This window comes from Taudactylus pleione, unplaced genomic scaffold, assembly GCF_031769625.1.
Source record: "Taudactylus pleione unplaced genomic scaffold, aTauple2 ptg000680l, whole genome shotgun sequence".
Classification (NCBI taxonomy): domain Eukaryota; kingdom Metazoa; phylum Chordata; class Amphibia; order Anura; family Myobatrachidae; genus Taudactylus; species Taudactylus pleione.
Genome location: NW_028285082.1, coordinates 1 through 242,196, shown reverse-complemented (window position 1 = coordinate 242,196; position 242,196 = coordinate 1). Strand labels below are relative to the sequence as shown.

Genomic DNA, 242,196 nt, shown 5'->3' with positions numbered 1-242,196 from the left:
ACTGACAGATCGGATATATAAAGTCAATATGGCAATACAGTACATCACTTTACCAAACATAGAAATAATATCAAATAAAAATAAAAAAAGAGGAAATAAATCTCTCCCAAATCCCCCCCACCCTGTACACCAACCCAACCAAGGCATACCTGGATCCCTAAACATTAAACTCTCCCTCCCTACAAACTAATAGTAACACAACCCACCCAGCTACACAATTACTCTGATAGCCAAAAACAAGCTGAGAGTATTAGGAGCAATGAATTCTAATGACCACCAAAGAACATGATGGGCTCCCCAGTATAGAAATAATTTTGAAGCAACAGTTCCATATTCACTTATACTTATATGAACTGACATATTGTAGAGTGATTTTATAGCAGAAGTATTATATAGTGAATACTATCCTCCGTAAACTATTATTTATATCCAGTACCTACTTAGTGTATATATTGCAATCGATGAAGTAACATATTATATCTAAGAACATTGATTCCAACAGCAATATAGATATATATTCACAAGATTATATATTATTCATAATCACTCTGGTTCCAATTGTCGAAGACCAGGTGATCTACGATCCAGCCAAGCCGCCGCCTCTTTTGGGGAAGCAAAGAACTTGGTCTCCCCATCCGCCACCACCCGTAGCTTAGAGAGGAAAAGCATTGCATATGATAGGTTAAGGTCACGGAGGCGACATTTAATAGGGAGAAATCTTGCTCTGTCCTTCTGTACCTCCACCGCAAAGTCTGGAAAAATAGAAGTTTTAACTCCATTTCGTTCCAATGGACCTTTAATGCGTGCTAACTTGAGAATAGTGTCTCGATCTTGGTAATGTAAGAGTCTAGCAATAAATGTGCGTGAAGGAGCACCGGGAGGCAAAGGTCTAGGAGGGACACGGTGTGCCCACTCCACTGCAAATTGGGCTTAAAAAGAATCTCTGCCATAGAAATTGATGAGCCACTTTTCAAGGAAAGCCTCAGGGGCGGAACCCTCTTCTTTCTCAGGAAGCCCCACAATTCTCACATTATTACGACGGAGTCTGCCTTCAATATCAGATATTTTGTTCTGCAGAGTAGCCATTTGCGTAGTCAGAGAAGCAACTTGTGATTGTAATGGGGTGTGCGAGTCTTCTAGATTAGAAATACGGGTTTCTGCCTCTCCGACCCGTTCCCGCACCCGTTGTACATCATGTCGTAGAAGAGACAGATCAGACTGAACACTTTCAATTTTGTCAGCTAGTCTAGCTTCGCAGGAGGTGACTGCCTCCAGCACCTGCTGTAGGGTGACGTTCAAAGATGTAGTGGAACCCACTCCAGTGTTAGGTGCGACAGTTGGTTGTCCGGATGTCCCTAAGGGGGCAACGCTCGGAGGCACAGGTGGTGTTGATGAGCGGACAAATCGCTCTAGTTTAGCTGCAGCTGCCGCACCATGTCCAGACTTTCCCATTATAATGCCAGACAATAATGTAATATCAGGTCCCTCAGTAGCAGTTCACTGCACAATAAACAATATCTTGAAAGAATGGTATTTGTAATAGGGATGCTATAAAGACTAGGCTGAAAGAGAGATCCAAGAGAGCTCAGTCACAGAATCATCCAGCTAGGTTCAATTAGTATATTAGGTGACGATACTGACTCACAAAAATTGCAGGGAGTATAGATCACGCAGTGCACGACACTCCGAATGCCTCCTCTGATATAATCAGGAGCGGATACCAGCCACCTATCGGGGTCAGCAATGGCGTCAAGCACAAGCCCCGGCGGTGTCACGTGACTGGGAGGCCCAGTCAAGCATCAGGCCAGCACGAGGCACAGGGGACAGAGATCCGCACTCACTGGAGTCTTCTCGACTGCCCGACCACAACGAGAAGGGTCATTCCGGATGTGGAGGTTACTCCCGGCCAGCACAGCCGCGTCTCAGCGGAGGCACCAAACAACAGCCGAGGCTCTACAGTCCAGCAATGGCAGAGGCAGGGCCCAAAGTCTCAGCGATCCCGCCGGGCACCGTATTCGGTCTCGACGCTCAGGACCAGCACAGCAATATCCCAGGAGCGTAAGTGCTCGATGGCGAGCAATTTTATCGGGGTAGCTGTGCGCAGGATAGATATGCAGGATATAGCACTGGGGAGCCTACAGGACCAGCTGCCTACACCAGATCCGCCGTGGCCACGCCCCCCCACTTGTAATATTTTAAATCATTTCTTTACACATTGTTGGTTGTGTTCTCAGCAATATCACAGGCTTGTTAGCAAGTCCACTTTCAAGTGAGCCTTTGCTTAAAGAACATTTATTTTACTTTAAACGTAACTTATATTTGTGAACTACTACACCATCATGTTGATCAATCACAAACGACAATAAATCATAACACACACATCTGGCCAATGACATGACTACTACTATAACAGTAATGGTAGATTTCACTAAATGTGTTCTATGTATGCCTTTAATGAAAAGCATTGTTCATTGAAGTAGATTTCTTAATTGAACTAGTTTATTTTTGACATTTGAGTGTCAGCTTCACGAATGAAGCATTATTTGCAAAAATTCCATTTCCAAGCAAATAATTCCAAACCGACGAGGAAGGGATTTGAACCCATGGATGCAGAGCACAATGGATTGTGCTCGGCACGCATGGGTTCAAATCCCATCCTCGTCGGTTTGGAATTGTTTGCTTGGAAATGGAATTTTTGCAAATAATGCTTCATAAGTGAAGTGAAGTGAAGTGAAGTCCATTGCCTTAACCACTCGGCCACCTCGTCTTTCTGGCACAAATAAAGAATGGTTTTCTGAGAAAACTTGTCTTGTTTTAAATCAATTCTTTATACATTATTGGTTGTGTTCTCATCAATATCACAGGCTTGTTAGCATGTCCAATTTCAAGTGAGCCTTTGCTTAAAGAACATTTATTTTACTTTAGACATAACCTATATTTGTGAACTACTACACCATCATGTTGATCCATCACAAACGACAAAAAATCATAACATACACATTTGGCGAATGACATGACTTCTACTATAACAGTAATGGTAGATTTTCACAAAATGTGTTTTATGTATGTCTTTAATGAAAAGCATTGTTCATTGAAGTAGATTTCTTAATTGAACTAGTTTATTTTTGACATTTGAGTGTCAGCTTCACTTATGAAACATTATTTGTAAAATTCCATTTCCAAGCATACAATTCCAAACCAACAAGGATGGGATTTGAACCAATGCGTGCAGAGCACAATGGATTAGCAGTCCATCACCTTAACCACTCGGCCACCTCGTCTTTCTGGCACAAATAAAGAAGGGTTTTCTGACACCACTTGTCATATTTTAAATCAATTCTTTATACATTGTTGGTTGTGTTCTCAGCAATATCACAAGCATGTTAGCAATTCCACTTTCAAGTGAGCCTTTGTTTAAAGAACATTTATTTTACTTTAAACGTAACCTATATTTGTGAACTACTACACCATCATGTTGATCCATCACAAACGACAAAAAATCATAACAAACACATCTGGCAAATGACATGACTTCTACTATAACAGTAATGGTAGATTTTCACTAAATGTGTGCTATGTATGTGTTTAATGAAAAGCATTGTTCATTGAAGTAGATTTCTTAATTGAACTAGTTTATTTTTGACATTTGAGTGTCAGCTTCACTTATGAAGCATTAATTGCAAAAATTCCATTTCCAAGCAATCATTTCCAAACCGACGAGGATGGGATTTGCACCCATGCATGGAGAGCACAATGGATTGTGCTCTGCATGCATGGGTTCAAATCCCATCCTCGTCGGTTTGGAATTGTTTGCTTGGAAATGGAATTTTTGCAAATAATGCTTCATAAGTGAAGTGAAGTGAAGTCCATCGCCTTAACCACTCGGCCACCTCGTCTTTCTGGCACAAATAAAGAAGGGTTTTCTGAAACCACTTGTCTTGTTTTAAATCAATTATTTATACATTATTGGTTGTGTTCTCATCAATATCACAGGCTTGTTAGCATGTCCACTTTCAAGTGAGCCTTTGCTTAAAGAACATTTATTTTACTTTAGACATAACCTATATTTGTGAACACCATCATGTTGATCCATCACAAACGACAAAAAACCATAACATACACATTTGGCCAATGACATGACTTCTACTATAACAGTAATGGTAGTTTTTCCCTAAATGTGTGCTTTGTATGTCTTTAATGAAAAGCATTGTTCATTGAAGTAGATTTCTTAATTGAACTAGTTTATTTTTGACATTTGAGTTTCAGCTTCACTTATGAAGCATTATTTGCAAAAATTCCATTTCCAAGCAAACAATTCCAAACCGACGAGGATGGGATTTGAACCCATGCATTCAAAGCACAATGGATTGTGCTCTGCACGCAAGGGTTCAAATCCCATCCTCGTTGGTTTGGAATTGTTTGCTTGGAAATGGAATTTTTGCAAATAATGCTTCATAAGGGAAGTGAATTGAAGTCCATCGCCTTAACCACTCGGCCACCTCGTCTTTCTGACACAAATAACAAAGGTTTTCTGACACCACTTGTCTTGTTTTAAATCAGTTCTTTATACATTATTGGTTGTGTTCTCATCAATATCACAGGCTTGTTAGCATGTCCACTTTCAAGTGAGCCTTTTCTTAAAGAACATTTATTTTACTTTAAATGTAAATTATATTTGTGAACTACTACACCATCATGTTGATCCATCACAAATGACAAAAAATCATAACATACCCATGTGGCCAATGACAAGACTACTACTATAACAGTAATGGTAGATTTTCACTAAATGTGTTCTATGTATGTCTTTAATGAAAAGCATTGTTCATTGAAGTAGATTTCTTAATTGAACTAATTTATTTTTGACATTTGAGTGTCAGCTTCACTTATGAAGCATTATTTGCAAAAATTCCATTTGCAAGCAAATAATTCCTAACCGACGAGGGTGGGATTTGAACCCATGCATGCAGAGCACAATGGATTGTGCTCTGCATATTTTACTTATTTGCAAAATTCCATTTCCAAGCAAACAATTCCAAACCGACAAGGATGGGATTTGAACCCATGCATGCAGAGCACAATGGATTAGCAGTCCATCGCCTTAACCACTCGGCCACCTCATCTTTTTGGCACCAAAAAAGAAGGGTTTTCTGACACCACTTGTCATATTTTAAATCAATTCTTTATACATTGTTGGTTGTGTTCTCATCAATATCACAGGCTTGTTAGCAATTCCACTTTCAAGTGAGCCTTTGCTTAAAGAACATTTATTTTACTTTAAACGCAACCTATATTTGTGAACTACTACACCAGCATGTTGATCCATCACAAACGACAAAAAATCATAACATACACATCTGGCCAATGACATGACTACTCCTATAACAGTAATGGTAGATTTTCACTAAATGTGTTCTATGTATGTCTTTATTGAAGTAGATTTCTTAATTGAATTAGTTTATATTTGACTTTTGAGTGTCAGCTTCACTTATGAAGCATTATTTGCAAAATTCCATTTCCAAGCATACAATTCCAAACCGACAAGGATGGGATTTGAACCCATGCGTGCAGAGCACAATGGACTAGCAGTCCATCGCCTTAACCACTCGGCCACCTCATCTTTTTGGCACAAAAAAGAAGGGTTTTCTGACACCACTTGTCATATTTTAAATCAATTCTTTATACATTGTTGGTTGTGTTCTTATCAATATCACAAGCTTGTTAGCAATTCCACTTTCAAGTGAGCCTTTGCTTAAAGAACATTTATTTTACTTTAAACGTAACCTACATTTGTGAACTACTACACCAGCATGTTGATCCATCACAAACGACAAAAAATCATAACATGCACATCTGGCCAATGACATGACTACTCCTATAACAGAAATGGTAGATTTTCACTAAATGTGTTCTATGTATGTCTTTATTGAAGTAGATTTCTTAATTGAATTAGTTTATTTTTGACTTTTGAGTGTCAGCTTCACTTATGAAGCATTATTTGCAAAATTCCATTTCCAAGCAAACAATTCCAAACCAACGAGGATTAGATTTGAACCCATGCGTGCAGAGCACAATGGACTAGCAGTCCATCGTCTTAACAACTCGGCCACCTCGTCTTTCTGGCACAAAAAAGAAGGGTTTTCAAGACCCCACTTGTCATATTTTAAATCAATTCTTTATACATTGTTGGTTGTGTTCTCATCAATATCACAGGCTTGTTAGCAAGTCCACTTTCAAGTGAGCCTTTGCTTAAATAACATTTATTTTACTTTAAATGTAACCTATATTTGTGAACTACTACACCATCATGTTGATCCATCACAAATGACAAAAAATTATAACTTACACATCTGGCCAATGACATGACTTCTACTATAACAGTAATGGCAGTTTTTCCCTAAATGTGTGCTATGAATGTCTTTAATGAAAAGCATTGTTCATTGAAGTAGATTTCTTAATTGAACTAGTATATTTTTGACATTTGAGTGTCAGCTTCACTTAAGAAGCATTTTTTGCAAAAATTCAATTTCCAAGCAAACAATTCCAAACCGACGAGGATGGGATTTGAACCCATGCATGGAGAGCACAATGGATTGTGCTCTGTATGCATGGGATCAAATCCCATCCTCATTGGTTTGGAATTGTTTGCTTGGAAATGGAATTTTTGCAAATAATGCTTCATATGTGAAGTGAAGTGAAGTTCATCGCCTTAACCACTCGGCCACCTCGTCATTCTGGCACAAATAAAGAAGGGTTTTCTGACACCACTTGTCTAGTTTTAAATCAATTCTTTATACATTATTGGTTGTGTTCTCATCAATATCACAGGCTTGTTAGCATGTCCACTTTCAATTGAGCCTTTGCTTAAAGAACATTTATTTTACTTTAGACATTACCTATATTTGTGAACACCATCATGTTGATCCATCACAAATGACAAAAAATCATAACATACACATTTGGCCAATGACATGACTTCTACTATAACAGTAATGGTAGTTTTTCCCTAAATGTGTGCTATGTATGTCTTTAATGAAAAGCATTGTTCATTGAGGTAGATTTCTTAATTGAACTAGTTTATTTTTGAAATTTGAGTGTCTGCTTCACTTATGAAGTATTAATTGCAAAAATTCCATTTCCAAGTAAACAATTCCAAACCGACGAGGATGGGATTTGAACCCATGGATGCAAAGCACAATGGATTGTGCTCTGCACGCATGGGTTCAAATCCCATCCTCGTTGTTTTGGAATTGTTTGCTTGGAAATGGAATTTTTGCAAATAATGCTTCATAAGGGAAGTGAATTGAAGTCCATCGCCTTAACCACTCGGCCACCTCGTCTTTCTGACAAAAATAGCAATGGTTTTCTGACACAACTTGTCTTGTTTTAAATCAGTTTTTTATACATTATTGGTTGTGTTCTCATCAATATCACAGGCTTGTTAGCATGTCCACTTTCAAGTGAGCGTTAGCTTAAAGAACATTTATATTACTTTAAATGTAACTTATATTTGTGAACTACTACACCATCATGTTGATCCATCACAAATGACAAAAAATCATAACATACCCATCTGGTAAATGACATGACTACTACTATAACAGTAATGGTAGATTTTCACGAAATGTGTGCTATGTATGTCTTTAATGAAAAGCATTGTTCATTGAAGTAAATTTCTTAATTGACTTAGTTTATTTTTGACATTTGAGTGTCAGCTTCACTTATGAAGCATTATTTGCAAAAATTCCATTTCCAAGCAAATAATTCCAAACCGACAAGGATGGGATTTGAACCCATGCATGGAGAGCACAATGGATTGTGCTCTGCACGCATGGGTTCAAATCCCATACTCGTCAGTTTGGAATTGTTTGCTTGGAAATGGAATTTTTGCAAATAATGCTTCATATGTGAAGTGAAGTGAAGTGAAGTCCATCGCCTTAACCACTCGGCCACCTCGTCTTTCTGGCACAAATAAAGAAGGGTTTTCTGACACCACTTGTCATATTTTAAATCAATTCTTTATACATTGTTGGTTGTGTTCTCATCAATATCACAGGTTTGTTAGCAAGTTCACTTTCAAGTGAGCCTTTGCTTAAAGAACATTTATTTTACTTTAAACGTAACCTATATCTGTGAACTACTACACCATCATGTTGATCCATCACAAACGACAAAAAATCATTAACAAACACATCTGGCAAATGACATGACTTCTATTATAACAGTAATGGTAGATTTTCACTAAATGTATGCTATGTATGTCTTTAATGAAAAGCATTGTTCATTAAAGTAGATATCTTGATTGAATTAGTTTATTTTTAACATTTAAGTGTCAGCTTCACTTATGAAACATTATTTGTAATTTCCATTTCCAAGCATACAATTCCAAACCGACAAGGATGGGTTTGAACCCATGCGTGCAGAGCACAATGGATTAGCTGTCCATCGCCTTAACCACTCGGCCACCTTGTCTTTCTGGCACAAAAAGACAGGATTTTCTGACACCACTTGTCATATTTTAAATCAATTCTTTATACATTGTTAGTTGTGTTCTCATCAAAATCACAGGCTTGTTAGCAAGTCCACTTTCAAGTGAGCCTTTGCTTAAAGAACATTTATTTTACTTTAAATGTAACCTATATTTGTGATCTACTACACCATCATTTTGATCCATCACAAATGACTAAAAATCTTAACTTACACATCTGGCCAATGACATGACTTCTACTATAACAGTAATGGTAGACTTTCACTAAATGTGTTCTATGTATGTCTTTAATGAAAGGCATTGTTCATTGAAGTAGATTTCTTAATTGAACTAGTATATTTTTGACATTTGAGTGTCAGCTTCATTTATGAAGCATTATTTGCAAAAATTCCATTTCCAAGCAAACAATTCCAAACCGACGAGGATGGGATTTGAACCCATGCATGGAGAGCACAATGGATTGTGCTCTGTATGCATGGGTTCAAATCCCATCCTCATTGGTTTGGAATTGTTTGCTTGGAAATGGAATTTTTGCAAATAATGCTTCATATGTGAAGTGAAGTGAAGTTCATCGCCTTAACCACTCGGCCACCTCGTCATTCTGGCACAAATAAAGAAGGGTTTTCTGACACCACTTGTCTAGTTTTAAATCAATTCTTTATACATTATTGGTTGTGTTCTCATCAATATCACAGTCTTGTTAGCATGTCCACTTTCAATTGAGCCTTTGCTTAAAGAACATTTATTTTACTTTAGACTTAACCTATATTTGTGAACACCATCATGTTGATCCATCACAAATGACAAAAAATCATAACATACACATTTGGCCAATGACATGACTTCTACTATAACAGTAATGGTAGTTTTTCCCTAAATGTGTGCTATGTATGTCTTTAATGAAAAGCATTGTTCATTGAGGTAGATTTCTTAATTGAACTAGTTTATTTTTAACATTTGAGTGTCTGCTTCACTTATGAAGTATTAATTGCAAAAATTCCATTTCCAAGTAAACAATTCCAAACCGACGAGGATGGGATTTGAACCCATGGATGCAAAGCACAATGGATTGTGCTCTGCACGCATGGGTTCAAATCCCATCCTCATTGTTTTGGAATTGTTTGCTTGGAAATGGAATTTTTGCAAATAATGCTTCATAAGGGAAGTGAATTGAAGTCCATCGCCTTAACCACTCGGCCACCTCGTCTTTCTGACAAAAATAACAATGGTTTTCTGACACAACTTGTCTTGTTTTAAATCAGTTCTTTATACATTATTGGTTGTGTTCTCATCAATATCACAGGCTTGTTAGCATGTCCACTTTCAAGTGAGCGTTAGCTTAAAGAACATTTATTTTACTTTAAATGTAACTTATATTTGTGAACTACTACACCATCATTTTGATCCATCACAAATGACAAAAAATCATAACATACCCATCTGGTAAATGACATGACTACTACTATAACAGTAATGGTAGATTTTCACGAAATGTGTTCTATGTATGTCTTTAATGAAAAGCATTGTTCATTGAAGTAGATTTCTTAATTGAACTAATTTATTTTTGACATTTGAGTGTCATCTTCACTTATGAAGCATTATTTGCAAAAATTCCATTTCCAAGCAAATAATTCCAAACCGACGAGGATGGGATTTGAACCCATGCATGCAGAGCACAATGGATTGTGCTCTGCACGCATGGGTTCAAATCCCATCCTGGTCGGTTTGGAATTGTTTGCTTGGAAATGGAATCTTTGCAAATAATGCTTCATAAGTGAAGTGAAGTCCATCGCCTTAACCACTCGGCCACCTCGTCTTTCTGGCACAAATAAAGAAGGTTTTCTGACACCACTTGTCTTGTTTTAAATCGATTCTTTATACATTATTGGTTGTGTTCTCATCAATATCACAGGCTTGTTATCATGTCCACTTTCAAGTGAGCCTTTGCTTAAAGAACATTTATTTTACTTTAGACATAACTAATATTTGTGAACTACGACACCATCATGTTGATCCATCACAAACGACAAAAAATCATATCATACACATTTGGCCAATGACATGACTTCTACTATAACAGTAATGGTAGATTTTCACTAAATGTGTTCTATGTATGTCTTTAATGAAAAGCATTGTTCATTGAAGTAGATTTCTTAATTGAATTAGTTTATTTTTGACATTTGAGTGTCACTTCACTTATGAAGCAATATTTGTAAAATTCTATTTCCAAGCATACAATTCCAAACCGACAAGGATGAGATTTGAACCCATGCGTGCAGAGCACAATGGATTAGCAGTCCATCGCCTTAACCACTTGGCCACCTCGTCTTTCTGGCACAAAAAAGAAGGGTTTTCTGACACCACTTGTCATATTTTAAATCAATTCTTTATACATTGTTGGTTGTGTTCTCATCAATATCACAGGCTTGTTAGCAAGTCCACTTTCAAGTGAGCCTTTGCTTAAAGAACATTTATTTTACTTGAAATGTAACCTATATTTGTGAACTACTGCACCATCATGTTGATCCATCACAAATGACAAAAAATCATAACATACACATCTGGCCAATGACATGACTTCTACTTTAACAGTAATGGTAGATTTTCACTAAATGTGTGCTATGTATGTCTTTAATGAAAAACATTGTTCATTGAAGAAAATTTCTTAATTGAATTAGTTTATTTTTGACATTTGAGTGTCACTTCACTTATGAAGCATTATTTGTAAAATTCCATTTCCAAGCATACAATTCCAAACCGACAAGGATGGGATTTGAACCGATGCGTGCAGAGCACAATGGATTAGCAGTCCATCGCCTTAACCACTCGGCCACCTCGTCTTTCTGGCACAAAAAAGAAGGGTTTTCTGACACCACTTGTCATATTTTAAATCAATTCTTTATACATTGTTGGTTGTGTTCTCATCAATATCACAGGCTTGTTAGCAAGTCCACTTTCAAGTGAGCCTTTGCTTAAAGAACATTTATTTTACTTTAAATGTAACCTATATTTGTGAACTACTACACCATCATGTTGATCCATCACAAACGACCAAAAATCATAACATACACATTTGGCCAATGACATGACTTCTACTATAACAGTAATGGTAGATTTTCACTAAATGTGTGCTATGTATGTCTTTAATGAAAAGCATTGTTCATTGAAGTAGATTTCTTAATTGAATTAGTTTATTTTTGACATTTGAGTGTCAGCTTCACTTATGAAGCATTATTTGCAAAATTCCATTTCCAAGGAAAAAATTCCAAACCGACGAGGATGGGATTTGAACCCATGCGTGCAGAGCACAATGGATTAGCAGTCCATCGCCTTAACCACTCGCCCACCTCGTCTTTCTGGCACAAATAAAGAAGGGTTTTCTAACACCACTTGTCTTGTTTTAAATCAATTCTTTATTAATTATTGCTTGTGTTCTCATCAATATCACAGGCTTGTTAGCATGTCCACATTCAAGTGAGCCTTTGCTTAAAGAACATTTATTTTACTTTAAACATAACCTATATTTGTGAACTACTACACCAGCATGTTGATCCATCACAAACGACATAAAATCATAACATACACATCGGGCCAATGACATGACTACTCCTATAACAGTAATGGTAGATTTTCAATAAATGTGTTCTATGTATGTCTTTAATGAAAAGCATTGTTCATTGAAGTTGATTTCTTAATTGAATTAGTTTATTTTTGACATTTGAGTGTCACTTCACTTATGAAGCAATATTTGTAAAATTCTATTTCCAAGCATACAATTCCAAACCGACAAGGATGAGATTTGAACCCATGCGTGCAGAGCACAATGGCTTAGCAGTCCATCGCCTTAACCACTCGGCCACCTCGTCTTTCTGGCACAAAAAAGAAGGGTTTTCTGACACCACTTGTCATATTTTAAATCAATTCTTTAAACATTGTTGGTTGTGTTCTCATCAATATCACAGGCTTGTTAGCAAGTCCACTTTCAAGTGAGCCTTTGCTTAAATAACATTTATTTTACTTTAAATGTAACCTATATTTGTGAACTACTACACTACATGTTGATCCATCACAAATGACAAAAAATTATAACTTACACATCTGGCCAATGACATGACTTCTACTATAACAGTAATGGTAGTTTTTCCCTAAATGTGTGCTATGAATGTCTTTAATGAAAAGCATTGTTCATTGAAGTAGATTTCTTAATTGAACTAGTATATTTTTGACATTTGAGTGTCAGCTTCACTTAAGAAGCATTATTTGCAAAAATTCAATTTCCAAGCAAACAATTCCAAACCGACGAGGATGGGATTTGAACCCATGCATGGAGAGCACAATGGATTGTGCTCTGTATGCATGGGTTCAAATACCATCCTCATTGGTTTGGAATTGTTTGCTTGGAAATGGAATTTTTGCAAATAATGCTTCATATGTGAAGTGAAGTGAAGTTCATCGCCTTAACCACTCGGCCACCTCGTCATTCTGGCACAAATAAAGAAGGGTTTTCTGACACCACTTGTCTAGTTTTAAATCAATTCTTTATACATTATTGGTTGTGTTCTCATCAATATCACAGGCTTGTTAGCATGTCCACTTTCAATTGAGCCTTTGCTTAAAGAACATTTATTTTACTTTAGACATTACCTATATTTGTGAACACCATCATGTTGATCCATCACAAATGACAAAAAATCATAACATACACATTTGGCCAATGACATGACTTCTACTATAACAGTAATGGTAGTTTTTCCCTAAATGTGTGCTATGTATGTCTTTAATGAAAAGCATTGTTCATTGGGGTAGATTTCTTAATTGAACTAGTTTATTTTTGAAATTTGAGTGTCTGCTTCACTTATGAAGTATTAATTGCAAAAATTCCATTTCCAAGTAAACAATTCCAAACCGACGAGGATGGGATTTGAACCCATGGATGCAAAGCACAATGGATTGTGCTCTGCACGCATGGGTTCAAATCCCATCCTCGTTGTTTTGGAATTGTTTGCTTGGAAATGGAATTTTTGCAAATAATGCTTCATAAGGGAAGTGAATTGAAGTCCATCGCCTTAACCACTCGGCCACCTCGTCTTTCTGACAAAAATAGCAATGGTTTTCTGACACAACTTGTCTTGTTTTAAATCAGTTCTTTATACATTATTGGTTGTGTTCTCATCAATATCACAGGCTTGTTAGCATGTCCACTTTCAAGTGAGCGTTAGCTTAAAGAACATTTATTTTACTTTAAATGTAACTTATATTTGTGAACTACTACACCATCATGTTGATCCATCACAAATGACAAAAAATCATAACATACCCATCTGGTAAATGACATGACTACTACTATAACAGTAATGGTAGATTTTCACGAAATGTGTGCTATGTATGTCTTTAATGAAAAGCATTGTTCATTGAAGTAAATTTCTTAATTGACTTAGTTTATTTTTGACATTTGAGTGTCAGCTTCACTTATGAAGCATTATTTGCAAAAATTCCATTTCCAAGCAAATAATTCCAAACCGACAAGGATGGGATTTGAACCCATGCATGGAGAGCACAATGGATTGTGCTCTGCACGCATGGGTTCAAATCCCATACTCGTCAGTTTGGAATTGTTTGCTTGGAAATGGAATTTTTGCAAATAATGCTTCATATGTGAAGTGAAGTGAAGTGAAGTCCATCGCCTTAACCACTCGGCCACCTCGTCTTTCTGGCACAAATAAAGAATGGTTTTCTGACACCACTTGTCATATTTTAAATCAATTCTTTATACATTGTTGGTTGTGTTCTCATCAATATCACAGGTTTGTTAGCAAGTTCACTTTCAAGTGAGCCTTTGCTTAAAGAACATTTATTTTACTTTAAACGTAACCTATATCTGTGAACTACTACACCATCATGTTGATCCATCACAAACGACAAAAAATCATTAACAAACACATCTGGCAAATGACATGACTTCTATTATAACAGTAATGGTAGATTTTCACTAAATGTGTGCTATGTATGTCTTTAATGAAAAGCATTGTTCATTAAAGTAGATATCTTGATTGAATTAGTTTATTTTTAACATTTAAGTGTCAGCTTCACTTATGAAACATTATTTGTAAAATTCCATTTCCAAGCATACAATTCCAAACCGACAAGGATGGGTTTGAACCCATGCGTGCAGAGCACAATGGATTAGCTGTCCATCGCCTTAACCACTCGGCCACCTTGTCTTTCTGGCACAAAAAGACAGGATTTTCTGACACCACTTGTCATATTTTAAATCAATTCTTTATACATTGTTAGTTGTGTTCTCATCAAAATCACAGGCTTGTTAGCAAGTCCACTTTCAAGTGAGCCTTTGCTTAAAGAACATTTATTTTACTTTAAATGTAACCTATATTTGTGATCTACTACACCATCATTTTGATCCATCACAAATGACTAAAAATCTTAACTTACACATCTGGCCAATGACATGACTTCTACTATAACAGTAATGGTAGACTTTCACTAAATGTGTTCTATGTATGTCTTTAATGAAAGGCATTGTTCATTGAAGTAGATTTCTTAATTGAACTAGTATATTTTTGACATTTGAGTGTCAGCTTCATTTATGAAGCATTATTTGCAAAAATTCCATTTCCAAGCAAACAATTCCAAACCGACGAGGATGGGATTTGAACCCATGCATGGAGAGCACAATGGATTGTGCTCTGTATGCATGGGTTCAAATCCCATCCTCATTGGTTTGGAATTGTTTGCTTGGAAATGGAATTTTTGCAAATAATGCTTCATATGTGAAGTGAAGTGAAGTTCATCGCCTTAACCACTCGGCCACCTCGTCATTCTGGCACAAATAAAGAAGGGTTTTCTGACACCACTTGTCTAGTTTTAAATCAATTCTTTATACATTATTGGTTGTGTTCTCATCAATATCACAGTCTTGTTAGCATGTCCACTTTCAATTGAGCCTTTGCTTAAAGAACATTTATTTTACTTTAGACTTAACCTATATTTGTGAACACCATCATGTTGATCCATCACAAATGACAAAAAATCATAACATACACATTTGGCCAATGACATGACTTCTACTATAACAGTAATGGTAGTTTTTCCCTAAATGTGTGCTATGTATGTCTTTAATGAAAAGCATTGTTCATTGAGGTAGATTTATTAATTGAACTAGTTTATTTTTAACATTTGAGTGTCTGCTTCACTTATGAAGTATTAATTGCAAAAATTCCATTTCCAAGTAAACAATTCCAAACCGACGAGGATGGGATTTGAACCCATGGATGCAAAGCACAATGGATTGTGCTCTGCACGCATGGGTTCAAATCCCATCCTCATTGTTTTGGAATTGTTTGCTTGGAAATGGAATTTTTGCAAATAATGCTTCATAAGGGAAGTGAATTGAAGTCCATCGCCTTAACCACTCGGCCACCTCGTCTTTCTGACAAAAATAACAATGGTTTTCTGACACAACTTGTCTTGTTTTAAATCAGTTCTTTATACATTATTGGTTGTGTTCTCATCAATATCACAGGCTTGTTAGCATGTCCACTTTCAAGTGAGCGTTAGCTTAAAGAACATTTATTTTACTTTAAATGTAACTTATATTTGTGAACTACTACACCATCATGTTGATCCATCACAAATGACAAAAAATCATAACATACCCATCTGGTAAATGACATGACTACTACTATAACAGTAATGGTAGATTTTCACGAAATGTGTTCTATGTATGTCTTTAATGAAAAGCATTGTTCATTGAAGTAGATTTCTTAATTGAACTAATTTATTTTTGACATTTGAGTGTCATCTTCACTTATGAAGCATTATTTGCAAAAATTCCATTTCCAAGCAAATAATTCCAAACCGACGAGGATGGGATTTGAACCCATGCATGCAGAGCACAATGGATTGTGCTCTGCACGCATGGGTTCAAATCCCATCCTGGTCGGTTTGGAATTGTTTGCTTGGAAATGGAATCTTTGCAAATAATGCTTCATAAGTGAAGTGAAGTCCATCGCCTTAACCACTCGGCCACCTCGTCTTTCTGGCACAAATAAAGAAGGGTTTTCTGACACCACTTGTCATATTTTAAATCAATTCTTTAAACATTGTTGGTTGTGTTCTCATCAATATCACAGGCTTGTTAGCAAGTCCACTTTCATGTGAGCCTTTGCTTAAAGCACATTTATTTTACTTGAAATGTAACCTATATTTGTGAACTACTGCACCATCATGTTGATCCATCACAAATGACAAAAAATCATAACATACACATCTGGCCAATGACATGACTTCTACTATAACAGTAATGGTAGATTTTCACTAAATGTGTGCTATGTATGTCTTTAATGAAAAGCATTGTTCATTGAAGTAGATTTCTTAATTGAATTAGTTTATTTGTGACATTTGAGTGTCACTTCACTTATGAAGCATTATTTGTAAAATTCCATTTTCAAGCATACAAGTCCAAACCAACAAAGATGGGATTTGAACCCATGCATACAGAGCACAATGGATTAGCAGTCCATTGCCTTAACCACTCGGCCAGCTCGTCTTTCTTGCACAAATAAAGAAGGGTTTTCTGACAAAACTTGTCATATTTTAAATCAATTCTTTATACATTGTTGGTTGTGTTCTCAGCAATATCACAGGCTTGTTATCAATTCCACTTTCAAGTGAGCCTTTGCTTAAAGAACATTTATTTTACTTTAAAATAACCAATATTTGTGAACTACTACACCAGCATGTTGATCCATCACAAACGACAAAAAATCATAACATACACATTTGGCCAATGACATGACTTCTACTATAACAGTAATGGTAGATTTTCACTAAATGTGTTCTATGTATATCTTTAATGAAAAGCATTGTTCATTGAAGTAGATTTCTTAATTGAATTAGTTTATTTTTGACATTTGAGTGTCACTTCACTTATGAAGCAATATTTGTAAAATTCTATTTCCAAGCATACAATTCCAAACCGACAAGGATGAGATTTGAACCCATGCGTGCAGAGCACAATGGTTTAGCAGTCCATCGCCTTAACCACTCGGCCACCTCGTCTTTCTGGCACAAAAAAGAAGGGTTTTCGGACACCACTTGTCATATTTTAAATCAATTCTTTATACATTGTTGGTTGTGTTCTCATCAATATCACAGGCTTGTTAGCAAGTCCACTTTCAAGTGAGCCTTTGCTTAAAGAACATTTATTTTACTTTAAATGTTACCTATATGTGTGAACTACTACACCATCATGTTGATCCATCACAAACGACAAAAAATCATGACATACACATTTGGCCAATGACATGACTTCTACTATAACAGTAATGGTAGATTTTCACTAAATGTGTTCTATGTATGTCTTTAATGAAAAGCATTGTTCATTGAAGTAGATTTCTTAATTGAATTAGTTTATTTTTGACATTTGAGTGTCACTTCACTTATGAAGCAATATTTGTAAAATTCTATTTCCAAGCATACAATTCCAAACCGACAAGGATGAGATTTGAACCCATGCGTGCAGAGCACAACGGCTTAGCAGTCCATCGCCTTAACCACTCGGCCACCTCGTCTTTCTGGCACAAAAAAGAAGGGTTTTCTGACACCACTTGTCATATTTTAAATCAATTCTTTATACTTTGTTGGTTGTGTTCTCATCAATATGACAGGCTTGTTAGCAAGTCCACTTTCAAGTGAGCCTTTGCTTAAAGAACATTTAAATTACTTGAAATGTAACCTATATTTGTGAACTACTGCACCATCATGTTGATCCATCACAAATGACAAAAAATCATAACATACACATCTGGCCAATGACATGACTTCTACTATAATAGTAATGGTAGATTTTCACTAAATGTGTGCTATGTATGTCTTTAATGAAAAGCATTGTTCATTGAAGTAGATTTCTTAATTGAATTAGTTTATTTTTGACATTTGAGTGTCACTTCACTTATGAAGCATTATCTGTAAAATTCCATTTCCAAGCATACAATTCCAAACCAACAAGGAGGGGATTTGAACCCATGCATGCAGAGCACAATGGATTAGCAGTCCATCGCCTTAACCACTCGGCCAACTCGTCTTTCTGGCACAAAACAGAAGGGTTTTCTGACACCACTTGTCATATTTTAAATCAATTCTTTTTACATTGTTGGCTGTGTTCTCATCAATATCACAGGCTTGTTAGCAAGTCCACTTTCAAGTGAGCCTTTGCTTAAAGAACATTTATTTTACTTGAAATGTAACCTATAATTGTGAACTACTGAACCATCATGTTGATACATCACAAATGACAAAAAATCATAACATACACATCTGGCCAATGACATGACTTCTACTATAACAGTAATGGTAGATTTTCACTAAATGTCTGCTATGTATGTCTTTAATGAAAAGCATTGTTAATTGAAGTAGATTTCTTAATTGAATTAGTTTATTTTTGACATTTGAGTGTCACTTCACTTATGAAGCATTATTTGTAAAATTCCATTTCCAAGCATACAATTCCAATCCGACAGGGATGGGATTTGAACCCATGCGTGCAGAGCACAATGGATTAGCAGTCCATCGCCTTAACCACTCGGCCACCTCGTCTTTCTTGCACAAATAAAGAAGGGTTTTCTGACACCACTTGTCATATTTTAAATCAATTCTTTAAACATTGTTGGTTGTGTTCTCATCAATATCACAGGCTTGTTAGCAAGTCCACTTTCAAGTGAGCCTTTGCTTAAATAACATTTATTTTACTTGAAATGTAACCTATATTTGTGAACTACTGCACCATCATGTTGATCCATCACAAATGACAAAAAATCATAACATACACATCTGGCCAATGACATGACTTCTACTATAACAGTAATGGTAGATTTTCACTAAATGTGTGCTATGTATGTCTTTAATGAAAAGCATTGTTCATTGAAGTAGATTTCTTAATTGAATTAGTTTATTTGTGACATTTGAGTGTCACTTCACTTATGAAGCATTATTTGTAAAATTCCATTTTCAAGCATACAAGTCCAAACCAACAAAGATGGGATTTGAACCCATGCATACAGAGCACAATGGATTAGCAGTCCATCGCCTTAACCACTCGGCCAGCTCGTCTTTCTTGCACAAATAAAGAAGGGTTTTCTGACAAAACTTGTCATATTTTAAATCAATTCTTTATACATTGTTGGTTGTGTTCTCAGCAATATCACAGGCTTGTTATCAATTCCACTTTCAAGTGAGCCTTTGCTTAAAGAACATTTATTTTACTTTAAAATAACCAATATTTGTGAACTACTACACCAGCATGTTGATCCATCACAAACGACAAAAAATCATAACATACACATTTGGCCAATGACATGACTTCTACTATAACAGTAATGGTAGATTTTCACTAAATGTGTTCTATGTATATCTTTAATGAAAAGCATTGTTCATTGAAGTAGATTTCTTAATTGAATTAGTTTATTTTTGACATTTGAGTGTCACTTCACTTATGAAGCAATATTTGTAAAATTCTATTTCCAAGCATACAATTCCAAACCGACAAGGATGAGATTTGAACCCATGCGTGCAGAGCACAATGGTTTAGCAGTCCATCGCCTTAACCACTCGGCCACCTCGTCTTTCTGGCACAAAAAAGAAGGGTTTTCGGACACCACTTGTCATATTTTAAATCAATTCTTTATACATTGTTGGTTGTGTTCTCAGCAATATCACAGGCTTGTTAGCAAGTCCACTTTCAAGTGAGACTTTGCTTAAAGAACATTTATTTTACTTTAAATGTTACCTATATGTGTGAACTACTACACCATCATGTTGATCCATCACAAACGACAAAAAATCATGACATACACATTTGGCCAATGACATGACTTCTACTATAACAGTAATGGTAGATTTTCACTAAATGTGTTCTATGTATGTCTTTAATGAAAAGCATTGTTCATTGAAGTAGATTTCTTAATTGAATTAGTTTATTTTTGACATTTGAGTGTCACTTCACTTATGAAGCAATATTTGTAAAATTCTATTTCCAAGCATACAATTCCAAACCGACAAGGATGAGATTTGAACCCATGCGTGCAGAGCACAACGGCTTAGCAGTCCATCGCCTTAACCACTCGGCCACCTCGTCTTTCTGGCACAAAAAAGAAGGGTTTTCTGACACCACTTGTCATATTTTAAATCAATTCTTTATACTTTGTTGGTTGTGTTCTCATCAATATGACAGGCTTGTTAGCAAGTCCACTTTCAAGTGAGCCTTTGCTTAAAGAACATTTAAATTACTTGAAATGTAACCTATATTTGTGAACTACTGCACCATCATGTTGATCCATCACAAATGACAAAAAATCATAACATACACATCTGGCCAATGACATGACTTCTACTATAATAGTAATGGTAGATTTTCACTAAATGTGTGCTATGTATGTCTTTAATGAAAAGCATTGTTCATTGAAGTAGATTTCTTAATTGAATTAGTTTATTTTTGACATTTGAGTGTCACTTCACTTATGAAGCATTATCTGTAAAATTCCATCTCCAAGCATACAATTCCAAACCAACAAGGAGGGGATTTGAACCCATGCGTGCAGAGCACAATGGATTAGCAGTCCATCGCCTTAACCACTCGGCCAACTCGTCTTTCTGGCACAAAACAGAAGGGTTTTCTGACACCACTTGTCATATTTTAAATCAATTCTTTTTACATTGTTGGTTGTGTTCTCATCAATATCACAGGCTTGTTAGCAAGTCCACTTTCAAGTGAGCCTTTGCTTAAAGAACATTTATTTTACTTGAAATGTAACCTATAATTGTGAACTACTGAACCATCATGTTGATACATCACAAATGACAAAAAATCATAACATACACATCTGGCCAATGACATGACTTCTACTATAACAGTAATGGTAGATTTTCACTAAATGTCTGCTATGTATGTCTTTAATGAAAAGCATTGTTAATTGAAGTAGATTTCTTAATTGAATTAGTTTATTTTTGACATTTGAGTGTCACTTCACTTATGAAGCATTATTTGTAAAATTCCATTTCCAAGCATACAATTCCAATCCGACAGGGATGGGATTTGAACCCATGCGTGCAGAGCACAATGGATTAGCAGTCCATCGCCTTAACCACTCGGCCACCTCGTCTTTCTGGCACAAATAAAGAAGGGTTTTCTGACACCACTTGTCATATTTTAAATCAATTCTTTATACATTGTTGGTTGTGTTCTCAGCAATATCACAGGCTTGTTAGCAATTCCACTTTCAAGTGAGCCTTTGCTTAAAGAACATTTATTTTACTTTAAACATAACCTATATTTGTGAACTACTACACCAGCATATTGATCCATCACAAACGACATAAAATCATAACATACACATCGGGCCAATGACATGACTACTCCTATAACAGTAATGGTAGATTTTCAATAAATGTGTTCTATGTATGTCTTTAATGAAAATCATTGTTCATTGAAGTAGATTTCTTAATTGAATTAGTTTATTTATGACATTTGAGTGTCACTTCACTTATGAAGCATTATTTGCAAAATTCTATTTCCAAGCATACAATTCCAAACCGACAAGGATGGGATTTGAACCCATGCGTGCAGAGCACAATGGATTAGCAGTCCATCGCTTTAACCACTCGGCCACCTCGTCTTTCTGGCACAAATAAAGAAGGGTTTTCTGACACCACTTGTCATATTTTAAATCAATTCTTTATACATTGTTGGTTGTGTTCTCATCAATATCACAGGCTTGTTAGCAAGTCCACTTTCAAGTGAGCCTTTGCTTAAAGCACATTTATTTTACTTGAAATGTAACCTATATTTGTGAACTACTGCACCAGCATCTTGATCCATCACAAATGACAAAAAATCATAACATACACATCTGGCCAATGACATGACTTCTACTATAACAGTAATGGTAGATTTTCACTAAATGTGTTCTATGTATATCTTTAATGAAAAGCATTGTTCATTGAAGTAGATTTCTTAATTGAATTAGTTTATTTTTGACATTTGAGTGTCACTTCACTTATGAAGCAATATTTGTAAAATTCTATTTCCAAGCATACAATTCCAAACCGACAAGGATGAGATTTGAACCCATACGTGCAGAGAACAATGGCTTAGCAGTCCATCGCCTTAACCACTCGGCCACCTCGTCTTTCTGGCACAAATAAAGAAGGGTTTTCTGACACCACTTGTCATATTTTAAATCAATTCTTTATACATTGTTGGTTGTGTTCTCAGCAATATCACAGGCTTGTTAGCAATTCCACTTTCAAGTGAGCCTTTGCTTAAAGAACATTTATTTTACTTTAAACATAACCTATATTTGTGAACTACTACACCAGCATATTGATCCATCACAAACGACATAAAATCATAACATACACATCGGGCCAATGACATGACTACTCCTATAACAGTAATGGTAGATTTTCAATAAATGTGTTCTATGTATGTCTTTAATGAAAATCATTGTTCATTGAAGTAGATTTCTTAATTGAATTAGTTTATTTATGACATTTGAGTGTCACTTCACTTATGAAGCATTATTTGCAAAATTCTATTTCCAAGCATACAATTCCAAACCGACAAGGATGGGATTTGAACCCATGCGTGCAGAGCACAATGGATGAGCAGTCCATCGCTTTAACCACTCGGCCACCTCGTCTTTCTGGCACAAATAAAGAAGGGTTTTCTGACACCACTTGTCATATTTTAAATCAATTCTTTATACATTGTTGGTTGTGTTCTCATCAATATCACAGGCTTGTTAGCAAGTCCACTTTCAAGTGAGCCTTTGCTTAAAGCACATTTATTTTACTTGAAATGTAACCTATATTTGTGAACTACTGCACCAGCATCTTGATCCATCACAAATGACAAAAAATCATAACATACACATCTGGCCAATGACATGACTTCTACTATAACAGTAATGGTAGATTTTCACTAAATGTGTTCTATGTATATCTTTAATGAAAAGCATTGTTCATTGAAGTAGATTTCTTAATTGAATTAGTTTATTTTTGACATTTGAGTGTCACTTCACTTATGAAGCAATATTTGTAAAATTCTATTTCCAAGCATACAATTCCAAACCGACAAGGATGAGATTTGAACCCATACGTGCAGAGAACAATGGCTTAGCAGTCCATCGCCTTAACCACTCGGCCACCTCGTCTTTCTGGCACAAAAAAGAAGGGTTTTCTGACACCAGTTGTCATAATTTAAATCAATTCTTTATACATTGTTGGTTGTGTTCTCATCAATATCACAGGCTTGTTAGCAAGTCCACTTTCAAGTGAGCCTTTTCTTAAAGAACATTTATTTTACTTTAAAATAACCTATATTTGTGAACTACTACACCATCATGTTGATCCATCACAAACGACCAAAAATCATAACATACACATCTGGCCAATTACATGACTACTCCTATAACAGTAATGGTAGATTTTCACTAAATGTGTTCTATGTATGTCTTTAATGAAAAGCAATGTTCATTGAAGTAGATTTCTTAATTGAATTAGTTTATTTTTGACTTTTGAGTGTCAGCTTCACTTATGAAGCAATATTTGTAAAATTCTATTTCCAAGCATACAATTCCAAACCAACAAGGATGAGATTTGAACCCATGCGTGCAGAGCACAATGGATGAGCAGTCCATCACCTTAACCACTCGGCCACCTCGTCTTTCTGGCACATAAAAGAAGGGTTTTCTGACACCACTTGTCTTGTTTTAAATCAATTCTTTATACATTATTGGTTGTGTTCTCATCAATATCACAGGCTTGTTGGCATGTCCACATTCAAGTGAGCCTTTGCTTAAAGAACATTTATTTTACTTTAGACATAACCTATATTTGTGAACACCATCATGTTGATCCATCACACACGACAAAAAATCATAACATACACCTTTGGCCAATGACATGACTTCTACTATAACAGTAATGGTAGATTTTCACTTAATGTGTTCTATGTATGTCTTTAATGAAAAGCATTGTTCATTGAAGAAGATTTCTTAAATGAATTAGTTTATTTTTGACATTTGAGTGTCACTTCACTTATGAAGCATTATTTGTTAAATTCCATTTCAAAGTATTCAATTCCAAACCGATAAAGATGGGATTTGAAACCATGCGTGCAGAGCACAAAGGATTAGCAGTCCATCGCCTAAACCACTCGGCCACCTCGTCTTTCTGGCACAAATAAAGAAGTGTTGTCTGACACCACTTGTCATATTTTAAATCATTTCTTTACACATTGTTGGTTGTGTTCTCAGCAATATCACAGGCTTGTTAGCAAGTCCACTTTCAAGTGAGCCTTTGCTTAAAGAACATTTATTTTACTTGAAATGTAACCTATATTTGTGAACTACTGCACCATCATGTTGATCCATCACAAATGACAAAAAATCATAACATACACATCTGGCCAATGACATGACTTCTACTTTAACAGTAATGGTAGATTTTCACTAAATGTGTGCTATGTATGTCTTTAATGAAAATCATTGTTCATTGAAGTAGATTTCTTAATTGAATTAGTTTATTTTTGACATTTGAGTGTCACTTCACTTATGAAGCAATATTTGTAAAATTCTATTTCCAAGCATACAATTCCAAACCGACAAGGATGAGATCTGAACCCATGCGTGCAGAGCACAATGGCTTAGCAGTCCATCGCCTTAACCACTCGGCCACCTCGTCTTTCTTGCACAAAAAAGAAGGGTTTTCTGACACCACTTGTCATATTTTAAATCAATTCTTTATACATTGTTGGTTGTGTTCTCATCAATATCACAGGCTTGTAAGCAAGTCCACTTTCAAGTGAGCCTTTGCTTAAAGAACATTTATTTTACTTTAAATGTAACCTATATTTGTGAACTACTACACCAGCATGTTGATCCATCACAAACGACAAAAAATCATAACATACACATTTGGCCAATGACATGACTTCTACTATAACAGTAATGGTAGATTTTCACTAAATGTGTTCTATGTATATCTTTAATGAAAAGCATTGTTCATTGAAGTAGATTTCTTAATTGAATTAGTTTATTTTTGACATTTGAGTGTCACTTCACTTATGAAGCAATATTTGTAAAATTCTATTTCCATGCATACAATTCCAAACCGACAAGGATGAGATTTGAACCCATGCGTGCAGAGCACAATGGCTTAGCAGTCCATCGCCTTAACCACTCGGCCACCTCGTCTTTCTAGCACAAAAAAGAAGGGTTTTCTGACACCACTTGTCATATTTTAAATCAATTCTTTATACATTGTTGGTTGTGTTCTCATCAATATCACAGGCTTGTTAGCAAGTCCACTTTCAAGTGAGCCTTTGCTTAAAGAACATTTATTTTACCTGAAATGTAACCTATATTTGTGAACTACTGCACCATCATGTTGATCCATCACAAATGACAAAAAATCATAACATACACATCTGGCCAATGACATGACTTCTACTATAACAGTAATGGTAGATTTTCACTAAATGTGTGCTATGTATGTCTTTAATGAAAAGCATTGTTCATTGAAGTAGATTTCTTAATTGAATTAGTTTATTTTTGACTTTTGAGTGTCAGCTTCACTTATGAAGCATTATTTGCAAAATTCCATTTCCAAGCATACAATTCCAAACCGACAAGGATGGGATTTGAAGCCATGCGTGCATAGCACAAAGGATTAGCAGTCCATCGCCTTAACCACTCGGCCAGCTCGTCTTTCTGGCACAAATAAAGAAGGGTTTTCTGACACCACTTGTCATATTTTAAATCAATTCTTTATACATTGTTGGTTGTGTTCTCAGCAATATCACAGGCTTGTTAGCAATTCCACTTTCAAGTTAGCCTTTGCTTAAAGAACATTTATTTTACTTTAAACATAACCTATATTTGTGAACTACTACACCAGCATGTTGATCCATCACAAACGACAAAAAATCATAACATACACATCTGGCCAATGACATGACTTCTACTATAACAGTAATGGTAGATTTTCACTAAATATGTGCTATGTATGTCTTTAATGAAAAGCATTGTTCATTGAAGTAGATTTCTTAATTGAATTAGTTTATTTTTGACATTTGAGTGTCACTTCACTTATGAAGCATTATTTGCAAAAATTCCATTTCCAAGCAAATAATTCCAAACCGACGAGGATGGGATTTGAACCCATGGATGCAGAGCACAATGTATAGTGCTCTGCACGCATGGGTTCAAATCCCATCCTCATCGGTTTGAAATTGTTTGCTAGGAAATGGAATTTTTGCAAATAATGTTTCATAAGTGAAGTGAAGTCCATCGCCTTAACCACTCGGCCACCTCGTCTTTCTGGCACAAATAAAGAAGGGTTTTCTGACACCACTTGTCTTGTTTTAAATCAATTATTTATACATTATTGGTTGTGTTCTCATCAATATCACAGGCTTGTTAGCAAGTCCACTTTCAAGTGAGCCTTTGCTTAAAGAACATTTATTTTACTTTAAACGTAACCTATATTTGTGAACTACTACACCATCATGTTGATCCATCACAAACAACAAAAAATCATAACATACACATCTGGCCAATGACATGACTACTCCTATAACAGTAATGGTAGATTTTCACTAAATGTGTGCTATGTATGTCTTTAATGAAAAGCATTGTTCATTGAAGTAGATTTCTTAATTGAATTAGTTTATTTTTGACATTTGAGTGTCACTTCACTTATGAAACATTATTTGTTAAATTCCATTTCAAAGCATTCAATTCCAAACCGATAAAGATGGGATTTGAACCCATGCGTGCAGAGCACAATGGATTAGCAGTCCATCGCCTAAACCACTCGGCCACCTCGTCTTTCTGGCACAAATAAAGAAGTGTTGTCTGACACCACTTGTCATATTTTAAATCAATTCTTTATACATTGTTGGTTGTGTTCTCAGCATTATCACAGGCTTGTTAGCAATTCCACTTTCAAGTGAGCCATTGCTTAAAGAACATTTATTTTACTTTAAACATAACCTATATTTGTGAACTACTACACCAGCATGTTGATCCATCACAAATGACTAAAAATCATAACATACACATCTGGCCAATGACATGACTTCTACTATAACAGTAATGGTAGATTTTCACTAAATGTGTGCTATGTATGTCTTTAATGAAAAGCATTGTTCATTGAAGTAGATTTCTTAATTGAATTAGTTTATTTTTGACTTTTGAGTGTGAGCTTCACTTATGAAGCATTATTTGCAAAATTCTATTTCCAAGCAAACAATTCCCAACCGACGAGGATGGGATTTGAACCCATGCGTGCAGAGCACAATGGATTAGCAGTCCATCGCCTTAACCACTCGGCCACCTCGTCTTTCTGGCACAAATAAAGAAGGGTTTTCTGACACCACTTGTCATATTTTAAATCAATTCTTTATACATTGTTGGTTGTGTTCTCATCAATATCACAGGCTTGTTAGCAAGTCCACTTTCAAGTGAGCCTTTGCTTAAATAACATTTATTTTACTTTAAATGTAACCTATATTTGTGAACTACTACACCATCATGTTGATCCATCACAAATGACAAAAAATCATAACTTACACATTTGGCCAATGACATGACTTCTACTATAACAGTAATGGTAGTTTTTCCCTAAATGTGTGCTATGAAAGTCTTTAATGAAAAGCATTGTTCATTGAAGTAGATTTCTTAATTGAACTAGTATATTTTTGACATTTGAGTGTCAGCTTCACTTAAGAAGCATTATTTGCAAAAATTCCATTTCCAAGCAAACAATTCCAAACCGACGAGGATGGGATTTGAACCCATGCATGGAGAGCACAATGGATTGTGCTCCGCATGCATGGGTTCAAATCCCATCCTCGTTGGTTTGGATGTGTTTGCTTGGAAATGGAATTTTTGCAAATAATGCTTCATATGTGAAGTGAAGTGAAGTTCATTGCCTTAACCACTCGGCCACCTCGTCATTCTGGCACAAATAAAGAAGGGTTTTCTGACACCACTTGTCTTGTTTTAAATCAATTCTTTATACATTATTGGTTGTGTTCTCATCAATATCACAGGCTTGTTAGCATGTCCACATTCAAGTGAGCCTTTGCTTAAAGAACATTTATTTTACTTTAGACATAACCTATATTTGTGAACACCATCATGTTGATTCATCACACACGACAAAAAATCATAACACCTTTGGCCAATGACATGACTTCTACTATAACAGTAATGGTAGATTTTCACAAAATGTGTGCTATGTATGTCTTTAATGAAAAGCATTGTTCATTGAAGTAGATTTCTTAATTGAATTAGTTTATTTTTGATATTTGAGTGTCACTTCACTTATAATGCATTATTTGTTAAATTCCATTTCAAGCATTCAATTCCAAACCGACAAAGATGGGATTTGAACCCATGCATGCAGAGCACAATGGATTAACAGTCCATCGCTTAAACCACTTGGCCACCTCGTCTTTCTGGCACAAATCAAGAAGTGTTGTCTGACACCACTTGTCATATTTTAAATCATTTCTTTACACATTGTTGGTTGTGTTCTCAGCAATATCACAGGCTTGTTAGCAAGTCCACTTTCAATTGAGCCTTTGCTTAAAGAACATTTATTTTACTTTAAACGTAACTTATATTTGTGAACTACTACACCATCATGTTGATCCATCACAAACGACAAAAAATTATAACATACAAATCTGGCCAATGACATGACTACTACTATAACAGTAATGGTAGATTTTCAATAAATGTGTTCTATGTATGTCTTTAATGAAAAGCATTGTTCATTGAAGTAGATTTCTTAATTGAACTAGTTTATTTTTGACATTTGAGTGTCTGCTTCACTTATGAAGCATTATTTGCAAAAATTCCATTTCCAAGCAAATAATTCCAAACCGACGAGGATGGGATTTGAACCCATGGATGCAGAGCACAATGGATTGTGCTCTGCACGCATGGGTTCAAATCCCATCCTCATCGGTTTGGAATTGTTTGCTAGGAAATGGAATTTTTGCAAATAATGTTTTATAAGTGAAGTGAAGTCCATCGCCTTAACCACTCGGCCACCTCGTCTTTCTGGCACAAATAAAGAAGGGTTTTCTGACACCACTTGTCTTGTTTTAAATCAATTATTTATACATTATTGGTTGTGTTCTCATCAATATCACAGGCTTGTTAGCAAGTCCACTTTCAAGTGAGCCTTTGCTTAAAGAACATTTATTTTACTTTAAACGTAACCTATATGTGTGAACTACTACACCATCATGTTGATCCATCACAAACTACAAAAAATCATAACATACACATCTGGCCAATGACATGACTACTCCTATAACAGTAATGGTAGATTTTCCCTAAATGTGTTCTATGTATGTCTTTAATGAAAAGCATTGTTCATTGAACTAGATTTCTTAATTGAATTAGTTTATTTTTGACATTTGAGTGTCACTTCACTTATGAAGCATTATTTGTAAAATTCCATTTCCAAGCATATAATTCCAAACCAACAAGGATGGGATTTGAATCTATGCGTGCAGAGCACAATGGATTAGCAGTCCATCGCCTTAACCACTCGGCCACCTCGTCTTTCTGGCACAAACACAGAAGGGTTTTCTGACACCACTTGTCATATTTTAAATCAATTCTTTGTACATTGTTGGTTGTGTTCTCAGCAATATCACAGGCTTGTTAGCAATTCCACTTTCAAGTGAGCCTTTGCTTAAGGAACATTTATTTTACTTTAAACATAACCTATATTTGTGAACTACTACACCAGCATGTTGATCCATCACAAATGACAAAAAATCATAACATACACATCTGGCCAATGACATGACTTCTACTATAACAGTAATGGTAGATTTTCACTTAATGTGTGCTATGAATGTCTTTAATGAAAAGCATTGTTCATTGAAGTAGATTTCTTAATTGAACTAGTATATTTTTGACATTTGAGTGTCAGCTTCACTTAAGAAGCATTATTTGCAAAAATTCCATTTCCAAGCAAACAATTCCAAACCGACGAGGATGGGATTTGAACCCATGCATGGAGAGCACAATGGATTGTGCTCTGCATGCATGGGTTCAAATCCCATCCTCGTTGGTTTGGAATTGTTTGCTTGGAAATGGAATTTTTGCAAATAATGCTTCATATGTGAAGTGAAGTGAAGTTCATCACCTTAACCACTCGGCCACCTCGTCATTCTGGCACAAATAAAGAAGGGTTTTCTGACACCACTTGTCTTGTTTTAAATCAATTATTTATACATTATTGGTTGTGTTCTCATCAATATCACAGGCTTGTTAGCAAGTCCACTTTCAAGTGAGCCTTTGCTTAAAAAACATTTATTTTACTTTAAACGTAACCTATATTTGTGAACTACTACACCATCATGTTGATCCATCACAAACGACAAAAAATCATAAAATACACATCTGGCCAATGACATGACTACTCCTATAACAGTAATGGTAGATTTTCACTAAATGTGTTCTATGTATGTCTTTAATGAAAAGCATTGTTCATTGAAGTAGATTTCTTAATTGAATTAGTTTATTTTTGACATTTGAGTGTCACTTCACTTATGAAGCATTATTTGTAAAATTTCATTTCCAAGCATATAATTCCAAACCGACAAGGATGGGATTTGAATCCATGCGTGCAGAGCACAATGGATTAGCAGTCCATCGCCTTAACCACTCGACCACCTCGTCTTTCTGGCACAAATAAAGAAGTATTTTCTGACACCACTTGTCATATTTTAAATCAATTCTTTATACATTGTTGGTTGTGTTCTCAGCAATATCACAGGCTTGTTAGCAATTCCACTTTCAAGTGAGCCTTTGCTTAAAGAACATTTATTTTATTTAAACATAACCTATATTTGTGAACTACTACACCAGCATGTTGATCTATCACAAACGACAAAAAATCATAACATACACATCTGGCCAATGACATGACTTCTACTATAACAGTAATGGTAGATTTTCACTTAATGTGTTCTATGTATGTCTTTAATGAAAAGCATTGTTCATTGAAGAAGATTTCTTAATTGAATTAGTTTATTTTTGACATTTGAGTGTCACTTCACTTATGAAGCATTATTTGTAAAATCCCATTTCCAAGCATACAATTCCAAACCGACAAGGATGGGATTTGAACTCATGCGTGCAGAGCACAATGGATTAGCAGTCCATCGCCTTAACCACTCGGCCACCTCGTCTTTCTGGCACAAAAAAGATGGGTTTTCGGACAACACTTGTCATATTTTAAATCAATTCTTTATACTTTGTTGGTTGTGTTCTCATCAATATCACAGGCTTGTTAGCAAGTCCACTTTCAAGTGAGCCTTTGCTTAAAGAACATTTAATATACTTGAAATGTAACCTATATTTGTGAACTACTGCACCATCATGTTGATCCATCACAAATGACAAAAAATCATAACTTACAAATCTGGCCAATGACATGACTTCTACTATAACAGTAATGGTAGTTTTTCCCTAAATGTGTGCTATGAATGTCTTTAATGAAAAGCATTGTTCATTGAAGTAGATTTCTTAATTGAACTAGTATATTTTTGACATTTGAGTGTCAGCTTCACTTAAGAAGCATTATTTGCAAAAATTCCATTTCCAAGCAAACAATTCCAAACCGACGAGGATGGGATTTGAACCCATGCATGGAGAGCACAATGGATTGTGCTCTGCATGCATGGGTTCAAATCCCATCCTCGTTGGTTTGGAATTGTTTGCTTGGAAATGGAATTTTTGCAAATAATGCTACATATGTGAAGTGAAGTGAAGTTCATCACCTTAACCACTCAGCCACCTCGTCATTCTGGCACAAATAAAGAAGGGTTTTCTGACACCACTTGTCTTGTTTTAAATCAATTATTTATACATTATTGGTTGTGTTCTCATCAATATCACAGGCTTGTTAGCAAGTCCACTTTCAAGTGAGCCTTTGCTTAAAAAACATTTATTTTACTTTAAACGTAACCTATATTTGTGAACTACTACACCATCATGTTGATCCATCACAAACGACAAAAAATCATAACATACACATCTGGCCAATGACATGACTACTCCTATAACAGTAATGGTAGATTTTCACTAAATGTGTTCTATGTATGTCTTTAATGAAAAGCATTGTTCATTGAAGTAGATTTCTTAATTGAATTAGTTTATTTTTGACTTTTGAGTGTCAGCTTCACTTATGAAGCATTATTTGCAAAATTCCATTTCCAAGCAAACAATTCCAAACCGACGAGGATGGGATTTGAACCCATGCGTGCAGAGCACAATGGATTAGCAGTCCATCGCCTTAACCACTCGGCCACCTCGTCTTTCTGGCACAAAAAAGAAGGGTTTTCTGACACCACTTGTCATATTTTAAATCAATTCTTTATGCATTGTTAGTTGTGTTCTTATCAATATCACAGGCTTGTTAGCAAGTCCACTTTCAAGTGAGCCTTTGCTTAAAGAACATTTATTTTACTTGAAATGTAACCTATATTTGTGAACTACTGCACCATCAAGTTGATCCATCACAAATGACAAAAAATCATAACATACACATCTGGCCAATGACATGACTTCTACTATAACAGTAATGGTAGATTTTCGCTAAATGTGTGCTATGTATGTCTTTAATGAAAAGCATTGTTCATTGAACTAGATTTCTTAATTGAATTAGTTTATTTTTGACATTTGAGTGTCACTTCACTTATGAAGCATTATTTGTAAAATTTCATTTCCAAGCATATAATTCCAAACCGACAAGGATGGGATTTGAATCCATGCGTGCAGAGCACAATGGATTAGCAGTCCATCGCCTTAACCACTCGGCCACCTCGTCTTTCTGGCACAAATAAAGAAGTATTTTCTGACACCACTTGTCATATTTTAAATCAATTCTTTATACATTGTTGGTTGTGTTCTCAGCAATATCACAGGCTTGTTAGCAATTCCACTTTCAAGTGAGCCTTTGCTTAAAGAACATTTATTTTATTTAAACATAACCTATATTTGTGAACTACTACACCAGCATGTTGATCTATCACAAACGACAAAAAATCATAACATACACATCTGGCCAATGACATGACTTCTACTATAACAGTAATGGTAGATTTTCACTTAATGTGTTCTATGTATGTCTTTAATGAAAAGCATTGTTCATTGAAGAAGATTTCTTAATTGAATTAGTTTATTTTTGACATTTGAGTGTCACTTCGCTTATGAAGCATTATTTGTAAAATCCCATTTCCAAGCATACAATTCCAAACCGACAAGGATGGGATTTGAACTCATGCGTGCAGAGCACAATGGATTAGCAGTCCATCGCCTTAACCACTCGGCCACCTCGTCTTTCTGGCACAAAAAAGAAGGGTTTTCGGACAACACTTGTCATATTTTAAATCAATTCTTTATACTTTGTTGGTTGTGTTCTCATCAATATCACAGGCTTGTTAGCAAGTCCACTTTCAAGTGAGCCTTTGCTTAAAGAACATTTAATATACTTGAAATGTAACCTATATTTGTGAACTACTGCACCATCATGTTGATCCATCACAAATGACAAAAAATCATAACATACACATCTGGCCAATGACATGACTTCTACTATAACAGTAATGGTAGATTTTCACTTAATGTGTGCTATGTATGTCTTTAATTAAAAGCATTGTTCATTGAAGTAGATTTCTTAATTGAATTAGTTTATTTTTGACTTTTGAGTGTGAGCTTCACTTATGAAGCATTATTTGTAAAATTCCATTTCCAAGCATATAATTCCAAACCGACAAGGATGGGATTTGAATCCATGCGTGCAGAGCACAATGGATTAGCAGTCCATCGCCTTAACCACTCGGCCACCTCGTCTTTCTGGCACAAATAAAGAAGTGTTTTCTGACACCACTTGTCATATTTTAAATCAATTCTTTATACATTGTTGGTTGTGTTCTCATCAATATCACAGGCTTGTTAGCAATTCCACTTTCAAGTGAGCCTTTGCCTAAAGAACATTTATTTTATTTAAACATAACCTATATTTGTGAACTACTACACCAGCATGTTGATCCATCACAAACGACAAAAAATCATAACATACACATCTGGCCAATGACATGACTTCTACTATAACAGTAATGGTAGATTTTCACTTAATGTGTTCTATGTATGTCTTTAATGAAAAACATTGTTCATTGAAGAAGATTTCTTAATTGAATTAGTTTATTTTTGACATTTGAGTGTCACTTCACTTATGAAGCATTATTTGTAAAATCCCATTTCCAAGCATACAATTCCAAACCGACAAGGATGGGATTTGAACTCATGCGTGCAGAGCACAATGGATTAGCAGTCCATCGCCTTAACCACTCGGCCACCTCGTCTTTCTGGCACAAAAAAGAAGGGTTTTCGGACAACACTTGTCATATTTTAAATCAATTCTTTATACTTTGTTGGTTGTGTTCTCATCAATATCACAGGCTTGTTAGCAAGTCCACTTTCAAGTGAGCCTTTGCTTAAAGAACATTTAATATACTTGAAATGTAACCTATATTTGTGAACTACTGCACCATCATGTTGATCCATCACAAATGACAAAAAATCATAACTTACAAATCTGGCCAATGACATGACTTCTACTATAACAGTAATGGTAGTTTTTCCCTAAATGTGTGCTATGAATGTCTTTAATGAAAAGCATTGTTCATTGAAGTAGATTTCTTAATTGAACTAGTATATTTTTGACATTTGAGTGTCAGCTTCACTTAAGAAGCATTATTTGCAAAAATTCCATTTCCAAGCAAACAATTCCAAACCGACGAGGATGGGATTTGAACCCATGCATGGAGAGCACAATGGATTGTGCTCTGCATGCATGGGTTCAAATCCCATCCTCGTTGGTTTGGAATTGTTTGCTTGGAAATGGAATTTTTGCAAATAATGCTTCATATGTGAAGTGAAGTGAAGTTCATCACCTTAACCACTCGGCCACCTCGTCATTCTGGCACAAATAAAGAAGGGTTTTCTGACACCACTTGTCTTGTTTTAAATCAATTATTTATACATTATTGGTTGTGTTCTCATCAATATCACAGGCTTGTTAGCAAGTCCACTTTCAAGTGAGCCTTTGCTTAAAAAACATTTATTTTACTTTAAACGTAACCTATATTTGTGAACTACTACACCATCATGTTGATCCATCACAAACGACAAAAAATCATAACATACACATCTGGCCAATGACATGACTACTCCTATAACAGTAATGGTAGATTTTCACTAAATGTGTTCTATGTATGTCTTTAATGAAAAGCATTGTTCATTGAAGTAGATTTCTTAATTGAATTAGTTTATTTTTGACTTTTGAGTGTCAGCTTCACTTATGAAGCATTATTTGCAAAATTCCATTTCCAAGCAAACAATTCCAAACCGACGAGGATGGGATTTGAACCCATGCGTGCAGAGCACAATGGATTAGCAGTCCATCGCCTTAACCACTCGGCCACCTCGTCTTTCTGGCACAAAAAAGAAGGGTTTTCTGACACCACTTGTCATATTTTAAATCAATTCTTTATGCATTGTTAGTTGTGTTCTTATCAATATCACAGGCTTGTTAGCAAGTCCACTTTCAAGTGAGCCTTTGCTTAAAGAACATTTATTTTACTTGAAATGTAACCTATATTTGTGAACTACTGCACCATCAAGTTGATCCATCACAAATGACAAAAAATCATAACATACACATCTGGCCAATGACATGACTTCTACTATAACAGTAATGGTAGATTTTCGCTAAATGTGTGCTATGTATGTCTTTAATGAAAAGCATTGTTCATTGAACTAGATTTCTTAATTGAATTAGTTTATTTTTGACATTTGAGTGTCACTTCACTTATGAAGCATTATTTGTAAAATTTCATTTCCAAGCATATAATTCCAAACCGACAAGGATGGGATTTGAATCCATGCGTGCAGAGCACAATGGATTAGCAGTCCATCGCCTTAACCACTCGGCCACCTCGTCTTTCTGGCACAAATAAAGAAGTATTTTCTGACACCACTTGTCATATTTTAAATCAATTCTTTATACATTGTTGGTTGTGTTCTCAGCAATATCACAGGCTTGTTAGCAATTCCACTTTCAAGTGAGCCTTTGCTTAAAGAACATTTATTTTATTTAAACATAACCTATATTTGTGAACTACTACACCAGCATGTTGATCTATCACAAACGACAAAAAATCATAACATACACATCTGGCCAATGACATGACTTCTACTATAACAGTAATGGTAGATTTTCACTTAATGTGTTCTATGTATGTCTTTAATGAAAAGCATTGTTCATTGAAGAAGATTTCTTAATTGAATTAGTTTATTTTTGACATTTGAGTGTCACTTCACTTATGAAGCATTATTTGTAAAATCCCATTTCCAAGCATACAATTCCAAACCGACAAGGATGGGATTTGAACTCATGCGTGCAGAGCACAATGGATTAGCAGTCCATCGCCTTAACCACTCGGCCACCTCGTCTTTCTGGCACAAAAAAGAAGGGTTTTCGGACAACACTTGTCATATTTTAAATCAATTCTTTATACTTTGTTGGTTGTGTTCTCATCAATATCACAGGCTTGTTAGCAAGTCCACTTTCAAGTGAGCCTTTGCTTAAAGAACATTTAATATACTTGAAATGTAACCTATATTTGTGAACTACTGCACCATCATGTTGATCCATCACAAATGACAAAAAATCATAACATACACATCTGGCCAATGACATGACTTCTACTATAACAGTAATGGTAGATTTTCACTAAATGTGTGCTATGTATGTCTTTAATGAAAAGCATTGTTCATTGAAGTAGATTTCTTAATTGAATTAGTTTATTTTTGACTTTTGAGTGTGAGCTTCACTTATGAAGCATTATTTGTAAAATTCCATTTCCAAGCATATAATTCCAAACCGACAAGGATGGGATTTGAATCCATGCGTGCAGAGCACAATGGATTAGCAGTCCATCGCCTTAACCACTCGGCCACCTCGTCTTTCTTGCACAAATAATGAAGTGTTTTCTGACACCACTTGTCATATTTTAAATCAATTCTTTATACATTGTTGGTTGTGTTCTCATCAATATCACAGGCTTGTTAGCAATTCCACTTTCAAGTGAGCCTTTGCTTAAGGAACATTTATTTTACTTTAAACATAACCTATATTTGTGAACTACTAAACCAGCATGTTGATCCATCACAAATGACAAAAAATCATAACATACACATCTGGCCAATGACATGACTTCTACTATAACAGTAATGGTAGATTTTCACTAAATGTGTGCTATGTATGTCTTTAATGAAAAGCATTGTTCATTGAAGTAGATTTCTTAATTGAATTAGTTTATTTTTGACATTTGAGTGTCACTTCACTTATAAAGCATTATTTGTTAAATTCCATTTCAAAGCATTCAATTCCAAACCGATAAATATGGGATTTGAACCCATGCGTGCAGAGGACAATGGATTAGCAGTCCATCGCCTAAACCACTCGGCCACCTCGTCTTTCTGGCAAAAATAAAGAAGTGTTGTCTGACACCACTTGTCATATTTTAAATCATTTCTTTACACATTGTTGGTTGTGTTCTCAGCAATATCACAGGCTTGTTAGTAAGTCCACTTTCAAGTGAGCCTTTGCTTAAAGAACATTTATTTTACTTTAAACGTAACTTATATTTGTGAACTACTACACCATCATGTTGATCCATCACAAACGACAAAAAATCATAACATACACATCTGGCCAATGACATGACGACTACTATAACAGTAATGGTAGATTTTCACTAAATGTGTTCTATGTATGTCTTTAATGAAAAGCATTGTTCATTGAAGTAGATTTCTTAATTGAACTAGTTTATTTTTGACATTTGAGTGTCTGCTTCACTTATGAAGCATTATTTGCAAAAATTCCATTTCCAAGCAAATAATTCCAAACCGACGAGGATGGGATTTGAACACATGGATGCAGAGCACAATGGATTGTGCTCTGCATGCATGGGTTCAAATCCCATCCTTATCGGTTTGGAATTGTTTGCTAGGAAATGGAATTTTTGCAAATAATGTTTTATAAGTGAAGTGAAGTCCATCGCCTTAACCACTCGGCCACCTCGTCTTTCTGGCACAAAAAAGAAGGGTTTTCTGACACCACTTGTCATATTTTAAATCAATTCTTTATGCATTGTTAGTTGTGTTCTTATCAATATCACAGGCTTGTTAGCAAGTCCACTTTCAAGTGAGCCTTTGCTTAAAGAACATTTATTTTACTTGAAATGTAACCTATATTTGTGAACTACTGCACCATCATGTTGATCCATCACAAATGACAAAAAATCATAACATACACATCTGGCCAATGACATGACTTCTACTATAACAGTAATGGTAGATTTTCGCTAAATGTGTGCTATGTATGTCTTTAATGAAAAGCATTGTTCATTGAATTAGTTTATTTTTGACATTTGAGTGTCACTTCACTTATGAAGCATTATTTGTAAAATCCCATTTCCAAGCATACAATTCCAAACCGACAAGGATGGGATTTGAACTCATGCGTGCAGAGCACAATGGATTAGCAGTCCATCGCCTTAACCACTCGGCCACCTCGTCTTTCTGGCACAAAAAAGAAGGGTTTTCGGACAACACTTGTCATATTTTAAATCAATTCTTTATACTTTGTTGGTTGTGTTCTCATCAATATCACAGGCTTGTTAGCAAGTCCACTTTCAAGTGAGCCTTTGCTTAAAGAACATTTAATATACTTGAAATGTAACCTATATTTGTGAACTACTGCACCATCATGTTGATCCATCACAAATGACAAAAAATCATAACATACACATCTGGCCAATGACATGACTTCTACTATAACAGTAATGGTAGATTTTCACTAAATGTGTGCTATGTATGTCTTTAATGAAAAGCATTGTTCATTGAAGTAGATTTCTTAATTGAATTAGTTTATTTTTGACTTTTGAGTGTGAGCTTCACTTATGAAGCATTATTTGTAAAATTCCATTTCCAAGCATATAATTCCAAACCGACAAGGATGGGATTTGAATCCATGCGTGCAGAGCACAATGGATTAGCAGTCCATCGCCTTAACCACTCGGCCACCTCGTCTTTCTTGCACAAATAATGAAGTGTTTTCTGACACCACTTGTCATATTTTAAATCAATTCTTTATACATTGTTGGTTGTGTTCTCATCAATATCACAGGCTTGTTAGCAATTCCACTTTCAAGTGAGCCTTTGCTTAAGGAACATTTATTTTACTTTAAACATAACCTATATTTGTGAACTACTAAACCAGCATGTTGATCCATCACAAATGACAAAAAATCATAACATACACATCTGGCCAATGACATGACTTCTACTATAACAGTAATGGTAGATTTTCACTAAATGTGTGCTATGTATGTCTTTAATGAAAAGCATTGTTCATTGAAGTAGATTTCTTAATAGAATTAGTTTATTTTTGACATTTGAGTGTCACTTCACTTATAAAGCATTATTTGTTAAATTCCATTTCAAAGCATTCAATTCCAAACCGATAAATATGGGATTTGAACCCATGCGTGCAGAGGACAATGGATTAGCAGTCCATCGCCTAAACCACTCGGCCACCTCGTCTTTCTGGCAAAAATAAAGAAGTGTTGTCTGACACCACTTGTCATATTTTAAATCATTTCTTTACACATTGTTGGTTGTGTTCTCAGCAATATCACAGGCTTGTTAGTAAGTCCACTTTCAAGTGAGCCTTTGCTTAAAGAACATTTATTTTACTTTAAACGTAACTTATATTTGTGAACTACTACACCATCATGTTGATCCATCACAAACGACAAAAAATCATAACATACAAATCTGGCCAATGACATGACGACTACTATAACAGTAATGGTAGATTTTCACTAAATGTGTTCTATGTATGTCTTTAATGAAAAGCATTGTTCATTGAAGTAGATTTCTTAATTGAACTAGTTTATTTTTGACATTTGAGTGTCTGCTTCACTTATGAAGCATTATTTGCAAAAATTCCATTTCCAAGCAAATAATTCCAAACCGACGAGGATGGGATTTGAACACATGGATGCAGAGCACAATGGATTGTGCTCTGCATGCATGGGTTCAAATCCCATCCTTATCGGTTTGGAATTGTTTGCTAGGAAATGGAATTTTTGCAAATAATGTTTTATAAGTGAAGTGAAGTCCATCGCCTTAACCACTCGGCCACCTCGTCTTTCTGGCACAAAAAAGAAGGGTTTTCTGACACCACTTGTCATATTTTAAATCAATTCTTTATGCATTGTTAGTTGTGTTCTTATCAATATCACAGGCTTGTTAGCAAGTCCACTTTCAAGTGAGCCTTTGCTTAAAGAACATTTATTTTACTTGAAATGTAACCTATATTTGTGAACTACTGCACCATCATGTTGATCCATCACAAATGACAAAAAATCATAACATACACATCTGGCCAATGACATGACTTCTACTATAACAGTAATGGTAGATTTTCGCTAAATGTGTGCTATGTATGTCTTTAATGAAAAGCATTGTTCATTGAATTAGATTTCTTAATTGAATTAGTTTATTTTTGACATTTGATTGTCACTTCACTTATGAAGCATTATTTGTAAAATCCCATTTCCAAGCATACAATTCCAAACCGACAAGGATGGGATTTGAACTCATGCGTGCAGAGCACAATGGATTAGCAGTCCATCGCCTTAACCACTCGGCCACCTCGTCTTTCTGGCACAAAAAAGAAGGGTTTTCGGACAACACTTGTCATATTTTAAATCAATTCTTTATACTTTGTTGGTTGTGTTCTCATCAATATCACAGGCTTGTTAGCAAGTCCACTTTCAAGTGAGCCTTTGCTTAAAGAACATTTAATATACTTGAAATGTAACCTATATTTGTGAACTACTGCACCATCATGTTGATCCATCACAAATGACAAAAAATCATAACATACACATCTGGCCAATGACATGACTTCTACTATAACAGTAATGGTAGATTTTCACTAAATGTGTGCTATGTATGTCTTTAATGAAAAGCATTGTTCATTGAAGTAGATTTCTTAATTGAATTAGTTTATTTTTGACTTTTGAGTGTGAGCTTCACTTATGAAGCATTATTTGTAAAATTCCATTTCCAAGCATATAATTCCAAACCGACAAGGATGGGATTTGAATCCATGCGTGCAGAGCACAATGGATTAGCAGTCCATCGCCTTAACCACTCGGCCACCTCGTCTTTCTTGCACAAATAATTAAGTGTTTTCTGACACCACTTGTCATATTTTAAATCAATTCTTTATACATTGTTGGTTGTGTTCTCATCAATATCACAGGCTTGTTAGCAATTCCACTTTCAAGTGAGCCTTTGCTTAAAGAACATTTATTTTATTTAAACATAACCTATATTTGTGAACTACTACACCAGCATGTTGATCCATCACAAACGACAAAAAATCATAACATACACATCTGGCCAATGACATGACTTCTACTATAACAGTAATGGTAGATTTTCACTTAATGTGTTCTATGTATGTCTTTAATGAAAAGCATTGTTCATTGAAGAAGATTTCTTAATTGAATTAGTTTATTTTTGACATTTGAGTGTCACTTCACTTATGAAGCATTATTTGTAAAATCCCATTTCCAAGCATACAATTCCAAACCGACAAGGATGGGATTTGAACTCATGCGTGCAGAGCACAATGGATTAGCAGTCCATCGCCTTAACCACTCGGCCACCTCGTCTTTCTGGCACAAAAAAGAAGGGTTTTCGGACAACACTTGTCATATTTTAAATCAATTCTTTATACTTTGTTGGTTGTGTTCTCATCAATATCACAGGCTTGTTAGCAAGTCCACTTTCAAGTGAGCCTTTGCTTAAAGAACATTTAATATACTTGAAATGTAACCTATATTTGTGAACTACTGCACCATCATGTTGATCCATCACAAATGACAAAAAATCATAACATACACATCTGGCCAATGACATGACTTCTACTATAACAGTAATGGTAGATTTTCACTAAATGTGTGCTATGTATGTCTTTAATGAAAAGCATTGTTCATTGAAGTAGATTTCTTAATTGAATTAGTTTATTTTTGACTTTTGAGTGTGAGCTTCACTTATGAAGCATTATTTGTAAAATTCCATTTCCAAGCATATAATTCCAAACCGACAAGGATGGGATTTGAATCCATGCGTGCAGAGCACAATGGATTAGCAGTCCATCGCCTTAACCACTCGGCCACCTCGTCTTTCTGGCACAAATAAAGAAGTGTTTTCTGACACCACTTGTCATATTTTAAATCAATTCTTTATACATTGTTGGTTGTGTTCTCATCAATATCACAGGCTTGTTAGCAATTCCACTTTCAAGTGAGCCTTTGCCTAAAGAACATTTATTTTATTTAAACATAACCTATATTTGTGAACTACTACACCAGCATGTTGATCCATCACAAACGACAAAAAATCATAACATACACATCTGGCCAATGACATGACTTCTACTATTACAGTAATGGTAGATTTTCACTTAATGTGTTCTATGTATGTCTTTAATGAAAAGCATTGTTCATTGAAGAAGATTTCTTAATTGAATTAGTTTATTTTTGACATTTGAGTGTCACTTCACTTATGAAGCATTATTTGTAAAATCCCATTTCCAAGCATACAATTCCAAACCGACAAGGATGGGATTTGAACTCATGCGTGCAGAGCACAATGGATTAGCAGTCCATCGCCTTAACCACTCGGCCACCTCGTCTTTCTGGCACAAAAAAGATGGGTTTTCGGACAACACTTGTCATATTTTAAATCAATTCTTTATACTTTGTTGGTTGTGTTCTCATCAATATCACAGGCTTGTTAGCAAGTCCACTTTCAAGTGAGCCTTTGCTTAAAGAACATTTAATATACTTGAAATGTAACCTATATTTGTGAACTACTGCACCATCATGTTGATCCATCACAAATGACAAAAAATCATAACTTACAAATCTGGCCAATGACATGACTTCTACTATAACAGTAATGGTAGTTTTTCCCTAAATGTGTGCTATGAATGTCTTTAATGAAAAGCATTGTTCATTGAAGTAGATTTCTTAATTGAACTAGTATATTTTTGACATTTGAGTGTCAGCTTCACTTAAGAAGCATTATTTGCAAAAATTCCATTTCCAAGCAAACAATTCCAAACCGACGAGGATGGGATTTGAACCCATGCATGGAGAGCACAATGGATTGTGCTCTGCATGCATGGGTTCAAATCCCATCCTCGTTGGTTTGGAATTGTTTGCTTGGAAATGGAATTTTTGCAAATAATGCTTCATATGTGAAGTGAAGTGAAGTTCATCACCTTAACCACTCGGCCACCTCGTCATTCTGGCACAAATAAAGAAGGGTTTTCTGACACCACTTGTCTTGTTTTAAATCAATTATTTATACATTATTGGTTGTGTTCTCATCAATATCACAGGCTTGTTAGCAAGTCCACTTTCAAGTGAGCCTTTGCTTAAAAAACATTTATTTTACTTTAAACGTAACCTATATTTGTGAACTACTACACCATCATGTTGATCCATCACAAACGACAAAAAATCATAACATACACATCTGGCCAATGACATGACTACTCCTATAACAGTAATGGTAGATTTTCACTAAATGTGTTCTATGTATGTCTTTAATGAAAAGAATTGTTCATTGAAGTAGATTTCTTAATTGAATTAGTTTATTTTTGACTTTTGAGTGTCAGCTTCACTTATGAAGCATTATTTGCAAAATTCCATTTCCAAGCAAACAATTCCAAACCGACGAGGATGGGATTTGAACCCATGCGTGCAGAGCACAATGGATTAGCAGTCCATCGCCTTAACCACTCGGCCACCTCGTCTTTCTGGCACAAATAAAGAAGTATTTTCTGACACCACTTGTCATATTTTAAATCAATTCTTTATACATTGTTGGTTGTGTTCTCAGCAATATCACAGGCTTGTTAGCAATTCCACTTTCAAGTGAGCCTTTGCTTAAAGAACATTTATTTTATTTAAACATAACCTATATTTGTGAACTACTACACCAGCATGTTGATCTATCACAAACGACAAAAAATCATAACATACACATCTGGCCAATGACATGACTTCTACTATAACAGTAATGGTAGATTTTCACTTAATGTGTTCTATGTATGTCTTTAATGAAAAGCATTGTTCATTGAAGAAGATTTCTTAATTGAATTAGTTTATTTTTGACATTTGAGTGTCACTTCACTTATGAAGCATTATTTGTAAAATCCCATTTCCAAGCATACAATTCCAAACCGACAAGGATGGGATTTGAACTCATGCGTGCAGAGCACAATGGATTAGCAGTCCATCGCCTTAACCACTCGGCCACCTCGTCTTTCTGGCACAAAAAAGAAGGGTTTTCGGACAACACTTGTCATATTTTAAATCAATTCTTTATACTTTGTTGGTTGTGTTCTCATCAATATCACAGGCTTGTTAGCAAGTCCACTTTCAAGTGAGCCTTTGCTTAAAGAACATTTAATATACTTGAAATGTAACCTATATTTGTGAACTACTGCACCATCATGTTGATCCATCACAAATGACAAAAAATCATAACATACACATCTGGCCAATGACATGACTTCTACTATAACAGTAATGGTAGATTTTCACTAAATGTGTGCTATGTATGTCTTTAATGAAAAGCATTGTTCATTGAAGTAGATTTCTTAATTGAATTAGTTTATTTTTGACATTTGAGTGTCACTTCACTTATAAAGCATTATTTGTTAAATTCCATTTCAAGGCATTCAATTCCAAACCGATAAAGATGGGATTTGAACCCATGCGTGCAGAGGACAATGGATTAGCAGTCCATCGCCTAAACCACTCGGCCACCTCGTCTTTCTGGCAAAAATAAAGAAGTGTTGTCTGACACCACTTGTCATATTTTAAATCATTTCTTTACACATTGGTTGTGTTCTCAGCAATATCACAGGCTTGTTAGTAAGTCCACTTTCAAGTGAGCCTTTGCTTAAAGAACATTTATTTTACTTTAAACGTAACTTATATTTGTGAACTACTACACCATCATGTTGATCCATCACAAACGACAAAAAATCATAACATACAAATCTGGCCAATGACATGACGACTACTATAACAGTAATGGTAGATTTTCACTAAATGTGTTCTATGTATGTCTTTAATGAAAAGCATTGTTCATTGAAGTAGATTTCTTAATTGAACTAGTTTATTTTTGACATTTGAGTGTCTGCTTCACTTATGAAGCATTATTTGCAAAAATTCCATTTCCAAGCAAATAATTCCAAACCGACGAGGATGGGATTTGAACACATGGATGCAGAGCACAATGGATTGTGCTCTGCATGCATGGGTTCAAATCCCATCCTTATCGGTTTGGAATTGTTTGCTAGGAAATGGAATTTTTGCAAATAATGTTTTATAAGTGAAGTGAAGTCCATCGCCTTAACCACTCGGCCACCTCGTCTTTCTGGCACAAAAAAGAAGGGTTTTCTGACACCACTTGTCATATTTTAAATCAATTCTTTATGCATTGTTAGTTGTGTTCTTATCAATATCACAGGCTTGTTAGCAAGTCCACTTTCAAGTGAGCCTTTGCTTAAAGAACATTTATTTTACTTGAAATGTAACCTATATTTGTGAACTACTGCACCATCATGTTGATCCATCACAAATGACAAAAAATCATAACATACACATCTGGCCAATGACATGACTTCTACTATAACAGTAATGGTAGATTTTCACTAAATGTGTGCTATGTATGTCTTTAATGAAAAGCATTGTTCATTGAAGTAGATTTCTTAATTGAATTAGTTTATTTTTGACTTTTGAGTGTGAGCTTCACTTATGAAGCATTATTTGTAAAATTCCATTTCCAAGCATATAATTCCAAACCGACAAGGATGGGATTTGAATCCATGCGTGCAGAGCACAATGGATTAACAGTCCATCGCCTTAACCACTCGGCCACCTCGTCTTTCTGGCACAAATAAAGAAGTGTTTTCTGACACCACTTGTCATATTTTAAATCAATTCTTTATACATTGTTGGTTGTGTTCTCATCAATATCACAGGCTTGTTAGCAATTCCACTTTCAAGTGAGCCTTTGCCTAAAGAACATTTATTTTATTTAAACATAACCTATATTTGTGAACTACTACACCAGCATGTTGATCCATCACAAACGACAAAAAATCATAACATACACATCTGGCCAATGACATGACTTCTACTATAACAGTAATGGTAGATTTTCACTTAATGTGTTCTATGTATGTCTTTAATGAAAAGCATTGTTCATTGAAGAAGATTTCTTAATTGAATTAGTTTATTTTTGACATTTGAGTGTCACTTCACTTATGAAGCATTATTTGTAAAATCCCATTTCCAAGCATACAATTCCAAACCGACAAGGATGGGATTTGAACTCATGCGTGCAGAGCACAATGGATTAGCAGTCCATCGCCTTAACCACTCGGCCACCTCGTCTTTCTGGCACAAAAAAGATGGGTTTTCGGACAACACTTGTCATATTTTAAATCAATTCTTTATACTTTGTTGGTTGTGTTCTCATCAATATCACAGGCTTGTTAGCAAGTCCACTTTCAAGTGAGCCTTTGCTTAAAGAACATTTAATATACTTGAAATGTAACCTATATTTGTGAACTACTGCACCATCATGTTGATCCATCACAAATGACAAAAAATCATAACTTACAAATCTGGCCAATGACATGACTTCTACTATAACAGTAATGGTAGTTTTTCCCTAAATGTGTGCTATGAATGTCTTTAATGAAAAGCATTGTTCATTGAAGTAGATTTCTTAATTGAACTAGTATATTTTTGACATTTGAGTGTCAGCTTCACTTAAGAAGCATTATTTGCAAAAATTCCATTTCCAAGCAAACAATTCCAAACCGACGAGGATGGGATTTGAACCCATGCATGGAGAGCACAATGGATTGTGCTCTGCATGCATGGGTTCAAATCCCATCCTCGTTGGTTTGGAATTGTTTGCTTGGAAATGGAATTTTTGCAAATAATGCTTCATATGTGAAGTGAAGTGAAGTTCATCACCTTAACCACTCGGCCACCTCGTCATTCTGGCACAAATTATGAAGTGTTTTCTGACACCACTTGTCATATTTTAAATCAATTCTTTATACATTGTTGGTTGTGTTCTCATCAATATCACAGGCTTGTTAGCAATTCCACTTTCAAGTGAGCCTTTGCTTAAAGAACATTTATTTTATTTAAACATAACCTATATTTGTGAACTACTACACCATCATGTTGATCCATCACAAACGACAAAAAATCATAACATACAAATCTGGCCAATGACATGACGACTACTATAACAGTAATGGTAGATTTTCACTAAATGTGTTCTATGTATGTCTTTAATGAAAAGCATTGTTCATTGAAGTAGATTTCTTAATTGAACTAGTTTATTTTTGACATTTGAGTGTCTGCTTCACTTATGAAGCATTATTTGCAAAAATTCCATTTCCAAGCAAATAATTCCAAACCGACGAGGATGGGATTTGAACACATGGATGCAGAGCACAATGGATTGTGCTCTGCATGCATGGGTTCAAATCCCATCCTTATCGGTTTGGAATTGTTTGCTAGGAAATGGAATTTTTGCAAATAATGTTTTATAAGTGAAGTGAAGTCCATCGCCTTAACCACTCGGCCACCTCGTCTTTCTGGCACAAAAAAGAAGGGTTTTCTGACACCACTTGTCATATTTTAAATCAATTCTTTATGCATTGTTAGTTGTGTTCTTATCAATATCACAGGCTTGTTAGCAAGTCCACTTTCAAGTGAGCCTTTGCTTAAAGAACATTTATTTTACTTGAAATGTAACCTATATTTGTGAACTACTGCACCATCATGTTGATCCATCACAAATGACAAAAAATCATAACATACACATCTGGCCAATGACATGACTTCTACTATAACAGTAATGGTAGATTTTCACTAAATGTGTGCTATGTATGTCTTTAATGAAAAGCATTGTTCATTGAAGTAGATTTCTTAATTGAATTAGTTTATTTTTGACTTTTGAGTGTGAGCTTCACTTATGAAGCATTATTTGTAAAATTCCATTTCCAAGCATATAATTCCAAACCGACAAGGATGGGATTTGAATCCATGCGTGCAGAGCACAATGGATTAGCAGTCCATCGCCTTAACCACTCGGCCACCTCGTCTTTCTGGCACAAATAAAGAAGTGTTTTCTGACACCACTTGTCATATTTTAAATCAATTCTTTATACATTGTTGGTTGTGTTCTCATCAATATCACAGGCTTGTTAGCAATTCCACTTTCAAGTGAGCCTTTGCCTAAAGAACATTTATTTTATTTAAACATAACCTATATTTGTGAACTACTACACCAGCATGTTGATCCATCACAAACGACAAAAAATCATAACATACACATCTGGCCAATGACATGACTTCTACTATAACAGTAATGGTAGATTTTCACTTAATGTGTTCTATGTATGTCTTTAATGAAAAGCATTGTTCATTGAAGAAGATTTCTTAATTGAATTAGTTTATTTTTGACATTTGAGTGTCACTTCACTTATGAAGCATTATTTGTAAAATCCCATTTCCAAGCATACAATTCCAAACCGACAAGGATGGGATTTGAACTCATGCGTGCAGAGCACAATGGATTAGCAGTCCATCGCCTTAACCACTCGGCCACCTCGTCTTTCTGGCACAAAAAAGATGGGTTTTCGGACAACACTTGTCATATTTTAAATCAATTCTTTATACTTTGTTGGTTGTGTTCTCATCAATATCACAGGCTTGTTAGCAAGTCCACTTTCAAGTGAGCCTTTGCTTAAAGAACATTTAGTATACTTGAAATGTAACCTATATTTGTGAACTACTGCACCATCATGTTGATCCATCACAAATGACAAAAAATCATAACTTACAAATCTGGCCAATGACATGACTTCTACTATAACAGTAATGGTAGTTTTTCCCTAAATGTGTGCTATGAATGTCTTTAATGAAAAGCATTGTTCATTGAAGTAGATTTCTTAATTGAACTAGTATATTTTTGACATTTGAGTGTCAGCTTCACTTAAGAAGCATTATTTGCAAAAATTCCATTTCCAAGCAAACAATTCCAAACCGACGAGGATGGGATTTGAACCCATGCATGGAGAGCACAATGGATTGTGCTCTGCATGCATGGGTTCAAATCCCATCCTCGTTGGTTTGGAATTGTTTGCTTGGAAATGGAATTTTTGCAAATAATGCTTCATATGTGAAGTGAAGTGAAGTTCATCACCTTAACCACTCGGCCACCTCGTCATTCTGGCACAAATAAAGAAGGGTTTTCTGACACCACTTGTCTTGTTTTAAATCAATTATTTATACATTATTGGTTGTGTTCTCATCAATATCACAGGCTTGTTAGCAAGTCCACTTTCAAGTGAGCCTTTGCTTAAAAAACATTTATTTTACTTTAAACGTAACCTATATTTGTGAACTACTACACCATCATGTTGATCCATCACAAACGACAAAAAATCATAACATACACATCTGGCCAATGACATGACTACTCCTATAACAGTAATGGTAGATTTTCACTAAATGTGTTCTATGTATGTCTTTAATGAAAAGCATTGTTCATTGAAGTAGATTTCTTAATTGAATTAGTTTATTTTTGACTTTTGAGTGTCAGCTTCACTTATGAAGCATTATTTGCAAAATTCCATTTCCAAGCAAACAATTCCAAACCGACGAGGATGGGATTTGAACCCATGCGTGCAGAGCACAATGGATTAGCAGTCCATCGCCTTAACCACTCGGCCACCTCGTCTTTCTGGCACAAAAAAGAAGGGTTTTCGGACAACACTTGTCATATTTTAAATCAATTCTTTATACTTTGTTGGTTGTGTTCTCATCAATATCACAGGCTTGTTAGCAAGTCCACTTTCAAGTGAGCCTTTGCTTAAAGAACATTTAATATACTTGAAATGTAACCTATATTTGTGAACTACTGCACCATCATGTTGATCCATCACAAATGACAAAAAATCATAACATACACATCTGGCCAATGACATGACTTCTACTATAACAGTAATGGTAGATTTTCACTAAATGTGTGCTATGTATGTCTTTAATGAAAAGCATTGTTCATTGAAGTAGATTTCTTAATTGAATTAGTTTATTTTTGACTTTTGAGTGTGAGCTTCACTTATGAAGCATTATTTGTAAAATTCCATTTCCAAGCATATAATTCCAAACCGACAAGGATGGGATTTGAATCCATGCGTGCAGAGCACAATGGATTAGCAGTCCATCGCCTTAACCACTCGGCCACCTCGTCTTTCTTGCACAAATAATGAAGTGTTTTCTGACACCACTTGTCATATTTTAAATCAATTCTTTATACATTGTTGGTTGTGTTCTCATCAATATCACAGGCTTGTTAGCAATTCCACTTTCAAGTGAGCCTTTGCTTAAGGAACATTTATTTTACTTTAAACATAACCTATATTTGTGAACTACTAAACCAGCATGTTGATCCATCACAAATGACAAAAAATCATAACATACACATCTGGCCAATGACATGACTTCTACTATAACAGTAATGGTAGATTTTCACTAAATGTGTGCTATGTATGTCTTTAATGAAAAGCATTGTTCATTGAAGTAGATTTCTTAATTGAATTAGTTTATTTTTGACATTTGAGTGTCACTTCACTTATAAAGCATTATTTGTTAAATTACATTTCAAAGCATTCAATTCCAAACCGATAAATATGGGATTTGAACCCATGCGTGCAGAGGACAATGGATTAGCAGTCCATCGCCTAAACCACTCGGCCACCTCGTCTTTCTGGCAAAAATAAAGAAGTGTTGTCTGACACCACTTGTCATATTTTAAATCATTTCTTTACACATTGTTGGTTGTGTTCTCAGCAATATCACAGGCTTGTTAGTAAGTCCACTTTCAAGTGAGCCTTTGCTTAAAGAACATTTATTTTACTTTAAACGTAACTTATATTTGTGAACTACTACACCATCATGTTGATCCATCACAAACGACAAAAAATCATAACATACAAATCTGGCCAATGACATGACGACTACTATAACAGTAATGGTAGATTTTCACTAAATGTGTTCTATGTATGTCTTTAATGAAAAGCATTGTTCATTGAAGTAGATTTCTTAATTGAACTAGTTTATTTTTGACATTTGAGTGTCTGCTTCACTTATGAAGCATTATTTGCAAAAATTCCATTTCCAAGCAAATAATTCCAAACCGACGAGGATGGGATTTGAACACATGGATGCAGAGCACAATGGATTGTGCTCTGCATGCATGGGTTCAAATCCCATCCTTATCGGTTTGGAATTGTTTGCTAGGAAATGGAATTTTTGCAAATAATGTTTTATAAGTGAAGTGAAGTCCATCGCCTTAACCACTCGGCCACCTCGTCTTTCTGGCACAAAAAAGAAGGGTTTTCTGACACCACTTGTCATATTTTAAATCAATTCTTTATGCATTGTTAGTTGTGTTCTTATCAATATCACAGGCTTGTTAGCAAGTCCACTTTCAAGTGAGCCTTTGCTTAAAGAACATTTATTTTACTTGAAATGTAACCTATATTTGTGAACTACTGCACCATCATGTTGATCCATCACAAATGACAAAAAATCATAACATACACATCTGGCCAATGACATGACTTCTACTATAACAGTAATGGTAGATTTTCGCTAAATGTGTGCTATGTATGTCTTTAATGAAAAGCATTGTTCATTGAATTAGATTTCTTAATTGAATTAGTTTATTTTTGACATTTGATTGTCACTTCACTTATGAAGCATTATTTGTAAAATCCCATTTCCAAGCATACAATTCCAAACCGACAAGGATGGGATTTGAACTCATGCGTGCAGAGCACAATGGATTAGCAGTCCATCGCCTTAACCACTCGGCCACCTCGTCTTTCTGGCACAAAAAAGAAGGGTTTTCGGACAACACTTGTCATATTTTAAATCAATTCTTTATACTTTGTTGGTTGTGTTCTCATCAATATCACAGGCTTGTTAGCAAGTCCACTTTCAAGTGAGCCTTTGCTTAAAGAACATTTAATATACTTGAAATGTAACCTATATTTGTGAACTACTGCACCATCATGTTGATCCATCACAAATGACAAAAAATCATAACATACACATCTGGCCAATGACATGACTTCTACTATAACAGTAATGGTAGATTTTCACTAAATGTGTGCTATGTATGTCTTTAATGAAAAGCATTGTTCATTGAAGTAGATTTCTTAATTGAATTAGTTTATTTTTGACTTTTGAGTGTGAGCTTCACTTATGAAGCATTATTTGTAAAATTCCATTTCCAAGCATATAATTCCAAACCGACAAGGATGGGATTTGAATCCATGCGTGCAGAGCACAATGGATTAGCAGTCCATCGCCTTAACCACTCGGCCACCTCGTCTTTCTTGCACAAATAATTAAGTGTTTTCTGACACCACTTGTCATATTTTAAATCAATTCTTTATACATTGTTGGTTGTGTTCTCATCAATATCACAGGCTTGTTAGCAATTCCACTTTCAAGTGAGCCTTTGCTTAAAGAACATTTATTTTATTTAAACATAACCTATATTTGTGAACTACTACACCAGCATGTTGATCCATCACAAACGACAAAAAATCATAACATACACATCTGGCCAATGACATGACTTCTACTATAACAGTAATGGTAGATTTTCACTTAATGTGTTCTATGTATGTCTTTAATGAAAAGCATTGTTCATTGAAGAAGATTTCTTAATTGAATTAGTTTATTTTTGACATTTGAGTGTCACTTCACTTATGAAGCATTATTTGTAAAATCCCATTTCCAAGCATACAATTCCAAACCGACAAGGATGGGATTTGAACTCATGCGTGCAGAGCACAATGGATTAGCAGTCCATCGCCTTAACCACTCGGCCACCTCGTCTTTCTGGCACAAAAAAGAAGGGTTTTCGGACAACACTTGTCATATTTTAAATCAATTCTTTATACTTTGTTGGTTGTGTTCTCATCAATATCACAGGCTTGTTAGCAAGTCCACTTTCAAGTGAGCCTTTGCTTAAAGAACATTTAATATACTTGAAATGTAACCTATATTTGTGAACTACTGCACCATCATGTTGATACATCACAAATGACAAAAAATCATAACATACACATCTGGCCAATGACATGACTTCTACTATAACAGTAATGGTAGATTTTCACTAAATGTGTGCTATGTATGTCTTTAATGAAAAGCATTGTTCATTGAAGTAGATTTCTTAATTGAATTAGTTTATTTTTGACTTTTGAGTGTGAGCTTCACTTATGAAGCATTATTTGTAAAATTCCATTTCCAAGCATATAATTCCAAACCGACAAGGATGGGATTTGAATCCATGCGTGCAGAGCACAATGGATTAGCAGTCCATCGCCTTAACCACTCGGCCACCTCGTCTTTCTGGCACAAACAAAGAAGTGTTTTCTGACACCACTTGTCATATTTTAAATCAATTCTTTATACATTGTTGGTTGTGTTCTCATCAATATCACAGGCTTGTTAGCAATTCCACTTTCAAGTGAGCCTTTGCCTAAAGAACATTTATTTTATTTAAACATAACCTATATTTGTGAACTACTACACCAGCATGTTGATCCATCACAAACGACAAAAAATCATAACATACACATCTGGCCAATGACATGACTTCTACTATTACAGTAATTGTAGATTTTCACTTAATGTGTTCTATGTATGTCTTTAATGAAAAGCATTGTTCATTGAAGAAGATTTCTTAATTGAATTAGTTTATTTTTGACATTTGAGTGTCACTTCACTTATGAAGCATTATTTGTAAAATCCCATTTCCAAGCATACAATTCCAAACCGACAAGGATGGGATTTGAACTCATGCGTGCAGAGCACAATGGATTAGCAGTCCATCGCCTTAACCACTCGGCCACCTCGTCTTTCTGGCACAAAAAAGATGGGTTTTCGGACAACACTTGTCATATTTTAAATCAATTCTTTATACTTTGTTGGTTGTGTTCTCATCAATATCACAGGCTTGTTAGCAAGTCCACTTTCAAGTGAGCCTTTGCTTAAAGAACATTTAATATACTTGAAATGTAACCTATATTTGTGAACTACTGCACCATCATGTTGATCCATCACAAATGACAAAAAATCATAACTTACAAATCTGGCCAATGACATGACTTCTACTATAACAGTAATGGTAGTTTTTCCCTAAATGTGTGCTATGAATGTCTTTAATGAAAAGCATTGTTCATTGAAGTAGATTTCTTAATTGAACTAGTATATTTTTGACATTTGAGTGTCAGCTTCACTTAAGAAGCATTATTTGCAAAAATTCCATTTCCAAGCAAACAATTCCAAACCGACGAGGATGGGATTTGAACCCATGCATGGAGAGCACAATGGATTGTGCTCTGCATGCATGGGTTCAAATCCCATCCTCGTTGGTTTGGAATTGTTTGCTTGGAAATGGAATTTTTGCAAATAATGCTTCATATGTGAAGTGAAGTGAAGTTCATCACCTTAACCACTCGGCCACCTCGTCATTCTGGCACAAATAAAGAAGGGTTTTCTGACACCACTTGTCTTGTTTTAAATCAATTATTTATACATTATTGGTTGTGTTCTCATCAATATCACAGGCTTGTTAGCAAGTCCACTTTCAAGTGAGCCTTTGCTTAAAAAACATTTATTTTACTTTAAACGTAACCTATATTTGTGAACTACTACACCATCATGTTGATCCATCACAAACGACAAAAAATCATAACATACACATCTGGCCAATGACATGACTACTCCTATAACAGTAATGGTAGATTTTCACTAAATGTGTTCTATGTATGTCTTTAATGAAAAGAATTGTTCATTGAAGTAGATTTCTTAATTGAATTAGTTTATTTTTGACTTTTGAGTGTCAGCTTCACTTATGAAGCATTATTTGCAAAATTCCATTTCCAAGCAAACAATTCCAAACCGACGAGGATGGGATTTGAACCCATGCGTGCAGAGCACAATGGATTAGCAGTCCATCGCCTTAACCACTCGGCCATCTCGTCTTTCTGGCACAAATAAAGAAGTATTTTCTGACACCACTTGTCATATTTTAAATCAATTCTTTATACATTGTTGGTTGTGTTCTCAGCAATATCACAGGCTTGTTAGCAATTCCACTTTCAAGTGAGCCTTTGCTTAAAGAACATTTATTTTATTTAAACATAACCTATATTTGTGAACTACTACACCAGCATGTTGATCTATCACAAACGACAAAAAATCATAACATACACATCTGGCCAATGACATGACTTCTACTATAACAGTAATGGTAGATTTTCACTTAATGTGTTCTATGTATGTCTTTAATGAAAAGCATTGTTCATTGAAGAAGATTTCTTAATTGAATTAGTTTATTTTTGACATTTGAGTGTCACTTCACTTATGAAGCATTATTTGTAAAATCCCATTTCCAAGCATACAATTCCAAACCGACAAGGATGGGATTTGAACTCATGCGTGCAGAGCACAATGGATTAGCAGTCCATCGCCTTAACCACTCGGCCACCTCGTCTTTCTGGCACAAAAAAGAAGGGTTTTCGGACAACACTTGTCATATTTTAAATCAATTCTTTATACTTTGTTGGTTGTGTTCTCATCAATATCACAGGCTTGTTAGCAAGTCCACTTTCAAGTGAGCCTTTGCTTAAAGAACATTTAATATACTTGAAATGTAACCTATATTTGTGAACTACTGCACCATCATGTTGATCCATCACAAATGACAAAAAATCATAACATACACATCTGGCCAATGACATGACTTCTACTATAACAGTAATGGTAGATTTTCACTAAATGTGTGCTATGTATGTCTTTAATGAAAAGCATTGTTCATTGAAGTAGATTTCTTAATTGAATTAGTTTATTTTTGACATTTGAGTGTCACTTCACTTATAAAGCATTATTTGTTAAATTCCATTTCAAGGCATTCAATTCCAAACCGATAAAGATGGGATTTGAACCCATGCGTGCAGAGGACAATGGATTAGCAGTCCATCGCCTAAACCACTCGGCCACCTCGTCTTTCTGGCAAAAATAAAGAAGTGTTGTCTGACACCACTTGTCATATTTTAAATCATTTCTTTACACATTGGTTGTGTTCTCAGCAATATCACAGGCTTGTTAGTAAGTCCACTTTCAAGTGAGCCTTTGCTTAAAGAACATTTATTTTACTTTAAACGTAACTTATATTTGTGAACTACTACACCATCATGTTGATCCATCACAAACGACAAAAAATCATAACATACAAATCTGGCCAATGACATGACGACTACTATAACAGTAATGGTAGATTTTCACTAAATGTGTTCTATGTATGTCTTTAATGAAAAGCATTGTTCATTGAAGTAGATTTCTTAATTGAACTAGTTTATTTTTGACATTTGAGTGTCTGCTTCACTTATGAAGCATTATTTGCAAAAATTCCATTTCCAAGCAAATAATTCCAAACCGACGAGGATGGGATTTGAACACATGGATGCAGAGCACAATGGATTGTGCTCTGCATGCATGGGTTCAAATCCCATCCTTATCGGTTTGGAATTGTTTGCTAGGAAATGGAATTTTTGCAAATAATGTTTTATAAGTGAAGTGAAGTCCATCGCCTTAACCACTCGGCCACCTCGTCTTTCTGGCACAAAAAAGAAGGGTTTTCTGACACCACTTGTCATATTTTAAATCAATTCTTTATGCATTGTTAGTTGTGTTCTTATCAATATCACAGGCTTGTTAGCAAGTCCACTTTCAAGTGAGCCTTTGCTTAAAGAACATTTATTTTACTTGAAATGTAACCTATATTTGTGAACTACTGCACCATCATGTTGATCCATCACAAATGACAAAAAATCATAACATACACATCTGGCCAATGACATGACTTCTACTATAACAGTAATGGTAGATTTTCACTAAATGTGTGCTATGTATGTCTTTAATGAAAAGCATTGTTCATTGAAGTAGATTTCTTAATTGAATTAGTTTATTTTTGACTTTTGAGTGTGAGCTTCACTTATGAAGCATTATTTGTAAAATTCCATTTCCAAGCATATAATTCCAAACCGACAAGGATGGGATTTGAATCCATGCGTGCAGAGCACAATGGATTAGCAGTCCATCGCCTTAACCACTCGGCCACCTCGTCTTTCTGGCACAAATAAAGAAGTGTTTTCTGACACCACTTGTCATATTTTAAATCAATTCTTTATACATTGTTGGTTGTGTTCTCATCAATATCACAGGCTTGTTAGCAATTCCACTTTCAAGTGAGCCTTTGCCTAAAGAACATTTATTTTATTTAAACATAACCTATATTTGTGAACTACTACACCAGCATGTTGATCCATCACAAACGACAAAAAATCATAACATACACATCTGGCCAATGACATGACTTCTACTATAACAGTAATGGTAGATTTTCACTTAATGTGTTCTATGTATGTCTTTAATGAAAAGCATTGTTCATTGAAGAAGATTTCTTAATTGAATTAGTTTATTTTTGACATTTGAGTGTCACTTCACTTATGAAGCATTATTTGTAAAATCCCATTTCCAAGCATACAATTCCAAACCGACAAGGATGGGATTTGAACTCATGCGTGCAGAGCACAATGGATTAGCAGTCCATCGCCTTAACCACTCGGCCACCTCGTCTTTCTGGCACAAAAAAGATGGGTTTTCGGACAACACTTGTCATATTTTAAATCAATTCTTTATACTTTGTTGGTTGTGTTCTCATCAATATCACAGGCTTGTTAGCAAGTCCACTTTCAAGTGAGCCTTTGCTTAAAGAACATTTAATATACTTGAAATGTAACCTATATTTGTGAACTACTGCACCATCATGTTGATCCATCACAAATGACAAAAAATCATAACTTACAAATCTGGCCAATGACATGACTTCTACTATAACAGTAATGGTAGTTTTTCCCTAAATGTGTGCTATGAATGTCTTTAATGAAAAGCATTGTTCATTGAAGTAGATTTCTTAATTGAACTAGTATATTTTTGACATTTGAGTGTCAGCTTCACTTAAGAAGCATTATTTGCAAAAATTCCATTTCCAAGCAAACAATTCCAAACCGACGAGGATGGGATTTGAACCCATGCATGGAGAGCACAATGGATTGTGCTCTGCATGCATGGGTTCAAATCCCATCCTCGTTGGTTTGGAATTGTTTGCTTGGAAATGGAATTTTTGCAAATAATGCTTCATATGTGAAGTGAAGTGAAGTTCATCACCTTAACCACTCGGCCACCTCGTCATTCTGGCACAAATTATGAAGTGTTTTCTGACACCACTTGTCATATTTTAAATCAATTCTTTATACATTGTTGGTTGTGTTCTCATCAATATCACAGGCTTGTTAGCAATTCCACTTTCAAGTGAGCCTTTGCTTAAAGAACATTTATTTTATTTAAACATAACCTATATTTGTGAACTACTACACCATCATGTTGATCCATCACAAATGACAAAAAATCATAACATACAAATCTGGCCAATGACATGACGACTACTATAACAGTAATGGTAGATTTTCACTAAATGTGTTCTATGTATGTCTTTAATGAAAAGCATTGTTCATTGAAGTAGATTTCTTAATTGAACTAGTTTATTTTTGACATTTGAGTGTCTGCTTCACTTATGAAGCATTATTTGCAAAAATTCCATTTCCAAGCAAATAATTCCAAACCGACGAGGATGGGATTTGAACACATGGATGCAGAGCACAATGGATTGTGCTCTGCATGCATGGGTTCAAATCCCATCCTTATCGGTTTGGAATTGTTTGCTAGGAAATGGAATTTTTGCAAATAATGTTTTATAAGTGAAGTGAAGTCCATCGCCTTAACCACTCGGCCACCTCGTCTTTCTGGCACAAAAAAGAAGGGTTTTCTGACACCACTTGTCATATTTTAAATCAATTCTTTATGCATTGTTAGTTGTGTTCTTATCAATATCACAGGCTTGTTAGCAAGTCCACTTTCAAGTGAGCCTTTGCTTAAAGAACATTTATTTTACTTGAAATGTAACCTATATTTGTGAACTACTGCACCATCATGTTGATCCATCACAAATGACAAAAAATCATAACATACACATCTGGCCAATGACATGACTTCTACTATAACAGTAATGGTAGATTTTCACTAAATGTGTGCTATGTATGTCTTTAATGAAAAGCATTGTTCATTGAAGTAGATTTCTTAATTGAATTAGTTTATTTTTGACTTTTGAGTGTGAGCTTCACTTATGAAGCATTATTTGTAAAATTCCATTTCCAAGCATATAATTCCAAACCGACAAGGATGGGATTTGAATCCATGCGTGCAGAGCACAATGGATTAGCAGTCCATCGCCTTAACCACTCGGCCACCTCTTCTTTCTGGCACAAATAAAGAAGTGTTTTCTGACACCACTTGTCATATTTTAAATCAATTCTTTATACATTGTTGGTTGTGTTCTCATCAATATCACAGGCTTGTTAGCAATTCCACTTTCAAGTGAGCCTTTGCCTAAAGAACATTTATTTTATTTAAACATAACCTATATTTGTGAACTACTACACCAGCATGTTGATCCATCACAAACGACAAAAAATCATAACATACACATCTGGCCAATGACATGACTTCTACTATAACAGTAATGGTAGATTTTCACTTAATGTGTTCTATGTATGTCTTTAATGAAAAGCATTGTTCATTGAAGAAGATTTCTTAATTGAATTAGTTTATTTTTGACATTTGAGTGTCACTTCACTTATGAAGCATTATTTGTAAAATCCCATTTCCAAGCATACAATTCCAAACCGACAAGGATGGGATTTGAACTCATGCGTGCAGAGCACAATGGATTAGCAGTCCATCGCCTTAACCACTCGGCCACCTCGTCTTTCTGGCACAAAAAAGATGGGTTTTCGGACAACACTTGTCATATTTTAAATCAATTCTTTATACTTTGTTGGTTGTGTTCTCATCAATATCACAGGCTTGTTAGCAAGTCCACTTTCAAGTGAGCCTTTGCTTAAAGAACATTTAATATACTTGAAATGTAACCTATATTTGTGAACTACTGCACCATCATGTTGATCCATCACAAATGACAAAAAATCATAACTTACAAATCTGGCCAATGACATGACTTCTACTATAACAGTAATGGTAGTTTTTCCCTAAATGTGTGCTATGAATGTCTTTAATGAAAAGCATTGTTCATTGAAGTAGATTTCTTAATTGAACTAGTATATTTTTGACATTTGAGTGTCAGCTTCACTTAAGAAGCATTATTTGCAAAAATTCCATTTCCAAGCAAACAATTCCAAACCGACGAGGATGGGATTTGAACCCATGCATGGAGAGCACAATGGATTGTGCTCTGCATGCATGGGTTCAAATCCCATCCTCGTTGGTTTGGAATTGTTTGCTTGGAAATGGAATTTTTGCAAATAATGCTTCATATGTGAAGTGAAGTGAAGTTCATCACCTTAACCACTCGGCCACCTCGTCATTCTGGCACAAATAAAGAAGGGTTTTCTGACACCACTTGTCTTGTTTTAAATCAATTATTTATACATTATTGGTTGTGTTCTCATCAATATCACAGGCTTGTTAGCAAGTCCACTTTCAAGTGAGCCTTTGCTTAAAAAACATTTATTTTACTTTAAACGTAACCTATATTTGTGAACTACTACACCATCATGTTGATCCATCACAAACGACAAAAAATCATAACATACACATCTGGCCAATGACATGACTACTCCTATAACAGTAATGGTAGATTTTCACTAAATGTGTTCTATGTATGTCTTTAATGAAAAGCATTGTTCATTGAAGTAGATTTCTTAATTGAATTAGTTTATTTTTGACTTTTGAGTGTCAGCTTCACTTATGAAGCATTATTTGCAAAATTCCATTTCCAAGCAAACAATTCCAAACCGACGAGGATGGGATTTGAACCCATGCGTGCAGAGCACAATGGATTAGCAGTCCATCGCCTTAACCACTCGGCCACCTCGTCTTTCTGGCACAAAAAAGAAGAGTTTTCTGACACCACTTGTCATATTTTAAATCAATTCTTTATGCATTGTTAGTTGTGTTCTTATCAATATCACAGGCTTGTTAGCAAGTCCACTTTCAAGTGAGCCTTTGCTTAAAGAACATTTATTTTACTTGAAATGTAACCTATATTTGTGAACTACTGCACCATCAAGTTGATCCATCACAAATGACAAAAAATCATAACATACACATCTGGCCAATGACATGACTTCTACTATAACAGTAATGGTAGATTTTCGCTAAATGTGTGCTATGTATGTCTTTAATGAAAAGCATTGTTCATTGACCTAGATTTCTTTATTGAATTAGTTTATTTTTGACATTTGAGTGTTACTTCACTTATGAAGCATTATTTGTAAAATTTCATTTCCAAGCATATAATTCCAAACCGACAAGGATGGGATTTGAATCCATGCGTGCAGAGCACAATGGATTAGCAGTCCATCGCCTTAACCACTCGGCCACCTCGTCTTTCTGGCACAAATAAAGAAGTATTTTCTGACACCACTTGTCATATTTTAAATCAATTCTTTATACATTGTTGGTTGTGTTCTCAGCAATATCACAGGCTTGTTAGCAATTCCACTTTCAAGTGAGCCTTTGCTTAAAGAACATTTATTTTATTTAAACATAACCTATATTTGTGAACTACTACACCAGCATGTTGATCTATCACAAATGACAAAAAATCATAACATACACATCTGGCCAATGACATGACTTCTACTATAACAGTAATGGTAGATTTTCACTTAATGTGTTCTATGTATGTCTTTAATGAAAAGCATTGTTCATTGAAGAAGATTTCTTAATTGAATTAGTTTATTTTTGACATTTGAGTGTCACTTCACTTATGAAGCATTATTTGTAAAATCCCATTTCCAAGCAAACAATTCCAAACCGACAAGGATGGGATTTGAACTCATGCGTGCAGAGCACAATGGATTAGCAGTCCATCGCCTTAACCACTCGGCCACCTCGTCTTTCTGGCACAAAAAAGAAGGGTTTTCGGACAACACTTGTCATATTTTAAATCAATTCTTTATACTTTGTTGGTTGTGTTCTCATCAATATCACAGGCTTGTTAGCAAGTCCACTTTCAAGTGAGAATTTGCTTAAAGAACATTTAATATACTTGAAATGTAACCTATATTTGTGAACTACTGCACCATCATGTTGATCCATCACAAATGACAAAAAATCATAACATACACATCTGGCCAATGACATGACTTCTACTATAACAGTAATGGTAGATTTTCACTAAATGTGTGCTATGTATGTCTTTAATGAAAAGCATTGTTCATTGAAGTAGATTTCTTAATTGAATTAGTTTATTTTTGACTTTTGAGTGTGAGCTTCACTTATGAAGCATTATTTGTAAAATTCCATTTCCAAGCATATAATTCCAAACCGACAAGGATGGGATTTGAATCCATGGGTGCAGAGCACAATGGATTAGCAGTCCATCGCCTTAACCACTCGGCCACCTCGTCTTTCTTGCACAAATAATGAAGTGTTTTCTGACACCACTTGTCATATTTTAAATCAATTCTTTATACATTGTTGGTTGTGTTCTCATCAATATCACAGGCTTGTTAGCAATTCCACTTTCAAGTGAGCCTTTGCTTAAAGAACATTTATTTTATTTAAACATAACCTATATTTGTGAACTACTACACCAGCATGTTGATCCATCACAAACGACAAAAAATCATAACATACACATCTGGCCAATGACATGACTTCTACTATAACAGTAATGGTAGATTTTCACTTAATGTGTTCTTTGTATGTCTTTAATGAAAAGCATTGTTCATTGAAGAAGATTTCTTAATTGAATTAGTTTATTTTTGACATTTGAGTGTCACTTCACTTATGAAGCATTATTTGTAAAATCCCATTTCCAAGCATACAATTCCAAACCGACAAGGATGGGATTTGAACTCATGCGTGCAGAGCACAATGGATTAGCAGTCCATCGCCTTAACCACTCGGCCACCTCGTCTTTCTGGCACAAAAAAGAAGGGTTTTCTGACACCACTTGTCATATTTTAAATCAATTCTTTATGCATTGTTAGTTGTGTTCTTATCAATATCACAGGCTTGTTAGCAAGTCCACTTTCAAGTGAGCCTTTGCTTAAAGAACATTTATTTTACTTGAAATGTAACCTATATTTGTGAACTACTGCACCATCAAGTTGATCCATCACAAATGACAAAAAATCATAACATACACATCTGGCCAATGACATGACTTCTACTATAACAGTAATGGTAGATTTTCGCTAAATGTGTGCTATGTATGTCTTTAATGAAAAGCATTGTTCATTGAACTAGATTTCTTAATTGAATTAGTTTATTTTTGACATTTGAGTGTCACTTCACTTATGAAGCATTATTTGTAAAATTTCATTTCCAAGCATATAATTCCAAACCGACAAGGATGGGATTTGAATCCATGCGTGCAGAGCACAATGGATTAGCAGTCCATCGCCTTAACCACTCGGCCACCTCGTCTTTCTGGCACAAATAAAGAAGTATTTTCTGACACCACTTGTCATATTTTAAATCAATTCTTTATACATTGTTGGTTGTGTTCTCAGCAATATCACAGGCTTGTTAGCAATTCCACTTTCAAGTGAGCCTTTGCTTAAAGAACATTTATTTTATTTAAACATAACCTATATTTGTGAACTACTACACCAGCATGTTGATCTATCACAAACGACAAAAAATCATAACATACACATCTGGCCAATGACATGACTTCTACTATAACAGTAATGGTAGATTTTCACTTAATGTGTTCTATGTATGTCTTTAATGAAAAGCATTGTTCATTGAAGAAGATTTCTTAATTGAATTAGTTTATTTCTGACATTTGAGTGTCACTTCACTTATGAAGCATTATTTGTAAAATCCCATTTCCAAGCATACAATTCCAAACCGACAAGGATGGGATTTGAACTCATGCGTGCAGAGCACAATGGATTAGCAGTCCATCGCCTTAACCACTCGGCCACCTCGTCTTTCTGGCACAAAAAAGAAGGGTTTTCGGACAACACTTGTCATATTTTAAATCAATTCTTTATACTTTGTTGGTTGTGTTCTCATCAATATCACAGGCTTGTTAGCAAGTCCACTTTCAAGTGAGCCTTTGCTTAAAGAACATTTAATATACTTGAAATGTAACCTATATTTGTGAACTACTGCACCATCATGTTGATCCATCACAAATGACAAAAAATCATAACATACACATCTGGCCAATGACATGACTTCTACTATAACAGTAATGGTAGATTTTCACTAAATGTGTGCTATGTATGTCTTTAATGAAAAGCATTGTTCATTGAAGTAGATTTCTTAATTGAATTAGTTTATTTTTGACTTTTGAGTGTGAGCTTCACTTATGAAGCATTATTTGTAAAATTCCATTTCCAAGCATATAATTCCAAACCGACAAGGATGGGATTTGAATCCATGCGTGCAGAGCACAATGGATTAGCAGTCCATCGCCTTAACCACTCGGCCACCTCGTCTTTCTTGCACAAATAATGAAGTGTTTTCTGACACCACTTGTCATATTTTAAATCAATTCTTTATACATTGTTGGTTGTGTTCTCATCAATATCACAGGCTTGTTAGCAATTCCACTTTCAAGTGAGCCTTTGCTTAAAGAACATTTATTTTATTTAAACATAACCTATATTTGTGAACTACTACACCAGCATGTTGATCCATCACAAACGACAAAAAATCATAACATACACATCTGGCCAATGACATGACTTCTACTATAACAGTAATGGTAGATTTTCACTTAATGTGTTCTATGTATGTCTTTAATGAAAAGCATTGTTCATTGAAGAAGATTTCTTAATTGAATTAGTTTATTTTTGACATTTGAGTGTCACTTCACTTATGAAGCATTATTTGTAAAATCCCATTTCCAAGCATACAATTCCAAACCGACAAGAATGGGATTTGAACTCATGCGTGCAGAGCACAATGGATTAGCAGTCCATCGCCTTAACCACTCGGCCACCTCGTCTTTCTGGCACAAAAAAGAAGGGTTTTCGGACAACACTTGTCATATTTTAAATCAATTCTTTATACTTTGTTGGTTGTGTTCTCATCAATATCACAGGCTTGTTAGCAAGTCCACTTTCAAGTGAGCCTTTGCTTAAAGAACATTTAATATACTTGAAATGTAACCTATATTTGTGAACTACTGCACCATCATGTTGATCCATCACAAATGACAAAAAATCATAACATACACATCTGGCCAATGACATGACTTCTACTATAACAGTAATGGTAGATTTTCACTAAATGTGTGCTATGTATGTCTTTATTGAAAAGCATTGTTCATTGAAGTAGATTTCTTAATTGAATTAGTTTATTTTTGACTTTTGAGTGTGAGCTTCACTTATGAAGCATTATTTGTAAAATTCCATTTCCAAGCATATAATTCCAAACCGACAAGGACGGGATTTGAATCCATGCGTGCAGAGCACAATGGATTAGCAGTCCATCGCCTTAACCACTCGGCCACCTCGTCTTTCTGGCACAAATAAAGAAGTGTTTTCTGACACCACTTGTCATATTTTAAATCAATTCTTTATACATTGTTGGTTGTGTTCTCATCAATATCACAGGCTTGTTAGCAATTCCACTTTCAAGTGAGCCTTTGCCTAAAGAACATTTATTTTATTTAAACATAACCTATATTTGTGAACTACTACACCAGCATGTTGATCCATCACAAACGACAAAAAATCATAACATACACATCTGGCCAATGACATGACTTCTACTATAACAGTAATGGTAGATTTTCACTTACTGTGTTCTATGTATGTCTTTAATGAAAAGCATTGTTCATTGAAGAAGATTTCTTAATTGAATTAGTTTATTTTTGACATTTGAGTGTCACTTCACTTATGAAGCATTATTTGTAAAATCCCATTTCCAAGCCGACAAGGATGGGATTTGAACTCATGCGTGCAGAGCACAATGGATTAGCAGTCCATCGCCTTAACCACTCGGCCACCTCGTCTTTCTGGCACAAAAAAGATGGGTTTTCGGACAACACTTGTCATATTTTAAATCAATTCTTTATACTTTGTTGGTTGTGTTCTCATCAATATCACAGGCTTGTTAGCAAGTCCACTTTCAAGTGAGCCTTTGCTTAAAGAACATTTAATATACTTGAAATGTAACCTATATTTGTGAACTACTGCACCATCATGTTGATCCATCACAAATGACAAAAAATCATAACTTACAAATCTGGCCAATGACATGACTTCTACTATAACAGTAATGGTAGTTTTTCCCTAAATGTGTGCTATGAATGTCTTTAATGAAAAGCATTGTTCATTGAAGTAGATTTCTTAATTGAACTAGTATATTTTTGACATTTGAGTGTCAGCTTCACTTAAGAAGCATTATTTGCAAAAATTCCATTTCCAAGCAAATAATTCCAAACCGACAAGGATGGGATTTGAACCCATGCATGGAGAGCACAATGGATTGTGCTCTGCATGCATGGGTTCAAATCCCATCCTCGTTGGTTTGGAATTGTTTGCTTGGAAATGGAATTTTTGCAAATAATGCTTCATATGTGAAGTGAAGTGAAGTTCATCACCTTAACCACTCGGCCACCTCGTCATTCTGGCACAAATAAAGAAGGGTTTTCTGACACCACTTGTCTTGTTTTAAATCAATTATTTATACATTATTGGTTGTGTTCTCATCAATTTCACAGGCTTGTTAGCAAGTCCACTTTCAAGTGAGCCTTTGCTTAAAAAACATTTATTTTACTTTAAACGTAACCTATATTTGTGAACTACTACACCATCATGTTGATCCATCACAAACGACAAAAAATCATAACATACACATCTGGCCAATGACATGACTACTCCTATAACAGTAATGGTAGATTTTCACTAAATGTGTTCTATGTATGTCTTTAATGAAAAGCATTGTTCATTGAAGTAGATTTCTTAATTGAATTAGTTTATTTTTGACTTTTGAGTGTCAGCTTCACTTATGAAGCATTATTTGCAAAATTCCATTTCCAAGCAAACAATTCCAAACCGACGAGGATGGGATTTGAACCCATGCGTGCAGAGCACAATGGATTAGCAGTCCATCGCCTTAACCACTCGGCCACCTCGTCTTTCTGGCACAAAAAAGAAGGGTTTTCTGACACCACTTGTCATATTTTAAATCAATTCTTTATGCATTGTTAGTTGTGTTCTTACCAATATCACAGGCTTGTTAGCAAGTCGACTTTCAAGTGAGCCTTTGCTTAAAGAACATTTATTTTACTTGAAATGTAACCTATATTTGTGAACTACTGCACCATCATGTTGATCCATCACAAATGACAAAAAATCATAACATACACATCTGGCCAATGACATGACTTCTACTATAACAGTAATGGTAGATTTTCGCTAAATGTGTGCTATGTATGTCTTTAATGAAAAGCATTGTTCATTGAACTAGATTTCTTAATTGAATTAGTTTATTTTTGACATTTGAGTGTCACTTCACTTATGAAGCATTATTTGTAAAATTTCATTTCCAAGCATATAATTCCAAACCGACAAGGATGGGATTTGAATCCATGCGTGCAGAGCACAATGGATTAGCAGTCCATCGCCTTAACCACTCGGCCACCTCGTCTTTCTGGCACGAATAAAGAAGTGTTTTCTGACACCACTTGTCATATTTTAAATCAATTCTTTATACATTGTTGGTTGTGTTCTCAGCAATATCACAGGCTTGTTAGCAATTCCACTTTCAAGTGAGCCTTTGCTTAAAGAACATTTATTTTATTTAAACATAACCTATATTTGTGAACTACTACACCAGCATGTTGATCTATCACAAACGACAAAAAATCATAACATACACATCTGGCCAATGACATGACTTCTACTATAACAGTAATGGTAGATTTTCACTTAATGTGTTCTATGTATGTCTTTAATGAAAAGCATTGTTCATTGAAGAAGATTTCTTAATTGAATTAGTTTATTTTTGACATTTGAGTGTCACTTCACTTATGAAGCATTATTTGTAAAATCCCATTTCCAAGCATACAATTCCAAACCGACAAGGATGGGATTTGAACTCATGCGTGCAGAGCACAATGGATTAGCAGTCCATCGCCTTAACCACTCGGCCACCTCGTCTTTCTGGCACAAAAAAGAAGGGTTTTCGGACAACATTTGTCATATTTTAAATCAATTCTTTATACTTTGTTGGTTGTGTTCTCATCAATATCACAGGCTTGTTAGCAAGTCCACTTTCAAGTGAGCCTTTGCTTAAAGAACATTTAATATACTTGAAATGTAACCTATATTTGTGAACTACTGCACCATCATGTTGATCCATCACAAATGACAAAAAATCATAACATACACATCTGGCCAATGACATGACTTCTACTATAACAGTAATGGTAGATTTTCACTAAATGTGTGCTATGTATGTCTTTAATGAAAAGCATTGTTCATTGAAGTAGATTTCTTAATTGAATTAGTTTATTTTTGACTTTTGAGTGTGAGCTTCACTTATGAAGCATTATTTGTAAAATTCCATTTCCAAGCATATAATTCCAAACCGACAAGGATGGGATTTGAATCCATGCGTGCAGAGCACAATGGATTAGCAGTCCATCGCCTTAACCACTCGGCCACCTCGTCTTTCTTGCACAAATAATGAAGTGTTTTCTGACACCACTTGTCATATTTTAAATCAATTCTTTATACATTGTTGGTTGTGTTCTCATCAATATCACAGGCTTGTTAGCAATTCCACTTTCAAGTGAGCCTTTGCTTAAAGAACATTTATTTTATTTAAACATAACCTATATTTGTGAACTACTACACCAGCATGTTGATCCATCACAAACGACAAAAAATCATAACATACACATCTGGCCAATGACATGACTTCTACTATAACAGTAATGGTAGATTTTCACTTAATGTGTTCTATGTATGTCTTTAATGAAAAGCATTGTTCATTGAAGAAGATTTCTTAATTGAATTAGTTTATTTTTGACATTTGAGTGTCACTTCACTTATGAAGCATTATTTGTAAAATCCCATTTCCAAGCATACAATTCCAAACCGACAAGGATGGGATTTGAACTCATGCGTGCAGAGCACAATGGATTAGCAGTCCATCGCCTTAACCACTCGGCCACCTCGTCTTTCTGGCACAAAAAAGAAGGGTTTTCGGACAACACTTGTCATATTTTAAATCAATTCTTTATACTTTGTTGGTTGTGTTCTCATCAATATCACAGGCTTGTTAGCAATTCCACTTTCAAGTGAGCCTTTGCTTAAAGAACATTTAATATACTTGAAATGTAACCTATATTTGTGAACTACTGCACCATCATGTTGATCCATCACAAATGACAAAAAATCATAACATACACATCTGGCCAATGACATGACTTCTACTATAACAGTAATGGTAGATTTTCACTAAATGTGTGCTATGTATGTCTTTAATGAAAAGCATTGTTCATTGAAGTAGATTTCTTAATTGAATTAGTTTATTTTTGACTTTTGAGTGTGAGCTTCACTTATGAAGCATTATTTGTAAAATTCCATTTCCAAGCATATAATTCCAAACCGACAAGGATGGGATTTGAATCCATGCGTGCAGAGCACAATGGATTAGCAGTCCATCGCCTTAACCACTCGGCCACCTCGTCTTTTTGGCACAAATAAAGAAGTGTTTTCTGACACCACTTGTCATATTTTAAATCAATTCTTTATACATTGTTGGTTGTGTTCTCATCAATATCACAGGCTTGTTAGCAATTCCACTTTCAAGTGAGCCTTTGCCTAAAGAACATTTATTTTATTTAAACATAACCTATATTTGTGAACTACTACACCAGCATGTTGATCCATCACAAACGACAAAAAATCATAACATACACATCTGGCCAATGACATGACTTCTACTATAACAGTAATGGTAGATTTTCACTTAATGTGTTCTATGTATGTCTTTAATGAAAAGCATTGTTCATTGAAGAAGATTTCTTAATTGAATTAGTTTATTTTTGACATTTGAGTGTCACTTCACTTATGAAGCATTATTTGTAAAATCCCATTTCCAAGCATACAATTCCAAACCGACAAGGATGGGATTTGAACTCATGCGTGCAGAGCACAATGGATTAGCAGTCCATCGCCTTAACCACTCGGCCACCTCGTCTTTCTGGTACAAAAAAGATGGGTTTTCGGACAACACTTGTCATATTTTAAATCAATTCTTTATACTTTGTTGGTTGTGTTCTCATCAATATCACAGGCTTGTTAGCAAGTCCACTTTCAAGTGAGCCTTTGCTTAAAGAACATTTAATATACTTGAAATGTAACCTATATTTGTGAACTACTGCACCATCATGTTGATCCATCACAAATGACAAAAAATCATAACTTACAAATCTGGCCAATGACATGACTTCTACTATAACAGTAATGGTAGTTTTTCCCTATATGTGTGCTATGAATGTCTTTAATGAAAAGCATTGTTCATTGAAGTAGATTTCTTAATTGAACTAGTATATTTTTGACATTTGAGTGTCAGCTTCACTTAAGAAGCATTATTTGCAAAAATTCCATTTCCAAGCAAACAATTCCAAACCGACGAGGATGGGATTTGAACCCATGCATGGAGAGCACAATGGATTGTGCTCTGCATGCATGGGTTCAAATCCCATCCTCGTTGGTTTGGAATTGTTTGCTTGGAAATGGAATTTTTGCAAATAATGCTTCATATGTGAAGTGAAGTGAAGTTCATCACCTTAACCACTCGGCCACCTCGTCATTCTGGCACAAATAAAGAAGGGTTTTCTGACACCACTTGTCTTGTTTTAAATCAATTATTTATACATTATTGGTTGTGTTCTCATCAATATCACAGGCTTGTTAGCATGTCCACATTCAAGTGAGCCTTTGCTTTAAGAACATTTATTTTACTTGAAATGTAACCTATATTTGTGAACTACTGCACCATCATGTTGATCCATCACAAATGACAAAAAATCATAACATACACATCTGGCCAATGACATGACTACTCCTATAACAGAAATGGTAGATTTTCACTAAATGTGTTCTATGTATGTCTTTAATGAAAAGCATTGTTCATTGAAGTAGATTTCTTAATTGAATTAGTTTATTTTTGACTTTTGAGTGTCAGCTTCACTTATGAAGCATTATTTGCAAAATTCCATTTCCAAGCAAACAATTCCAAACCAACGAGGATGGGATTTGAACCCATGCGTGCAGAGCACAATGGATTAGCAGTCCATCGCCTTAACCACTCGGCCACCTCGTCTTTCTGGCACAAAAAAGAAGGGTTTTCTGACACCACTTGTCATATTTTAAATCAATTCTTTATACATTGTTAGTTGTGTTCTCATCAATATCACAGGCTTGTTAGCAAGTCCACTTTCAAGTGAGCCTTTGCTTAAAGAACATTTATTTTACTTGAAATGTAACCTATATTTGTGAACTACTGCACCATCATGTTGATCCATCACAAATGAAAAAAATCATAACATACAAATCTGGCCAATGACATGACTACTACTATAACAGTAATGGTAGATTTTCACTTAATGTGTTCTATGTATGTCTTTAATGAAAAGCATTGTTCATTGAAGAAGATTTCTTAATTGAATTAGTTTATTTTTGACATTTGAGTGTCACTTCACTTATGAAGCATTATTTGTAAAATCCCATTTCCAAGCATACAATTCCAAACCGACGAGGATGGGATTTGAACTCATGCGTGCAGAGCACAATGGATTAGCAGTCCATCGCCTTAACCACTCGGCCACCTCGTCTTTCTGGTACAAAAAAGATGGGTTTTCGGACAACACTTGTCATATTTTAAATCAATTCTTTATACTTTGTTGGTTGTGTTCTCATCAATATCACAGGCTTGTTAGCAAGTCCACTTTCAAGTGAGCCTTTGCTTAAAGAACATTTAATATACTTGAAATGTAACCTATATTTGTGAACTACTGCACCATCATGTTGATCCATCACAAATGACAAAAAATCATAACTTACAAATCTGGCCAATGACATGACTTCTACTATAACAGTAATGGTAGTTTTTCCCTATATGTGTGCTATGAATGTCTTTAATGAAAAGCATTGTTCATTGAAGTAGATTTCTTAATTGAACTAGTATATTTTTGACATTTGAGTGTCAGCTTCACTTAAGAAGCATTATTTGCAAAAATTCCATTTCCAAGCAAACAATTCCAAACCGACGAGGATGGGATTTGAACCCATGCATGGAGAGCACAATGGATTGTGCTCTGCATGCATGGGTTCAAATCCCATCCTCGTTGGTTTGGAATTGTTTGCTTGGAAATGGAATTTTTGCAAATAATGCTTCATATGTGAAGTGAAGTGAAGTTCATCACCTTAACCACTCGGCCACCTCGTCATTCTGGCACAAATAAAGAAGGGTTTTCTGACACCACTTGTCTTGTTTAAATCAATTATTTATACATTATTGGTTGTGTTCTCATCAATATCACAGGCTTGTTAGCATGTCCACATTCAAGTGAGCCTTTGCTTTAAGAACATTTATTTTACTTGAAATGTAACCTATATTTGTGAACTACTGCACCATCATGTTGATCCATCACAAATGACAAAAAATCATAACATACACATCTGGCCAATGACATGACTACTCCTATAACAGAAATGGTAGATTTTCACTAAATGTGTTCTATGTATGTCTTTAATGAAAAGCATTGTTCATTGAAGTAGATTTCTTAATTGAATTAGTTTATTTTTGACTTTTGAGTGTCAGCTTCACTTATGAAGCATTATTTGCAAAATTCCATTTCCAAGCAAACAATTCCAAACCAACGAGGATGGGATTTGAACCCATGCGTGCAGAGCACAATGGATTAGCAGTCCATCGCCTTAACCACTCGGCCACCTCGTCTTTCTGGCACAAAAAAGAAGGGTTTTCTGACACCACTTGTCATATTTTAAATCAATTCTTTATACATTGTTAGTTGTGTTCTCATCAATATCACAGGCTTGTTAGCAAGTCCACTTTCAAGTGAGCCTTTGCTTAAAGAACATTTATTTTACTTGAAATGTAACCTATATTTGTGAACTACTGCACCATCATGTTGATCCATCACAAATGAAAAAAATCATAACATACAAATCTGGCCAATGACATGACTACTACTATAACAGTAATGTTAGATTTTCAATAAATGTGTTCTATGTATGTCTTTAATGAAAAGCATTGTTCATTGAAGTAGATTTCTTAATTGAACTAGTTTATTTTTGACATTTGAGTGTCTGCTTCACTTATGAAGCATTATTTGCAAAAATTCCATTTCCAAGCAAATAATTCCAAACCGACGAGGATGGGATTTGAACCCATGGATGCAGAGCACAATGGATTGTGCTCTGCACGCATGGGTTCAAATCCCATCCTCATCGGTTTGGAATTGTTTGCAAGGAAATGGAATTTTTGCAAATAATGTTTTATAAGTGAAGTGAAGTCCATCGCCTTAACCACTCGGCCACCTCGTCTTTCTGGCACAAATAATGAAGGGTTTTCTGACACCACTTGTCTTGTTTTAAATCAATTCTTTATACATTATTGGTTGTGTTCTCATCAATATCACAGGCTTGTTAGCAAGTCCACTTTCAAGTGAGCCTTTGCTTAAAGAACATTTATTTTACTTTAAACGTATCCTATATTTGTGAACTACTACACCATCATGTTGATCCATCACAAACGACAAAAAATCATAACATACACATCTGGCCAATGACATGACTACTCCTATAACAGTAATGGTAGATTTTCACTAAATGTGTTCTATGTATGTCTTTAATGAAAAGCATTGTTCATTGAAGTAGATTTCTTAATTGAATTAGTTTATTTTTGACTTTTGAGTGTCAGCTTCACTTATGAAGCATTATTTGCAAAATTCCATTTCCAAGCAAACAATTCCAAACCGACGAGGATGGGATTTGAACCCATGCGTGCAGAGCACAATGGATTAGCAGTCCATCGCCTTAACCACTCGGCCACCTCGTCTTTCTGGCACAAAATAGAAGGGTTTTCGGACAACACTTGTCATATTTTAAATCAATTCTTTATACTTTGTTGGTTGTGTTCTCATCAATATCACAGGCTTGTTAGCAAGTCCACTTTCAAGTGAGCCTTTGATTAAAGAACATTTAATATACTTGAAATGTAACCTATATTTGTGAACTACTGCACCATCATGTTGATCCATCACAAATGACAAAAAATCATAACATACACATCTGGCCAATGACATGACTTCTACTATAACAGTAATCGTAGATTTTCACTAAATGTGTGCTATGTATGTCTTTAATGAAAAGCATTGTTCATTGAAGTAGATTTCATAATTGAATTAGTTTATTTTTGACATTTGAGTGTCACTTCACTTATAAAGCATTATTTGTTAAATTCCATTTCAAAGCATTCAATTCCAAACCGATAAAGATGGGATTTGAACCAATGCGTGCAGAGGACAATGGATTAGCAGTCCATCGCCTAAACCACTCGGCCACCTCGTCTTTCTGGCAAAAATAATGAAGTGTTGTCTGACACCACTTGTCATATTTTAAATCATTTCTTTACACATTGTTGGTTGTGTTCTCAGCAATATCACAGGCTTGTTAGTAAGTCCACTTTCAAGTGAGCCTTTGCTTAAAGAACATTTATTTTACTTTAAACGTAACTTATATTTGTGAACTACTACACCATCATGTTGATCCATCACAAACGACAAAAAATCATAACATACAAATCTGGCCAATGACATGACGACTACTATAACAGTAATGGTAGATTTTCACTAAATGTGTTCTATGTATGTCTTTAATGAAAAGCATTGTTCATTGAAGTAGATTTCTTAATTGAACTAGTTTATTTTTGACATTTGAGTGTCTGCTTCACTTATGAAGCATTATTTGCAAAAATTCCATTTCCAAGCAAATAATTCCAAACCGACGAGGATGGGATTTGAACACATGGATGCAGAGCACAATGGATTGTGCTCTGCATGCATGGGTTCAAATCCCATCCTTATCGGTTTGGAATTGTTTGCTAGGAAATGGAATTTTTGCAAATAATGTTTTATAAGTGAAGTGAAGTCCATCGCCTTAACCACTCGGCCACCTCGTCTTTCTGGCACAAATAAAGAAGGGTTTTCTGACACCACTTGTCTTGTTTTAAATCAATTATTTATACATTATTGGTTGTGTTCTCATCAATATCACAGGCTTGTTAGCAAGTCCACTTTCAAGTGAGCCTTTGCTTAAAAAACATTTATTTTACTTTAAACGTAACCTATATTTGTGAACTACTACACCATCATGTTGATCCATCACAAACGACAAAAAATCATAACATACACATCTGGCCAATGACATGACTACTCCTATAACAGTAATGGTAGATTTTCACTAAATGTGTTCTATGTATGTCTTTAATGAAAAGCATTGTTCATTGAAGTAGATTTCTTAATTGAATTAGTTTATTTTTGACTTTTGAGTGTCAGCTTCACTTATGAAGCATTATTTGCAAAATTCCATTTCCAAGCAAACAATTCCAAACCGATGAGGATGGGATTTGAACCCATGCGTGCAGAGCACAATGGATTAGCAGTCCATCGCCTTAACCACTCGGCCACCTCGTCTTTCTGGCACAAAAAAGAAGGGTTTTCTGACACCACTTGTCATATTTTAAATCAATTCTTTATGCATTGTTAGTTGTGTTCTTATCAATATCACAGGCTTGTTAGCAAGTCCACTTTCAAGTGAGCCTTTGCTTAAAGAACATTTATTTTACTTGAAATGTAACCTATATTTGTGAACTACTGCACCATCATGTTGATCCATCACAAATGACAAAAAATCATAACATACACATCTGGCCAATGACATGACTTCTACTATAACAGTAATGGTAGATTTTCGCTAAATGTGTGCTATGTATGTCTTTAATGAAAAGCATTGTTCATTGAACTAGATTTCTTAATTGAATTAGTTTATTTTTGACATTTGAGTGTCACTTCACTTATGAAGCATTATTTGTAAAATTTCATTTCCAAGCATATAATTCCAAACCGACAAGGATGGGATTTGAATCCATGCGTGCAGAGCACAATGGATTAGCAGTCCATCGCCTTAACCACTCGGCCACCTCGTCTTTCTGGCACAAATAAAGAAGTGTTTTCTGACACCACTTGTCATATTTTAAATCAATTCTTTATACATTGTTGGTTGTGTTCTCAGCAATATCACAGGCTTGTTAGCAATTCCACTTTCAAGTGAGCCTTTGCTTAAAGAACATTTATTTTATTTAAACATAACCTATATTTGTGAACTACTACACCAGCATGTTGATCTATCACAAACGACAAAAAATCATAACATACACAACTGGCCAATGACATGACTTCTACTATAACAGTAATGGTAGATTTTCACTTAATGTGTTCTATGTATGTCTTTAATGAAAAGCATTGTTCATTGAAGAAGATTTCTTAATTGAATTAGTTTATTTTTGACATTTGAGTGTCACTTCACTTATGAAGCATTATTTGTAAAATCCCATTTCCAAGCATACAATTCCAAACCGACAAGGATGGGATTTGAACTCATGCGTGCAGAGCACAATGGATTAGCAGTCCATCGCCTTAACCACTCGGCCACCTCGTCTTTCTGGCACAAAAAAGATGGGTTTTCGGACAAGACTTGTCATATTTTAAATCAATTCTTTATACTTTGTTGGTTGTGTTCTCATCAATATCACAGGCTTGTTAGCAAGTCCACTTTCAAGTGAGCCTTTGCTTAAAGAACATTTAATATACTTGAAATGTAACCTATATTTGTGAACTACTGCACCATCATGTTGATCCATCACAAATGACAAAAAATCATAACATACACATCTGGCCAATGACATGACTTCTACTATAACAGTAATGGTAGATTTTCACTAAATGTGTGCTATGTATGTCTTTAATGAAAAGCATTGTTCATTGAAGTAGATTTCTTAATTGAATTAGTTTATTTTTGACTTTTGAGTGTGAGCTTCACTTATGAAGCATTATTTGTAAAATTCCATTTCCAAGCATATAATTCCAAACCGACAAGGATGGGATTTGAATCCATGCGTGCAGAGCACAATGGATTAGCAGTTCATCGCCTTAACCACTCGGCCACCTCGTCTTTCTGGCACAAATAAAGAAGGGTTTTCTGACACCACTTGTCATATTTTAAATCAATTCTTTGTACATTGTTGGTTGTGTTCTCAGCAATATCACAGGCTTGTTAGCAATTCCACTTTCAAGTGAGCCTTTGCTTAAGGAACATTTATTTTACTTTAAACATAACCTATATTTGTGAACTACTACACCAGCATGTTGATCCATCACAAATGACAAAAAATCATAACATACACATCTGGCCAATGACATTACTTCTACTATAACAGTAATGGTAGATTTTCACTAAATGTGTGCTATGTATGTCTTTAATGAAAAGCATTGTTCATTGAAGTAGATTTCTTAATTGAATTAGTTTATTTTTGACATTTGAGTGTCACTTCACTTATAAAGCATTATTTGTTAAATTCCATTTCAAAGCATTCAATTCCAAACCGATAAAGATGGGATTTGAACCCATGCGTGCAGAGGACAATGGATTAGCAGTCCATCGCCTAAACCACTCGGCCACCTCGTCTTTCTGGCAAAAACAAAGAAGTGTTGTCTGACACCACTTGTCATATTTTAAATCATTTCTTTACACATTGTTGGTTGTGTTCTCAGCAATATCACAGGCTTGTTAGTAAGTCCACTTTCAAGTGAGCCTTTGCTTAAAGAACATTTATTTTACTTTAAACGTAACTTATATTTGTGAACTACTACACCATCATGTTGATCCATCACAAACGACAAAAAATCATAACATACAAATCTGGCCAATGACATGACGACTACTATAACAGTAATGGTAGATTTTCACTAAATGTGTTCTATGTATGTCTTTAATGAAAAGCATTGTTCATTGAAGTAGATTTCTTAATTGAACTAGTTTATTTTTGACATTTGAGTGTCTGCTTCACTTATGAAGCATTATTTGCAAAAATTCCATTCCCAAGCAAATAATTCCAAACCGACGAGGATGGGATTTGAACACATGGATGCAGAGCACAATGGATTGTGCTCTGCATGCATGGGTTCAAATCCCATCCTTATCGGTTTGGAATTGTTTGCTAGGAAATGGAATTTTTGCAAATAATGTTTTATAAGTGAAGTGAAGTCCATCGCCTTAACCACTCGGCCACCTCGTCTTTCTGGCACAAATAAAGAAGGGTTTTCTGACACCACTTGTCTTGTTTTAAATCAATTATTTATACATTATTGGTTGTGTTCTCATCAATATCACAGGCTTGTTAGCAAGTCCACTTTCAAGTGAGCCTTTGCTTAAAAAACATTTATTTTACTTTAAACGTAACCTATATTTGTGAACTACTACACCATCATGTTGATCCATCACAAACGACAAAAAATCATAACATACACATCTGGCCAATGACATGACTACTCCTATAACAGTAATGGTAGATTTTCACTAAATGTGTTCTATGTATGTCTTTAATGAAAAGCATTGTTCATTGAAGTAGATTTCTTAATTGAATTAGTTTATTTTTGACTTTTGAGTGTCAGCTTCACTTATGAAGCATTATTTGCAAAATTCCATTTCCAAGCAAACAATTCCAAACCGACGAGGATGGGATTTGAACCCATGCGTGCAGAGCACAATGGATTAGCAGTCCATCGCCTTAACCACTCGGCCACCTCGTCTTTCTGGCACAAATAAAGAAGTGTTTTCTGACACCACTTGTCATATTTTAAATCAATTCTTTATACATTGTTGGTTGTGTTCTCAGCAATATCACAGGCTTGTTAGCAATTCCACTTTCAAGTGAGCCTTTGCTTAAAGAACATTTATTTTATTTAAACATAACCTATATTTGTGAACTACTACACCAGCATGTTGATCTATCACAAACGACAAAAAATCATAACATACACAACTGGCCAATGACATGACTTCTACTATAACAGTAATGGTAGATTTTCACTTAATGTGTTCTATGTATGTCTTTAATGAAAAGCATTGTTCATTGAAGAAGATTTCTTAATTGAATTAGTTTATTTTTGACATTTGAGTGTCACTTCACTTATGAAGCATTATTTGTAAAATCCCATTTCCAAGCATACAATTCCAAACCGACAAGGATGGGATTTGAACTCATGCGTGCAGAGCACAATGGATTAGCAGTCCATCGCCTTAACCACTCGGCCACCTCGTCTTTCTGGCACAAAAAAGAAGGGTTTTCGGACAACACTTGTCATATTTTAAATCAATTCTTTATACTTTGTTGGTTGTGTTCTCATCAATATCACAGGCTTGTTAGCAAGTCCACTTTCAAGTGAGCCTTTGCTTAAAGAACATTTAATATACTTGAAATGTAACCTATATTTGTGAACTACTGCACCATCATGTTGATCCATCACAAATGACAAAAAATCATAACATACACATCTGGCCAATGACATGACTTCTACTATAACAGTAATGGTAGATTTTCACTAAATGTGTGCTATGTATGTCTTTAATGAAAAGCATTGTTCATTGAAGTAGATTTCTTAATTGAATTAGTTTATTTTTGACTTTTGAGTGTGAGCTTCACTTATGAAGCATTATTTGTAAAATTCCATTTCCAAGCATATAATTCCAAACCGACAAGGATGGGATTTGAATCCATGCGTGCAGAGCACAATGGATTAGCAGTCCATCGCCTTAACCACTCGGCCACCTCGTCTTTCTGGCACAAATAAAGTAGTGTTTTCTGACACCACTTGTCATATTTTAAATCAATTCTTTATACATTGTTGGTTGTGTTCTCATCAATATCACAGGCTTGTTAGCAATTCCACTTTCAAGTGAGCCTTTGCCTAAAGAACATTTATTTTATTTAAACATAACCTATATTTGTGAACTACTACACCAGCATGTTGATCCATCACAAACGACAAAAAATCATAACATACACATCTGGCCAATGACATGACTTCTACTATAACAGTAATGGTAGATTTTCACTTAATGTGTTCTATGTATGTCTTTAATGAAAAGCATTGTTCATTGAAGAAGATTTCTTAATTGAATTAGTTTATTTTTGACATTTGAGTGTCACTTCACTTATGAAGCATTATTTGTAAAATCCCATTTCCAAGCATACAATTCCAAACCGACAAGGATGGGATTTGAACTCATGCGTGCAGAGCACAATGGATTAGCAGTCCATCGCCTTAACCACTCGGCCACCTCGTCTTTCTGGCACAAAAAAGAAGGGTTTTCGGACAACACTTGTCATATTTTAAATCAATTCTTTATACTTTGTTGGTTGTGTTCTCATCAATATCACAGGCTTGTTAGCAAGTCCACTTTCAAGTGAGCCTTTGCTTAAAGAACATTTAATATACTTGAAATGTAACCTATATTTGTGAACTACTGCACCATCATGTTGATCCATCACAAATGACAAAAAATCATAACATACACATCTGGCCAATGACATGACTTCTACTATAACAGTAATGGTAGATTTTCACTAAATGTGTGCTATGTATGTTTTTAATGAAAAGCATTGTTCATTGAAGTAGATTTCTTAATTGAATTAGTTTATTTTTGACATTTGAGTGTCACTTCACTTATAAAGCATTATTTGTTAAATTCCATTTCAAAGCATTCAATTCCAAACCGATAAAGATGGGATTTGAACCCATGCATGCAGAGCACAATGGATTAACAGTCCATCGCTTAAACCACTCGGCCACCTCGTCTTTCTGGCACAAATAAAGAAGTGTTGTCTGACACCACTTGTCATATTTTAAATAATTTCTTTACACATTGTTGGTTGTGTTCTCAGCAATATCACAGGCTTGTTAGCAAGTCCACTTTCAAGTGAGCCTTTGCTTAAAGAACATTTATTTTACTTTAAACGTAACTTATATTTGTGAACTACTACACCATCATGTTGATCCATCACAAACGACAAAAAATCATAACTTACAAATCTGGCCAATGACATGACTACTACTATAACAGTAATGGTAGATTTTCACTAAATGTGTTCTATGTATGTCTTTAATGAAAAGCATTGTTCATTGAAGTAGATTTCTTAATTGAACTAGTTTATTTTTGACATTTGAGTGTCTGCTTCACTTATGAAGCATTATTTGCAAAAATTCCATTTCCAAGCAAATAATTCCAAACCGACGAGGATGGGATTTGAACCCATGGATGCAGAGCACATGGGTTCAAATCCCATCCTCATCGGTTTGGAATTGTTTGCTAGGAAATGGAATTTTTGCAAATAATGTTTTATAAGTGAAGTGAAGTCCATCGCCTTAACCACTCGGCCACCTCGTCTTTCTGGCACAAATAAAGAAGGGTTTTCTGACACCACTTGTCTTGTTTTAAATCAATTATTTATACATTATTGGTAGTGTTCTCATCAATATCACAGGCTTGTTAGCAAGTCCACTTTCAAGTGAGCCTTTGCTTAAAGAACATTTATTTTACTTTAAATGTAACCTATATTTGTGAACTTCTACACCATCATGTTGATCCATCACAAACGACAAAAAATCATAACATACACATCTGGCCAATGACATGACTTCTACTATAACAGTAATGGTAGATTTTCACTAAATGTGTGCTATGTATGTCTTTAATGAAAAGCATTGTTCATTGAAGTAGATTTCTTAATTGAATTAGTTTATTTTTGACTTTTGAGTGTCAGCTTCACTTATGAAGCATTATTTGCAAAATTCCATTTCCAAGCAAACAATTCCCAAACGACGAGGATGGGAATTGAACCCATGCGTGCAGAGAACAATGGATTAGCAGTCCATCGCCTTAACCACTCTGCCACCTCGTCTTTCTGGCACAAAAAAGATGGGTTTTCAAGACACCACTTGTCATATTTTAAATCAATTCTTTATACATTGTTGGTTGTGTTCTCATCAATATCACAGGCTTGTTAGCAAGTCCACTTTCAAGTGAGCCTTTGCTTAAATAACATTTATTTTACTTTAAATGTAACCTATATTTGTTAACTACTACACCATCATGTTGATCCATCACAAATGACAAAAAATCATAACTTACAAATCTGGCCAATGACATGACTTCTACTATAACAGTAATGGTAGTTTTTCCCTAAATGTGTGCTATGAATGTCTTTAATGAAAAGCATTGTTCATTGAAGTAGATTTCTTAACTGAACTAGTATATTTTTGACATTTGAGTGTCAGCTTCACTTAAGAAGCATTATTTGCAAAAATTCCATTTCCAAGCAAACAATTCCAAACCGACGAGGATGGGATTTGAACCCATGCATGGAGAGCACAATGGATTGTGCTCTGCATGCATTGGTTCAAATCCCATCCTCGTTGGTTTGGAATTGTTTGCTTGGAAATGGAATTTTTGCAAATAATGCTTCATATGTGAAGTGAAGTCCATCGCCTTAACCACTCGGCCACCTCGTCTTTCTGGCACAAATAAAGAAGGGTTTTCTGACACCACTTGTCTTGTTTTAAATCAATTATTTATACATTACTGGTTGTGTTCTCAGCAATATCACAGGCTTGTTAGCAATTCCACTTTCAAGTGAGCCTTTGCTTAAAGAACATTTATATTACTTTAAACGTAACCTATATTTGTGAACTACTACACCATCATGTTGATCCATCACAAACGACAAAAAATCATAACATACACATCTGGCCAATGACATGACTACTCCTATAACAGTAGTGGTAGATTTTCACTAAATGTGTTCTATGTATGTCTTTAATGAAAAGCATTGTTCATTGAATTAGATTTCTTAATTGAATTAGTTCATTTTTGACATTTGAGTGTCACTTCACTTATGAAGCATTATTTGTAAAATTCCATTTCCAAGCATATAATTCCAAACCGACAAGGATGGGATTTGAATCTATGCGTGCAGAGCACAATGGATTAGCAGTCCATCGCCTTAACCACTCGGCCACCTCGTCTTTCTGGCACAAATAAAGAAGGGTTTTCTGACACCACTTGTCATATTTTAAATGAATTCTTTATACATTGTTGGTTGTGTTCTCAGCAATATCACAGGCTTGTTAGCAATTCCACTTTCAAGTGAGCCATTGCTTAAAGAACATTTATTTTACTTTAAACATAACCTATATTTGTGAACTACTACACCAGCATGTTGATCCATCACAAACGACTAAAAATCATAACATACACAGCTGGCCAATGACATGACTTCTACTATAACAGTAATGGTAGATTTTCACTAAATGTGTGCTATGTATGTCATTAATGAAAAGCATTGTTCATTGAAGTAGATTTCTTAATTGAATTAGTTTATTTTTGACTTTTGAGTGTGAGCTTCACTTATGAAGCATTATTTGCAAAATTCCATTTCCAAGCAAACAATTCCCAACCGACGAGGATGGGATTTGAACCCATGCGTGCAGAGCACAATGGATTAGCAGTCCATCGCCTTAACCACTCAGCCACCTCGTCTTTCTGGCACAAATAAAGAAGGGTTTTCTGACACCACTTGTCATATTTTAAATCAATTCTTTATACATTGTTGGTTGTGTTCTCAGCAATATCACAGGCTTGTTAGCAATTCCACTTTCAAGTGAGCCTTTGCTTAAATAACATTTATTTTACTTTAAACATAACCTATATTTGTGAACTACTACACCATCATGTTGATCCATCACAAATGAGAAAAAATCATAACTTACACATTTGGCCAATGACATGACTTCTACTATAACAGTAATGGTAGTTTTTCCCTAAATGTGTGCTATGAATGTCTTTAATGAAAAGCATTGTTCATTGAAGTAGATTTCTTAATTGAACTAGTATATTTTTGACATTTGAGTGTCAGCTTCACTTAAGAAGCATTATTTGCAAAAATTCCATTTCCAAGCAAACAATTCCAAACCGACGAGGATGGGATTTGAACCCATGCATGTAGAGCACAATGGATTGTGCTCTACATGCATGGGTTCAAATTTGTGTCATTCTGGCACAAATAAAGAAGGGTTTTCTGACACCACTTGTCTTGTTTTAAATCAATTCTTTATACATTATTGGTTGTGTTCTCATCAATATCACAGGCTTGTTAGCATGTCCACTTTCAAGTGAGCCTTTGCTTAAATAACATTTATTTTACTTTAAACATAACCTATATTTGTGAACTACTACACCATCATGTTGATCCATCACAAATGACAAAAAATCATAACTTACACATTTGGCCAATGACATGACTTCTACTATAACAGTAATGGTAGTTTTTCCCTAAATGTGTGCTATGAATGTCTTTAATGAAAAGCATTGTTCATTGAAGTAGATTTCTTAATTGAACTAGTATATTTTTGACATTTGAGTGTCAGCTTCACTTAAGAAGCATTATTTGCAAAAATTCCATTTCCAAGCAATCAATTCCAAACCGACGAGGATGGGATTTGAACCCATGCATGGAGAGCACAATGGATTGTGCTCTGCATGCATGGGTTCAAATTTGTGTCATTCTGGCACAAATAAAGAAGGGTTTTCTGACACCACTTGTCTTGTTTTAAATCAATTCTTTATACATTATTGGTTGTGTTCTCATCAATATCACAGGCTTGTTAGCATGTCCACATTCAAGTGAGCCATTGCTTAAAGAACATTTATTTTACTTTAGACATAACCTATATTTGTGAACTCCATCATGTTGATTCATCACACACGACAAAAAATCATAACACCTTTGGCCAATGACATGACTTCTACTATAACAGTAATGGTAGATTTTCACTAAATGTGTGCTATGTATGTCTTTAATGAAAAGCATTGTTCATTGAAGTAGATTTCTTAATTGAATTAGTTTATTTTTGACATTTGAGTGTCACTTCACTTATAAAGCATTATTTGTTTAATTCCATTTCAAAGCATTCAATTCCAAACCGATAAAGATGGGATTTGAACCCATGCGTGCAGAGCACAATGGATTAGCAGTCCATCGCCTAAACCACTCGGCCACCTCGTCTTTCTGGCAAAAATAAAGAAGTGTTGTCTGACACCACTTGTCATATTTTAAATCATTTTTTTACACATTGTTGGTTGTGTTCTCAGCAATATCACAGGCTTGTTAGCAAGTCCACTTTCAAGTGAGCCTTTGCTTAAAGAACATTTATTTTACTTTAAACGTAACTTATATTTGTGAACTACTACATCATCATGTTGATCCATCACAAACGACAAAAAATCATAACATACAAATCTGGCCAATGACATGACGACTACTATAACAGTAATGGTAGATTTTCACTAAATGTGTTCTATGTATGTCTTTAATGAAAAGCATTGTTCATTGAAGTAGATTTTTTAATTGAACTAGTTTATTTTTGACATTTGAGTGTCTGCTTCACTTATGAAGCATTATTTGCAAAAATTCCATTTCCAAGCAAATAATTCCAAACCGACGAGGATGGGATTTGAACCCATGGATGCAGAGCACAATGGATTGTGCTCTGCATGCATGGGTTCAAATCCCATCCTCATCGGTTTGGAATTGTTTGCTAGGAAATGGAATTTTTGCAAATAATGTTTTATAAGTGAAGTGAAGTCCATCGCCTTAACCACTCGGCCACCTCGTCTTTCTGGCACAAATAAAGAAGGGTTTTCTGACACCACTTGTCTTGTTTTAAATCAATTATTTATACATTATTGGTTGTGTTCTCATCAATATCACAGGCTTGTTAGCAAGTCCACTTTCAAGTGAGCCTTTGCTTAAAGAACATTTATTTTACTTTAAACGTAACCTATATTTGTGAACTACTACACCATCATGTTGATCCATCACAAATGACAAAAAATCATAACATACACATCTGGCCAATGACATGACTACTCCTATAACAGTAATGGTAGATTTTCACTAAATGTGTGCTATGTATGTCTTTAATGAAAAGCATTGTTCATTGAACTAGATTTCTTAATTGAATTAGTTTATTTTTGACATTTGAGTGTCACTTCACTTATAAAGCATTATTTGTTTAATTCCATTTCAAAGCATTCAATTCCAAACCGATAAAGATGAGATTTGAACCCATGCGTGCAGAGCACAATGGATTAGCAGTCCATCGCCTAAACCACTCGGCCACCTCGTCTTTCTGGCAAAAATAAAGAAGTGTTGTCTGACACCACTTGTCATATTTTAAATCATTTCTTTACACATTGTTGGTTGTGTTCTCAGCAATATCACAGGCTTGTTAGCAAGTCCACTTTCAAGTGAGCCTTTGCTTAAAGAACATTTATTTTACTTTAAACGTAACCTATATTTGTGAACTACTACACCATCATGTTGATCCATCACAAACGACAAAAAATCATAACATACACATCTGGCCAATGACATGACTACTCCTATAACAGTAGTGGTAGATTTTCACTAAATGTGTTCTATGTATGTCTTTAATGAAAAGCATTGTTCATTGAATTAGATTTCTTAATTGAATTAGTTAATTTTTGACATTTGAGTGTCACTTCACTTATGAAGCATTATTTGTAAAATTCCATTTCCAAGCATATAATTCCAAACCGACAAGGATGGGATTTGAATCTATGCGTGCAGAGCACAATGGATTAGCAGTCCATCGCCTTAACCACTCGGCCACCTCGTCTTTCTGGCACAAATAAAGAAGGGTTTTCTGACATCACTTGTCATATTTTAAATCAATTCTTTATACATTGTTGGTTGTGTTCTCAGCAATATCACAGGCTTGTTAGCAATTCCACTTTCAAGTGAGCCATTGCTTAAAGAACATTTATTTTACTTTAAACATAACCTATATTTGTGAACTACTACACCAGCATGTTGATCCATCACAAACGACTAAAAATCATAACATACACAGCTGGCCAATGACATGACTTCTACTATAACAGTAATGGTAGATTTTCACTAAATGTGTGCTATGTATGTCTTTAATGAAAAGCATTGTTCATTGAAGTAGATTTCTTAATTGAATTAGTTTATTTTTGACTTTTGAGTGTGAGCTTCACTTATGAAGCATTATTTGCAAAATTCCATTTCCAAGCAAACAATTCCCAACCGACGAGGATGGGATTTGAACCCATGCGTGCAGAGCACAATGGATTAGCAGTCCATCGCCTTAACCACTCGGCCACCTCGTCTTTCTGGCACAAATAAAGAAGGGTTTTCTGACACCACTTGTCATATTTTAAATCAATTCTTTATACATTGTTGGTTGTGTTCTCAGCAATATCACAGGCTTGTTAGCAATTCCACTTTCAAGTGAGCCTTTGCTTAAATAACATTTATTTTACTTTAAACATAACCTATATTTGTGAACTACTACACCATCATGTTGATCCATCACAAATGAGAAAAAATCATAACTTACACATTTGGCCAATGACATGACTTCTACTATAACAGTAATGGTAGTTTTTCCCTAAATGTGTGCTATGAATGTCTTTAATGAAAAGCATTGTTCATTGAAGTAGATTTCTTAATTGAACTAGTATATTTTTGACATTTGAGTGTCAGCTTCACTTAAGAAGCATTATTTGCAAAAATTCCATTTCCAAGCAAACAATTCCAAACCGACGAGGATGGGATTTGAACCCATGCATGGAGAGCACAATGGATTGTGCTCTACATGCATGGGTTCAAATTTGTGTCATTCTGGCACAAATAAAGAAGGGTTTTCTGACACCACTTGTCTTGTTTTAAATCAATTCTTTATACATTATTGGTTGTGTTCTCATCAATATCACAGGCTTGTTAGCATGTCCACTTTCAAGTGAGCCTTTGCTTAAATAACATTTATTTTACTTTAAACATAACCTATATTTGTGAACTACTACACCATCATGTTGATCCATCACAAATGACAAAAAATCATAACTTACACATTTGGCCAATGACATGACTTCTACTATAACAGTAATGGTAGTTTTTCCCTAAATGTGTGCTATGAATGTCTTTAATGAAAAGCATTGTTCATTGAAGTAGATTTCTTAATTGAACTAGTATATTTTTGACATTTGAGTGTCAGCTTCACTTAAGAAGCATTATTTGCAAAAATTCCATTTCCAAGCAAACAATTCCAAACCGACGAGGATGGGATTTGAACCCATGCATGGAGAGCACAATGGATTGTGCTCTGCATGCATGGGTTCAAATTTGTGTCATTCTGGCACAAATAAAGAAGGGTTTTCTGACACCACTTGTCTTGTTTTAAATCAATTCTTTATACATTATTGGTTGTGTTCTCATCAATATCACAGGCTTGTTAGCATGTCCACATTCAAGTGAGCCATTGCTTAAAGAACATTTATTTTACTTTAGACATAACCTATATTTGTGAACTCCATCATGTTGATTCATCACACACGACAAAAAATCATAACACCTTTGGCCAATGACATGACTTCTACTATAACAGTAATGGTAGATTTTTACTAAACGTGTGCTATGTATGTCTTTAATGAAAAGCATTGTTCATTGATGAAGATTTCTTAATTGAATTAGTTTATTTTTGACATTTGAGTGTCACTTCACTTATGAAGCATTATTTGAAAAATCCCATTTCCAAGCATACAATTCCAAACCGACAAGGATGGGATTTGAACTCATGCGTGCAGAGCACAATGGATTAGCAGTCCATCGCCTTAACCACTCGGCCACCTCGTCTTTCTGGAACAAAAAAGAAGGGTTTTCGGACACCACTTGTCATATTTTAAATCAATTCTTTATACTTTGTTGGTTGTGTTCTCATCAATATCACAGGCTTGTTAGCAAGTCCACTTTCAAGTGAGCCTTTGCTTAAAGAACATTTAATATACTTGAAATGTAACCTATATTTGTGAACTACTGCACCATCATGTTGATCCATCACAAATGACAAAAAATCATAAAATACACATCTGGCCAATGACATGACTTGTACTATAACAGTAATGGTAGATTTTCACTAAATGTGTGCTATGTATGTCTTTAATGAAAAGCATTGTTCATTGAAGTAGATTTCTTAATTGAATTAGTTTATTTTTGACATTTGAGTGTCACTTCACTTATAAAGCATTATTTGTTAAATTCCATTTCAAAGCATTCAATTCCAAACTGATAAAGATGGGATTTGAACCCATGCGTGCAGAGCACAATGGATTAGCAGTCCATCGCCTAAACCACTCGGCCACCTCGTCTTTCTGGCACAAATAAAGAAGTGTTGTCTGACACCACTTGTCATATTTTAAATCATTTCTTTACACATTGTTGGTTGTGTTCTCAGCAATATCACAGGCTTGTTAGCAAGTCCACTTTCAAGTGAGCCTTTGCTTAAAGAACATTTATTTTACTTTAAACGTAACTTATATTTGTGAACTACTACACCATCATGTTGATCCATCACAAACGACAAAAAATCATAACATACAAATCTGGCCAATGACATGAATACTACTATAACAGTAATGGTAGATTTTCACTAAATGTGTTCTATGTATGTCTTTAATGAAAAGCATTGTTCATTGAAGTAGATTTCTTAATTGAACTAGTTTATTTTTGACATTTGAGTGTCTGCTTCACTTATGAAGCATTATTTGCAAAAATTCCATTTCCAAGCAAATAATTCCAAACCGACGAGGATGGGATTTGAACCCATGGATGCAGAGCACAAAGTATAGTGCTCTGCACGCATGGGTTCAAATCCCATCCTCATCGGTTTGGAATTGTTTGCTAGGAAATGGAATTTTTGCAAATAATGTTTTATAAGTGAAGTGAAGTCCATCGCCTTAACCACTCGGCCACCTCGTCTTTCTGGCACAAATAAAGAAGGGTTTTCTGACACCACTTGTCTTGTTTTAAATCAATTATTTATACATTATTGGTTGTGTTCTCATCAATATCACAGGCTTGTTAGCAAGTCCACTTTCAAGTGAGCCTTTGCTTAAAGAACATTTATTTTACTTTAAACGTAACCTATATTTGTGAACTACTACACCATCATGTTGATCCATCACAAACGACAAAAAATCATAACATACACATCTGGCCAATGACATGACTACTCCTATAACAGTAATGGTAGATTTTCACTAAATGTGTTCTATGTATGTCTTTAATGAAAAGCATTGTTCATTGAAGTAGATTTCTTAATTGAATTAGTTTATTTTTGACTTTTGAGTGTCAGCTTCACTTATGAAGCATTATTTGCAAAATTCCATTTCCAAGCAAACAATTCCAAACCGACGAGGATGGGATTTGAAGCCATGCGTGCAGAGCACAATGGATTAGCAGTCCATCGCCTTAACCACTCGGCCACCTCGTCTTTCTGGCACAAAAAAGAAGGGTTTTCTGACACCACTTGTCATATTTTAAATCAATTCTTTATGCATTGTTAGTTGTGTTCTTATCAATATCACAGGCTTGTTAGCAAGTCCACTTTCAAGTGAGCCTTTGCTTAAAGAACATTTATTTTACTTGAAATGTAACCTATATTTGTGAACTACTGCACCATCATGTTGATCCATCACAAATGACAAAAAATCATAACATACACATCTGGCCAATGACATGACTTCTACTATAACAGTAATGGTAGATTTTCACTAAATGTGTGCTATGTATGTCTTTAATGAAAAGCATTGTTCATTGAACTAGATTTCTTAATTGAATTAGTTTATTTTTGACATTTGAGTGTCACTTCACTTATGAAGCATTATTTGTAAAATTCCATTTCCAAGCATATAATTCCAAACTGACAAGGATGGGATTTGAATCCATGCGTGCAGAGCACAATAGATTAGCAGTCCATCGCCTTAACCACTCGGCCACCTCGTCTTTCTGGCACAAATAAAGAAGGGTTTTCTGACACCACTTGTCATATTTTAAATCAATTCTTTATACATTGTTGGTTGTGTTCTCTGCAATATCACAGGCTTGTTAGCAATTCCACTTTCAAGTGAGCCTTTGCTTGTTCTATGTATGTCTTTAATGAAAAGCATTGTTCATTGAAGTAGATTTCTTAATTGAACTAGTTTATTTTTGACATTTGAGTGTCTGCTTCACTTATGAAGCATTATTTGCAAAAATTCCATTTCCAAGCAAATAATTCCAAACCGACGAGGATGGGATTTGAACCCATGGATGCAGAGCACAATGTATAGTGCTCTGCACGCATGGGTTCAAATCCCATCCTCATCGGTTTGGAATTGTTTGCTAGGAAATGGAATTTTTGCAAATAATGTTTTATAAGTGAAGTGAAGTCCATCGCCTTAACCACTCGACCACCTCGTCTTTCTGGCACAAATAAAGAAGGGTTTTCAGACACCACTTGTCTTGTTTTAAATCAATTATTTATACATTATTGGTTGTGTTCTCATCAATATCACAGGCTTGTTAGCAAGTCCACTTTCAAGTGAGCCTTTGCTTAAAGAACATTTATTTTACTTTAAACGTAACCTATATCTGTGAACTACTACACCATCATGTTGATCCATCACAAACGACAAAAAATCATAACATACACAACTGGCCAATGACATGACTACTCCTATAACAGTAATGGTAGATTTTCACTAAATGTGTTCTATGTATGTCTTTAATGAAAAGCATTGTTCAATGAACTAGATTTCTTAATTGAATTAGTTTATTTTTGACATTTGAGTGTCACTTCACTTATGAAGCATTATTTGTAAAATTCAATTTCCAAGCATATAATTCCAAACCGACAAGGATGGGATTTGAATCCATGCGTGCAGAGCACAATGGATTAGCAGTCCATCGCCTTAACCACTCGGCCACCTCGTCTTTCTGGCACAAATGAAGAAGGGTTTTCTGACACCACTTGTCATATTTTAAATCAATTCTTTATACATTGTTGGTTGTGTTCTCAGCAATATCACAGGCTTGTTAGCAATTCCACTTTCAAGTGAGCCATTGCTTAAAGAACATTTATTTTACTTTAAACATAACCTATATTTGTGAACTACTACACCAGCATGTTGATCCATCACAAACGACTAAAAATCATAACATACACATCTGGCCAATGACATGACTTCTACTATAACAGTAATGGTAGATTTTCACTAAATGTGTGCTATGTATGTCTTTAATGAAAAGCATTGTTCATTGAAGTAGATTTCTTAATTGAATTAGATTATTTTTGACTTTTGAGTGTGAGCTTCACTTATGAAGCATTATTTGCAAAATTCCATTTCCAAGCAAACAATTCCCAACCGACGAGGATGGGATTTGAACCCATGCGTGCAGAGCACAATGGATTAGCAGTCCATCGCCTTAACCACTCGGCCACCTCGTCTTTCTGGCACAAAAAAGAAGGGTTTTCGGACACCACTTGTCATGTTTTAAATCAATTCTTTAAACTTTGTTGGTTGTGTTCTCATCAATATCACAGGCTTGTTAGCAAGTACACTTTCAAGTGAGCCTTTGCTTAAAGAACATTTAATATACTTGAAATGTAACCTATATTGGTGAACTACTGCACCATCATGTTGATCCATCACAAATGACAAAAAATCATAAAATACACATCTGGCCAATGACATGACTTCTACTATAACAGTAATTGTAGATTTTCACTAAATGTGTGCTATGTATGTCTTTAATGAAAAGCATTGTTCATTGAAGAAGATTTCTTAATTGAATTAGTTTATTTTTGACATTTGAGTGTTACTTCACTTATAAAGCATTATTTGTTAAATTCCATTTCAAAGCATTCAATTCCAAACTGATAAAGATGGGATTTGAATCCATGCGTGCAGAGCACAATGGATTAGCAGTCCATCGCCTAAACCACTCGGCCACCTCGTCTTTCTGGCACAAATAAAGAAGTGTTGTCTGACACCACTTGTCATATTTTAAATCATTTCTTTACACATTGTTGGTTTTGTTCTCAGCAATATCACAGCCTTGTTAGCAAGTCCACTTTCAAGTGAGCCTTTGCTTAAAGAACATTTATTTTACTTTAAACGTAACTTATATTTGTGAACTACTATACCATCATGTTGATCCATCACAAACGACAAAAAATCATAACATACAAATCTAGCCAATGACATGACTACTACTATAACAGTAATGGTAGATTTTCACTAAATGTGTTCTATGTATGTCTTTAATGAAAAGCATTGTTCATTGAAGTAGATTTCTTAATTGAACTAGTTTATTTTTGACATTTGAGTGTCTGCTTCACTTATGAAGCATTATTTGCAAAAATTCCATTTCCAAGCAAATAATTCCAAACCGACGAGGATGGGATTTGAACCCATGGATGCAGAGCACAATGGATTGTGCTCTGCACGCATGGGTTCAAATCCCATCCTCATCGGTTTGGAATTGTTTGCTAGGAAATGGAATTTTTGCAAATAATGTTTTATAAGTGAAGTGAAGTCCATCGCCTTAACCACTCGGCCACCTCGTCTTTCTGGCACAAATAAAGAAGGGTTTTCTGACACCACTTGTCTTGTTTTAAATCAATTATTTATACATTATTGGTTGTGTTCTCATCAATATCACAGGCTTGTTAGCAAGTCCACTTTCAAGTGAGCCTTTGCTTAAAGAACATTTATTTTACTTTAAACGTAACCTATATTTGTGAACTACTACACCATCATGTTGATCCATCACAAACGACAAAAAATCATAACATACACATCTGGCCAATGACATGACTACTCCTATAACAGTAGGGGTAGATTTTCCCTAAATGTGTTCTATGTATGTCTTTAATGAAAAGCATTGTTCATTGAAGTAGATTTCTTAATTGAATTAGTTTATTTTTGACATTTGAGTGTCACTTCACTTATGAAGCATTATTTGTAAAATTCCATTTCCAAGCATATAATTCCAAACCGACAAGGATGGGATTTGAATCCATGCGTGCAGAGCACAATGGATTAGCAGTCCATCGCCTTAACCACTCGGCCACGTCGTCTTTCTGGCACAAATAAAGAAGGGTTTTCTGACACCACTTGTCATATTTTAAATCAATTCTTTGTACATTGTTGGTTGTGTTCTCAGCAATATCACAGGCTTGTTAGCAATTCCACTTTCAAGTGAGCCTTTGCTTAAGGAACATTTATTTTACTTTAAACATAACCTATATTTGTGAACTACTACACCAGCATGTTGATCCATCACAAATGACAAAAAATCATAACATACACATCTGGCCAATGACATGACTTCTACTATAACAGTAATGGTAGATTTTCACTAAATGTGTGCTATGTATGTCTTTAATGAAAAGCATTGTTCATTGAAGTAGATTTCTTAATTGAATTAGTTTATTTTTGAGTTTTGAGTGTCAGCTTCACTTATGAAGCATTATTTGCAAAATTCCATTTCCAAGCAAACAATTCCCAACCGACGAGGATGGGATTTGATCCCATGCATGCAGAGCACAATGGATTAGCAGTCCATCACCTTAACCACTCGGCCACCTCGTCTTTCTGGCACAAAAAAGATGGGTTTTCAAGACACCACTTGTCATATTTTAAATCAATTCTTTATACTTTGTTGGTTGTGTTCTCATCAATATCACAGGCTTGTTAGCAAGTCCACTTTCAAGTGAGCCTTTGCTTAAAGAACATTTAATATACTTGAAATGTAACCTATATTTGTGAACTACTGCACCATCATGTTGATCCATCACAAATGACAAAAAATCATAACATACACATCTGGCCAATGACATGACTTCTACTATAACAGTTATGGTAGATTTTCACTAAATGTGTGCTATGTATGTCTTTAATGAAAAGCATTGTTCATTGAAGTAGATTTCTTAATTGAATTAGTTTATTTTTGACATTTGAGTGTCACTTCACTTATAAAGCATTATTTGTTAAATTCCATTTCAAAGCATTCATTTCCAAACCGATAAAGATGGGATTTGAACCCATGCATGCAGAGCACAATGGATTAGCAGTCCATCGCTTAAACCACTCGGCCACCTCGTCTTTCTGGCACAAATAAAGAAGTGTTGTCTGACACCACTTGTCATATTTTAAATCATTTCTTTACACATTGTTGGTTGTGTTCTCAGCAATATCACAGGCTTGTTAGCAAGTCCACTTTCAAGTGAGCCTTTGCTTAAAGAACATTTATTTTACTTTAAACGTAACTTATATTTGTGAACTACTACACCATCATGTTGATCCATCACAAACGACAAAAAATCATAACATACAAATCTGGCCAATGACATGACTACTACTATAACAGTAATGGTAGATTTTCACTAAATGTGTTCTATGTATGTCTTTAATGAAAAGCATTGTTCATTGAAGTAGATTTCTTAATTGAACTAGTTTATTTTTGACATTTGAGTGTCTGCTTCACTTATGAAGCATTATTTGCAAAAATTCCATTTCCAAGCAAATAATTCCAAACCGACGAGGATGGGATTTGAACCCATGGATGCAGAGCACAATGGATTGTGCTCTGCACGCATGGGTTCAAATCCCATCCTCATCGGTTTGGAATTGTTTGCTAGGAAATGGAATTTTTGCAAATAATGTTTTATAAGTGAAGTGAAGTCCATCGCCTTAACCACTCGGAAACCTCGTCTTTCTGGCACAAAAAAGATGGGTTTTCAAGACACCACTTGTCTTGTTTTAAATCAATTATTTATACATTATTGGTTGTGTTCTCATCAATATCAAAGGCTTGTTAGCAAGTCCACTTTCAAGTGAGCCTTTGCTTAAAGAACATTTATTTTACTTTAAACGTAACCTATATTTGTGAACTACTACACCATCATGTTGATCCATCACAAACAACAAAAAATCATAACATACACATCTGGCCAATGACATGACTACTCCTATAACAGTAATAGTAGATTTTCACTAAATGTGTTCTATGTATGTCTTTAATGAAAAGCATTGTTCATTGAAGTAGATTTCTTAATTGAATTAGTTTATTTTTGACTTTTGAGTGTCAGCTTCACTTATGAAGCATTATTTGCAAAATTCCATTTCCAAGCAAACAATTCCAAACCGACGAGGATGGGATTTGAACCCATGCATGGAGAGCACAGTGGATTGTGCTCTGCATGCATGGGTTCAAATCCCATCCTCGTTGGTTTGGAATTGTTTGCTTGGAAATGGAATTTTTGCAAATAATGCTTCATATGTGAAGTGAAGTGAAGTTCATCGCCTTAACCACTCGGCCACCTCGTCATTCTGGCACAAATAAAGAAGGGTTTTCTGACACCAATTGTCTTGTTTTAAATTAATTCTTTATAATTATTGGTTGTGTTCTCATCAATATCACAGGCTTGTTAGCATGTCCACATTCAAGTGAGCCTTTGCTTAAAGAACATTTATTTTACTTGAAATGTAACCTATATTTGTGAACTACTGCACCATCATGTTGATCCATCACAAATGACAAAAAATCATAACATACACATCTGGCCAATTACATGACTACTCCTATAACAGTAATGGTAGATTTTCACTAAATGTGTTCTATGTATGTCTTTAATGAAAAGCATTGTTCATTGAAGCAGATTTCTTAATTGAATTAGTTTATTTTTGACTTTTGAGTGTCAGCTTCACTTATGAAGCATTATTTCCAAAATTCCATTTCCAAGCAAACAATTCCAAACCGACGAGGATGGGATTTGAACCCATGCGTGCAGAGCACAATGGATTAGCAGTCCATCGCCTTAACCACTCGGCCACCTCGTCTTTCTGGCACAAAAAAGAAGGGTTTTCTGACACCACTTGTCATATATTAAATCAATTCTTTATACATTGTTAGTTGTGTTCTCATCAATATCACAGGCTTGTTAGCAAGTCCACTTTCAAGTGAGCCTTTGCTTAAAGAACATTTATTTTACATGAAATGTAACCTATATTTGTGAACTACTGCACCATCATGTTGATCCATCACAAATGACAAAAAATCATAACATACAAATCTGGCCAATGACATGACTACTACTATAACAGTAATGGTAGATTTTCAATAAATGTGTTCTATGTATGTCTTTAATGAAAAGCATTGTTCATTGAAGTAGATTTCTTAATTGAACTAGTTTATTTTTAACATTTGAGTGTCTGCTTCACTTATGAAGCATTATTTGCAAAACTTCCATTTCCAAGCAAATAATTCCAAACCGACGAGGATGGGATTTGAACCCCTGGATGCAGAGCACAATAGATTGTGCTCTGCACGCATGGGTTCAAATCCCATCCTCATCGGTTTGGAATTGTTTGCTAGGAAATTGAATTTTTGCAAATAATGTTTCATAAGTGAAGTGAAGTCCATCGCCTTAACCACTCGGCCACCTCGTCTTTCTGGCACAAAAAGAAGGGTTTTCGGACAACACTTGTCATATTTTAAATCAATTCTTTATACTTTTTTGGTTGTGTTCTCATCAATATCACAGGCTTGTTAGCAAGTCCACTTTCAAGTGAGCCTTTGCTTAAAGAACATTTATTTTACATGAAATGTAACCTATATTTGTGAACTACTGCACCATCATGTTGATCCATCACAAATGACAAAAAATCATAACATACAAATCTGGCCAATGACATGACTACTACTATAACAGTAATGGTAGATTTTCAATAAATGTGTTCTATGTATGTCTTTAATGAAAAGCATTGTTCATTGAAGTAGATTTCTTAATTGAACTAGTTTATTTTTAACATTTGAGTGTCTGCTTCACTTATGAAGCATTATTTGCAAAAATTCCATTTCCAAGCAAATAATTCCAAACCGACGAGGATGGGATTTGAACCCATGGATGCAGAGCACAATAGATTGTGCTCTGCACGCATGGGTTCAAATCCCATCCTCATTGGTTTGGAATTGTTTGCTAGGAAATGGAATTTTTGCAAATAATGTTTTATAAGTGAAATGAAGTCCATCGCCTTAACCACTCGGCCACCTCGTCTTTCTGGCACAAATAATGAAGGGTTTTCTGACACCACTTGTCTTGTTTTAAATCAATTATTTATACATTATTGGTTGTGTTCTCATCAATATCACAGGCTTGATAGCAAGTCCACTTTCAAGTGAGCCTTTGCTTAAAGAACATTTATTTTACTTTAAACGTAACCTATATTTGTGAACTACTACACCATCATGTTGATCCATCACAAACAACAAAAAATCATAACATACACATCTGGCCAATGACATGACTACTCTTATAACAGTAATGGTAGATTTTCACTAAATGTGTTCTATGTATGTCTTTAATGAAAAGCATTGTTCATTGAAGTAGATTTCTTAATTGAATTAGTTTATTTTTGACTTTTGAGTGTCAGCTTCACTTATGAAGCATTATTTGCAAAATTCCATTTCCAAGCAAACAATTCCAAACCGACGAGGATGGGATTTGAACCCATGCGTGCAGAGCACAATGGATTAGCAGTCCATTGCCTTAACCACTCAGCCACCTCGTCTTTCTGGCACAAAAAAGAAGGGTTTTCGGACAACACTTGTCATATTTTAAATCAATTCTTTATACTTTTTTGGTTGTGTTCTCATCAATATCACAGGCTTGTTAGCAAGTCCACTTTCAAGTGAGCCTTTGCTTAAAGAACATTTAATATACTTGAAATGTAACCTATATTTGTGAACTACTGCACCATCATGTTGATCCATCACAAATGACAAAAAATCATAACATACACATCTGGCCAATGACACGACTTCTACTATAACAGCAATCGTAGATTTTCACTAAATGTGTGCTATGTATGTCTTTAATGAAAAGCATTGTTCATTGAAGTAGATTTCTTAATTGAATTAGTTTATTTTTGACATTTGAGTGTCACTTCACTTATGAAGCATTATTTGAAAAATCACATTTCCAAGCATACAATTCCAAACCGACAAGGATGGGATTTGAACTCATGCGTGCAGAGCACAATGGATTAGCAGTCCATCGCCTTAACTACTCGGCCACCTCGTCTTTCTGGCACAAAAAAGAAGTGTTGTCTGAAACCACTTGTCATATTTTAAATCATTTCTTTACACATTGTTGGTTGTGTTCTCAGCAATATCACAGGCTTGTTAGCAAGTCCACTTTCAAGTGAGCCTTTGCTTAAAGAACATTTATTTTACTTTAAACGTAACTATTATTTGTGAACTACTACACCATCATGTTGATCCATCACAAACGACAAAAAATCATAACATACAAATCTGGCCAATGACATGACTACTACTATAACAGTAAAGGTAGATTTTCACTAAATGTGTTCTATGTATGTCTTTAATGAAAAGCATTGTTCATTGAAGTAGATTTCTTAATTGAACTAGTTTATTTTTGACATTTGAGTGTCAGCTTCACTTATGAAGCATTATTTGCAAAAATTCCATTTCCAAGCAAATAATTCCAAACCGACGAGGATGGGATTTGAACCCATGGATGCAGAGCACAATGGATTGTTCTCTGCACGCATGGGTTCAAATCCCATCCTCATCGGATTGGAATTGTTTGCTAGGAAATGGAATTTTTGCAAATAATGTTTTATAAGTGAAGTGAAGTCCATCGCCTTAACTACTCGGCCACCTCGTCTTTCTGGCACAAATAAAGAATGGTTTTCTGACACCACTTGTCTTGTTTAAATCAATTATTTATACATTATTGGTTGTGTTCTCATCAATATCACAGGCTTGTTAGCAAGTCCACTTTCAAGTGAGCCTTTGCTTAAAGAACATTTATTTTACTTTAAACGTAACCTATATTTGTGAACTACTACACCATCATGTTCATCCATCACAAATGACAAAAAATCATAACATACCCATCTGGCCAATGACATGACTACTCTTATAACAGTAATGGTAGATTTTCACTAAATGTGTTCTATGTATGTCTTTAATGAAAAGCATTGTTCATTGAAGTAGATTTCTTAATTGAATTAGTTTATTTTTGACTTTTGAGTGTCAGCTTCAGTTATGAAGCATTATTTGCAAAATTCCATTTCCAAGCAAACAATTCCAAACCGACGAGGATGGGATTTGAACCCATGCGTGCAGAGCACAACAGATTAGCAGTCCATCGCCTTAACCACTCGGCCACCTCATCTTTCTAGCACAAAAAAGAAGGGTTTTCTGACACCACTTGTCATATTTTAAATCAATTCTTTATACATTGTTGTTTGTCTTCTCAGCAATATCACAGGCTTGTTAGCAATTCCACTTTCAAGTGAGCCTTTGCTTACAGAACATTTATTTTACTTTAAACATAACCTATATTTGTGAACTACTACACCAGCATGTTGATCCATCACAAACGACAAAAAATCATAACATACACATCAGGCCAATGACATGACTTCTACTATAACAGTAATGGTAGATTTTCACTAAATGTGTGCTATGTATGTCTTTAATGAAAAGCATTGTTCATTGAACTAGATTTCTTAATTGAATTAGTTTATTTTTGACATTTGAGTGTCACTTCACTTATGAAGCCTTATTTGTAAAATTCCATTTCCAAGCATATAATTCCAAACCGACAAGGATGGGATTTGAATCCATGCGTGCGTGGTTAAGGCGTGCAGAGCCTTAACCACTCGGCCAACTCGTCTTTCTGGCACAAATTAAGAAGGGTTTTCTGACACCACTTGTCATATTTTAAATCAATTCTTTATACATTGTTGGTTGTGTTCACAGCAATATCACAGGCTTGTTAGCAATTCCACTTTCAAGTGAGCCTTTGCTTAAAGAACATTTATTTTATTTAAACATAACCTATATTTGTGAACTACTACACCAGCATGTTGATCCATCACAAACGACAAAAAATCATAACATACATATCTGGCCAATGACATGACTTCTACTATAACAGTAATTGTAGATTTTCACTTAATGTGTTCTATGTATGTCTTTAATGAAAAGCATTGTTCATTGAAGAAGATTTCCTAATTGAATTAGTTTATTTTTGACATTTGAGTGTCACTTCACTTATGAAGCATTATTTGAAAAATCCCATTTCCAAGCATACAATTCCAAACCGACAAGGATGGGATTTGAACTCATGCGTGCAGAGCACAATGGATTAGCAGTCCATCGCCTTAACCACTCGGCCACCTCGTCTTTCTGGCACAAAAAAGAAATGTTGTCTGACACCACTTGTCATATTTTAAATCATTTCTTTACACATTGTTGGTTGTGTTCTCAGCAATATCACAGGCTTGTTAGCAAGTCCACTTTCAAGTGAGCCTTTGCTTAAAGAACATTTATTTTACTTTAAACGTAACTTATATTTGTGAACTACTACACCATCATGTTGATCCATCACAAACGACAAAAAATCATAACATACAAATCTGGCCAATAACATGACTACTACTATAACAGTAAAGGTAGATTTTCACTAAATGTGTTCTATGTATGTCTTTAATGAAAAGCATTGTTCATTGAACTAGATTTCTTAATTGAATTAGTTTATTTTTGACATTTGAGTGTCACTTCACTTATGAAGCATTATTTGTAAAATTCCATTTCCAAGCATATAATTCCAAACCGACAAGGATGGGATTTGAATCCATGCGTGCGTGGTTAAGGCGTGCAGAGCCTTAACCGCTCGGCCACCTCGTCTTTCTGGCACAAATATAGAAGGGTTTTCTGACACCACTTGTCATATTTTAAATCAATTCTTTATACATTGTTGGTTGTGTTCACAGCAATATCACTGGCTTGTTAGCAATTCCACTTTCAAGTGAGCCTTTGCTTAAAGAACATTTATTTTATTTAAACATAACCTATATTTGTGAACTACTACACCAGCATGTTGATCCATCACAAACGACAAAAAATCATAACATACATATCTGGCCAATGACATGACTTCTACTATAACAGTAATGGTAGATTTTCACTTAATGTGTTCTATGTATGTCTTTAATGAAAAGCATTGTTCATTGAAGAAGATTTCCTAATTGAATTAGTTTATTTTTGACATTTGAGTGTCACTTCACTTATGAAGCATTATTTCCAAAATTCCATTTCCAAGCAAACAATTCCAAACCGACGAGGATGGGATTTGAACCCATGCGTGCAGAGCACAATGGATTAGCAGTCCATCGCCTTAACCACTCGGCCACCTCGTCTTTCTGGCACAAAAAGAAGGGTTTTCTGACACCACTTGTCATATATTAAATCAATTCTTTATACATTGTTAGTTGTGTTCTCATCAATATCACAGGCTTGTTAGCAAGTCCACTTTCAAGTGAGCCTTTGCTTAAAGAACATTTATTTTACATGAAATGTAACCTATATTTGTGAACTACTGCACCATCATGTTGATCCATCACAAATGACAAAAAATCATAACATACAAATCTGGCCAATGACATGACTACTACTATAACAGTAATGGTAGATTTTCAATAAATGTGTTCTATGTATGTCTTTAATGAAAAGCATTGTTCATTGAAGTAGATTTCTTAATTGAACTAGTTTATTTTTAACATTTGAGTGTCTGCTTCACTTATGAAGCATTATTTGCAAAACTTCCATTTCCAAGCAAATAATTCCAAACCGACGAGGATGGGATTTGAACCCCTGGATGCAGAGCACAATAGATTGTGCTCTGCACGCATGGGTTCAAATCCCATCCTCATCGGTTTGGAATTGTTTGCTAGGAAATGGAATTTTTGCAAATAATGTTTTATAAGTGAAGTGAAGTCCATCGCCTTAACCACTCGGCCACCTCGTCTTTCTGGCACAAATAATGAAGGGTTTTCTGACACCACTTGTCTTGTTTTAAATCAATTATTTATACATTATTGGTTGTGTTCTCATCAATATCACAGGCTTGTTAGCAAGTCCACTTTCAAGTGAGCCTTTGCTTAAAGAACATTTATTTTACTTTAAACGTAACCTATATTTGTGAACTACTACACCATCATGTTGATCCATCACAAACAACAAAAAATCATAACATACACATCTGGCCAATGACATGACTACTCCTATAACAGTAATGGTAGATTTTCACTAAATGTGTTCTATGTATGTCTTTAATGAAAAGCATTGTACATTGAAGTAGATTTCTTAATTGAATTAGTTTATTTTTGACTTTTGAGTGTCAGCTTCACTTATGAAGCATTATTTGCAAAATTCCATTTCCAAGCAAACAATTCCAAACCGACGAGGATGGGATTTGAACCCATGCGTGCAGAGCACAATGGATTAGCAGTCCATCGCCTTAACCACTCAGCCACCTCGTCTTTCTGGCACAAAAAAGAAGGGTTTTCGGACAACACTTGTCATATTTTAAATCAATTCTTTATACTTTTTTGGTTGTGTTCTCATCAATATCACAGGCTTGTTAGCAAGTCCACTTTCAAGTGAGCCTTTGCTTAAAGAACATTTAATATACTTGAAATGTAACCTATATTTGTGAACTACTGCACCATCATGTTGATCCATCACAAATGACAAAAAATCATAACATACACATCTGGCCAATGACATGACTTCTACTATAACAGTAATGGTAGATTTTCACTAAATGTGTGCTATGTATGTCTTTAATGAAAAGCATTGTTCATTGAAGTAGATTTCTTAATTGAATTAGTTTATTTTTGACATTTGAGTGTCACTTCACTTATAAAGCATTATTTGTTATATTCCATTTCAAAGCATTCATTTCCAGACCAATAAAGATGGGATTTGAACCCATGCATGCAGAGCACAATGGATTAGCAGTCCATCGCTTAAACCACTCGGCCACCTCGTCTTTCTGGCACAAATAAAGAAGTGTTGTCTGACACCACTTGTCATATTTTAAATCATTTCTTTACACATTGTTGGTTGTGTTCTCAGCAATATCACAGGCTTTTTAGCAAGTCCACTTTCAAGTGAGCCTTTGCTTAAAGAACATTTATTTTACTTTAAACGTAACTTATATTTGTGAACTACTACACCATCATGTTGATCCATCACAAACGACAAAAAATCATAACATACAAATCTGGCCAATGACATGACTACTACTATAACAGTAATGGTAGATTTTCACTAAATGTGTTCTATGTATGTCTTTAATGAAAAGCATTGTTCATTGAAGTAGATTTCTTAATTGAACTAGTTTATTTTTGACATTTGAGTGTCTGCTTCACTTATGAAGCATTATTTGCAAAAATTCCATTTCCAAGCAAATAATTCCAAACCGACGAGGATGGGATTTGAACCCATGGATGCAGAGCACAATGGATTGTGCTCTGCACGCATGGGTTCAAATCCCATCCTCATCGGTTTGGAATTGTTTGCTAACAAATGGAATTTTTGCAAATAATGTTTTATAAGTGAAGTGAAGTCCATCGCCTTAACCACTCGGAAACCTCGTCTTTCTGGCACAAAAAAGATGGGTTTTCAAGACACCACTTGTCATATTTTAAATCAATTCTTTATACATTGTTGGTTGTGTTCTCATCAATATCACAGGCTTGTTAGCAAGTCCACTTTCAAGTGTGCCTTTGCTTAAATAACATTTATTTTACTTTAAATGTAACCTATATTTGTGAACTACTACACCATCATGTTGATCCATCACAAATGACAAAAAATCATAACTTACAAATCTGGCCAATGACATGACTTCTACTATAACAGTAATGGTAGTTTTTCCCTAAATGTGTGCTATGAATGTCTTTAATGAAAAGCATTGTTCATTGAAGTAGATTTCTTAATTGAACTAGTATATTTTTGACATTTGAGTGTCAGCTTCACTTAAGAAGCATTATTTGCAAAAATTCCATTTCCAAGCAAACAATTCCAAACCGACGAGGATGGGATTTGAACCCATGCATGGAGAGCACAATGGATTGTGCTCTGCATGCATGGGTTCAAATCCCATCCTCGTTGGTTTGGAATTGTTTGCTTGGAAATGGAATTTTTGCAAATAATGCTTCATATGTGAAGTGAAGTGAAGTTCATCGCCTTAACCACTCGGCCACCTCGTCATTCTGGCACAAATAAAGAAGGGTTTTCTGACACCACTAGTCTTGTTTTAAATCAATTATTTATACATTATTGGTTGTGTTCTCATCAATATCACAGGCTTGTTAGCATGTCCACATTCAAGTGAGCCTTTGCTTAAAGAACATTTATTTTACTTGAAATGTAACCTATATTTGTGAACTACTGCACCATCATGTTGATCCATAACAAATGACAAAAAATCATAACATACACATCTGGCCAATTACATGACTACTCCTATAACAGTAATGGTAGATTTTCACTAAATGTGTTCTATGTATGTCTTTAATGAAAAGCATTGTTCATTGAAGTAGATTTCTTAATTAAATTAGTTTATTTTTGACTTTTGAGTGTCAGCTTCACTTATGAAGCATTATTTCCAAAATTCCATTTCCAAGCAAACAATTCCAAACCAACGAGGATGGGATTTGAACCCATGCGTGCAGAGCACAATGGACTAGCAGTCCATCGCCTTAACCACTCGGCCACCTCGTCTTTCTGGCACAAAAAAGAAGGGTTTTCTGACACCACTTGTCATATATTAAATCAATTCTTTATACATTGTTAGTTGTGTTCTCATCAATATCACAGGCTTGTTAGCAAGTCCACTTTCAAGTGAGCCTTTGCTTAAAGAACATTTATTTTACATGAAATGTAACCTATATTTGTGAACTACTGCACCATCATGTTGATCCATCACAAATGACAAAAAATCATAACATACACATCTGGCCAATGACATGACTACTACTATAACAGTAATGGTAGATTTTCAATAAATGTGTTCTATGTATGTCTTTAATGAAAAGCATTGTTCATTGAAGTAGATTTCTTAATTGAACTAGTTTATTTTTAACATTTGAGTGTCTGCTTCACTTATGAAGCATTATTTGCAAAAATTCCATTTCCAAGCAAATAATTCCAAACCGACGAGGATGGGATTTGAACCCATGGATGCAGAGCACATTAGATTGTGCTCTGCACGCATGGGTTCAAATCCCATCCTCATCGGTTTGGAATTGTTTGCTAGGAAATGGAATTTTTGCAAATAATGTTTTATAAGTGAAGTGAAGTCCATCGCCTTAACCACTCGGCCACCTCGTCTTTCTGGCACAAATAATGAAGGGTTTTCTGACACCACTTGTCTTGTTTTAAATCAATTATTTATACATTATTGGTTGTGTTCTCATCAATATCACAGGCTTGTTAGCAAGTCCACTTTCAAGTGAGCCTTTGCTTAAAGAACATTTATTTTACTTTAAACGTAACCTATATTTGTGAACTACTACACCATCATGTTGATCCATCACAAACAACAAAAAATCATAACATACACATCTGGCCAATGACATGACTACTCCTATAACAGTAATAGTAGATTTTCACTAAATGTGTTCTATGTATGTCTTTAATGAAAAGCATTGTTCATTGAAGTAGATTTCTTAATTGAATTAGTTTATTTTTGACTTTTGAGTGTCAGCTTCACTTATGAAGCATTATTTGCAAAATTCCATTTCCAAGCAAACAATTCCAAACCGACGAGGATGGGATTTGAACCCATGCATGGAGAGCACAGTGGATTGTGCTCTGCATGCATGGGTTCAAATCCCATCCTCGTTGGTTTGGAATTGTTTGCTTGGAAATGGAATTTTTGCAAATAATGCTTCATATGTGAAGTGAAGTGAAGTTCATCGCCTTAACCACTCGGCCACCTCGTCATTCTGCCACAAATAAAGAAGGGTTTTCTGACACCAATTGTCTTGTTTTAAATCAATTCTTTATACATTATTGGTTGTGTTCTCATCAATATCACAGGCTTGTTAGCATGTCCACATTCAAGTGAGCCTTTGCTTAAAGAACATTTATTTTACTTGAAATGTAACCTATATTTGTGAACTACTGCACCATCATGTTGATCCATCACAAATGACAAAAAATCATAACATACACATCTGGCCAATTACATGACTACTCCTATAACAGTAATGGTAGATTTTCACTAAATGTGTTCTATGTATGTCTTTAATGAAAAGCATTGTTCATTGAAGTAGATTTCTTAATTGAATTAGTTTATTTTTGACTTTTGAGTGTCAGCTTCACTTATGAAGCATTATTTCCAAATTCCATTTCCAAGCAAACAATTCCAAACCGACGAGGATGGGATTTGAACCCATGCGTGCAGAGCACAATTGATTAGCAGTCCATCGCCTTAACCACTCGGCCACCTCGTCTTTCTGGCACAAAAAAGAAGGGTTTTCTGACACCACTTGTCATATATTAAATCAATTCTTTATACATTGTTAGTTGTGTTCTCATCAATATCACAGGCTTGTTAGCAAGTCCACTTTCAAGTGAGCCTTTGCTTAAAGAACATTTATTTTACATGAAATGTAACCTATATTTGTGAACTACTGCACCATCATGTTGATCCATCACAAATGACAAAAAATCATAACATACAAATCTGGCCAATGACATGACTACTACTATAACAGTAATGGTAGATTTTCAATAAATGTGTTCTATGTATGTCTTTAATGAAAAGCATTGTTCATTGAAGTAGATTTCTTAATTGAACTAGTTTATTTTTAACATTTGAGTGTCTGCTTCACTTATGAAGCATTATTTGCAAAAATTCCATTTCCAAGCAAATAATTCCAAACCGACGAGGAAGGGATTTGAACCCATGGATGCAGAGCACAATAGATTGTGCTCTGCACGCATGGGTTCAAATCCCATCCTCATCGGATTGGAATTGTTTGCTAGGAAATGGAATTTTTGCAAATAATGTTTTATAAGTGAAGTGAAGTCCATCGCCTTAACCACTCGGCCACCTCGTCTTTCTGGCACAAATAATGAAGGGTTTTCTGACACCACTTGTCTTGTTTTAAATCAATTATTTATACATTATTGGTTGTGTTCTCATCAATATCACAGGCTTGTTAGCAAGTCCACTTTCAAGTGAGCCTTTGCTTAAAGAACATTTATTTTACTTTAAACGTAACCTATATTTGTGAACTACTACACCATCATGTTGATCCATCACAAACAACAAAAAATCATAACATACACATCTGGCCAATGACATGACTACTCCTATAACAGTAATGGTAGATTTTCACTAAATGTGTTCTATGTATGTCTTTAATGAAAAGCATTGTTCATTGAAGTAGATTTCTTAATTGAATTAGTTTATTTTTGACTTTTGAGTGTCAGCTTCACTTATGAAGCATTATTTGCAAAATTCCATTTCCAAGCAAACAATTCCAAACCGACGAGGATGGGATTTGAACCCATGCGTGCAGAGCACAATGGATTAGCAGTCCATCGCCTTAACCACTCAGCCACCTCGTCTTTCTGGCACAAAAAAGAAGGGTTTTCGGACAACACTTGTCATATTTTAAATCAATTCTTTATACATTATTGGTTGTGTTCTCATCAATATCACAGGCTTGTTAGCATGTCCACATTCAAGTGAGCCTTTGCTTAAAGAACATTTATTTTACTTGAAATGTAACCTATATTTGTGAACTACTGCACCATCATGTTGATCCATCACAAATGACAAAAAATCATAACATACACATCTGGCCAATTACATGACTACTCCTATAACAGTAATGGTAGATTTTCACTAAATGTGTTCTATGTATGTCTTTAATGAAAAGCATTGTTCATTGAAGTAGATTTCTTAATTGAACTAGTTTATTTTTAACATTTGAGTGTCTGCTTCACTTATGAAGCATTATTTGCAAAAATTCCATTTCCAAGCAAATAATTCCAAACCGACGAGGAAGGGATTTGAACCCATGGATGCAGAGCACAATAGATTGTGCTCTGCACGCATGGGTTCAAATCCCATCCTCATCGGTTTGGAATTGTTTGCTAGGAAATGGAATTTTTGCAAATAATGTTTTATAAGTGAAGTGAAGTCCATCGCCTTAACCACTCGGCCACCTCGTCTTTCTGGCACAAATAATGAAGGGTTTTCTGACACCACTTGTCTTGTTTTAAATCAATTATTTATACATTATTGGTTGTGTTCTCATCAATATCACAGGCTTGTTAGCAAGTCCACTTTCAAGTGAGCCTTTGCTTAAAGAACATTTATTTTACTTTAAACGTAACCTATATTTGTGAACTACTACACCATCATGTTGATCCATCACAAACAACAAAAAATCATAACATACACATCTGGCCAATGACATGACTACTCCTATAACAGTAATGGTAGATTTTCACTAAATGTGTTCTATGTATGTCTTTAATGAAAAGCATTGTTCATTGAAGTAGATTTCTTAATTGAATTAGTTTATTTTTGACTTTTGAGTGTCAGCTTCACTTATGAAGCATTATTTGCAAAATTCCATTTCCAAGCAAACAATTCCAAACCGACGAGGATGGGATTTGAACCCATGCGTGCAGAGCACAATGGATTAGCAGTCCATCGCCTTAACCACTCAGCCACCTCGTCTTTCTGGCACAAAAAAGAAGGGTTTTCGGACAACACTTGTCATATTTTAAATCAATTCTTTATACTTTTTTGGTTGTGTTCTCATCAATATCACAGGCTTGTTAGCAAGTCCACTTTCAAGTGAGCCTTTGCTTAAAGAACATTTAATATACTTGAAATGTAACCTATATTTGTGAACTACTGCACCATCATGTTGATCCATCACAAATGACAAAAAATCATAACATACACATCTGGCCAATGACACGACTTCTACTATAACAGTAATCGTAGATTTTCACTAAATGTGTGCTATGTATGTCTTTAATGAAAAGCATTGTTCATTGAAGTAGATTTCTTAATTGAATTAGTTTATTTTTGACATTTGAGTGTCACTTCACTTATGAAGCATTATTTGAAAAATCACATTTCCAAGCATACAATTCCAAACCGACAAGGATGGGATTTGAACTCAATCGTGCAGAGCACAATGGATTAGCAGTCCATCGCCTTAACTACTCGGCCATCTCGTCTTTCTGGCACAAAAAAGAAGTGTTGTCTGAAACCACTTGTCATATTTTAAATCATTTCTTTACACATTGTTGGTTGTGTTCTCAGCAATATCACAGGCTTGTTAGCAAGTCCACTTTCAAGTGAGCCTTTGCTTAAAGAACATTTATTTTACTTTAAACGTAACTATTATTTGTGAACTACTACACCATCATGTTGATCCATCACAAACGACAAAAAATCATAACATACAAATCTGGCCAATGACATGACTACTACTATAACAGTAAAGGTAGATTTTCACTAAATGTGTTCTATGTATGTCTTTAATGAAAAGCATTGTTCATTGAAGTAGATTTCTTAATTGAACTAGTTTATTTTTGACATTTGAGTGTCAGCTTCACTTATGAAGCATTATTTGCAAAAATTCCATTTCCAAGCAAATAATTCCAAACCGACGAGGATGGGATTTGAACCCATGGATGCAGAGCACAATGGATTGTTCTCTGCACGCATGGGTTCAAATCCCATCCTCATCGGATTGGAATTGTTTGCTAGGAAATGGAATTTTTGCAAATAATGTTTAATAAGTGAAGTGAAGTCCATCGCCTTAACTACTCGGCCACCTCGTCTTTCTGGCACAAATAAAGAAGGGTTTTCTGACACCACTTGTCTTGTTTAAATCAATTATTTATACATTATTGGTTGTGTTCTCATCAATATCACAAGCTTGTTAGCAAGTCCACTTTCAAGTGAGCCTTTGCTTAAAGAACATTTATTTTACTTTAAACGTAACCTATATTTGTGAACTACTACACCATGATGTTGATCCATCACAAACGACAAAAAATCATAACATACCCATCTGGCCAATGACATGACTACTCTTATAACAGTAATGGTAGATTTTCACTAAATGTGTTCTATGTATGTCTTTAATGAAAAGCATTGTTCATTGAAGTAGATTTCTTAATTGAATTAGTTTATTTTTGACTTTTGAGTGTCAGCTTCAGTTATGAAGCATTATTTGCAAAATTCCATTTCCAAGCAAACAATTCCAAACCGACGAGGATGGGATTTGAACCCATGCGTGCAGAGCACAACAGATTAGCAGTCCATCGCCTTAACCACTCGGCCACCTCATCTTTCTGGCACAAAAAAGAAGGGTTTTCTGACACCACTTGTCATATTTTAAATCAATTCTTTATGCATTGTTAGTTGTGTTCTTATTAATATCACAGGCTTGTTAGCAAGTCCACTTTCAAGTGAGCCTTTGCTTAAAGAACATTTATTTTACTTGAAATGTAACCTATATTTGTGAACTACTGCACCATCATGTTGATCCATAACAAATGACAAAAAATCATAACATACACATCTGGCCAATGACATGACTTCTACTATAACAGTAATGGTAGATTTTCACTAAATGTGTGCTATGTATGTCTTTAATGAAAAGCATTGTTCATTGAACTAGATTTCTTAATTGAATTAGTTTATTTTTGACATTTGAGTGTCACTTCACTTATGAAGCATTATTTGTAAAATTCCATTTCCAAGCATATAATTCCAAACCGACAAGGATGGGATTTGAATCCATGCGTGCGTGGTAAGGCGTGCAGAGCCTTAACCACTCGGCCACCTCGTCTTTCTGGCACAAATAAAGAAGGGTTTTCTGACACCACTTGTCATATTTTAAATCAATTCTTTATAAATTGTTGGTTGTGTTCACAGCAATATCACAGGCTTGTTAGCAATTCCACTTTCAAGTGAGCCTTTGCTTAAAGAACATTTATTTTATTTAAACATAACCTATATTTGTGAACTACTACACCAGCATGTTGATCCATCACAAACGACAAAAAATCATAACATACATATCTGGCCAATGACATGACTTCTACTATAACAGTAATGGTAGATTTTCACTTAATGTGTTCTATGTATGTCTTTAATGAAAAGCATTGTTCATTGAAGAAGATTTCCTAATTGAATTAGTTTATTTTTGACATTTGAGTGTCACTTCACTTATGAAGCATTATTTGAAAAATCAAATTTCCAAGCATACAATTCCAAACCGACAAGGATGGGATTTGAACTCATGCGTGCAGAGCACAATGGATTAGCAGTCCATCGCCTTAACCACTCGGCCACCTCGTCTTTCTGGCACAAAAAAGAAATGTTGTCTGACACCACTTGTCATATTTTAAATCATTTCTTTACACATTGTTGGTTGTGTTCTCAGCAATATCACAGGCTTGTTAGCAAGTCCACTTTCAAGTGAGCCTTTGCTTAAAGAACATTTATTTTACTTTAAACGTAACTTATATTTGTGAACTACTACACCATCATGTTGATCCATCACAAACGACAAAAAATCATAACATACAAATCTGGCCAATGACATGACTACTACTATAACAGTAAAGGTAGATTTTCACTAAATGTGTTCTATGTATGTCTTTAATGAAAAGCATTGTTCATTGAACTAGATTTCTTAATTGAATTAGTTTATTTTTGACATTTGAGTGTCACTTCACTTATGAAGCATTATTTGTAAAATTCCATTTCCAAGCATATAATTCCAAACCGACAAGGATGGGATTTGAATCCATGCGTGCGTGGTTAAGGCGTGCAGAGCCTTAACCGCTCGGCCACCTCGTCTTTCTGGCACAAAAGAAGAAGGGTTTTCTGACACCACTTGTCATATTTTAAATCAATTCTTTATACATTGTTGGTTGTGTTCACAGCAATATCACAGGCTTTTTAGCAATTCCACTTTCAAGTGAGCCTTTGCTTAAAGAACATTTATTTTATTTAAACATAACCTATATTTGTGAACTACTACACCAGCATGTTGATCCATCACAAACGACAAAAAATCATAACATACATATCTGGCCAATGACATGACTTCTACTATAACAGTAATGGTAGATTTTCACTTAATGTGTTCTATGTATGTCTTTAATGAAAAGCATTGTTGATTGAAGAAGATTTCCTAATTGATTTAGTTTATTTTTGACATTTGAGTGTCACTTCACTTATGAAGCATTATTTGAAAAATTCCATTTCCAAGCAAATAATTCCAAACCGACGAGGATGGGATTTGAACCCATGGATGCAGAGCACAATGGATTGTGCTCTGCACGCATGGGTTCAAATCCCATCCTCATCGGTTTGGAATTGTTTGCTAGGAAATGGAATTTTTGCAAATAATGTTTTATAAGTGAAGTGAAGTCCATCGCCTTAACTACTCGGCCACCTCGTCTTTCTGGCACAAATAAAGAAGGGTTTTCTGACACCACTTGTCTTGTTTTAAATCAATTATTTATACATTATTGGTTGTGTTCTCATCAATATCACAGGCTTGTTAACAAGTCCACTTTCAAGTGAGCCTTTGCTTAAAGAACATTTATTTTACTTTAAACGTAACCTATATTTGTGAACTACTACACCATCATGTTGATCCATCACAAACGACAAAAAATCATAACATACACATCTGGCCAATGACATGACTACTCCTATAACAGTAATGGTAGATTTTCACTAATTGTGTTCTATGTATGTCTTTAATGAAAAGCATTGTTCATTGAAGTAGATTTCTTAATTGAATTAGTTTATTTTTGACTTTTGAGTGTCAGCTTCACTTATGAACCATTATTTGCAAAATTCCATTTCCAAGCAAACAATTCCAAACCGGCGAGGATGGGATTTGAACCCATGCGTGCAAAGTACAATGGATTAGCAGTCCATCGCCTTAACCACTCGGCCACCTCGTCTTTCTGGCACAAAAAAGAAGGGTTTTCTGACACCACTTGTCATATTTTAAATCAATTCTTTATGCATTGTTAGTTGTGTTCTTATCAATATCACAGGCTTGTTAGCAAGTCCACTTTCAAGTGAGCCTTTGCTTAAAGAACATTTATTTTACTTGAAATGTAACCTATATTTGTGAACTACTGCACCATCATGTTGATCCATCACAAATGACAAAAAATCATAACATACACATCTGGCCAATGACATGACTTCTACTATAACAGTAATGGTAGATTTTCACTAAATGTGTGCTATGTATGTCTTTAATGAAAAGCATTGTTCATTGAACTAGATTTCTTAATTGAATTAGTTCATTTTTGACATTTGAGTGTCACTTCACTTATGAAGCATTATTTGTAAAATTCCATTTCCAAGCATATAATTCCAAACCGACAAGGATGGGATTTGAATCCAGGCGTGCGTGGTTAAGGCGTGCAGAGCCTTAACCACTCGGCCACCTCTTCTTTCTGGCACAAATAAACAAGGGTTTTCTGACACCACTTGTCATATTTTAAATCAATTCTTTATACATTGTTGGTTGTGTTCTCAGCAATATCACAGGCTTGTTAGCAATTCCACTTTCAAGTGAGCCTTTGCTTAAAGAACATTTATTTTATTTAAACATAACCTATATTTGTGAACTACTACACCAGCATGTTGATCCATCACAAACGACAAAAAATCATAACATACACATCTGGCCAATGACATGACTTCTACTATAATGGAGCGTACACACGGTCAGATTTGTCAAACTTGTCAGATTTGTCAGATGAACGATTGAACGATTAAACGATCTGAACGATTTGAACGATATTAACAAAGTTTTGAACGATTTGAACGATTGAACGATTTTTGACTGCATTAAAATGAATGGAATCGTCCAAGTCTGACTGCAAACCCATCAGATGTCAGAAATCGTTATCTGACCATCGGGAACGCGCATCGTTGATCGTCCATCGTTCTGGCATGTCAGATATGAACGATTTTCCTTCAGATATGAACGACTGAACGATTTTTAAATCGTTATCGTTCATATCTGAAGGAAAAATCTGATCGTGTGTATGCACCATTACAGTAATTGTAGATTTTCACTTAATGTGTTCTATGTATGTCTTTAATGAAAAGCATTGTTCATTGAAGAAGATTTCTTAATTGAATTAGTTTATTTTTGACATTTGAGTGTCACTTCACTTATGAAGCATTATTTGTAAAATCCCATTTCCAAGCATACAATTCCAAACCGACAAGGATGGGATTTGAACTCATGCGTGCAGAGCACAATGGATTAGCAGTCCATCGCCTTAACCACTCGGCCACCTCGTCTTTCTGGCCCAAAAAAGAAGGGTTTTCGGACAACACTTGTCATATTTTAAATCAATTCTTTATACTTTGTTGGTTGTGTTCTCATCAATATCACAGGCTTGTTAGCAAGTCCACTTTCAAGTGAGCCTTTGCTTAAAGAACATTTAATATACTTGAAATGTAACCTATATTTGTGAACTACTGCACCATCATGTTGATCCATCACAAATGACAAAAAATCATAACATACACATCTGGCCAATGACATGACTTCTACTATAACAGTAATGGTAGATTTTCACTAAATGTGTGCTATGTATGTCTTTAATGAAAAGCATTGTTCATTGAATTAGATTTCTTAATAGAATTAGTTCATTTTTGACATTTGAGTGTCACTTCACTTATAAAGCATTATTTGTTAAATTCCATTTCAAAGCATTCAATTCCAAACCGATAAAGATGGGATTTGAACCAATGCATGCAGAGCACAATGGATTAACAGTCCATCGCTTAAACCACTCGGCCACCTCGTCTTTCTGGCACAAATAAAGAAGTGTTGTCTGACACCACTTGTCATATTTTAAATCATTTCTTTACACATTGTTGGTTGTGTTCTCAGCAATATCACAGGCTTGTTAGCAAGTCCATTTTCAAGTGAGCCTTTGCTTAAAGAACATTTATTTTACTTTAAACGTGACTTATATTTGTGAACTACTACACCATCATGTTGATCCATCACAAACGACAAAAAATCATAACATACAAATCTGGCCAATGACATGACTACTACTATAACAGTAATGGTAGATTTTCACTAAATGTGTTCTATGTATGTCTTTAATGAAAAGCATTGTTCATTGAAGTAGATTTCTTAATTGAACTAGTTTATTTTTGACATTTGAGTGTCTGCTTCACTTATGAAGCATTATTTGCAAAAATTCCATTTCCAAGCAAATAATTCCAAACCGACGAGGATGGGATTTGAACCCATGGATGCAGAGCACAATGAATTGTGCTCTGCACGCATGGGTTCAAATCCCATCCTCATCGGTTTGGAATTGTTTGCTAGGAAATGGAATTTTTGCAAATAATGTTTTATAAGTGAAGTGAAGTCCATCGCCTTAACCACTCGGCCACCTCGTCTTTCTGGCACAAATAAAGAAGGGTTTTCTGACACCACTTGTCTTGTTTTAAATCAATTATTTATACATTATTGGTTGTGTTCTCATCAATATCACAGGCTTGTTAGCAAGTCCACTTTCAAGTGAGCCTTTGCTTAAAGAACATTTATTTTACTTTAAAAGTAACCTATATTTGTGAACTACTACACCATCATGTTGATCCATCACAAACGACAAAAAATCATAACATACACATCTGGCCAATGACATGACTACTCCTATAACAGTAATGGTAGATTTTCCCTAAATGTGTTCTATGTATGTCTTTAATGAAAAGCATTGTTCATTGAAGTAGATTTCTTAATTGAATTAGTTTATTTTTGACTTTTGAGTGTCAGCTTCACTTATGAAGCATTCTTTGTAAAATTCCATTTCCAAGCATATAATTCCAAACCGACAAGGATGGGATTTGAATCCATGCGTGCAGAGCACAATGGATTAGCAGTCCATCGCCTTAACCACTCAGCCACCTCGTCTTTCTGGCACAAATAAAGAAGGGTTTTCTGACACCACTTGTCATATTTTAAATCAATTCTTTGTACATTGTTGGTTGTGTTCTCAGCAATATCACAGGCTTGTTAGCAATTCCACTTTCAAGTGAGCCTTTGCTTAAGGAACATTTATTTTACTTTAAACATAACCTATATTTGTGAACTACTACACCAGCATGTTGATCCATCACAAATGACAAAAAATCATAACATACACATCTGGCCAATGACATGACTTCTACTATAACAGTAATGGTAGATTTTCACTAAATGTGTGCTATGTATGTCTTTAATGAAAAGCATTGTTCATTGAAGTAGATTTCTTAATTGAATTAGTTTATTTTTGACTTTTGAGTGTCAGCTTCACTTATGAAGCATTATTTGCAAAATTCCATTTCCAAGCAAACAATTCCCAACCAACGAGGATGGGATTTGAACCCATGCGTGCAGAGCACAATGGATTAGCAGTCCATCGCCTTAACCACTCGGCCACCTCGTCTTTCTGGCACAAAAAATATGGGTTTTCAAGACACCACTTGTCATATTTTAAATCAATTCTTTATACATTGTTGGTTGTGTTCTCATCAATATCACAGGCTTGTTAGCAAGTCCACTTTCAAGTGAGCCTTTGCTTAAATAACATTTATTTTACTTTAAATGTAACCTATATTTGTGAACTACTACACCATCATGTTGATCCATCACAAATGACAAAAAATCATAACTTACAAATCTGGCCAATGACATGACTTCTACTATAACAGTAATGGTAGTTTTTCCCTAAATGTGTGCTATGAATGTCTTTAATGAAAAGCATTGTTCATTGAAGTAGATTTCTTAATTGAACTAGTATATTTTTGACATTTGAGTGTCAGCTTCACTTAAGAAGCATTATTTGCAAAAATTCCATTTCCAAGCAAACAATTCCAAACCGACGAGGATGGGATTTGAACCCATGCATGGAGAGCACAATGGATTGTGCTCTGCATGCATGGGTTCAAATCCCATCCTCGTTGGTTTGGAATTGTTTGCTTGGAAATGGAATTTTTGCAAATAATGCTTCATATGTGAAGTGAAGTGAAGTTCATCGCCTTAACCACTCGGCCACCTCGTCATTCTGGCACAAATAAAGAAGGGTTTTCTGACACCACTTGTCTTGTTTTAAATCAATTATTTATACATTATTGGTTGTGTTCTCATCAATATCAAAGGCTTGTTAGCATGTCCACATTCAAGTGAGCCTTTGCTTAAAGAACATTTATTTTACTTGAAATGTAACCTATATTTGTGAACTACTGCACCATCATGTTGATCCATCACAAATGACAAAAAATCATAACATACACATCTGGCCAATGACATGACTACTCCTATAACAGTAATGGTAGATTTTCACTAAATGTGTTCTATGTATGTCTTTAATGAAAAGCATTGTTCATTGAAGTAGATTTCTTAATTGAACTAGTTTATTTTTGACATTTGAGTGTCTGCTTCACTTATGAAGCATTATTTGCAAAAATTCCATTTCCAAGCAAATAATTCCAAACCGACGAGGATGGGATTTGAACCCATGGATGCAGAGCACAATGGATTGTGCTCTGCACGCCTGGGTTCAAATCCCATCCTCATCGGTTTGGAATTGTTTGCTAGGAAATGGAATTTTTGCAAATAATGTTTTATAAGTGAAGTGAAGTCCATCGCCTTAACTACTCGGCCACCTCGTCTTTCTGGCACAAATAAAGAAGGGTTTTCTGACACCACTTGTCTTGTTTTAAATCAATTATTTATACATTATTGGTTGTGTTCTCATCAATATCACAGGCTTGTTAGCAAGTCCACTTTCAAGTGAGCCTTTGCTTAAAGAACATTTATTTTACTTTAAACGTAACCTATATTTGTGAACTACTATACCATCATGTTGATCCATCACAAATGACAAAAAATCATAACATACACATCTGGCCAATGACATGACTACTCCTATAACAGTAATTGTAGATTTTCACTAAAAGTGTTCTAAGTATGTCTTTAATGAAAAGCATTGTTCATTGAACTAGATTTCTTAATTGAATTAGTTTATTTTTGACTTTTGAGTGTCAGCTTCACTTATGAAGCATTATTTGCAAAAATTCCATTTCCAAGCAAATAATTCCAAACCGACGAGGATGGGTTTGAGCCCATGGATGCAGAGCACAATGGATTGTGCTCTGCACGCATGGGTTCAAATCCCATCCTCATCGGTTTGGAATTGTTTGTTAGGAAATGGAATTTTTGCAAATAATGTTTTATATGTGAAGTGAAGTCCATCGCCTTAACCACTCGGCCACCTCGTCTTTCTGGCACAAATAAAGAAGGGTTGTCTGACACCACTTGTCATATTTTAAATCATTTCTTTACACATTGTTGGTTGTGTTCTCAGCAATATCACAGGCTTGTTAGCAAGTCCACTTTCAAGTGAGCCTTTGCTTAAAGAACATTTATTTTACTTTAAACGTAACTTATATTTGTGAACTACTACACCATCATGTTGATCCATCAAAAACGACAAAAAATCATAACATACAAATCTGGCCAATGACATGACTACTACTATAACAGTAATGGTAGATTTTCACTAAATGTGTTCTATGTATGTCTTTAATGAAAAGCATTGTTCATTGAAGTAGATTTCTTAATTGAACTAGTTTATTTTTGACATTTGAGTGTCTGCTTCACTTATGAAGCATTATTTGCAAAAATTCCATTTCCAAGCAAATAATTCCAAACCGTCGAGGATGGGATTTGAACCCATGAATGCAGAGCACAATGGATTGTGCTCTGCACGCCTGGGTTCAAATCCCATCCTCATCGGTTTGGAATTGTTTGCTAGGAAATGGAATTTTTGCAAATAATGTTTTAGAAGTGAAGTGAAGTCCATCGCCTTAACCACTCGGCCACCTCGTCTTTCTGGCACAAAAAAGAAGGGTTTTCTGACACCACTTGTCTTGTTTTAAATCAATTCTTTATACTTTGTTGGTTGTGTTCTCATCAATATCACAGGCTTGTTAGCAAGTCCACTTTCAAGTGAGCCTTTGCTTAAAGAACATTTAATATACTTGAAATGTAACCTATATTTGTGAACTACTGCACCATCATGTTGATCCATCACAAATGACAAAAAATCATAACATACACATCTGGACAATGACATGACTTCTACTATAACAGTAATCGTAGATTTTCACTAAATGTGTGCTATGTATGTCTTTAATGAAAAGCATTGTTCATTGAAGTAGATTTCTTAATTGAATTAGTTTATTTTTGACATTTGAGTGTCACTTCACTTATAAAGCATTATTTGTTAAAATCCATTTCAAAGCATTCAATTCCAAACCGATAAAGATGGGATTTGAACCCATGCATGCAGAGCACAATGGATTAACAGTCCATCGCTTAAACCACTCAGCCACCTCGTCTTTCTGGCACAAATAAAGAAGTGTTGTCTGACACCACTTGTCATATTTTAAATCATTTCTTTACACATTGTTGGTTGTGTTCTCAGCAATATCACAGGCTTGTTAGCAAGTCCACTTTCAAGTGAGCCTTTGCTTAAAGAACATTTATTTTACTTGAAATGTAACCTTTATTTGTGAACTACTGCACCATCATGTTGATCCATCACAAATGACAAAAAATCATAACATACAAATCTGGCCAATGACATGACTACTACTATAACAGTAATGGTAGATTTTCACTAAATGTGTTCTATGTATGTCTTTAATGAAAAGCATTGTTCATTGAAGTAGATTTCTTAATTGAACTAGTTTATTTTTGACATTTGAGTGTCTGCTTCACTTATGAAGCATTATTTGCAAAAATTCCATTTCCAAGCAAATAATTCCAAACCGACGAGGATGGGATTTGAACCCATGGATGCAGAGCACAATGGATTGTGCTCTGCACGCCTGGGTTCAAATCCCATCCTCATCGGTTTGGAATTGTTTGCTAGGAAATGGAATTTTTGCAAATAATGTTTTATAAGTGAAGTGAAGTCCATCGCCTTAACTACTCGGCCACCTCGTCTTTCTGGCACAAATAGAGAAGGGTTTTCTGACACCACTTGTCATATTTTAAATCAATTCTTTGTACATTGTTGGTTGTGTTCTCAGCAATATCACAGGCTTGTTAGCAATTCCACTTTCAAGTGAGCCTTTGCTTAAGGAACATTTATTTTACTTTAAACATAACCTATATTTGTGAACTACTACACCAGCATGTTGATCCATCACAAATGACAAAAAATCATAACATACACATCTGGCCAATGACATGACTTCTACTATAACAGTAATGGTAGATTTTCACTAAATGTGTGCTATGTATGTCTTTAATGAAAAGCATTGTTCATTGAAGTAGATTTCTTAATTGAATTAGTTTATTTTTGACTTTTGAGTGTCAGCTTCACTTATGAAGCATTATTTGCAAAATTCCATTTCCAAGCAAACAATTCCCAACCGACAAGGATGGGATTTGAACCCATGCGTGCAGAGCACAATGGATTAGCAGTCCATCGCCTTAACCACTCGGCCACCTCGTTTTTCTGGCACAAAAAAGATGGGTTTTCAAAACACCACTTGTCATATTTTAAATCAATTCTTTATACATTGTTGGTTGTGTTCTCATCAATATCACAGGCTTGTTAGCAAGTCCACTTTCAAGTGAGCCTTTGCTTAAATAACATTTATTTTACTTTAAATGTAACCTATATTTGTGAACTACTACCCCATCATGTTGATCCATCACAAATGACAAAAAATCATAACTTACAAATCTGGCCAATGACATGACTTCTACTATAACAGTAATGGTAGTTTTTCCCTAAATGTGTGCTATGAATGTCTTTAATGAAAAGCATTGTTCATTGAAGTAGATTTCTTAATTGAACTAGTATATTTTTGACATTTGAGTGTCAGCTTCACTTAAGAAGCATTATTTGCAAAAATTCCATTTCCAAGCAAACAATTCCAAACCGACGAGGATGGGATTTGAACCCATGCATGGAGAGCACAATGGATTGTGCTCTGCATGCATGGGTTCAAATCCCATCCTCGTTGGTTTGGAATTGTTTGCTTGGAAATGGAATTTTTGCAAATAATGCTTCATATGTGAAGTGAAGTGAAGTTCATCGCCTTAACCACTCGGCCACCTCGTCATTCTGGCACAAATAAAGAAGGGTTTTCTGACACCACTTGTCTTGTAAAATCCCATTTCCAAACCGACAAGGATGGGATTTGAACTCATGCGTGCAGAGCACAATGGATTAGCAGTCCATCGCCTTAACCACTCGGCCACCTCGTCTTTCTGGCACAAAAAAGAAGGGTTTTCGGACACCACTTGTCATATTTTAAATCAATTCTTTATTCTTTGTTGGTTGTGTTCTCATCAATATCACAGGCTTGTTAACAAGTCCACTTTCAAGTGAGCCTTTGCTTAAAGAACATTTAATATACTTGAAATGTAACCTATATTTGTGAACTACTGCATCATCATGTTGATCCATCACAAATGACAAAAAATCATAACATACACATCTGGCCAATGACATGACTTATACTATAACAGTAATGGTAGATTTTCACTAAATGTGTGCTATGTATGTCTTTAATGAAAAGCATTGTTCATTGAAGTAGATTTCTTAATTGAATTAGTTTATTTTTGACATTTGAGTGTCACTTCACTTATAAAGCATTATTTGTTAAGCTCCATTTCAAAGCATTCAATTCCAAACCGATAAAGATGGGATTTGAACCCATGCGTGCAGAGCACAATGGATTAGCAGTCCATCGCCTAAACCACTCGGCCACCTCGTCTTTTTGGCACAAAACAGAAGGGTTTTCTGACACCACTTGTCATATTTTAAATCAATTCTTTATACATTGTTGGTTGTGTTCTCATCAATATCACAGGCTTGTTAGCAAGTCCACTTTCAAGTGAGCCTTTGCTTAAAGAACATTTATTTTACTTTAAACGTAACTTATATTTGTGAACTACTACACCATCATGTTGATCCATCACAAACGACAAAAAATCATAACATACAAATCTGGCCAATGACAAGACTACTACTATAACAGTAATGGTAGATTTTCACTAAATGTGTTCTATGTATGTCTTTAATGAAAAGCATTGTTCATTGAAGTAGATTTCTTAATTGAACTACTTTATTTTTGACATTTGAGTGTCTGCTTCACTTATGAAGCATTATTTGCAAAAATTCCATTTCCAAGCAAATAATTCCAAACCTACGAGGATGGGATTTGAACCCATGGATGCAGAGCACAATGGATTGTGCTCTGCATGCATGGGTTCAAATCCCATCCTCGTCGGTTTGGAATTGTTTGTTAGGAAATGGAATTTTTGCAAATAATGTTTTATAAGTGAAGTGAAGTCCATCGCCTTAACCACTCGGCCACCTCGTCTTTCTGGCACAAATAATGAAGGGTTTTCTGACACCACTTGTCTTGTTTTAAATCAATTATTTATACATTATTGGTTGTGTTCTCATCAATATCACAGGCTTGTTAGCAAGTCCACTTTCAAGTGAGCCTTTGCTTAAAGAACATTTATTTTACTTTAAACGTAACCTATATTTGTGAACTACTACACCATCATGTTGATCCATCACAAACAACAAAAAATCATAACATACACATCTGGCCAATGACATGACTACTCCTATAACAGTAATGGTAGATTTTCACTAAATGTGTTCTATGTATGTCTTTAATGAAAAGCATTGTTCATTGAAGTAGATTTCTTAATTGAATTAGTTTATTTTTGACTTTTGAGTGTCAGCTTCACTTATGAAGCATTATTTGCAAAATTCCATTTCCAAGCAAACAATTCCAAACCGACGAGGATGGGATTTGAACCCATGCGTGCAGAGCACAATGGATTAGCAGTCCATCGCCTTAACCACTCAGCCACCTCGTCTTTCTGGCACAAAAAAGAAGGGTTTTCGGACAACACTTGTCATATTTTAAATCAATTCTTTATACTTTTTTGGTTGTGTTCTCATCAATATCACAGGCTTGTTAGCAAGTCCACTTTCAAGTGAGCCTTTGCTTAAAGAACATTTAATATACTTGAAATGTAACCTATATTTGTGAACTACTGCACCATCATGTTGATCCATCACAAATGACAAAAAATCATAACATACACATCTGGCCAATGACACGACTTCTACTATAACAGTAATCGTAGATTTTCACTAAATGTGTGCTATGTATGTCTTTAATGAAAAGCATTGTTCATTGAAGTAGATTTCTTAATTGAATTAGTTTATTTTTGACATTTGAGTGTCACTTCACTTATGAAGCATTATTTGAAAAATCACATTTCCAAGCATACAATTCCAAACCGACAAGGATGGGATTTGAACTCAATCGTGCAGAGCACAATGGATTAGCAGTCCATCGCCTTAACTACTCGGCCATCTCGTCTTTCTGGCACAAAAAAGAAGTGTTGTCTGAAACCACTTGTCATATTTTAAATCATTTCTTTACACATTGTTGGTTGTGTTCTCAGCAATATCACAGGCTTGTTAGCAAGTCCACTTTCAAGTGAGCCTTTGCTTAAAGAACATTTATTTTACTTTAAACGTAACTATTATTTGTGAACTACTACACCATCATGTTGATCCATCACAAACGACAAAAAATCATAACATACAAATCTGGCCAATGACATGACTACTACTATAACAGTAAAGGTAGATTTTCACTAAATGTGTTCTATGTATGTCTTTAATGAAAAGCATTGTTCATTGAAGTAGATTTCTTAATTGAACTAGTTTATTTTTGACATTTGAGTGTCAGCTTCACTTATGAAGCATTATTTGCAAAAATTCCATTTCCAAGCAAATAATTCCAAACCGACGAGGATGGGATTTGAACCCATGGATGCAGAGCACAATGGATTGTTCTCTGCACGCATGGGTTCAAATCCCATCCTCATCGGATTGGAATTGTTTGCTAGGAAATGGAATTTTTGCAAATAATGTTTAATAAGTGAAGTGAAGTCCATCGCCTTAACTACTCGGCCACCTCGTCTTTCTGGCACAAATAAAGAAGGGTTTTCTGACACCACTTGTCTTGTTTAAATCAATTATTTATACATTATTGGTTGTGTTCTCATCAATATCACAAGCTTGTTAGCAAGTCCACTTTCAAGTGAGCCTTTGCTTAAAGAACATTTATTTTACTTTAAACGTAACCTATATTTGTGAACTACTACACCATGATGTTGATCCATCACAAACGACAAAAAATCATAACATACCCATCTGGCCAATGACATGACTACTCTTATAACAGTAATGGTAGATTTTCACTAAATGTGTTCTATGTATGTCTTTAATGAAAAGCATTGTTCATTGAAGTAGATTTCTTAATTGAATTAGTTTATTTTTGACTTTTGAGTGTCAGCTTCAGTTATGAAGCATTATTTGCAAAATTCCATTTCCAAGCAAACAATTCCAAACCGACGAGGATGGGATTTGAACCCATGCGTGCAGAGCACAACAGATTAGCAGTCCATCGCCTTAACCACTCGGCCACCTCATCTTTCTGGCACAAAAAAGAAGGGTTTTCTGACACCACTTGTCATATTTTAAATCAATTCTTTATGCATTGTTAGTTGTGTTCTTATTAATATCACAGGCTTGTTAGCAAGTCCACTTTCAAGTGAGCCTTTGCTTAAAGAACATTTATTTTACTTGAAATGTAACCTATATTTGTGAACTACTGCACCATCATGTTGATCCATAACAAATGACAAAAAATCATAACATACACATCTGGCCAATGACATGACTTCTACTATAACAGTAATGGTAGATTTTCACTAAATGTGTGCTATGTATGTCTTTAATGAAAAGCATTGTTCATTGAACTAGATTTCTTAATTGAATTAGTTTATTTTTGACATTTGAGTGTCACTTCACTTATGAAGCATTATTTGTAAAATTCCATTTCCAAGCATATAATTCCAAACCGACAAGGATGGGATTTGAATCCATGCGTGCGTGGTAAGGCGTGCAGAGCCTTAACCACTCGGCCACCTCGTCTTTCTGGCACAAATAAAGAAGGGTTTTCTGACACCACTTGTCATATTTTAAATCAATTCTTTATAAATTGTTGGTTGTGTTCACAGCAATATCACAGGCTTGTTAGCAATTCCACTTTCAAGTGAGCCTTTGCTTAAAGAACATTTATTTTATTTAAACATAACCTATATTTGTGAACTACTACACCAGCATGTTGATCCATCACAAACGACAAAAAATCATAACATACATATCTGGCCAATGACATGACTTCTACTATAACAGTAATGGTAGATTTTCACTTAATGTGTTCTATGTATGTCTTTAATGAAAAGCATTGTTCATTGAAGAAGATTTCCTAATTGAATTAGTTTATTTTTGACATTTGAGTGTCACTTCACTTATGAAGCATTATTTGAAAAATCAAATTTCCAAGCATACAATTCCAAACCGACAAGGATGGGATTTGAACTCATGCGTGCAGAGCACAATGGATTAGCAGTCCATCGCCTTAACCACTCGGCCACCTCGTCTTTCTGGCACAAAAAAGAAATGTTGTCTGACACCACTTGTCATATTTTAAATCATTTCTTTACACATTGTTGGTTGTGTTCTCAGCAATATCACAGGCTTGTTAGCAAGTCCACTTTCAAGTGAGCCTTTGCTTAAAGAACATTTATTTTACTTTAAACGTAACTTATATTTGTGAACTACTACACCATCATGTTGATCCATCACAAACGACAAAAAATCATAACATACAAATCTGGCCAATGACATGACTACTACTATAACAGTAAAGGTAGATTTTCACTAAATGTGTTCTATGTATGTCTTTAATGAAAAGCATTGTTCATTGAACTAGATTTCTTAATTGAATTAGTTTATTTTTGACATTTGAGTGTCACTTCACTTATGAAGCATTATTTGTAAAATTCCATTTCCAAGCATATAATTCCAAACCGACAAGGATGGGATTTGAATCCATGCGTGCGTGGTTAAGGCGTGCAGAGCCTTAACCGCTCGGCCACCTCGTCTTTCTGGCACAAAAGAAGAAGGGTTTTCTGACACCACTTGTCATATTTTAAATCAATTCTTTATACATTGTTGGTTGTGTTCACAGCAATATCACAGGCTTTTTAGCAATTCCACTTTCAAGTGAGCCTTTGCTTAAAGAACATTTATTTTATTTAAACATAACCTATATTTGTGAACTACTACACCAGCATGTTGATCCATCACAAACGACAAAAAATCATAACATACATATCTGGCCAATGACATGACTTCTACTATAACAGTAATGGTAGATTTTCACTTAATGTGTTCTATGTATGTCTTTAATGAAAAGCATTGTTGATTGAAGAAGATTTCCTAATTGATTTAGTTTATTTTTGACATTTGAGTGTCACTTCACTTATGAAGCATTATTTGAAAAATTCCATTTCCAAGCAAATAATTCCAAACCGACGAGGATGGGATTTGAACCCATGGATGCAGAGCACAATGGATTGTGCTCTGCACGCATGGGTTCAAATCCCATCCTCATCGGTTTGGAATTGTTTGCTAGGAAATGGAATTTTTGCAAATAATGTTTTATAAGTGAAGTGAAGTCCATCGCCTTAACTACTCGGCCACCTCGTCTTTCTGGCACAAATAAAGAAGGGTTTTCTGACACCACTTGTCTTGTTTTAAATCAATTATTTATACATTATTGGTTGTGTTCTCATCAATATCACAGGCTTGTTAACAAGTCCACTTTCAAGTGAGCCTTTGCTTAAAGAACATTTATTTTACTTTAAACGTAACCTATATTTGTGAACTACTACACCATCATGTTGATCCATCACAAACGACAAAAAATCATAACATACACATCTGGCCAATGACATGACTACTCCTATAACAGTAATGGTAGATTTTCACTAATTGTGTTCTATGTATGTCTTTAATGAAAAGCATTGTTCATTGAAGTAGATTTCTTAATTGAATTAGTTTATTTTTGACTTTTGAGTGTCAGCTTCACTTATGAACCATTATTTGCAAAATTCCATTTCCAAGCAAACAATTCCAAACCGGCGAGGATGGGATTTGAACCCATGCGTGCAAAGTACAATGGATTAGCAGTCCATCGCCTTAACCACTCGGCCACCTCGTCTTTCTGGCACAAAAAAGAAGGGTTTTCTGACACCACTTGTCATATTTTAAATCAATTCTTTATGCATTGTTAGTTGTGTTCTTATCAATATCACAGGCTTGTTAGCAAGTCCACTTTCAAGTGAGCCTTTGCTTAAAGAACATTTATTTTACTTGAAATGTAACCTATATTTGTGAACTACTGCACCATCATGTTGATCCATCACAAATGACAAAAAATCATAACATACACATCTGGCCAATGACATGACTTCTACTATAACAGTAATGGTAGATTTTCACTAAATGTGTGCTATGTATGTCTTTAATGAAAAGCATTGTTCATTGAACTAGATTTCTTAATTGAATTAGTTCATTTTTGACATTTGAGTGTCACTTCACTTATGAAGCATTATTTGTAAAATTCCATTTCCAAGCATATAATTCCAAACCGACAAGGATGGGATTTGAATCCAGGCGTGCGTGGTTAAGGCGTGCAGAGCCTTAACCACTCGGCCACCTCTTCTTTCTGGCACAAATAAACAAGGGTTTTCTGACACCACTTGTCATATTTTAAATCAATTCTTTATACATTGTTGGTTGTGTTCTCAGCAATATCACAGGCTTGTTAGCAATTCCACTTTCAAGTGAGCCTTTGCTTAAAGAACATTTATTTTATTTAAACATAACCTATATTTGTGAACTACTACACCAGCATGTTGATCCATCACAAACGACAAAAAATCATAACATACACATCTGGCCAATGACATGACTTCTACTATAATGGAGCGTACACACGGTCAGATTTGTCAAACTTGTCAGATTTGTCAGATGAACGATTGAACGATTAAACGATCTGAACGATTTGAACGATATTAACAAAGTTTTGAACGATTTGAACGATTGAACGATTTTTGACTGCATTAAAATGAATGGAATCGTCCAAGTCTGACTGCAAACCCATCAGATGTCAGAAATCGTTATCTGACCATCGGGAACGCGCATCGTTGATCGTCCATCGTTCTGGCATGTCAGATATGAACGATTTTCCTTCAGATATGAACGACTGAACGATTTTTAAATCGTTATCGTTCATATCTGAAGGAAAAATCTGATCGTGTGTATGCACCATTACAGTAATTGTAGATTTTCACTTAATGTGTTCTATGTATGTCTTTAATGAAAAGCATTGTTCATTGAAGAAGATTTCTTAATTGAATTAGTTTATTTTTGACATTTGAGTGTCACTTCACTTATGAAGCATTATTTGTAAAATCCCATTTCCAAGCATACAATTCCAAACCGACAAGGATGGGATTTGAACTCATGCGTGCAGAGCACAATGGATTAGCAGTCCATCGCCTTAACCACTCGGCCACCTCGTCTTTCTGGCCCAAAAAAGAAGGGTTTTCGGACAACACTTGTCATATTTTAAATCAATTCTTTATACTTTGTTGGTTGTGTTCTCATCAATATCACAGGCTTGTTAGCAAGTCCACTTTCAAGTGAGCCTTTGCTTAAAGAACATTTAATATACTTGAAATGTAACCTATATTTGTGAACTACTGCACCATCATGTTGATCCATCACAAATGACAAAAAATCATAACATACACATCTGGCCAATGACATGACTTCTACTATAACAGTAATGGTAGATTTTCACTAAATGTGTGCTATGTATGTCTTTAATGAAAAGCATTGTTCATTGAATTAGATTTCTTAATAGAATTAGTTCATTTTTGACATTTGAGTGTCACTTCACTTATAAAGCATTATTTGTTAAATTCCATTTCAAAGCATTCAATTCCAAACCGATAAAGATGGGATTTGAACCAATGCATGCAGAGCACAATGGATTAACAGTCCATCGCTTAAACCACTCGGCCACCTCGTCTTTCTGGCACAAATAAAGAAGTGTTGTCTGACACCACTTGTCATATTTTAAATCATTTCTTTACACATTGTTGGTTGTGTTCTCAGCAATATCACAGGCTTGTTAGCAAGTCCATTTTCAAGTGAGCCTTTGCTTAAAGAACATTTATTTTACTTTAAACGTGACTTATATTTGTGAACTACTACACCATCATGTTGATCCATCACAAACGACAAAAAATCATAACATACAAATCTGGCCAATGACATGACTACTACTATAACAGTAATGGTAGATTTTCACTAAATGTGTTCTATGTATGTCTTTAATGAAAAGCATTGTTCATTGAAGTAGATTTCTTAATTGAACTAGTTTATTTTTGACATTTGAGTGTCTGCTTCACTTATGAAGCATTATTTGCAAAAATTCCATTTCCAAGCAAATAATTCCAAACCGACGAGGATGGGATTTGAACCCATGGATGCAGAGCACAATGAATTGTGCTCTGCACGCATGGGTTCAAATCCCATCCTCATCGGTTTGGAATTGTTTGCTAGGAAATGGAATTTTTGCAAATAATGTTTTATAAGTGAAGTGAAGTCCATCGCCTTAACCACTCGGCCACCTCGTCTTTCTGGCACAAATAAAGAAGGGTTTTCTGACACCACTTGTCTTGTTTTAAATCAATTATTTATACATTATTGGTTGTGTTCTCATCAATATCACAGGCTTGTTAGCAAGTCCACTTTCAAGTGAGCCTTTGCTTAAAGAACATTTATTTTACTTTAAAAGTAACCTATATTTGTGAACTACTACACCATCATGTTGATCCATCACAAACGACAAAAAATCATAACATACACATCTGGCCAATGACATGACTACTCCTATAACAGTAATGGTAGATTTTCCCTAAATGTGTTCTATGTATGTCTTTAATGAAAAGCATTGTTCATTGAAGTAGATTTCTTAATTGAATTAGTTTATTTTTGACTTTTGAGTGTCAGCTTCACTTATGAAGCATTCTTTGTAAAATTCCATTTCCAAGCATATAATTCCAAACCGACAAGGATGGGATTTGAATCCATGCGTGCAGAGCACAATGGATTAGCAGTCCATCGCCTTAACCACTCAGCCACCTCGTCTTTCTGGCACAAATAAAGAAGGGTTTTCTGACACCACTTGTCATATTTTAAATCAATTCTTTGTACATTGTTGGTTGTGTTCTCAGCAATATCACAGGCTTGTTAGCAATTCCACTTTCAAGTGAGCCTTTGCTTAAGGAACATTTATTTTACTTTAAACATAACCTATATTTGTGAACTACTACACCAGCATGTTGATCCATCACAAATGACAAAAAATCATAACATACACATCTGGCCAATGACATGACTTCTACTATAACAGTAATGGTAGATTTTCACTAAATGTGTGCTATGTATGTCTTTAATGAAAAGCATTGTTCATTGAAGTAGATTTCTTAATTGAATTAGTTTATTTTTGACTTTTGAGTGTCAGCTTCACTTATGAAGCATTATTTGCAAAATTCCATTTCCAAGCAAACAATTCCCAACCAACGAGGATGGGATTTGAACCCATGCGTGCAGAGCACAATGGATTAGCAGTCCATCGCCTTAACCACTCGGCCACCTCGTCTTTCTGGCACAAAAAATATGGGTTTTCAAGACACCACTTGTCATATTTTAAATCAATTCTTTATACATTGTTGGTTGTGTTCTCATCAATATCACAGGCTTGTTAGCAAGTCCACTTTCAAGTGAGCCTTTGCTTAAATAACATTTATTTTACTTTAAATGTAACCTATATTTGTGAACTACTACACCATCATGTTGATCCATCACAAATGACAAAAAATCATAACTTACAAATCTGGCCAATGACATGACTTCTACTATAACAGTAATGGTAGTTTTTCCCTAAATGTGTGCTATGAATGTCTTTAATGAAAAGCATTGTTCATTGAAGTAGATTTCTTAATTGAACTAGTATATTTTTGACATTTGAGTGTCAGCTTCACTTAAGAAGCATTATTTGCAAAAATTCCATTTCCAAGCAAACAATTCCAAACCGACGAGGATGGGATTTGAACCCATGCATGGAGAGCACAATGGATTGTGCTCTGCATGCATGGGTTCAAATCCCATCCTCGTTGGTTTGGAATTGTTTGCTTGGAAATGGAATTTTTGCAAATAATGCTTCATATGTGAAGTGAAGTGAAGTTCATCGCCTTAACCACTCGGCCACCTCGTCATTCTGGCACAAATAAAGAAGGGTTTTCTGACACCACTTGTCTTGTTTTAAATCAATTATTTATACATTATTGGTTGTGTTCTCATCAATATCAAAGGCTTGTTAGCATGTCCACATTCAAGTGAGCCTTTGCTTAAAGAACATTTATTTTACTTGAAATGTAACCTATATTTGTGAACTACTGCACCATCATGTTGATCCATCACAAATGACAAAAAATCATAACATACACATCTGGCCAATGACATGACTACTCCTATAACAGTAATGGTAGATTTTCACTAAATGTGTTCTATGTATGTCTTTAATGAAAAGCATTGTTCATTGAAGTAGATTTCTTAATTGAACTAGTTTATTTTTGACATTTGAGTGTCTGCTTCACTTATGAAGCATTATTTGCAAAAATTCCATTTCCAAGCAAATAATTCCAAACCGACGAGGATGGGATTTGAACCCATGGATGCAGAGCACAATGGATTGTGCTCTGCACGCCTGGGTTCAAATCCCATCCTCATCGGTTTGGAATTGTTTGCTAGGAAATGGAATTTTTGCAAATAATGTTTTATAAGTGAAGTGAAGTCCATCGCCTTAACTACTCGGCCACCTCGTCTTTCTGGCACAAATAAAGAAGGGTTTTCTGACACCACTTGTCTTGTTTTAAATCAATTATTTATACATTATTGGTTGTGTTCTCATCAATATCACAGGCTTGTTAGCAAGTCCACTTTCAAGTGAGCCTTTGCTTAAAGAACATTTATTTTACTTTAAACGTAACCTATATTTGTGAACTACTATACCATCATGTTGATCCATCACAAATGACAAAAAATCATAACATACACATCTGGCCAATGACATGACTACTCCTATAACAGTAATTGTAGATTTTCACTAAAAGTGTTCTAAGTATGTCTTTAATGAAAAGCATTGTTCATTGAACTAGATTTCTTAATTGAATTAGTTTATTTTTGACTTTTGAGTGTCAGCTTCACTTATGAAGCATTATTTGCAAAAATTCCATTTCCAAGCAAATAATTCCAAACCGACGAGGATGGGTTTGAGCCCATGGATGCAGAGCACAATGGATTGTGCTCTGCACGCATGGGTTCAAATCCCATCCTCATCGGTTTGGAATTGTTTGTTAGGAAATGGAATTTTTGCAAATAATGTTTTATATGTGAAGTGAAGTCCATCGCCTTAACCACTCGGCCACCTCGTCTTTCTGGCACAAATAAAGAAGGGTTGTCTGACACCACTTGTCATATTTTAAATCATTTCTTTACACATTGTTGGTTGTGTTCTCAGCAATATCACAGGCTTGTTAGCAAGTCCACTTTCAAGTGAGCCTTTGCTTAAAGAACATTTATTTTACTTTAAACGTAACTTATATTTGTGAACTACTACACCATCATGTTGATCCATCAAAAACGACAAAAAATCATAACATACAAATCTGGCCAATGACATGACTACTACTATAACAGTAATGGTAGATTTTCACTAAATGTGTTCTATGTATGTCTTTAATGAAAAGCATTGTTCATTGAAGTAGATTTCTTAATTGAACTAGTTTATTTTTGACATTTGAGTGTCTGCTTCACTTATGAAGCATTATTTGCAAAAATTCCATTTCCAAGCAAATAATTCCAAACCGTCGAGGATGGGATTTGAACCCATGAATGCAGAGCACAATGGATTGTGCTCTGCACGCCTGGGTTCAAATCCCATCCTCATCGGTTTGGAATTGTTTGCTAGGAAATGGAATTTTTGCAAATAATGTTTTAGAAGTGAAGTGAAGTCCATCGCCTTAACCACTCGGCCACCTCGTCTTTCTGGCACAAAAAAGAAGGGTTTTCTGACACCACTTGTCTTGTTTTAAATCAATTCTTTATACTTTGTTGGTTGTGTTCTCATCAATATCACAGGCTTGTTAGCAAGTCCACTTTCAAGTGAGCCTTTGCTTAAAGAACATTTAATATACTTGAAATGTAACCTATATTTGTGAACTACTGCACCATCATGTTGATCCATCACAAATGACAAAAAATCATAACATACACATCTGGACAATGACATGACTTCTACTATAACAGTAATCGTAGATTTTCACTAAATGTGTGCTATGTATGTCTTTAATGAAAAGCATTGTTCATTGAAGTAGATTTCTTAATTGAATTAGTTTATTTTTGACATTTGAGTGTCACTTCACTTATAAAGCATTATTTGTTAAAATCCATTTCAAAGCATTCAATTCCAAACCGATAAAGATGGGATTTGAACCCATGCATGCAGAGCACAATGGATTAACAGTCCATCGCTTAAACCACTCAGCCACCTCGTCTTTCTGGCACAAATAAAGAAGTGTTGTCTGACACCACTTGTCATATTTTAAATCATTTCTTTACACATTGTTGGTTGTGTTCTCAGCAATATCACAGGCTTGTTAGCAAGTCCACTTTCAAGTGAGCCTTTGCTTAAAGAACATTTATTTTACTTGAAATGTAACCTTTATTTGTGAACTACTGCACCATCATGTTGATCCATCACAAATGACAAAAAATCATAACATACAAATCTGGCCAATGACATGACTACTACTATAACAGTAATGGTAGATTTTCACTAAATGTGTTCTATGTATGTCTTTAATGAAAAGCATTGTTCATTGAAGTAGATTTCTTAATTGAACTAGTTTATTTTTGACATTTGAGTGTCTGCTTCACTTATGAAGCATTATTTGCAAAAATTCCATTTCCAAGCAAATAATTCCAAACCGACGAGGATGGGATTTGAACCCATGGATGCAGAGCACAATGGATTGTGCTCTGCACGCCTGGGTTCAAATCCCATCCTCATCGGTTTGGAATTGTTTGCTAGGAAATGGAATTTTTGCAAATAATGTTTTATAAGTGAAGTGAAGTCCATCGCCTTAACTACTCGGCCACCTCGTCTTTCTGGCACAAATAGAGAAGGGTTTTCTGACACCACTTGTCATATTTTAAATCAATTCTTTGTACATTGTTGGTTGTGTTCTCAGCAATATCACAGGCTTGTTAGCAATTCCACTTTCAAGTGAGCCTTTGCTTAAGGAACATTTATTTTACTTTAAACATAACCTATATTTGTGAACTACTACACCAGCATGTTGATCCATCACAAATGACAAAAAATCATAACATACACATCTGGCCAATGACATGACTTCTACTATAACAGTAATGGTAGATTTTCACTAAATGTGTGCTATGTATGTCTTTAATGAAAAGCATTGTTCATTGAAGTAGATTTCTTAATTGAATTAGTTTATTTTTGACTTTTGAGTGTCAGCTTCACTTATGAAGCATTATTTGCAAAATTCCATTTCCAAGCAAACAATTCCCAACCGACAAGGATGGGATTTGAACCCATGCGTGCAGAGCACAATGGATTAGCAGTCCATCGCCTTAACCACTCGGCCACCTCGTTTTTCTGGCACAAAAAAGATGGGTTTTCAAAACACCACTTGTCATATTTTAAATCAATTCTTTATACATTGTTGGTTGTGTTCTCATCAATATCACAGGCTTGTTAGCAAGTCCACTTTCAAGTGAGCCTTTGCTTAAATAACATTTATTTTACTTTAAATGTAACCTATATTTGTGAACTACTACCCCATCATGTTGATCCATCACAAATGACAAAAAATCATAACTTACAAATCTGGCCAATGACATGACTTCTACTATAACAGTAATGGTAGTTTTTCCCTAAATGTGTGCTATGAATGTCTTTAATGAAAAGCATTGTTCATTGAAGTAGATTTCTTAATTGAACTAGTATATTTTTGACATTTGAGTGTCAGCTTCACTTAAGAAGCATTATTTGCAAAAATTCCATTTCCAAGCAAACAATTCCAAACCGACGAGGATGGGATTTGAACCCATGCATGGAGAGCACAATGGATTGTGCTCTGCATGCATGGGTTCAAATCCCATCCTCGTTGGTTTGGAATTGTTTGCTTGGAAATGGAATTTTTGCAAATAATGCTTCATATGTGAAGTGAAGTGAAGTTCATCGCCTTAACCACTCGGCCACCTCGTCATTCTGGCACAAATAAAGAAGGGTTTTCTGACACCACTTGTCTTGTAAAATCCCATTTCCAAACCGACAAGGATGGGATTTGAACTCATGCGTGCAGAGCACAATGGATTAGCAGTCCATCGCCTTAACCACTCGGCCACCTCGTCTTTCTGGCACAAAAAAGAAGGGTTTTCGGACACCACTTGTCATATTTTAAATCAATTCTTTATTCTTTGTTGGTTGTGTTCTCATCAATATCACAGGCTTGTTAACAAGTCCACTTTCAAGTGAGCCTTTGCTTAAAGAACATTTAATATACTTGAAATGTAACCTATATTTGTGAACTACTGCATCATCATGTTGATCCATCACAAATGACAAAAAATCATAACATACACATCTGGCCAATGACATGACTTATACTATAACAGTAATGGTAGATTTTCACTAAATGTGTGCTATGTATGTCTTTAATGAAAAGCATTGTTCATTGAAGTAGATTTCTTAATTGAATTAGTTTATTTTTGACATTTGAGTGTCACTTCACTTATAAAGCATTATTTGTTAAGCTCCATTTCAAAGCATTCAATTCCAAACCGATAAAGATGGGATTTGAACCCATGCGTGCAGAGCACAATGGATTAGCAGTCCATCGCCTAAACCACTCGGCCACCTCGTCTTTTTGGCACAAAACAGAAGGGTTTTCTGACACCACTTGTCATATTTTAAATCAATTCTTTATACATTGTTGGTTGTGTTCTCATCAATATCACAGGCTTGTTAGCAAGTCCACTTTCAAGTGAGCCTTTGCTTAAAGAACATTTATTTTACTTTAAACGTAACTTATATTTGTGAACTACTACACCATCATGTTGATCCATCACAAACGACAAAAAATCATAACATACAAATCTGGCCAATGACAAGACTACTACTATAACAGTAATGGTAGATTTTCACTAAATGTGTTCTATGTATGTCTTTAATGAAAAGCATTGTTCATTGAAGTAGATTTCTTAATTGAACTACTTTATTTTTGACATTTGAGTGTCTGCTTCACTTATGAAGCATTATTTGCAAAAATTCCATTTCCAAGCAAATAATTCCAAACCTACGAGGATGGGATTTGAACCCATGGATGCAGAGCACAATGGATTGTGCTCTGCATGCATGGGTTCAAATCCCATCCTCGTCGGTTTGGAATTGTTTGTTAGGAAATGGAATTTTTGCAAATAATGTTTTATAAGTGAAGTGAAGTCCATCGCCTTAACCACTCGGCCACCTCGTCTTTCTGGCACAAATAAAGAAGGGTTTTCTGACACCACTTGTCTTGTTTTAAATCAATTATTTATACATTATTGGTTGTGTTCTCATCAATATCACAGGCTTGTTAGCATGTCCACATTCAAGTGAGCCTTTGCTTAAAGAACATTTATTTTACTTGAAATGTATCCTATATTTGTGAACTACTGCACCATCATGTTGATCCATCACAAATGACAAATAAACATAACATACACATCTGGCCAATGACATGACTACTCCTATAACAGTAATGGTAGATTTTCACTAAATGTGTTCTATGTATGTCTTTAATGAAAAGCATTGTTCATTGAAGTAGATTTCTTAATTGAATTAGTTTATTTTTGACTTTTGAGTGTCAGCTTCACTTATGAAGCATTATTTGCAAAATTCCATTTCCAAGCAAACAATTCCAAACCGACGAGGATGGGATTTGAACCCATGCGTGCAGAGCACAATGGATTAGCAGTTCATCGCCTTAACCACTCGGCCACCTCGTTTTTCTGGCATAAAAAAGAAGTGTTTTCTGACACCACTTGTCATATTTTAAATCAATTCTTTATACATTGTTAGATGTGTTCTTATCAATATCACAGGCTTGTTAGCAAGTCCACTTTCAAGTGAGCCTTTGCTTAAAGAACATTTATTTTACTTGAAATGTAACCTATATTTGTGAACTACTGCACCATCATGTTGATCCATCACAAATGACAAAAAATCATAACATACACATCTGGCTAATGACATGACTTCTACTATAACAGTAATGGTAGATTTTCACTAAATGTGTGCTATGTATGTCTTTAATGAAAAGCATTGTTCATTGAACTAGATTTCTTAATTGAATTAGTTTATTTTTGACATTTGAGTGTCACTTCACTTATGAAGCATTATTTGTAAAATTCCATTTCGAAGCATATAATTCCAAACCGACAAGGATGGGATTTGAATCCATGCGTGCAGAGCGCAATGGATTAGCAGTCCATCGCCTTAACCACTCGGCCACCTCATCTTTCTGGCACAAATAAAGAAGGGTTTTCTGACACCACTTGTCATATTTTAAATCAATTCTTTATACATTGTTGGTTGTGTTCTCAGCAATATCACAGGCTTGTTAGCAATTCCACTTTCAAGTGAGCCTTTGCTTAAAGAACATTTATTTTACTTTAAACATAACCTATATTTGTGAACTACTACACCAGCATGTTGATCCATCACAAACGACAAAAAATCATAACATACACATCTGGCCAATGACATGACTTCTACTATAACAGTAATGGTAGATTTTCACTAAACGTGTTCTATGTATGTCTTTAATGAAAAGCATTGTTCATTGAAGAAGATTTCCTAATTGAATTAGTTTATTTTTGACATTTGAGTGTCACTTCACTTATGAAGCATTATTTGTAAAATCCCATTTCCAAGCATACAATTCCAAACCGACAAGGATGGGATTTGAACTCATGCGTGCAGAGCACAATGGATTAGCAGTCCATCGCCTTAACCACTCGGCCACCTCGTCTTTCTGGCACAAAAAAGAAGGGTTTTCGGACACCACTTGTCATATTTTAAATCAATTCTTTATACTTTGTTGGTTGTGTTCTCATCAATATCACAGGCTTGTTAGCAAGTCCACTTTCAAGTGAGCCTTTGCTTAAAGAACATTTAATATACTTGAAATGTAACCTATATTTGTGAACTACTGCATCATCATGTTGATCCATCACAAATGACAAAAAATCATAACATACACATCTGGCCAATGACATGACTTATACTATAACAGTAATGGTAGATTTTCACTAAATGTGTGCTATGTATGTCTTTAATGAAAAGCATTGTTCATTGAGGTAGATTTCTTAATTGAATTAGTTTATTTTTGACATTTGAGTGTCACTTCACTTATAAAGCATTATTTGTTAAGCTCCATTTCAAAGCATTCAATTCCAAACCGATAAAGATGGGATTTGAACCCATGCGTGCAGAGCACAATGGATTAGCAGTCCATCGCCTAAACAACTCGGCCACCTCGTCTTTCTGGCGCAAAACAGAAGGGTTTTCTGACACCACTTGTCATATTTTAAATCAATTCTTTATACATTGTTGGTTGTGTTCTCATCAATATCACAGGCTTGTTAGCAAGTCCACTTTCAAGTGAGCCTTTGCTTAAAGAACATTTATTTTACTTTAAACGTAACTTATATTTGTGAACTACTACACCATCATGTTGATCCATCACAAACGACAAAAAATCATAACATACAAATCTGGCCAATGACAAGACTACTACTATAACAGTAATGGTAGATTTTCACTAAATGTGTTCTATGTATGTCTTTAATGAAAAGCATTGTTCATTGAAGTAGATTTCTTAATTGAACTAGTTTATTTTTGACATTTGAGTGTCTGCTTCACTTATGAAGCATTATTTGCAAAAATTCCATTTCCAAGCAAATAATTCCAAACCGACGAGGATGGGATTTGAACCCATGGATGCAGAGCACAATGGATTGTGCTCTGCACACATGGGTTCAAATCCCATCCTCATCGGTTTGGAATTGTTTGTTAGGAAATGGAATTTTTGCAAATAATGTTTTATAAGTGAAGTGAAGTCCATCGCCTTAACCACTCGGCCACCTCGTCTTTCTGGCACAAATAAAGAAGGGTTTTCTGACACCACTTGTCTTGTTTTAAATCAATTATTTATACATTATTGGTTGTGTTCTCATCAATATCACAGGCTTGTTAGCATGTCCACATTCAAGTGAGCCTTTGCTTAAAGAACATTTATTTTACTTGAAATGTATCCTATATTTGTGAACTACTGCACCATCATGTTGATCCATCACAAATGACAGAAAAACATAACATACACATCTGGCCAATGACATGACTACTCCTATAACAGTAATGGTAGATTTTCACTAAATGTGTGCTATGTATGTCTTTAATGAAAAGCATTGTTCATTGAACTAGATTTCTTAATTGAATTAGTTTATTTTTGACATTTGAGTGTCACTTCACTTATGAAGCATTATTTGTAAAATTCCATTTCGAAGCATATAATTCCAAACCGACAAGGATGGGATTTGAATCCATGCGTGCAGAGCGCAATGGATTAGCAGTCCATCGCCTTAACCACTCGGCCACCTCATCTTTCTGGCACAAATAAAGAAGGGTTTTCTGACACCACTTGTCATATATTAAATCAATTCTTTATACATTGTTGGTTGTGTTCTCAGCAATATCACAGGCTTGTTAGCAATTCCACTTTCAAGTGAGCCTTTGCTTAAAGAACATTTATTTTACTTTAAACATAACCTATATTTGTGAACTACTACACCATCATGTTGATCCATCACAAACGACAAAAAATCATAACATACACATCTGGATAATGACATGACTTCTACTATAACAGTAATGGTAGATTTTCACTATATGTGTTCTATGTATGTCTTTAATTAAAAGCATTGTTCATTGAAGTAGATTTCTTAATTGAATTAGTTTATTTTTGACTTTTGAGTGTCAGCTTCACTTATGAAGCATTATTTGCAAAATTCCATTTCCAAGCAAACAATTCCAAACCGACGAGGATGGGATTTGAACCCATGCGTGCAGAGAACAATGGATTAGCAGTCCATCGCCTTAACCACTCGGCCACCTCGTCTTTCTAGCACAAATAAGGAAGGGTTTTCTGACACCACTTGTCATATTTTAAATCAATTTTTTATACATTGTTGGTTGTCTTCTCAGCAATATCACAGGCTTGTTAGCAATTCCACTTTCAAGTGAGCCTTTGCTTAAAGAACATTTATTTTACTTTAAACATATCCTATATTTGTGAACTACTACACCAGCATGTTGATCCATCACAAACGACAAAAAATCATAACATACACATCAGGCCAATGACATGACTTCTACTATAACAGTAATGGTAGATTTTCACTAAATGTGTGCTATGTATGTCTTTAATGAAAAGCATTGTTCATTGATGTAGATTTCTTAATTGAATTAGTTTATTTTTGACTTTTGAGTGTCAGCTTCACTTATGAAGCATTATTTGCAAAATTCCATTTCCAAGCAAACAATTCCCAACCGACGAGGATGGGATTTGAACCCATGCGTGCAGAGCACAATGGATTAGCAGTCCATCGCCTTAACCACTCGGCCACCTCGTCTTTCTGGCACAAAAAAGAAGGGTTTTCAAGACACCACTTGTCATATTTTAAATCAATTCTTTATACATTGTTGGTTGTGTTCTCATCAATATCACAGGCTTGTTAGCAAGTCCACTTTCAAGTGAGCCTTTGCTTAAATAACATTTATTTTACTTTAAATCTAACCTATATTTGTGAACTACTACACCATCATGTTGATCCATCACAAATGACAAAAAATCATAACTTACACATCTGGTCAATGACATGACTTCTACTATAACAGTAATGGTAGTTTTTCCCTAAATGTGTGCTATGAATGTCTTTAATGAAAAGCATTGTTCATTGAAGTAGATTTCTTAATTGAACTAGTATATTTTTGACATTTGAGTGTCAGCTTCACTTAAGATGCATTATTTGCAAAAATTCCATTTCCAAGCAAACAATTCCAAACCGACGAGGATGGGATTTGAACCCATGCATGGAGAGCACAATGGATTGTGCTCTGCATGCATGGGTTCAAATCCCATCCTCGTTGGTTTGGAATTGTTTGCTTGGAAATGGAATTTTTGCAAATAATGCTTCATATGTGAAGTGAAGTGAAGTTCATCGCCTTAACCACTCGGCCACCTCCTCATTCTGGCACAAATAAAGAAGGGTTTTCTGACACCACTTGTCTTGTTTTAAATCAATTATTTTTACTTTATTGGTTGTGTTCTCATCAATATCACAGGCTTGTTAGCATGTCCACATTCAAGTGAGCCTTTGCTTAAAGAACATTTATTTTACTTGAAATGTAACCTATATTAGTGAACTACTGCACCATCATGTTGATCCATCACAAATGACAAAAAAACATAACATAAACATCTGGCCAATGACATGACTACTCCTATAACAGTAAAGGTAGATTTTCACTAAATGTGTTCTATGTATGTCTTTAATGAAAAGCATTGTTCATTGAAGTAGATTTCTTAATTGAATTAGTTTATTTTTGACTTTTGAGTGTCAGCTTCACTTATGAAGCATTATTTGCAAAATTCCATTTCCAAGCAAACAATTCCAAACCGACGAGGATGGGATTTGAACCCATGCGTGCAGAGCACAATGGATTAGCAGTCCATCGCCTTAACCACTCGGCCACCTCGTCTTTCTGGCACAAAAAAGAAGGGTTTTCTGACATCACTTGTCATATTTTAAATCAATTCTTTATACATTGTTAGTTGTGTTCTCATCAATATCACAGGCTTGTTAGCAAGTCCACTTTCAAGTGAGCCTTTGCTTAAAGAACATTTATTTTACTTGAAATGTAACCTATATTTGTGAACTACTGCACCATCATGTTGATCCATCACAAATGACAAAAAATCATAACATACACATCTGGCCAATGACATGCCTTCTACTATAACAGTATCGGTAGATTTTCACTAAATGTGTGCTATGTATGTCTTTAATGAAAAGCATTGTTCATTGAACTAGATTTCTTAATTGAATTAGTTTATTTTTGACATTTGAGTGTCACTACACTTATGAAGCATTATTTGTAAAACTCCATTTCCAAGCATACAATTCCAAACCGACAAGGATGGGATTTGAACTCACGCGTGCAGAGCACAATGGATTAGCAGTCCACCGCTTTAACCACTTGGCCACCTCGTCTTTCTGGCACAAAATAGAAGGGTTTTCGGACACCACTTGTCATATTTTAAATCAATTCTTTATACTTTGTTGGTTGTGTTCTCATCAATATCACAGGCTTGTTAGCAAGTCCACTTTCAAGTGAGCCTTTGCTTAAAGAACATTTAATATACTTGAAATGTAACCTATATTTGTGAACTACTGCATCATCATGTTGATCCATCACAAATGACAAAAAATCATAACATACACATCTGGCCAATGACATGACTTATACTATAACAGTAATGGTAGATTTTCACTAAATGTGTGCTATGTATGTCTTTAATGAAAAGCATTGTTCATTGAAGTAGATTTCTTAATTTAATTAGTTTATTTTTGACATTTGAGTGTCACTTCACTTATAAAGCATTATTTGTTAAACTCCATTTCAAAGCATTCAATTCCAAACCCATAAAGATGGGATTTGAACCCATGCGTGCAGAGCACAATGGATTAGCAGTCCATCGCCTAAACCACTCGGCCACCTCGTCTTTCTGGCACAAAAGAGAAGGGTTTTCTGACACCACTTGTCATATTTTAAATCAATTCTTTATACATTGTTGGTTGTGTTCTCATCAATATCACAGGCTTGTTAGCAAGTCCACTTTCAAGTGAGCCTTTGCTTAAAGAACATTTATTTTACTTTAAACGTAACTTATATTTGTGAACTACTACACCATCATGTTGATCCATCACAAACGACAAAAAATCATAACATACAAATCTGGCCAATGACAAGACTACTACTATAACAGTAATGGTAGATTTTCACTAAATGTGTTCTATGTATGTCTTTAATGAAAAGCTTGTTCATTGAAGTAGATTTCTTAATTGAACTAGTTTATTTTTGACATTTGAGTGTCTGCTTCACTTATGAAGCATTATTTGCAAAAATTCCATTTCCAAGCAAATAATTCCAAACCGACGAGGATGGGATTTGAACCCATGGATGCAGAGCACAATGGATTGTGCTCTGCACGCATGGGTTCAAATCCCATCCTCATCGGTTTGGAATTGTTTGTTAGGAAATGGAATTTTTGCAAATAATGTTTTATAAGTGAAGTGAAGTCCATCGCCTTAACCACTCTGCCACCTCGTCTTTCTGGCACAAATAAAGAAGGGTTTTCTGACACCACTTGTCTTGTTTTAAATCAATTATTTATACATTATTGGTTGTGTTCTCATCAATATCACAGGCTTGTTAGCAAGACCACTTTCAAGTGAGCCTTTGCTTAAAGAACATTTATTTTACTTTAAACGTAACCTATATTTGTGAACTACAACACCATCATGTTGATCCATCACAAACGACAAAAAATCATAACATACACATCTGGCCAATGACATGACTACTCCTATAACAGTAATGGTAGATTTTCACTAAATGTGTTCTATGTATGTCTTTAATGAAAAGCATTGTTCATTGAAGTAGATTTCTTAATTGAATTAGTTTATTTTTGACTTTTGAGTGTCAGCTTCACTTATGAAGCATTATTTGCAAAATTCCATTTCCAAGCAAACAATTCCAAACCGACGAGGATGGGATTTGAACCCATGCGTGCAGAGCACAATGGATTAGCAGTCCATCGCCTTAACCACTCGGCCACCTCGTCTTTCTGGCACAAAAAAGAAGGGTTTTCTGACACCACTTGTTATATTTTAAATCAATTCTTTATACATTGTTAGTTGTGTTCTTATCAATATCACAGGCTTGTTAGTAAGTCCACTTTCAAGTGAGCCTTTGCTTAAAGAACATTTATTTTACTTGAAACGTAACCTATATTTGTGAACTACTGCACCATCATGTTGATCAATAACAAACGACAAAAAATCATAACATACACATCTGGCCAATGACATGACTACTCCTATAACAGTAATGGTAGATTTTCACTAAATGTGTTCTATGTATGTCTTTAATGAAAAGCATTGTTCATTGAAGTAGATTTCTTAATTGAATTAGTTTATTTTTGACTTTTGAGTGTCAGCTTCACTTATGAAGCATTATTTGCAAAATTCCATTTCCAAGCAAACAATTCCAAACCGACGAGGATGGGATTTGAACCCATGCGTGCAGAGCACAATGGATTAGCAGTTCATCGCCTTAACCACTCGGCCACCTCGTCTTTCTGGCATAAAAAAGAAGGGTTTTCTGACACCACTTGTCATATTTTAAATCAATTCTTTATACATTGTTAGTTGTGTTCTTATCAATATCACAGGCTTGTTAGCAAGTCCACTTTCAAGTGAGTCTTTGCTTAAAGAACATTTATTTTACTTGAAATGTAACCTATATTTGTGAACTACTGCACCATCATGTTGATCCATCACAAATGACAAAAAATCATAACATACACATCTGGCTAATGACATGACTTCTACTATAACAGTAATGGTAGATTTTCACTAAATGTGTGCTATGTATGTCTTTAATGAAAAGCATTGTTCATTGAACTAGATTTCTTAATTGAATTAGTTTATTTTTGACATTTGAGTGTCACTTCACTTATGAAGCATTATTTGTAAAATTCCATTTCGAAGCATATAATTCCAAACCGACAAGGATGGGATTTGAATCCATGCGTGCAGAGCGCAATGGATTAGCAGTCCATCGCCTTAACCACTCGGCCACCTCATCTTTCTGGCACAAATAAAGAAGGGTTTTCTGACACCACTTGTCATATTTTAAATCAATTCTTTATACATTGTTGGTTGTGTTCTCAGCAATATCACAGGCTTGTTAGCAATTCCACTTTCAAGTGAGCTTTTGCTTAAAGAACATTTATTTTACTTTAAACATAACCTATATTTGTGAACTACTACACCAGCATGTTGATCCATCACAAACGACAAAAAATCATAACATACACATCTGGATAATGACATGACTTCTACTATAACAGTAATGGTAGATTTTCACTAAATGTGTTCTATGTATGTCTTTAATGAAAAGCATTGTTCATTGAAGTAGATTTCTTAATTGAATTAGTTTATTTTTGACTTTTGAGTGTCAGCTTCACTTATGAAGCATTATTTGCAAAATTCCATTTCCAAGCAAACAATTCCAAACCGACGAGGATGGGATTTGAACCCATGCGTGCAGAGAACAATGGATTAGCAGTCCATCGCCTTAACCACTCGGCCACCTCGTCTTTCTGGCACAAATAAGGAAGGGTTTTCTGACACCACTTGTCATATTTTAAATCAATTTTTTATACATTGTTGGTTGTCTTCTCAGCAATATCACAGGCTTGTTAGCAATTCCACTTTCAAGTGAGCCTTTGCTTAAAGAACATTTATTTTACTTTAAACATAACCTATATTTGTGAACTACTACACCAGCATGTTGATCCATCACAAACGACAAAAAATCATAACATACACATCAGGCCAATGACATGACTTCTACTATAACAGTAATGGTAGATTTTCACTAAATGTGTGCTATGTATGTCTTTAATGAAAAGCATTGTTCATTGAAGTAGATTTCTTAATTGAATTAGTTTATTTTTGACATTTGAGTGTCACTTCACTTATAAAGCATTATTTGTTAAACTCCATTTCAAAGCATTCAATTCCAAACCGATAAAGATGGGATTTGAACCCATGCGTGCAGAGCACAATGGATTAGCAGTCCATCGCCTAAACCACTCGGCCACCTCGTCTTTCTGGCACAAAAGAGAAGGGTTTTCTGACACCACTTGTCATATTTTAAATCAATTCTTTATACATTGTTGCTTGTGTTCTCATCAATATCACAGGCTTGTTAGCAAGTCCACTTTCAAGTGAGCCTTTGCTTAAAGAACATTTATTTTACTTTAAACGTAACTTATATTTGTGAACTACTACACCTTCATGTTGATCCATCTCAAACGACAAAAAATCATAACATACAAATCTGGCCAATGACAAGACTACTACTATAACAGTAATGGTAGATTTTCACTAAATGTGTTCTATGTATGTCTTTAATGAAAAGCATTGTTCATTGAAGTAGATTTCTTAATTGAACTAGTTTATTTTTGACATTTGAGTGTCTGCTTCACTTATGAAGCATTATTTGCAAAAATTCCATTTCCAAGCAAATAATTCCAAACCGACGAGGATGGGATTTGAACCCATGGATGCAGAGCACAATGGATTGTGCTCTGCACGCATGGGTTCAAATCCCATCCTCATCGGTTTGGAATTGTTTGTTAGGAAATGGAATTTTTGCAAATAATGTTTTATAAGTGAAGTGAAGTCCATCGCCTTAACCACTCGGCCACCTCGTCTTTCTGGCACAAATAAAGAAGGGTTTTCTGACACCACTTGTCTTGTTTTAAAGCAATTATTTATACATTATTGGTTGTGTTCTCATCAATATCACAGGCTTGTTAGCAAGACCACTTTCAAGTGAGCCTTTGCTTAAAGAACATTTATTTTACTTTAAACGTAACCTATATTTGTGAACTACAACACCATCATGTTGATCCATCACAAACGACAAAAAATCATAACATACACATCTGGCCAATGACATGACTACTCCTATAACAGTAATGGTAGATATTCACTAAATGTGTTCTATGTATGTCTTTAATGAAAAGCATTGTTCATTGAAGTAGATTTCTTAATTGAATTAGTTTATTTTTGACTTTTGAGTGTCAGCTTCACTTATGAAGCATTATTTGCAAAATTCCATTTCCAAGCAAACAATTCCAAACCGACGAGGATGGGATTTGAACCCATGCGTGCAGAGCACAATGGATTAGCAGTCCATCGCCTTAACCACTCGGCCACCTCGTCTTTCTGGCATAAAAAAGAAGGGTTTTCTGACACCACTTGTTATATTTTAAATCAATTCTTTATACATTGTTAGTTGTGTTCTTATCAATATCACAGGCTTGTTAGCAAGTCCACTTTCAAGTGAGCCTTTGCTTAAAGAACATTTATTTTACTTGAAATGTAACCTATATTTGTGAACTACTGCACCATCATGTTGATCCATCACAAATGACAAAAAATCATAACATACACATCTGGCCAATGACATGACTTCTACTATAACAGTAATGGTAGATTTTCACTAAATGTGTGCTATATATGTCTTTAATGAAAAGCATTGTTCATTGAACTAGATTTCTTAAATGAATTAGTTTATTTTTGACATTTGAGTGTCTGCTTCACTTATGAAGCATTATTTGTAAAATTCCATTTCCAAGCATATAATTCCAAACCGACAAGGATGGGATTTGAACCCATGCGTGCAGAGCACAATCCATTGTGCTCTGCATGCATGGATTCAAATCCCATCCTCATCGGTGTAGAATTGTTTGCTAGGAAATGGAATTTTTGCAAATAATGTTTTATAAGTGAAGTGAAGTCCATCGCCTTAACCACTCGGCCACTTCGTCTTTCTGGCACAAATAAAGAAGGGTTTTCTGACACCACTTGTCTTGTTTTAAATCAATTATTTATACATTTTTGGTTGTGTTCTCATCAATATCACAGGCTTGTTAGCATGTCCACATTCAAGTGAGCCTTTGCTTAAAGAACATTTATTTTACTTGAAATGTATCCTATATTTGTGAACTACTGCACCATCATGTTGATCCATCACAAATGACAAAAAAACATAATATACACATCTGGCCAATGACATGACTACTCCTATAACAGTAATGGTAGATTTTCACTAAATGTGTTCTATGTATGTCTTTAATGAAAAGCATTGTTCATTGAAGTAGATTTCTTAATTGAATTAGTTTATTTTTGACTTTTGAGTGTCAGCTTCACTTATGAAGTATTATTTGCAAAATTCCATTTCCAAGCAAACAATTCCAAACCGACGAGGATGGGATTTGAGCCCATGCGTGCAGAGCACAATGGATTAGCAGTCCATCGCCTTAACCACTCGGCCACCTCGTCTTTCTGGCACAAAAAAGAAGGGTTTTCTGACACCACTTGTCATATTTTAAATCAATTCTTTATACATTGTTAGTTGTGTTCTCATCAATATCACAGGCTTGTTAGCAAGTCCACTTTCAAGTGAGCCTTTGCTTAAAGAACATTTATTTTACTTGAAATGTAACCTATAATTGTGAACTACTGCACCATCATGTTGATCCATCACAAATGACAAAAAATCATAACATACAAATCTGGCCAATGACATGACTACTACTATAACAGTAATGGTAGATTTTCACTAAATGTGTTCTATGTATGTCTTTAATGAAAAGCATTGTTCATTGAAGTAGATTTCTTAATTGAACTAGTTTATTTTTGACATTTGAGTGTCTGCTTCACTTATGAAGCATTATTTGCAAAAATTCAATTTCCAAGCAAATAATTCCAAACCGACGAGGATGGGATTTGAACCCATGGATGCAGAGCACAATGGATTTCATGGGTTCAAATCCCATCCTCATCGGTTTGGAATTGTTTGCTAGGAAATGGAATTTTTGCAAATAATGTTTTATAAGTGAAGTGAAGTCCATCGCCTTAACCACTCGGCCACCTCGTCTTTCTGGCACAAATAAAGAAGGGTTTTCTGACACCACTTGTCTTGTTTTAAATTAATTATTTATACATTATTGGTTGTGTTCTCATCAATATCACAGGCTTGTTAGCAAGTCCACTTTCAAGTGAGCCTTTGCTTAAAGAACATTTATTTTACTTGAAATGTAACCTATATTTGTGAACTACTGCACCATCATGTTGATCCATCACAAATGACAAAAAATCATAACATACACATCTGGCTAATGACATGACTTCTACTATAACAGTAATGGTAGATTTTCACTAAATGTGTGCTATGTATGTCTTTAATGAAAAGCATTGTTCATTGAACTAGATTTCTTAATTGAATTAGTTTATTTTTGACTTTTGAGTGTCAGCTTCACTTATGAAGCATTATTTGCAAAATTCCATTTCGAAGCATATAATTCCAAACCGACGAGGATGGGATTTGAACCCATGCGTGCAGAGAACAATGGATTAGCAGTCCATCGCCTTAACCACTCGGCCACCTCGTCTTTCTGGCACAAACAAGGAAGGGTTTTCTGACACCACTTGTCATATTTTAAATCAATTTTTTATACATTGTTGGTTGTCTTCTCAGCAATATCACAGGCTTGTTAGCAATTCCACTTTCAAGTGAGCCTTTGCTTAAAGAACATTTATTTTACTTTAAACATAACCTATATTTGTGAACTACTACACCAGCATGTTGATCCATCACAAACGACAAAAAATCATAACATACACATCAGGCCAATGACATGACTTCTACTATAACAGAAATGGTAGATTTTCACTAAATGTGTGCTATGTATGTCTTTAATGAAAAGCATTGTTCATTGATGTAGATTTCTTAATTGAATTAGTTTATTTTTGACTTTTGAGTGTCAGCTTCACTTATGAAGCATTATTTGCAAAATTCCATTTCCAAGCAAACAATTCCCAACCGACGAGGATGGGATTTGAACCCATGCGTGCAGAGCACAATGGATTAGCAGTCCATCGCCTTAGCCACTCGGCCACCTCGTCTTTCTGGCACAAAAAAGAAGGGTTTTCAAGACACCACTTGTCATATTTTAAATCAATTCTTTATACATTGTTGGTTGTGTTCTCATCAATATCACAGGCTTGTTAGCAAGTCCACTTTCAAGTGAGCCTTTGCTTAAAGAACATTTATTTTACTTGAAATGTAACCTATATTTGTGAACTACTACACCATCATGTTGATCCATCACAAATGACAAAAAATCATAACTTACACATCTGGCCAATGACATGACTTATACTATTACAGTAATGGTAGTTTTTCCCTAAATGTGTGCTATGAATGTCTTTAATGAAAAGCATTGTTCATTGAAGTAGATTTCTTAATTGAACTAGTATATTTTTGACATTTGAGTGTCAGCTTCACTTATGAAGTATTATTTGCAAAATTCCATTTCCAAGCAAACAATTCCAAACCGACGAGGATGGGATTTGAGCCCATGCGTGCAGAGGACAATGGATTAGCAGTCCATCGCCTTAACCACTCGGCCACCTCGTCTTTCTGGCACAAAAAAGAAGGGTTTTCTGACACCACTTGTCATATTTTAAATCAATTCTTTATACATTGTTAGTTGTGTTCTCATCAATATCACAGGCTTGTTAGCAAGTCCACTTTCAAGTGAGCCTTTGCTTAAAGAACATTTATTTTACTTGAAATGTAACCTATATTTGTGAACTACTGCACCATCATGTTGATCCATCACAAATGACAAAAAATCATAACATACAAATCTGGCCAATGACATGACTACTACTATAACAGTAATGGTAGATTTTCACTAAATGTGTTCTATGTATGTCTTTAATGAAAAGCATTGTTCATTGAAGTAGATTTCTTAATTGAACTAGTTTATTTTTGACATTTGAGTGTCTGCTTCACTTATGAAGCATTATTTGCAAAAATTCAATTTCCAAGCAAATAATTCCAAACCGACGAGGATGGGATTTGAACCCATGGATGCAGAGCACAATGGATTGTGCTCTGCACGCATGGGTTCAAATCCCATCCTCATCGGTTTGGAATTGTTTGCTAGGAAATGGAATTTTTGCAAATAATGTTTTATAAGTGAAGTGAAGTCCATCGCCTTAACCACTCGGCCACCTCGTCTTTCTGGCACAAATAAAGAAGGGTTTTCTGACACCACTTGTCTTGTTTTAAATTAATTATTTATACATTATTGGTTGTGTTCTCAGCAATATCACAGGCTTGTTAGCAATTCCACTTTCAAGTGAGCCTTTGCTTAAAGAACATTTATTTTACTTTAAACATAACCTATATTTGTGAACTACTACACCAGCATGTTGATCCATCACAAACGACAAAAAATCATAACATACCCATCTGGATAATGACACGACTTCTTCTATAACAGTAATGGTAGATTTTCACTAAATGTGTTCTATGTATGTCTTTAATGAAAAGCATTGTTCATTGAAGTAGATTTCTTAATTGAATTAGTTTATTTTTGACTTTTGAGTGTCAGCTTCACTTATGAAGCATTATTTGCAAAATTCCATTTCCAAGCAAACAATTCCAAACCGACGAGGATGGGATTTGAACCCATGCGTGCAGAGAACAATGGATTAGCAGTACATCGCCTTAACCACTCGGCCACCTCGTCTTTCTGGCACAAATAAGGAAGGGTTTTCTGACACCACTTGTCATATTTTAAATCAATTTTTTATACATTGTTGGTTGTCTTCTCAGCAATATCACAGGCTTGTTAGCAATTCCACTTTCAAGTGAGCCTTTGCTTAAAGAACATTTATTTTACTTTAAACATAACCTATATTTGTGAACTACTACACCAGCATGTTGATCCATCACAAACGACAAAAAATCATAACATACACATCAGGCCAATGACATGACTTCTACTATAACAGAAATGGTAGATTTTCACTAAATGTGTGCTATGTATGTCTTTAATGAAAAGCATTGTTCATTGATGTAGATTTCTTAATTGAATTAGTTTATTTTTGACTTTTGAGTGTCAGCTTCACTTATGAAGCATTATTTGCAAAATTCCATTTCCAAGCAAACAATTCCCAACCGACGAGGATGGGATTTGAACCCATGCGTGCAGAGCACAATGGATTAGCAATCCATCGCCTTAACCACTCGGCAACCTCGTCTTTCTGGCACAAAAAAGAAGGGTTTTCAAGACACCACTTGTCATATTTTAAATCAATTCTTTATACATTGTTGGTTGTGTTCTCATCAATATCACAGGCTTGTTAGCAAGTCCACTTTCAAGTGAGCCTTTGCTTAAAGAACATTTATTTTACTTGAAATGTAACCTATATTTGTGAACTACTACACCATCATGTTGATCCATCACAAATGACAAAAAATCATAACTTACACATCTGGCCAATGACATGACTTCTACTATAACAGTAATGGTAGTTTTTCCCTAAATGTGTGCTATGAATGTCTTTAATGAAAAGCATTGTTCATTGAAGTAGATTTCTTAATTGAACTAGTATATTTTTGACATTTGAGTGTCAGCTTCACTTAAGAAGCATTATTTGCAAAAATTCCATTTCCAAGCAAACAATTCCAAACCGACGAGGATGGGATTTGAACCCATGCATGGAGAGCACAATGGATTGTGCTCTGCATGCATGGGTTCAAATCCCATCCTCGTTGGTTTGGAATTGTTTGCTTGGAAATGGAATTTTTGCAAATAATGCTTCATATGTGAAGTGAAGTGAAGTTCATCGCCTTAACCACTCGGCCACCTCCTCATTATGGCACAAATAAAGAAGGGTTTTCTGACACCACTTGTCTTGTTTTAAATCAATTATTTTTACTTTATTGGTTGTGTTCTCATCAATATCACAGGCTTGTTAGCATGTCCACATTCAAGTGAGCCTTTGCTTAAAGAACATTTATTTTACTTGAAATGTAACCTATATTTGTGAACTACTGCACCATCATGTTGATCCATCACAAATGACAAAAAAACATAACATACACATCTGGCCAATGACATGACTACTCCTATAACAGTAATGGTAGATTTTCACTAAATGTGTTCTATGTATGTCTTTAATGAAAAGCATTGTTCATTGAAGTAGATTTCTTAATTGAATTAGTTTATTTTTGACTTTTGAGTGTCAGCGTCACTTAGGAAGCATTATTTGCAAAATTCCATTTCCAAGCAAGCAATTCCAAACCGACGAGGATGGGATTTGAACCCATGCATGCAGAGCACAATGGATTAGCAGTCCATCGCCTTAACCACTCGGCCACCTCGTCTTTCTGGCACAAAAAAGAAGGGTTTTCTGACACCACTTGTCATATTTTAAATCAATTCTTTATACATTGTTAGTTGTGTTCTCATCAATATCACAGGCTTGTTAGCAAGTCCACTTTCAAGTGAGCCTTTGCTTAAAGAACATTTATTTTACTTGAAATGTAACCTATATTTGTGAACTACTGCACCATCATGTTGATCCATCACAAATGACAAAAAATCATAACATACACATCTGGCCAATGACATGCCTTCTACTATAACAGTATCGGTAGATTTTCACTAAATGTGTGCTATGTATGTCTTTAATGAAAAGCATTGTTCATTGAACTAGATTTCTTAATTGAATTAGTTTATTTTTGACATTTGTGTGTCACTACACTTATGAAGCATTATTTGTAAAACTCCATTTCCAAGCATACAATTCCAAACCGACAATGATGGGATTTGAACTCATGCGTGCAGAGCACAATGGATTAACAGTCCATCGCCTTAACTACTCGGCCACCTCGTCTTTCTGGCACAAAAAAGAAGGGTTTTCGGACACCACTTGTCATATTTTAAATCAATTCTTTATACTTTGTTGGTTGTGTTCTCATCAATATCACAGGCTTGTTAGCAAGTCTACTTTCAAGTGAGCCTTTGCTTAAAGAACATTTAATATACTTGAAATGTAACCTATATTTGTGAACTACTGCATCATCATGTTGATCCATCACAAATGACAAAAAATCATAACATACACATCTGGCCAATGACATGACTTCTACTATAACAGTAATGGTAGATTTTCACTAAATGTGTGCTATGTATGTCTTTAATGAAAAGCATTGTTCATTGAAGTAGATTTCTTAATTGAATTAGTTTATTTTTGACATTTGAGTGTCACTTCACTTATAAAGCATTATTTGTTAAACTCCATTTCAAAGCATTCAATTCCAAACCGATAAAGATGGGATTTGAACCCATGCGTGCAGAGCACAATGGATTAGCAGTCCATCGCCTAAACCACTCGGCCACCTCGTCTTTCTGGCACAAAAGAGAAGGGTTTTCTGACACCACTTGTCATATTTTAAATCAATTCTTTATACATTGTTGGTTGTGTTCTCATCAATATCACAGGCTTGTTAGCAAGTCCACTTTCAAGTGAGCCTTTGCTTAAAGAACATTTATTTTACTTGAAATGTAACCTATATTTGTGAACTACTGCACCATCATGTTGATCCATCACAAATGACAAAAAATCATAACATACACATCTGGCCAATGACATGACTTCTACTATAACAGTAATGGTAGATTTTCACTAAATGTGTGCTATGTATGTCTTTAATGAAAAGCATTGTTCATTGAACTAGATTTCTTAAATGAATTAGTTTATTTTTGACATTTGAGTTTCTGCTTCACTTATGAAGCATTATTTGTAAAATTCCATTTCCAAGCATATAATTCCAAACCGACAAGGATGGGATTTGAACCCATGCGTGCAGAGCACAATCCATTGTGCTCTGCACGCATGGATTCAAATCCCATCCTCATCGGTGTGGAATTGTTTGCTAGGAAATGGAATTTTTGCAAATAATGTTTTATAAGTGAAGTGAAGTCCATCGCCTTAACCACTCGGCCACCTCGTCTTTCTGGCACAAATAAAGAAGGGTTTTCTGACACCACTTGTCTTGTTTTAAATTAATTATTTATACATTATTGGTTGTGTTCTCATCAATATCACAGGCTTGTTAGCAAGTCCACTTTCAAGTGAGCCTTTGCTTAAAGAACATTTATTTTACTTTAAACGTAACCTATATTTGTGAACTACTACACCATCATGTTGATCAATAACAAACGACAAAAAATCATAACATACACATCTGGCCAATGACATGACTACTCCTATAACAGTAATGGTAGATTTTCACTAAATGTGTTCTATGTATGTCTTTAATGAAAAGCACTGTTCATTGAAGTAGATTTCTTAATTGAATTAGTTTATTTTTGACTTTTGAGTGTCAGCTTCACTTATGAAGCATTATTTGCAAAATTCCATTTCCAAGCAAACAATTCCAAACCGACGAGGATGGGATTTGAACCCATGCGTGCAGAGCACAATGGATTAGCAGTTCATCGCCTTAACCACTCAGCCACCTCGTCTTTCTGGCATAAAAAAGAAGGGTTTTCTGACACCACTTGTCATATTTTAAATCAATTCTTTATACATTGTTAGTTGTGTTCTTATCAATATCACAGGCTTGTTAGCAAGTCCACTTTCAAGTGAGCCTTTGCTTAAAGAACATTTATTTTACTTGAAATGTAACCTATATTTGTGAACTACTGCACCATCATGTTGATCCATCACAAATGACAAAAAATCATAACATACACATCTGGCTAATGACATGACTTCTACTATAACAGTAATGGTAGATTTTCACTAAATGTGTGCTATGTATGTCTTTAATGAAAAGCATTGTTCATTGAACTAGATTTCTTAATTGAATTAATTTATTTTTGACATTTGAGTGTCACTTCACTTATGAAGCATTATTTGTAAAATTCCATTTCGAAGCATATAATTCCAAACCGACAAGGATGGGATTTGAATCCATGCGTTCAGAGCGCAATGGGTTAGCAGTCCATCGCCTTAACCACTCGGCCACCTCATCTTTCTGGCACAAATAAAGAAGGGTTTTCTGACACCACTTGTCATATTTTAAATCAATTCTTTATACATTGTTGGTTGTGTTCTCAGCAATATCACAGGCTTGTTAGCAATTCCACTTTCAAGTGAGCCTTTGCTTAAAGAACATTTATTTTACTTTAAACATAACCTATATTTGTGAACTACTACACCAGCATGTTGATCCATCACAAACGACAAAAAATCATAACATACACATCTGGATAATGACATGACTTCTACTATAACAGTAATGGTAGATTTTCACTAAATGTGTTCTATGTATGTCTTTAATGAAAAGCATTGTTCATTGAAGTAGGTTTCTTAATTGAATTAGTTTATTTTTGACTTTTGAGTGTCAGCTTCACTTATGAAGCATTATTTGCAAAATTCCATTTCCAAGCAAACAATTCCAAACCGACGAGGATGGGATTTGAACCCATGCGTGCAGAGAACAATGGATTAGCAGTCCATCGCCTTAACCACTCGGCCACCTCGTCTTTCTGGCACAAATAAGGAAGGGTTTTCTGACACCACTTGTCATATTTTAAATCAATTTTTTATACATTGTTGTTTGTCTTCTCAGCAATATCACAAGCTTGTTAGCAATTCAACTTTCAAGTGAGCCTTTGCTTACAGAACATTTATTTTACTTTAAACATAACCTATATTTGTGAACTACTACACCAGCATGTTGATCCATCACAAACGACAAAAAATCATAACATACACATCAGGCCAATGACATGACTTCTACTATAACAGTAATGGTAGATTTTCACTAAATGTGTGCTATGTATGTCTTTAATGAAAAGCATTGTTCATTGAAGTAGATTTCTTAATTGAATTAGTTTATTTTTGACATTTGAGTGTTACTTCACTTATAAAGCATTATTTGTTAAACTCCATTTCAAAGCATTCAATTCCAAACCGATAAAGATGGGATTTGAACCCATGCGTGCAGAGCACAATGGATTAGCAGTCCATCGCCTAAACCACCCGGCCACCTCGTCTTTCTGGCACAAAAGAGAAGGGTTTTCTGACACCACTTGTCATATTTTAAATCAATTCTTTATACATTGTTGGTTGTGTTCTCATCAATATCACAGGCTTGTTAGCAAGTCCGCTTTCAAGTGAGCCTTTGCTTAAAGAACATTTATTTTACTTTAAACGTAACTTATATTTGTGAACTACTACACCTTCATGTTGATCTATCTCAAACGACAAAAAATCATAACATACAAATCTGGCCAATGACAAGACTACTACTATAACAGTAATGGTAGATTTTCACTAAATGTGTTCTATGTATGTCTTTAATGAAAAGCATTGTTCATTGAAGTAGATTTCTTAATTGAACTAGTTTATTTTTGACATTTGAGTGTCTGCTTCACTTATGAAGCATTATTTGCAAAAATTCCATTTCCAAGCAAATAATTCCAAACCGACGAGGATGGGATTTGAACCCATGGATGCAGAGCACAATGGATTGTGCTCTGCACGCATGGGTTCAAATCCCATCCTCATCGGTTTGGAATTGTTTGTTAGGAAATGGAATTTTTGCAAATAATGTTTTATAAGTGAAGTGAAGTCCATCGCCTTAACCACTCGGCCACCTCGTCTTTCTGGCACAAATAAAGAAGGGTTTTCTGACACCACTTGTCTTGTTTTAAATCAATTATTTATACATTATTGGTTGTGTTCTCATCAATATCACAGGCTTGTTAGCAAGACCACTTTCAAGTGAGCCTTTGCTTAAAGAACATTTATTTTACTTTAAACGTAACCTATATTTGTGAACTACAACACCATCATGTTGATCCATCACAAACGACAAAAAATCATAACATACACATCTGGCCAATGACATGACTACTCCTATAACATTAATGGTAGATTTTCACTAAATGTGTTCTATGTATGTCTTTAATGAAAAGCATTGTTCATTGAAGTAGATTTCTTAATTGAATTAGTTTATTTTTGACTTTTGAGTGTCAGCTTCACTTATGAAGCATTATTTGCAAAATTCCATTTCCAAGCAAACAATTCCAAACCGACGAGGATGGGATTTGAACCCATGCGTGCAGAGAACAATGGATTAGCAGTCCATCGCCTTAACCACTCGGCCACCTCGTCTTTCTGGCACAAATAAGGAAGGGTTTTCTGACACCACTTGTCATATTTTAAATCAATTTTTTATACATTGTTGTTTGTCTTCTCAGCAATATCACAGGCTTGTTAGCAATTCCACTTTCAAGTGAGCCTTTGCTTACAGAACATTTATTTTACTTTAAACATAACCTATATTTGTGAACTACTACACCAGCATGTTGATCCATCACAAACGACAAAAAATCATAACATACACATCAGGCCAATGACATGACTTCTACTATAACAGTAATGGTAGATTTTCACTAAATGTGTGCTATGTATGTCTTTAATGAAAAGCATTGTTCATTGAAGTAGATTTCTTAATTGAATTAGTTTATTTTTGACATTTGAGTGTCACTTCACTTATAAAGCATTATTTGTTAAACTCCATTTCAAAGCATTCAATTCCAAACCGATAAAGATGGGATTTGAACCCATGCGTGCAGAGCACAATGGATTAGCAGTCCATCGCCTAAACCACTCGGCCACCTCGTCTTTCTGGCACAAAAGAGAAGGGTTTTCTGACACCACTTGTCATATTTTAAATCAATTCTTTATACATTGTTGGTTGTGTTCTCATCAATATCACAGGCTTGTTAGCAAGTCCGCTTTCAAGTGAGCCTTTGCTTAAAGAACATTTATTTTACTTTAAACGTAACTTATATTTGTGAACTACTACACCTTCATGTTGATCTATCTCAAACGACAAAAAATCATAACATACAAATCTGGCCAATGACAAAACTACTACTATAACAGTAATGGTAGATTTTCACTAAATGTGTTCTATGTATGTCTTTAATGAAAAGCATTGTTCATTGAAGTAGATTTCTTAATTGAACTAGTTTATTTTTGACATTTGAGTGTCTGCTTCACTTATGAAGCATTATTTGCAAAAATTCCATTTCCAAGCAAATAATTCCAAACCGACGAGGATGGGATTTGAACCCATGGATGCAGAGCACAATGGATTGTGCTCTGCACGCATGGGTTCAAATCCCATCCTCATCGGTTTGGAATTGTTTGTTAGGAAATGGAATTTTTGCAAATAATGTTTTATAAGTGAAGTGAAGTCCATCGCCTTAACCACTCGGCCACCTCGTCTTTCTGGCACAAATAAAGAAGGGTTTTCTGACACCACTTGTCTTGTTTTAAATCAATTATTTATACATTATTGGTTGTGTTCTCATCAATATCACAGGCTTGTTAGCAAGACCACTTTCAAGTGAGCCTTTGCTTAAAGAACATTTATTTTACTTTAAACGTAACCTATATTTGTGAACTACAACACCATCATGTTGATCCATCACAAACGACAAAAAATCATAACATACACATCTGGCCAATGACATGACTACTCCTATAACAGTAATGGTAGATTTTCACTAAATGTGTTCTATGTATGTCTTTAATGAAAAGCATTGTTCATTGAAGTAGATTTCTTAATTGAATTAGTTTATTTTTGACTTTTGAGTGTCAGCTTCACTTATGAAGCATTATTTGCAAAATTCCATTTCAAAGCAAACAATTCCAAACCGACGAGGATGGGATTTGAACCCATGCGTGCAGAGCACAATGGATTAGCAGTCCATCGCCTTAACCACTCGGCCACCTCGTCTTTCTGGCACAAAAAAGAAGGGTTTTCTGACACCACTTGTTATATTTTAAATCAATTCTTTATACATTGTTAGTTGTGTTCTTATCAATATCACAGGCTTGTTAGCAAGTCCACTTTCAAGTGAGCCTTTGCTTAAAGAACATTTATTTTACTTGAAATGTAACCTATATTTGTGAACTACTGCACCATCATGTTGATCCATCACAAATGACAAAAAATCATAACATACACATCTGGCCAATGACATGACTTCTACTATAACAGTAATGGTAGATTTTCACTAAATGTGTGCTATGTATGTCTTTAATGAAAAGCATTGTTCATTGAACTAGATTTCTTAAATGAATTAGTTTATTTTTGACATTTGAGTGTCTGCTTCACTTATGAAGCATTATTTGTAAAATTCCATTTCCAAGCATATAATTCCAAACCGACAAGGATGCGATTTGAACCCATGCGTGCAGAGCACAATCCATTGTGCTCTGCACGCATGGATTCAAATCCCATCCTCATCGGTGTGGAATTGTTTGCTAGGAAATGGAATTTTTGCAAATAATGTTTTATAAGTGAAGTGAAGTCCATCGCCTTAACCACTCGGCCACCTCGTCTTTCTGGCACAAATAAAGAAGGGTTTTCTGACACCACTTGTCTTTTTTTAAATCAATTATTTATACATTAATGGTTGTGTTCTCATCAATATCACAGGCTTGTTAGCATGTCCACATTCAAGTGAGCCTTTGCTTAAAGAACATTTATTTTACTTGAAATGTATCCTATATTTGTGAACTACTGCACCATCATGTTGATCCATCACAAATGACAAAAAAACATAACATACACATCTGGCCAATGACATGACTACTCCTATAACAGTAATTGTAGATTTTCACTAAATGTGTTCTATGTATGTCTTTAATGAAAAGCATTGTTCATTGAAGTAGATTTCTTAATTGAATTAGTTTATTTTTGACTTTTGAGTGTCAGCTTCACTTATGAAGCATTATTTGCAAAATTCCATTTCCGAGCAAACAATTCCAAACCGACGAGGATGGGATTTGAGCCCATGCGTGCAGAGCACAATGCATTAGCAGTCCATCGCCTTAACCACTCGGCCACCTCGTCTTTCTGGCACAAAAAAGAAGGGTTTTCTGACACCACTTGTCATATTTTAAATCAATTCTTTATACATTGTTAGTTGTGTTCTCATCAATATCACAGGCTTGTTAGCAAGTCCACTTTCAAGTGAGCCTTTGCTTAAAGAACATTTATTTTACTTGAAATGTAACCTATATTTGTGAACTACTGCACCATCATGTTGATCCATCACAAATGACAAAAAATCATAACATACAAATCTGGCCAATGACATGACTACTACTATAACAGTAATGGTAGATTTTCACTAAATGTGTTCTATGTATGTCTTTAATGAAAAGCATTGTTCATTGAAGTAGATTTCTTAATTGAACTAGTTTATTTTTGACGTTTGAGTGTCTGCTTCACTTATGAAGCATTATTTGCAAAAATTCAATTTCCAAGCAAATAATTCCAAACCGACGAGGATGGGATTTGAACCCATGGATGCAGAGCACAATGGATTGTGCTCTGCATGCATGGGTTCAAATCCCATCTTCATCGGTTTGGAATTGTTTGCTAGGAAATGGAATTTTTGCAAATAATGTTTTATAAGTGAAGTGAAGTCCATCGCCTTAACCACTCGGCCACCTCGTCTTTCTGGCACAAATAAAGAAGGGTTTTCTGACACCACTTGTCTTGTTTTAAATCAATTATTTATACATTATTGTTTTAAATCAATTATTTATACATTATTGGTTGTGTTCTCATCAATATCACAGGCTTGTTAGCATGTCCACATTCAAGTGAGCCTTTGCTTAAAGAACATTTATTTTACTTGAAATATATCCTATATTTGTGAACTACTGCACCATCATGTTGATCCATCACAAATGACAAAAAAACATAACATACACATCTGGCCAATGACATGACTACTCCTATAACAGTAATGGTAGATTTTCACTAAATGTGTTCTATGTATGTCTTTAATGAAAAGCATTGTTCATTGAAGTAGATTTCTTAATTGAATTAGTTTATTTTTGACTTTTGAGTGTCAGCTTCACTTATGAAGCATTATTTGCAAAATTCCATTTCCAAGCAAACAATTCCAAACCGACGAGGATGGGATTTGAGCCCATGCGTGCAGAGCACAATGGACCACTCGGCCACCTCATCTTTCTGGCACAAAAAAGAAGGGTTTTCTGACACCACTTGTCATATTTTAAATCAATTCTTTATACATTGTTAGTTGTGTTCTCATCAATATCACAGGCTTGTTAGCAAGTCCACTTTCAAGTGAGCCTTTGCTTAAAGAACATTTATTTTACTTGAAATGTAACCTATATTTGTGAACTACTGCACCATCATGTTGATCCATCACAAATGACAAAAAATCATAACATACAAATCTGGCCAATGACATGACTACTACTATAACAGTAATGGTAGATTTTCACTAAATGTGTTCTATGTATGTCTTTAATGAAAAGCATTGTTCATTGAAGTAGATTTCTTAATTGAACTAGTTTATTTTTGACATTTGAGTGTCTGCTTCACTTATGAAGCATTATTTGCAAAAATTAAATTTCCAAGCAAATAATTCCAAACCGACGAGGATGGGATTTGAACCCATGGATGCAGAGCACAATGGATTGTGCTCTGCACGCATGGGTTCAAATCCCATCCTCATCGGTTTGGAATTGTTTGCTAGGAAATGGAATTTTTGCAAATAATGTTTTATAAGTGAAGTGAAGTCCATCGCCTTAACCACTCGGCCACCTCGTCTTTCTGGCACAAATAAAGAAGGGTTTTCTGACACCACTTGTCTTGTTTTAAATCAATTATTTATACATTATTGGTTGTGTTCTCATCAATATCACAGGCTTGTTAGCAAGTCCACTTTCAAGTGAGCCTTTGCTTAAAGAACATTTATTTTACTTTAAACGTAACCTATATTTGTGAACTACTACACCATCATGTTGATCAATAACAAACGACAAAAAATCATAACATACACATCTGGCCAATGACATGACTACTCCTATAACAGTAATGGTAGATTTTCACTAAATGTGTTCTATGTATGTCTTTAATGAAAAGCATTGTTCATTGAAGTAGATTTCTTAATTGAATTAGTTTATTTTTGACTTTTGAGTGTCAGCTTCACTTATGAAGCATTATTTGCAAAATTCCATTTCCAAGCAAACAATTCCAAACCGACGAGGATGGGATTTGAACCCATGCGTGCAGAGCACAATGGATTAGCAGTTCATCGCCTTAACCACTCGGCCACCTCGTCTTTCTGGCATAAAAAAGAAGGGTTTTCTGACACCACTTGTCATATTTTAAATCAATTCTTTATACATTGCTAGTTGTGTTCTTATCAATATCACAGGCTTGTTAGCAAGTCCACTTTCAAGTGAGCCTTTGCTTAAAGAACATTTATTTTACTTGAAATGTAACCTATATTTGTGAACTACTGCACCATCATGTTGATCCATCACAAATGACAAAAAATCATAACATACACATCTGGCTAATGACATGACTTATACTATAACAGTAATGGTAGATTTTCACTAAATGTGTGCTATGTATGTCTTTAATGAAAAGCATTGTTCATTGAACTAGATTTCTTAATTGAATTAGTTTATTTTTGACATATGAGTGTCACTTCACTTATGAAGCATTATTTGTAAAATTCCATTTCGAAGCATATAATTCCAAACCGACAAGGATGGGATTTGAATCCATGCGTGCAGAGCGCAATAGATTAGCAGTCCATCACCTTAACCACTCGGCCACCTCATCTTTCTGGCTCAAATAAAGAAGGGTTTTCTGACACCACTTGTCATATTTTAAATCAATTCTTTATACATTGTTGGTTGTGTTCTCAGCAATATCACAGGCTTGTTAGCAATTCCACTTTCAAGTGAGCCTTTGCTTAAAGAACATTTATTTTACTTTAAACATAACCTATATTTGTGAACTACTACACCAGCATGTTGATCCATCACAAACGACAAAAAATCATAACATACACATCTGGATAATGACATGACTTATACTATAACAGTAATGGTAGATTTTCACTAAATGTGTGCTATGTATGTCTTTAATGAAAAGCATTGTTCATTGAACTAGATTTCTTAATTGAATTAGTTTATTTTTGACATATGAGTGTCACTTCACTTATGAAGCATTATTTGTAAAATTCCATTTCGAAGCATATAATTCCAAACCGACGAGGATGGGATTTGAACCCATGCGTGCAGAGAACAATGGATTAGCAGTCCATCGCCTTAACCACTCGGCCACCTCGTCTTTCTGGCACAAATAAGGAAGGGTTTTCTGACACCACTTGTCATATTTTAAATCAATTTTTTATACATTGTTGGTTGTCTTCTCAGCAATATCACAGGCTTGTTAGCAATTCCACTTTCAAGTGAGCCTTTGCTTAAAGAACATTTATTTTACTTTAAACATAACCTATATTTGTGAACTACTACACCAGCATGTTGATCCATCACAAACGACAAAAAATCATAACATACACATCAGGCCAATGACATGACTTCTACTATAACAGTAATGGTAGATTTTCACTAAATGTGTGCTATGTATGTCTTTAATGAAAAGCATTGTTCATTGATGTAGATTTCTTAATTGAATTAGTTTATTTTTGACTTTTGAGTGTCAGCTTCGCTTATGAAGCATTATTTGCAAAATTCCATTTCCAAGCAAACAATTCCCAACCGACGAGGATGGGATTTGAACCCATGCGTGCAGAGCACAATGGATTAGCAATCCATCGCCTTAACCACTCGGCCACCTCGTCTTTCTGGCACAAAAAAGAAGGGTTTTCAAGACACCACTTGTCATATTTTAAATCAATTCTTTATACATTGTTGGTTGTGTTCTCATCAATATCACAGGCTTGTTAGCAAGTCCACTTTCAAGTGAGCCTTTGCTTAAATAACATTTATTTTACTTTAAATGTAACCTATATTTGTGAACTACTACACCATCATGTTGATCCATCACAAATGACAAAAAATCATAACTTACACATCTGGCCAATGACATGACTTCTACTATAACAGTAATGGTAGTTTTTCCCTAAATGTGTGCTATGAATGTCTTTAATGAAAAGCATTGTTCATTGAAGTAGATTTCTTAATTGAACTAGTATATTTTTGACATTTGAGTGTCAGCTTCACTTAAGAAGCATTATTTGCAAAAATTCCATTTCCAAGCAAACAATTCCAAACCGACGAGAATGGCATTTGAACCCATGCATGGAGAGCACAATGGATTGTGCTCTGCATGCATGGGTTCAAATCCCATCCTCGTTGGTTTGGAATTGTTTGCTTGGAAATGGAATTTTTGCAAATAATGCTTCATATGTGAAGTGAAGTTCATCGCCTTAACCACTCGGCCACCTCCTCATTCTGGCACAAATAAAGAAGGGTTTTCTGACACCACTTGTCTTGTTTTAAATCAATTATTTTTACTTTATTGGTTGTGTTCTCATCAATATCACAGGCTTGTTAGCATGTCCACATTCAAGTGAGCCTTTGCTTAAAGAACATTTATTTTACTTGAAATGTAACCTATATTTGTGAACTACTGCACCATCATGTTGATCCATCACAAATGACAAAAAAACATAACATACACATCTGGCCAATGACATGACTACTCCTATAACAGTAATGGTAGATTTTCACTAAATGTGTTCTATGTATGTCTTTAATGAAAAGCATTGTTCATTGAAGTAGATTTCTTAATTGAATTAGTTTATTTTTGACTTTTGAGTGTCAGCGTCACTTATGAAGCATTATTTGCAAAACTCCATTTCCAAGCAAGCAATTCCAAACCGACGAGGATGGGATTTGAACCCATGCGTGCAGAGCACAATGGATTAGCAGTCCATCGCCTTAACCACTCGGCCACCTCGTCTTTCTGGCACAAAAAAGAAGGGTTTTCTGACACCACTTGTCATATTTTAAATCAATTCTTTATACATTGTTAGTTGTGTTCTCATCAATATCACAGGCTTGTTAGCAAGTCCACTTTCAAGTGAGCCTTTGCTTAAAGAACATTTATTTTACTTGAAATGTAACCTATATTTGTGAACTACTGCACCATCATGTTGATCCATCACAAATGACAAAAAATCATAACATACACATCTGGCCAATGACATGCCTTCTACTATAACAGTATCGGTAGATTTTCACTAAATGTGTGCTATGTATGTCTTTAATGAAAAGCATTGTTCATTGAACTAGATTTCTTAATTGAATTAGTTTATTTTTGACATTTGAGTGTCACTACACTTGTGAAGAGTTATTTGTAAAACTCCATTTCCAAGCATACAATTCCAAACCGACAATGATGGGATTTGAACTCATGCGTGCAGAGTACAATGGATTAGCAGTCCATCGCCTTAACCACTCGGCCACCTCGTCTTTCTGGCACAAAAAAGAAGGGTTTTCGGACACCACTTGTCATATTTTAAATCAATTCTTTATACTTTGTTGGTTGTGTTCTCATCAATATCACAGGCTTGTTAGCAAGTCCACTTTCAAGTGAGCCTTTGCTTAAAGAACATTTAATATACTTGAAATGTAACCTATATTTGTGAACTACTGCATCATCATGTTGATCCATCACAAATGACAAAAAATCATAACATACACATCTGGCCAATGACATGACTTCTACTATAACAGTAATGGTAGATTTTCACTAAATGTGTGCTATGTATGTCTTTAATGAAAAGCATTGTTCATTGAAGTAGATTTCTTAATTGATTCAGTTTATTTTTGACATTTGAGTGTCACTTCACTTATAAAGCATTATTTGTTAAACTCCATTTCAAAGCATTCAATTCCAAACCGATAAAGATGGGATTTGAACCCATGCGTGCAGAGCACAATGGATTAGCAGTCCATCGCCTAAACCACTCGGCCACCTCGTCTTTCTGGCACAAATAAAGAAGGGTTTTCTGACACCACTTGTCTTGTTTTAAATCAATTATTTATACATTATTGGTTGTGTTCTCATCAATATCACAGGCTTGTTAGCAAGACCACTTTCAAGTGAGCCTTTGCTTAAAGAACATTTATTTTACTTTAAACGTAACCTATATTTGTGAACTACAACACCATCATGTTGATCCATCACAAACGACAAAAAATCATAACATACACATCTGGCCAATGACATGACTACTCCTATAACAGTAATGGTAGATTTTCACTAAATGTGTTCTATGTATGTCTTTAATGAAAAGCATTGTTCATTGAAGTAGATTTCTTAATAGAATTAGTTTATTTTTGACTTTTGAGTGTCAGCTTCACTTATGAAGCATTATTTGCAAAATTCCATTTCCAAGCAAACAATTCCAAAATGACGAGGATGGGATTTGAACCCATGCGTGCAGAGCACAATGGATTAGCAGTCCATCGCCTTAACCACTCGGCCACCTCGTCTTTCTGGCACAAAAAAGAAGGGTTTTCTGACACCACTTGTTATATTTTAAATCAATTCTTTATACATTGTTAGTTGTGTTCTTATCAATATCACAGGCTTGTTAGCAAGTCCACTTTCAAGTGAGCCTTTGCTTAAAGAACATTTATTTTACTTGAAATGTAACCTATATTTGTGAACTACTGCACCATTATGTTGATCCATCACAAATGACAAAAAATCATAACATACAAATCTGGCCAATGACATGACTACTACTATAACAGTAATGGTAGATTTTCACTAAATGTGTTCTATGTATGTCTTTAATGAAAAGCATTGTTCATTGAAGTAGATTTCTTAATTGAACTAGTTTATTTTTGACATTTGAGTGTCTGCTTCACTTATGAAGCATTATTTGCAAAAATTCAATTTCCAAGCAAATAATTCCAAACCGACAAGGATGGGATTTGAACCCATGCGTGCAGAGCACAATCCATTGTGCTCTGCACGCATGGGTTCAAATCCCATCCTCATCGGTTTGGAATTGTTTGCTAGGAAATGGAATTTTTGCAAATAATGTTTTATAAGTGAAGTGAAGTCCATCGCCTTAACCACTCGGCCACCTCGTCTTTCTGGCACAAATAAAGAAGGGTTTTCTGACACCACTTGTCTTGTTTTAAATTAATTATTTATACATTATTGGTTGTGTTCTCATCAATATCACAGGCTTGTTATCAAGTCCACTTTCAAGTGAGCCTTTGCTTAAAGAACATTTATTTTACTTTAAACGTAACCTATATTTGTGAACTACTACACCATCATGTTGATCAATCACAAATGACAAAAAATCATAACATACACATCTGGCCAATGACATGCCTTCTACTATAACATTATCGTTAGATTTTCACTAAATGTGTGCTATGTATGTCTTTAATGAAAAGCATTGTTCATTGAACTAGATTTCTTAATTGAATTAGTTTATTTTTGACATTTGAGCGTCACTACACTTATGAAGCATTATTTGTAAAACTCCATTTCCAAGCATACAATTCCAAACCGACAATGATGGGAATTGAACTCATGCGTGCAGAGCACAATGGATTAGCAGTCCATCGCCTTAATCACTCGGCCACCTCGTCTTTCTGGCACAAAAAAGAAGGGTTTTCGGACACCACTTGTCATATTTTAAATCAATTCTTTATACTTTGTTGTTTGTGTTCTCATCAATATCACAGGCTTGTTAGCAAGTCCACTTTCAAGTGAGCCTTTGCTTAAAGAACATTTAATATACTTGAAATGTAACCTATATTTGTGAACTACTTCATCATCATGTTGATCCATCACAAATGACAAAAAATCATAACATACACATCTGGCCAATGACATGACTTATACTATAACAGTAATGGTAGATTTTCACTAAATGTGTGCTATGTATGTCTTTAATGAAAAGCATTGTTCATTGAAGTAGATTTCTTAATTGAATTAGTTTATTTTTGACATTTGAGTGTCACTTCACTTATAAAGCATTATTTGTTAAACTCCATTTCAAAGCATTCAATTCCAAACCGATAAAGATGGAATTTGAACCCATGCGTGCAGAGCACAATGGATTAGCAGTCCATCGCCTTAACCACTCGGCCACCTCGTCTTTCTGGCACAAAAGAGAAGGGTTTTCTGACACCACTTGTCATATTTTAAATCAATTCTTTATACATTGTTGGTTGTGCTCTCATCAATATCACAGGCTTGTTAGCAAGTCCACTTTCAAGTGAGCCTTTGCTTAAAGAACATTTATTTTACTTTAAACGTAACTTATATTTGTGAACTACTACACCATCATGTTGATCCATCACAAACAACAAAAAATCCTAACATACAAATCTGGCCAATGACAAGACTACTACTATAACAGTAATGGTAGATTTTCACTAAATGTGTTCTATGTATGTCTTTAATGAAAAACATTGTTCATTGAAGTAGATTTCTTAATTGAACTAGTTTATTTTTGACATTTGAGTGTCTGCTTCACTTATGAAGCATTATTTGCAAAAATTCCATTTCCAAGCAAATAATTCCAAACCGACGAGGATGGGATTTGAACCCATGCGTGCAGAGCACAATGGATTAGCAGTCCATCGCCTTAACCACTCGGCCACCTCGTCTTTCTGGCACAAAAAAGAAGGGTTTTCAAGACACCACTTGTCATATTTTAAATCAATTCTTTATACATTGTTGGTTGTGTTCTCATCAATATCACAGGCTTGTTAGCAAGTCCACTTTCAAGTGAGCCTTTGCTTAAATAACATTTATTTTACTTTAAATGTAACCTATATTTGTGAACTACTACACCATCATGTTGATCCATCACAAATGACAAAAAATCATAACTTACACATCTGGCCAATGACATGACTTCTACTATAACAGTAATGGTAGTTTTTCCCTAAATGTGTGCTATGAATGTCTTTAATGAAAAGCATTGTTCATTGAAGTAGATTTCTTAATTGAACTAGTATATTTTTGACATTTGAGTGTCAGCTTCACTTAAGAAGCATTATTTGCAAAAATTCCATTTCCAAGCAAACAATTCCAAACCGACGAGAATGGCATTTGAACCCATGCATGGAGAGCACAATGGATTGTGCTCTGCATGCATGGGTTCAAATCCCATCCTCGTTGGTTTGGAATTGTTTGCTTGGAAATGGAATTTTTGCAAATAATGCTTCATATGTGAAGTGAAGTTCATCGCCTTAACCACTCGGCCACCTCCTCATTCTGGCACAAATAAAGAAGGGTTTTCTGACACCACTTGTCTTGTTTTAAATCAATTATTTTTACTTTATTGGTTGTGTTCTCATCAATATCACAGGCTTGTTAGCATGTCCACATTCAAGTGAGCCTTTGCTTAAAGAACATTTATTTTACTTGAAATGTAACCTATATTTGTGAACTACTGCACCATCATGTTGATCCATCACAAATGACAAAAAAACATAACATACACATCTGGCCAATGACATGACTACTCCTATAACAGTAATGGTAGATTTTCACTAAATGTGTTCTATGTATGTCTTTAATGAAAAGCATTGTTCATTGAAGTAGATTTCTTAATTGAATTAGTTTATTTTTGACTTTTGAGTGTCAGCGTCACTTATGAAGCATTATTTGCAAAATTCCATTTCCAAGCAAGCAATTCCAAACTGACGAGGATGGGATTTGAACCCATGCGTGCAGAGCACAATGGATTAGCAGTCCATCGCCTTAACCACTCGGCCACCTCGTCTTTCTGGCACAAAAAAGAAGGGTTTTCTGACACCACTTGTCATATTTTAAATCAATTCTTTATACATTGTTAGTTGTGTTCTCATCAATATCACAGGCTTGTTAGCAAGTCCACTTTCAAGTGAGCCTTTGCTTAAAGAACATTTATTTTACTTGAAATGTAACCTATATTTGTGAACTACTGCACCATCATGTTGATCCATCACAAATGACAAAAAATCATAACATACACATCTGGCCAATGACATGCCTTCTACTATAACAGTATCGGTAGATTTTCACTAAATGTGTGCTATGTATGTCTTTAATGAAAAGCATTGTTCATTGAACTAGATTTCTTAATTGAATTAGTTTATTTTTGACATTTGAGTGTCACTACACTTGTGAAGAGTTATTTGTAAAACTCCATTTCCAAGCATACAATTCCAAACCGACAATGATGGGATTTGAACTCATGCGTGCAGAGCACAATGGATTAGCAGTCCATCGCCTTAACCACTCGGCCACCTCGTCTTTCTGGCACAAAAAAGAAGGGTTTTCGGACACCACTTGTCATATTTTAAATCAATTCTTTATACTTTGTTGGTTGTGTTCTCATCAATATCACAGGCTTGTTAGCAAGTCCACTTTCAAGTGAGCCTTTGCTTAAAGAACATTTAATATACTTGAAATGTAACCTATATTTGTGAACTACTGCATCATCATGTTGATCCATCACAAATGACAAAAAATCATAACATACACATCTGGCCAATGACATGACTTCTACTATAACAGTAATGGTAGATTTTCACTAAATGTGTGCTATGTATGTCTTTAATGAAAAGCATTGTTCATTGAAGTAGATTTCTTAATTGATTCAGTTTATTTTTGACATTTGAGTGTCACTTCACTTATAAAGCATTATTTGTTAAACTCCATTTCAAAGCATTCAATTCCAAACCGATAAAGATGGGATTTGAACCCATGCGTGCAGAGCGCAATGGATTAGCAGTCCATCGCCTAAACCACTCGGCCACCTCGTCTTTCTGGCACAAATAAAGAAGGGTTTTCTGACACCACTTGTCTTGTTTTAAATCAATTATTTATACATTATTGGTTGTGTTCTCATCAATATCACAGGCTTGTTAGCAAGACCACTTTCAAGTGAGCCTTTGCTTAAAGAACATTTATTTTACTTTAAACGTAACCTATATTTGTGAACTACAACACCATCATGTTGATCCATCACAAACGACAAAAAATCATAACATACACATCTGGCCAATGACATGACTACTCCTATAACAGTAATGGTAGATTTTCACTAAATGTGTTCTATGTATGTCTTTAATGAAAAGCATTGTTCATTGAAGTAGATTTCTTAATAGAATTAGTTTATTTTTGACTTTTGAGTGTCAGCTTCACTTATGAAGCATTATTTGCAAAATTCCATTTCCAAGCAAACAATTCCAAAATGACGAGGATGGGATTTGAACCCATGCGTGCAGAGCACAATGGATTAGCAGTCCATCGCCTTAACCACTCGGCCACCTCGTCTTTCTGGCACAAAAAAGAAGGGTTTTCTGACACCACTTGTTATATTTTAAATCAATTCTTTATACATTGTTAGTTGTGTTCTTATCAATATCACAGGCTTGTTAGCAAGTCCACTTTCAAGTGAGCCTTTGCTTAAAGAACATTTATTTTACTTGAAATGTAACCTATATTTGTGAACTACTGCACCATTATGTTGATCCATCACAAATGACAAAAAATCATAACATACAAATCTGGCCAATGACATGACTACTACTATAACAGTAATGGTAGATTTTCACTAAATGTGTTCTATGTATGTCTTTAATGAAAAGCATTGTTCATTGAAGTAGATTTCTCAATTGAACTAATTTATTTTTGACATTTGAGTGTCTGCTTCACTTATGAAGCATTATTTGCAAAAATTCAATTTCCAAGCAAATAATTCCAAACCGACAAGGATGGGATTTGAACCCATGCGTGCAGAGCACAATCCATTGTGCTCTGCACGCATGGGTTCAAATCCCATCCTCATCGGTTTGGAATTGTTTGCTAGGAAATGGAATTTTTGCAAATAATGTTTTATAAGTGAAGTGAAGTCCATCGCCTTAACCACTCGGCCACCTCGTCTTTCTGGCACAAATAAAGAAGGGTTTTCTGACACCACTTGTCTTGTTTTAAATTAATTATTTATACATTATTGGTTGTGTTCTCATCAATATCACAGGCTTGTTATCAAGTCGACTTTCAAGTGAGCCTTTGCTTAAAGAACATTTATTTTACTTTAAACGTAACCTATATTTGTGAACTACTACACCATCATGTTGATCAATCACAAATGACAAAAAATCATAACATACACATCTGGCCAATGACATGCCTTCTACTATAACATTATCGTTAGATTTTCACTAAATGTGTGCTATGTATGTCTTTAATGAAAAGCATTGTTCATTGAACTAGATTTCTTAATTGAATTAGTTTATTTTTGACATTTGAGCGTCACTACACTTATGAAGCATTATTTGTAAAACTCCATTTCCAAGCATACAATTCCAAACCGACAATGATGGGATTTGAACTCATGCGTGCAGAGCTCAATGGATTAGCAGTCCATCGCCTTAATCACTCGGCCACCTCGTCTTTCTGGCACAAAAAAGAAGGGTTTTCGGACACCACTTGTCATATTTTAAATCAATTCTTTATACTTTGTTGTTTGTGTTCTCATCAATATCACAGGCTTGTTAGCAAGTCCACTTTCAAGTGAGCCTTTGCTTAAAGAACATTTAATATACTTGAAATGTAACCTATATTTGTGAACTACTTCATCATCATGTTGATCCATCACAAATGACAAAAAATCATAACATACACATCTGGCCAATGACATGACTTATACTATAACAGTAATGGTAGATTTTCACTAAATGTGTGCTATGTATGTCTTTAATGAAAAGCATTGTTCATTGAAGTAGATTTCTTAATTGAATTAGTTTATTTTTGACATTTGAGTGTCACTTCACTTATAAAGCATTATTTGTTAAACTCCATTTCAAAGCATTCAATTCCAAACCGATAAAGATGGAATTTGAACCCATGCGTGCAGAGCACAATGGATTAGCAGTCCATCGCCTTAACCACTCGGCCACCTCGTCTTTCTGGCACAAAAGAGAAGGGTTTTCTGACACCACTTGTCATATTTTAAATCAATTCTTTATACATTGTTGGTTGTGCTCTCATCAATATCACAGGCTTGTTAGCAAGTCCACTTTCAAGTGAGCCTTTGCTTAAAGAACATTTATTTTACTTTAAACGTAACTTATATTTGTGAACTACTACACCATCATGTTGATCCATCACAAACAACAAAAAATCCTAACATACAAATCTGGCCAATGACAAGACTACTACTATAACAGTAATGGTAGATTTTCACTAAATGTGTTCTATGTATGTCTTTAATGAAAAACATTGTTCATTGAAGTAGATTTCTTAATTGAACTAGTTTATTTTTGACATTTGAGTGTCTGCTTCACTTATGAAGCATTATTTGCAAAAATTCCATTTCCAAGCAAATAATTCCAAACCGACGAGGATGGGATTTGAACCCATGGATGCAGAGCACAATGGATTGTGCTCTGCACGCATGGGTTCAAATCCCATCCTCATCGGTTTGGAATTGTTTGTTAGGAAATGGAATTTTTGCAAATAATGTTTTATAAGTGAAGTGAAGTCCATCGCCTTAACCACTCGGCCACCTCGTCTTTCTGACACAAATAAAGAAGGGTTTTCTGACACCACTTGTCTTGTTTTAAATCAATTATTTATACATTATTGGTTGTGTTCTCATCAATATCACAGGCTTGTTAGCAAGACCACTTTCAAGTGAGCCTTTGCTTAAAGAACATTTATTTTACTTTAAACGTAACCTATATTTGTGAACTACAACACCATCATGTTGATCCATCACAAACGACAAAAAATCATAACATACACATCTGGCCAATGACATGACTACTCCTATAACAGTAATGGTAGATTTTCACTAAATGTGTTCTATGTTTGTCTTTAATGAAAAGCATTGTTCATTGAAGTAGATTTCTTAATAGAATTAGTTTATTTTTGACTTTTGAGTGTCAGCTTCACTTATGAAGCATTATTTGCAAAATTCCATTTCCAAGCAAACAATTCCAAAACGACGAGGATGGGATTTGAACCCATGCGTGCAGAGCACAATGGATTAGCAGTCCATCGCCTTAACCACTCGGCCACCTCGTCTTTCTGGCACAAAAAAGAAGGGTTTTCTGACACCACTTGTTATATTTTAAATCAATTCTTTATACATTGTTAGTTGTGTTCTTATCAATATCACAGGCTTGTTAGCAAGTCCACTTTCAAGTGAGCCTTTGCTTAAAGAACATTTATTTTACTTGAAATGTAACCTATATTTGTGAACTACTGCACCATCATGTTGATCCATCACAAATGACAAAAAATCATAACATACAAATCTGGCCAATGACATGACTACTACTATAACAGTAATGGTAGATTTTCACTAAATGTGTTCTATGTATGTCTTTAATGAAAAGCATTGTTCATTGAAGTAGATTTCTTAATTGAACTAGTTTATTTTTGACATTTGAGTGTCTGCTTCACTTATGAAGCATTATTTGCAAAAATTCAATTTCCAAGCAAATAATTCCAAACCGACAAGGATGGGATTTGAACCCATGCGTGCAGAGCACAATCCATTGTGTTCTGCATGCATGGGTTCAAATCCCATCCTCATCGGTTTGGAATTGTTTGCTAGGAAATGGAATTTTTGCAAATAATGTTTTATAAGTGAAGTGAAGTCCATCGCCTTAACCACTCGGCCACCTCGTCTTTCTGGCACAAATAAAGAAGGGTTTTCTGACACCACTTGTCTTGTTTTAAATTAATTATTTATACATTATTGGTTGTGTTCTCATCAATATCACAGGCTTGTTAGCAATTCCACTTTCAAGTGAGCCTTTGCTTAAAGAACATTTATTTTACTTTAAACATAACCTATATTTGTGAACTACTACACCAGCATGTTGATCCATCACAAACGACAAAAAATCATAACATACACATCAGGCCAATGACATGACTTCTACTATAACAGTAATGGTAGATTTTCACTAAATGTGTGCTATGTATGTCTTTAATGAAAAGCATTGTTCATTGATGTAGATTTCTTAATTGAATTAGTTTATTTTTGACTTTTGAGTGTCAGCTTCACTTATGAAGCATTATTTGCAAAATTCCATTTCCAAGCAAACAATTCCCAACCGACGAGGATGGGATTTGAACCCATGCGTGCAGAGCACAATGGATTAGCAGTCCATCGCCTTAACCACTCGGCCACCTCGTCTTTCTGGCACAAAAAAGAAGGGTTTTCAAGACACCACTTGTCATATTTTAAATCAATTCTTTATACATTGTTGGTTGTGTTCTCATCAATATCACAGGCTTGTTAGCAAGTCCACTTTCAAGTGAGCCTTTGCTTAAATAACATTTATTTTACTTTAAATGTAACCTATATTTGTGAACTACTACACCATCATGTTGATCCATCACAAATGACAAAAAATCATAACTTACACATTTGGCCAATGACATGACTTCTACTATAACAGTAATGGTAGTTTTTCCCTAAATGTGTGCTATGAATGTCTTTAATGAAAAGCATTGTTTATTGAAGTAGATTTCTTAATTGAACTAGTATATTTTTGACATTTGAGTGTCAGGTTCACTTAAGAAGCATTATTTGCAAAAATTCCATTTCCAAGCAAACAATTCCAAACCGACGAGAATGGGATTTGAACCCATGCATGGAGAGCACAATGGATTGTGCTCTGCATGCATGGGTTCAAATCCCATCCTCGTTGGTTTGGAATTGTTTGCTTGGAAATGGAATTTTTGCAAATAATGCTTCATATGTGAAGTGAAGTGAAGTTCATCGCCTTAACCACTCGGCCACCTCCTCATTCTGGCACAAATAAAGAAGGGTTTTCTGACACCACTTGTCTTGTTTTAAATCAATTATTTTTACTTTATTGGTTGTGTTCTCATCAATATCACAGGCTTGTTAGCATGTCCACATTCAAGTGAGCCTTTGCTTAAAGAACATTTATTTTACTTGAAATGTAATCTATATTTGTGAACTACTGCACCATCATGTTGATCCATCACAAATGACAAAAAAACATAACATACACATCTGGCCAATGACATGACTACTCCTATAACAGTAATGGTAGATTTTCACTAAATGTGTTCTATGTATGTCTTTAATGAAAAGCATTGTTCATTGAAGTAGATTTCTTAATTGAATTAGTTTATTTTTGACTTTTGAGTGTCAGCGTCACTTATGAAGCATTATTTGCAAAATTCCATTTCCAAGCAAGCAATTCCAAACCGACGAGGATGGGATTTGAACCCATGCGTGCAGAGCACAATGGATTAGCAGTCCATCGCCTTAACCACTCGGCCACCTCGTCTTTCTGGCACAAAAAAGAAGGGTTTTCTGACACCACTTGTCATATTTTAAATCAATTCTTTATACATTGTTAGTTGTGTTCTCATCAATATCACAGGCTTGTTAGCAAGTCCACTTTCAAGTGAGCCTTTGCTTAAAGAACATTTATTTTACTTGAAATGTAACCTATATTTGTGAACTACTGCACCATCATGTTGATCCATCACAAATGACAAAAAATCATAACATACACATCTGGCCAATGACATGCCTTCTACTATAACAGTATCGGTAGATTTTCACTAAATGTGTGCTATGTATGTCTTTAATGAAAAGCATTGTTCATTGAACTAGATTTCTTAATTGAATTAGTTTATTTTTGACATTTGAGTGTCACTACACTTATGAAGCATTATTTGTAAAACTCCATTTCCAAGCATACAATTCCAAACCGACAATGATGGGATTTGAACTCATGCGTGCAGAGCACAATGGATTAGCAGTCCATCGCCTTAACCACTCGGCCACCTCGTCTTTCTGGCACAAAAAAGAAGGGTTTTCGGACACCACTTGTCATATTTTAAATCAATTCTTTATACTTTGTTGGTTGTGTTCTCATCAATATCACAGGCTTGTTAGCAAGTCCACTTTCAAGTGAGCCTTTGCTTAAAGAACATTTAATATACTTGAAATGTAACCTATATTTGTGAACTACTTCATCATCATGTTGATCCATCACAAATGACAAAAAATCATAACATACACATCTGGCCAATGACATGACTTATACTATAACAGTAATGGTAGATTTTCAATAAATGTGTGCTATGTATGTCTTTAATGAAAAGCATTGTTCATTGAAGTAGATTTCTTAATTGAATTAGTTTATTTTTGACATTTGAGTGTCACTTCACTTATAAAGCATTATTTGTTAAACTCCATTTCAAAGCATTCAATTCCAAACCGATAAAGATGGGATTTGAACCCATGCGTGCAGAGCACAATGGATTAGCAGTCCATCGCCTTAACCACTCGGCCACCTCGTCTTTCTGGCACAGAAGAGAAGGGTTTTCTGACACCACTTGTCATATTTTAAATCAATTCTTTATACATTGTTGGTTGTGTTCTCATCAATATCACAGGCTTGTTAGCAAGTCCACTTTCAAGTGAGCCTTTGCTTAAAGAACATTTATTTTACTTTAAACGTAACTTATATTTGTGAACTACTACACCATCATGTTGATCCATCACAAACAACAAAAAATCATAACATACAAATCTGGCCAATGACAAGACTACTACTATAACAGTAATGGTAGATTTTCACTAAATGTGTTCTATGTATGTCTTTAATGAAAAACATTGTTCATTGAAGTAGATTTCTTAATTGAACTAGTTTATTTTTGACATTTGAGTGTCTGCTTCACTTATGAAGCATTATTTGTAAAATTCCATTTCCAAGCATATAATTCCAAACCGACAAGGATGGGATTTGAACCCATGCGTGCAGAGCACAATCCATTGTGCTCTGCACGCATGGATTCAAATCCCATCCTCATCGGTGTGGAATTGTTTGCTAGGAAATGGAATTTTTGCAAATAATGTTTTATAAGTGAAGTGAAGTCCATCGCCTTAACCACTCGGCCACCTCGTCTTTCTGGCACAAATAAAGAAGGGTTTTCTGACACCACTTGTCTTGTTTTAAATCAATTATTTATACATTATTGGTTGTGTTCTCATCAATATCACAGGCTTGTTAGCATGTCCACATTCAAGTGAACCTTTGCTTAAAGAACATTTATTTTACTTGAAATGTAACCTATATTTGTGAACTACTGCACCATCATGTTGATCCATCACAAATGACAAAAAAACATAACATACACATCTGGCCAATGACATGACTACTCCTATAACAGTAATGGTAGATTTTCACTAAATGTGTTCTATGTATGTCTTTAATGAAAAGCATTGTTCATTGAAGTAGATTTCTTAATTGAATTAGTTTATTTTTGACTTTTGAGTGTCAGCTTCACTTATGAAGCATTATTTGCAAAATTCCATTTCCAAGCAAACAATTCCAAACCGACGAGGATGGGATTTGAGCCCATGCGTGCAGAGCACAATGGATTAGCAGTCCATCGCCTTAACCACTCGGCCACCTCGTCTTTCTGGCACAAAAAAGAAGGGTTTTCTGACACCACTTGTCATATTTTAAATCAATTCTTTATACATTGTTAGTTGTGTTCTCATCAATATCACAGGCTTGTTAGCAAGTCCACTTTCAAGTGAGCCTTTGCTTAAAGAACATTTATTTTACTTGAAATGTAACCTATATTTGTGAACTACTGCACCATCATGTTGATCCATCACAAATGACAAAAAATCATAACATACAAATCTGGCCAATGACATGACTACTACTATAACAGTAATGGTAGATTTTCACTAAATGTGTTCTATGTATGTCTTTAATGAAAAGCATTGTTCATTGAAGTAGATTTCTTAATTGAACTAGTTTATTTTTGACATTTGAGTGTCTGCTTCACTTATGAAGCATTATTTGCAAAAATTCCATTTCCAAGCAAATAATTCCAAACCGACGAGGATGGGATTTGAACCCATGGATGCAGAGCACAATGGATTGTGCTCTGCACGCATGGGTTCAAATCCCATCCTCATCGGTTTGGAATTGTTTGTTAGGAAATGGAATTTTTGCAAATAATGTTTTATAAGTGAAGTGAAGTCCATCGCCTTAACCACTCGGCCACCTCGTCTTTCTGGCACAAATAAAGAAGGGTTTTCTGACACCACTTGTCTTGTTTTAAATCAATTATTTATACATTATTGGTTGTGTTCTCATCAATATCACAGGCTTGTTAGCAAGACCACTTTCAAGTGAGCCTTTGCTTAAAGAACATTTATTTTACTTTAAACGTAACCTATATTTGTGAACTACAACACCATCATGTTGATCCATCACAAACGACAAAAAATCAAAACATACACATCTGGCCAATGACATGACTACTCCTATAACAGTAATGGTAGATTTTCACTAAATGTGTTCTATGTATGTCTTTAATGAAAAGCATTGTTCATTGAAGTAGATTTCTTAATTGAACTAGTTTATTTTTGACATTTGAATGTCTGCTTCACTTATGAAGCATTATTTGCAAAAAATCAATTTCCAAGCAAATAATTCCAAACCGACGAGGATGGGATTTGAACCCATGGATGCAGAGCACAATGGATTGTGCTCTGCACGCATGGGTTCAAATCCCATCCTCATCGGTTTGGAATTGTTTGCTAGGAAATGGAATTTTTGCAAATAATGTTTTATAAGTGAAGTGAAGTCCATCGCCTTAACCACTCGGCCACCTCGTCTTTCTGGCACAAATAAAGAAGGGTTTTCTGACACCACTTGTCTTGTTTTAAATTAATTATTTATACATTATTGGTTGTGTTCTCATCAATATCACAGGCTTGTTAGCAAGTCCACTTTCAAGTGAGCCTTTGCTTAAAGAACATTTATTTTACTTTAAACGTAACCTATATTTGTGAACTACTACACCATCATGTTGATCAATCACAAACGACAAAAAATCATAACATACACATCTGGCCAATGACATGACTACTCCTATAACAGTAATGGTAGATTTTCACTAAATGTGTTCTATGTATGTCTTTAATGAAAAGCATTGTTCATTGAAGTAGATTTCTTAATTGAATTAGTTTATTTTTGACTTTTGAGTGTCAGCTTCACTTATGAAGCATTATTTGCAAAATTCCATTTCCAAGCAAACAATTCCAAACCGACGAGGATGGGATTTGAGCCCATGCGTGCAGAGCACAATGGATTAGCAGTCCATCGCCTTAACCACTCGGCCACCTCGTCTTTCTGGCACAAAAAAGAAGGGTTTTCTGACACCACTTGTCATATTTTAAATCAATTCTTTATACATTGTTAGTTGTGTTCTCATCAATATCACAGGCTTGTTAGCAAGTCCACTTTCAAGTGAGCCTTTGCTTAAAGAACATTTATTTTACTTGAAATGTAACCTATATTTGTGAACTACTGCACCATCATGTTGATCCATCACAAATGACAAAAAATCATAACATACAAATCTGGCCAATGACATGACTACTACTATAACAGTAATGGTAGATTTTCACTAAATGTGTTCTATGTATGTCTTTAATGAAAAGCATTGTTCATTGAAGTAGATTTCTTAATTGAACTAGTTTATTTTTGACATTTGAGTGTCTGCTTCACTTATGAAGCATTATTTGCAAAAATTCCATTTCCAAGCAAATAATTCCAAACCGACGAGGATGGGATTTGAACCCATGGATGCAGAGCACAATGGATTGTGCTCTGCACGCATGGGTTCAAATCCCATCCTCATCGGTTTGGAATTGTTTGTTAGGAAATGGAATTTTTGCAAATAATGTTTTATAAGTGAAGTGAAGTCCATCGCCTTAACCACTCGGCCACCTCGTCTTTCTGGCACAAATAAAGAAGGGTTTTCTGACACCACTTGTCTTGTTTTAAATCAATTATTTATACATTATTGGTTGTGTTCTCATCAATATCACAGGCTTGTTAGCAAGACCACTTTCAAGTGAGCCTTTGCTTAAAGAACATTTATTTTACTTTAAACGTAACCTATATTTGTGAACTACAACACCATCATGTTGATCCATCACAAACGACAAAAAATCAAAACATACACATCTGGCCAATGACATGACTACTCCTATAACAGTAATGGTAGATTTTCACTAAATGTGTTCTATGTATGTCTTTAATGAAAAGCATTGTTCATTGAAGTAGATTTCTTAATTGAATTAGTTTATTTTTGACTTTTGAGTGTCAGCTTCACTTATGAAGCATTATTTGCAAAATTCCATTTCCAAGCAAACAATTCCAAACCGACGAGGATGGGATTTGAACCCATGCGTTCAGAGCACAATGGATTAGCAGTCCATCGCCTTAACCACTCGGCCACCTCGTCTTTCTGGCACATAAAAGAAGGGTTTTCTGACACCACTTGTTATATTTTAAATCAATTCTTTATACATTGTTAGTTGTGTTCTTATCAATATCACAGGCTTGTTAGCAAGTCCACTTTCAAGTGAGCCTTTGCTTAAAGAACATTTATTTTACTTGAAATGTAACCTATATTTGTGAACAACTGCACCATCATGTTGATCCATCACAAATGACAAAAAATCATAACATACACATCTGGCCAATGATATGACTTCTACTATAACAGTAATGGTAGATTTTCACTAAATGTGTGCTATGTATGTCTTTAATGAAAAGCATTGTTCATTGAACTAGATTTCTTAAATGAATTAGTTTATTTTTGACATTTGAGTGTCTGCTTCACTTATGAAGCATTATTTGTAAAATTCCATTTCCAAGCATATAATTCCAAACCGACAAGGATGGGATTTGAACCCATGCGTGCAGAGCACAATCCATTGTGCTCTGCACGCATGGATTCCAATCCCATCCTCATCGGTGTGGAATTGTTTGCTAGGAAATGAAATTTTTGCAAATAATGTTTTATAAGTGAAGTGAAGTCCATCGCCTTAACCACTCGGCCACCTCGTCTTTCTGGCACAAATAAAGAAGGGTTTTCTGACACCACTTGTCTTGTTTTAAATCAATTATTTATACATTATTGGTTGTGTTCTCATCAATATCACAGGCTTGTTAGCATGTCCACATTCAAGTGAGCCTTTGCTTAAAGAACATTTATTTTACTTGAAATGTAACCTATATTTGTGAACTACTGCACCATCATGTTGATCCATCACAAATGACAAAAAAACATAACATACACATCTGGCCAATGACATGACTACTCCTATAACAGTAATGGTAGATTTTCACTAAATGTGTTCTATGTATGTCTTTAATGAAAAGCATTGTTCATTGAAGTAGATTTCTTAATTGAATTAGTTTATTTTTGACTTTTGAGTGTCAGCTTCACTTATGAAGCATTATTTGCAAAATTCCATTTCCAAGCAAACAATTCCAAACCGACGAGGATGGGATTTGAGCCCATGCGTGCAGAGCACAATGGATTAGCAGTCCATTGCCTTAACCACTCGGCCACCTCGTCTTTCTGGCACAAAAAAGAAGGGTTTTCTGACACCACTTGTCATATTTTAAATCAATTCTTTATACATTGTTAGTTGTGTTCTCATCAATATCACAGGCTTGTTAGCAAGTCCACTTTCAAGTGAGCCTTTGCTTAAAGAACATTTATTTTACTTGAAATGTAACCTATATTTGTGAACTACTGCACCATCATGTTGATCCATCACAAATGACAAAAAATCATAACATACAAATCTGGCCAATGACATGACTACTACTATAACAGTAATGGTAGATTTTCACTAAATGTGTTCTATGTATGTCTTTAATGAAAAGCATTGTTCATTGAAGTAGATTTCTTAATTGAACTAGTTTATTTTTGACATTTGAATGTCTGCTTCACTTATGAAGCATTATTTGCAAAAAATCAATTTCCAAGCAAATAATTCCAAACCGACGAGGATGGGATTTGAACCCATGGATGCAGAGCACAATGGATTGTGCTCTGCACGCATGGGTTCAAATCCCATCCTCATCGGTTTGGAATTGTTTGCTAGGAAATGGAATTTTTGCAAATAATGTTTTATAAGTGAAGTGAAGTCCATCGCCTTAACCACTCGGCCACCTCGTCTTTCTGGCACAAATAAAGAAGGGTTTTCTGACACCACTTGTCTTGTTTTAAATTAATTATTTATACATTATTGGTTGTGTTCTCATCAATATCACAGGCTTGTTAGCAAGTCCACTTTCAAGTGAGCCTTTGCTTAAAGAACATTTATTTTACTTTAAACGTAACCTATATTTGTGAACTACTACACCATCATGTTGATCAATCACAAACGACAAAAAATCATAACATACACATCTGGCCAATGACATGACTACTCCTATAACAGTAATGGTAGATTTTCACTAAATGTGTTCTATGTATGTCTTTAATGAAAAGCATTGTTCATTGAAGTAGATTTCTTTATTGAATTAGTTTATTTTTGACTTTTGAGTGTCAGCTTCACTTATGAAGCATTATTTGCAAAATTCCATTTCCAAGCAAACAATTCCAAACCGACGAGGATGGGATTTGAACCCATGCGTGCAGAGCACAATGGATTAGCAGTTCATCGCCTTAACCACTCGGCCACCTCGTCTTTCTGGCACAAAAAAGAAGGGTTTTCTGACACCACTTGTCATATTTTAAATCAATTCTTTATACATTGTTAGTTGTGTTCTCATCAATATCACAGGCTTGTTAGCAAGTCCACTTTCAAGTGAGCCTTTGCTTAAAGAACATTTATTTTACTTGAAATGTAACCTGTATTTGTGAACTACTGCACCATCATGTTGATCCATCACAAATGACAAAAAATCATAACTTACACATCTGGCCAATGACATGACTTCTACTATAACAGTAATGGTAGTTTTTCCCTAAATGTGTGCTATGAATGTCTTTAATGAAAAGCATTGTTTATTGAAGTAGATTTCTTAATTGAACTAGTATATTTTTGACATTTGAGTGTCAGCTTCACTTAAGAAGCATTATTTGCAAAAATTCCATTTCCAAGCAAACAATTCCAAACCGACGAGGATGGGATTTGAACCCATGCATGGAGAGCACAATGGATTGTGCTCTGCATGCATGGGTTCAAATCCCATCCTCGTTGGTTTGGAATTGTTTGCTTGGAAATGGAATTTTTGCAAATAATGCTATATATGTGAAGTGAAGTGAAGTTCATCGCCTTAACTACTCGGCCACCTCCTCATTCTGGCACAAATAAAGAAGGGTTTTCTGACACCACTTGTATTGTTTTAAATCAATTATTTATACATTATTGGTTGTGTTCTCATCAATACAACAGGCTTGTTAGCATGTCCACATTCAAGTGAGCCTTTGCTTAAAGAACATTTATTTTACTTGAAATGTAACCTATATTTGTGAACTACTGCACCGTCATGTTGATCCATCACAAATGACAAAAAAACATAACATACACATCTGGCCAATGACATGACTACTCCTATAACAGTAATGGTAGATTTTCACTAAATGTGTTCTATGTATGTCTCTAATGAAAAGCATTGTTCATTGAAGAGGATTTCTTAATTGAATTAGTTTATTTTTGACTTTTGAGTGTCAGCTTCACTTATGAAGCATTATTTGCAAAATTCCATTTCCAAGCTAACAATTCCAAACCGACGAGGATGGGATTTGAACCCATGCGTGCAGAGCACAATGGATTAGCAGTCCATCGCCTTAACCACTCGGCCACCTCGTCTTTCTGGCACAAAAAAGAAGGGTTTTCTGACACCACTTGTCATATTTTAAATCAATTCTTTATACATTGTTAGTTGTGTTCTCATCAATATCACAGGCTTGTTAGCAAGTCCACTTTCAAGTGAGCCTTTGCTTAAAGAACATTTATTTTACTTGAAATGTAACCTATATTTGTGAACTACTGCACCATCATGTTGATCCATCACAAATGACAAAAAATCATAACATACACATCTGGCCAATGACATGACTTCTACTATAACAGTATCGGTAGATTTTCACTAAATGTGTGCTATGTATGTCTTTAATGAAAAGCATTGTTCATTGAAGAGATTTCTTAATTGAATTAGTTTATTTTTGACATTTGATTGTCACTACACTTATGAAGCATTATTTGTAAAACTCCATTTCCAAGCATACAATTCCAAACCGACAAGGATGGGATTTGAATCCATGCGTGCAGAGCTCAAAGGATTAGCAGTCCATCGCCTTAACCACTCGGCCACCTCGTCTTTCTGGCACAAATAAAGAAGGGTTTTCTGACACCACTTGTCATATTTTAAATCAATTCTTTATACATTGTTGGTTGTGTTCTCAGCAATATCACAGGCTTGTTAGCAATTCCACTTTCAAGTGAGCCTTTGCTTAAAGAACATTTATTTGACTTTAAACATAACCTATATTTGTGAACTACTACACCAGCATGTTGATCCATCACAAACGACAAAAAATCATAACATACACATCTGGCCAATGACATGACTTCTACTATAACAGTAATGGTAGATTTTCACTAAATGTGTGCTATGTATGTCTTTAATGAAAAGCATTGTTCATTGAAGTAGATTTCTTAATTGAATTAGTTTATTTTTGACTTTTGAGTGTCAGCTTCACTTATGAAGCATTATTTGCAAAATTCCATTTCCAAGCAAACAATTCCAAACCGCCGAGGATGGGATTTGAATCCATGCGTGCAGAGAACAATGGATTAGCAGTCCATCGCCTTAACCACTCGGCCACCTCGTCTTTCTGGCACAAAAAAGAAGGGTTTTCAAGACACCACTTGTCATATTTGAAATCAATTCTTTATACATTGTTGGTTGTGTTCTCATCAATATCACAGGCTTGTTAGCAAGTCCACTTTCAAGTGAGCCTTTGCTTAAATAACATTTATTTTACTTTAAATGTAACCTATATTTGTGAACTACTACACCATCATGTTGATCCATCACAAATGACAAAAAATCATAACTTACACTTTTGGCCAATGACATGACTTCTACTATAACAGTAATGGTAGTTTTTCCCTAAATGTGTGCTATGAATGTCTTTAATGAAAAGCATTGTTCATTGAAGTAGATTTCTTAATTGAACTAGAATATTTTTGACATTTGAGTGTCAGCTTCACTTAAGAAGCATTATTTGCAAAAATTCCATTTCCAAGCAAACAATTCCAAACCGACGAGGATGGGATTTGAACCCATGCATGGAGAGCACAATGGATTGTGCTCTGCATGCATGGGTTCAAATCCGATCCTCGTTGGTTTGGAATTGTTTGTTTGGAAATGGAATTTTTGCAAATAATGCTTCATATGTGAAGTGAAGTGAAGTTCATCGCCTTAACCACTCGGCCACCTCGTCATTCTGGCACAAATAAAGAAGGGTTTTCGGACACCACTTGTCTTGTTTTAAATCAATTCTTTATACATTATTGGTTGTGTTCTCATCAATATCACAGGCTTGTTAGCAAGTCCACTTTCAAGTGAGCCTTTGCTTAAAGAACATTTATTTTACTTGAAATGTAACCTATATATGTGAACTACTGCACCATCATGTTGATCCATCACAAATGACAAAAAATCATAACATACACATCTGGCCAATGACATGACTTCTACTATAACAGTAATGGTAGATTTTCACTAAATGTGTGCTATGTATGTCTTTAATGAAAAGCATTGTTCATTGAAGTAGATTTCTTAATTGAATTAGTGTATTTTTGACATTTGAGTGTCACTTCACTTATGAAGCATTATTTGTAAAATTACATTTCAAAGCATTCAATTCCAAACCGATAAAGATGGGATTTGAACCCATGCGTGCAGAGCACAATGGATTAGCAATCCAGCGCCTTAACCACTCGGCCACCTCGTCTTTCTGGCACAAATAAAGAAGAGTTGTCTGACACCACTTGTCATATTTTAAATCATTTCTTTACACATTGTTGGTTGTGTTCTCAGCAATATCACAGGCTTGTTAGCAAGTCCACTTTCAAGAGAGCCTTTGCTTAAAGAACATTTATTTTACTTTTAACGTAACTTATATTTGTGAACTACTGCACCATCATGTTGATCCATCACAAACGACAAAAAATCATAACATACACATCTGGCCAATGACATGACTACTACTATAACAGTAATGGTAGATTTTCACTAAATGTGTTCTATGTATGTCTTTAATGAAAAGCATTGTTCATTGAAGTAGATTTCTTAATTAAACTAGATTATTTTTGACATTTGAATGTCTGCTTCACTTATGAAGCATTATTTGCAAAAATTCAATTTCCAAGCAAATAATTCCAAACCGACGAGGATGGGATTTGAACCCATGGATGCAGAGCACAATGGATTAGCAGTCCATCGCCTTAACCACTCGGCCACCTCGTCTTTCTGGCACAAATAAAGAAGGGTTTTCTGACACCACTTGTCATATTTTAAATCAATTTTTTATACATTGTTGGTTGTGTTCTCAGCAATATCACAGGCTTGTTAGCAAGTCCACTTTCAAGTGAGACTTTGCTTAAATAACATTTATTTTACTTTAAATGTAACCTATATTTGTGAACTACTACACCATCATGTTGATCCATCACAAATGACAAAAAATCATAACTTACACATCTGGCCAATGACATGACTTCTACTATAACAGTAATGGTAGTTTTTCCCTAAATGTGTGCTATGAATGTCTTTAATGAAAAGCATTGTTCATTGAAGTAGATTTCTTAATTGAACTAGTATATTTTTGACATTTGAGTGTCAGCTTCACTTAAGAAGCATTATTTGCAAAAATTCCATTTCCAAGCAAACAATTCCAAACCGACGAGGATGGGATTTGAACCCATGCATGGAGAGCACAATGGATTGTGCTCTGCATGCATGGGTTCATATCCCATCCTCGTTGGTTTGGAATTGTTTGCTTGGAAATGGAATTTTTGCAAATAATGCTTCATATGTGAAGTGAAGTGAAGTTCATCGCCTTAACCACTCGGCCACCTCCTCATTCTGGCACAAATAAAGAAGGGTTTTCTGACACCACTTGTCATATTTTAAATCAATTCTTTATACATTGTTAGTTGTGTTCTCATCAATATCACAGGCTTGTTAGCAAGTCCACTTTCAAGTGAGCCTTTGCTTAAAGAACATTTATTTTACTTGAAATGTAACCTATATTTGTGAACTACTGCACCATCATGTTGATCCATCACAAATGACAAAAAATCATAACATACAAATCTGGCCAATGACATGACTACTACTATAACAGTAATGGTAGATTTTCACTAAATGTGTTCTATGTATGTCTTTAATGAAAAGCATTGTTCATTGAAGTAGATTTCTTAATTGAACTAGTTTATTTTTGACATTTGAGTGTCTGCTTCACTTATGAAGCATTATTTGCAAAAATTCCATTTCCAAGCAAATAATTCCAAACCGACGAGGATGGGATTTGAACCCATGGATGCAGAGCACAATGGATTGTGCTCTGCACGCATGGGTTCAAATCCCATCCTCATCGGTTTGGAATTGTTTGTTAGGAAATGGAATTTTTGCAAATAATGTTTTATAAGTGAAGTGAAGTCCATCGCCTTAACCACTCGGCCACCTCGTCTTTCTGGCACAAATAAAGAAGGGTTTTCTGACACCACTTGTCTTGTTTTAAATCAATTATTTATACATTATTGGTTGTGTTCTCATCAATATCACAGGCTTGTTAGCAAGACCACTTTCAAGTGAGCCTTTGCTTAAAGAACATTTATTTTACTTTAAACGTAACCTATATTTGTGAACTACAACACCATCATGTTGATCCATCACAAACGACAAAAAATCAAAACATACACATCTGGCCAATGACATGACTACTCCTATAACAGTAATGGTAGATTTTCACTAAATGTGTTCTATGTATGTCTTTAATGAAAAGCATTGTTCATTGAAGTAGATTTCTTAATTGAATTAGTTTATTTTTGACTTTTGAGTGTCAGCTTCACTTATGAAGCATTATTTGCAAAATTCCATTTCCAAGCAAACAATTCCAAACCGACGAGGATGGGATTTGAACCCATGCGTGCAGAGCACAATGGATTAGCAGTTCATCGCCTTAACCACTCGGCCACCTCGTCTTTCTGGCACAAAAAAGAAGGGTTTTCTGACACCACTTGTCATATTTTAAATCAATTCTTTATACATTGTTAGTTGTGTTCTCATCAATATCACAGGCTTGTTAGCAAGTCCACTTTCAAGTGAGCCTTTGCTTAAAGAACATTTATTTTACTTGAAATGTAACCTATATTTGTGAACTACTGCACCATCATGTTGATCCATCACAAATGACAAAAAATCATAACATACAAATCTGGCCAATGACATGACTACTACTATAACAGTAATGGTAGATTTTCACTAAATGTGTTCTATGTATGTCTTTAATGAAAAGCATTGTTCATTGAAGTAGATTTCTTAATTGAACTAGTTTATTTTTGACATTTGAATGTCTGCTTCACTTATGAAGCATTATTTGCAAAAAATCAATTTCCAAGCAAATAATTCCAAACCGACGAGGATGGGATTTGAACCCATGGATGCAGAGCACAATGGATTGTGCTCTGCACGCATGGGTTCAAATCCCATCCTCATCGGTTTGGAATTGTTTGCTAGGAAATGGAATTTTTGCAAATAATGTTTTATAAGTGAAGTGAAGTCCATCGCCTTAACCACTCGGCCACCTCGTCTTTCTGGCACAAATAAAGAAGGGTTTTCTGACACCACTTGTCTTGTTTTAAATTAATTATTTATACATTATTGGTTGTGTTCTCATCAATATCACAGGCTTGTTAGCAAGTCCACTTTCAAGTGAGCCTTTGCTTAAAGAACATTTATTTTACTTTAAACGTAACCTATATTTGTGAACTACTACACCATCATGTTGATCAATCACAAACGACAAAAAATCATAACATACACATCTGGCCAATGACATGACTACTCCTATAACAGTAATGGTAGATTTTCACTAAATGTGTTCTATGTATGTCTTTAATGAAAAGCATTGTTCATTGAAGTAGATTTCTTTATTGAATTAGTTTATTTTTGACTTTTGAGTGTCAGCTTCACTTATGAAGCATTATTTGCAAAATTCCATTTCCAAGCAAACAATTCCAAACCGACGAGGATGGGATTTGAACCCATGCGTGCAGAGCACAATGGATTAGCAGTTCATCGCCTTAACCACTCGGCCACCTCGTCTTTCTGGCACAAAAAAGAAGGGTTTTCTGACACCACTTGTCATATTTTAAATCAATTCTTTATACATTGTTAGTTGTGTTCTCATCAATATCACAGGCTTGTTAGCAAGTCCACTTTCAAGTGAGCCTTTGCTTAAAGAACATTTATTTTACTTGAAATGTAACCTGTATTTGTGAACTACTGCACCATCATGTTGATCCATCACAAATGACAAAAAATCATAACTTACACATCTGGCCAATGACATGACTTCTACTATAACAGTAATGGTAGTTTTTCCCTAAATGTGTGCTATGAATGTCTTTAATGAAAAGCATTGTTTATTGAAGTAGATTTCTTAATTGAACTAGTATATTTTTGACATTTGAGTGTCAGCTTCACTTAAGAAGCATTATTTGCAAAAATTCCATTTCCAAGCAAACAATTCCAAACCGACGAGGATGGGATTTGAACCCATGCATGGAGAGCACAATGGATTGTGCTCTGCATGCATGGGTTCAAATCCCATCCTCGTTGGTTTGGAATTGTTTGCTTGGAAATGGAATTTTTGCAAATAATGCTATATATGTGAAGTGAAGTGAAGTTCATCGCCTTAACTACTCGGCCACCTCCTCATTCTGGCACAAATAAAGAAGGGTTTTCTGACACCACTTGTATTGTTTTAAATCAATTATTTATACATTATTGGTTGTGTTCTCATCAATACAACAGGCTTGTTAGCATGTCCACATTCAAGTGAGCCTTTGCTTAAAGAACATTTATTTTACTTGAAATGTAACCTATATTTGTGAACTACTGCACCATCATGTTGATCCATCACAAATGACAAAAAAACATAACATACACATCTGGCCAATGACATGACTACTCCTATAACAGTAATGGTAGATTTTCACTAAATGTGTTCTATGTATGTCTCTAATGAAAAGCATTGTTCATTGAAGAGGATTTCTTAATTGAATTAGTTTATTTTTGACTTTTGAGTGTCAGCTTCACTTATGAAGCATTATTTGCAAAATTCCATTTCCAAGCTAACAATTCCAAACCGACGAGGATGGGATTTGAACCCATGCGTGCAGAGCACAATGGATTAGCAGTCCATCGCCTTAACCACTCAGCCACCTCGTCTTTCTGGCACAAAAAAGAAGGGTTTTCTGACACCACTTGTCATATTTTAAATCAATTCTTTATACATTGTTAGTTGTGTTCTCATCAATATCACAGGCTTGTTAGCAAGTCCACTTTCAAGTGAGCCTTTGCTTAAAGAACATTTATTTTACTTGAAATGTAACCTATATTTGTGAACTACTGCACCATCATGTTGATCCATCACAAATGACAAAAAATCATAACATACACATCTGGCCAATGACATGACTTCTACTATAACAGTATCGGTAGATTTTCACTAAATGTGTGCTATGTATGTCTTTAATGAAAAGCATTGTTCATTGAAGAGATTTCTTAATTGAATTAGTTTATTTTTGACATTTGATTGTCACTACACTTATGAAGCATTATTTGTAAAACTCCATTTCCAAGCATACAATTCCAAACCGACAAGGATGGGATTTGAATCCATGCGTGCAGAGCTCAAAGGATTAGCAGTCCATCGCCTTAACCACTCGGCCACCTCGTCTTTCTGGCACAAATAAAGAAGGGTTTTCTGACACCACTTGTCATATTTTAAATCAATTCTTTATACATTGTTGGTTGTGTTCTCAGCAATATCACAGGCTTGTTAGCAATTCCACTTTCAAGTGAGCCTTTGCTTAAAGAACATTTATTTGACTTTAAACATAACCTATATTTGTGAACTACTACACCAGCATGTTGATCCATCACAAACGACAAAAAATCATAACATACACATCTGGCCAATGACATGACTTCTACTATAACAGTAATGGTAGATTTTCACTAAATGTGTGCTATGTATGTCTTTAATGAAAAGCATTGTTCATTGAAGTAGATTTCTTAATTGAATTAGTTTATTTTTGACTTTTGAGTGTCAGCTTCACTTATGAAGCATTATTTGCAAAATTCCATTTCCAAGCAAACAATTCCAAACCGCCGAGGATGGGATTTGAATCCATGCGTGCAGAGAACAATGGATTAGCAGTCCATCGCCTTAACCACTCGGCCACCTCGTCTTTCTGGCACAAAAAAGAAGGGTTTTCAAGACACCACTTGTCATATTTGAAATCAATTCTTTATACATTGTTGGTTGTGTTCTCATCAATATCACAGGCTTGTTAGCAAGTCCACTTTCAAGTGAGCCTTTGCTTAAATAACATTTATTTTACTTTAAATGTAACCTATATTTGTGAACTACTACACCATCATGTTGATCCATCACAAATGACAAAAAATCATAACTTACACTTTTGGCCAATGACATGACTTCTACTATAACAGTAATGGTAGTTTTTCCCTAAATGTGTGCTATGAATGTCTTTAATGAAAAGCATTGTTCATTGAAGTAGATTTCTTAATTGAACTAGAATATTTTTGACATTTGAGTGTCAGCTTCACTTAAGAAGCATTATTTGCAAAAATTCCATTTCCAAGCAAACAATTCCAAACCGACGAGGATGGGATTTGAACCCATGCATGGAGAGCACAATGGATTGTGCTCTGCATGCATGGGTTCAAATCCGATCCTCGTTGGTTTGGAATTGTTTGTTTGGAAATGGAATTTTTGCAAATAATGCTTCATATGTGAAGTGAAGTGAAGTTCATCGCCTTAACCACTCGGCCACCTCGTCATTCTGGCACAAATAAAGAAGGGTTTTCGGACACCACTTGTCTTGTTTTAAATCAATTCTTTATACATTATTGGTTGTGTTCTCATCAATATCACAGGCTTGTTAGCAAGTCCACTTTCAAGTGAGCCTTTGCTTAAAGAACATTTATTTTACTTGAAATGTAACCTATATATGTGAACTACTGCACCATCATGTTGATCCATCACAAATGACAAAAAATCATAACATACACATCTGGCCAATGACATGACTTCTACTATAACAGTAATGGTAGATTTTCACTAAATGTGTGCTATGTATGTCTTTAATGAAAAGCATTGTTCATTGAAGTAGATTTCTTAATTGAATTAGTGTATTTTTGACATTTGAGTGTCACTTCACTTATGAAGCATTATTTGTAAAATTACATTTCAAAGCATTCAATTCCAAACCGATAAAGATGGGATTTGAACCCATGCGTGCAGAGCACAATGGATTAGCAATCCAGCGCCTTAACCACTCGGCCACCTCGTCTTTCTGGCACAAATAAAGAAGAGTTGTCTGACACCACTTGTCATATTTTAAATCATTTCTTTACACATTGTTGGTTGTGTTCTCAGCAATATCACAGGCTTGTTAGCAAGTCCACTTTCAAGAGAGCCTTTGCTTAAAGAACATTTATTTTACTTTTAACGTAACTTATATTTGTGAACTACTGCACCATCATGTTGATCCATCACAAACGACAAAAAATCATAACATACACATCTGGCCAATGACATGACTACTACTATAACAGTAATGGTAGATTTTCACTAAATGTGTTCTATGTATGTCTTTAATGAAAAGCATTGTTCATTGAAGTAGATTTCTTAATTAAACTAGATTATTTTTGACATTTGAATGTCTGCTTCACTTATGAAGCATTATTTGCAAAAATTCAATTTCCAAGCAAATAATTCCAAACCGACGAGGATGGGATTTGAACCCATGGATGCAGAGCACAATGGATTAGCAGTCCATCGCCTTAACCACTCGGCCACCTCGTCTTTCTGGCACAAATAAAGAAGGGTTTTCTGACACCACTTGTCATATTTTAAATCAATTTTTTATACATTGTTGGTTGTGTTCTCAGCAATATCACAGGCTTGTTAGCAAGTCCACTTTCAAGTGAGACTTTGCTTAAATAACATTTATTTTACTTTAAATGTAACCTATATTTGTGAACTACTACACCATCATGTTGATCCATCACAAATGACAAAAAATCATAACTTACACATCTGGCCAATGACATGACTTCTACTATAACAGTAATGGTAGTTTTTCCCTAAATGTGTGCTATGAATGTCTTTAATGAAAAGCATTGTTCATTGAAGTAGATTTCTTAATTGAACTAGTATATTTTTGACATTTGAGTGTCAGCTTCACTTAAGAAGCATTATTTGCAAAAATTCAATTTCCAAGCAAACAATTCCAAACCGACGAGGATGGGATTTGAACCCATGCATGGAGAGCACAATGGATTGTGCTCTGCATGCATGGGTTCATATCCCATCCTCGTTGGTTTGGAATTGTTTGCTTGGAAATGGAATTTTTGCAAATAATGCTTCATATGTGAAGTGAAGTGAAGTTCATCGCCTTAACCACTCGGCCACCTCCTCATTCTGGCACAAATAAAGAAGGGTTTTCTGACACCACTTGTATTGTTTTAAATCAATTATTTATACATTATTGGTTGTGTTCTCATCAATATCACAGGCTTGTTAGCATGTCCACATTCAAGTGAGCCTTTGCTTAAAGAACATTTATTTTACTTGAAATGTAACCTATATTTGTGAACTACTGCACCATCATGTTGATCCATCACAAATGACAAAAAATCATAACATACACATCTGGCCAATGACATGACTTCTACTATAACAGTAATGGTAGATTTTCACTAAATGTGTGCTATGTATGTCTTTAATGAAAAGCATTGTTCATTGAAGTAGATTTCTTAATGGAATTAGTTTATTTTTGACATTTGAGTGTCACTTCACTTATGAAGCATTATTTGTAAAATCCCATTTCCAAGCATACAATTCCAAACCGACAGGGATGGAAATTGAACCCATGCGTGCAGAGCACAAAGGATTAGCAGTCCATCGCCTTAACCACTCGGCCACCTCGTCTTTCTGGCACAAAAAAGAAGGGTTTTCTGACACCACTTGTCATATTTTAAATCAATTCTTTATACATTGTTAGTTGTGTTCTCATCAATATCACAGGCTTGTTAGCAAGTCCACTTTCAAGTGAGCCTTTGCTTAAAGAACATTTATTTTACTTGAAATGTAACCTATATTTGTGAACTACTGCACCATCATGTTGATCCATCACAAATGACAAAAAATCATAACATACACATCTGGCCAATGACATGACTTCTACTATAACAGTATCAGTAGATTTTCACTAAATGTGTGCTATGTATGTCTTTAATGAAAAGCATTGTTCATTGAACTAGATTTTTTAATTGAATTAGTTTATTTTTGACATTTGAGTGTCACTACACTTATGAAGCATTATTTGTAAAACTCCATTTCCAAGCATACAATTCCAAACCGACAAGGATGGGATTTGAATCCATGCGTGCAGAGCACAAAGGATTAGCAGTCCATCGCCTTAACCACTCGGCCACCTCGTCTTTCTGGCACAAATAAAGAAGGGTTTTCTGACACCACTTGTCATATTTTAAATCAATTCTTTATACATTGTTGGTTGTGTTCTCAGCAATATCACAGGCTTGTTAGCAATTCCACTTTCAAGTGAGCCTTTGCTTAAAGAACATTTATTTTACTTTAAACATAACCTATATTTGTGAACTACTACACCAGCATGTTGATCCATCACAAACGACAAAAAATCATAACATACACATCTGGCCAATGACATGACTTCTACTATAACAGTAATGGTAGATTTTCACTAAATGTGTGCTATGTATGTCTTTAATGAAAAGCATTGTTCATTGAACTAGATTTCTTAATTTAATTAGTTTATTTTTGACATTTGAGTGTCAGCTTCACTTATGAAGCATTATTTGCAAAATTCCATTTCCAAGCAAACAAATCCAAACCGACGAGGATGGGATTTGAACCCATGCGTGCAGAGAACAATGGATTAGCAGTCCATCACCTTAACCACTCGGCCACCTCGTCTTTCTGGCACAAAAAAGAAGGGTTTTCAAGACACCACTTGTCATATTTTAAATCAATTCTTTATACATTGTTGGTTGTGTTCTCATCAATATCACAGGCTTGTTAGCAAGTCCACTTTCAAGTGAGCCTTTGCTTAAATAACATTTATTTTACTTTAAATGTAACCTATATTTGTGAACTACTACACCATCATGTTGATCCATCACAAATGACAAAAAATCATAACTTACACATTTGGCCAATGACATGACTTCTACTATAACAGTAATGGTAGTTTTTCCCTAAATGTGTGCTATGAATGTCTTTAATGAAAAGCATTGTTCATTGAAGTAGATTTCTTAAATGAACTAGTATATTTTTGACATTTGAGTGTCAGCTTCACTTAAGAAGCATTATTTGCAAAAATTCCATTTCCAAGCAAACAATTCCACACCGACGAGGATGGGATTTGAACCCATGCATGGAGAGCACAATGGATTGTGCTCTGCATGCATGGGTTCAAATCCCATCCTCATCGGTTTGGAATTGTTTGCTTGGAAATGGAATTTTTGCAAATAATGCTTCTTAAGTGAAGCTGACACTCAAATGTGAAGTGAAGTGAAGTTCATCGCCTTAACCACTCGGCCACCTCGTCATTCTGGCACAAATAAAGAAGGGTTTTCTGACACCACTTGTCTTGTTTTAAATCAATTCTTTATACATTATTGGTTGTGTTCTCATCAATATCACAGGCTTGATAGCATGTCCACATTCAAGTGAGCCTTTGCTTAAAGAACATTTATTTTACTTTAGACATAACCTATATTTGTGAACACCATCATGTTGATCCATCACACACGACAAAAAATCATAACATACACCTTTGGCCAATGACATGACTTCTACTATAACAGTAATGGTAGATTTTCACTAAATGTGTGCTATGTATGTCTTTAATGAAAAGCATTGTTCATTGAAGTAGATTTCTTAATTGAATTAGTGTATTTTTGACATTTGAGTGTCACTTCACTTATGAAGCATTATTTGTAAAATTCCATTTCAAAGCATTCAATTCCAAACCGATAAAGATGGGATTTGAACCCATGCGTGCAGAGCACAATGGATTAGCAGTCCAGCGCCAAAACCACTCGGCCACCTCGTCTTTCTGGCACAATTAAAGAAGAGTTGTCTGACACCACTTGTCATATTTTAAATCATTTCTTTACACATTGTTGGTTGTGTTCTCAGCAATATCACAGGCTTGTTAGCAAGTCCACTTTCAAGTGAGCCTTTGCTTAAAGAACATTTATTTTACTTTTAACGTAACTTATATTTGTGAACTACTACACCATCATGTTGATCCATCACAAACGACAAAAAATCATAACATACACATCTGGCCAATGACATGACTACTAATATAACAGTAATGGTAGATTTTCACTAAATGTGTTCTATGTATGTCTTTGATGAAAAGCATTGTTCATTGAAGTAGATTTCTTAATTGAACTAGATTATTTTTGACATTTGAATGTCTGCTTCACTTATGAAGCATTATTTGCAAAAATTCAATTTCCAAGCAAATAATTCCAAACCGACGAGGATGGGATTTGAACCCATGGATGCAGAGCACAATGGATTGTGTTCTGCACGCATGGGTTCAAATCCCATCCTCATCGGTTTGGAATTGTTTGCTAGGAAATGGAATTTTTGCAAATAATGCTTCATAAGTGAAGTGAAGTCCATCGCCTTAACCACTCGGCCACCTCGTCTTTCTGGCACAAATAAAGAAGGGTTTTCTGACACCACTTGTCTTGTTTTAAATCAATTATTTTTACATTATTGGTTGTGTTATCATCAATATCACAGGCATGTTAGCATGTCCACTTTCAAGTGAGCCTCTGCTTAAAGAACATTTATTTAACTTTAGACATAACCTATATTTGTGAACACCATCATGTTGATCCATCACAAACGACAAAAAATCATAACATACATATTTGGCCAATGACATGACTTCTACTATAACAGTAATGATAGATTTTCACTAAATGTGTTCTATGTGTGTCTTTAATGAAAAGCATTGTTCATTGAAGTAGATTTCTTAATTGAATTAGTTTATTTTTGACTTTTGAGTGTCAGCTTCACTTATGAAGCATTATTTGCAAAATTCCATTTCCAAGCAAACAATTCCAAACCGACGAGGATGGGATTTGAACCCATGCGTGCAGAGCACAATGGATTAGTAGTCCATCGCCTTAACCACTCGGCCACCTCGTCTTTCTGGCACAAATAAGAAGGGTTTTCTGACACCACTTGTCATATTTTAAATCAATTCTTTATACATTGTTAGTTGTGTTCTCATCAATATCACAGGCTTGTTAGCAAGTCCACTTTCAAGTGAGCCTTTGCTTAAAGAACATTTATTTAACTTGAAAAGTAACCTATATTTGTGAACTACTGCACCGTCATGTTGATCCATCACAAATGACAAAAAATCATATCATACACATCTGGCCAATGACATGACTTCTACTATAACATTAATGGTAGATTTTCACTAAATGTGTGCTATGTATGTCTTTAATGAAAAGCATTGTTCATTGAAGTAGATTTCTTAATTGAATTAGTGTATTTTTGACATTTGAGTGTCACTTCACTTATGAAGCATTATTTGTAAAATTACATTTCAAAGCATTCAATTCCAAACCGATAAAGATGGGATTTGAACCCATGCGTGCAGAGCACAATGGATTAGCAGTCCAGCGCCAAAACCACTCGGCCACCTCGTCTTTCTGGCACAAATAAAGAAGAGTTGTCTGACACCACTTGTCATATTTTAAATCATTTCTTTACACATTGTTGGTTGTGTTCTCAGCAATATCACAGGCTTGTTAGCAAGTCCACTTTCAAGTGAGCCTTTGCTTAAAGAACATTTATTTTACTTTTAACGTAACTTATATTTGTGAACTACTACACCATCATGTTGATCCATCACAAACGACAAAAAATCATAACATACACATCTGGCCAATGACATGACTACTAATATAACAGTAATGGTAGATTTTCACTAAATGTGTTCTATGTATGTCTTTAATGAAAAGCATTGTTCACTGAAGTAGATTTCTTAATTGAACTAGATTATTTTTGACATTTGAATGTCTGCTTCACTTATGAAGCATTATTTGCAAAAATTCAATTTCCAAGCAAATAATTCCAAACCGACGAGGATGGGATTTGAACCCATGGATGCAGAGCACAATGGATTGTGTTCTGCACGCATGGGTTCAAATCCCATCCTCATCGGTTTGGAATTGTTTGCTAGGAAATGGAATTTTTGCAAATATTGCTTCATAAGTGAAGTGAAGTCCATCGCCTTAACCACTCGGCCACCTCGTCTTTCTGGCACAAATAAAGAAGGGTTTTCTGACACCACTTGTCTTGTTTTAAATCAATTATTTTTACATTATTGGTTGTGTTATCATCAATATCACAGGCATGTTAGCATGTCCACTTTCAAGTGAGCCTCTGCTTAAAGAACATTTATTTAACTTTAGACATAACCTATATTTGTGAACACCATCATGTTGATCCATCACAAACGACAAAAAATCATAACATACATATTTGGCCAATGACATGACTTCTACTATAACAGTAATGATAGATTTTCACTAAATGTGTTCTATGTGTGTCTTTAATGAAAAGCATTGTTCATTGAAGTAGATTTCTTAATTGAATTAGTTTATTTTTGACTTTTGAGTGTCAGCTTCACTTAAGAAGCATTATTTGCAAAAATTCCATTTCCAAGCAAACAATTCCACACCGACGAGGATGGGATTTGAACCCATGCATGGAGAGCACAATGGATTGTGCTCTGCATGCATGGGTTCAAATCCCATCCTCATCGGTTTGGAATTGTTTGCTTGGAAATGGAATTTTTGCAAATAATGCTTCTTAAGTGAAGCTGACACTCAAATGTGAAGTGAAGTGAAGTTCATCGCCTTAACCACTCGGCCACCTCGTCATTCTGGCACAAATAAAGAAGGGTTTTCTGACACCACTTGTCTTGTTTTAAATCAATTCTTTATACATTATTGGTTGTGTTCTCATCAATATCACAGGCTTGATAGCATGTCCACATTCAAGTGAGCCTTTGCTTAAAGAACATTTATTTTACTTTAGACATAACCTATATTTGTGAACACCATCATGTTGATCCATCACACACGACAAAAAATCATAACATACACCTTTGGCCAATGACATGACTTCTACTATAACAGTAATGGTAGATTTTCACTTTATGTGTTCTATGTATGTCTTTAATGAAAAGCATTGTTCATTGAAGAAGATTTCTTAATTGAATTAGTTTATTTTTGACATTTGAGTGTCACTTCACTTATGAAGCATTATTTGTGAAATCCCATTTCCAAGCATACAATTCCAAACCGACAAGGATGAGATTTGAACTCATGCGTGCAGAGCACAATGGATTAGCAGTCCATCGCCTTAAACACTCGGCCACCTCGTCTTTCTGGCACAAAAAAGAAGGGTTTTCGGACACCACTTGTCATATTTTAAATCAATTCTTTATACTTTGTTGGTTGTGTTCTCATCAATATCACAGGCTTGTTAGCATGTCCACTTTCAAGTGAGCCTTTGCTTAAAGAACATTTATTATACTTGAAATGTAACCTATATTTGTGAACTACTGCACCATCATGTTGATCCATCACAAATGACAAAAAATCATAACATACACATCTGGCCAATGACATGACTTCTACTATAACAGTAATGGTAGATTTTCACTAAATATGTGCTATGTATGTCTTTAATGAAAAGCATTGTTCATTGAAGTAGATTTCTTAATTGAATTAGTTTGTTTTTGACATTTGAGTGTCACTTCACTTATGAAGCATTATTTGTTAAATTCCATTTCAAAGCATTCAATTCCAAAACGATAAAGATGGGATTTGAACCCATGCGTGCAGAGCACAATGGATTAGCAGTTTATCGCCTAAACCACTCGGCCACCTCGTCTTTCTGGCACAAATAAAGAAGTGTTGTCTGACACCACTTGTCATATTTTAAATCATTTCTTTACACATTGTTGGTTGTGTTCTCATCAATATCACATGCTTGTTAGCAAGTCCACTTTCAAGTGAGCCTTTGCTTAAATAACATTTATTTTACTTTAAATGTAACCTATATTTGTGAACTACTACACCTTCATGTTGATACATCACAAATGACAAAAATCATAACTTACACATCTGGCCAATGACATTACTTCTACTATAACAGTAATGGTAGTTTTTCCCTAAATGTGTGCTATGAATGTCTTTAATGAAAAGCATTGTTCATTGAAGTAGATTTCTTAAATGAACTAGTATATTTTTGACATTTGAGTGTCAGCTTCACTTAAGAAGCATTATTTGCAAAAATTCCATTTCCAAGCAAACAATTCCAAACCGACGAGGATGGGATTTGAACCCATGCATGGAGAGCACAATGGATTGTGCTCTGCATGCATGGGTTCAAATCCCATCCTCGTTGGTTTGGAATTGTTTGCTTGGAAATGGAATTTTTGCAAATAATGCTTCATATGTGAAGTGAAGTTCATCGCCTTAACCACTCGGCCACCTCGTCATTCTGGCACAAATAAAGAAGGGTTTTCTGACACCACTTGTCTTGTTTTAAATCAATTCTTTATACATTATTGGTTGTGTTCTCATCAATATCACAGGCTTGTTAGCATGTCCACATTCAAGTGAGCCTTTGCTTAAAGAACATTTATTTTACTTTAGACATAACCTATATTTGTGAACACCATCATGTTGATCCATCACAAACGACAAAAAATCATAACATACACCTTTGGACAATGACATGACTTCTACTATAACAGTAATGGTAGATTTTCACTAAATGTGTTCTATGTATGTCTTTAATGAAAAGCATTGTTCATTGAAGTAGATTTCTTAATTGAATTAGTTTATTTTTGACATTTGAGTGTCACTTCACTTATGAAGCATTATTTGTAAAATCCCATTTCCAAGCATACAATTCCAAGCCGACAAGGATGGGATTTGAACTCATACGTGCAGAGCACAATGGATTAGCAGTACATCGCCTTAACCACTCGGCCACCTCGTCTTTCTGGCACAAATAAAGAAGAGTTGTCTGACACCACTTGTCATATTTTAAATCATTTCTTTACACATTGTTGGTTGTGTTCTCAGCAATATCACAGGCTTGTTAGCAAGTCCACTTTCAAGTGAGCCTTTGCTTAAAGAACATTTATTTTACTTTTAACGTAACTTATATTTGTGAACTACTACACCATCATGTTGATCCATCACAAACGACAAAAAATCATAACATACACATCTGGCCAATGACATGACTACTACTATAACAGTAATGGTAGATTTTCACTAAATGTGTTCTATGTATGTTTTAATGAAAAGCATTGTTCATTGAAGTAGATTTCTTAATTGAACTAGATTATTTTTGACATTTGAGTGTCTGCTTCACTTATGAAGCATTATTTGCAAAAATTCCATTTCCAAGCAAATAATTCCAAACCGACGAGGATGGGATTTGAACCCATGGATGCAGAGCACAATGGATTGTGCTCTGCACGCATGGGTTCAAATCCCATCCTCATCGGTTTGGAATTGTTTGCTAGGAAATGGAATTTTTGCAAATAATTCTTCATATGTGAAGTGAAGTCCATCGCCTTAACCATTCGGCCACCTCGTCTTTCTGGCACAAATAAAGAAGGGTTTTCTGACACCACTTGTCTTGTTTTAAATCAATTATTTATACATTATTGGTTGTGTTCTCATCAATATCACAGGCTTGTTAGCATGTCCACATTCAAGTGAGCCTTTGCTTAAAGAACATTTATTTTACTTGAAATGTAACCTACATTTGTGAACTTCTGCACCATCATGTTGATCCATCACAAATGACAAAAAATCATAACATACACATCTGGCCAATGACATGACTACTCCTATAACGGTAATGGTAGATTTTCACTAAATGTGTTCTATGTATGTCTTTAATGAAAAGCATTGTTCATTGAAGTAGATTTCTTAATTGAATTAGTTTATTTTTGACTTTTGAGTGTCAGCTTCACTTATGAAGCATTATTTGCAAAATTCCATTTCCAAGCAAACAATTCCAAACCGACGAGGATGGGATTTGAACCCATGCGTGCAGAGCACAATGGATTAGCAGTCCATCGCCTTAACCACTCAGCCACCTCGTCTTTCTGGCACAAAAAAGAAGGGTTTTCTGACACCTCTTGTCATATTTTAAATCAATTCTTTATACATTGTTAGTTGTGTTCTCATCAATATCACAGGCTTGTTAGCAAGTCCACTTTCAAGTGAGCCTTTGCTTAAAGAACATTTATTTTACTTGAAATGTAACCTATATTTGAGAACTACTGCACCATCATGTTGATCCATCACAAATGACAAAAAATCATAACTTACACATCTGGCCAATGACATGACTTCTACTATAACAGTAATGGTAGTTTTTCCCTAAATGTGTGCTATGAATGTCTTTAATGAAAAGCATTGTTCATTGAAGTAGATTTCTTAATTGAACTAGTATATTTTTGACATTTGAGTGTCAGCTTCACTTAAGAAGCATTATTTGCAAAAATTCCATTTCCAAGCAAACAATTCCAAACCGACGAGGATGGGATTTGAACCCATGCATGGAGAGCACAATGTATTGTGCTCTGCATGCATGGTTTCAAATCCCATCCTCGTCGGTTTGGAATTGTTTGCTTGGAAATGGAATTTTTGCAAATAATTCTTCATATGTGAAGTGAAGTGAAGTTCATCGCCTTAACCACTCGGCCACCTCGTCATTCTGGCACAAATAAAGAAGGGTTTTCGGACACCACTTGTCTTGTTTTAAATCAATTCTTTATACATTATTGGTTGTGTTCTCATCAATATCACAGGCTTGTAAGCAAGTCCACTTTCAAGTGAGCCTTTGCTTAAAGAACATTTATTTTACTTGAAATGTAACCTATATATGTGAACTACTGCACCATCATGTTGATCCATCACAAATGACAAAAAATCATAACATACACATCTGGCCAATGACATGACTTCTACTATAACAGTAATGGTAGATTTTCACTAAATGTGTGCTATGTATGTCTTTAATGAAAAGCATTGTTCATTGAAGTAGATTTCTTAATTGAATTAGTGTATTTTTGACATTTGAGTGTCACTTCACTTATGAAGCATTATTTGTAAAATTCCATTTCAAAGCATTCAATTCCAAACCGATAAAGATGGGATTTGAACCCATGCGTGCAGAGCACAATGGATTAGCAGTCCAGCGCCAAAACCACTCGGCCACCTCGTCTTTCTGGCACAAATAAAGAAGAGTTGTCTGACACCACTTGTCATATTTTAAATCATTTCTTTACACATTGTTGGTTGTGTTCTCAGCAATATCACAGGCTTGTTAGCAAGTCCACTTTCAAGTGAGCCTTTGCTTAAAGAACATTTATTTTACTTTTAACGTAACTTATATTTGTGAACTACTACTCCATCATGTTGATCCATCACAAACGACAAAAAATCATAACATACACATCTGGCCAATGACATGACTACTAATATAACAGTAATGGTAGATTTTCACTAAATGTGTTCTATGTATGTCTTTAATGAAAAGCATTGTTCATTGAAGTAGATTTCTTAATTGAACTAGATTATTTTTGACATTTGAATGTCTGCTTCACTTATGAAGCATTATTTGCAAAAATTCAATTTCCAAGCAAATAATTCCAAACCGACGAGGATGGGATTTGAACCCATGGATGCAGAGCACAATGGATTGTGTTCTGCACGCATGGGTTCAAATCCCATCCTCATCGGTTTGGAATTGTTTGCTAGGAAATGGAATTTTTGCAAATAATGCTTCATAAGTGAAGTGAAGTCCATCGCCTTAACCACTCGGCCACCTCGTCTTTCTGGCACAAATAAAGAAGGGTTTTCTGACACCACTTGTCTTGTTTTAAATCAATTATTTTTACATTATTGGTTGTGTTATCATCAATATCACAGGCATGTTAGTATGTCCACTTTCAAGTGAGCCTCTGCTTAAAGAACATTTATTTAACTTTAGACATAACCTATATTTGTGAACACCATCATGTTGATCCATCACAAACGACAAAAAATCATAACATACATATTTGGCCAATGACATGACTTCTACTATAACAGTAATGATAGATTTTCACTAAATGTGTTCTATGTGTGTCTTTAATGAAAAGCATTGTTCATTGAAGTAGATTTCTTAATTGAATTAGTTTATTTTTGACTTTTGAGTGTCAGCTTCACTTATGAAGCATTATTTGCAAAATTCCATTTCCAAGCAAACAATTCCAAACCGACGAGGATGGGATTTGAACCCATGCGTGCAGAGCACAATGGATTAGTAGTCCATCGCCTTAACCACTCGGCCACCTCGTCTTTCTGGCACAAAAAAGAAGGGTTTTCTGACACCACTTGTCATATTTTAAATCAATTCTTTATACATTGTTAGTTGTGTTCTCATCAATATCACAGGCTTGTTAGCAAGTCCACTTTCAAGTGAGCCTTTGCTTAAAGAACATTTATTTAACTTGAAAAGTAACCTATATTTGTGAACTACTGCACCGTCATGTTGATCCATCACAAATGACAAAAAATCATATCATACACATCTGGCCAATGACAGGACTACTAATATAACAGTAATGGTAGATTTTCACTAAATGTGTTCTATGTATGTCTTTAATGAAAAGCATTGTTCATTGAAGTAGATTTCTTAATTGAACTAGATTATTTTTGACATTTGAATGTCTGCTTCACTTATGAAGCATTATTTGCAAAAATTTTATTTCCAAGCAAATAATTCCAAACCGACGAGGATGGGATTTGAACCCATGGATGCAGAGCACAATGGATTGTGTTCTGCACGCATGGGTTCAAATCCCATCCTCATCGGTTTGGAATTGTTTGCTACGAAATGGAATTTTTGCAAATAATGCTTCATAAGTGAAGTGAAGTCCATCACCTTAACCACTCGGCCACCTCGTCTTTCTGGCACAAATAAAGAAGGGTTTTCTGACACCACTTGTCTTGTTTTAAATAAATTATTTATACATTATTGGTTGTGTTATCATCAATATCACAGGCTTGTTAGCATGTCCACTTTCAAGTGAGCCTCTGCTTAAAGAACATTTATTTAACTTTAGACATAACCTATATTTGTGAACACCATCATGTTGATCCATCACAAACGACAAAAAATCATAACATACATATTTGGCCAATGACATGACTTCTACTATAACAGTAATGATAGATTTTCACTAAATGTGTTCTATGTATGTCTTTAATGAAAAGCATTGTTCATTGAACTAGATTTCTTAATTTAATTAGTTTATTTTTGACATTTGAGTGTCAGCTTCACTTATGAAGCATTATTTGCAAAATTCCATTTCCAAGCAAACAATTCCAAACCGACGAGGATGGGATTTGAACCCATGCGTGCAGAGCACAATGGATTAGTAGTCCATCGCCTTAACCACTCGGCCACCTCGTCTTTCTGGCACAAAAAAGAAGGGTTTTCTGACACCACTTGTCATATTTTAAATCAATTCTTTATACATTGTTAGTTGTGTTCTCATCAATATCACAGGCTTGTTAGCAAGTCCACTTTCAAGTGAGCCTTTGCTTAAAGAACATTTATTTAACTTGAAAAGTAACCTATATTTGTGAACTACTGCACCGTCATGTTGATCCATCACAAATGACAAAAAATCATATCATACACATCTGGCCAATGACATGACTTCTACTATAACAGTAATGGTAGATTTTCACTAAATGTGTGCTATGTATGTCTTTAATGAAAAGCATTGTTCATTGAAGTAGATTTCTTAATTGAATTAGTGTATTTTTGACATTTGAGTGTCACTTCACTTATGAAGCATTATTTGTAAAATTCCATTTCAAAGCATTCAATTCCAAACCGATAAAGATGGGATTTGAACCCATGCGTGCAGAGCACAATGGATTAGCAGTCCAGCGCCAAAACCACTCGGCCACCTCGTCTTTCTGGCACAAATAAAGAAGAGTTGTCTGACACCACTTGTCATATTTTAAATCATTTCTTTACACATTGTTGGTTGTGTTCTCAGCAATATCACAGGCTTGTTAGCAAGTCCACTTTCAAGTGAGCCTTTGCTTAAAGAGCATTTATTTTGCTTTTAACGTAACTTATATTTGTGAACTACTACACCATCATGTTGATCCATCACAAACGACAAAAAATCATAACATACACATCTGGCCAATGACAGGACTACTAATATAACAGTAATGGTAGATTTTCACTAAATGTGTTCTATGTATGTCTTTAATGAAAAGCATTGTTCATTGAAGTAGATTTCTTAATTGAACTAGATTATTTTTGACATTTGAATGTCTGCTTCACTTATGAAGCATTATTTGCAAAAATTTAATTTCCAAACAAATAATTCCAAACCGACGAGGATGGGATTTGAACCCATGGATGCAGAGCACAATGGATTGTGTTCTGCACGCATGGGTTCAAATCCCATCCTCATCGGTTTGGAATTGTTTGCTAGGAAATGGAATTTTTGCAAATAATGCTTCATAAGTGAAGTGAAGTCCATCACCTTAACCACTCGGCCACCTCGTCTTTCTGGCACAAATAAAGAAGGGTTTTCTGACACCACTTGTCTTGTTTTAAATAAATTATTTATACATTATTGGTTGTGTTATCATCAATATCACAGGCTTGTTAGCATGTCCACTTTCAAGTGAGCCTCTGCTTAAAGAACATTTATTTAACTTTAGACATAACCTATATTTGTGAACACCATCATGTTGATCCATCACAAACGACAAAAAATCATAACATTCACATCTGACCAATGACATGAATACTACTATAACAGTAATGGTAGATTTTCACTAAATGTGTTCTATGTATGTCTTTAATGAAAAGCATTGTTCATTGAAGTAGATTTCTTTATTGAACTAGATTATTTTTGACATTTGAGTGACTGCTTCACTTATGAAGCATTATTTGCAAAAATTCCATTTCCAAGCAAATAATTCCAAACTGACAAGGATGGGATTTGAACCCATGGATGCAGAGCACAATGGATTGTGCTCTGCACGCATGGGTTCAAATCTCATCCTCATCGGTTTGGAATTGTTTGCTAGGAAATGGAATTTTTGCAAATAATGCTTCATAAGTGAAGAGAAGTCCATCGCCTTAACCACTCGGCCACCTCGTCTTTCTGGCACAAATAAAGAAGGGTTTACTGACACCACTTGTCTTGTTTTAAATCAATTATTTATACATTATTGGTTGTGTTCTCATCAATATCACAGGCTTGTTAGCAAGTCCACTTTCAAGTGAGCCTTTGCTTAAAGAACATTTATTTTACTTTAAACGTAACCTATATTTGTGAACTACTACACCATCATGTTGATCCATCACAAACGACAAAAAATCATAACATACACATCTGGCCAATGACATGACTACTCCTGCTACCAGTAATGGTAGATTTTCACTAAATGTGTTCTATGTATGTCTTTAATGAAAAGCATTGTTCATTGAAGTAGATTTCTTAATTGAATTAGTTTATTTTTGACTTTTGAGTGTCAGCTTCACTTATGAAGCATTATTTGCAAAATTCCATTTCCAAGCAAACAATTCCAAACCAACGAGGATGGGATTTGAACGCATGCGTGCAGAGCACAATGGATTAGCAGTCCATCGCCTTAACCACTCGGCCACCTCGTCTTTCTGGCACAAACAAAGAAGGGTTTTCTGACACCACTTGTCATATTTTAAATCAATTCTTTATACATTGTTGGTTGTGTTCTCAGCAATATCACAGGCTTGTTAGCAATTCCACTTTCAAGTGAGCCTTTGCTTAAAGAACATTTATTTTACTTTAAACATAACCTATATTTGTGAACTACTACACCAGCATGTTGATCCATCACAAACGACAAAAAATCATAACATACACATCTGGCCAATGACATGACTTCTACTATAACAGTAATGGTAGATTTTCACTAAATGTGTGCTATGTATGTCTTTAATGAAAAGCATTGTTCAATGAAGTAGATTTCTTAATTGAATTAGTTTATTTTTGACTTTTGAGTGTCAGCTTCACTTATGAAGCATTATTTGCAAAATTCCATTTCCAAGCAAATAATTCCAAACCGACGAGGATGGGATTTGAACCCATGCGTGCAGAGCACAATGGATTAGCAGTCCATCGCCTTAACCAGTCGGCCACCTCGTCATTCTGGCACAAATAACGAAGGGTTTTCTGACACCACTTGTCTTGTTTTAAATCAATTCTTTATACATTATTGGTTGTGTTCTCATCAATATCACAGGCTTGTTAGCATGTCCACATTCAAGTGAGCCTTTGCTTAAAGAACATTTATTTTACTTGAAATGTAACCTACATTTGTGAACTTCTGCACCATCATGTTGATCCATCACAAATGACAAAAAATCATAACATACACATCTGGCCAATGACATGACTACTCCTATAACAGTAATGGTAGATTTTCACTAAATGTGTTCTATGTATGTCTTTAATGAAAAGCATTGTTCATTGAAGCAGATTCCTTAATTGAATTAGTTTATTTTTGACTTTTGAGTGTCAGCTTCACTTATGAAGCATTATTTGCAAAATACCATTTCCAAGCAAAGAATTCCAAACCGACGAGGATGGGATTTGAACCCATGCGTGCAGAGCACAATGGATTAGCAGTCCATCGCCTTAACCACTCGGCCACCTCGTCTTTCTGGCACAAAAAAGAAGGGTTTTCTGACACCACTTGTCATATTTTAAATCAATTCTTTATACATTGTTAGTTGTGTTCTCATCAATATCACAGGCTTGTTAGCAAGTCCACTTTCAAGTGAGCCTTTGCTTAAAGAACATTTATTTTACTTGAAATGTAACCTATATTTGTGAACTACTGCACCATCATGTTGATCCATCACAAATGACAAAAATTCATAACATACACATCTGGCCAATGACATGACTTCTACTATAACAGTAATGGTAGATTTTCACTAAATGTGTGCTATGTATGTCTTTAATGAAAAGCATTGTTCATTGAAGTAGATTTCTTAATGGAATTAGTTTATTTTTGACATTTTAGTGTCACTTCACTTATGAAGCATTATTTGTAAAATCCCATTTCCAAGCATACAATTCCAAACCGACAAGGATGGAAATTGAACCCATGCGTGCAGAGCACAATGGATTAGCAGTCCATCGCCTTAACCACTCGGCCACCTCGTCTTTCTGGCACAAATAAAGAAGGGTTTTCTGACACCAATTGTCATATTTTAAATCAATTCTTTATACATTGTTGGTCGTGTTCTCAGCAATATCACAGGCTTGTTAGCAATTCCACTTTCAAGTGAGCCTTTGCTTAAAGAACATTTATTTTACTTTAAACATAACCTATATTTGTGAACTACTACAACAGCATGTTGATCCATCACAAACGACAAAAAATCATAACATACACATCTGGCCAATGACATGACTTCTACTATAACAGTAATGGTAGATTTTCACTAAATGTGTGCTATGTATGTCTTTAATGAAAAGCATTGTTCATTGAAGTAAATTTCTTAATTGAATTAGTTTATTTTTGACTTTTGAGTGTCAGCTTCACTTATGAAGCATTATTTGCAAAATTCCATTTCCAAGCAAACAATTCCAAACCAATGAGGAAGGGATTTGAACCCATGCATGCAGCGCACAATCCATTGTGCTCTCCATGCATGGGTTCAAATCCCATCCTCGTCGGTTTGGAATTGTTTGCTTGGAAATGGAATTTTTGCAAATAATGCTTCTTAAGTGAAGCTGACACTCAAATGTCAAAAATATACTAGTTCAATAAAGAAATCTACTTCAATGAACAATGCTTTTCATTAAAGACATTCATAGCACACATTTAGGGAAAAACTACTATTACTGTTATAGTAGAAGTCATGTCATTTGCCAGATGTGTAAGTTATGATTTTTTGTCATTTGTGATGGATCAACATGATGGTGTAGTTGTTCACAAATATAGGTTACATTTGAAGTAAAATATATGTTATTTAAGCAAAGGCTCACTTGAAAGTGGACTTGCTAACAAGCATGTGATATTGATGAGAACACAACCAACAATGTATAAAGAATTGATTTAAAATATGACAAGTGGTGTCTTGAAAACCCTTCTTTTTTGTGCCAGAAAGACGAGGTGGCCGAGTGGTTAAGGCGATGGACTGCTAATCCATTGTGCTCTGCACGCATGGGTTCAAATCCCATCCTCGTTGGTTTGGAATTGTTTGCTTGGAAATGGAATTTTGCAAATAATGCTTCATAAGTGAAGCTGACACTCAAAAGTCAAAAATAAACTAATTCAATTAAGAAATCTACTTCATTGAACAATGCTTTTCATTAAAGACATACATAGCACACATTTAGTGAAAATCTACCATTACTGTTATAGTAGAAGTCATGTCATTGGCCAGATGTGTATGTTATGATTTTCTGTCGTTTGTGATGGATCAACATGCTGGTGTAGTAGTTCACAAATATAGGTTATGTTTAAAGTAAAATAAATGTTCTTTAAGCAAAGGCTCACTTGAAAGTGGAATTGCTAACAGGCCTGTGATATTGCTGAGAACACAACCAACAATGTAGAAAGAATTGATTTAAAACATGACAAGTGGTGTCAGAAAACCCTTCTTTGTTTGCATTTCCAAACAAACAATTCCAAACCGACGAAGATGGGATTTGAACCCATGCGTGCAGAGCACAATGGATTAGCAGTCCACCGCCTTAACCACTCGGCCACCTCGTCTTTCTGGCAGAAAAAAGAAGGGTTTTCTGAAACCACTTGTCATATTTTAAATCAATTCTTTAAACATTGATGGTTGTGTTCTCATCAATATCACAGGCTTGTTAGCAAGTCCACTTTCAAGTGAGCCTTTGCTTAAAGAACATTTATTTAATTTAAACGTAACCTATATTTGTGAACTACTACACCATCATGTTGATCCATCACAAATGACAAAAAAATCATAACATACACATCTGGCCAATGACATGACTTCTACTATAACAGTAATGGTAGATTTTCACTAAATGTGTGCTATGTATGTCTTGAATGAAAAGTACTGTTAATTGAAGTAGATTTCTTAATTGAACTAGTTTATTTTTGACATTTGAGTGTCAGCTTCACTTATGAACCTATATTTGTGAACTACTACACAATCATGTTTATCCATCACAAATGACAAAAAAATCATAACATAAACATCTGGCCAATGACATGACTTCTACTATAATAGTAATGGTAGATTTTCACTAAATGTGTGCTATGTATGTCTTGAATGAAAACTATTGTTCATTGAAGTAGATTTCTTAATTGAACTAGTTTATTTTTGACATTTGAGTGTCAGCTTAACTTATGAAGCATTATTTGCAAAAATTCAATTTCCAAGCAAACAATTCCAAGTCGACGCGGATGGGCTTTGAACCCATGCATGCAGAGCACAATGGATTGTGCTCTGCATGCATGGGTTCAAATCCCATCCTCGTCAGTTTGGAATTGTTTGCTTGGAAATGGAATTTTTGCAAATAATGCTTCATAAGTGAAGTGAAGTCCATCGCCTCAACCACTCGGCCACCTCGTTTTTCTGGCACAAATAAAGAAGGGTTTTGTGACACCACTTGTCATATTTTAAATCAATTCTTTATACATTGTTGGTTCTGTTCTCAGCAATATCACAGGCTTGTTAGCAAGTCCACTTTCAAGTGAGCCTTTGCTTAAAGAACATTTATTTTACTTTAAACGTAACCTATATTTGTAAACTACTTCACCATCATTTTGATCTATCACAAATGACAAAAAATCATAACATAAACATCTGGCCAATGACATGACTTCTACTATAAGAGTAATGGTAGCTTTTCACTAAATGTGTGCTATGTATGTCTTGAATGAAAAGTATTGTTCATTGAAGTAGATTTCTTAATTGAACTAGTTTATTTTTGACATTTGAGTGTCAGCTTCACTTATGAAGCATTATTTGCAAAAATTCCATTTCCAAGCAAACAATTCCAAACCGACGAGGATGGGCTTTGAACCCATGCGTGCAGAGCACAATGGATTGTGCTCTGCATGCATGGGTTCAAATCCCATCCTCGTCAGTTTGGAATTGTTTGCTTGGAAATGGAATTTTTGCAAATAATGCTTCATAAGTGAAGTGAAGTGAAGTCCATCGCCTCAACCACTCGGCAACCTCGTCTTTCTGGCACAAATAAAGAAGGGTTTTCTGACACCACTTGTCATATTTTAAATCAATTCTTTATACATTGTTGGTTCTGTTCTCAGCAATATCACAGGCTTGTTAGCAAGTCCACTTTCAAGTGAGCCTTTGCTTAAAGAACATTTATTTTACTTTAAACGTAACCTATATTTGTGAACTACTACACCATCATGTTGATCCATCACAAACGACAAAAAATCATAACATACACATCTGGCCAATGACATGACTTCTACTATAACAGTAATGTTAGATTTTCACTAAATGTGTTCTATGTATGTCTTTAATGAAAAGCATTGTTCATTGAAGTAGGTTTCTTATTTGAACTAGTTTATTTTTGACATTTGAGTGTCAGCTTCACTTATGAAGCATTATTTGCAAAAATTAAATTTCCAAGCAAACAATTCCAAGTTGACGAGGATGGGATTTGAACCCATGTGTGCAGAGCACAATGGATTAGCAGTCCATCGCCTAAACCACTCGGCCACCTCATCTTTCTGGCACAAGTAGAGAAGGGTTTTCTGACACCACTTGTCATATTTTAAATCAATTCTTTATACATTGTTGGTTGTGTTCTCAGCAATATCACAGGCATGTTAGCAAGTCGACTTTCAAGTGAGCCTTTGCTTAAAGAACATTTATTTTACTTTAAACGTAACCTATATTTGTAAACTACTTCACCATCATTTTGATCCATCACAAATGACAAAAAATCAAAACATAGACATCTGGCCAATGACATGACTTCTACTATAAGAATAATGGTAGATTTTCACTAAATGTGTGCTATGTATGTCTTGAATGAAAAGTATTGTTCATTGAAGTAGATTTCTTAATTGAACTAGTTTATTTTTGACATTTGAGTGTCAGCTTCACTTATGAAGCATTATTTGCAAAAATTCTATTTCCAAGCAAACAATTCCAAACCAACGAGGATGGGCTTTGAACCCATGCGTGCAGAGCACAATGGATTGTGCTCTGCATGCATGGGTTAAAGCCCATCCTCGTCGGTTTGGAATTGTTTGTTTGGAAATGGAATTTTTGCAAATAATGCTTCATAAGTGAAGTGAAGTCCATCGCCTCAACCACTCGGCCACCTCGTCTTTCTGGCACAAGTAGAGAAGGGTTTTCTGACACCACTTGTCATATTTTAAATCAATTCTTTATACATTGTTGGTTCTGTTCTCAGCAATATCACAGGCTTGTTAGCAAGTCCACTTTCAAGTGAGCCTTTGCTTAAGGAACATTTATTTTACTTTAAACGTAACATATATTTGTAAACTACTTCACCATCATGTTGATCCATCACAAATGACAAAAAATCATAACATACACTTCTGGCCAATGACATGACTTCTACTATAACAGTAATGGTAGATTTTCACTAAATGTGTGCTATGTATGTCTTGAATGAAAAGTATTATTCATTGAAGTAGATTTCTTAATTAAACTAGTTTATTTTTGACATTTGAGTGTCAGCTTCACTTATGAACCTATATTTGTGAACTACTACACAATCATGTTGATCCATCACAAATGACAAAAAATCATAGCAAACACATCTGTCCAATGACATGACTTCTACTATAACAGTGTTGGTAGATTTTCACTAAATGTGTGCTATGTATGTCTTGAATGAAAAGTATTGTTCATTGAAGTAGATTTCTTAATTGAACTAGTTTATTTTTGACATTTGAGTGTCAGCTTCACTTATGAAGCATTATTTGCAAAAATTCCATTTCCAAGCAAACAATTCCAAACCGACGAGGATGGGCTTTGAACCCATGCGTGCAGAGCACAATGGATTGTGCTCTGCATGCATGGGTTCAAATCACATCCTCGTCGGTTTGGAATTGTTTGCTTGGAAATGGAATTTTTGCAAATAATGCTTCATAAGTGAAGTGAAGTCCATCGCCTCAACCACTCGGCCACCTCATCTTTCTGGCACAAATAAAGAAGGGTTTTCTGACACCACTTGTCATATTTTAAATCAATTATTTATACATTGTTGGTTCTGTTCTCAGCAATATCACAGGCTTGTTAGCAAGTCCACTTTCAAGTGAGCCTTTGCTTAAAGAACATTTATTTTACTTTAAACGTAACCTATATTTTTAAACTACTTCACCATCATGTTGATCCACAACAAATGACAAAAAATCATAACATACACTTCTGGCCAATGACATGACTTCTACTATAACAGTAATGGTAGATTTTCACTAAATGTGTGCTATGTATGTCTTGAATGAAAAGTATTATTCATTGAAGTAGATTTCTTAATTAAACTAGTTTATTTTTGACATTTGAGTGTCAGCTTCACTTATGAACCTATATTTGTGAACTACTACACAATCATGTTGATCCATCACAAATGACAAAAAATCATAGCAAACACATCTGGCCAATGACATGACTTCTAATATAACAGTAATGGTAGATTTTCACTAAATGTGTGCTATGTATGTCTTGAATGAAAAGTATTGTTCATTGAAGTAAATTTCTTAATTGAACTAGTTTATTTTTGACCTTTGAGTGTCAGCTTCACTTATGAAGCATTATTTGCAAAAATTCCATTTCCAAGCCGACGAGGATGGGATTTGAACCCATGCGTGCAGAGCACAACGGATTAGCAGTCCATCGCCTTAACCACTCAGCCACCTCGTCTTTCTGGCACAAGTAAAGAAGGGTTTTCTGACACCACTTGTCATATTTTAAATCAATTGTTTATATATTGTTGATTGTGTTCTCAGCAATATCACAGGCTTGTTAGCAAGTCCACTTTCAAGTGAGCCTTTGCTTAAAGAACATTGATTTTACTTTAAACGTAACCTATATTTGTAAACTACTTCACCATCATGTTGATCCATCACAAATGACAAAAAATCATAACATACACATCTGGCCAATGACATGACTTCTACTATAAGAGTAATGGTAGATTTTCACTAAATATGTGCTAAGTATGTCTTGAATGAAAAGTATTGTTCATTGAAGTAGATTTCTTAATTGAACTAGTTTATTTTTGACATTTGAGTGTCAGCTTCACTTATGAAGCAATATTTGCAAAAATTGCATTTCCAAACAAACAATTCCAAACCGACGAAGATGGGATTTGAACCCATGCGTGCAGAGCACAATGGATTAGCAGTCCACCGCCTTAACCACTCGGCCACCTCGTCTTTCTGGCACAAATAAGAAGGGTTTTCTGACACCACTTGTCATATTTTAAATCAATTCTTTAAACATTGATGGTTGTGTTCTCATCAATATCACAGGCTTGTTAGCAAGTCCACTTTCAAGTGAGCCTTTGCTTAAAGAACATTTATTTAATTTAAACGTAACCTATATTTGTGAACTACTACACCATCATGTTGATCCATCACAAATGACAAAAAAATCATAACATAAACATCTGGCCAATGACATGACTTCTACTATAATAGTAATGGTAGATTTTCACTAAATGTGTGCTATGTATGTCTTGAATGAAAACTATTGTTCATTGAAGTAGATTTCTTAATTGAACTAGTTTATTTTTGACATTTGAGTGTCAGCTTCACTTATGAAGCATTATTTGCAAAAATTCAATTTCCAAGCAAACAATTCCAAGTCGACGAGGATGGGCTTTGAACCCATGCGTGCAGAGCACAATGGATTGTGCTCTGCATGCATGGGTTCAAATCCCATCCTCGTCGGTTTGGAATTGTTTGTTTGGAAATGGAATTTTTGCAAATAATGCTTCATAAGTGAAGTGAAGTCCATCGCCTCAACCACTCGGCCACCTCGTTTTTCTGGCACAAATAAAGAAGGGTTTTGTGACACCACTTGTCATATTTTAAATCAATTCTTTATACATTGTTGGTTCTGTTCTCAGCAATATCACAGGCTTGTTAGCAAGTCCACTTTCAAGTGAGCCTTTGCTTAAAGAACATTTATTTTACTTTAAACGTAATCTATATTTGTAAACTACTTCACCATCATTTTGATCTATCACAAATGACAAAAAATCATAACATAGACATCTGGCCAATGACATGACTTCTACTATAAGAGTAATGGTAGCTTTTCACTAAATGTGTGCTATGTATGTCTTGAATGAAAAGTATTGTTCATTGAAGTAGATTTCTTAATTGAACTAGTTTATTTTTGACATTTGAGTGTCAGCTTCACTTATGAAGCATTATTTGCAAAAATTCCATTTCCAAGCAAACAATTCCAAACCGACGAGGATGGGCTTTGAACCCATGCGTGCAGAGTGAAGTGAAGTGAAGTCCATCGCCTCAACCACTCGGCAACCTCGTCTTTCTGGCACAAATAAAGAAGGGTTTTCTGACACCACTTGTCATATTTTAAATCAATTCTTTATACATTGTTGGTTCTGTTCTCAGCAATATCACAGGCTTGTTAGCAAGTCCACTTTCAAGTGAGCCTTTGCTTAAAGAACATTTATTTTACTTTAAACGTAACCTATATTTGTGAACTACTACACCATCATGTTGATCCATCACAAACGACAAAAAATCATAACATACACATCTGGCCAATGACATGACTTCTACTATAACAGTAATGTTAGATTTTCACTAAATGTGTTCTATGTATGTCTTTAATGAAAAGCATTGTTCATTGAAGTAGATTTCTTATTTGAACTAGTTTATTTTTGACATTTGAGTGTCAGCTTCACTTATGAAGCATTATTTGCAAAAATTAAATTTCCAAGCAAACAATTCCAAGTCGACAAAGATGGGATTTGAACCCATGCGTGCAGAGCACAATGGATTAGCAGTCCATCGCCTAAACCACTCGGCCACCTCATCTTTCTGGCACAAGTAGAGAAGGGTTTTCTGACACCACTTGTCATATTTTAAATCAATTCTTTATACATTGTTGGTTGTGTTCTCAGCAACATCACAGGCATGTTAGCAAGTCCACTTTCAACTGAGCCTTTGCTTAAAGAACATTTATTTTACTTTAAACGTAACCTATATTTGTAAACTACTTCACCATCATTTTGATCCATCACAAATGACAAAAAATCAAAACATAGACATCTGGCCAATGACATGACTTCTACTATAAGAGTAATGGTAGATTTTCACTAAATGTGTGCTATGTATGTCTTGAATGAAAAGTATTGTTCATTGAAGTAGATTTCTTAATTGAACTAGTTTATTTTTGACATTTGAGTGTCAGCTTCACTTATGAAGCATTATTTGCAAAAATTCCATTTCCAAGCAAACAATTCCAAACCAACGAGGATGGGCTTTGAACCCATGCGTGCAGAGCACAATGGATTGTGCTCTGCATGATTGGGTTCAAAGCCCATCCTCGTCGGTTTGGAATTGTTTGTTTGGAAATGGAATTTTTGCAAATAATGCTTCATAAGTGAAGTGAAGTCCATCGCCTCAACCACTCGGCCACCTCGTCTTTCTGGCACAAATAAAGAAGGGTTTTCTGACACCACTTGTCATATTTTAAATCAATTCTTTATACATTGTTGGTTCTGTTCTCAGCAATATCACAGGCTTGTTAGCAAGTCCACTTTCAAGTGAGCCTTTGCTTAAGGAACATTTATTTTACTTTAAACGTAACCTATATTTGTAAACTACTTCACCATCATGTTGATCCATCACAAATGACAAAAAATCATAACATACACTTCTGGCCAATGACATGACTTCTACTATAACAGTAATGGTAGATTTTCACTAAATGTGTGCTATGTATGTCTTGAATGAAAAGTATTATTCATTGAAGTAGATTTCTTAATTAAACTAGTTTATTTTTGACATTTGAGTGTCAGCTTCACTTATGAACCTATATTTGTGAACTACTACACAATCATGTTGATCCATCACAAATGACAAAAAATCATAGCAAACACATCTGGCCAATGACATGACTTCTACTATAACAGTAATGGTAGATTTTCACTAAATGTGTGCTATGTATGTCTTGAATGAAAAGTATTGTTCATTGAAGTAGATTTCTTAATTGAACTAGTTTATTTTTGACATTTGAGTGTCAGCTTCACTTATGAAGCATTATTTGCAAAAATTCCATTTCCAAGCAAACAATTCCAAACCGACGAGGATGGGCTTTGAAACCATGCGTGCAGAGCACAATGGATTAGCAGTCCACCGCCTTAACCACTCGGCCACCTCATCTTTCTGGCACAAACAAAGAAGGGTTTTCTGACACCACTTGTCATATTTTAAATCAATTCTTTAAACATTGATGGTTGTGTTCTCATCAATATCACAGGCTTGTTAGCAAGTCCACTTTCAAGTGAGCCTTTGCTTAAAGAACATTTATTTTACTTTAAACGTAACCTATATTTGTGAACTACTACACCATCATGTTGATCCATCACAAATGACAAAAAAATCATAACATACACATCTGGCCAATGACATGACTTCTACTATAACAGTAATGGTAGATTTTCACTAAATGTGTGCTATGTATGTCTTGAAAGAAAAGTATTGTTCATTGAAGTAGATTTCTTAATTGAACTAGTTTATTTTTGACATTTGAGTGTCAGCTTCACTTATGAACCTATATTTGTGAACTACTACACAATCATGTTGATCCATCACAAATGACAAAAAAATCATAAGATATACATCTGGCCAATGACATGACTTCTACTATAATAGTAATGGTAGATTTTCACTAAATGTGTGCTATGTATGTCTTGAATGAAAACTATTGTTCATTGAAGTAGATTTCTTAATTGAACTAGTTTATTTTTGACATTTGAGTGTCAGCTTTACTTATGAAGCATTATTTGCAAAAAATCAATTTCCAAGCAAACAATTCCAAGTCGACGAGGATGGGCTTTGAACCCATGCGTGCAGAGCACAATGGATTGTGCTCTGCATGCATGGGTTCAAATCACATCCTCATCGGTTTGGAATTGTTTGCTTGGAAATGGAATTTTTGCAAATAATGCTTCATAAGTGAAGTGAAGTGAAGTCCATCGCCTCAACCACTCGGCCACCTCGTCTTTCTGGCACAAATAAAGAAGGGTTTTCTGACACCACTTGTCATATTTTAAATCAATTCTTTATACATTGTTGGTTCTGTTCTCAGCAATATCACAGGCTTGTTAGCAAGTCCACTTTCAAGTGAGCCTTTGCTTAAAGAACATTTATTTTACTTTAAACGTAACCTATATTTGTGAACTACTTCACCATCATTTTGATCCATCACAAATGACAAAAAATCATAACATAGACATCTGACCAATGACATGACTTCTACTATAAGAGTAATGGTAGCTTTTCACTAAATGTGTTCTATGTATGTCTTTAATGAAAAGCATTGTTCATTGAAGTAGATTTCTTAATTGAACTAGTTTATTTTTGACATTTGAGTGTCAGCTTCACTTATGAAGCATTATTTGCAAAAATTTAATTTCCAAGCAAACAATTCCAAGTCGACGAGGATGGGATTTGAACCCATGCGTGCAGAGCACAATGGATTAGCAGTCCATCGCCTTAACCACTCGGCCACCTCATCTTTCTGGCACAAGTAGAGAAGGGTTTTCTGACACCACTTGTCATATTTTAAATCAATTCTTTATACATTGTTGGTTGTGTTCTCAGCAATATCACAGGCATGTTAGCAAGTCGACTTTCAAGTGAGCCTTTGCTTAAAGAACATTTATTTTACTTTAAACGTAACCTATATTTGTAAACTACTTCACCATCATTTTGATCCATCACAAATGACAAAAAATCAAAACATAGACATCTGGCCAATGACATGACTTCTACTATAAGAGTAATGGTAGATTTTCACTAAATGTGTGCTATGTATGTCTTGAATGAAAAGTATTGTTCATTGAAGTAGATTTCTTAATTGAACTAGTTTATTTTTGACATTTGAGTGTCAGCTTCACTTATGAAGCATTATTTGCAAAAATTCCATTTCCAAGCAAACAATTCCAAACCGACGAGGATGGGCTTTGAACCCATGCATGCAGAGCACAATGGATTGTGCTCTGCATGCATGTGTTCAAAGCCCATCCTCGTCGGTTTGGAATTGTTTGTTTGGAAATGGAATTTTTGCAAATAATGCTTCATAAGTGAAGTGAAGTCCATCGCCTCAACCACTCGGCCACCTCATCTTTCTGGCACAAATAAAGAAGGGTTTTCTGACACCACTTGTCATATTTTAAATCAATTCTTTATACATTGTTGGTTCTGTTCTCAGCAATATCACAGGCTTGTTAGCAAGTCCACTTTCAAGTGAGCCTTTGCTTAAGGAACATTTATTTTACTTTAAACGTAACCTATATTTGTAAACTACTTCACCATCATGTTGATCCATCACAAATGACAAAAAATCATAACATACACTTCTGGCCAATGACATGACTTCTACTATAACAGTAATGGTAGATTTTCACTAAATGTGTGCTATGTATGTCTTGAATGAAAAGTATTATTCATTGAAGTAGATTTCTTAATTAAACTAGTTTATTTTTGACATTTGAGTGTCAGCTTCACTTATGAACCTATATTTGTGAACTACTACACAATCATGTTGATCCATCACAAATGACAAAAAATCATAGCAAACACATCTGGCCAATGACATGACTTCTACTATAACAGTAATGGTAGATTTTCACTAAATGTGTGCTATGTATGTCTTGAATAAAAAGTATTGTTCATTGAAGTAGATTTCTTAATTGAACTAGTTTATTTTTGACCTTTGAGTGTCAGCTTCACTTATGAAGCATTATTTGCAAAAAATCCATTTCCAAGCCGACGAGGATGGGATTTGAACCCATGCGTGCAGTGCATAATGGATTAGCAGTCCATCGCCTTAACCACTCGGCCACCTCGTCTTTCTGGCACAAGTAGAGAAGGGTTTTCTGACACCACTTGTCATATTTTAAATCAATTGTTTATATATTGTTGGTTGTGTTCTCAGCAATATCACAGGCTTGTTAGCAAGTCCACTTTCAAGTGAGCCTTTGCTTAAAGAACATTTATTTTACTTTAAACGTAACCTATATTTGTAAACTACTTCACCATCATTTTGATCTATCACAAATGACAAAAAATCATAACATAGACATCTGGCCAATGACATGACTTCTACTATAAGAGTAATGGTAGCTTTTCACTAAATGTGTGCTATGTATGTCTTGAATGAAAAGTATTGTTCATTGAAGTAGATTTCTTAATTGAACTAGTTTATTTTTCACATTTGAGTGTCAGCTTCACTTATGAAGCATTATTTGCAAAAATTCCATTTCCAAGCAAACAATTCCAAACCGACGAGGATGGGCTTTGAACCCATGCGTGCAGAGTGAAGTGAAGTGAAGTCCATCGCCTCAACCACTCGCCAACCTCGTCTTTCTGGCACAAATAAAGAAGGGTTTTCTGACACCACTTGTCATATTTTAAATCAATTCTTTATACATTGTTGGTTCTGTTCTCAGCAATATCACAGGCTTGTTAGCAAGTCCACTTTCAAGTGAGCCTTTGCTTAAAGAACATTTATTTTACTTTAAACGTAACCTATATTTGTGAACTACTACACCATCATGTTGATCCATCACAAACGACAAAAAATCATAACATACACATCTGGCCAATGACATGACTTCTACTATAACAGTAATGTTAGATTTTCACTAAATGTGTTCTATGTATGTCTTTAATGAAAAGCATTGTTCATTGAAGTAGATTTCTTATTTGAACTAGTTTATTTTTGACATTTGAGTGTCAGCTTCACTTATGAAGCATTATTTGCAAAAATTAAATTTCCAAGCAAACAATTCCAAGTTGACAAGGATGGGATTTGAACCCATGCGTGCAGAGCACAATGGATTAGCAGTCCATCGCCTAAACCACTCGGCCACCTCATCTTTCTGGCACAAGTAGAGAAGGGTTTTCTGACACCACTTGTCATATTTTAAATCAATTCTTTATACATTGTTGGTTGTGTTCTCAGCAATATCACAGGCATGTTAGCAAGTCCACTTTCAACTGAGCCTTTGCTTAAAGAACATTTATTTTACTTTAAACGTAACCTATATTTGTAAACTACTTCACCATCATTTTGATCCATCACAAATGACAAAAAATCAAAACATAGACATCTGGCCAATGACATGACTTCTACTATAAGAGTAATGGTAGATTTTCACTAAATGTGTGCTATGTATGTCTTGAATGAAAAGTATTATTCATTGAAGTAGATTTCTTAATTAAACTAGTTTATTTTTGACATTTGAGTGTCAGCTTCACTTATGAACCTATATTTGTGAACTACTACACAATCATGTTGATCCATCACAAATGACAAAAAAATCATAGCAAACACATCTGGCCAATGACATGACTTCTACTATAACAGTAATGGTAGATTTTCACTAAATGTGTGCTATGTATGTCTTGAATGAAAAGTATTGTTCATTGAAGTAGATTTCTTAATTGAACTAGTTTATTTTTGACATTTGAGTGTCAGCTTCACTTATGAAGCATTATTTGCAAAAATTCCATTTCCAAGCAAACAATTCCAAACCGACGAGGATGGGCTTTGAAACCATGCGTGCAGAGCACAATGGATTAGCAGTCCACCGCCTTAACCACTCGGCCACCTCGTCTTTCTGGCACAAACAAAGAAGGGTTTTCTGACACCACTTGTCATATTTTAAATCAATTCTTTAAACATTGATGGTTGTGTTCTCATCAATATCACAGGCTTGTTAGCAAGTCCACTTTCAAGTGAGCCTTTGCTTAAAGAACATTTATTTTACTTTAAACGTAACCTATATTTGTGAACTACTACACCATCATGTTGATCCATCACAAATGACAAAAAAATCATAACATACACATCTGGCCAATGACATGACTTCTACTATAACAGTAATGGTAGATTTTCACTAAATGTGTGCTATGTATGTCTTGAAAGAAAAGTATTGTTCATTGAAGTAGATTTCTTAATTGAACTAGTTTATTTTTGACATTTGAGTGTCAGCTTCACTTATGAACCTATATTTGTGAACTACTACACAATCATGTTGATCCATCACAAATGACAAAAAAATCATAAGATATACATCTGGCCAATGACATGACTTCTACTATAATAGTAATGGTAGATTTTCACTAAATGTGTGCTATGTATGTCTTGAATGAAAACTATTGTTCATTGAAGTAGATTTCTTAATTGAACTAGTTTATTTTTGACATTTGAGTGTCAGCTTTACTTATGAAGCATTATTTGCAAAAAATCAATTTCCAAGCAAACAATTCCAAGTCGACGAGGATGGGCTTTGAACCCATGCGTGCAGAGCACAATGGATTGTGCTCTGCATGCATGGGTTCAAATCACATCCTCATCGGTTTGGAATTGTTTGCTTGGAAATGGAATTTTTGCAAATAATGCTTCATAAGTGAAGTGAAGTGAAGTCCATCGCCTCAACCACTCGGCCACCTCGTCTTTCTGGCACAAATAAAGAAGGGTTTTCTGACACCACTTGTCATATTTTAAATCAATTCTTTATACATTGTTGGTTCTGTTCTCAGCAATATCACAGGCTTGTTAGCAAGTCCACTTTCAAGTGAGCCTTTGCTTAAAGAACATTTATTTTACTTTAAACGTAACCTATATTTGTGAACTACTTCACCATCATTTTGATCCATCACAAATGACAAAAAATCATAACATAGACATCTGACCAATGACATGACTTCTACTATAAGAGTAATGGTAGCTTTTCACTAAATGTGTTCTATGTATGTCTTTAATGAAAAGCATTGTTCATTGAAGTAGATTTCTTAATTGAACTAGTTTATTTTTGACATTTGAGTGTCAGCTTCACTTATGAAGCATTATTTGCAAAAATTAAATTTCCAAGCAAACAATTCCAAGTCGACGAGGATGGGATTTGAACCCATGCGTGCAGAGCACAATGGATTAGCAGTCCATCGCCTTAACCACTCGGCCACCTCATCTTTCTGGCACAAGTAGAGAAGGGTTTTCGGACACCACTTGTCATATTTTAAATCAATTCTTTATACATTGTTGGTTGTGTTCTCAGCAATATCACAGGCATGTTAGCAAGTCGACTTTCAAGTGAGCCTTTGCTTAAAGAACATTTATTTTACTTTAAACGTAACCTATATTTGTAAACTACTTCACCATCATTTTGATCCATCACAAATGAGAAAAAATCAAAACATAGACATCTGGCCAATGACATGACTTCTACTATAAGAGTAATGGTAGATTTTCACTAAATGTGTGCTATGTATGTCTTGAATGAAAAGTATTGTTCATTGAAGTAGATTTCTTAATTGAACTAGTTTATTTTTGACATTTGAGTGTCAGCTTCACTTATGAAGCATTATTTGCAAAAATTCCATTTCCAAGCAAACAATTCCAAACCGACGAGGATGGGCTTTGAACCCATGCATGCAGAGCACAATGGATTGTGCTCTGCATGCATGTGTTCAAAGCCCATCCTCGTCGGTTTGGAATTGTTTGTTTGGAAATGGAATTTTTGCAAATAATGCTTCATAAGTGAAGTGAAGTCCATCGCCTCAACCACTCGGCCACCTCATCTTTCTGGCACAAATAAAGAAGGGTTTTCTGACACCACTTGTCATATTTTAAATCAATTCTTTATACATTGTTGGTTCTGTTCTCAGCAATATCACAGGCTTGTTAGCAAGTCCACTTTCAAGTGAGCCTTTGCTTAAGGAACATTTATTTTACTTTAAACGTAACCTATATTTGTAAACTACTTCACCATCATGTTGATCCATCACAAATGACAAAAAATCATAACATACACTTCTGGCCAATGACATGACTTCTACTATAACAGTAATGGTAGATTTTCACTAAATGTGTGCTATGTATGTCTTGAATGAAAAGTATTATTCATTGAAGTAGATTTCTTAATTAAACTAGTTTATTTTTGACATTTGAGTGTCAGCTTCACTTATGAACCTATATTTGTGAACTACTACACAATCATGTTGATCCATCACAAATGACAAAAAATCATAGCAAACACATCTGGCCAATGACATGACTTCTACTATAACAGTAATGGTAGATTTTCACTAAATGTGTGCTATGTATGTCTTGAATAAAAAGTATTGTTCATTGAAGTAGATTTCTTAATTGAACTAGTTTATTTTTGACCTTTGAGTGTCAGCTTCACTTATGAAGCATTATTTGCAAAAAATCCATTTCCAAGCCGACGAGGATGGGATTTGAACCCATGCGTGCAGTGCATAATGGATTAGCAGTCCATCGCCTTAACCACTCGGCCACCTCGTCTTTCTGGCACAAGTAGAGAAGGGTTTTCTGACACCACTTGTCATATTTTAAATCAATTGTTTATATATTGTTGGTTGTGTTCTCAGCAATATCACAGGCTTGTTAGCAAGTCCACTTTCAAGTGAGCCTTTGCTTAAAGAACATTTATTTTACTTTAAACGTAACCTATATTTGTAAACTACTTCACCATCATTTTGATCTATCACAAATGACAAAAAATCATAACATAGACATCTGGCCAATGACATGACTTCTACTATAAGAGTAATGGTAGCTTTTCACTAAATGTGTGCTATGTATGTCTTGAATGAAAAGTATTGTTCATTGAAGTAGATTTCTTAATTGAACTAGTTTATTTTTCACATTTGAGTGTCAGCTTCACTTATGAAGCATTATTTGCAAAAATTCCATTTCCAAGCAAACAATTCCAAACCGACGAGGATGGGCTTTGAACCCATGCGTGCAGAGTGAAGTGAAGTGAAGTCCATCGCCTCAACCACTCGGCAACCTCGTCTTTCTGGCACAAATAAAGAAGGGTTTTCTGACACCACTTGTCATATTTTAAATCAATTCTTTATACATTGTTGGTTCTGTTCTCAGCAATATCACAGGCTTGTTAGCAAGTCCACTTTCAAGTGAGCCTTTGCTTAAAGAACATTTATTTTACTTTAAACGTAACCTATATTTGTGAACTACTACACCATCATGTTGATCCATCACAAACGACAAAAAATCATAACATACACATCTGGCCAATGACATGACTTCTACTATAACAGTAATGTTAGATTTTCACTAAATGTGTTCTATGTATGTCTTTAATGAAAAGCATTGTTCATTGAAGTAGATTTCTTATTTGAACTAGTTTATTTTTGACATTTGAGTGTCAGCTTCACTTATGAAGCATTATTTGCAAAAATTAAATTTCCAAGCAAACAATTCCAAGTTGACAAGGATGGGATTTGAACCCATGCGTGCAGAGCACAATGGATTAGCAGTCCATCGCCTAAACCACTCGGCCACCTCATCTTTCTGGCACAAGTAGAGAAGGGTTTTCTGACACCACTTGTCATATTTTAAATCAATTCTTTATACATTGTTGGTTGTGTTCTCAGCAATATCACAGGCATGTTAGCAAGTCCACTTTCAACTGAGCCTTTGCTTAAAGAACATTTATTTTACTTTAAACGTAACCTATATTTGTAAACTACTTCACCATCATTTTGATCCATCACAAATGACAAAAAATCAAAACATAGACATCTGGCCAATGACATGACTTCTACTATAAGAGTAATGGTAGATTTTCACTAAATGTGTGCTATGTATGTCTTGAATGAAAAGTATTATTCATTGAAGTAGATTTCTTAATTAAACTAGTTTATTTTTGACATTTGAGTGTCAGCTTCACTTATGAACCTATATTTGTGAACTACTACACAATCATGTTGATCCATCACAAATGACAAAAAATCATAGCAAACACATCTGGCCAATGACATGACTTCTACTATAACAGTAATGGTAGATTTTCACTAAATGTGTGCTATGTATGTCTTGAATGAAAAGTATTGTTCATTGAAGTAGATTTCTTAATTGAACTAGTTTATTTTTGACATTTGAGTGTCAGCTTCACTTATGAAGCATTATTTGCAAAAATTCCATTTCCAAGCAAACAATTCCAAACCGACGAGGATGGGCTTTGAAACCATGCGTGCAGAGCACAATGGATTAGCAGTCCACCGCCTTAACCACTCGGCCACCTCGTCTTTCTGGCACAAACAAAGAAGGGTTTTCTGACACCACTTGTCATATTTTAAATCAATTCTTTAAACATTGATGGTTGTGTTCTCATCAATATCACAGGCTTGTTAGCAAGTCCACTTTCAAGTGAGCCTTTGCTTAAAGAACATTTATTTTACTTTAAACGTAACCTATATTTGTGAACTACTACACCATCATGTTGATCCATCACAAATGACAAAAAAATCATAACATACACATCTGGCCAATGACATGACTTCTACTATAACAGTAATGGTAGATTTTCACTAAATGTGTGCTATGTATGTCTTGAAAGAAAAGTATTGTTCATTGAAGTAGATTTCTTAATTGAACTAGTTTATTTTTGACATTTGAGTGTCAGCTTCACTTATGAACCTATATTTGTGAACTACTACACAATCATGTTGATCCATCACAAATGACAAAAAAATCATAAGATATACATCTGGCCAATGACATGACTTCTACTATAATAGTAATGGTAGATTTTCACTAAATGTGTGCTATGTATGTCTTGAATGAAAACTATTGTTCATTGAAGTAGATTTCTTAATTGAACTAGTTTATTTTTGACATTTGAGTGTCAGCTTTACTTATGAAGCATTATTTGCAAAAAATCAATTTCCAAGCAAACAATTCCAAGTCGACGAGGATGGGCTTTGAACCCATGCGTGCAGAGCACAATGGATTGTGCTCTGCATGCATGGGTTCAAATCACATCCTCATCGGTTTGGAATTGTTTGCTTGGAAATGGAATTTTTGCAAATAATGCTTCATAAGTGAAGTGAAGTGAAGTCCATCGCCTCAACCACTCGGCCACCTCGTCTTTCTGGCACAAATAAAGAAGGGTTTTCTGACACCACTTGTCATATTTTAAATCAATTCTTTATACATTGTTGGTTCTGTTCTCAGCAATATCACAGGCTTGTTAGCAAGTCCACTTTCAAGTGAGCCTTTGCTTAAAGAACATTTATTTTACTTTAAACGTAACCTATATTTGTGAACTACTTCACCATCATTTTGATCCATCACAAATGACAAAAAATCATAACATAGACATCTGACCAATGACATGACTTCTACTATAAGAGTAATGGTAGCTTTTCACTAAATGTGTTCTATGTATGTCTTTAATGAAAAGCATTGTTCATTGAAGTAGATTTCTTAATTGAACTAGTTTATTTTTGACATTTGAGTGTCAGCTTCACTTATGAAGCATTATTTGCAAAAATTAAATTTCCAAGCAAACAATTCCAAGTCGACGAGGATGGGATTTGAACCCATGCGTGCAGAGCACAATGGATTAGCAGTCCATCGCCTTAACCACTCGGCCACCTCATCTTTCTGGCACAAGTAGAGAAGGGTTTTCGGACACCAATTGTCATATTTTAAATCAATTCTTTATACATTGTTGGTTGTGTTCTCAGCAATATCACAGGCATGTTAGCAAGTCGACTTTCAAGTGAGCCTTTGCTTAAAGAACATTTATTTTACTTTAAACGTAACCTATATTTGTAAACTACTTCACCATCATTTTGATCCATCACAAATGACAAAAAATCAAAACATAGACATCTGGCCAATGACATGACTTCTACTATAAGAGTAATGGTAGATTTTCACTAAATGTGTGCTATGTATGTCTTGAATGAAAAGTATTGTTCATTGAAGTAGATTTCTTAATTGAACTAGTTTATTTTTGACATTTGAGTGTCAGCTTCACTTATGAAGCATTATTTGCAAAAATTCCATTTCCAAGCAAACAATTCCAAACCGACGAGGATGGGCTTTGAACCCATGCATGCAGAGCACAATGGATTGTGCTCTGCATGCATGTGTTCAAAGCCCATCCTCGTCGGTTTGGAATTGTTTGTTTGGAAATGGAATTTTTGCAAATAATGCTTCATAAGTGAAGTGAAGTCCATCGCCTCAACCACTCGGCCACCTCATCTTTCTGGCACAAATAAAGAAGGGTTTTCTGACACCACTTGTCATATTTTAAATCAATTCTTTATACATTGTTGGTTCTGTTCTCAGCAATATCACAGGCTTGTTAGCAAGTCCACTTTCAAGTGAGCCTTTGCTTAAGGAACATTTATTTTACTTTAAACGTAACCTATATTTGTAAACTACTTCACCATCATGTTGATCCATCACAAATGACAAAAAATCATAACATACACTTCTGGCCAATGACATGACTTCTACTATAACAGTAATGGTAGATTTTCACTAAATGTGTGCTATGTATGTCTTGAATGAAAAGTATTATTCATTGAAGTAGATTTCTTAATTAAACTAGTTTATTTTTGACATTTGAGTGTCAGCTTCACTTATGAACCTATATTTGTGAACTACTACACAATCATGTTGATCCATCACAAATGACAAAAAATCATAGCAAACACATCTGGCCAATGACATGACTTCTACTATAACAGTAATGGTAGATTTTCACTAAATGTGTGCTATGTATGTCTTGAATAAAAAGTATTGTTCATTGAAGTAGATTTCTTAATTGAACTAGTTTATTTTTGACCTTTGAGTGTCAGCTTCACTTATGAAGCATTATTTGCAAAAAATCCATTTCCAAGCCGACGAGGATGGGATTTGAACCCATGCGTGCAGTGCATAATGGATTAGCAGTCCATCGCCTTAACCACTCGGCCACCTCGTCTTTCTGGCACAAGTAGAGAAGGGTTTTCTGACACCACTTGTCATATTTTAAATCAATTGTTTATATATTGTTGGTTGTGTTCTCAGCAATATCACAGGCTTGTTAGCAAGTCCACTTTCAAGTGAGCCTTTGCTTAAAGAACATTTATTTTACTTTAAACGTAACCTATATTTGTAAACTACTTCACCATCATTTTGATCTATCACAAATGACAAAAAATCATAACATAGACATCTGGCCAATGACATGACTTCTACTATAAGAGTAATGGTAGCTTTTCACTAAATGTGTGCTATGTATGTCTTGAATGAAAAGTATTGTTCATTGAAGTAGATTTCTTAATTGAACTAGTTTATTTTTCACATTTGAGTGTCAGCTTCACTTATGAAGCATTATTTGCAAAAATTCCATTTCCAAGCAAACAATTCCAAACCGACGAGGATGGGCTTTGAACCCATGCGTGCAGAGTGAAGTGAAGTGAAGTCCATCGCCTCAACCACTCGGCAACCTCGTCTTTCTGGCACAAATAAAGAAGGGTTTTCTGACACCACTTGTCATATTTTAAATCAATTCTTTATACATTGTTGGTTCTGTTCTCAGCAATATCACAGGCTTGTTAGCAAGTCCACTTTCAAGTGAGCCTTTGCTTAAAGAACATTTATTTTACTTTAAACGTAACCTATATTTGTGAACTACTACACCATCATGTTGATCCATCACAAACGACAAAAAATCATAACATACACATCTGGCCAATGACATGACTTCTACTATAACAGTAATGTTAGATTTTCACTAAATGTGTTCTATGTATGTCTTTAATGAAAAGCATTGTTCATTGAAGTAGATTTCTTATTTGAACTAGTTTATTTTTGACATTTGAGTGTCAGCTTCACTTATGAAGCATTATTTGCAAAAATTAAATTTCCAAGCAAACAATTCCAAGTTGACAAGGATGGGATTTGAACCCATGCGTGCAGAGCACAATGGATTAGCAGTCCATCGCCTAAACCACTCGGCCACCTCATCTTTCTGGCACAAGTAGAGAAGGGTTTTCTGACACCACTTGTCATATTTTAAATCAATTCTTTATACATTGTTGGTTGTGTTCTCAGCAATATCACAGGCATGTTAGCAAGTCCACTTTCAACTGAGCCTTTGCTTAAAGAACATTTATTTTACTTTAAACGTAACCTATATTTGTAAACTACTTCACCATCATTTTGATCCATCACAAATGACAAAAAATCAAAACATAGACATCTGGCCAATGACATGACTTCTACTATAAGAGTAATGGTAGATTTTCACTAAATGTGTGCTATGTATGTCTTGAATGAAAAGTATTATTCATTGAAGTAGATTTCTTAATTAAACTAGTTTATTTTTGACATTTGAGTGTCAGCTTCACTTATGAACCTATATTTGTGAACTACTACACAATCATGTTGATCCATCACAAATGACAAAAAATCATAGCAAACACATCTGGCCAATGACATGACTTCTACTATAACAGTAATGGTAGATTTTCACTAAATGTGTGCTATGTATGTCTTGAATGAAAAGTATTGTTCATTGAAGTAGATTTCTTAATTGAACTAGTTTATTTTTGACATTTGAGTGTCAGCTTCACTTATGAAGCATTATTTGCAAAAATTCCATTTCCAAGCAAACAATTCCAAACCGACGAGGATGGGCTTTGAAACCATGCGTGCAGAGCACAATGGATTAGCAGTCCACCGCCTTAACCACTCGGCCACCTCGTCTTTCTGGCACAAACAAAGAAGGGTTTTCTGACACCACTTGTCATATTTTAAATCAATTCTTTAAACATTGATGGTTGTGTTCTCATCAATATCACAGGCTTGTTAGCAAGTCCACTTTCAAGTGAGCCTTTGCTTAAAGAACATTTATTTTACTTTAAACGTAACCTATATTTGTGAACTACTACACCATCATGTTGATCCATCACAAATGACAAAAAAATCATAACATACACATCTGGCCAATGACATGACTTCTACTATAACAGTAATGGTAGATTTTCACTAAATGTGTGCTATGTATGTCTTGAAAGAAAAGTATTGTTCATTGAAGTAGATTTCTTAATTGAACTAGTTTATTTTTGACATTTGAGTGTCAGCTTCACTTATGAACCTATATTTGTGAACTACTACACAATCATGTTGATCCATCACAAATGACAAAAAAATCATAAGATATACATCTGGCCAATGACATGACTTCTACTATAATAGTAATGGTAGATTTTCACTAAATGTTTGCTATGTATGTCTTGAATGAAAACTATTGTTCATTGAAGTAGATTTCTTAATTGAACTAGTTTATTTTTGACATTTGAGTGTCAGCTTTACTTATGAAGCATTATTTGCAAAAAATCAATTTCCAAGCAAACAATTCCAAGTCGACGAGGATGGGCTTTGAACCCATGCGTGCAGAGCACAATGGATTGTGCTCTGCATGCATGGGTTCAAATCACATCCTCATCGGTTTGGAATTGTTTGCTTGGAAATGGAATTTTTGCAAATAATGCTTCATAAGTGAAGTGAAGTGAAGTCCATCGCCTCAACCACTCGGCCACCTCGTCTTTCTGGCACAAATAAAGAAGGGTTTTCTGACACCACTTGTCATATTTTAAATCAATTCTTTATACATTGTTGGTTCTGTTCTCAGCAATATCACAGGCTTGTTAGCAAGTCCACTTTCAAGTGAGCCTTTGCTTAAAGAACATTTATTTTACTTTAAACGTAACCTATATTTGTGAACTACTTCACCATCATTTTGATCCATCACAAATGACAAAAAATCATAACATAGACATCTGACCAATGACATGACTTCTACTATAAGAGTAATGGTAGCTTTTCACTAAATGTGTTCTATGTATGTCTTTAATGAAAAGCATTGTTCATTGAAGTAGATTTCTTAATTGAACTAGTTTATTTTTGACATTTGAGTGTCAGCTTCACTTATGAAGCATTATTTGCAAAAATTAAATTTCCAAGCAAACAATTCCAAGTCGACGAGGATGGGATTTGAACCCATGCGTGCAGAGCACAATGGATTAGCAGTCCATCGCCTTAACCACTCGGCCACCTCATCTTTCTGGCACAAGTAGAGAAGGGTTTTCGGACACCAATTGTCATATTTTAAATCAATTCTTTATACATTGTTGGTTGTGTTCTCAGCAATATCACAGGCATGTTAGCAAGTCGACTTTCAAGTGAGCCTTTGCTTAAAGAACATTTATTTTACTTTAAACGTAACCTATATTTGTAAACTACTTCACCATCATTTTGATCCATCACAAATGACAAAAAATCAAAACATAGACATCTGGCCAATGACATGACTTCTACTATAAGAGTAATGGTAGATTTTCACTAAATGTGTGCTATGTATGTCTTGAATGAAAAGTATTGTTCATTGAAGTAGATTTCTTAATTGAACTAGTTTATTTTTGACATTTGAGTGTCAGCTTCACTTATGAAGCATTATTTGCAAAAATTCCATTTCCAAGCAAACAATTCCAAACCGACGAGGATGGGCTTTGAACCCATGCATGCAGAGCACAATGGATTGTGCTCTGCATGCATGTGTTCAAAGCCCATCCTCGTCGGTTTGGAATTGTTTGTTTGGAAATGGAATTTTTGCAAATAATGCTTCATAAGTGAAGTGAAGTCCATCGCCTCAACCACTCGGCCACCTCATCTTTCTGGCACAAATAAAGAAGGGTTTTCTGACACCACTTGTCATATTTTAAATCAATTCTTTATACATTGTTGGTTCTGTTCTCAGCAATATCACAGGCTTGTTAGCAAGTCCACTTTCAAGTGAGCCTTTGCTTAAGGAACATTTATTTTACTTTAAACGTAACCTATATTTGTAAACTACTTCACCATCATGTTGATCCATCACAAATGACAAAAAATCATAACATACACTTCTGGCCAATGACATGACTTCTACTATAACAGTAATGGTAGATTTTCACTAAATGTGTGCTATGTATGTCTTGAATGAAAAGTATTATTCATTGAAGTAGATTTCTTAATTAAACTAGTTTATTTTTGACATTTGAGTGTCAGCTTCACTTATGAACCTATATTTGTGAACTACTACACAATCATGTTGATCCATCACAAATGACAAAAAATCATAGCAAACACATCTGGCCAATGACATGACTTCTACTATAACAGTAATGGTAGATTTTCACTAAATGTGTGCTATGTATGTCTTGAATAAAAAGTATTGTTCATTGAAGTAGATTTCTTAATTGAACTAGTTTATTTTTGACCTTTGAGTGTCAGCTTCACTTATGAAGCATTATTTGCAAAAAATCCATTTCCAAGCCGACGAGGATGGGATTTGAACCCATGCGTGCAGTGCATAATGGATTAGCAGTCCATCGCCTTAACCACTCGGCCACCTCGTCTTTCTGGCACAAGTAGAGAAGGGTTTTCTGACACCACTTGTCATATTTTAAATCAATTGTTTATATATTGTTGGTTGTGTTCTCAGCAATATCACAGGCTTGTTAGCAAGTCCACTTTCAAGTGAGCCTTTGCTTAAAGAACATTTATTTTACTTTAAACGTAACCTATATTTGTAAACTACTTCACCATCATTTTGATCTATCACAAATGACAAAAAATCATAACATAGACATCTGGCCAATGACATGACTTCTACTATAAGAGTAATGGTAGCTTTTCACTAAATGTGTGCTATGTATGTCTTGAATGAAAAGTATTGTTCATTGAAGTAGATTTCTTAATTGAACTAGTTTATTTTTCACATTTGAGTGTCAGCTTCACTTATGAAGCATTATTTGCAAAAATTCCATTTCCAAGCAAACAATTCCAAACCGACGAGGATGGGCTTTGAACCCATGCGTGCAGAGTGAAGTGAAGTGAAGTCCATCGCCTCAACCACTCGGCAACCTCGTCTTTCTGGCACAAATAAAGAAGGGTTTTCTGACACCACTTGTCATCTTTTAAATCAATTCTTTATACATTGTTGGTTCTGTTCTCAGCAATATCACAGGCTTGTTAGCAAGTCCACTTTCAAGTGAGCCTTTGCTTAAAGAACATTTATTTTACTTTAAACGTAACCTATATTTGTGAACTACTACACCATCATGTTGATCCATCACAAACGACAAAAAATCATAACATACACATCTGGCCAATGACATGACTTCTACTATAACAGTAATGTTAGATTTTCACTAAATGTGTTTCTATGTATGTCTTTAATGAAAAGCATTGTTCATTGAAGTAGATTTCTTATTTGAACTAGTTTATTTTTGACATTTGAGTGTCAGCTTCACTTATGAAGCATTATTTGCAAAAATTAAATTTCCAAGCAAACAATTCCAAGTTGACAAGGATGGGAATTGAACCCATGCGTGCAGAGCACAATGGATTAGCAGTCCATCGCCTAAACCACTCGGCCACCTCATCTTTCTGGCACAAGTAGAGAAGGGTTTTCTGACACCACTTGTCATATTTTAAATCAATTCTTTATACATTGTTGGTTGTGTTCTCAGCAATATCACAGGCATGTTAGCAAGTCCACTTTCAACTGAGCCTTTGCTTAAAGAACATTTATTTACTTTAAACGTAACCTATATTTGTAAACTACTTCACCATCATTTTGATCCATCACAAATGACAAAAAATCAAAACATAGACATCTGGCCAATGACATGACTTCTACTATAAGAGTAATGGTAGATTTTCACTAAATGTGTGCTATGTATGTCTTGAATGAAAAGTATTATTCATTGAAGTAGATTTCTTAATTAAACTAGTTTATTTTTGACATTTGAGTGTCAGCTTCACTTATGAACCTATATTTGTGAACTACTACACAATCATGTTGATCCATCACAAATGACAAAAAATCATAGCAAACACATCTGGCCAATGACATGACTTCTACTATAACAGTAATGGTAGATTTTCACTAAATGTGTGCTATGTATGTCTTGAATGAAAAGTATTGTTCATTGAAGTAGATTTCTTAATTGAACTAGTTATTTTTGACATTTGAGTGTCAGCTTCACTTATGAAGCATTATTTGCAAAAATTCCATTTCCAAGCAAACAATTCCAAACCGACGAGGATGGGCTTTGAAACCATGCGTGCAGAGCACAATGGATTAGCAGTCCACCGCCTTAACCACTCGGCCACCTCGTCTTTCTGGCACAAACAAAGAAGGGTTTTCTGACACCACTTGTCATATTTTAAATCAATTCTTTAAACATTGATGGTTGTGTTCTCATCAATATCACAGGCTTGTTAGCAAGTCCACTTTCAAGTGAGCCTTTGCTTAAAGAACATTTATTTTACTTTAAACGTAACCTATATTTGTGAACTACTACACCATCATGTTGATCCATCACAAATGACAAAAAAATCATAACATACACATCTGGCCAATGACATGACTTCTACTATAACAGTAATGGTAGATTTTCACTAAATGTGTGCTATGTATGTCTTGAAAGAAAAGTATTGTTCATTGAAGTAGATTTCTTAATTGAACTAGTTTATTTTTGACATTTGAGTGTCAGCTTCACTTATGAACCTATATTTGTGAACTACTACACAATCATGTTGATCCATCACAAATGACAAAAAATCATAAGATATACATCTGGCCAATGACATGACTTCTACTATAATAGTAATGGTAGATTTTCACTAAATGTTTGCTATGTATGTCTTGAATGAAAACTATTGTTCATTGAAGTAGATTTCTTAATTGAACTAGTTTATTTTTGACATTGAGTGTCAGCTTTACTTATGAAGCATTATTGCAAAAAATCAATTTCCAAGCAAACAATTCCAAGTCGACGAGGATGGGCTTTGAACCCATGCGTGCAGAGCACAATGGATTGTGCTCTGCATGCATGGGTTCAAATCACATCCTCATCGGTTTGGAATTGTTTGCTTGGAAATGGAATTTTTGCAAATAATGCTTCATAAGTGAAGTGAAGTGAAGTCCATCGCCTCAACCACTCGGCCACCTCGTCTTTCTGGCACAAATAAAGAAGGGTTTTCTGACACCACTTGTCATATTTTAAATCAATTCTTTATACATTGTTGGTTCTGTTCTCAGCAATATCACAGGCTTGTTAGCAAGTCCACTTTCAAGTGAGCCTTTGCTTAAAGAACATTTATTTTACTTTAAACGTAACCTATATTTGTGAACTACTTCACCATCATTTTGATCCATCACAAATGACAAAAAATCATAACATAGACATCTGACCAATGACATGACTTCTACTATAAGAGTAATGGTAGCTTTTCACTAAATGTGTTCTATGTATGTCTTTAATGAAAAGCATTGTTCATTGAAGTAGATTTCTTAATTGAACTAGTTTATTTTTGACATTTGAGTGTCAGCTTCACTTATGAAGCATTATTTGCAAAAATTAAATTTCCAAGCAAACAATTCCAAGTCGACGAGGATGGGATTTGAACCCATGCGTGCAGAGCACAATGGATTAGCAGTCCATCGCCTTAACACTCGGCCACCTCATCTTTCTGGCACAAGTAGAGAAGGGTTTTCGGACACCAATTGTCATATTTTAAATCAATTCTTTATACATTGTTGGTTGTGTTCTCAGCAATATCACAGGCATGTTAGCAAGTCGACTTTCAAGTGAGCCTTTGCTTAAAGAACATTTATTTTACTTTAAACGTAACCTATATTTGTAAACTACTTCACCATCATTTTGATCCATCACAAATGACAAAAAATCAAAACATAGACATCTGGCCAATGACATGACT

At 35.0% G+C, this 242,196-nt stretch overlaps 136 non-coding genes across 136 annotated transcripts; 1 reads left to right on the top strand and 135 right to left on the bottom strand.

Annotated features, from left to right (window-relative positions):
- Nucleotides 1–19,020: 19,020 nt before the first annotated feature.
- Nucleotides 19,021–19,102, bottom strand: TRNAS-GCU (transfer RNA serine (anticodon GCU)). Its single transcript has one exon. It is a non-coding gene; the product is annotated as a tRNA-Ser (tRNA).
- A 2,479-nt stretch (nt 19,103–21,581) lies between these two features.
- TRNAS-GCU (transfer RNA serine (anticodon GCU)) lies at nt 21,582–21,663 on the bottom strand. The gene has a single exon. It is a non-coding gene; the product is annotated as a tRNA-Ser (tRNA).
- Nucleotides 21,664–22,094: 431 nt separating this feature from the next.
- Nucleotides 22,095–22,176, bottom strand: TRNAS-GCU (transfer RNA serine (anticodon GCU)). Its single transcript has one exon. It is a non-coding gene; the product is annotated as a tRNA-Ser (tRNA).
- Nucleotides 22,177–27,825: 5,649 nt separating this feature from the next.
- TRNAS-GCU (transfer RNA serine (anticodon GCU)) lies at nt 27,826–27,907 on the bottom strand. Its single transcript has one exon. It is a non-coding gene; the product is annotated as a tRNA-Ser (tRNA).
- A 3,798-nt stretch (nt 27,908–31,705) lies between these two features.
- TRNAS-GCU (transfer RNA serine (anticodon GCU)) lies at nt 31,706–31,787 on the bottom strand. Its single transcript has one exon. It is a non-coding gene; the product is annotated as a tRNA-Ser (tRNA).
- Nucleotides 31,788–32,833: 1,046 nt separating this feature from the next.
- TRNAS-GCU (transfer RNA serine (anticodon GCU)) lies at nt 32,834–32,915 on the bottom strand. The gene has a single exon. It is a non-coding gene; the product is annotated as a tRNA-Ser (tRNA).
- A 942-nt stretch (nt 32,916–33,857) lies between these two features.
- On the bottom strand, nt 33,858–33,939 carry TRNAS-GCU (transfer RNA serine (anticodon GCU)). The gene has a single exon. It is a non-coding gene; the product is annotated as a tRNA-Ser (tRNA).
- Nucleotides 33,940–34,882: 943 nt separating this feature from the next.
- On the bottom strand, nt 34,883–34,964 carry TRNAS-GCU (transfer RNA serine (anticodon GCU)). Its single transcript has one exon. It is a non-coding gene; the product is annotated as a tRNA-Ser (tRNA).
- A 1,046-nt stretch (nt 34,965–36,010) lies between these two features.
- TRNAS-GCU (transfer RNA serine (anticodon GCU)) lies at nt 36,011–36,092 on the bottom strand. Its single transcript has one exon. It is a non-coding gene; the product is annotated as a tRNA-Ser (tRNA).
- A 942-nt stretch (nt 36,093–37,034) lies between these two features.
- TRNAS-GCU (transfer RNA serine (anticodon GCU)) lies at nt 37,035–37,116 on the bottom strand. Its single transcript has one exon. It is a non-coding gene; the product is annotated as a tRNA-Ser (tRNA).
- A 2,048-nt stretch (nt 37,117–39,164) lies between these two features.
- Nucleotides 39,165–39,246, bottom strand: TRNAS-GCU (transfer RNA serine (anticodon GCU)). The gene has a single exon. It is a non-coding gene; the product is annotated as a tRNA-Ser (tRNA).
- Nucleotides 39,247–41,312: 2,066 nt separating this feature from the next.
- Nucleotides 41,313–41,394, bottom strand: TRNAS-GCU (transfer RNA serine (anticodon GCU)). Its single transcript has one exon. It is a non-coding gene; the product is annotated as a tRNA-Ser (tRNA).
- A 943-nt stretch (nt 41,395–42,337) lies between these two features.
- On the bottom strand, nt 42,338–42,419 carry TRNAS-GCU (transfer RNA serine (anticodon GCU)). Its single transcript has one exon. It is a non-coding gene; the product is annotated as a tRNA-Ser (tRNA).
- A 943-nt stretch (nt 42,420–43,362) lies between these two features.
- TRNAS-GCU (transfer RNA serine (anticodon GCU)) lies at nt 43,363–43,444 on the bottom strand. Its single transcript has one exon. It is a non-coding gene; the product is annotated as a tRNA-Ser (tRNA).
- A 1,046-nt stretch (nt 43,445–44,490) lies between these two features.
- On the bottom strand, nt 44,491–44,572 carry TRNAS-GCU (transfer RNA serine (anticodon GCU)). Its single transcript has one exon. It is a non-coding gene; the product is annotated as a tRNA-Ser (tRNA).
- Nucleotides 44,573–45,002: 430 nt separating this feature from the next.
- Nucleotides 45,003–45,084, bottom strand: TRNAS-GCU (transfer RNA serine (anticodon GCU)). The gene has a single exon. It is a non-coding gene; the product is annotated as a tRNA-Ser (tRNA).
- A 1,550-nt stretch (nt 45,085–46,634) lies between these two features.
- Nucleotides 46,635–46,716, bottom strand: TRNAN-GUU (transfer RNA asparagine (anticodon GUU)). Its single transcript has one exon. It is a non-coding gene; the product is annotated as a tRNA-Asn (tRNA).
- Nucleotides 46,717–47,146: 430 nt separating this feature from the next.
- Nucleotides 47,147–47,228, bottom strand: TRNAS-GCU (transfer RNA serine (anticodon GCU)). The gene has a single exon. It is a non-coding gene; the product is annotated as a tRNA-Ser (tRNA).
- Nucleotides 47,229–49,394: 2,166 nt separating this feature from the next.
- On the bottom strand, nt 49,395–49,476 carry TRNAS-GCU (transfer RNA serine (anticodon GCU)). Its single transcript has one exon. It is a non-coding gene; the product is annotated as a tRNA-Ser (tRNA).
- A 1,046-nt stretch (nt 49,477–50,522) lies between these two features.
- On the bottom strand, nt 50,523–50,604 carry TRNAS-GCU (transfer RNA serine (anticodon GCU)). The gene has a single exon. It is a non-coding gene; the product is annotated as a tRNA-Ser (tRNA).
- A 2,066-nt stretch (nt 50,605–52,670) lies between these two features.
- TRNAS-GCU (transfer RNA serine (anticodon GCU)) lies at nt 52,671–52,752 on the bottom strand. The gene has a single exon. It is a non-coding gene; the product is annotated as a tRNA-Ser (tRNA).
- Nucleotides 52,753–53,695: 943 nt separating this feature from the next.
- Nucleotides 53,696–53,777, bottom strand: TRNAS-GCU (transfer RNA serine (anticodon GCU)). The gene has a single exon. It is a non-coding gene; the product is annotated as a tRNA-Ser (tRNA).
- Nucleotides 53,778–54,720: 943 nt separating this feature from the next.
- TRNAS-GCU (transfer RNA serine (anticodon GCU)) lies at nt 54,721–54,802 on the bottom strand. The gene has a single exon. It is a non-coding gene; the product is annotated as a tRNA-Ser (tRNA).
- A 1,046-nt stretch (nt 54,803–55,848) lies between these two features.
- TRNAS-GCU (transfer RNA serine (anticodon GCU)) lies at nt 55,849–55,930 on the bottom strand. Its single transcript has one exon. It is a non-coding gene; the product is annotated as a tRNA-Ser (tRNA).
- A 430-nt stretch (nt 55,931–56,360) lies between these two features.
- TRNAS-GCU (transfer RNA serine (anticodon GCU)) lies at nt 56,361–56,442 on the bottom strand. Its single transcript has one exon. It is a non-coding gene; the product is annotated as a tRNA-Ser (tRNA).
- A 2,062-nt stretch (nt 56,443–58,504) lies between these two features.
- TRNAS-GCU (transfer RNA serine (anticodon GCU)) lies at nt 58,505–58,586 on the bottom strand. The gene has a single exon. It is a non-coding gene; the product is annotated as a tRNA-Ser (tRNA).
- A 2,166-nt stretch (nt 58,587–60,752) lies between these two features.
- TRNAS-GCU (transfer RNA serine (anticodon GCU)) lies at nt 60,753–60,834 on the bottom strand. The gene has a single exon. It is a non-coding gene; the product is annotated as a tRNA-Ser (tRNA).
- Nucleotides 60,835–61,880: 1,046 nt separating this feature from the next.
- On the bottom strand, nt 61,881–61,962 carry TRNAS-GCU (transfer RNA serine (anticodon GCU)). The gene has a single exon. It is a non-coding gene; the product is annotated as a tRNA-Ser (tRNA).
- A 942-nt stretch (nt 61,963–62,904) lies between these two features.
- TRNAS-GCU (transfer RNA serine (anticodon GCU)) lies at nt 62,905–62,986 on the bottom strand. The gene has a single exon. It is a non-coding gene; the product is annotated as a tRNA-Ser (tRNA).
- A 943-nt stretch (nt 62,987–63,929) lies between these two features.
- TRNAS-GCU (transfer RNA serine (anticodon GCU)) lies at nt 63,930–64,011 on the bottom strand. The gene has a single exon. It is a non-coding gene; the product is annotated as a tRNA-Ser (tRNA).
- A 942-nt stretch (nt 64,012–64,953) lies between these two features.
- On the bottom strand, nt 64,954–65,035 carry TRNAS-GCU (transfer RNA serine (anticodon GCU)). Its single transcript has one exon. It is a non-coding gene; the product is annotated as a tRNA-Ser (tRNA).
- A 1,954-nt stretch (nt 65,036–66,989) lies between these two features.
- On the bottom strand, nt 66,990–67,071 carry TRNAS-GCU (transfer RNA serine (anticodon GCU)). The gene has a single exon. It is a non-coding gene; the product is annotated as a tRNA-Ser (tRNA).
- A 1,046-nt stretch (nt 67,072–68,117) lies between these two features.
- Nucleotides 68,118–68,199, bottom strand: TRNAS-GCU (transfer RNA serine (anticodon GCU)). The gene has a single exon. It is a non-coding gene; the product is annotated as a tRNA-Ser (tRNA).
- Nucleotides 68,200–69,141: 942 nt separating this feature from the next.
- TRNAS-GCU (transfer RNA serine (anticodon GCU)) lies at nt 69,142–69,223 on the bottom strand. The gene has a single exon. It is a non-coding gene; the product is annotated as a tRNA-Ser (tRNA).
- A 943-nt stretch (nt 69,224–70,166) lies between these two features.
- TRNAS-GCU (transfer RNA serine (anticodon GCU)) lies at nt 70,167–70,248 on the bottom strand. The gene has a single exon. It is a non-coding gene; the product is annotated as a tRNA-Ser (tRNA).
- A 943-nt stretch (nt 70,249–71,191) lies between these two features.
- Nucleotides 71,192–71,273, bottom strand: TRNAS-GCU (transfer RNA serine (anticodon GCU)). The gene has a single exon. It is a non-coding gene; the product is annotated as a tRNA-Ser (tRNA).
- A 1,046-nt stretch (nt 71,274–72,319) lies between these two features.
- Nucleotides 72,320–72,401, bottom strand: TRNAS-GCU (transfer RNA serine (anticodon GCU)). Its single transcript has one exon. It is a non-coding gene; the product is annotated as a tRNA-Ser (tRNA).
- Nucleotides 72,402–72,830: 429 nt separating this feature from the next.
- On the bottom strand, nt 72,831–72,912 carry TRNAS-GCU (transfer RNA serine (anticodon GCU)). Its single transcript has one exon. It is a non-coding gene; the product is annotated as a tRNA-Ser (tRNA).
- A 1,045-nt stretch (nt 72,913–73,957) lies between these two features.
- TRNAS-GCU (transfer RNA serine (anticodon GCU)) lies at nt 73,958–74,039 on the bottom strand. Its single transcript has one exon. It is a non-coding gene; the product is annotated as a tRNA-Ser (tRNA).
- Nucleotides 74,040–75,079: 1,040 nt separating this feature from the next.
- TRNAS-GCU (transfer RNA serine (anticodon GCU)) lies at nt 75,080–75,161 on the bottom strand. The gene has a single exon. It is a non-coding gene; the product is annotated as a tRNA-Ser (tRNA).
- A 1,554-nt stretch (nt 75,162–76,715) lies between these two features.
- Nucleotides 76,716–76,797, bottom strand: TRNAS-GCU (transfer RNA serine (anticodon GCU)). The gene has a single exon. It is a non-coding gene; the product is annotated as a tRNA-Ser (tRNA).
- Nucleotides 76,798–77,739: 942 nt separating this feature from the next.
- TRNAS-GCU (transfer RNA serine (anticodon GCU)) lies at nt 77,740–77,821 on the bottom strand. The gene has a single exon. It is a non-coding gene; the product is annotated as a tRNA-Ser (tRNA).
- A 2,068-nt stretch (nt 77,822–79,889) lies between these two features.
- Nucleotides 79,890–79,971, bottom strand: TRNAS-GCU (transfer RNA serine (anticodon GCU)). Its single transcript has one exon. It is a non-coding gene; the product is annotated as a tRNA-Ser (tRNA).
- Nucleotides 79,972–80,401: 430 nt separating this feature from the next.
- TRNAS-GCU (transfer RNA serine (anticodon GCU)) lies at nt 80,402–80,483 on the bottom strand. The gene has a single exon. It is a non-coding gene; the product is annotated as a tRNA-Ser (tRNA).
- Nucleotides 80,484–81,426: 943 nt separating this feature from the next.
- Nucleotides 81,427–81,508, bottom strand: TRNAS-GCU (transfer RNA serine (anticodon GCU)). The gene has a single exon. It is a non-coding gene; the product is annotated as a tRNA-Ser (tRNA).
- A 1,533-nt stretch (nt 81,509–83,041) lies between these two features.
- On the bottom strand, nt 83,042–83,123 carry TRNAS-GCU (transfer RNA serine (anticodon GCU)). The gene has a single exon. It is a non-coding gene; the product is annotated as a tRNA-Ser (tRNA).
- Nucleotides 83,124–84,678: 1,555 nt separating this feature from the next.
- TRNAS-GCU (transfer RNA serine (anticodon GCU)) lies at nt 84,679–84,760 on the bottom strand. The gene has a single exon. It is a non-coding gene; the product is annotated as a tRNA-Ser (tRNA).
- A 3,593-nt stretch (nt 84,761–88,353) lies between these two features.
- Nucleotides 88,354–88,435, bottom strand: TRNAS-GCU (transfer RNA serine (anticodon GCU)). The gene has a single exon. It is a non-coding gene; the product is annotated as a tRNA-Ser (tRNA).
- A 1,443-nt stretch (nt 88,436–89,878) lies between these two features.
- Nucleotides 89,879–89,960, bottom strand: TRNAS-GCU (transfer RNA serine (anticodon GCU)). The gene has a single exon. It is a non-coding gene; the product is annotated as a tRNA-Ser (tRNA).
- A 1,554-nt stretch (nt 89,961–91,514) lies between these two features.
- On the bottom strand, nt 91,515–91,596 carry TRNAS-GCU (transfer RNA serine (anticodon GCU)). The gene has a single exon. It is a non-coding gene; the product is annotated as a tRNA-Ser (tRNA).
- Nucleotides 91,597–93,509: 1,913 nt separating this feature from the next.
- TRNAS-GCU (transfer RNA serine (anticodon GCU)) lies at nt 93,510–93,591 on the bottom strand. Its single transcript has one exon. It is a non-coding gene; the product is annotated as a tRNA-Ser (tRNA).
- A 4,317-nt stretch (nt 93,592–97,908) lies between these two features.
- TRNAS-GCU (transfer RNA serine (anticodon GCU)) lies at nt 97,909–97,990 on the bottom strand. The gene has a single exon. It is a non-coding gene; the product is annotated as a tRNA-Ser (tRNA).
- Nucleotides 97,991–99,639: 1,649 nt separating this feature from the next.
- Nucleotides 99,640–99,721, bottom strand: TRNAS-GCU (transfer RNA serine (anticodon GCU)). The gene has a single exon. It is a non-coding gene; the product is annotated as a tRNA-Ser (tRNA).
- Nucleotides 99,722–102,289: 2,568 nt separating this feature from the next.
- On the bottom strand, nt 102,290–102,371 carry TRNAS-GCU (transfer RNA serine (anticodon GCU)). Its single transcript has one exon. It is a non-coding gene; the product is annotated as a tRNA-Ser (tRNA).
- Nucleotides 102,372–103,305: 934 nt separating this feature from the next.
- Nucleotides 103,306–103,387, bottom strand: TRNAS-GCU (transfer RNA serine (anticodon GCU)). Its single transcript has one exon. It is a non-coding gene; the product is annotated as a tRNA-Ser (tRNA).
- Nucleotides 103,388–104,427: 1,040 nt separating this feature from the next.
- TRNAS-GCU (transfer RNA serine (anticodon GCU)) lies at nt 104,428–104,509 on the bottom strand. The gene has a single exon. It is a non-coding gene; the product is annotated as a tRNA-Ser (tRNA).
- Nucleotides 104,510–108,414: 3,905 nt separating this feature from the next.
- On the bottom strand, nt 108,415–108,496 carry TRNAS-GCU (transfer RNA serine (anticodon GCU)). The gene has a single exon. It is a non-coding gene; the product is annotated as a tRNA-Ser (tRNA).
- A 1,041-nt stretch (nt 108,497–109,537) lies between these two features.
- Nucleotides 109,538–109,619, bottom strand: TRNAS-GCU (transfer RNA serine (anticodon GCU)). The gene has a single exon. It is a non-coding gene; the product is annotated as a tRNA-Ser (tRNA).
- Nucleotides 109,620–110,660: 1,041 nt separating this feature from the next.
- Nucleotides 110,661–110,742, bottom strand: TRNAS-GCU (transfer RNA serine (anticodon GCU)). Its single transcript has one exon. It is a non-coding gene; the product is annotated as a tRNA-Ser (tRNA).
- A 2,567-nt stretch (nt 110,743–113,309) lies between these two features.
- TRNAS-GCU (transfer RNA serine (anticodon GCU)) lies at nt 113,310–113,391 on the bottom strand. The gene has a single exon. It is a non-coding gene; the product is annotated as a tRNA-Ser (tRNA).
- Nucleotides 113,392–116,300: 2,909 nt separating this feature from the next.
- TRNAS-GCU (transfer RNA serine (anticodon GCU)) lies at nt 116,301–116,382 on the bottom strand. The gene has a single exon. It is a non-coding gene; the product is annotated as a tRNA-Ser (tRNA).
- Nucleotides 116,383–118,450: 2,068 nt separating this feature from the next.
- TRNAS-GCU (transfer RNA serine (anticodon GCU)) lies at nt 118,451–118,532 on the bottom strand. The gene has a single exon. It is a non-coding gene; the product is annotated as a tRNA-Ser (tRNA).
- A 3,998-nt stretch (nt 118,533–122,530) lies between these two features.
- Nucleotides 122,531–122,612, bottom strand: TRNAS-GCU (transfer RNA serine (anticodon GCU)). Its single transcript has one exon. It is a non-coding gene; the product is annotated as a tRNA-Ser (tRNA).
- Nucleotides 122,613–123,291: 679 nt separating this feature from the next.
- TRNAS-GCU (transfer RNA serine (anticodon GCU)) lies at nt 123,292–123,373 on the bottom strand. The gene has a single exon. It is a non-coding gene; the product is annotated as a tRNA-Ser (tRNA).
- A 1,553-nt stretch (nt 123,374–124,926) lies between these two features.
- Nucleotides 124,927–125,008, bottom strand: TRNAS-GCU (transfer RNA serine (anticodon GCU)). Its single transcript has one exon. It is a non-coding gene; the product is annotated as a tRNA-Ser (tRNA).
- A 2,567-nt stretch (nt 125,009–127,575) lies between these two features.
- TRNAS-GCU (transfer RNA serine (anticodon GCU)) lies at nt 127,576–127,657 on the bottom strand. Its single transcript has one exon. It is a non-coding gene; the product is annotated as a tRNA-Ser (tRNA).
- A 2,909-nt stretch (nt 127,658–130,566) lies between these two features.
- On the bottom strand, nt 130,567–130,648 carry TRNAS-GCU (transfer RNA serine (anticodon GCU)). The gene has a single exon. It is a non-coding gene; the product is annotated as a tRNA-Ser (tRNA).
- Nucleotides 130,649–132,716: 2,068 nt separating this feature from the next.
- Nucleotides 132,717–132,798, bottom strand: TRNAS-GCU (transfer RNA serine (anticodon GCU)). The gene has a single exon. It is a non-coding gene; the product is annotated as a tRNA-Ser (tRNA).
- A 3,998-nt stretch (nt 132,799–136,796) lies between these two features.
- On the bottom strand, nt 136,797–136,878 carry TRNAS-GCU (transfer RNA serine (anticodon GCU)). Its single transcript has one exon. It is a non-coding gene; the product is annotated as a tRNA-Ser (tRNA).
- A 679-nt stretch (nt 136,879–137,557) lies between these two features.
- TRNAS-GCU (transfer RNA serine (anticodon GCU)) lies at nt 137,558–137,639 on the bottom strand. The gene has a single exon. It is a non-coding gene; the product is annotated as a tRNA-Ser (tRNA).
- Nucleotides 137,640–140,217: 2,578 nt separating this feature from the next.
- TRNAS-GCU (transfer RNA serine (anticodon GCU)) lies at nt 140,218–140,299 on the bottom strand. Its single transcript has one exon. It is a non-coding gene; the product is annotated as a tRNA-Ser (tRNA).
- Nucleotides 140,300–142,365: 2,066 nt separating this feature from the next.
- On the bottom strand, nt 142,366–142,447 carry TRNAS-GCU (transfer RNA serine (anticodon GCU)). The gene has a single exon. It is a non-coding gene; the product is annotated as a tRNA-Ser (tRNA).
- Nucleotides 142,448–142,879: 432 nt separating this feature from the next.
- On the bottom strand, nt 142,880–142,961 carry TRNAS-GCU (transfer RNA serine (anticodon GCU)). The gene has a single exon. It is a non-coding gene; the product is annotated as a tRNA-Ser (tRNA).
- A 1,047-nt stretch (nt 142,962–144,008) lies between these two features.
- TRNAS-GCU (transfer RNA serine (anticodon GCU)) lies at nt 144,009–144,090 on the bottom strand. The gene has a single exon. It is a non-coding gene; the product is annotated as a tRNA-Ser (tRNA).
- Nucleotides 144,091–146,154: 2,064 nt separating this feature from the next.
- On the bottom strand, nt 146,155–146,236 carry TRNAS-GCU (transfer RNA serine (anticodon GCU)). The gene has a single exon. It is a non-coding gene; the product is annotated as a tRNA-Ser (tRNA).
- Nucleotides 146,237–146,667: 431 nt separating this feature from the next.
- TRNAS-GCU (transfer RNA serine (anticodon GCU)) lies at nt 146,668–146,749 on the bottom strand. Its single transcript has one exon. It is a non-coding gene; the product is annotated as a tRNA-Ser (tRNA).
- Nucleotides 146,750–147,693: 944 nt separating this feature from the next.
- Nucleotides 147,694–147,775, bottom strand: TRNAS-GCU (transfer RNA serine (anticodon GCU)). Its single transcript has one exon. It is a non-coding gene; the product is annotated as a tRNA-Ser (tRNA).
- Nucleotides 147,776–149,329: 1,554 nt separating this feature from the next.
- Nucleotides 149,330–149,411, bottom strand: TRNAS-GCU (transfer RNA serine (anticodon GCU)). Its single transcript has one exon. It is a non-coding gene; the product is annotated as a tRNA-Ser (tRNA).
- A 1,040-nt stretch (nt 149,412–150,451) lies between these two features.
- Nucleotides 150,452–150,533, bottom strand: TRNAS-GCU (transfer RNA serine (anticodon GCU)). Its single transcript has one exon. It is a non-coding gene; the product is annotated as a tRNA-Ser (tRNA).
- A 1,030-nt stretch (nt 150,534–151,563) lies between these two features.
- On the bottom strand, nt 151,564–151,645 carry TRNAS-GCU (transfer RNA serine (anticodon GCU)). Its single transcript has one exon. It is a non-coding gene; the product is annotated as a tRNA-Ser (tRNA).
- A 432-nt stretch (nt 151,646–152,077) lies between these two features.
- Nucleotides 152,078–152,159, bottom strand: TRNAS-GCU (transfer RNA serine (anticodon GCU)). The gene has a single exon. It is a non-coding gene; the product is annotated as a tRNA-Ser (tRNA).
- Nucleotides 152,160–154,228: 2,069 nt separating this feature from the next.
- Nucleotides 154,229–154,310, bottom strand: TRNAS-GCU (transfer RNA serine (anticodon GCU)). The gene has a single exon. It is a non-coding gene; the product is annotated as a tRNA-Ser (tRNA).
- A 1,047-nt stretch (nt 154,311–155,357) lies between these two features.
- Nucleotides 155,358–155,439, bottom strand: TRNAS-GCU (transfer RNA serine (anticodon GCU)). Its single transcript has one exon. It is a non-coding gene; the product is annotated as a tRNA-Ser (tRNA).
- A 2,064-nt stretch (nt 155,440–157,503) lies between these two features.
- On the bottom strand, nt 157,504–157,585 carry TRNAS-GCU (transfer RNA serine (anticodon GCU)). The gene has a single exon. It is a non-coding gene; the product is annotated as a tRNA-Ser (tRNA).
- Nucleotides 157,586–158,529: 944 nt separating this feature from the next.
- On the bottom strand, nt 158,530–158,611 carry TRNAS-GCU (transfer RNA serine (anticodon GCU)). Its single transcript has one exon. It is a non-coding gene; the product is annotated as a tRNA-Ser (tRNA).
- A 1,554-nt stretch (nt 158,612–160,165) lies between these two features.
- On the bottom strand, nt 160,166–160,247 carry TRNAS-GCU (transfer RNA serine (anticodon GCU)). Its single transcript has one exon. It is a non-coding gene; the product is annotated as a tRNA-Ser (tRNA).
- Nucleotides 160,248–161,801: 1,554 nt separating this feature from the next.
- On the bottom strand, nt 161,802–161,883 carry TRNAS-GCU (transfer RNA serine (anticodon GCU)). The gene has a single exon. It is a non-coding gene; the product is annotated as a tRNA-Ser (tRNA).
- Nucleotides 161,884–165,177: 3,294 nt separating this feature from the next.
- TRNAS-GCU (transfer RNA serine (anticodon GCU)) lies at nt 165,178–165,259 on the bottom strand. Its single transcript has one exon. It is a non-coding gene; the product is annotated as a tRNA-Ser (tRNA).
- A 943-nt stretch (nt 165,260–166,202) lies between these two features.
- On the bottom strand, nt 166,203–166,284 carry TRNAS-GCU (transfer RNA serine (anticodon GCU)). The gene has a single exon. It is a non-coding gene; the product is annotated as a tRNA-Ser (tRNA).
- Nucleotides 166,285–166,716: 432 nt separating this feature from the next.
- TRNAS-GCU (transfer RNA serine (anticodon GCU)) lies at nt 166,717–166,798 on the bottom strand. Its single transcript has one exon. It is a non-coding gene; the product is annotated as a tRNA-Ser (tRNA).
- A 1,042-nt stretch (nt 166,799–167,840) lies between these two features.
- TRNAS-GCU (transfer RNA serine (anticodon GCU)) lies at nt 167,841–167,922 on the bottom strand. Its single transcript has one exon. It is a non-coding gene; the product is annotated as a tRNA-Ser (tRNA).
- Nucleotides 167,923–169,378: 1,456 nt separating this feature from the next.
- On the bottom strand, nt 169,379–169,460 carry TRNAS-GCU (transfer RNA serine (anticodon GCU)). The gene has a single exon. It is a non-coding gene; the product is annotated as a tRNA-Ser (tRNA).
- Nucleotides 169,461–171,526: 2,066 nt separating this feature from the next.
- TRNAS-GCU (transfer RNA serine (anticodon GCU)) lies at nt 171,527–171,608 on the bottom strand. The gene has a single exon. It is a non-coding gene; the product is annotated as a tRNA-Ser (tRNA).
- Nucleotides 171,609–172,650: 1,042 nt separating this feature from the next.
- Nucleotides 172,651–172,732, bottom strand: TRNAS-GCU (transfer RNA serine (anticodon GCU)). Its single transcript has one exon. It is a non-coding gene; the product is annotated as a tRNA-Ser (tRNA).
- Nucleotides 172,733–174,188: 1,456 nt separating this feature from the next.
- TRNAS-GCU (transfer RNA serine (anticodon GCU)) lies at nt 174,189–174,270 on the bottom strand. Its single transcript has one exon. It is a non-coding gene; the product is annotated as a tRNA-Ser (tRNA).
- A 2,675-nt stretch (nt 174,271–176,945) lies between these two features.
- TRNAS-GCU (transfer RNA serine (anticodon GCU)) lies at nt 176,946–177,027 on the bottom strand. The gene has a single exon. It is a non-coding gene; the product is annotated as a tRNA-Ser (tRNA).
- A 1,041-nt stretch (nt 177,028–178,068) lies between these two features.
- On the bottom strand, nt 178,069–178,150 carry TRNAS-GCU (transfer RNA serine (anticodon GCU)). The gene has a single exon. It is a non-coding gene; the product is annotated as a tRNA-Ser (tRNA).
- Nucleotides 178,151–179,197: 1,047 nt separating this feature from the next.
- Nucleotides 179,198–179,279, bottom strand: TRNAS-GCU (transfer RNA serine (anticodon GCU)). The gene has a single exon. It is a non-coding gene; the product is annotated as a tRNA-Ser (tRNA).
- A 942-nt stretch (nt 179,280–180,221) lies between these two features.
- TRNAS-GCU (transfer RNA serine (anticodon GCU)) lies at nt 180,222–180,303 on the bottom strand. Its single transcript has one exon. It is a non-coding gene; the product is annotated as a tRNA-Ser (tRNA).
- A 1,040-nt stretch (nt 180,304–181,343) lies between these two features.
- TRNAS-GCU (transfer RNA serine (anticodon GCU)) lies at nt 181,344–181,425 on the bottom strand. The gene has a single exon. It is a non-coding gene; the product is annotated as a tRNA-Ser (tRNA).
- A 1,651-nt stretch (nt 181,426–183,076) lies between these two features.
- TRNAS-GCU (transfer RNA serine (anticodon GCU)) lies at nt 183,077–183,158 on the bottom strand. Its single transcript has one exon. It is a non-coding gene; the product is annotated as a tRNA-Ser (tRNA).
- A 1,041-nt stretch (nt 183,159–184,199) lies between these two features.
- Nucleotides 184,200–184,281, bottom strand: TRNAS-GCU (transfer RNA serine (anticodon GCU)). Its single transcript has one exon. It is a non-coding gene; the product is annotated as a tRNA-Ser (tRNA).
- A 1,040-nt stretch (nt 184,282–185,321) lies between these two features.
- TRNAS-GCU (transfer RNA serine (anticodon GCU)) lies at nt 185,322–185,403 on the bottom strand. The gene has a single exon. It is a non-coding gene; the product is annotated as a tRNA-Ser (tRNA).
- Nucleotides 185,404–186,444: 1,041 nt separating this feature from the next.
- Nucleotides 186,445–186,526, bottom strand: TRNAS-GCU (transfer RNA serine (anticodon GCU)). Its single transcript has one exon. It is a non-coding gene; the product is annotated as a tRNA-Ser (tRNA).
- Nucleotides 186,527–187,572: 1,046 nt separating this feature from the next.
- TRNAS-GCU (transfer RNA serine (anticodon GCU)) lies at nt 187,573–187,654 on the bottom strand. The gene has a single exon. It is a non-coding gene; the product is annotated as a tRNA-Ser (tRNA).
- Nucleotides 187,655–190,240: 2,586 nt separating this feature from the next.
- On the bottom strand, nt 190,241–190,322 carry TRNAS-GCU (transfer RNA serine (anticodon GCU)). Its single transcript has one exon. It is a non-coding gene; the product is annotated as a tRNA-Ser (tRNA).
- Nucleotides 190,323–191,979: 1,657 nt separating this feature from the next.
- Nucleotides 191,980–192,061, bottom strand: TRNAS-GCU (transfer RNA serine (anticodon GCU)). The gene has a single exon. It is a non-coding gene; the product is annotated as a tRNA-Ser (tRNA).
- Nucleotides 192,062–193,102: 1,041 nt separating this feature from the next.
- TRNAS-GCU (transfer RNA serine (anticodon GCU)) lies at nt 193,103–193,184 on the bottom strand. The gene has a single exon. It is a non-coding gene; the product is annotated as a tRNA-Ser (tRNA).
- Nucleotides 193,185–194,230: 1,046 nt separating this feature from the next.
- Nucleotides 194,231–194,312, bottom strand: TRNAS-GCU (transfer RNA serine (anticodon GCU)). The gene has a single exon. It is a non-coding gene; the product is annotated as a tRNA-Ser (tRNA).
- Nucleotides 194,313–196,898: 2,586 nt separating this feature from the next.
- TRNAS-GCU (transfer RNA serine (anticodon GCU)) lies at nt 196,899–196,980 on the bottom strand. Its single transcript has one exon. It is a non-coding gene; the product is annotated as a tRNA-Ser (tRNA).
- A 2,072-nt stretch (nt 196,981–199,052) lies between these two features.
- TRNAS-GCU (transfer RNA serine (anticodon GCU)) lies at nt 199,053–199,134 on the bottom strand. The gene has a single exon. It is a non-coding gene; the product is annotated as a tRNA-Ser (tRNA).
- A 2,177-nt stretch (nt 199,135–201,311) lies between these two features.
- Nucleotides 201,312–201,393, bottom strand: TRNAS-ACU (transfer RNA serine (anticodon ACU)). Its single transcript has one exon. It is a non-coding gene; the product is annotated as a tRNA-Ser (tRNA).
- Nucleotides 201,394–206,319: 4,926 nt separating this feature from the next.
- On the bottom strand, nt 206,320–206,401 carry TRNAS-GCU (transfer RNA serine (anticodon GCU)). The gene has a single exon. It is a non-coding gene; the product is annotated as a tRNA-Ser (tRNA).
- A 2,163-nt stretch (nt 206,402–208,564) lies between these two features.
- On the bottom strand, nt 208,565–208,646 carry TRNAS-ACU (transfer RNA serine (anticodon ACU)). Its single transcript has one exon. It is a non-coding gene; the product is annotated as a tRNA-Ser (tRNA).
- Nucleotides 208,647–209,681: 1,035 nt separating this feature from the next.
- Nucleotides 209,682–209,763, bottom strand: TRNAS-ACU (transfer RNA serine (anticodon ACU)). Its single transcript has one exon. It is a non-coding gene; the product is annotated as a tRNA-Ser (tRNA).
- A 1,549-nt stretch (nt 209,764–211,312) lies between these two features.
- TRNAR-UCU (transfer RNA arginine (anticodon UCU)) lies at nt 211,313–211,489 on the bottom strand. Its single transcript has 2 exons — nt 211,453–211,489; nt 211,313–211,357 (listed from the first exon to the last, which is right to left on the bottom strand). It is a non-coding gene; the product is annotated as a tRNA-Arg (tRNA).
- Nucleotides 211,490–212,436: 947 nt separating this feature from the next.
- Nucleotides 212,437–212,518, bottom strand: TRNAS-GCU (transfer RNA serine (anticodon GCU)). The gene has a single exon. It is a non-coding gene; the product is annotated as a tRNA-Ser (tRNA).
- Nucleotides 212,519–212,950: 432 nt separating this feature from the next.
- Nucleotides 212,951–213,032, bottom strand: TRNAS-GCU (transfer RNA serine (anticodon GCU)). Its single transcript has one exon. It is a non-coding gene; the product is annotated as a tRNA-Ser (tRNA).
- A 430-nt stretch (nt 213,033–213,462) lies between these two features.
- TRNAS-GCU (transfer RNA serine (anticodon GCU)) lies at nt 213,463–213,544 on the bottom strand. Its single transcript has one exon. It is a non-coding gene; the product is annotated as a tRNA-Ser (tRNA).
- Nucleotides 213,545–214,493: 949 nt separating this feature from the next.
- TRNAS-GCU (transfer RNA serine (anticodon GCU)) lies at nt 214,494–214,575 on the top strand. The gene has a single exon. It is a non-coding gene; the product is annotated as a tRNA-Ser (tRNA).
- A 448-nt stretch (nt 214,576–215,023) lies between these two features.
- Nucleotides 215,024–215,105, bottom strand: TRNAS-GCU (transfer RNA serine (anticodon GCU)). The gene has a single exon. It is a non-coding gene; the product is annotated as a tRNA-Ser (tRNA).
- A 1,883-nt stretch (nt 215,106–216,988) lies between these two features.
- Nucleotides 216,989–217,070, bottom strand: TRNAS-GCU (transfer RNA serine (anticodon GCU)). The gene has a single exon. It is a non-coding gene; the product is annotated as a tRNA-Ser (tRNA).
- Nucleotides 217,071–219,158: 2,088 nt separating this feature from the next.
- On the bottom strand, nt 219,159–219,240 carry TRNAS-GCU (transfer RNA serine (anticodon GCU)). Its single transcript has one exon. It is a non-coding gene; the product is annotated as a tRNA-Ser (tRNA).
- Nucleotides 219,241–219,673: 433 nt separating this feature from the next.
- TRNAS-GCU (transfer RNA serine (anticodon GCU)) lies at nt 219,674–219,755 on the bottom strand. The gene has a single exon. It is a non-coding gene; the product is annotated as a tRNA-Ser (tRNA).
- A 4,263-nt stretch (nt 219,756–224,018) lies between these two features.
- On the bottom strand, nt 224,019–224,100 carry TRNAS-GCU (transfer RNA serine (anticodon GCU)). Its single transcript has one exon. It is a non-coding gene; the product is annotated as a tRNA-Ser (tRNA).
- Nucleotides 224,101–225,354: 1,254 nt separating this feature from the next.
- Nucleotides 225,355–225,436, bottom strand: TRNAS-GCU (transfer RNA serine (anticodon GCU)). Its single transcript has one exon. It is a non-coding gene; the product is annotated as a tRNA-Ser (tRNA).
- Nucleotides 225,437–226,383: 947 nt separating this feature from the next.
- Nucleotides 226,384–226,465, bottom strand: TRNAS-GCU (transfer RNA serine (anticodon GCU)). The gene has a single exon. It is a non-coding gene; the product is annotated as a tRNA-Ser (tRNA).
- A 2,016-nt stretch (nt 226,466–228,481) lies between these two features.
- On the bottom strand, nt 228,482–228,563 carry TRNAS-GCU (transfer RNA serine (anticodon GCU)). Its single transcript has one exon. It is a non-coding gene; the product is annotated as a tRNA-Ser (tRNA).
- A 1,254-nt stretch (nt 228,564–229,817) lies between these two features.
- On the bottom strand, nt 229,818–229,899 carry TRNAS-GCU (transfer RNA serine (anticodon GCU)). The gene has a single exon. It is a non-coding gene; the product is annotated as a tRNA-Ser (tRNA).
- Nucleotides 229,900–230,846: 947 nt separating this feature from the next.
- Nucleotides 230,847–230,928, bottom strand: TRNAS-GCU (transfer RNA serine (anticodon GCU)). The gene has a single exon. It is a non-coding gene; the product is annotated as a tRNA-Ser (tRNA).
- A 2,015-nt stretch (nt 230,929–232,943) lies between these two features.
- Nucleotides 232,944–233,025, bottom strand: TRNAS-GCU (transfer RNA serine (anticodon GCU)). The gene has a single exon. It is a non-coding gene; the product is annotated as a tRNA-Ser (tRNA).
- A 1,254-nt stretch (nt 233,026–234,279) lies between these two features.
- Nucleotides 234,280–234,361, bottom strand: TRNAS-GCU (transfer RNA serine (anticodon GCU)). The gene has a single exon. It is a non-coding gene; the product is annotated as a tRNA-Ser (tRNA).
- Nucleotides 234,362–235,308: 947 nt separating this feature from the next.
- Nucleotides 235,309–235,390, bottom strand: TRNAS-GCU (transfer RNA serine (anticodon GCU)). Its single transcript has one exon. It is a non-coding gene; the product is annotated as a tRNA-Ser (tRNA).
- A 2,015-nt stretch (nt 235,391–237,405) lies between these two features.
- TRNAS-GCU (transfer RNA serine (anticodon GCU)) lies at nt 237,406–237,487 on the bottom strand. Its single transcript has one exon. It is a non-coding gene; the product is annotated as a tRNA-Ser (tRNA).
- A 1,254-nt stretch (nt 237,488–238,741) lies between these two features.
- Nucleotides 238,742–238,823, bottom strand: TRNAS-GCU (transfer RNA serine (anticodon GCU)). Its single transcript has one exon. It is a non-coding gene; the product is annotated as a tRNA-Ser (tRNA).
- A 948-nt stretch (nt 238,824–239,771) lies between these two features.
- On the bottom strand, nt 239,772–239,853 carry TRNAS-GCU (transfer RNA serine (anticodon GCU)). Its single transcript has one exon. It is a non-coding gene; the product is annotated as a tRNA-Ser (tRNA).
- Between the last annotated feature and the right edge of the window lie 2,343 nt (nt 239,854–242,196).